Source organism: Pimephales promelas, chromosome 7, assembly GCF_988280905.1.
Source record: "Pimephales promelas chromosome 7, fPimPro1.hap1.1, whole genome shotgun sequence".
Taxonomy (NCBI): domain Eukaryota; kingdom Metazoa; phylum Chordata; class Actinopteri; order Cypriniformes; family Leuciscidae; genus Pimephales; species Pimephales promelas.
Genome location: NC_142775.1, coordinates 3,478,768 through 3,723,417, shown reverse-complemented (window position 1 = coordinate 3,723,417; position 244,650 = coordinate 3,478,768). Strand labels below are relative to the sequence as shown.

The 244,650-nt window shown below is 40.6% G+C and overlaps 8 protein-coding genes and 2 long non-coding RNA genes across 15 annotated transcripts; 7 read left to right on the top strand and 3 right to left on the bottom strand.

The window, feature by feature from the left end:
• Positions 1-14,059: 14,059 nt before the first annotated feature.
• On the top strand, positions 14,060-20,904 carry LOC148978242 (NACHT, LRR and PYD domains-containing protein 1 homolog). 2 transcript variants are annotated; one of them, XM_089132959.1, is made up of 9 exons: positions 14,060-14,130; positions 14,311-14,559; positions 15,486-15,530; positions 15,692-17,360; positions 17,481-17,564; positions 17,671-17,727; positions 19,623-19,883; positions 20,456-20,542; positions 20,763-20,904. In XM_089132959.1, exons 1-9 carry the CDS (start codon positions 14,115-14,117, stop codon positions 20,902-20,904), a joined length of 2,610 nt encoding a protein of 869 aa, XP_088989085.1. In that variant the 5' UTR covers positions 14,060-14,114. The 2 variants fall into 2 exon arrangements, with proteins under 2 accessions (XP_088989085.1, XP_088989084.1); XM_089132958.1 differs by having other exon boundaries at positions 15,680-17,360.
• A 7,496-nt stretch (positions 20,905-28,400) lies between these two features.
• On the bottom strand, positions 28,401-44,717 carry LOC120484147 (NACHT, LRR and PYD domains-containing protein 1 homolog). Of its 3 annotated transcripts, none has more exons than XM_089132953.1 (11): positions 44,111-44,717; positions 42,511-42,582; positions 42,083-42,331; positions 40,601-40,645; positions 38,736-40,410; positions 38,532-38,615; positions 38,337-38,408; positions 37,705-37,962; positions 36,000-36,086; positions 29,595-29,672; positions 28,401-29,392 (listed from the first exon to the last, which is right to left on the bottom strand). In XM_089132953.1, the coding sequence occupies exons 2-11, from the start codon at positions 42,527-42,529 to the stop codon at positions 29,281-29,283; spliced, it is 2,679 nt and encodes an 892-aa protein (XP_088989079.1). In that variant the 5' UTR covers positions 42,530-42,582; positions 44,111-44,717; the 3' UTR covers positions 28,401-29,280. The 3 variants fall into 3 exon arrangements, with proteins under 3 accessions (XP_088989079.1, XP_088989078.1, XP_088989080.1); XM_089132952.1 differs by having other exon boundaries at positions 29,595-29,717; positions 42,511-42,580; XM_089132954.1 differs by lacking the exons at positions 28,401-29,392; positions 29,595-29,672; positions 36,000-36,086; positions 37,705-37,962; positions 38,337-38,408 and having other exon boundaries at positions 38,528-38,615.
• Positions 44,718-53,777: 9,060 nt separating this feature from the next.
• LOC120484150 (uncharacterized) lies at positions 53,778-55,951 on the top strand. The gene is made up of 4 exons (XM_089132961.1): positions 53,778-54,033; positions 54,225-54,545; positions 55,413-55,574; positions 55,656-55,951. The coding sequence occupies exons 1-4, from the start codon at positions 53,793-53,795 to the stop codon at positions 55,667-55,669; spliced, it is 738 nt and encodes a 245-aa protein (XP_088989087.1). The 5' UTR covers positions 53,778-53,792; the 3' UTR covers positions 55,670-55,951.
• A 2,418-nt stretch (positions 55,952-58,369) lies between these two features.
• LOC120484149 (NACHT, LRR and PYD domains-containing protein 1 homolog) lies at positions 58,370-73,585 on the top strand. 3 transcript variants are annotated; one of them, XM_039679159.2, is made up of 11 exons: positions 58,370-58,481; positions 66,119-66,190; positions 66,370-66,618; positions 66,926-66,955; positions 67,104-68,796; positions 68,900-68,983; positions 69,106-69,186; positions 71,126-71,386; positions 72,124-72,213; positions 72,574-72,693; positions 72,854-73,585. In XM_039679159.2, exons 2-11 carry the CDS (start codon positions 66,172-66,174, stop codon positions 72,882-72,884), a joined length of 2,658 nt encoding a protein of 885 aa, XP_039535093.2. In that variant the 5' UTR covers positions 58,370-58,481; positions 66,119-66,171; the 3' UTR covers positions 72,885-73,585. The 3 variants fall into 3 exon arrangements, with proteins under 3 accessions (XP_039535093.2, XP_088989082.1, XP_088989081.1); XM_089132956.1 differs by lacking the exon at positions 71,126-71,386; XM_089132955.1 differs by lacking the exon at positions 66,119-66,190 and having other exon boundaries at positions 58,376-58,481.
• Positions 73,586-85,872: 12,287 nt separating this feature from the next.
• Positions 85,873-142,159, bottom strand: adam23b (ADAM metallopeptidase domain 23b). Its single transcript, XM_089132951.1, has 26 exons — positions 141,894-142,159; positions 140,017-140,213; positions 137,358-137,434; positions 128,899-128,962; positions 124,502-124,584; positions 124,263-124,326; positions 122,751-122,823; positions 120,826-120,872; positions 120,374-120,439; positions 120,000-120,068; positions 119,706-119,872; positions 119,548-119,632; positions 119,068-119,155; positions 118,876-118,927; positions 115,389-115,488; positions 111,004-111,075; positions 110,801-110,887; positions 108,687-108,767; positions 108,533-108,583; positions 107,924-107,987; positions 98,883-98,988; positions 97,151-97,270; positions 96,032-96,200; positions 95,769-95,880; positions 93,022-93,112; positions 85,873-86,527 (listed from the first exon to the last, which is right to left on the bottom strand). Exons 1-26 carry the CDS (start codon positions 141,973-141,975, stop codon positions 86,482-86,484), a joined length of 2,313 nt encoding a protein of 770 aa, XP_088989077.1. The 5' UTR covers positions 141,976-142,159; the 3' UTR covers positions 85,873-86,481.
• Positions 112,554-114,641, bottom strand: LOC120469796 (uncharacterized). Its single transcript, XR_016169217.1, has 3 exons — positions 114,025-114,641; positions 113,420-113,512; positions 112,554-113,068 (listed from the first exon to the last, which is right to left on the bottom strand). It is a non-coding gene; the product is annotated as an uncharacterized LOC120469796 (long non-coding RNA).
• Positions 142,160-157,061: 14,902 nt separating the features above from the next.
• Positions 157,062-163,123, top strand: cmklr2 (chemerin chemokine-like receptor 2). Its single transcript, XM_039679152.2, has 3 exons — positions 157,062-157,209; positions 158,704-158,796; positions 161,912-163,123. The coding sequence occupies exon 3, from the start codon at positions 161,913-161,915 to the stop codon at positions 162,981-162,983; it is 1,071 nt and encodes a 356-aa protein (XP_039535086.1). The 5' UTR covers positions 157,062-157,209; positions 158,704-158,796; position 161,912; the 3' UTR covers positions 162,984-163,123.
• Positions 163,124-188,677: 25,554 nt separating this feature from the next.
• On the top strand, positions 188,678-211,454 carry ino80da (INO80 complex subunit Da). Its single transcript, XM_039679158.2, has 10 exons — positions 188,678-188,941; positions 190,183-190,429; positions 193,109-193,779; positions 194,976-195,063; positions 197,580-197,804; positions 198,581-198,690; positions 198,815-198,948; positions 200,586-200,797; positions 202,940-203,097; positions 203,282-211,454. Exons 2-10 carry the CDS (start codon positions 190,212-190,214, stop codon positions 204,163-204,165), a joined length of 2,700 nt encoding a protein of 899 aa, XP_039535092.2. The 5' UTR covers positions 188,678-188,941; positions 190,183-190,211; the 3' UTR covers positions 204,166-211,454.
• Positions 211,455-216,611: 5,157 nt separating this feature from the next.
• LOC120463722 (uncharacterized) lies at positions 216,612-221,587 on the top strand (the record flags this gene model as incomplete). The annotated part of the gene is made up of 2 exons (XM_089133548.1): positions 216,612-216,941; positions 217,036-221,587. A coding segment is annotated over exon 2 (4,290 nt), but the record flags the coding sequence as incomplete, so codon positions are not given.
• Positions 221,588-221,594: 7 nt separating this feature from the next.
• On the top strand, positions 221,595-223,625 carry LOC148978241 (uncharacterized). Its single transcript, XR_016169216.1, has 2 exons — positions 221,595-223,401; positions 223,493-223,625. It is a non-coding gene; the product is annotated as an uncharacterized LOC148978241 (long non-coding RNA).
• The last annotated feature ends 21,025 nt before the right edge of the window (positions 223,626-244,650 follow it).

Sequence of the window (244,650 nt, the reverse complement as noted above, 5' to 3'; positions counted from 1 at the left end):
TAAAGACGAGTTAATAATATTGAGGAGAGGCTCTTCCACTGCAGGTAATAGTTCTTTCAGTAGTTTAGTGGGTATTGGATCTAATAAACATGTTGTTGGTTTAGATGCAATGATACGTTTATTTAGCTCTTATCGTTGTTAAGCGGTTTAGTTGTTCTAGAGGGGCCATAGTTGAGGCTGAATTATAAGACACCATAGAGGATTGTACATTTATAATTGTGTTTCGGATGCTTTCTATTTTCTCATTGAAGTAATTCATAAAATCATTACTACTAAACTGTAGCGGTATTTTTTGCTCTGGTGATGATGTCTGTTTATTTGTTAGTCTAGCCACGGTGTTAAATAAAAACCTTGGGTTATTTTGGTTATTTTCGATTAGTTTGCGGAGATGCTCAGCCCTGGCTGTTTTTAGTGTCTTTTTATAACGTTACGTGACATACTGTCTTTCCACGCGATTCTAAAGACCTCTAAATTAGCTTGTTTCCATTTACGCTCTAAGTTGCGAGTTTCTCTCTTGATAGCATGCGTAGCACTGTTGTACCATGGTGCTTTAGTTTTCTCTCTAACCTTGTTTAATCTAATTGGTGCAACAATATCTAATGTACTAGTGAAAATGGTGCTCAAACTGCTTGTCATTTCCTATAATTCATCTGTTTGTTTGGGTTCACTTAGCAGCTTAGATAGATCAGGTAAGGTTTTTGAGAATCTATCTATAGTGGTTGGAAGGATTGTTCTGCCTGGTCTATAACGTGGTGCAACATGACATATTTCAGCAGTACGTATTATGCAAGTCACCATGTAATGATCAGTGACATCATCGCTTTGCGGTATAATATATCAGTTGGATCGGTTCCATATAATATAATTAAAGCTAGTGTATGATTTATACGATGAGTGGGACCACTGACGTTTTGTTTGACCCCAAAGGAGTTTAATAAGTCTGTAAACGCAGCCCCTAAAGCATCATTTGTATTATCTACGTGTATGTTAAAATCTCCAACAATTATTGCTTTATCGTCATTCACCAATAGATCCGAGAGAAAATAAAAATTGGAAAGAAATCCAAGTCCAGGCACTCAGGGTTACAAAAGTGAAGAATGATTCTGTCTGTTTGTTACCAACACCCTGATGAAGGCCAGTGGGCCGATACGCGTTGGTGTTTTTTAATGGTTTAGCCCTCGATTGTTAAATAAAGGCCTTTTTCACTTTTGTAACCCTGAGTGCCTGGACTTGGATTTCTTTCCAATTTTTATGAACTTTCAACCCTTCCAAGAGCACCAGAGGATACAAGGGATACCAGCAGCGCTCCAGCTTCCTTTTGTTTAGATCTGAGAGAAAGTCTGCAAACTCTTTTAGGAATTCAGCATATGGCCCTGGAGGTCTATATACAGTAGCCAAGGCAAGAGATAATATGGATTTCTTTCTTACATCTAAGAGCGTAACATTTAGCACAAGTACTTCAAATGAATTAAACCTGTGACCTGTTTTCTGAGTAGCATTAAAAATATCTTTATAGATTGTTGCAACACCGCCGCCACGACCGATCAGACAGGGCTCATGCTTATAACAGTATCCTGGTGGACTAGACTCATTTAGACCGAAATACTCATTTGGTTTAAGCCAGGTTTCAGTAAGGCACAGAACATTGAAATTATTATCTGTGACCATTTCGTTTACAATAACCACCTTAGGTGTGAGCGATCTAATGTTTAGAAGACCTAGCTTTAGAAATTGTTTTTGTTCACTGATATTTCAACGCATTCTCACCCCAAGGCGTCACCTTTGACCATGCTTCAATATTTGACGTTTTAGGCGCCCTTTAGCGTCACTTACATGATGCGATCCTACGGCGTCATTTAACTGACGCTAAAGGAAAGCGTCAGTTAGAGGACGCGGTTAGGTTTAGGTATGGGGTGCGGGTAGGGTACACGCGATCCTAGGGCGTCATCTAACTGACGCTAAAGGGCGCCTAAAGCGTCAGATATTAAAGCATGTCCAAATGCAGTTAAGTGACGCCAGAAGTCAGTTAAGTGACGCCTTGGGGGTGAGAATGGGCTGGATGTTTAGATTTTCTTGTTTAATTACAATAAGATTTTTGCTAGATCCTACACTTGATTTATTGTTTGGCTTCACTAAACGAGGAATAGACACAGTTTCTATATAATGTTCCACACTAAGCATATTAGTTAAGTTTGGACAACAAAGACTGTGATTTGGACTTTGACTTACTAGTCATCTGGTGCGTGACATCTTGGAGATGTTGTCCGACAGAACAGCCGCTCCGATTCTGCTGGGGTGAAGTCCTACAGCACGATACTGTCACAGTCCTTCGTCTGCACCATCCTGTCTGCGTCTCCTGCACTACACTTCCCATGATCCTCTCGTCTGCACACCTGAACTCACTCCCTCATCAGCCTCCCGTTCAGCGTCCTGCTTCATCTGTCTCACCTGTTTGCACCTCGTTATGTTTGATTCATCTGTGTATTTAGTTCCCTCTGTTTTATTCAGTCCTTGTCGGTTGATGTGAATGTCAGTGTTACATGAGTGTTTCTACCCGTCTTCCTGCCTGTACCTGTATCCTGTTTCGTGAGATTAAACCTCAGTATTGGAACTCTTGATCTCTGCCTGTTCGTCAGCCTGCACTCCTGCACCTCACACCCTGACAGATCGACCGACCACCAAAAAGGGAAAAATATGGACCCTTTCGTAGGGGTTCAATTGCTCTGTTTAGAGCAAATGGACCGGTCTCTGGAGGATCACCTCATGGACTTCCTCTCCCTCGTTCCAGCCACAACCTTCCCGGACGACAGCCTCTGCAGCTTCCTATATGCTGGCCTAAACACCGCCACCAGAGAGCAGTTGTCCGGGAACGGTCCCCAGGGGAGCCTTGCGGCGTATGTTGAGAGGGTGCTGGTGTCCTGCGGATCACCTTTCACCATCGATGACGGCACCAGTCCCACTCCTACGCCCGATCTCTCTTCATCGCTGGTTCCGCCCAGCCCCGTCCAGCCTGAGCCCTCCTCTTCGCTGGTTCCGTCCAGCCCCGTCCAGCCCGCTCCAGAGACCATCCAGCCGGCCCCAGAGACCGTCCAGCCAGAGCCCGAGACCGTCCAGCCAGAGCCTGAGACCGTCCAGCCAGAGCCCGAGACCGTCCAGCCAGAGCCCGAGACCGTCCAGCCAGAGCCCGAGACCATCCAGCCAGAGCCAGAGACCGTGATCCCACCCAACCTCCCTCTCCCACCTCCTCCTATCCATCATGTTTTCACCGTCTCTCCACCACTGCTTGGCAGCCCCACTGCTTCCCCGGAGTGCTTCGAGGAGGTAGAATCGTCGTGGGTCTGCCGGGCCACCAACTCCATTTGGGTCAGGGGATCCCCGGTCTCCTCCTCGAACCTCCTCGACCTGGTCTCTGCCGCAGCCCTCTGGTCCATTACCTCCACCATGGCTCTTACCTCCCTCACCTCCGCCGTGGCCCTTCAGCCCACCAGCTCCTCCAGGCTTCCTCGTCCCCCCGGTTTCCCCTTGGTCCTTCATCGACCCGCCCTCACCCTGGGACTGCGTCCTTCTGGTTCAGTTGGGCTCTTCTCTCCCTCCGGGTCCACCTTGGTCCTCGGTCGCTCTGGCTGCGCCGCGGTCTTCAGGATCCTCGTCTCGGCCTCAGTCGCCGGAGCCGTTGGTGTCGCCATGTCCCGCCAGCCCGTCTACATCGCCCGGTCTCGCTGGCTCGATGGCCTCACCCGGGTCTCCTCGATCACCTGCTCCGCCTCCATCAGTCGGCTCCCTGGAGTCGTCAGTCCTGCCCCCTCCATGGCTCCTCCCTCCGTCATCTCCGCCGTGGCCGCCGGAAGGGTCTTCACCGCCGTGGCCGCCGGAAGGGTCTTCACCGCCATGGCCGCCTGAAGGGTCTTCACTGCCGTGGCCGCCTGAAGGGTCTTCACCGCCATGGCCGCCTGAAGGGTCTTCACCGCCGTGGCCGCCGGAAGGGTCTTCACCGCCGTGGCCGCCTGAAGGGTCTTCACCGCCGTGGCCGCCTGAAGGGTCTTCACCGCCGTGGCCGCCCGAAGGGTCCGCTCAGCCATGGTCACAACCTCAGCCTGCTCCGCCCTGGCCACGCCCTCAGCCTGCTCCGCCCTGGCCACACCTTCAGCCTGCTCCACCCTGGCCTCGCCCCGCTCAGCCCCCAGTCCGTCCCCCCTCCTTCCTCTGTTCTGCGGCGTGAGGTCACGCCTCCCGGGAGGGGGTCCTTCGTCTGCACCATCCTGTCTGCGTCTCCTGCACTACACTTCCCATGATCCTCTCGTCTGCACACCTGAACTCACTCCCTCATCAGCCTCCCGTTCAGCGTCCTGCTTCATCTGTCTCACCTGTTTGCACCTCGTTATGTTTGATTCATCTGTGTATTTAGTTCCCTCTGTTTTATTCAGTCCTTGTCGGTCGATGTGAATGTCAGTGTTACATGAGTGTTTCTACCCGTCTTCCTGCCTGTACATGTATCCTGTTTCGTGAGATTAAACCTCAGTATTGGAACTCTTGATCTCTGCCTGTTCGTCAGCCTGCACTCCTGCACCTCACACCCTGACAGATACAGCCTGGGTCTCTCCCAAAACAGATTCCAATTATTTACAAAGAGCAGTTTCTGTTCATTACACAATGACATTAAACATTCATTTAGTGCAAATAATCTGCTGAACCTTTCCTGTCCTTGTCGATACGTGGGAAGCGGTCCAGACACAATGATCGTTGTGTAAGTGTGTAAGTGTGTTGTGTAATAAGTGAGTAGGAACAAATGAGAGCTAACAGATAAAATAAGTGCAAAATTGTCGTTTATTAATACAATTAAACTACAGCTACTCCACCTTGATGAACCTGCCCCCCCCCCCCCCCCCCCCAAAGAAAACTATAAGCTCTATTGGAACAGCAATACAAGTGTTTCTCACAGGATTTTAGGTAAAACTGTTAAATTCAGCAGTCTGGTGCACTTTGAGAGTTCAAAATTAAAAGCTCCAACCCATATTCAGGGTGCAAATTAAACAACGAAAAATTTTAACCTCTTTTAGTTAGTGTCTGTCTACATTACACTACTACATAATAATAGTTATAATATTAAAGGGGTCATGAACTGGCTTTTTAAATGTTATTATATTGTTGTCTGAGGTCAACTTATAACGTTCGCTTGGTTTTTGCATTCAAAAACATCAAAATGAACAAGTAATAGGCTATTTTGTACCCTGGTTGTGAGCCTTCCTAAAAAACAGTCGGTTTTTATGGGCGTGTCACACTGAAGACTTGGAAGTAAACACCCACTGCTGCGAGTGGAGAACAGTTTTGCATATTATAATGAGTTTAACTCACCCGTCGGTGTACGTGGGGGAAAACGTCCAATGTTGTCAAATGGCAACCGGATTCGCCTATACATGTTCAACCCAGATTCCGTGTGTTGCACAATTCCTGTCAGATCCAATATAGACGGCACAGCACCGTTCTTTACTCTTAATCGGTCTGCAAATCCGGTCTTGTTGACAAAACAATCCTCAGTGAAATGAAGCGAACAGACGACGATGTTTTACCTCATCAGCTGGAACGTCATTAAAAATAAAGTTTATCCATGCAGTCCTATTAGAATCCACAGGAAGCTTATGCAGCGACTGTCTTGCACAACCAGGCACTGCACAATATTCTGTATTGCTCGGTAGCGATCCAGTTTGTCATCACGAGGTAAGCATGTACATGTATGATACTTATGTGTGTAATGCGCGAATCGGTGGGCGGGGCTAAACCTGCCGTGGTGAAGCAGGCGTTGATCATCTTCTGTGGGGGTGGTGTTTTATCCTCTTTGTCGTCATAGTTCCCCACTTTTAAAAACGAGTCGTTTTTAGAGGCTGTGTCAATAAAAGCTTTTATTGGACTAACAAGGACGTTTTCAGTTCTGAAACTTACAGGATATTCTTATAATATGATGACCTCTTAGATGTCAAAAGCTCAAGGAAAATTTGATTTCTCAGTTCATCACCCTTTTAATATGATAGTAATAGCCATAAAGGCTATTGTAAAACAAATGCACTGAAAAATAAAGGAAACTTTCATAATTAGTTTTGCACTAATTTCTATACTTGAAAGATAAGCGCATAATGACATGTTTCATGAAAAACAAACAAATGGGCCGCCGATGTATGAGTTTTGTGGGCCGTTAAGACAAATGAATAAAAAAGGATGAGATGTATCGGCTGAAAAAGCACGTAGGCCCAGCGAGAATCTCCAGGTAGTCCCGATGGCCACCGAGATATAGATAGCCTACATGCCTGGATGTCACATTTTAAATCCTACCTGTTGGCTTTCAGCAAGGCATGCAGTTATTTAGCTGCTGTCACATCAATTGACATGCCATCTCCTTTTCTCTCTTTCTTTTTCTATTTTCAGCCCCACAGCATTTTGTTTTATCCATCTTTTTCGACGACAACTCACTACTCGTACTTGCTCGCTCAGCGCTCACGGCGCCCCCGCCCGCTCGCGATATTACCGGCCCCCCCTTCTCCATGAGGGCGCCTACTCTAGCCTGGCTGTTAGTCCTCTAAAATTTTATATAACATTGAAGGAATGCAGAAATTATTTAGAAACGCACAACAGCAGCTACATATAGAAATACAATATACTGTATATATATATTTTTTTTAGCATCGCTTTGGCGGCCCTCATTGTGCTGCACCCCTATGCGCCGCATATAGCGCATACCCACTTTTTGCGCCACTGCTCACCTGCACTCAGAGGTAACGTTAGACAAGCATCCGATATGTTCGCCATAACAGATGAACAGTAAATTAGTAGTGATACTACAACTATCAGTACTAATTTAGGACTGAAATGCCGAATATAACCCGTATCCTTTCAGTGAAACGGGTGTAAAATGAGACGGCTATTAGGCAAGAGGCCACGCGTGAAATGCTAGCGGGCTAAAGGCTATTAGCTGAGATTCGGAAGGTTGGATATACAGTAAGTAGCGATATCAAAGCAATCCAATTGTTTTTTTTATAAGGAATAGTATCGAGGATAAGTTCACATGATATAAAAATAGAAAGTGCTTGTTTATAAATGAGTGGTAAAGAAGTAAATCAAGGATTAATGAAGCAATTCTCCGGAGCTACAAACACCTCTCCAAAGGAGTCTCCAAAGATCGGGACGAGGGTGCCATAGGGTGCCCCGTCTCTGAGAAAGAAGGTCCTTCCTCAGAGGAATTGGCCAAGGAGGTGCTGTCGCGAGGAGTATCAGTTCGGAGAACCAGGTCCGGGTGGGCCAATACAGCGCGACCAAAATGACCTGCTCCTCGCCCTCCTTGATCTTGCACAGAGTCCGTGCGAGAAGGCTCACTGGGGGAAACGCATATTTGCTTAGGCCCCACGGCCAGCTGAGCGCCAGTAAGTCCGTGCCGATGGGATGAGTCGTGGGAGGCAAAGAGATCTATCTGTGCGTCCCCGAACTGGTCCCAAATCAGCTGGACCGTCTGGGGGTGGAGTCGCCATTCGTCAGACTGGCCGGAGCCGTGACAGCTCGTCGGCTGCAAGGTTCTGATCTCCTGGAATGTAAATAGCACGAAAGGACCTCAGGTGCTTCTGACTCCAGAAGAGGAGGTGGCGTGCGAGTTGCGACATACGGCGAGAGCGTAGACCACTTGTCGGTATTGTCTGAACGGACTAGTACGTGTTGACTCTGGAGTAACGCATGGAAGCGGTGCAGGGCAAGGCGTACTGCCAGCAACTCAAGGCAATTGACATGCATAAGGCGCTGGGGACCTGTCCAGGAGCCCGTGGCTGCATGTCCATTGCACATGGCGCTCAAGCCCATGGCAGAGGCATCTGTGGAGACAACAACATGCCTAGACACTCGTTCTAGGGGAACTCCGACCCGTAGAAAACTGAGGTTCCGCCACAGGGTCAAAGTTTGACAGGTAGGAGTTACTGGAACTCTGAGCGTACCGCGATGCCATGCCCACCTCGGGACTCGATCGCGAAGCCACAGCTGAAGCGGTCTCATATGAAGCAATCCGAGTGGCGTTGCCGCGGCTGTGGATGCCATATGCCCCAGGGGCCTCTGAAAAAGTTTCAGTGGGACCGCACTTATGCCCTCGAACTGTCGAAGACAGGTCAGCAGTGAGTGTGCGCGCTCGCTAGTAAGCTGTGCAGACATGGCGACCGAGTCTGTCTCCATACCGAGAAAAGAGATCCTCTGCACGGGGCAAAGTTTGCTCTTCTCCCAGTTCACCCAAAGGCCCAGACGGCCTAGGTGCTGGAGCACAAGGTCTCTGTGTTCGCAGACCTGATCTCGAGAGTGAGCTAAGATTAGCCAGTCGACGAGATAGTTCAGGGCGCGAACCCCTTGTTCGCGAAGGGGAACAAGGGCTGCCTCGATGAACTTCGTAAAGACGTGAGGAGAGAGAGCCAGCCCGAATGGGAGAACCGCGTACTGACATGCCTGCCCCTCGAAAGCAAACCGAAGAAACGGTCTGTCTCGAGGTCAGATGGAGACATGAAAGTAGGCGTCCTTCAGGTCTATCGCTGCAAACCAATCCTGGGGCTGAAAATGCGTTTGGCCTTGAGTATCTTGAACGTCAGCCTGTGGAGGGTGTGGTTCAGGACGCGCAGGTCCAGGATCGGCCGTAACCCACCGGTTTTCTTGGGGACAATGAAGTAGGGGCTGTAGAACCCTGACCTCATCTCGGCTGGAGGGACAGTCTCGATTGCACCCTTCGCCAGCAGGGTGGCAACCTCTGCTCTCATGATCAGGGCATTGCCACCGACCATCGTAAAGCGGACTCCCCTGAAGCGGGGAGGAGACCGTGTGAACTGAATCGCATAGCCGAGCCTGATAGTTCGGGCGACCCAGCGGGACAGATTGCCCAACCAAGCTCAACCAAGCCCGCAAAAACTGATCCAGTGGAATCATCCGAGCCACAGGTGTCCCCCCGGAGGGGCAGCGAAGCGGAGTGACCGGCCCAGGCAAGGGTGGCATAGAGGCCCTGAGCGTGTGCACGGTCATGCTCCGCGCCCTGACAGAGGAGACCAGGAAAGGACCAGCGTTCCACGGGGGTCTGCTCTGCCAGGGGTCTGGCGATAGAGGGAGACGAGAGTGGTGTGGTCCGGAGACGGCCCGCACTGTCATCCGCGCCCTCAGAGACAGAGGGGACGAGAGTGGCGAGGCCCGGGGGTGTCGCGCACTGTCATCCACCTCTGGGGGCTCAGAGATGGGATGCAGCTCTTTGGAGAAAAGATTCTCCCCCAGCCCTCCACCTGGGGAAGGAGTGGGCCTGCAACCACTCCCTGAAATCCTACCACCTCCATGGCACGGCCCGGTGCTGCTGGGGCCGGGCGGGAGGGGGCGGAAGTTGCAGGTAGAAAGGATTTGGTTTCGCCACCCCCAAAAACCAATCGGCAGCCTTAAGTGCTCGGGACATGGCAGAAGGTTCCAAACAAACTCGATACTCGTGGCAGCCCTGGAAAGCATAGCTGTGAACTCTGAATCAAACTCGTTATGCTAGCATGTCCGAGGACAGCAGCACAGACGAGCCAACTACAGAGAACTCCAGCTCACCTTGTGATGCGGTGATAAACATGATTTCATCAGCTGGGGGACCGAATGAGAACGCGGGCTCGTGGGCGGGCCGGCGAACCCACTCGAGACCGTGTGGGTTGCAACGTGAAAGACTGGGTTTGGACCTAGGAATTTTCGTCGGTTTAGTTCCAGACCTGACGTCTTAGGTCTCCCTGGCCACCAGCCGAAGTATTATCTCACGTGGAGAAAAATAGATCGGGGTGTAGATGAGGGGACTCTCACTCTATTAAATAAAGAAGATTCAATACACACAAATATTTTATTTTGATTATGTTTTTTAATAAATTACTATCATAGTTCTGATTTTCAGATTTTCATAGTATGTGTATGATTTCCGTTTTACCTTTACCTTTTTATATCAACCATTTGGTAGAGGCCGATATTAAAAAAAATATGGGATGTGTTGACAAAAAATACATTGAGTGTGGTTACTAGCGACATTCAAAAAAAATGTAAATGTATTTTTCTTGGTGGGGCAGTTAAAGGGTTTTAATGTCACTCTTATCTTCAATTGATTTTATTTAAGCCTGTGGATGGAAGTCAGTTGTATGTTTGGAGAACGTTCTTATAACAAAAATAGCTGGGTTGTGCCTCATACTGTGAGCTCACCATGTGATACCACTGTGATAGTGTTGAGAAACAGGAAGTAGAATGCCCTAACGTATGATCATCGTTTCATCTCACTGCTCGTCATGCTGAGCCACAGGCTTCTACATGTTACATATTTGGTATGCCTTCAAATTCAGTTTCAACCTGTTTTGTCATGTTTCCATAACTTACAGTTCCTGCAGTTTCAACTCTAAATTGAGCTCCTTCCATTAAAGCGACGTTATAGCACTGTCTGCCTGAAGAAAAGCAGAAGTAGAGGAGAAACCTTCAACATTGATATTAATTGTTTTATTTAAAAAAGATAGATTATATATAAAACACAATACCTCGAACTGCAGAACTAAAATCCACATTTTGGGGAGGATCAGGTAACATTTTCAACCACTTTTCTTATTATCGTACCATTTCACAACAATGAGCATTCCAGAAGTCATCTAAATTCTTTTTTTTTTTTTGTATAATTAACATTGTAGTATATAATCTGGAGATTGTTGGAATAGATCAGATGTCAGATGTGAGTTTTGTTTTTTCCTGGTTAAAAATTGCTGTTTATCAGTCGTGCACTTTTAATATGGTTAAGATGAAAATTAGGTCAGAGGAATATAGACTGTGTAAAAATGAAATGTCACCCTCATGAAGAATTGTAAAGGTTTAAATCAAATTGCAAGCACATTAACTTTGTGAACTGGTACAACCGGGTTGTTGAAAAGAGCTGAAAAAAAAAAGGTTTACAATCAGGTCTATGAGGGATTCTCAAAGGTACACGTTACACTTTGGAATGTGTTTAAGTAAAACTGTCCTAAAAGTAAAATCTGTACAGATGTCATATTAGTCATTGTTTTATGCACATTTCAAATGGTTAAACTTCAATCACCGCCAGTATCAGTCAACAACTATCGACAATTCCTAAAAGACATCTCAGAGTAGCTGCATTTTGTTTAATTTCTTAGTGCTTTGCTTGCTTATGTTTGGAAGTAAAACTAAAATGAAAACAGATACTCTAAATACTTAGAAACATTGCTTACTGGGTATTTTATAAGGTACACATTGCTAGCACTGGGTAGCATAATATCTCAGAGTTGATAGTCACGTTTCTTCACCAGCCACTACTGGCGTTTCTGTAGTTGAGGAAGGCTCTCCCCGATCTCCCCATCTCTTCCAAACTAGATCCACCATATATATTGGACCTGTTGCCACCTTCGTTGTGAATATAAATCATCCGTCCTGTTCCTTTTCGAAAGGGAACTCAACACTACGTTGATGATGCATTGGGGAATGCCTCAGGCGTTGACCACCTGCTTATAAGTCCAAGGGGGGACAAGGGGTATGTTTCTGAGGGACAATGTGGGACATTGCTTGGCGTGGCGGTGCCCCCACCCCACGTTACACCTAACATGGCATATTAATAATGTCCTATTCCCTAAACATGTGTAATTGCTGATGTATGCTCATGAATAGGCCAACCAATGTGTATTATTTTCTAAATAAAGATTAATAATATTTTGAACATTCAATGAATTGACAGATGCACTTCCACTTACGATTTACTTTAGCTATTTAATTTTATTTATTTTTCATTACAATTTATTCACTTTAAATAAATAATAATTATGAAATTATAGGATAAACAGGAATTATACTTGCTCAACACCAAAGGAACAGTTAAAAAAAAAAGAGTAAAAAAAGTCTAAACTCACAACTCTAGAGAACGTGCAGGTACGGAACGAGAAGGTGCGCTGTCATGACAACAATGAAAAAGTTGACGACTACCTAGTCAGCAGGTTAACTGAGGTCACGTGGGAGTGGCAACCAGTGTTGGGAAAGTTCACTTTCTGCATGAACTAGTTCAAAGTTCAGTTCACACATTTTAAAATGAACTAGTTCAGTTCATATTTCATACTTCAAAAAATAAGCGAGCTTCTTTTTTTTCTTTCTTTCTTTTTTTTTTATATTGTCACAGCCCATATATATATATTTTATTGACGGGCAAAGTTTGCACAGAAATGTGACACTGGTGTCTTGTGTTGCCAGATTGGGGTTTTTTCGCTACATTTTAAGGTCTGTTTATGGTGTGTTTTAGCCGGGTTTTCGTCTGGAAGGCTGTATAGAAATCTGGCACCCTATTGAACGAAGTTAAACTGAGAGAGCGTGCGTTCACAGACACCAGAATGAACGAGTTCAGGCAGTAATACTGTATGTTCAGTTCATGTTCGCCCAAAATATATACGAGTTCATGCACAGCACTGGTGGCAACAGCAGCGTCCTGAACTGTTAAGTAATGTTCGTTTGGCTGCCTGGGTCTCGGGGATATAGAGCAACCAACCTTTTTTTTTTTTTTTGAGCAAGCATTGATTATGCGTGACACGGTCTCAATTTGCGGGACGGCTGGTCACCCTAGTCTGAAATCACAATCAAATCATGGCAATCGCATTGAATGGTGACAGCCCGTGAATCATTAGCGCGAATGATTAACGTGCGACCTGCTAGTATATAAGGGAGCATTGCAAACATGACAAATCATCTTATCGTCTTCAGGGACTGTTTGTCTGAATCGCTACTCAGAGTCAGGTAAAAATTAAACGTACAGAGAAGGCTAAGGCCTTTCAGAAAGGTGTAGACCTGTGTCCTAGGTTTATGACTCCAGGTGATACACGTGATCTGTGCGTTTTTTTTCTGGAAGAAGATCAAGTATGGGAGGTTCTCGAGGGAGCCCTCTGTGCAAACTGTGAGCGTTATTATTCTTTGAAAACGCTCCGCTCTCGTCTGGCCCTCTTCTCGAGTGAAGAGTGCTCAGCATCTGGACCTCGTGGTTCAGGTCCCGCTCGCGCTGAGGCAGAGCAGCGATTTGCATCATGGGGCTTGTTGATCACCTTGAGAGGGCTGTAAACCTCTCAGATGACTCGACGACTGACGAGGGCAAACTGCAGGTCGATGAGGAAGCATTTCTCCTAATGTTCCTGCAGCTAGTGCTCCTTTCAAAACTGACTCCCCAACATGATAACACCAGGCCTGGGGATGGGCCTATGATGAGAACTATGTTCTATCTATTTATTCACGTGGAAATTCATGACACTAACAACATATTAGATCTCATTGTACGACCAATTAAACCCAAAGTATGCTACTATTTAACCCCCCACCCATCACATTTTTGGTTGGACAGTTTAGATCAGGAAGCTACAGGACATCGTCATTCATCGACATCATCTTTCAAAACATGACCTGCGCAAAAGAGAAAAAAAGTGAATGTGTCATTGTACCCAGCACTTTTGAAAATCCATTTACGTATGCGTCTCTGTCCCAGCACATTTCAAACCAAACTGACGCCCATGCCTGCCCTGGGATCTGATCAGGGCCTGAAGCCATTACTGGATTCTGGTCAGGGGCTGGGGTCTGCACTGGACTTTGTTCAGGAAGCCTGCACTGGATTCTGGTCAGGGGTTGGGGCCTGCACTGGACTTTGGTCAGGGATTTTGGTCAGAAATCCTGCACTGGGATCTGGTCAGGGCCTGACGCCACCACTCAATTCTGGTCAGGGGCTGGGGCCTGCACTGGGATCTGGTCAGAGGCTGGAGCCTGAATGGACTTTTTTCAATGGCTGGAGCCTGGAGCCTGGACTGGGTTCTGGTCAAGGGCTGGAGCCTGCATTGGACTCTGGTCAGGGGCTGGAGCCTGCCCTGGAATCAACAATTTTGTTTTCTGACTGTATTAATTTGGGCTGTGCATGTTAGATTAATTTTTGTACATGCCACTTAATGGCTTATAGCATACCAATATTGTTATCTTTAACCATGGGTCACAAAAGCTCTCTTCAACCATCTCACACTATCTGCATTGTGTTTCATTTCCTAGAGGACAACTTAAGACAGCTCTCTACAACACGTCATAGACACTTATGAGACACCATGGACCAAGACTCGCGTAAGTAGTTACCACAGTAAAAGCAAAGATAGTCATATGAAAGATAATCTGCATTACCCTGATTAAAAGTGAAGTGGCCCAAATAAGTACTTGCTACACCTATGTAATATGCCGTTCTTGAATCTTATGAAATCACGTTCTTCCTTGTGAACAGTTATCATGTTATTATCTCTCTACCAGGTGCTCGGTTTGTGGACGACCACTGGGCGAAACTTGTCCAGAGAGTACAGATGGTGATGCCGATAGCGGATGAGTTGCAGTCCTGTGGCATGCTGGAATGGGAGCCGTACTGTAAGATCAGAGCAGCAGATACTAACCAGGAGAAAATGAGAGAGTTATATCAAGTGTTGCACTCTGGAGGAGACAAGGTTAAATTTGCCTTTTATTCTAGACTGGAAAAGCATGAGCCATCTCTGTTTAGCGACTTAGGTAAGAGCACACTAATTTTGGCTATTATACCACATGTGTCTAGACCTACAGTATGTACTGAGATATGTACTGTTAAAATATGTACTTTTACAGTTATTGCACAAATTGCAGAAGCTCTTGTAGAAACCCTAAATATTTTGTCTTAACTTTCCGTCTTATTAACTTATTTCTGTCAGGACCACTGTTGTCAAATACGGTGGACAATTATCATATATTTTAGATTAGCTGTCTGGTTCTGTTCTGTGCAGCCTAGCATGATGAGAGCAGGAGAGCAACAATAACCCCTTTTAGGGTAAACAGAACAGAACCAACATAAATGAATTGCAGATATCATTACTGTCAATATTTTAATGTACAACATAATTCGAGAATTTAGTCTGACTCAAAGGTGAATCAGAATGCCAAACCCTGACTGGACGAGAGGAGGAGCTGGGGATGGAGGAGTGTAATTCGCTCCTGAGAAGCGCGATAGCTGCTGATAATACTGGAGGAGTTTATATATTCATACAGTGATGGGCATCGTATTCCTATAGGTAGATGTGGATCAGCTGAGAGTTTGAGAGTCTGCTTTTCAAACTGGAAGTAGAAAATTGCTAAAAAAAAAACAACAACAAATAACTAATTTCCACTTATGGATAGACTTTTTGAGTACTTTTAGTGTTTTCAAATAACGTGCAATCTGTACATATTTGTTCCCATCTAAAAAAATGTGTATGACCAAAAACTGTGAGTTTAGGGCAGTTGTGGACAAACCTTACATTGGGTGGTGGTCTAATAAATGTGTTCAGAACAGATGATGGACAGACAGACAGCGAGATAGATACCGAGATAGATTTATGTCAAATGTTTAAAAAAATGTTATGAAATGCCTTAATATATCAATTAATAAATTAAATAATGTATCAAGTGTGTATAATGTTCTACAGGCTTCACAGGACATCACATACACTCTGAAAAAACACATTCCTCAGGTGACTGATGAATTTTATAATAATATGTTTTAAATATTGCACTCCATCAATCTTGTAATTTAGTTCTGGAATAATCTGGAATTTCTTACTGTATTAGAACCAGGAAAAAATAAATAAAAACTAACTATGAACATTTACCTTTTTTGCAGAAATCAGCCCAGTGATTCACAAATATATGAAGCGGATCTGCAGCGAGTATCAGTTTGTGACTGAGTATAACTCACTGCCTGGTGAACGTGTGCTGATGTCTGAGCGCTTCACACAACCTCTGATCCTTCAGAAACATAGAGATCGAATAGAGCGAGAAGAAGAGATCCGCTCCAGTGGAGAGCGCTTCCAGCAGGTCCTCGGCTCCAGGAGCAGTGGAGACTCTCTCCATCTCAACTCTCTGTTCGACCCAGATGACCGCGGGATCAGTCCCAGTTCTGTGATACTGCAGGGAAACTCTGGAAACGGGAAATCTTTCACTGTGCAGAAGATCATGATGGACTGGGCATCTGGTGTCCTCTACAAAGAGTGGTTTGATATTGTGTTCCACTTAAAGTGTAAAGAAATAAATCGCATTCCTGGTGAGAAGAGTTTGGTGGAGATCTTCAGCTGCAGTTGTAGTTTAACATCACATGAGATCTCACAGATTTTACAGCAGTCGCCAGAGAAGGTGCTTGTGGTCATTGATGGATTTGATGAGCTGAAACTCCCACAGGACATTAATAATGACACGTCAGCACACACTGACCTGCTTCAGAAAGCCCGACCTGTGGACACTCTTTGTGCCCTGCTGAGGCGTCGAATCCTGCCAGAGTCTTTCCTGCTGGTCTCCTCCAGATCTACAGCTACGGACACACTCAGTAAACTGCTCAAAGGACCTCAGCGTTTCTCTGAGATTGTGGGATTTTCAGAAAAGGGGGTGGAGGAGTACTTCCAGAAGTTTTTTCAAAATGAGGAACATTTCAGGGAGGCTTATACATATGTGAAGGGAAATGAAACCCTCATCACTGCCTGCTCAATCCCTGTCGTCTGCTGGATCATCTGCACAACTATCCAGGAGCGATTCACATATGGAGCAGATAAGACAAGTGGACTGGAAACCACCACCTCCATCTACGTGGACTTTGTGTGCACTCTTCTGGAGCATCACTGCCAGGGTTTGAGTCAGTCCGTCCCGACCCTGCTGAGGAGTCTGGGTCAGCTGGCAGAGAGAGGGATGCAGGAACAGCAAGTCCTGCTGGATGAGAAAAGTGTGAATGAAACCATTTCAGACCCGGCTGGAAATCCATTCTTGTGCAAGTTCCTGTTTAAGAGACGAATCTACCAGGAGACGATGTTCAGTTTCATGCATCTTAGCTTTCAGGAGTTCTTCACTGCTCTGTACTATGTCCTTCTGGATGAAGAAGAGTCCCTGGGGAAACTTTTAATGGATGAGTTCTCAAAACCACGTTTTGCAGCTGTGGTGAAATTTGCATTTGGTTTGTTGAATAAGGATGTGAGATCCACACTTAAAGAACATGGTCTGTTAATTCGTCCAGAAACACAAGATCATCTGAAAGAATGGATTTTGGAAAAGGTTAAAGGTTTTTCCTTGTGTTCGGAAGCAGTATTTATTGTTCTTCACTGTCTCTATGAACTTCATGAAGGAGACTTTGTGAAAGAAGCAATGGGATCATGGAAAAGGATTGATCTACATGGTCAATTCCTCAGAAGAATCGACTTCTGTGCCCTGCTGTACTGCTGTCAGTGCTGTCAGAGCTGTGAAGGAATATCTATTTTATATTTAACATCGGAATATCTGTCTATGATTTTGCCTGAACTTCACAAGTTTAAAGATGCAAGGTAAATTCTTTGGTCTAAAACAGATATTTATTGGATGTAAATCAAATCTAATCTCTAATTTGCTGCAGCAAGTTAAGCTTAATTAGTCTGTACAGTGATGCTCTGGATTTGATTTTGAAGCTTGACTATATTGGATCCATCAGACTGTGATCTCGCTGAACTGATCTATGCTCTCACGAGAGGACAGACCCTGAGCTCACAGCGGTAATGTTTTAAATATATATTTTTTTAGATTTTATGTTTTATCATCCTTTAATGTGCTTTTGTTTAACTTTTAGTTAATGTATCTTTTTCCTGTTTTGGTTTGCAGTGTTTGTGTAAGAACCTTCATCTCACTTGATCTGTCAGTCATCAAAGAGCCATCCAGGTGAAGAACAAGTGAATTTTTTCTTTTTTCTTTTCATTTTTTTTCTCATGATAACCATAAATAATTCTATGATTAATAGAATTTTGATAACCAACTATATCATCATCTTGCTCTAAAGTTTATCTGGCATACTTGGTCTCCGCAATCTAATAGATTATAATTCTAATAGTAATAATGCAACTAAATTGGTCTCCCGAAACATAAAAAAAAAATAAGGTACACACTTTTATCTTTTTTGGCTATTACTAATAAAGCAAATATTGTCATGGCTCTGAACTGAGGGGGGACCGGGACTTGCGGATTCATTTGAGTATGAAACACAGGCTTAATTTTGGAAAAATGAAAAATGAAATGAATCCTCCTGTACGCTGGAGGTAAACTGAGGCGGACTGCCACCGGATTAATGATCTTGGTGACAGTGAACAGGCCAATGAATTTGGGAGCAAGTTTATTAGAAATGGAATGGAGAGGAATGTTCCTTGTTGAAAGCCACACTTTTTGACCAACAACGTATACGGGAGGCATTGACCTTTGGCGATCGGCCTTGGTGCACGCCCCCACCTGGAGTAGAGTCTCACGGGCTCTCGTCCAAGTGCTCTGACACCTCTGGACGAAGGTGTGAGGGGAGGGGACCGTGACCTTGGATTCCAGACTGGGAAAAATAGGTGGCTGGTAACCTAAACTACACTCAAGCAGAGGTAGGCCCATGGCCGACACTGGTAATGCATTGTGGGCGTACTCCACCATGGACAGTTGTTGCTTCCATGAGGAAGGATTCTTGGACACCAAACTTCGCAACACCCTTTCCAGATCCTGGTTAGCTCTCTCGGTTTGATCATTGCTCTGGGGATGAAACCCTGAGGACAGACTATCCGTTGCTCCCGGTACAAAACTCTCGGCAAAATTTGGACACAAACTGGGGTCCGCTATCGGAGGCCACGTCTATCGGAAGGCCATGTAACCAAAAGACGTGATCTATGACTGTCAACGCTGTCTTCCTAGCTGAGGGTAATTTGGGTAAGGGAATAAAGTGAGCCGCCTTCGAGAACCGGTCCACCACGATCAAAACGAGTGTGTTACTCTGGGAGGGCCGTATTAAAATCTAGAGCGATATGGGACTCGGGTCTCAAAGGGAGGAATAACGCATCTGGGGGGAAGATTGGAGGTCTTACCTGTGGCACAAACCAAGCAAGCCAAAAAAAAATTGTGAATGTCACAAGCCATAAGAGTCCACCAGAACCATTGCTTGACTAAAGGCCCGTTCACGCTACACGCGACCAAGCGACGCGATACCATTCATTATCAATGGTGAGCGGGCGACTTCCGGCGACACGCGTGACAGCGACGCGACAAAGCTGAGAAAAGTTTAACTTTATGCAAATGAAGGGCGATTTTCGCAAGCGACAACCAATAGGAGTGAAGGCAGTGGAGCGCGTCACTCTTCAGTGCTGAGTCTGACCGAGGCAAGTTGAACGAGAAGCTCATTTTAGCAGTCAGAAACTGTCCTATAATGGATGATATATCTCCGTGTATACAGTGGTGTTCACCATACTGACTCCGTGACTGAATGGTTTCGGGAACCCAGATAGACCGGTATTTGCCTGTTTGCTGCAGTTAAATAGCCGCGATGGCAAAGAGCACTCACTGTTTCTCGTTCATCTTTAATATTATGCATTTTATGTACTGATTCCATTTATATTTAGACTTTTCCTTACAAAATATTTGTTTGTAGCGGCAATAAAACGTATTTTTTGTCTAACATAGAGTAACTTCCATGAATGTCACTCACAAACATTACTAGGCAACCAGTAGTGGGAAACGCCCTCCAGCGCAGCCACTGGCGACCTCATGGGTTTCATGGCCCTTTAATTCTTCTTTTTTTTTTTTTTTTACAGTACCTGCATAAAGATTGTACTACTTCGCTATCCAGATTTGGAATCATTCAGTCTCACCTTTCCACACTCAGAGATATTCAACATCGACTGGACCAGACTTTTTCAGATAATTCACCAATGGGATTCAGATGCATTATTGTCATTTCTCCATTCCTTCTCTAACCTGAAGAAGATGGAAATGAGGGTGAAGTGTCTAACTGAGAAGTTGTCTGTTTGGACCCTCCAGATGAGCCAGAAGTGCCCCAGTCTAACCGAACTCAGGTGAGAAACATCTGAAATCTCCTCTGTCCTGTTTCTATGTGAATGTGTCTGTTGATGAGAACTGTGCATTTAATATTCAGAGGATAGTTCGTCCAAAGAGGGGAATTCTGTCATAATTTACTCGTCCTCATGTTGTTCCAAACCTGCTTTCCTCTGAGGAGCAAAAGATGTTATTTTAACGAATGCTTGTTACACACTTTCAGTTTTTTTGTGAACTAGTCTTTTAAAACATTAAAAGGCTATGAATTAATGACACTGATCACAGTCACTCACCTTTGAGGAACTGAAAACCTTTCAACACAAAATGGTTTAGTAAACAAAGTCAAGTCACCTTTATTTATATAGCGTGTTTTACAATTATTATTATTATTTTATTAATTTATTTTGGCAGTTTAGCAATGCTGTTGCTATATCAGATAACCTTAAAAAGCAAATGAATCCGCCCATCTGTAGTTCATGGCCTTCGTCCATTTAATGTTATGGAGTAGTTTAAATGAATGTGCAAGAATCAGATGAAGAATGACATTATCAATATTATTCATTTTATCTCTATAATGTGTTTCCACATCTAGGTTAGATGCTGGCATATTACAGGAGGATGCAATCGAGATCTTGAAGAGATCAAACACAAGACCAGGTTGTGTGATGACATTTATCGGGTATGTATAAGATACCAAACGTTTGAGAATTGATATTGATAAAATAAATTTTCTTTACATCCACACTGATCTTCTAGTTCATTGATAATTCAATAAACATTTAATTGTTGGTCTGTTTCTCACACAAATGATTGTTACAACAATGATTACACTCAATTAAAAGCAAAGATCAGGTTTGTTGCTTTACTGATGCTTTGCTTTGTGCTTTCTAATTATGAAGGTCCATTTGTAATAAACAGTTTAAAAAATACCCACATTATGATGATGACTTTTGGTCTCGCTTGAAAGATCACCAGTCGAATTGCTGCCAGAAGGGGAAGATTCATCTGAATGACCAGGGCTTTTCCATGGAGACTTTGTGAGAGTAAGTTTAAGACTGAGATTAACACTAAAAATGAACCAATAAAAAAATTAGAATTGTAATCAGTTGGGGAGTAGTTACTACAAGTAGCGAAGCTACTAGATTAAACTACATTTTTCAGTAGCTTGGCAGTAGCTCAGTTGCTTTTTAAACAGTGTAGCTTTTCCAGTAGCTAACTACTTTTTGCAGCAAGTAGCGGTGTAGCGCGAGCAAGAGCTACATTGCTACATTGTCGAGCCTGCGTGAATCGACGCGATGCAAGGATATTCTTCTTCTTGTTAGATTACAAACTCATTTTTTGCCATTACCGCCACCTGTTGTTTAATCACGCATCTTGCGGCTAACGGTTCACTGACGTAAAGAAGTGGGTTGACAGTGACACACCCAGGTGACGGCAGATTTTGAGGATGGAGAAACAAACGTTAATTACCCATGGTCTTATTTGTCCAAGTTCAATCGTTATTTTTGAGAAAATGTTCTAAATGCAATTTATGTTGAATGTATATTTCGTTCTTGCAATGCTGTAGGCTATTTGTTGCAATTTTGCACTTTTGACAAACAGTCTGAGATATTTGAGTGGTGTGTGTAATAAAACAATACTCTATGAAATCATAATTGTATTGCATTGTTTTAAACACTAAATATTTGAATTAAAACATTCATCAGACACTTATTTAATTATTTATAATCATATAATTTATAACATCTTATGATGATAATTGATAATATAATATTTATAATATGTTGTTCAAAAAGTAAAAGTAGTTTCAATGTAGCTAGCTACTTTTGGATAGTAACTTGTAGTGTAGCTAACTACTCTTCCAAAAAGGTAACTTGACGTAGATGTAGTTTAACTACTTTAACGTACGAGTAGCTTGTAGCTTGTCAAACTACAGTTTCAGAGTAGCTTCTCCAACACTGCGAGCCAGTAACACAGAAGTTTTCTTATGATTTATACAAGTTCATTTGAACATTGCACACTAAATGTTGGGTCCCACTTTATATTAAGTGGCTTTAAGTACTATGTACTTACATAGGAATATAAGTATAATGTACTTATTGTGTTCAGGTTGTATTGTAAAACACTTTTGCTGCTATTGAGGTGTGATACGGCTAAGGTTAGGGACAGGTGTGGTGGTGTGGGTCAGTTTAAGGGTGGGTTTAAATGTAAGGGAAGGGCCAGCTGTGTAATTACATAAATTAATTACAGCTGTAATTACATGCTGCTATTTTTAAAATATAAGTACAATGTACAAAACATGTATGTACACAATAAGTCCATTGTATCAAATTATTAATTTCAATGTAAGTAAATAGTACTTAAATCCACTTAATATAAAGTGGGACCAAATTAGTACAATAGCAAATGATCACAGTGTGAGTTGTGGATTCTGGTCATCTCATATTTCTCTGTCATTTTTATTTCTTATCTCTCCAATACGGTGGCCCAGTAGTGCGCAACACAACAACACTTAAAAAGCAAACACAAGTCCACATTCACAACAAAAGGAAATTAAAGGTCCAATGTGTAAAAATGTCGAGTATCTATTAACAGAAATGCAATATGACATCCTTAACTATGTTTTCAGTAGTGCATAAAGAACTTACTTAATAAAGTGTAATGTTTTTATTACGTTAGAATGAGACATTGATATCTACATAACCGCGGGAATCCCCTTCTATGAAGGTCGACATTTTATGACGTCATGTTTCTACCGTAGCCGAACGCGAACAAACAACGCTACAGAACGCGTTTCGTCACTACCTTGAAAGAGAAGCAGCAGAAAGCTGGAAGCTAGCCATAAACTCGGTGATTAATGACTTTTCCCTTGTGAGTGGTGTAAAATATGTACTTGGATTGTTTCATGTAACTTAAAGGACAACTCCGGCGCAAAATGAACCTTTGGTCTAATTACACATTGCTACCTAGTCAACCGTTATCCGAGATTTGTTTTCATGATTGCCGAATGTAAATAGTTTTATCTCTAAAAACAGTTTAGCCTATAACGCTAGTATAATGCTAGTATATAGGGCATAGAGTAATGACAAATAAAAATCGCTTGTTATTACCTCTAACAAGGCTCAAAATAGCCCCACACTAACACGACAGCATAATAAGGGTCCCTACATTCAAACCGAAGCATTGAGAACTTTGTCAGTGTCCAAACAGTTTAATAAGAAGATATTTTATACACACAGTCAACTTCGCGAATACAGGAAGAAGCCATCTTGGAAAAATAGTCTCGACCAGTCGATCTACGAACGCCGATCCAAGTGCGCTGAACTGTGCAGAATCTCATATGGTCCGTTGTTTCCAGAAGAAACAAACACAAACCGTTTACTTGTCTTCAATATGTACACGTAGCCTACTGTTTGCGCTCACCTTATCACCTTATTCACATCTCACCAGCGCACTTGGATCGGCGTTCGTAGATCGACTGGTCGAGACTATTTTTCCAAGATGGCTTCTTCCTGTATTCGCGAAGTTGACTGTGTGTATAAAATATCTTCTTATTAAACTGTTTGGACACTGACAAAGTTCTCAATGCTTCGGTTTGAATGTAGGGACCCTTATTATGCTGTCGTGTTACTGTGGGGCTATTTTGAGCCTTGTTAGAGGTAATAACAAGCGATTTTTATTTGTCATTACTCTATGCCCTATATACTAGCATTATACTAGCATTATAGGCTAAACTGTTTTTAGAGATAAAACTATTTACATTCGGCAATCATGAAAACAAATCTCAGATAACGGTTGACTAGGTAACAATGTGTAATTAGACCAAAGGTTCATTTTGTGCCGGAGTTCTCCTTTAAGTTCTCCCTCGCGGTGTTATGGCATTGATGTGGGGATAAATGTGCTGGTTACGTGCGTGAGACAGCTGATTAGTACTCATGTCATTGATCGTAAAACAGTGACGTTACACTAACCCGTCGATCTTGGAAGAGATCTAAGTCGATCGCGAAGAGTTTTCAAAATCAGAGAAAAAAGCCTATTGTGTGTAGTAAATGGTGTCTATGGGATGCGGAGGTGCACCTTTGGACTCATGCGGACGCGTCGAGCATAAACAAGGCTTTACGCTTTAACCAGTTCAGCCACAGTAATGCTCATATTAGCCAGCTAAACTTTTACTACCCTGTTAGAAAACATATATATAGCTGCATAGTTTCATGTGGTTCTTCTCCCTCGCTGTATTATGGGTTTGCTATGTGGGAAATCAGCTGATTACTATTATTATATTATATATTAAAACCCTTGATCCTCACCTGACTATGGCTTTGTCAACTTTATCCATGATGTGGTTTATAATGGACTGTGGTTCAGAAACAGTGACAATGTTACACACTCTTGGCTTCCTCTGGCTATTTGCTGCTGTCTCAGCCGACGAGATGTTTGTCCCATTTGAGCAACCGTAGCTTCTTCGAAAGGGAGGGGTGAGCAGTGGGCGGAGCCCTTAGTGCAAACTCGCAACCGAACCACTAGATGTCGCTAAAAATCACACACTGCACCTTTAAATCACAGCACAACTAAATGAATCCACAACACAACGAAATAAAGCCGCAACACAACGGAAATGTTCCCGACCACTAGAGTGCTCTCGGAACGCGGTAAAGTTAGTTTTCCTTCCCCATAGAGTCACCAGCAGTCTAAAAATATATATCAACACCACGATTAGTTTTAACAGTATGTACCATTGTGCATCGACATTATTAATTCAAAATCACCTACGTGCATTATAGCTTTAAGATCCCTAAAGGGAACGTCTGCCAAATCCTCCAAGTTGTTAAAACGCATGGTAACACTTTACGGTAAGGGTACATGAATTATCATGAATTATGCATTCATTATGCACTATGCATTCATTCATGCATTAATATCTCATGAATCATCAGGAACTAACACAAGTTCAATATTTTTCATTCATGACTTCATGAATGAACAACACCTTGATTAAAACATTAACTAAGATGAGCACATCATCATGAATTATGATTTATTACGCATGATCATGATGTTTTCTTTCTTTCCCAGTGGGACGTGTCCGGAACAGCTCATCGAGAGCCACCTCAGCTGACCCCCTCTCTACTCTGAGCTCCTCCCGAGTGACCGAGCTTCTCACCCTATATCTAAGGGATCGCCCAGCCACCCTGCGGAGAAAGCTCATTTCGGCCGCCTGTATCCGGGATCTTGTCCTTTCGGTCATTACCCAAAGCTCATGACCATAGGTGAGAGTAGTAAATCAAGAGCTTCGTCTTACGGCTCAGCTCCTTCTTCACCACAACAGACCGGTACAACGACCGCATGACTGCTGAAGCTGCACCGATCCGTCCGTCAATCTCCCGTCCCATCCTTCCCTCACTCGTGAACAAAACCCCAAGATACTTAAACTCCTCCACTTGAGGAAGGATCTCTCCACCAACCTGAAGTGAGCAAGCCACCCTTTTCCGACTGAGGAGCATGGCCTCGGATTTGGAGGTGCTGATCTTCATCCCAGCCGCTTCACACTCGGCTGCAAACCGTCCCAGTGCATGCTGGAGGTCCTGGGCCCGTATCCCTAAAGATTCTGAGAATCCTCTCAGAGAGCTCCTAACTTAACCTAAAAATTCCCTGCCAGGAGTTTTAGCTTAGAAGTGATTCCAGAACATTTTCAGTGAATTCTGAGCAAGGAATGGATGGAGAATCCTATCTTAGTGAGGAGGTGTGGTTGACCCCGTTGCTGGGTATGAGTCATCATTTCAAAACCCGACTGGTTGATCCTACAAGTTTGATGAAAATGAACTTTTGGTGATAATGAGCAAAGGATGTACCTGTCACGGGGTGTGGTGGAAGTGCAGGTGGATGAAGAAGACAGATGAACCAGAAACTCCAATGCAAACAGTTTACTTCGAATTAGAACATCCAATGGAATGGAAACTGACAGAAAGATACTCAAAACACGGAAACAAGGTCCAAACGTACATAGATCTCAATTCACATTAGACAACGATCGACCAGGACTGACTGAAAGGGAAGGAACTAAATACACAGATGAATCAGGCTAAATGGGGGTGAATACAGGTGAAAACGATAATGACAGAACGAGGAACAGGTGGCTGATAGGGGAGTGAGTCCGCGAGAGGAACAAAAGGAAGTGTGGTGCAGATGACGGGACAAACAGGTGAAGACGACAGACTGTGACAGTACCCTCAAATCAATAAACATAATTATACACTCTAATCTTATGCAGACTTTAATTGTAAATAATATTTCACATTCAAGAAAATATCTGGAAAATGAATAGTAAGCTGTAGGGGTTATAGCCTAACATTAGAATCTAAAATATATGAAAACTTAAGCTCATTACACCCTGTTCAAATAATGATTTGTGTCTTGCTCATATTAATATATTTATATATATATATATATATATATATTATATAAATACATATATATATTATATATAAATATATATATATAATTTATATAACATTTTGTGCAGCTGCTTAAGCCTAGTTCACACTACGTGATTTTAAGCCCGATTTAAGCCCGATTTGCAAATCGTTGAGTCGCCGACAAGTCAGGGTGTTATCGCGTGCAAATCGCGGGCGATTAGCGGACGATTAACGCTCGCCAATCAGTTAGTGTGAAAGAGCCAACAACGCATCAAAGACAGCTCGCAGACAGCTCGCAGACAGGTCACCGAGCTCAGAAAAATATCTAGCATGCTAGATATCTCGCGCAGTCGCGCGACTCAATCTCAGTGATGTCATGAGTACAGCCAATCATAGCAACGCATGGGTTGAGGACACCAGGTAAATCTTACTTTTTCTTTTTTGCATTTTTTTTTCTCAGAGCATATCGTCGAGCAAACAGTGTGCAGCACTAGTTTCTGTCTGACGTCCATATTCGCGTGTTGTGTTCTTCTCTGCAGTTTCGCGTCATTTCTGGTTCGTTTTATTGCGTGGTTTTTCGTTACAAAACATGGTTTCTAGACCAGATAGAATCGTGTTGTTGTCAACTCGTTATTTGTTTGATTATTTTCAGGATTTAGACCGTATTATAGTACTGAAACAGCTCTCATTGAGTCACAAATGATATGCTCTTATCATCCGATCGTGGTTGTATCTCTATGTAGTGCGTTGTTAACTCGTGTAGTGAGTTACCTCCTGTTGTGGATCAATCACGTTGTGTTGTGTGGTGTGAACAGCTAAACAACTTGAACACTCATGATTTCACTGAGAGCAAGTCATGTAGTGTGAACTGCACAGTTCAGCCCGACATTTTAAAATCATGTAGTGTGAACTAGGCATTAGGGGAACTCCTAAGCCACTAAAAGTCCTCTTCCCTGCTCTTTTAGCAGATCTCGCCTCAGGAGCCCTTTTAAGCGCTAAGAATCTTGAGGAATAGCTTTTATATTAACTGGGATTTTCGTGTCACTTTTAGGGGAAATTCTAAGAAAACGTCATGACTCTGAGAATTTTCATAGAATTTGGCCGCTAGAAGCCACTTTTTGCACAAAAATTCTTTAGGGATACGGGCCCAGGTCTGAAGGGGCCAACACGACAACATCATCCGCAAAGAGCAGAGACGAAATCACGTGGTCCCCAAACCTGACACCCTCCGGCCCCTGGCTGCGCCTAGAAATTCTGTCCATAAAAATTATGAACAGAACCGGATCCGAGGCCATGGTCCTCAGTCGGAAAAGGGTCGCTTGCCCACTTCAGGTCGGTGGAGAGCTGTTAAAATGTTTTTTACAATTCAAAAAATAGTTTGTTTTACTTAAATTAATACATATTGCAGTTGCAGACCAGTTTTGAATTGAAATGAAATTTGATACACAACCATATGTTCATACAATATTTAAAAAAAAAAAATTGTTTTATTGTTAAATATCAAATCAATAAAATTTGAATAATACCTTCCAGCATTTAAGAGTGGTTAAATATTTCCTGCCATATGAGTGATCAGTACTCAACAATAAGTAATAATACATGGTTTGCATTGACACATGATGACATTATCATATGGTGTGCACTATATCATTTGGTGTGATGTTCCAAATTGTGAAAATAACACCTTTATTAATGATAAAACCTGAAAATATTCATGGAATACATAGAAAATAATAGCAGCAAGAGTCACAAATATTTTTATAATTTTCTAGCAAGGTTTGTCAAAATAAATAGAAATATATTGAAAGAAAGACCGGCAGGTCTCACGTTGAGCAATGTTTTAGAAAATAATACACAAATTTAATTCATTTTCACAAAACTATAATGGATCACAGTTTAGTTATGATAAATGACTTTGATAAAGTAACTTAAGAAAGGTATAATCCATTTTCAGTTTATATACAATTATTTTCATGTCACACCATATGACGATTGTACGCACTAATATAACAAATTGTCACATAAATTCTGATTCCAATTGAAAATTTTGAAACATGTTTCTATAAAGATGAGAGTTAGTAGAACAAGTCAACCATTTTTATGGCTATTTGAATTTTTTGAAAAAACAAACAAACACTTTTTTATGATATGTCAAAAATTCTTCCATTTGTTCTTTTTAATTTATATTATATTAGTCCTATATTTTATTATATTATCAGCATAAATAAAGACTCTCATAAGGGTATTGTTTAGGGCTCATAGCCATTAAAAAGTTTGAAACCCGCTGCTAAAGAAAATTTTGGAAATTCATAAGCAATAAACAATTATTTAACTTTGATGGTTTAATGCTTCTTGTACACAATTCATTGACTTTAATAATTATTTTTCATAGTATTTCTTGGTAAAGACTGTACAGTTAACAGCACTGGAAACAAAATATCAGATAACCTAAAATGTGCTTCATTTATAGTGACTTCTTAATTAACTGCTTGTTTTTCACAAATATAAGTCAAATAAAATAGAAATGACATATCCAAGTTAAAAGTTACAACTGAATGTTGACACCATTGTGTTTCTACGTATGCTGTACAGGTATAGGTACAGGTCAGGTATAAAGAATATTTTTGCACAGGTGGTAAAAATGTCCACGCAATAGAAAAAAGTTTTGCTCAGAAAAAAAAAAAAAACAATTAGAGGGAACATTGCACTAAAATGTTATACATTTTACAAAACTTTACAAATTTATAATCACAGCATAAATGAACAAGCCAAACAACTTTATACAATTTAATTTTATACAATCAGTGTCACATGATCAATATGACGCACATCTCAAATGCAAATAAACCATACACTCTAAAAAATCATTCAGCCCTAAAGTATTACATTTGGACAAAACATCAACACCGTAAATCTGTAAAGCTGCTGGAAAAACACGATACAAACAAATCGACACACTGTATACAAATTGAAACTATTATGATTACAATGCATGTAAGTGAGTTTAGAGTTGTTTGGTGTCTTTATTTCCATCCACAGCTCCAGGTAAAGATGCTGATTTTGCAGTTTTCTCCAACATGCACTGTAAAGCTGTACCTTTAGTCCCAAACACAGGCCTTAAAAATGGAGAGACAAGAGATAAATCATGAAATATGAAAAAGCTGACCTGTAGGATAGGATCAACATTTAGTATTCAATGTTCAAGTGAAATTGTATAAATCATAAGAACACTTTTGTCTTACTGACTCGTGTCATATCTCGTTCTCATCACATTTTTTTATTGGTTCATTCTTAGTGTTTATCTCAGTCTTAACTTACGTTTGCTTCATGAAAAAGCCCTGGTCATCCAGAAGAATCTCCACGATGTGGTCGTAGCGACCGTCACGGATAGTCCAACTGTTATCATATGTGCATTTTTGAGACGGGTTATTACAAATTAACCTTCATAATCAGAAAACACAACAGAGTCTTTAACAAACCTGATATTTGCTTTTAATTGACTTTAATCATTGTTATAACAATAGTGTGAGAAACAGACCAACATTTTAGTTATTGAATTGTTAATGAACTATGAGATCTAGGGTGGATGTAAAGAAAACGTCTCGGTTACGTATGTAACCCTCGTTCCCTGAGTAGGGAACGGAGACGTTACGTCAGAAGTGACGGAGACTGGGGGTTTCACATAGAAAGCCAATCCTCTTCGAGTATTTAAAAAAGAGGCAATGGCATGCAATGCCTTGGGGCTGCGGAAATTTGCATAGCGTACTCCGCCCTACTCCGTGAGTATAAAAGGAGGAAGTGAACGCAACCACAGTATGTCTTCGCTGAGGAGCCAAGAATGAACTCGGCGTCTACCCAGCGATACAGCAGAAGTGGCAGGGAGACGTAACGTCTCCGTTCCCTCTCAGGGAACGAGGGTTACATACGTAACCGAGACGTTCCCTTTTGTAGTCACTTCGAGTTACGTCAGAAGTGACGGAGACTGGGGGTCTGTGCCATCACGCCATCTTCAAGCTGTCTTCCAGTGCCCTGCGAAAGTCTGGACCCCTCCTCTTTTTTTTTTTTTTTTTTTCAGGGATCCTACTTTGACACAGGATTACCAAGGTACACTGGGAAACATATCCCGGGAGGGACATGCTGCCAGATGCCTACCGAAGGGAGGACTTAAAATTACTCATATGGCCACGTAGGAACGCATATGGAGACACTGGAGCACCAACCGCAGGTGGCTGTTAAAATTTCAACTCCAGGGTTGGCAGATGGCTTGCCAAGGGAAGACACATGCTCAGAGAGGCTTACAGTGGATAATACACATGAGACAGTTACCATGGGGGAACCGTATGCATGGAGGCACCTAGCCAGCATCCAGAGCAACAGCCGTGGTGCCCGCATCGTCGGTGCTGGAGGACTCAAGACTTCAATGGAAGAACTGAGGAAATATCGCACTTATCCAGTCCGGGGAGTGGAGTGGCGAGCAAGCGAAGACACCTGAGCGGATCCAGAACTGGCCGAAACGAGTACGTGAGAGGACACTGGCTCAATTCGCAGATTATAGAATCTGGCGAAGGTGTTGGGTGTCGCCCAGCCTGCAGCTCTGCAGATGTCTGTTAGCGAGGCGCCATGCGCTAGAGCCCAAGAGGAGGCCACACTCCGAGTGGAATGGGCCGTCACACCAAGGGGGCACGGACGGCCTTGCTGCTGGTAAAACAAAGCAATTGCGTCCACTATCCAGTGTGACAGCCGTTGCTTTGAGAGAGCCCTTCCCTTCTGGCTCCCCCCATGACAGACAAAGAGCTGGTCTGAGGTCCTGAAACACTGCGTTCTGTCGACGTAGGTGCGGAGTGCACGTACCGGACAGAGCAGTGCCAAGGCTGGGTCTGCCTCCTCCAGGGGCAGCGCTTGCAGGTTCACCACCTGGTCCCGGAAGGGGGTGGTGGGAACCTTGGGCATATATCCAGGCCGGGGTCTCAGGATCACGTGAGAGTAAGACGGCCCGAACTCCAGGCACGCTTCGTCAACGGAGAATGCGTGCAGGTCCCCCACCCTCTTGATGGAGGCCAATGCAACCAGGAGTGCTGTCTTCATAGACAGAAACTTTAACTCTACCGATTGCAAAGGCTCAAATGGATGCCTCTGCAGTGCACTTAAAACTACCGAGAGGTCCCAAGAGGGTACGAGGGGAGGACGAGGCGGATGTAGCCTCCTTGCTTCCCTCAGGAACCTGATGACCAGGTCGTGCTTCCCTAAGGACTTACCTTCCACTGCTTCATGAGAAGCGGCAATGGCCGCGACGTAAACCTTAAGGGTGGAGGGCGACAGCCTGCGCTCCAACCCCTCTTGCAGGAAGGAAAGCACGACCGCAATCGAACATCTCCGGGGGTCTTCTCCGCGAGAAGAACACCAATTGACGAAGAGGTTCCACTTCAACGCATAAAGGTGTCTCGTGGACGACGCTCTTGCGGAAGTGATGGTTGCCGCCACCGCAGGTGGCAGCGAACTCAAACCTGCCTCGTCTTGTCCAGGAGCCACACGTGTAGCCTCCAAAGATCGGGACGAGGGTGCCACAGAGTGCCCCGTCTCTGAGAGAGTAAGTCCTGTCTCAGAGGAATAGGCCAAGGAGGTGCTGTCGCGAGGAGCATGAGTTCGGAGAACCACGTCCTGGTGGGCCAATAGGGGGCTACCAGCAAGACCTGCTCCTCGTCCTCCCTGATCTTGCACAACACCCGTGCAAGAAGGCTCACTGGGGGAAACGCATACTTGCGTGGGCCCCGTGGCCAGCTGTGCGCCAGCGCATCTGAACCGAGCGTACCCTCGGTCAGGGAATAAAACTGGGCGCAGTGGGATGAGTCCCGAGAGGCGAACAGGTCTATCTGTGCCTCCCCGAACTGGTCCCAAATCAGCTGGACCGACTGGGAATGGAGTCGCTATTCGCCGGAGATAGGACGGACCCGAGACAGCTCGTCGGCTGCTAGGTTCCGGTCTCCCGGAATGTATACTGCACGAAGGGACCTCAGGTGCTTCTGACTCCATAACAAGAGGTGGCGGGCGAGCTGCGACAACCGGCGTGAGCGTAGACCCCCCTGGTGGTTGATGTACGCTACTGCCGTAGTGTTGTCTGAACGGACGAGCACATGCTGGCCCGAGAGCAACGCTTGGAAGCGGAGCAGGGCGAGCCGTACTGCCAGCAGCTCGAGGCAATTGATGTGCATGAGGCGCTGGGGTCCTGTCCAGGAACCCGCGGCTGCATGCCCATTGCACATGGCACCCCAACCCGTGGTAGACGCATCCGTGGAGACAACGAGATGCCTGGAAGCTCGCTGAATAGGGACACCGGTCCGTAAGAAGCTGAGGTTCGACCACGGGAAGAAGGTTCGGCGGCATGCTGGAGTCACTGGAACTCGGAGCGAACCGCGATGCCATGCCCACCTCGGGACTCGATCGCGAAGCCACAGCTGAAGCGGTCTCATATGAAGCAAACCGAGCGGCGTTGCCGCGGCCGCGGATGCCATATGCCCCAGGAGCCTCTGAAATAGTTTCAGTGGAACCGCACTCTTGCCCTCATACTGTCGAAGACAAGTCAGCAGTAAGTGCGCGCGCTCGTTCGTGAGCTGCGCGGACATGGCGACCGAGTCTATCTCCATGCCGAGAAAAGAGATCCTCTGCACGGGGCAAAGTTTGCTCTTTTCCCGGTTGACCCAAAGGCCCAGACGGGCTAGGTGCCGGAGCACCAGGTCTCTGTGTTCGCAAACCTGAGCTCGAGAGTGTGCCAGTATCAGCCAGTCGTCGAGATAGTTCAGGATGCGAACCCCGTGCTCGCGAAGGGGAACAAGGGCTGCCTCGACGATCTTCGTGAAGACGCGAGGGGACAGAGCTAACCCGAACGGGAGAACCGTGTACTGATATGCCTGGCCTTCGAAAGCAAACCGAAGAAACGGTCTGTGTCGAGGCAAAATGGAGACATGAAAGTACGCGTCCTTCAGGTCGATCGCTGCAAACCAATCCTGAAACCGAACACATTCGAGAATGCGTTTGGCTGTGAGCATTTTGAACGGTAGTCGATGGAGAGAACGGTTCAAAATGCGCAGGTCCAGGATCGGTCGTAACCCACCGGTCTTTTTGGGGACAATGAAGTAGGGGCTGTAAAACCCGGACCTCATCTCGGCTGGAGGGACCGTCTCGAATGCACCCTTCGCCAGCAGGGTCGCAATCTCCGCTCTCATGACCGGGGTATTGCCACCGACCATCGTGGAACGAACTCCCCCGAAACGGGGAGGAGACCGTGCGAACTGAATCGCGTAGCCGAATCTGATTGTTCTGATGACCCAGCGGGACAGCCCGGGAAGCTCTAGCCAGGCTCCCAGGAAGTAAGCCAGCGGGGTCATTCGAACTACAGACGTCCCCCCGGAGGGGCAGCGAGGCGGGTCGACCGGCATGCGCGCAGGAGTTACCCCGCCCGGATGCGCCATCGAAGCCCGCTCCCCGACAGAAGAGACCAGGGAAGGCAGAGCGTTCCACGGGGGTCTGTTCTGCCGGGGGTCTGACGATAGAGGGGGAGGAGTGGTGTAGTCCGGGGACGGCCCAGCTCCCATCCGCACCCTCAGAGACAGAGAGGAATGAACGGGGCGACGCACTGGACGTCGTGCGCGCTCATTCCAGTCTGTGTGCTCAATGACAGTGTCAGCTTTTCTTCAACCAGCTCAGGGAGCTAGCTAGAACAAAAGATTCTCCACCGGCCCTCCACCGGGGAAGGAGGGACCCTGCTACCGCCTCCTGAGAAAAACCATGACACTATCACTGAGCGGCCCGCCTCAGGAACATCGCTTCGCCTGGCGTTTAGCGGGGCACACGGCCTGAGGGGGGGGGGGGGGGACGCTTACCTGTGGCCTCCTCCGCGACGCGAACCGGCTGAAGGCTGCTGCTGGGGCCGCGTGGGAGGGAAGGCGTCTGGGCCGACGGCTGGTTGGAGGCAGCAGCTGGCCGTCGGGGCAGAGAAACCGCCTTTGTCTGCTCCTAGGCGGTCGAGAAGTGCTGGGCAAAGTCCTGGACCGCACTGCCGAACATTATGATGCTCCTGGACCACAGCGATGGGCATCACCTGACCAAGGGAGCGAGCGACCGCCTCCGTGACCCGTTTAAGGGCAAGGTAGGCGGCAGGCTCGCAGCTCGCTTGGTCCGTCCCCTCCTCGTGCACATTCCTGAGCAGCTAGCTTTGTAGGTGCTCATCATATGCAGGGCGGAGGCTGCCTGTCCCGCCGCTCTACAGAATCGCGCCGCCATAGACGACGAGAACCCATAGGCTTTGGAGGGGCATCTGAGAGCAACCGCCGGTTGACCGGGGGAGCCCCAGCGTACCCACAGACAGCCGCATCGCCGAGGGGAGGAAGGGCGGGGAACTGAAGCACGCTTTTTTTTTTTTTTTTGTGCGTGTCAGTTCCGCATGCAACTCGGGGAAAAAAAGGAAATTGGAGTTGGCCGTGGCCGTAAGGCGGCAGCGTTACCCAAAAACCAATTATCCAGCCGCGAGAGATCGGGATAGGGCGGAGTTCCACCCCCACCCGATGCTCACGGAGGCCCGAGATAGCACGGCCATCATCGCGGGATCAGACACGGCGGCGCCGACGCTCCCGAGGGAGGCAACGCGGCCGCATCCTCACTTCCCGAGGAGTCAAGCCCGCCTAGTGATGCTGTGATCGACATCGCATCATCATCTGGAGCGCTGCCCGAAGCAGCCGGTGCCACCGAAGAAGCAACCGACTGAATCGAACTAACGCTCGCTGGCTCTCGCACTGAGGCGGGAGGTGTGGCCCGAGGAATCGTCGGGGCTTTGTCCCACACCGTCACCGTAAAATCACCAGGTCCCCGGGTCGACGGGCCCCCTATGGAGGAAACCGATCGAGCGGGGGGGACCGGGACTCTCACTCAAGTGAGATCATTGAGTCTCGACCTCAGTGTAGAGATGGTCACGTTCCCACAGAAGGAACATGAGTCATCCACGAACGCTGCTGCTGCATGCTAAATGCCCAGGCATACAAAGCAGCGATCGTGACCATCAGATGACGACAGAAATCGACCACACCCAGAAGAACACGGGCGAACCGTCTTTAAAAAGACGTGCGCGTGCAGCTCTTTCAATGAGAGGAGGAAATTCACTCTTTCAGCGCTGAAGCGATCAGGGAGAAGCGCAAAGTCTGGCAGACCACTGCTCAGATCGCAGGCGATGCAGAATCTCGCTGGGTACCGCCGTCACACCAACACTGAAGAGGACGCTCGTCTCGAAGAGTCTTGAACAGTGAGAATGGCTTTCAGGAGTGAAGAGGTTCTCTTGGCTCCGAAGCGAAAACATACTGCGGTTGCGTTCACTTCCTCCTTTTATACTCGCGGAGTAGGGCGGAGTACGCTATGCAAATTTCCGCAGCCCCAAGGCATTGCATGCCGTTGGCTCGTTTTTAAATACTCGAAGAGGATTGGCTTTCTTTGCGAAACCCCCAGTCTCCGTCACTTCTGACGTAACTCGAAGTGACTACGAAAGGGAACTTGATTTATGAATAACAATTCTCAAACTTTTGATCTGTTCCTTACAAAAAATGTATAATGTGACTCCAGAAAACATGGACATGCCTCAAAAGTCGTTCTTTTCTGGTGTTTTTGTCTTTTTAAAGCTTGTAAACTGAACTCTCCATGAAATTGCATGCAAAATCTGTATAATAACAAACCAATACAAACCCTGTAATTGTCATCACACAACCTGGTCTTGTGTTTGAGCTCTTCAAGATCTCGATTGCATCCTTCTGTAATAAGCCAGCATCTACCCTAGATGTGGAAACACATTATACAGATAGAATTAATAATATTGATAATGTCATTCTTCATCTGCTTCTTGCACATTCATTTAAACTTTTCCATAACAGTTTAAACAGATGAAGGCCATGAACTACAGATGGGCAGATTCATTTGCTTTGTAAGATTATATGATATAGCAACAGCATTGCAAAATTGTGCCAAAATAAATAAATAAATAAATGAATAAAATAATAATTATACTACATTAATATAACAACAATAAAGAAATACAATAGTTCCTTTGTTTACTAAACCATTTTGTGTTTCTAAGGTTTTCAATTCCTCAAAGGTTCCTTAAAGGATTAGTTCACTTTTGAAAAAACTTTTGCTGATATTTTACTCACCCCCATGTCATCCAAGATGTCCATGTCTTTCTTTCCTCAGTTGAAAAGAAATTTAGGTTTTTGATGAAAACATTCCAGGATTTTTCTCCATATAATGGACTTCAATGGGAACCGGATGGTTCAAGATAGTGTTAATAACAGTTTCAGATGCAGCTTCAAATGTCTTTAAACGATATCAGACGATGAATAAGGGTCTTATCATGCGAAACGATCGGTTATTTCAAAACTTATTCCAAAAATGTAACTTTTCTAAGGACAAATGCTAGCCTTGCTCTATTCTGTGAGGCGCGTTTGTAACGTCACGTAAAACGTAATTACGTTCGAAAGGTCACGGGCGACGTAGCCGGAAGTACAGAATCAAAATCGTCCGACATCGTTGTTTTACCTTTTAATTCCTTTTTTGTAAACGGCGTTTGAGTTAGTTTGCACGTTCAACCTATGCGTTCAACTTGTGAACACTGACTCTGTACTTTCGGCTACGTCGCCCGTGACCTTTTGAACGTAATTACGTTTTACGTGACGTTACAAACGCGCCTCACAGAATAGAGCAAGGCTAGCATTTGTCCTTAGAAAAGTTACGTTTTTGGAATAAGTTTTGAAATAACCGATCGTTTCGCATGATAAGACCCTTATTCATCGTCTGATATCGTTTAAAGACATTTGAAGCTGCATCTGAAACTGTTATTAACTGTCTTTTGGACCCTGAACCATCCGGTTCCCATTGAAGTCGAAGAAAAATCCTGGAATGTTTTCATCAAAAACCTTAATTTCTTTTCGACTGAGGAAAGAAAGACATGGACATCTTGGATGACATGGGGGCGAGTAAATTATCAGCAAAAGTTTTTTCAAAAGTGAACTAATCCTTTAATTCATAGACTTTTATTGATTTAGTTCACTAAAAAATGTAACTCTGTCACGTCATTCATAACCTGTGTGTTATTCTTTCTTCAGCAGAACACAGAAGAAGATATTTTTAATAATGCTGGTAATAAAACAGTTTTGGTTCATTGTATTTCTTGTCCAAACAATGAAAGTCAATGAAAGTGTGTGTTAAACAAGCATTCGTTAAAATAACATCTTTTGCTCCTCAGAGGAAAACAGGTTTGGAACAACATGAGGACGAGTAAATGATGACAGAATTCCCCTCTTTAGATGAACTATCCTCTGAATATTAAATACACAGTTCTCATCAACAGACACATTCACATAGAAACAGGACAGAGGAGATTTCAGATGTTTCTCACGTGAGTTCGGTTAGACTGGGGCACTTCTGGCTCATCTGGAGGGTCCAAACAGACAACTTCTCATTTAGAGAATCCACCCTCATTTCCATCTTCTCCAGGTTAGAGAAGGAATGAAGAACAGACAGGAATGCATTGAAATCCCTTTGGTGAACTATCTGATTAAGTTTGGTCCAGTCGTTGTTGAGTGATGAGTGTGGAAAGGTGAGACTGAATGATTCCAAATCTGGGGAGCCAATCAGATCAAACTCTATCCAGATACTATTAAAAAAATAAATAAGAAACAATATTGTTGTTGTGTCTATAAGTCAATCATGTATTGCTTAGAATATCGTTTTGTGATAAATGAAAAAAGAGGATTAATTGGGGTTTTTTGTGCACCAGCCAATATTTGCAGTAGTCAAAAAAGATAAGTATACACCATATTTTTTTTAACTGTTTTGGGAGCTCAGTTTAGTTGCTTTATTACTATTATAATTATAATCTATTATGTGTAGACCAAGGATGCCAGATAAACGGGAGAACAAGTTGATGATTTATTTGGTTATACAAAACATAGTAATCATATAATTATTTCTGGTTATCATGAAAAAAAAAACTATTTGATGAAAAGAAAAAATTCAATTCTTCTTCACCTGGACGGCTCTTTGTTGATTGACAGAAGTAGTGAGGCATCTTGACGTGATTGGAGTTTTCTTTCACGAACACTGTAAATCAAAGCACAGAAAAAATATACATGAACCAAAAATTAAACAAAAGCACATTAAAGGATGATAGCACACGTGCATAAAACACATCAAATGTATAATATATATATATTAAAACATTACCGCTGTGAGCTCAGGGTCTGTCCTCTCGTGAGAGCGTTGATCAGTTCAGTGAGATCACAGTCTGATGGATCTTTTATAGACAAGCTTCAAAATCAAATCCAGAACATCACTGTACAGACTAATTAAGTTTAACTTGCAATAGCAAATTAGAGATTAGATAATAATTACATCCACCAAATATCTGTTTTAGACCAATGGATTTACCTTGCTTTTTTAAACTTGTGAAGTTCAGGCAAAATCATAGACAGACATTCCGATGTTAAATCCAAAGAGATGTCTTCAATTCTCTGACAGCACTGACAGCAGTACAGCAGGGCACAGACGTCTGCTCTACTGAGGAATTGACCTAGATCAATCCATTTCCAGGATCCCATTACTTCTTTCACAAAGTCTTCTTCATGAAGTTCATAGAGACAGTGAAGAATACATTCTTCTCCCAGATACGAGAAACCATCTTTAACATTTTCCAAAATCCATTCTTTCAGATGATCTTGTGTTTCTGGACGAATTAAAAGACCATGTTCTTTAAGTGTGGATCTCACATCCTTATTCAACAAACCAAATGCAAATTCCACCACAGCTGCAAAATGTCGTTTTGAGGAACAATCCATTAAAAGTTTCCTCAGGGACTCTTCTTCATCCAGAAGGACATAGTACAGAGCAGTGAAGAACTCCTGAAAGCTAAGATGCATGAAACTGAACATCGTCTCCTGGTGGATTCGTCTCTTAAACAGGAACTTGCACAAGAATGGATTTCCAGCCGGGTCTGAAATGGTTTCATTCACACTTTTCTCATCCAGCAGGACTTGCTGTTCCTGCATCCCTCTCTCTGCCAGCTGACCCAGACTCCTCAGCAGGGTCGGGACGGACTGACTCAAACCCTGGCAGTGATGCTCCAGAAGAGTGCACACAAAGTCCACGTAGATGGAGGTGGTGGTTTCCAGTCCGCTTGTCTTATCTGCACCATATGTGAATCGCTCCTGGATAGTTGTGCAGATGATCCAGCAGACGACAGGGATTGAGCAGGCAGTGATGAGGGTTTCATTTCCCTTCACATATGTATAAGCCTTCCTGAAACGTTCCTCATTTTGAAAAAACTTCTGGAAGTACTCCTCCACCCCCTTTTCTGAAAATCCCACAATCTCAGAGAAACGCTGAGGTCCGTTGAGCAGTTTACTGAGTGTGTCCGTAGCTGTAGATCTGGAGGAGACCAGCAGGAAAGACTCTGGCAGGATTCGACCCCTCAGCAGGGCACAAAGAGTGTCCACAGGTCGGGCTTTCTGAAGCAGATCAGTGTGTGCTTTATTAATGTCATTATTAATGTCCTGTGGGAGTTTCAGCTCATCAAATCCATCAATGATCACAAGCACCTTCTCTGGCGACTGCTGTAAAATCTGTGAGATCTCAGGTGATGTTAAACTACAACTGCAGCTCAAGATCTCCACCAAATTCATCTTGTCAGAAATGCGATTTATTTCTTTACACTTTAAGTGGAACACAATATCAAACCGCTCTTTGTAGAGGTCACCAGATGCCCAGTCCATCATGATCTTCTGCACAGTGAAAGATTTCCCGTTTCCAGAGTTTCCCTGCAGTATCACAGAACTGGGACTGATCCCGTCTTCATCTGGGTCGAACAGAGAGTTGAGATGGAGAGAGTCTCCACTGCTCCTGGACCTGAGGACCTGCTGGAAGCGCTCTCCACTGGAGCGGATCTCTTCTTCTCGCTCTATTCGATCTCTATGTTTCTGAAGGATCAGAGGTTGTGTGAAGCGCTCAGACAGCAGCACACGTTCACCAGGCAGTGAGTTATACTCAGTCACAAACTGATACTCGCTGCAGATCCGCTTCATATATTTGTCAATCACTGGGCTGATTTCTGTAGAAACAGTCCATGTTCAGAGTTAGTTTTTTTCTGATTATAATACAGTAAGAGCAGGCAAATAGACCCCTCTTCAGTTAGTAAAAACTGTGATGTTTTTTTTGTGGGCGGAGCTTAGGTATGCCAACTAAATTACGAGGTCGATGGAGTGCAAGATTTAAAACATTATTGTAAATTCATCACTCACCTGAGGGATGTGCTCTTTTAAAGCGTTTGCCATGTCCTGTGGATTCTGTAGAACATTAGACACACTTGATTAACATTTCACATATATTTTCAAACATTTTACATCAATCTATCAATCTCAATATCTATCTCGCTGTCTGTCTATCTATCTGTCTATTGCTGTACAAATGTATTAGACCACCACCCAATGTAAGGTTTGTCCACAACTGTCCTAAACTAACAATATTGGTGATACACATTTTTTGAGATGGGAATAAATATGAACAGACTGCACATCCTTGAAAACACTCATAAAGTACTCATTAAGTCTATCCATAAGTAGAAGTTAGTTAGTTTTGCATTTTTATTTTTATTTTTTTTTTAGCAATTTTCTACTTCCAGTTTGAAAGACTGTCAAACTCTCAGCTGATCCACATCTACCTATAGGAATATGATGCCCATCACTGTATAAATTAGAGATGTACCGATTGACCGGAACATCACACGTGCACACAGAACGCACATGCAGGAAACCTCGTGAATTACGGCCGTTTCATCCCTTATTTACACCGCAAGCGTGAGCGGCGCAGATTTTTTCCGGCTTGCATGTAAATCAATGAGTGCGTTCACACCGGGAGCAGGAGCAGCGCGAGCGTCAAGCAGGAGCGTCGCGTGAGCAGTGAAGCGGTTTCTGCTCTGTGTAACCTGTATTTTTGCTGCGTTGCTAGCACTCAATTAAAGTGAAAGCACACCTTTGATGAAAAAAAGGATTTAAAAATGCTCAAAATGCACAGAATTTGCATGTCATGTGTTTTAACAAGAACTGGAGAGTAGGCTATGTCAGAAAAGAAAATGTACCCATTTAAACTTGTTTGTATTATTGAGTTTGAGTAAAAGTATATGGTGTTACTTTTATAAAACCGGTATATGGTGTATAAATACCGGCAGGTCAAACTCAATGAAAATCGAAATCGGCCTAGAAAATTGTAATCGGTGCATCTGTAGTATAAATATATAAGATCCTTCAGTATTATCAGCAGCTATTGCGCTTATCAGGAGCGAATTACCCTCCTCCATCTCCAGCTCCTCCTCTCATCAATCACGGTTTGACATTCTGATTCCCCTTTGAGTCAGACTAAATTCTCGAATTATGTTGTACATTAAAATATTGAAATTAATGATTGTATTCATTCATGTTGTTTCTGTTCTGTTTACCCTAAAGGGGGTTATTGTTGCTCTCCTGCTCTTATCATGCTAGGCTGCACAGAACAGAACCAGACCGCCAATCCAAACTATATGCTAATTATCAATCGTATTTGATGATAGTGGTCCTGATAGACATAAGTTAACAAGACTAAAATAAATTTAAGACAAAATATTTAAGGATTCTGCAAGAGCTTCTGCAATTTGAGCAATAACTGTAAAAGTACATATTTTAATAGTACATATCTCAGTACATAATCAAGGTCTAGACACATGTGGTATAATAGCCAAAATGACTTACCCAAGTCTCTTAACAGAAGTGGCTCATGCTTTTCCAGGCAAGAATAAAAGGCAGATTTAACCTCGTCTCCTCCAGAGTTCAACACTTCATATAACTCTCTCATTTTCTCCTGGTTAGTTTTTTCTGCTTTGATCTTACAGTACGGCTCATATTGCAGCATGCCACGGGCCTTCAGCTCATCCGCTATCGCCATCACCATCTGTACTCTCTGGACAAGATCATCAAAGTGGTCGTCCACAAACCGAGCACCTGGTAGAGATAATAACATGATAACTGCTCACAAGGAAGAACGTGATTTCATTAGATTTAAGAGCGGTATATTATATAGTGCAGCAAGTACTTATTTGAGCTTCACTTCACTTTTAATCAGGGTAATGCAGATTATCTTTCATTCGACTATCTTTGCTTTTACTGTGGTAACTACTTACGCTCTGAGTCTTGGTCCATGGTGTCTCATAAGTGTCTATGACGTGTTGTAGAGAGCTGTCTTAAGTTGTCCTTTAGGAAATGAAACACAATGCAGATAGTGTGAGATGGTTGAAGAGAGCTTTTGTGACCCATGGTTAAAGATAACAATATTGGTATTCAGTAAATTAAGTGGCATGTACAAACATTAATCTAACATGCACAGCCTAAATTTGGCCTTTAGTGAATATACAGTCAGAAAACAAAATGGTAGAGACATAGGAATTTTCTCTGATAAATAAATGAATCAGTCAACTTCTGCTTTTGACTCGTATTGTCAAATTTCATATTGTGTAGTTCTGTCATGACATGATAATGGATAGAGATATAGAGATATAGAGTGCCAGCTCCAGTCCCTGACCAGAACCCAGCGGTTAAAACACTAACAAAAATAAACGCAAGTCTGACTCAAATATTGAATTTCACAACTGTTACCATCTATTTGCATTAGTTTATATCCAGATCATCACTTTTGTTGCATTTAGATAATCATCAAGTTCAAACTGTTATAATAGTAACGTAACATTTATGTAATTTCAATGGGCTATAGACGAATCGAGAAGCACCTGGCTGCAGCCTGCAGATCGGGGTGGGGCTACACCTGGGGCGGGGGTACACGTGTAGCCCCGCCCACAATGCTTCTCATTGGTTAGGGGCATACTTGATTAAAGCGGAGGAAAACCGAGGAAAACGGGATTATGGCAGAATCTTCAAAATGTACTGTCCTCCCGTCTTTGAAACGAAACGTACATACGTTTAGATGTAATTTTATATATAGTTATGTTTATTTAATATAATTTTAAAAAGAAGCATAAACACAACGAGGGCTGTCTGTTTTATCTGTTTTTGTGACTAACGTTTCTTTAGTATAACCATGGAGTATAAAATTCAATATAAATTCTCGGTAATGCATTGGACTCTACGATCTGCGGAAGTTTTCGAGCATACACCTTCACCGGAAATACCGCCGTGCATAGAGCCCATTCTGTGGCATTGTAGATATTTAAAGTTAGCCATCTTTCAGCATGACGGTGGATTTATATGAAATGATAACACTTACAATAAAATCCCATATTGCAATAATTAACCATAGTTAATACACTATATGAACTAACATGAATGATCAAGGTGCAATTGTATTGCTCAAATATTAAAACATGCTGTAAAAATGTATATTGCATAATAATGCACATAGTTCATGTAAACTAGCTAATATATCATTGTCAACAAATTGGACTTTTTACATATTTTAATGTTTAGATTATTAAAACCCCAAAACATCTCAACTTTTCAGATTGCTGCATTGAGGTGCTACTGGAAGCGCACCGTAGGTCACGTGACAAGAACCAACCCCAGCAACGACAGACGCCCCCGGAGCGCAACCCATAGACATATTCACTGAATATGTACACTGTATATGTCTGTATATGTCTATGAGCGCAACCGCCCTGGCGCCATGCCTGGCGCTTTGGGAAAAGGAGAATGCGGCGCGCCTGGCTTTTGAGCGGTGTTTTTCCGCGCTGTGTGAATGGCGCCTAAGTTACGGTCTAGTCTTGTTCTTACCTTCTGTGAAGTCGACAGTGTTCACGGTGAAGATATCAAGCTAGTCACGAATATTTATCAGTAGGCTAACATTCATTTCTACAGTAGAGATCGAAAGTAGTCAGTAGCTGTGTGTCCCAATGTGAAGGCTGCATCCTCCGAAGTCCGTATTTGAAGACGGTTGGCCGTATTTGAAGACCGATTGCGTCACAGCCGCGCGACGAAGTACGTCCCAATTCAAAGGCTGCATCCGCGTAGTCCGCATTTAAAGGCCGATTGCGTCATCTCGGTGGGATGAAGGCTGTCCCAATTCAGTTATGCATCCTCCGAAGGCCGTATTCGAAGGCCGGTTGCGTCATTGCAGCGCGACGAAGGCTTACCTAATTCAAAAGCGACGTCAAATGCACCCTTCATTTCCCCGTGAAAGGAACGATACATAAATGGACACTTCGCGGACTATCCTACCCGATCCTACCCCATAAATCATTGCGCGGGTGACGACAGCATTTTTATTTAAAAAAAGGGTGGCCGAGAGTTCAGTGGTGGACGGCAAATTCACATTTAAATGTAAAAGTATTATGTTTTTATTTACTCAAATAGCCAGAGAAACCAGTGTTAAGAGCCAAAAGTTTTTTGGTTTTTTTTCTCGTTAGGGCCCGAGCACTAACAGTGCGAGGACCCTATTGAAACTGTTAGGATTATTTTTTTTTTTCTTTTTTCTGCAAAGTAAGCGCCATTTTCGGGGCCGCAACATGCTCAAAAACTCACCAAATTTGGCACGCATGTCAGGACTGGTGAAAAATTTCATATTTTGTGGGTTTCGCCGATGGGCGTGGCAAAATGGCACGCTAGCGCCACCTACAAAATTGGAAAAAATTAGCCCCTCGTCCACGTTCAACCTACATGCACGAAATTTGGTGGGGACGTGTATCATATCAAGACGCACAAAAAAGCCTCAAGAACCCATACCCTAAACTCGACAGGAAGTGCGCAATTTTGAATTTGGCGGCAATTTTTGGACGATTTACACACTCCTTACTTTAACGAACTCCTCCTAGGGATTTAGTCGGATCGACTTCAAATTTCTGCTGTACCTTCTAAAGGTATTGACGATGTAAAGTTGTGCTATCTGCGCGTTTTCGTCGATGGGCGTGTCCGTGGCGTCGATGATTCGCCATGAAACAGGAAGTTGTAATAACTTGGCTGTAAATGCCCAGATCTGCACGAAATTTGACACCTTTGACAAGAGTCCCACCCTGAACAAATCTACATGCCGACATTCACCCACAGTCATAGCGCCACCTGCTGGCAACAGGAAGTGACCTTTAACGAAGCAGTCCCCGCCGCTTGTTTGACTGACATGTACGAAATTTCTGTGGTACATCTACCGTGACCAGACGCACAAAAAAGCCTCAAGAACCCATACCCTAAACTCGACAGGAAGTCCGCCATTTTGAATTTGGCGACCGATTTGGGACGATTTACACACTCCGTACTTTAACAAACTCCTCCTAGGGATTTAGTCGGACCGACTTCAAATTTCTGCTGTACCTTCTAAAGGCATTGACGATGTAAAGTTGTGCTATCTGCGCGTTTTCGTCGATGGGCGTGTCCGTGGCGTCGATGATTCGCCATGAAACAGGAAGTTGTAATAACTTGGCTGTAAATGCCCAGATCTGCACGAAATTTGACACCTTTGACAAGAGTCCCACCCTGAACAAATCTACATGCCGACATTCACCCACAGTCATAGCGCCACCTGCTGGCAACAGGAAGTGACCTTTAACGAAGCAGTCCCCGCCGCTTGTTTGACTGACATGTACGAAATTTCTGTGGTACATCTACCGTGACCAGACGCACAAAAAAGCCTCAAGAACCCATACCCTAAACTCGACAGGAAGTCCCCCATTTTGAATTTGGCGACCGATTTGGGACGATTTACACACTCCGTACTTTAACGAACTCCTCCTAGGGATTTAGTCGGACCGACTTCAAATTTCTGCTGTACCTTCTAAAGGTATTGACGATGTAAAGTTGTGCTATCTGCGTGTTTTCGTCGATGGGCGTGTCCGTGGCATCGATGATTCGCCATGAAACAGGAAGTTGTAGTAACTTGGCTGTAAATGCCCATATATGCATGAAATTTTACACATTTGACAAGAGTCCCGCCTTGAACAAAACTACATGCCGACATTCACCCACAGTCATAGCGCCATCTAGTGGCAACAGGAAGTGACGTTTAACGAAGCAGCCCGCGTCGCATGTTTGACCGACATGTACGAAATTTCTGTGGCACATCTACCATGGCCAGACGCACAGAAAAGTCTCTTGGAGCGATGCCCTAAACTCAACAGGAAGTGGGCCATTTCTAATTTTACCGCCATTTTTGGATGATTTACTCATTACGTACTTTAACTAACTCCTCCTAGGGATTTAGTCGGATCGACTTCACATTTCTGCTGTGCCTTCTAAAGGCATTGACGATGTAAAGTTGTGCTCTCTGCGCGTTTTCATCGATGGGCATGTCCGTGGCGTCGATGATTCGCCATGAAAAAGGAAGTTGTAGTAACTTGGCTGTAAATGCCCAGATCTGCACGAAATTTGACACATTTGACAAGAGTCCCGCCCTGAACAAATCTACATGCCCGCATTCACCCTAAGTCATAGCGCCAACTGCTGGCAACAGGAAGTGACCTTTAACGAAGCAGCGAACCAAATTCACAGCCGCACCGGCTGAGCCGCAGAATATGCAACGCGGCCGCCTCACACCCCAACGCGCTACAGGTGCGAGGGCCCGCCCATCGCTGCTTGCAGCTTTAATTTTTTCTTCTTCTTATTATTCATCTTAACTCATTCGTCAGCATTGCATGGTTTTGTCAAGTGGAAATACGAAAACGGCTTTTATAGCCTTGTATTGCATTTCTTGTACATTGTATTTCTTTATTTTTCATTATTTCATTATTTTATGCAACTTTAAATGTGTACACAAAAGAGAATTCATGGCTCTGGATATTTGCTTATTTTTGTAAGGGTCTGTGAGTGTTTGCAAGGTTGATACATTTAAACTATAATATACTTTTGTTTTGTGTCGTTTAATGTAAAATGTGTAGTGTTGTGGTCCTGTGAGGGAAAAGGGTAGGCTACTTCACATTTGTACATGAATACTATCGCAGTATGAAGTTCCTTACATTCTCCCACTGGTTATTTTAAAAATTAAAGTAACAAATTGTTGGTCCATTGTCACAATATTAACAAATTGTTGCTAACTTCAACTTCGTCCCATATCAAAGTGCGCACCTGAAGCGCTCGGACCGGTCTAGCCTGCGGAGGATTGTTCTTGTCGCCTAGCAACTGTGACTGACAGCTGACGACGACGAGCGGGAGTACGTTTGCACTGGACATTTTATATTTGGTTTAACATATTCAAATAGGATTGACAGCCTGTATAAATATATTCACCATGGTCCATTTAGACAATAAAAAGAAAACCCTACAAAATCGTATGGTACGATTAACATTTGAATAGGATATTGGCTATAGCCTATATGTGCCTATGTTTTATCATTATTATTTTTTAGGCTATTTCATTACAATATTTACGTAGGTTAACACCCAATATTTGAACAGTTTACAGTGTAATCTGGCTATTCAGGACGCAGCCTCTAGCATTAAACCAGCTCTGGCCAACTCTTGAGCCGAAAATACATGACTCGAAATATTTTTTTAGTGGTTATGTGAATTGAAATTATGTGATTTTATATATATTGCCCCTCATTTAAAGACAGGACAATATAAAACATAAAATTTCCAGTAAAATATAAAACAACAAAATGACAATAGTCTTTCTCCATAGCTGTTTACTCAGTTTCATTAAATGAATGATCAGGGCAGCTGTACTCTCGCTCCGTTGCTTGGCGCCAAAAGCAGTAATAGGGAACACCTGGTTGCGCAATTAGGAAATCCCACGAAGGCTACATGAAGCGTCCTTCGAAGGCCAAATAGACTGCATCCTTCGAAGTCTACAGCCTTCGAAGTACGCAGCCTTCACATTGGGACACAGCACTCGTGTGGACACGCCTCTCCTGAACTCTCCTGAACTTCCTTCCTTTTTATATGACAGCCCAGAATGCTACACTCTAAAAAATGCTGGGTTGTTTTAACCCAATTTTGGGTCAAATATGGACAAACCTGAAATGTTGGGTTAAAAATGTAATGTAAAAATTTAACCCAACGGCTGGGTTAGTCCATATTTGACCCAAAGTTGGGTTAAAACAACCCAACATTTTTTAGAGTGTATCATAGGCCTAATGTTCAAAAGTGTATATATCATGTAGGCTATCATCTATATATCATCTATTCTTTCTAACCAATCTTTCTTTCTTTCTATCTCATCTTTCTTTCTATCTCTTTACTTATTTTATAATATTTATATTTAATAATAATATTTATATATCTTTCTAATATTTCTTTCATTCTATCTCATATTTCCTTCTCTCTATCTTTCTATCCATCAATCTATACCTCTGTGAGAGACGATATAAGATGCCATGTTTTGAAAGTTTTTGTACTGTTATCCTTTTAATTTACACTTGTTGTCTTTGCAAGTTGTGTATTTTTTTCTTCGTAGATCTCAAGAATGTTTATGTAGAGGTTTACAGCATAAATATTTGCAAAAAGCAGTAAAATAAAGTATACACTCTTTCTAAATACGTCTTTTTTCATATATATTATAATTATATATATATATTTTTTTTTTTACAATATTAAAGGTTACTGCAATTCAATGTCCCACACAGTATGCACCTCATATCAAACCATTTTACTGCAGCTTTTAGGAGATACATCACTCTAGCTGACTTCAGAGGCCTATAAAGACCACATTTCTAATAAGTAGAAATAATGAATGGCCAGTTCTTATAGGGGATAATCAGCTCATCCAACCATTTTACTGCAGCTTTTTGGAGATGAGTCACATTATTCCTATTTGTACACCTATACAGACCTCTTTTCTAATAAATAGAAAAAACTAATAGTCAGTTTCAATACGGGACGTCCCATAGCCTACAGCATCGGTTCCCAACAGGGGGGTCGCGGCCCACAAGGGGGCCTCAGCGAGCTCTGTGGGGGGTCGCGGCATATTTTGAAGTTTTGAGCAATGAGCATTAAATAAAAGTCCTTAACTTTTTTCTGTTCAAAATTTCCAAAATGTATATAATGAGTGAGTTCATCATGAATCAATTTTCCAATCCGTGTTTTTGTCTTATCCTGATCCTGAACCACTATGGTACACCTATAATAAGTGTTTACATTGGGACTATTTTACACTGGTTCGGATCGTTGCCGCTGCGGAGTACTACAGTACCTGCGTGACTCGTCATAGACGTACACAGAGAGAAGTAGTTCCGGCTACACTGTTCTTTCCGAAAGACACATTATTCTGTTAATAAATGCAAGTTTATTATCGCTCGCTATAGCGCCAAAAGCGTAAAAATAAAGCCTCACATTGATAAAGCCTCACAGATAACATGCAAGTATTGAGGCCCCAGATAACAGTCATTTAATAGCAGATATTCTTTTTTTAACCTAAACACCAGTGTGAATATTTTTATTTTTGCATTTAAAATATGGCCAATTAATAGGCTTCTCCTATAGGCTTACGTTGTTAAATTACAAAGGGCCTACTGATGTTTTAGTCATTGTATTTTCAATATTATAGGCTATTATTTGTGCATAAACATAACGTTTGTTTGGGGAACAAAAAAAAAAACATTTTTTGTTATCCTTGCTGCAAGCTTAAAGAGTGATAATATCATGTAAAGGGGGGCCCTAAAATATTTTCTTGGGAAAAAGGGGGTCACAGACAAAAAAAGGTTGGGAACCACTGCCATACAGCACAACTCATATCAAACCATTTTATGGGACATCCCCTATAAAAACACCATTGTTTTTTTGCTGCTTACTTTTTCAGTGTCTCTGTTCACATTTGAAAGTATAATCAGAGGTAATGATGTCTCCTTTTCTGTTTTTCTTTTTCTCTTTAAGGTTATCAACCTTAATGAATCCATTTGAGGCAAACTGTGCAATTACTGTCTAACCTGCCAGAATTTACAAATACAAGAGCTGGAAGTGACGTGTATAATGTTTTGTCTGAAGTTGCTTGATTTCACCACTAGATGACATTATTCCTTCCCAGATTATGTTATCTTGGATTAATGGTTGTCATCTCACCTGTGTTGATAAACCCTATTTAAGGTTTCACTGCATTTTTATTCTTGTTCAGTCCTGATGTCACTCAAAGTGTTGTCATTCCTAAGAATTATTGGATTTGAGAAGTGGCCTTCTGTTTTGCTCTGGGAAAGTATGTTTTTGTGACCCTTTTTTGTGGATTTCTGGTTTTGCCTCTCTGGACTGATGTTTAAGAAGATATATCTTCTGTCTGGATTACCCTTTTTGTATTGCCACTCAAGAACTTTGTTTGAGTTTTCTTGTAACACATTCACTTAAAGTGTAAACTACGACTTCTTGTTGTTTGTGTTTATTCCATCGGAAGCAAAGAGCAAAATATTAAACTCAGACTTTTGACGTTTGACTGTCGTTTAATCCTCTGCATTTGGGTTCAACCTCCTCCAGTGGTGAAGGGGTTAGTATCAAGGACACACACACACACCGATTGATTAGATAATTGCATTAATGAGAAACTGAACAGGTGTTCCTAATCCTTTTGGTGAGTGTATTATATGCATAGGAGAAAAAACACAAAACAAACCAAGAAAGATTCACATAAATGTCACTTTTAGGTTATACCGTTGGTTATACACATAAGCAAAATATTCCCACACCCCCATTGTGTATACTTTAAAATATTCCCAGTATGAAAATACATAAATCAATAATACCTCTGAAACCCTAACGGCATTTTCTATACACCATTTCACTCTCATTTTCTCGTCACACATTTACACGACATGTGTACCCATAAAGCACTCAAAATAGTTTTCCATTAATTATCTGGTAACATCTTTTACACATCACATCCGTTACACAAGCATATATTTATTACCAATGTACTTTGCACTTGTAAGAAATATGTTAAAAGTATGCTTGATTAAATATATTTTTTAGAAAATATACTAAAGTACATTATTTAAAGTGTGTTAAAAGTTTGTGTAAATGGGTAAAAGCATGATGCTAATATAATTTAATACATTTAAAGAGTACAATCTTTGTTAGAATATTTGCAATATTGGAATATACAGATAGCAGATAGCTATTTGCTAACGCAAAATTAGCAACTAGATAGGATTGCGGAAACACCCCCCCCCCCCCCCCGCCACTACCAGAAATGTGTAAAACTGGTTTTAAAACCATGTTTGAGACATTTTAAATGATATACATATCTTGAGTTATGTACCCATTAATCAACAGTGGTGGTTAACCTGCAACATGACCTTTAATATATTAAAATATAGTGCAAATGCTTGAAGTTCAAAATAATACATTTAATATGCACTTAGTACAGTTTAAATCTATTTCTTTTCTCTTAGGGATATTGATTGTATGTTTCGAAGACAATCATAAATGAACACAAATAAAGTGCACTTTAATATCACAAATCATATAATTAGTCCCTACACAGGCTAGTATACTAAAGAAGTGTTGTTTTTTATAGTGAAGGGCACTAAATATAAAGTGCTTCCTATAATTTAGGAAAAGCAAAATATGCGCATTTGGTGTTTATTTTTATTTTAAGGTAAAGAGAAAAGACATTTTGAAAAGAAACATCCAAAGAAAAAAATAACACCAAAATTACAATAATTCATAAATATTTTTTAATAACATAATTTATTATTGTACTGTATGATTTTGCTTAATGCTGTCATAAAATTGATGAAAAAAATACATACAATGCATATTAAATGTAATTTTTGAAATGTTGAATCTTAAATAAAGTGTTATCAGTTCAGTTTGTGCGTGTTGAAACCGGCCATGGTTTTCCACTGGTATATCCGTGCAGAAATCTGTCGAGTGTTATCTGTGAATAAACAGCTTCCTCTGCAGTTTTTGAGTGCTGTGTGTATCAGTTTGTTTGTGAAGTATTTTATTTTATTTATTTTTTTGGAGAACTAACATCAAGTGATTTTTAAATCTTATGTGACTAAAATACTGTATGTGACTGTATTCGTCAGGTGTTTCATATTGATAAGAAATTAAGTACGTCTTCAAACGACCGGAGAGAGCCGAGCCAAACACTCGCAGAATCTCATGACAAGATCAAACTGTTGCTTTAAGATGTTTTTAACTTCTCTAGTCCATGCAACTTTATGAGGCACTATAGTGCAAATAACACTATCAGATCTTGTGGACGTGGAGCTCAATCTGATGAAGCTCAGATGACGTGAAGTAATCAGTAAAACACTTAACACTGTTCAAGATGATTTGATTGATTGTAGAGTTTCTCGTGAATTCACTACAGAGCAGCTTCATATCAGCGCGTCTGTCATTTACTGTTTTGTAGAGTTTGTCTTCATATTTGTGGACTGAAACTGTTGAAGATGTTTCACCCTGTTTTGTTCTGTTTGTGTTTCTGGCGTCTGGTTGGTGAGTTTCAATGTTTTTATGACTTTAGTTGTTTCTGTTCTGGTACCATGTAATGAATTACTGGTTCATTTCGTCAGAGAGGATCGACATTCACTGTTATTCTCATATAGAAATAATTGAACTGTGATTTTACTATGCGATCAAGTTTGAATTCAGCTCTTAACTTATTTATTGATTAAATAAAATAATTTAAATATAAAGCTCAGATAGTATTAGTGTATTTTTGTTATTGTTCCATATAAATCTATTTCTCTTTTCATTCATCATTTCATCTGCAGAATATCATTAATTTCACATTTAAATAAGTATTTTAGTGAAGCTTCATGAAACCAACATCAAGTGATTTTAAAGCTTTAATCTGTAAAATCTGTTCTTCAGGTGTGTTTGGTTATTCAGCATATGAAGAAAAACGGTATGAAAAAAAGCCGGTGCCAACGCGAGAGTTAGTGTTGAAGTCAGTGCCAGTGCCAGTGCCAGTGTCAGTGTTGATGGTGTCATTGATGGCGGGAGATTCAGTCTCTCTAAAATCTCATCTTACTGAAATGAAGGATGATGATGTGATTCAGTGGAGGTTTGGAAACACTGTAATAGCTGACATCAATAAACGGGCCGACAGAAACACTGTACATGATGATGTTCTTGATGGGAGATTCAGAGACCGACTGAAGCTGGACAATCAAACTGGATCTCTGACCATCACAAACACCACAACTGAACATGATGGAGATTATCAACTACAGATCAACCGTAAGATCAAGAGATTCAGTCTCTTTGTCATTGGTGAGTTAAATTTCAGTTTTGTATATTATAATCAACACAAAGAGATAATTAATAATTCAAACTTCATTTTGCTTTTGGTGTTTAATGATGATATTCATTTACATTTTAAATTTCAAACTCTTTTTTTAATCAATCAAGTGACCGTCTTAATCTGTGGCCAACCCTGTCTCTCTCTCTCTCTCTCTCTCTCTCTCTCTCTCTCTCTCTCTCTCTGTGTGTGTGTGTGTGTGTGTGTGTGTGTGTGTGTGTGTGTGTGTGTGGTGATTCAGTCCTGGTGTCGGTGATGGAGGGAGATTCAGTCTCTCTAAACTCGAATCTTACTGAAATGAAGGCTGATGATGTGATTCAGTGGAGCTTTGGAGATAAAAAAACTTTGATAGCTGAAATTAATAAACGGGCCAACAGCATCACTCTATATGATGTTCTTGATGGGAGATTCAGAGACAGACTGAAGCTGGACAATCAAACTGGATCTCTGACCATCACACACACCACAACTGAACAGACTGGACGTTTTCACCAACAGATCAACAGTGTGATCAAGAGTTTCTGTCTCGCTGTCATTGGTGGGTTCAAAAACGTTTACACCTGTTTTTTTAAGTCAAAATTAAAATTAATTCATATGGGCTACCATTTAGTTTTTTGTTATTTTATATTGATTGTTTTTAAACTATTTTAAACTATTCAATTTAGTAATCCTTCTGAAGTTATCTAACAGTATTCATCTGTTTGTGTTTGTTCTCTGTGTGTTTGACAGTCGACGTGGAGTCAGTGTCAGTGATGGCGGGAGATTCAGTCTCTCTAAAGTCGAATCTTACTGAAATGAAGGGTTATGATGTGATTCAGTGGAGGTTTGGATTGGGAAACACTGTAATAGCTGACGTCAATACAAGGTTTGACAGAGTCACTCTATATGATGTTCTTGATGGGAGATTCAGAGACCGACTGAAGCTGGACAATCAAACTGGATCTCTGACCATCACAAACACCACAACTGAACATGATGGAGATTATCAACTACTGATGTATGCAGAAGGGAGAATTTTCACATCAAAAATATTCAGAGTTTCTGTCAATGGTGAGTAGAGATGTCATCAGATATTCTTATTTTATTAAAATGAACCTTTGTTCTAATAAAACATCGGTGCCTAGTCAATCGTTCTCTGAGATTTGTTTTCATGATAATCGAATGTAAAGAGTTTTATCTCTAAAAACTGTTTAGCGTATAATGCTAGTAATGGGGGCATTGAGTAAGTAAAAAGAAATCGCTAGTTTATACCACTAACAAGCCTCAAAATAAAAAAATGAGGGTCCATACATGCAAAACGAAGCATTGAGAACTTTGTAAGTGTACAGACCGTTTAATAAGAAGATACTTTATGAAGACAGTTCACTTCGTGTATACAGGCAGCGCCATTTTTGGAAAACAGTCACGACAAGTCAAACCACGAACCACTTTATAAAGTATCTTCTTATTAAACGGTCTGTACACTTACAAAGTTCTCAATGCTTCGTTTTGCATGTATGGACCCTCATTATGTTACTGCGTTAGTGTGGGGCTATTTTGAGGCTTGTTAGTGGTATAAACTAGTGATTTCTTTTTACTTAGTAAATGCCCCCATCACTAGCATTATACGCTAAACAGTTTTTAGAGATAAAACTCTTTACATTTGATTATCATGAAAACAAATCTCAGAGAACGATTGACTAGGTACCGATGTTTTATTAGACCAAAGGTTCATTTTGCGCCAGAGTTCTCCTTCAACTATTTACATATTGAATTGTTAAATTATTTTATAGTTTGAGATGACAGACTGTTATAAAAACTCACTTACACAGAAACAAATAAAAGATTGTTGATTAGATTTCTGTTTATTCAGACATACTAGTTGATGTTGGTGTTTATTGACTGATCTGATCTCAGTTTGATGTGTTTATTCCTCAGATTTATCAGGCTTTCCTCAGGTTTATTCCTGGTGTGGTCCTACTGAAACTGTGATCCGATTGGTTCTCTCTGCTCTGGTGGGCGTGGCTACTGTCATCATTCTGGTTTATGACATCAGATCCAGAAGAGCTGAACAAGATCAAGCACATATTCCCGCATCAGGTACAGGATTCATTATGTCATGATTTAGAAAATATCTGTGAGATTTATTAATTTATTGATTTATATGTTCATCTTTTTCAGGTATTGAAACCTAAAGCAGAAAACTGAACTTTGAAGGTTTTTCAAGTGTGTTGTTTGTTTCTCTGGTGTTTTTGTCATAAATAATATTGATGATTATTTCAGCTTCTGTATACTTTCAGTGTCAGATTTTTAAAATATATTTTGTGTAAGGGTTTGTTTATATTTCTTTCTGATACAAAAAAAAAATGAAGAAAGAGACACACAGATCTCACTTTACTGTAACTGCTATATATTTCTTAGATGTATTTGCTTGCCTTTATCAATAAAGTTATATATCATTGTATGCAAACTTTTTGTATATTTTAAATACTTCAGCAGTGTACCATATACACAGCTGTATACTTTTTTCACAGGTGCTTCCTTTTATATATTTAAAATATATATATATATTTGGCTTTTTAATATTAGGCTACCAATTAGTTTGTTTTTGATTTAAACAACATATACAGTTAAAACATAATATTATTCGTTTGGGCGTTTCTAGGTTTTAAAAACATCAGGGGCTGAACCCGAAACATCAGGGGCTGGGGTGGGTAACATGATTCGATACAGAGAGAGAATAATGTACATTGCGGGCCTATATGCAATTATATATATATATAAATTTTTTTTATTTGAATTAATTATTTAAAGGTATGTTTGTGAATATTTAAATGATTCACTCATAAACTTAATTGAAATTAATGAGTGTGACGAATGAGTGTTTTTGTATGAATCTCTTGAAAAAAATGATTAAATGAAAATAAAATTGTTATCATTCATCATAATAAAATAAATCATGATCAGCAATGAAAGCTATTTGAAGCGTCTATTAGATCAAGTGATTTTACCTAAAATGATTTAAACTTACTCTATTTTGACTGCAACCATAGACATCGTGTGTTTTTATCTGAAATAAACATTTGTCCAAGTATTAGGCTATCCAATAAAATAATATGAATGTTTGGTAAACAGAAATAATGTTGAAAATACATTTGTTTATTTATAATAATAATAGCTGGTTAAAACTAGAATACTAGTAGAATATTTAACTGCAATATTTAGACATGATGAACTAAATAGTCATGAAATGCTTTGGGACAAGAATCGTTGAATCTGTTCATTAAGAACGATTCTCTAGAATGAATCAGACTTTCCAAAGCTACACATGATAGAGGAGGACCGTTTAAAACGAATCGATTCAAAATAGGACGACGAGAAGTTAGCTGGGATATCACTTTCTGTGCTGAATAAGTGAGCTGAGCACTGTGTGATTACAATGCTGCGATGCTATTTTGGAGAGATGGTCCTTTCCTTTCGTCATATCGAAAACAAAACTAACCCCGGCAACTAAACTAGCATTCTGGGCTGTCTTATAAAAATGAAGGAAGTTAGTTCAGGAGAGGCGTGAATTAGTCGACTTCACTGAAAGAACAAGACTGGACCGTACTGATCACTTTTCTGACATGAAGCCTCGCAGTCAGGAGATGAATTTTACTCACTTACACCATCGATATTGTTATTGTTATTCTAAACCGCGACTAATGTGTACTATTATTGTTACTTTTTTTAGACTGAGTAGGAGAGAACCCGGAAACGCGGGACGGATGAACCATTGAGATTTCATTGAAAAACACTCACGTCATGTAGGCTACATCAAATTTCGTCAACTAGAGGTGGGCAGATCGATACTAATATCGATAATATCGATACCAATGTTGGTATCGGTATTGATCGATACCAACGCGAAAATATCGATACTTAAGTTTCAGTTTCTCTCGTTTTGCGACCTGACCGTGTTTGTCAAAATGCTGCTGCTGTCACAGAGCAGAGCAAGCTCTTTGTAATCCTAGTGCTGCTCTCGTCCCCCTCTCCTGTGTTGTACCGTCACGTGACTCACCACTAGCTAGCGCGCTCCAGGACTACCACCAGTCAGGCACGCGCGGCCGTGCATTTCTAGTCTACAGCAGCACAATCAGAGACAGAGAACTTGTGACTTTGTTTATTTAAGAAAAACATCCTGAATAGAAGTGCACTAAAGAAGAGAAACATTTTTTGTTTACATGCTACTTGAAAAGAGAATTTGTTTTTACATTTTTTATATTTGTGAAGTAATAATTTTGTAACTTTGTTTAAATAAAATAGAAGTAACCAAAAGTTGTTTCTGAACAAAAGCTTTTGTAGTACTGATTTTAACTGATTAATAACCCAAAATGCAAATCACAAAAACAAATTAAAAGTAATGAAAATTCATTTAGATTTAGGTTGAAGAGGCATCCACCTTAAAATCCCTGTGAAATCAAAATTGAACCTATTTACTTTGTTAGCGCATATTACTAGTCTTGTGGTGAACAATTAATCCGTGCAAGTAAAAATATATTAAAAAAAATGTTTTACCTTGGTAATCTTTAATCAAAATCTGAAAAGTTACTTCCGGTCTGGAACGGTTTTCTTTTTCTGATGACGTAGGTTTCACAACTTGGGTGGGGAAACGCTTAACCACTCCCCTCAAACCGAGAGGAGGAGCGCTAGAGTAAAACCCTGCCCTCTGTTCAATATTCCGTTTCACTTGGAAATACGTCACAGCACTGGAGAAAAATCATTTGCAACTTCCGGTTCACGGGGACTTTAATTATTAAAAAGTATCGGTATTGGTATCGGTATCGGCGATACTGGCCCTGTATTTACTTGGTATCGGATCGATACCAAATCTAGCGGTATCGCACACCTCTATCGTCAACACTGTAACGTTACATTACGTAATGCCGACCACACCCGCGAAAACAGTTCTTCTTTACGTCATGCCGTTTTGGAGTTAAAGCCGGAAAGCTTTTTCTGAGTGCGCCGGTAAGTGAATTCTTTCGTGCAGTTCTTTTTTTTTATTGACAAGTTGTAGGCTACATTTATTGTTTCATGTGCCATTTTAACGATAATACGGCAGGATAGCAAAAATAGTCTGGCCCACCTCTGGGTGTCCAGTTCTGACTGGGTCCCCGGCCCAACACACTGAAAACGGACTCAAACAACTTCCTCTGGCCCGGATGTGGCCCATACCCTGTAAAATGACTCTTATTTATTGGTATGGCCTAGGTCTGGCCCAGGCACTGTAAGACACATTTGGCTGAGAGTCGGCTGGGTCCCCAGGCCAGATGTGGGCCCCGAAACTGGCAGTGAAACACAAATTCAACCATTTAAAAAGATTAAGATTTTTTATTACTTATTTAAATTAACTTTAATATAAACATGTATTAACAAATACACTATATTAACATTTATTACAACACAGTTTTTAAACAAAACAACAAGTAAATTGTATTTACTGTGTATGATTTAAACAGGAAAATGATCAATGATGCAAACAGAGTTCAATTTAATTTTTTTATTTGACCTTTATTTTACAACAATGGGCTATATGCACGCATAAGTTCCGCATTTGACGTAAGGATGCTCGTCCATTTCCGGTTGTGTAGATTAAAGCGGAGGAAAACCGGAGAAAACTGGATTATGGCAGAGTCTTCAATATTTACTGTCCTCCCGTCTTTGAAACGAAACGTATACGTTTAGATGTAATTTTATATATAGTTATGTTTATTTAATATAATTTTAAAAAGAAGAATAAACACAACGAGGGGTGTCTGTTTTATCTGTTTTTGTGACTAACGTTTCATTAGTATAACCATGGAGTATAAAATTCAATATAAGTTCTCGGTATTGCATTGGACTCTATGATCGGCGGAAGTTATCGAGCATCCTTAATCCTTCACCGGAAATAACGCCGTGCATAGAGCCCATTTGCAGTAGTTACAAAATCACACACTTACAGATCAAAACAACAAGTATAAAATGAAAAAAAAACAGTTAAAAACAATTGTAAATATGGGTGTGCGATATTGAAAAAAAAATGATAACGTGATATTTTCTGAGATTTTCTCGATAACGATTATTGGACAATATTTTGCTGAGGATGTTTATTCTGTTGGTACTTTGTCAGGTTTAGGACTGTCGTGGACAGAGACTGCTAAAGTTTTTGATATTCTTCATTTTTTCCAATATGTTTCAATTGATTTTTACCTGATATGGGCATTTTACCTTTAAAGCCAATTTTTAAACCTAATTCAATTGTGTCAATCTCATTAATTTAATCACATTCAATTATAAAAATAAGGGGGGCTGTTACCAATCAAATCAACAAAAGTAATCTTTGCAATATTGATATTTTCAGATATTTAAACGTACAGTATTCGATTTTTGGCCACCAGGGGTCACTTATTTAAAATAATAACAAAAGACGTACTTTGATGACGTCGGGAAAGAGCGTGGGCTCACGGGAGTTGTTGTCGCTGTCAATGACAACCAGCTCAGCTCATGGCATGACATCATCATTTCACAAAATATACGGAATTACGGATATACGGCATCTCTCTATAGATTTAGCTTGTCAAGAAGCTTTAAATGCAACCCCAATGTTTACCTGTGTCATGCTTTTTCTCCTGTCCCAAACCCTTCTCGGGTCATATTTTTCACCCGCACGTTTGAGCTTTACTGAGCTGGCTGTAGAAGCAGAACGTGCAGGCAAAGCGTAATCGTGGTCCATAACTATAATACAGATGAATATTTATATTACGCTACTTCAATGAATGACCTATTTTAGGACATTTTTCATATATAGGGCGCACCGGATTATAAAGCACATAAGATACTACAGTCAAACGTTTGACTGGGTTTGCGTTATGCATCCACTATGTGCTAAGGCTAAAGGGAATGTAGTGAGTGCGCGGCGCCGGAGGTGAGGCGTTTATTTAGTAAGCATGAGCGCGCTGAAGCGGGCACGTACATTCGGAGCCTGACTCATATGAGTATTCAATGTGCGCGGCTCGCTAACAGCAACAGTTGGCTGTTTTGAATCAGTTTTGAATGAGACGACCCGGTTACTGTGAACGGGGAGCGCTTTATGCGCGAGCATCACCGGGAACAGTGTCTGTTAAGAGTGAGCGCTCGTGAGCGGGCACGTGATTTATACACATAAAAATACGTACTACTTTTTTTCTTCGTCATTTTCTTTGCTTTATTGGCGGTAGTCCAGTGTTCCCCTTTGTGTTTGGCGGTTTCGCCGGGTTCCGCAAGGAAGTTAGAGAAAATAGAGGAGTCAAAGGTTATATGACGCCATATACGGGCGACGATACGGAAATAAAGAAACGTCCCGTGTCTTCGAATTAAACTATAAATTTCTCCGTATTTGAAAGTTGGTGGAAACTGTCGGGATAATGTAAGTACGTCTAATAGAAATATATAACATAGATACAGTTATTTTTGCTATTTTTAAAGCAGAAAAAATACATATTGTGGCTTTAAGAATATTGATTTTTTAAATGATTTAAAACAAGAAAAGACACTTTAAATGTGAAATTGAAACCGCCAGTAGGGGGCAGCGAGTCACTGTTAATGAGCGAATCATTTCAACCGATACGGCTGATTCATTAAAAGAAAAAATAACATATTGGCTCATTAATGTGCAGAGTATTTTTTAAAACCACTTGTAGCATAAAAATATAGCACAGTACAAAAAAAAATAAATGCTATTTAAACATTTATTTTAAGTAATGCAACATATATTAGGTCATATTTGTAAAACAAAGGGGAAAAACAGAAGAACAGAACATTATTAATATAAAACTATCAAGACAGCAAATCATCTACTGTAGTCAGGGGGTTTCATCTGCAGTGTAAGATACAACACCTAGCAGTGCTGCACTCAGCTGTACAACTCCTGAATCGAAAATATTTATATTTTTGAAAATCTATTCTGCAGAATTGTATGAGGAGGAGAAGGAGATGGCTTGTGTGTGTGTGTGTGTGTGTGTGTGTGTGTGTGTGTGTGTGTGTGTGTGTGTGTGTGTGTGTGTGTGTGTGTGAGAGAAACAGAGTTTGTGATGAAATTATTCCTGAGTAGGAGACAAATCAGATTAGGGATTATTCAGCATTATCTGTAATAAATATTTGTTAGTGTAAAATATAAAGCAAATATTTGCAATCACAGATTCAACTTTTTGGAAGTATGGCGAACATATTCACATTTTCACCCTAAAATGTAACCTGAACAAGTAACATCCACTTTTGTTCTGACCAACTAACTGAAAAAAAGCATTGCAGTAAACTTGCACTGAACTCTGGTCAGGGACTGGAGCATGCACTGGACTCTACTCAGGGGCTGGAGCCTGCACTGGGCTCTGGTCAGGGGTTGGAGCCTGCACTGGGCTCTGGTCAGGGGTTGGAGCCTGCACTGGGGCTATGGTCAGGGGCTGGAGCCTGCACTGGGCTCTGGTCAGGGGTTGGAGCATGCACTGGCCTCTGGTCAGGGGTTGGAGTATGCACTGGGCTCTGGTCAGGGGCTGGAGCCTGCACTGGGCTCTGGTCAGGGTTTGGAGCATGCACTGGCCTCTGGTCAGGGGTTGGAGTATGCACTGGGCTCTGGTCAGGGGCTGGAGCCTGCACTGGGCTCTGGTCAGGGGTTGGAGCATGCACTGGCCTCTGGTCAGGGGCTGGAGCCTGCACTGGGCTCTGGTCAGGGTTTGGAGCATGCACTGGCCTCTGGTCAGGGGTTGGAGTATGCACTGGGCTCTGGTCAGGGGCTGGAGCCTGCACTGGGCTCTGGTCAGGGGTTGGAGCCTGCACTGGGCTCTGGTCAGGGGTTGGAGCCTGCACTGGGGCTATGGTCAGGGGCTGGAGCCTGCACTGGGCTCTGGTCAGGGGTTGGAGCATGCACTGGCCTCTGGTCAGGGGTTGGAGTATGCACTGGGCTCTGGTCAGGGGCTGGAGCCTGCACTGGGCTCTGGTCAGGGTTTGGAGCATGCACTGGCCTCTGGTCAGGGGTTGGAGTATGCACTGGGCTCTGGTCAGGGGCTGGAGCCTGCACTGGGCTCTGGTCAGGGGTTGGAGCATGCACTGGCCTCTGGTCAGGGGTTGGAGTATGCACTGGGCTCTGGTCAGGGGCTGGAGCCTGCACTGGGCTCTGGTCAGGGGTTGGAGCATGCACTGGCCTCTGGTCAGGGGTTGGAGTATGCACTGGGCTCTGGTCAGGGGTTGGAGTATGCACTGGGCTCTGGTCAGGGGTTGGAGTATGCACTGGGCTCTGGTCAGGTGTTGGAGCATGCACTGGGCTCTGGTCAGGGGTTGGAGTATGCACTGGGCTTTGGTCAGGGATTGGAGCCTGCACAGAACTCTGGTCAGGGGCTGGAGCACGCACTGGCCTCTGGTCAGGGGTTGGAGTATGCACTGGGCTCTGGTCAGGGGTTGGAGTATGCACTGGGCTCTGGTCAGGGGTTGGAGTATGCACTGGGCAGTGGTCAGGGACTTGAGCCTGCACTGGGCTCTGGTCAGGGGCTGGAGCATGCACTTGGCTCTGGTCAGGAGTTGGAGTATGCACTGGGCTCTGGTCAGGGGTTGGAGTATGCACTGGGCTCTGGTCAGGAGTTGGAGTATGCACTGGGCTCTGGTCAGGAGTTGGACTATGCACTGGGCTCTGGTCAGGAGTTGGAGCATGCACTGGGCTCTGGTCAGGAGTTGGACTATGCACTGGGCACTGGTCAGGGTTTGAAGCATGCACTGGGCTCTGGTCAGGGGTTGGAGCATGCACTTGGCTCTGGTCAGGAGTTGGAGTATGCACTGGGCTCTGGTCAGGGGTTGGAGCATGCACTTGGCTCTGGTCAGGAGTTGGAGTATGCACTTGGCTCTGGTCAGGAGTTGGAGTATGCACTGGGCTCTGGTCAGGGGTTGGAGTATGCACTTGGCTCTGGTCAGGGGTTGGAGCATGCACTGGGCTCTGGTCAGGGGTTGGAGTATGCACTGGGCAGTGGTCAGGGACTTGAGCCTGCACTGGGCTCTGGTCAGGGATTGGAGCATGCACTGGGCTCTGGTCAGGTGTTGGAGCCTGCACTGGGGCTATGGTCAGGAGTTGGAGCCTGCACTGGGCTCTGGTCAGGAGTTGGAGCCTGCACTGGGCTCTGGTCAGGTGTTGGAGCATGCACTGGGCTCTGGTCAGGGGTTGGAGCATGCACTAGGCTCTGGTCAGGAGTTGGAGCATGCACTGGGCTCTGGTCAGGTGTTGGAGCATGCACTGGGCTCTGGTCAGGTGTTGGAGCATGCACTGGGCTCTGGTCAGGTGTTGGAGCATGCACTGGGCTCTGGTCAGGGGTTGGAGCATGCACTAGGCTCTGGTCAGGAGTTGGAGCATGCACTGGGCTCTGGTCAGGGGCTGGAGCCTGCACTGGGCTCTGGTCAGGAGTTGGAGCCTGCACTGGGCTCTGGTCAGGTGTTGGAGCATGCACTGGGCTCTGGTCAGGGGTTGGAGCATGCACTAGGCTCTGGTCAGGAGTTGGAGCATGCACTGGCCTCTGGTCAGGAGTTGGAGCGTGCACTGGGCTCTGGTCAGGTGTTGGAGCCTGCACTGGGCTCTGGTCAGGAGTTGGAGCCTGCACTGGGCTTTGGTCAGGTGTTGGAGCATGCACTGGGCTCTGGTCAGGGGTTGGAGTATGCACTGGGCTCTGGTCAGGGGTTGGAGCATGCACTGGGCTCTGGTCAGGTGTTGGAGCCTGCACTGGGCTCTGGTCAGGAGTTGGAGCCTGCACTGGGCTTTGGTCAGGTGTTGGAGCCTGCACTGGGCTCTGGTCAGGGGTTGGAGTATGCACTGGGCTCTGGTCAGGGGTTGGAGTATGCACTGGGCTCTGGTCAGGGGTTGGAGCCTGCACTGGGGCTATGGTCAGGAGTTGGAGCCTGCACTGGGCTCTGGTCAGGGGTTGGAGTATGCACTGGGCTCTGGTCAGGGGTTGGAGCCTGCACTGGGGCTATGGTCAGGGGCTGGAGCCTGCACTGGGCTCTGGTCAGGAGTTGGAGCCTGCACTGGGCTCTGGTCAGGGGTTGGAGCATGCACTAGGCTCTGGTCAGGAGTTGGAGCATGCACTGGCCTCTGGTCAGGAGTTGGAGCGTGCACTGGGCTTTGGTCAGGTGTTGGAGCATGCACTGGGGCTATGGTCAGGAGTTGGAGCCTGCACTGGGCTCTGGTCAGGGGTTGGAGTATGCACTGGGCTCTGGTCAGGTGTTGGAGCCTGCACTGGGGCTATGGTCAGGTGTTGGAGCCTGCACTGGGCTCTGGTCAGGAGTTGGAGCCTGCACTGGGCTTTGGTCAGGTGTTGGAGCCTGCACTGGGCTCTGGTCAGGGGTTGGAGTATGCACTGGGCTCTGGTCAGGGGTTGGAGTATGCACTGGGCTCTGGTCAGGGGTTGGAGCCTGCACTGGGGCTATGGTCAGGAGTTGGAGCATGCACTGGGCTCTGGTCAGGAGTTGGAGCCTGCACTGGGCTTTGGTCAGGAGTTGGAGCCTGCACTGGGCTCTGGTCAGGGGTTGGAGTATGCACTGGGCTCTGGTCAGGGGTTGGAGCATGCACTGGGCTCTGGTCAGGTGTTGGAGCCTGCACTGGGCTCTGGTCAGGAGTTGGAGCCTGCACTGGGCTTTGGTCAGGTGTTGGAGCCTGCACTGGGCTCTGGTCAGGGGTTGGAGCCTGCACTGGGCTCTGGTCAGGGGTTGGAGTATGCACTGGGCTCTGGTCAGGGGTTGGAGCCTGCACTGGGGCTATGGTCAGGAGTTGGAGCCTGCACTGGGCTCTGGTCAGGGGTTGGAGTATGCACTGGGCTCTGGTCAGGGGTTGGAGCCTGCACTGGGCTCTGGTCAGGAGTTGGAGCCTGCACTGGGCTCTGGTCAGGGGTTGGAGCATGCACTAGGCTCTGGTCAGGAGTTGGAGCATGCACTGGCCTCTGGTCAGGAGTTGGAGCGTGCACTGGGCTTTGGTCAGGTGTTGGAGCATGCACTGGGGCTATGGTCAGGAGTTGGAGCCTGCACTGGGCTCTGGTCAGGGGTTGGAGTATGCACTGGGCTCTGGTCAGGGGTTGGAGCATGCACTGGGCTCTGGTCAGGTGTTGGAGCCTGCACTGGGGCTATGGTCAGGAGTTGGAGCCTGCACTGGGCTCTGGTCAGGGGTTGGAGCATGCACTGGGCTCTGGTCAGGTGTTGGAGCCTGCACTGGGGCTATGGTCAGGAGTTGGAGCCTGCACTGGGCTCTGGTCAGGGGTTGGAGTATGCACTGGGCTCTGGTCAGGGGTTGGAGTATGCACTGGGCTCTGGTCAGGGGTTGGAGCCTGCACTGGGCTCTGGTCAGGAGTTGGAGCGTGCACTGGGCTCTGGTCAGGAGTTGGAGCATGCACTGGGGCTATGGTCAGGGGCTGGAGTATGCACTGGGCACTGGTCAGGGGTTGGAGCATGCACTGGGCTTTGTTCAGGGGTTGAAACCTGCTCTGGGCTCTGATCAGGGCCAGGAACTTGCAATGCCACTTACAATGCGCAGTTTACTGCAAACCCATAGTGTGATTTTTAACCATGGGTCACAAAAGCTCTTCAACCATCTCATACTATGTTCATTATGTTTCATTTCCTAGAGGAAAACTTAAGACCGCTCACTACAACACGTCATTGACACTTATGAGACACCATGGACCAAGACTCAGAGCGTAAGTAGTTACCACAGTAAAAGCAGAGATAGTCATATGAAAGATAATCTGCATTACCCTGATTAAAAGTGAAGTGGCTCAAATAAGTACTTGCTACACTATAGAATATGCCGTTCTTGAATCTAATGAAATCACGATCTTCCTTGTTAGCAGTTATCATATTATTATCTCTCCACCAGGTGCTCGGTTTGTGGACAAACACTGGCCGGAACTTGTCCAGAGAGTACAGATGGTGATGGCGATAGCGGATGAGTTGCAGTCCTGTGGCATGCTGCACTGGGAGCCGTTCTGCAAGATCAGAGCAGAAAAAACTAACCAGGAGAAAATGAGAGAGTTATATGAAGTGTTGAACTCTGGAGGAGACAAGGTTAAATCTGCCTTTTATTCTAGACTGGAAATCAATGAGCCATCTCTGTTTAGCGACTTGGGTAAGAGCACACTAACGTCGTATTCCAATAGGTAGATGTGGATCAGCTGAGAGTCTGGGACTTTTTGCTTTTCAAACCGGAAGTAGAAAATTGCTCTAAAAAATGCAAAAATAGCAAATTTCCACTTATGGATAGACTTTGAGTACTTTTAGTGTTTTCAATGATGTGCAGTTGAGGGCAGTTGGATGATTGAATACATTTTTTCAGTGATAGATAGATGGATAGATAGATAGGTAGATGCCTATATATATATATAATAAATAGTAATAAATCAAGTAATGTTTCAAGTTTGTATAATGTTCTACAGGCTCCACTGGACATCACACACATTCCTCAGGTGACCGATGAATTTTATGATTATAAGTTTTACATTTTGCACTCCATCGACCTAGTAAATTAGTTGGTATTTGTCTGCTCTGGAATGTCTTGCTGTATTAGAATCAGAAAAAAAAAACTAACTCTTTGAACATTGGCCATTTTTACAGAAATCAGCCCAGTGATTCACAAATATATGAAGCGGATCTACAGCGAGTATCAGTTTGTGACTGAGTATAACTCACTGCCTGGTGAACGTGTGCTGTTGTCTGAGCGTTTCACACAACCTCTGATACTTCAGAAAAATAGAGATCGAATAGAGCGAGAAGAAGAGATCCGCTCCAGTGGAAAGAGCTTCCAGCAGGTCCTCGGCTCCAGGAGCAGTGGAGACTCTCTCCATCTCAACTCTCTGTTCGACCCAGATGACCACGGGATCAGTCCCAGTTCTGTGATACTGCAGGGAAACTCTGGAAACGGGAAATCTTTCACTGTGCAGAAGATCATGATGGACTGGGCATCTGGTGACCTCTACAAAGAGCGGTTTGATATTGTGTTCCACTTAAAGTGTAAAGAAATAAATCGCATTCCTGGTGAGAAGAGTTTGGTGGAGATCTTGAGCTGCAGTTGTAGTTTAACATCACATGAGATCTCACAGATTTTACAGCAGTCGCCAGAGAAGGTGCTTGTGGTCATTGATGGATTTGATGAGCTGAAACTCCCACAGGACATTAATAATGACACGTCAGCACACACTGATCTGCTTCAGAAAGCCCGACCTGTGGACACTCTTTGTGCCCTGCTGAAGGGTCGAATCCTGCCAGAGTCTTTCCTGCTGGTCTCCTCCAGATCTACAGCTACGAACACACTCAGTAAACTGCTCAAAGGACCTCAGCGTTTCTCTGAGATTGTGGGATTTTCAGAAAAGGGAGTAGAGGAGTACTTCCAGAAGTTTTTTCAAAATGAGGAACGTTTCAGGAAGGCTTATACATATGTGAAGGCAAATGAAACCCTCATCACTGCCTGCTCAATCCCTGTCGTCTGCTGGATCATCTGCACAACTATCCAGGAGCGATTCACATATGGAGCAGATAAGACAAGTGGACTGGAAACCACCACCTCCATCTACGTGGACTTTGTGTGCACTCTTCTGGAGCATCACTGCCAGGGTTTGAGTCAGTCCGTCCCGACCCTGCTGAGGAGTCTGGGTCAGCTGGCAGAGAGAGGGATGCGGGAACAGCAAGTCCTGCTGGATGAGAAAAGTGTGATTGAAACCATTTCAGACCCGGCTGGAAATCCATTCTTGTGCAAGTTCCTGTTTAAGAGACGAATCTACCAGGAGACGATGTTCAGTTTCATGCATCTCAGCTTTCAGGAGTTCTTCACTGCTCTGTACTATGTCCTTCTGGATGAAGAAAAGTCCCTGAGGAAACTTACAAGGTCACTTTTAATGGATAGTTCTTCAAAACCACGTTTTGCAGCTGTGATGCAATTTGTATTTGGTTTGTTAAATAAGGATGTGAGATCCACACTTGAAAAACATGGTCTGTTAATTCGTCCAAAAACACAGGCTCATTTGAAAGAATGGATTTTGGAAAAGATTAAAGGTTGTTCCTTGTCTTCGACAGCAGTATTTTTTGTTCTTCACTGTCTCTATGAACTTCATGAAGGAGACTTTGTGAAAGAAGCAATGGGATCATGGAAAAAGATGAAACTAGATGGGCAATCCCTCAGAATAACAGACATCTGTGCCCTGCTGTACTGCTCTCAGTGCTGTCAGAGAATTGAAGAAATTTCTAATTTGTATTTAACATCGGAAGATTTGTCTATGATTTTGCCTGTACTTGACAAGTTTAAAGAAGCAAGGTAAATGCATTTGGTGGATGTAATTAATATTTAATCTCTAATTAGCTATTGCAAGTTAAACTTAATTAGTCTGTACAGTGATGTTCTGTATTTGATTCTTAAGATTGATTGTAGAAGATCCATCAGACTCTGATTTCGTTAAACTGATCAACACTCTCACGAGAGGACAGACCCTGAGCTCACAGCGGTAATGTTTTAAAATATATATTATACATTTGATGTGTTTTATGCACACATGCTATCATCCTTTAATGTGCTTTTGTTTAACTTTAAGGTTCATGCATATTTTTTCTGTGCTTTGTTTTGCAGTGTTAGTGTATTCACCTGCCAAACAAAGTATATCCATAATCCTCACTTGCTTGATCTGTCAATCACCAAAGAGCCGTCCAGGTGAAGTACAAGTGACTTTTTTCTTTTCATTAAATACTTTTTTCTCTCATGATAACCAAAAATATTTCTATGATTATTAGAATTTGGATAACCAATTATATCATCATCTTGTTTTCCCGTTTATCTGGCATACTTGGTCACCGCAATCTAATAGATTATAATTGTAATAGTAATAATGCAACTAAATTGGTCACCTAAAACAGTTAAAAAAATAAGGTACACGCTTTTATCTTTTTTTACTATTGCTAATGATGCAAACTGTCAGGATTCCACCAGCTTCATTCACTCCTCCCACTCGTTCATTGTCTCCCGAATTCTAATCACCATCACCTGCACCTCATCATTCCACCTCCCTTTATCTTCGACTCCCCTTCACACACTCATTAGCTGTTTCTCAATATGCGTACTTGTCTGTACTTGTGTTCTTGTGGACTTGTGAAACGTCATCAGTCGCCGCCGAAGTACTGTTCCAATTCAAAGTTCGCATCTATCCAAGTCCACTTCAAATCCCCGGATGTGTTCTTGATCCGCCCCGTGTACCGAGGATGCATCGAGAGGTGACTTGTGTGGACTTGAGATAGCCAGGTAACCCAGAATGCACCTCGCACCAACCAGCAAGCGTCAATAGGAGCGGAGAAAATCCACGAAATATCAAAATACTACTGTTATTGAGTCATGAAATGTAATTTTAAGAGTGTTTCAGGCGAGAATGTGGTTGTTTAAATCTCACATCTGTAGTTTATTTATAAAGATAGCGCCTATCTGAAAAATGCATCTGACGTTTTTGGAGTTCTGACATCCAAGCCTTCAGCGGACACTCAGCGAGATCAACCCCGACTGGAACAGCTTATCCTCGGCTAGTGCTTCTGACGTTTGCCGCCGGCTCTGATCTCTCTAGTCTAGTGGATAAACCTTGACGTATAATTCGTCTTGTGTATAAGTCTATCTTTGGTCTCATTAAACTATAGTTTGTTCCATGGCGCAAAAAAAAAAAAAAGTTTCATGGCTATTTAACTTCAACAACTTTTTTTTAGATTATCTTCACTATATGAACAATAAAATAAAATGACATAACCCTGTCTCTGTTTGATAAATATCAATAAAAATCAATGTTTCATATTTTTAAAATGAAAACAAAAATATCATGTTCATTTTGTTATAAATATATGCAGTCAAGAGACTCGCGTTGCCTGAACCACATGGCCATTAGGCTAATGTTGTTTTTTGTTAATGAAGAGTCAGAGGGGTGTTTTATAACATATTTCGTTTTATTGTTGACGAAAAGATGCAGAGTTGTAGCAAATTTCGTTTTATTGTTGCCTAAAAGATAGAGTAGAGCGTGCTGAGTGACGCGATCAAGTACGCTCTGTTCCATTTGCAGAAGAACCGGACTTGCGTCCTCGCATCCTCGGGAGTTCGTTCTCCGGAGTCGAACTTGGCAAGTCTGAACTACCAAGGACGCAAGTCCGAAGTCTGCGTACTTGGTATTGAGAAACGGCTATTGTCTGGTCTCGTCTCTACATGACACACAGACTCACTCATGCTACTTACCTGCAACTTACCTTAGATCAATTCGACGACCTTCATCACCCCTTACTTCGTGTACTCTCTTCAGTCTTCAGTCCATTCCAAGTGATTCTCCATCAGCATCTATAACAAAGACTCTGATTATCCTTCAGCTAAGTTCCCATCTGATTATCAATTGTTTGAATACTCACCATATCTTTGTCTGGATCCGCAAGCCTTACACTATTTCACTTACCACCTGTCTGACTCCTATTCCATTCGTGACACAAACATTGGCTGGTGCCCAACAAACCACCAATTAATCATAATTTTTTTAAAAATGTATGAATTTCACAAAAAGATATTGAAAGAAATTATTGACTTTTAGACACAACGACAACTTAAATATGATTTATTTTACTTGTTTTAATAGTATCTGCATAGAGATTCTCCTGCTTCACCATCCGGATTTGCGATCATTCAGTCTCACCTTTCAACACTCAGTGATAATCAACATCGACTGGACCAGACTTTTTCAGATAATTCACCAAAGGGATTCAGATGTATTACTGTCATTTCTCTCTTCCTTCTCTAACCTGAAAAAGATGAAAATTAAAGTGAATTGTCTAACTGAGATGTGGTCAGTTTGGATCCTCCAGATGAGCCAGAAGTGCCGCAGTCTAACCGTACTCATGTGAGAAACATCTGAAATCTCCTCTGTCCTGTTTCTATGTGAATTTGTCTGTTCATGAGAACTAAGTATCTAATATTCAAATGGATAGTTCATCCAAAGTGGGAAATGCTGTCATCATTTACTCGTCCTCCAGTTATTCCAAACCTGCTTTCCTCTGAGGAACACTAAATAAGTTATTTTAAAGAATGCTTGTTTAACACACACTTTCAGATCCCATTGACTTCCATTGTTTGGACAAGAAATACAATGAACCAAAACTGTTTTATTACCAGCATTATTAAAAAATATCTTCTTCTGTGTTCTGCAGAAGAAAGAAAGACACAGGTTATGAATGACATGGCAGTTTCATTATTTTAGTGAGCTAGCCTTCACTTTTTATGTACACCTATGTTTTATTGTTGTCTTTTGATGTTTTTAGTGGAAAGCGCCTTGTGCTCCTTTTGGCTGTTGTAAGGCGCTCTACAAATAAAATTTGATTGATATTAATTTATTATTATTTCATTAATATATTATTTCTATTTATTATTTATGTATTTATGTTGTCAGTTTAGCAATTTTGCAATGCTCTTGCTATCAGATAACCTTACAAAGCAATTGAATCCACCCATCTGTAGTTCATGGCCTTCATCTGTTTAAACTGTTATGGAAAAGTTTAAATGAATGTGTAATAAGCAAATGTGAAGAATGCCATTATCAATCTTAATCATTTTATCTGTATAATGTGTTTCCACATGTAGGGTAGATGCTGGTTTATTACAGGAGGATGGAATCGAGATCTTGAAGAGCTCAAACACAAGACCAAGTTGTGTGATAATGACAATTAACGGGTTTGTATTGGTTTATCATTATAAAGATTTTTGCATGCAATTTCATGGAGAGTTCAGCTTACAAGCTTTAAAAAGGAACAAAAACACCAGAAAAGAACAACATATTCCATGTTTTCTGAAGTCACATAATACCTTTTTGTAAGGAGCAAATCAAAAGTTTGAGAATTGTTGTTCATAAATTAAGTTTTCTTTACAGCCACCCTAGATTTTCTAGTTCATTAACAATTCGATAATTAAATGTTGGTCTGTTTCTCACATAAATTATTGTTATAAACAATTATTACATTCAATTAAAAGCAAATATCAGGTTTGTTAAAGACTCTGTACTGATGCTATGCTTTGTGCTTTCTGTTTATGAAGGTCCATTTGCAATAAACCATCTCAAAAATGCACAGATTATTATGACCGCCAGTCTCGCTGCAACGAGGAGGTGAAGATTCATCTGAATGACCAGGGCTTTTCTATGGAGACTTTGGACAGGTAAGTTAAGACTGAGATTAACACTAAGAAAGCACCAATAAAAAAATGAGAACTGTAATATGACACAAGCCAGTAAACATTGCATACTAAATGTTGATCCAATCCTACCGGTCAGCTTGTTCATATTTCATGATTTATCTCTTGTCTCTCCATTTCTAAGGCCCTTGATTTATGAACGAATGAGGAGATAACTGCAAAAGTAGCATCTTTAACTGGAGCTATGGATGGAAATAAAGACACCAAACAACTCTAAACTCATTTACATGCATTGCAATCATATTATTTGTGTGTCAATTTGTTTGTATAGTGTTTTTCTAAGGAGCTTCACATAGTTTTACGATGTTGATATTTTGTCTAAATGTAATACATTAGGGGAGATGGTTTATGGGGGAAGATAGCTTCATATAGATCATGTGACTGTGATTGTATTAAATTAAATTGTATTTGTTGGGGTTGTTCATTTATGCCGTGATTATAAATCTGTAAGGTTTTGTACAATTTATATCATTTTGGTGTACTAACAAGCCTATTTACAAATTGATGATTTTTATTACTGCTATTTTGGTCATATTACCCTTAAGCAGTTTAAGAAAAGCCGTAATACACAGTAGGCTACGTAATCCTAAAAATCTTCAGTCCCCGAGTGTGCCAGACAAAGATGACTGTGGCAAGGAATGAAAAACTTAATCCTTTAATTTTTTGATTGCTGGAATGTTAAACTTCAAACTTGTCTTGTATAAATGTAATGGTTTTATAGTTTGTCGGCGGATGTTATTAACATGTTTGCAAAGATCATGTGTATTCACACATTTTCGGCTCTCAGGCGTCTTCAGTGTCTGTATCATTCCTCCATGTGTAAAATAAAATATGATTTTTTTTTATTTATTCTAAATGATAATCACAGTTGAATTTCGGAAAGAATTAAAAACTCATTTACTTACAGATGTAAGCAGTGGTTACATTTTGTGTAGGAGCAACAGGGAAAAATTACTCAGCGTTGGACATATTGAGTATCTGGTAAAGTAGTATTTGAGACAAGTGTGTCACCATGGTGTGGCCTATTAAATGAGACAACTTATACCTACAGTACAAATGAGTTAAATTATATTTTATATAATTTTTTTTCATAAAGAATTGTTATTATACTGTCATGAGTCGGGCTCCTTCAACAGGTTTTGCATCTCCGCGTTGAAGCGCCCCTTTCCAAGTTCGACGCATTCCCAGAGCCCAGGGTCAACAATCCGCCCTGTTACGATGGTGAGCCGGCCGAGTGCCGATCTTTCCTGACACAGTGTGAGGTTGTTTTTTTCCTTGCAGTCGACCACCTATGCCAAGGAATGTTCCCGAATCGCCTTCATCATTTCCCTCTCTGGACGAGCTCGGGCATGGGGGACCGCTGTCTGGAGCGCTGGTACAAATTCGACGAATGATTAAAAAGTGGCTAATTCGTAACAATTCATACGACCTCACTCGTACGAATTAATACGATTTTGCTAAATCGTATACATATTTTACGAATTGGCCAATTCGTATGAATTCGTAGGAATGACGTACCCCTTACCCCACCCCTAAACCTAACCATCACGTGGGTTTAGACAAATCGTACGAATTAGTACGAGTGAGGTCGTACGAATTAGCACGAATTAGCCACTTTTTAAGCATGCGTCGAATTCGTGCGAATTGGTCGTGAGATAGTGTTGTTATGACTATTTCAAGGAGGAGATGTTACGCGTCTTCGGTAGGGTTGTGACGGTGAGGATATTTTTCTCACCGGTTAATCGACGTGTGACAACACCGGTAATACCAGTGTCACCGGCGGGGGCTTTTAAATCGCTAATTTAAAGGCAAACGTAAAATGCGCACGTTTTCACGGTCATACATAACGGTGCGATGGTGCGGGAAAGAACTGTTTTGTTATTGTGCCCTGAATATGCGCTAGTTTGAAAACGAAACTAACTTTTGATTGACAGACATGTGATTTGACCATCTGAAAATCCACCATTTTTGTCCGACAAAGCAGTCAGGAGAGATTAACGTCGGTGGAACTTGGCTTTATCAGGCAATCTGTCACGACACATTAAAGAGCCACAAAACGGTAGGCCTATTTATTGTTTGATTTTCTTTGACTGACCAAATTTGAAAGTTGAGACTGTTTCATATTAAATATTACCTGCTCGGTCCTGTCTGTCAACGCGTTGTCAGTGTCCTCTATTTTTCACTGCTTGAGAACATGGGTTGAATGCAAAATCGCCCCCTAAACCCTCATTCACTAGGCCTATTCCCTACGTTAGTACACTAATACTGTTCACTTGAAGGAGTGAATGAGAAGGAGTAAGTAAAAACGAGTGAGAGAATTTGGACAGCCGATGCTGAGAGACGCGATCTGACACGCATCCCTTTTTCTCACAAATCTCTATGTTCGTTTAAGACTGCTCTTATGGACATTTTGGCATAATTTGTGTGTTATGGTTTGTTCAAGCCCGAAAGAGAACTCGATACCGACGCGCGTCTTTTCTGTGGGTCGTGTGTGTGTTAATAGGCAGGATTTAACGACTACTGTGTAATTGCGTTCAATATTTTTAAGGCTTTAAACTTTTTTTTTTCACATGCCAACCGCGGTGCCGCGGTGGGCATGTCATGAAACTGGTGTTGCGACTGAACACCGGTAACACCGACTACCATAGCAAGCCTTCGGCCGCTCTGTCTATGGTGCTGAAGCCTCGAGTCGATCGACTCCTCTCCTCACTTCGTCAAGGCAAGAGATCTGTTGCAGACTTTTCTGTTGAATTTCGCACATTGTCCACTTCCTGTGAGTGGAATTTACCTGCTTTAGTGGTCTTCCGTCTGACGTTGTTTCTGATAGGGGTCCTCAATTCTCCTCCATTTTTTGGAAGGAGTTTTGTCGACTGATCGGGGCCTCTGCCAGTCTCTCGTCCGGTTTTTATCCACAGACCAACGGCCAAGCTGACCGTACCAATCAGATCGTTGGTCACTGTCTCGCTTTTCGCAATCCTGCTTCTTGGTCTGAACAGCTTCCCTGGGCTGAGTATGCCCATAACGCCGCTCCTTCCTCCGCTACCGGTTTATCGCCGTTTCAGTGTTGGCTTGGTTACCAAGTGTTGGCTTGGCTCTTTGCCTCGCAGGAGACTGATAACAACGTTCCCTCCATCAAAGTTTTCATTCAACGAGCTAACCTGGAGAAGGGTTAGGTCTGTCCTATGTAAGACTCGTGCTCGCACTCGGAGGTCTGCCAATCATTTACGTGTAAAGCAACATGACTTTTGCGTAAACATATACGCCACATTCGAGTCAGGTGGCGTGTTATCTCTACGCATTTTGAGCTATCCACGTGTATGCATATATGTCTACGCCATTAACGTCCGCGTCATTCCGCGTGTCTGTACACGCAGTCAAATCTCCAGTCATAAATGCCATTAACCCCAGTGACGGTTAGGTTTAGGGACGGGGTTGAGGTAAGTCATATATTTATATAACGTTAAGTCAACGGCGTTCATAAACGCGCTGAAAGGGCGTCACGAGATCGCGCTTCATGAGATCAGTCTGTGTAAAGAGCCAGCCAGAGAGTCTGGTTGTCCACTCGCAATCTCCCGCTCCAGTTTCCTTCTCGTAAGTTGGCTCCTAAATTTGTCGGGCCTTTTCGCGTCCTAAAGGTGCTCAGCCCTGTCGCTGTCAGATTAAAGGTCCCCTGACATGAAATGTTCATTTTCTGAGGTTTTTTAACATTAATATGAGTTCTCCTAGACTGTATTTGGTCCCCTCGTGTCTAGAATTTTCAATCGTTGTAAACTGAGCTTTGGCTATTTTTCTCTTCTCTGCATCCGTCTGCATCTCAGACGCGCTGATCTAGAATCTCCCCCTATATTACGTCATATATGGGAAAGTTTACTCCCCTTTCTCTGCTTTGCCCGCCCAGAGACCGTGAGAAAACCAAACGAGCTAGGAACAGGAAGTACGAACACGCGCAGGCGCGGTTTTATTTTTTCCTAGAGAAATAGCTTTGAGATTTGAGTTTTTCCTCGAGAAATATCATGGCCTGCAAACGAGCGAAGCATGGCGTTTGCTCAGTGTTCGGATGTACAAGTGAACATAATTTTATTTTCTGTGGAAATGCGCCGACTCAACTCACAAAGTTTTGTATGGTCCAACAGGCAGAAGACAGGTTAGGGTCAATGACGTATAAGGCCTTTGAGAGGCCCATTTTTAAAATACGTGAAATAATAATATATTTGTCTATTTTCTAAACATTTGATGTGTAGTCTACACATGCATGTGTGTGAAAACTTCAAACAAAGATATTTTAGTGCTTTTAAACTCAAATGAATAGGGAAATGACCTTAAAAAAGTCATTTGGGGCGACCGTAATTTCTCTTAAAATTAATAGATTTCCTTTACATAAGTTATATTTTAAGAAGTATCAGAAATTAATTGAACTGTTTAAGAAAGATATACTCATGTGTCCTTTCATTTATTGCAAATGATGTTAAATACATTTTTATCTATAATGGCAGTGTCACCCTCATAAAGCAATTAGATATTTTTTTTACTCATATAATCCATAAAACTCATTTAAAATGTGTAGATATAGTATCCACTTATTGATGTTATACCAATGAATTATATTTCAACCAAAATGGACAGACATTATTTTTTTGAATTTACTACAGATTTGAATATGGTTGGTTACCCCACATGACAAGTGGTCGCCCCACATGATGAAAAACAGCAGACAATTAAGACTATTCAATGATTTTGATAGTTAAAACACATTTACTGAAATTTTATGAAGAATCAGCATATCCATTTCATTTGACACATTTCATAACATTAACAGTTTCCTCACTATTTCATTTGACACATAACCATCATATTAAAATTTTCAATACTAATGCATTAAACGCTTGGACATAACATTGAACAGCATTTTCCTTTTTCATTTTCATTTCATTAATCACTTAAACATACAGTACAATGTTTGCCTTTTCATTGCTATTTTCATTTAACAGTTGAACAGCATTCTGCAGACACATTGAACAGCATTTTCCGCTGCCTGTAGCGAGCAGTCTTTTCTTTGCTTGTTAGTGGAGCCATCTAGAAAAAAACGTATATTTAAACTAATTTAATTTAATTTCAAAATTAGATTAATCTAGATTAAAATGGCTCATTTGAATTCAAGGCGTGTGCTATACCCAATAATAACCTCGTAGGTAGTTTGTAATTAGGCCTAAATATGTTTTATACAAGATTTAACACGGGAATATTCATATTATTATAAATAATGAGAGTAATCATAATTATTTTATTCTATTGTCAACCCTAGTTTTAAACAGCACGAAATAATAACTAAATCAGTTTTTTTTTTTTTTTTCATAAGGTTTTCTTTTGTAATTCTAAACCCATTTGATCTACTTTTCTTCTATGTAGCACGAAATTAATTATTTTGTAGTGTCCGGGAAGCTCTTTTTCCTACAATACAAATAAATAGAGAGGGATGAAATATCTGTTGAATGCCTAATACAGAAATCAGCTGCTTGAATGACAATTGCTGATGTTATTGGATTTTCAGGTGAGATTCTCAATTAATTCAGTTAACGGATGCTCTGAAATCACATCCCTTTTCTGTATCCGATCTTGAAAAGGTGTAAATGCCCTCCGAAACTCCGATCACTCAAACCACATCAGAAGTAAGTCTTGGCCACATTCCAGACAAAACTGGACATGTGTAAATGCATCTGGTTGTTGAAACCACATATGTAAATTAATACTCCCAAAAATGCTAAAAATAAACGTGTGAGAGCGTGTTATAGGCCATATGTCATGTTATTTTAGTCAGATATGACGGCGCTACTGTGACACGCATTACCTCAGATGAGCAGCTGAGCGTCTATCAAGCAGCGCGCCGCAATCTATCGCAAATCAAAGTGAAAGGAAGTCGCAGTCAGTATAGCCTATTCTTATAATATGATGACCTCTTAGATGTCAAAATGTCAAAGACAATTTCATTTCTCAGTTCAACACCCCTTTAAATGCAAAAGAGCTGCTGCTCCCCACACAGAGGGTGGAGCTTCAAGAACATGTGTGAGTGTGTGTGTGTGTGTGTGTTAGCAGCTCCGATTACCTCAGACAAGCACTGTCAGAAACTGTTCTGCCTTAAACTGGAGTGGGAAAATGATGTAGAGACTCAAGGAGAAGCAACAGGACGTTTCTGAATGGTTAGTTGATGAATTTACGTTGCTGATGTGGAGTTAACTATCTTCAATGTATGAAATAAAATCCTCTAAATTAATAACGCTGATAAAATGATAAAATAAGCAATGTTGTAGTACTCGAGACTCGGACTCGTCTCGGACTCGGTCTCGAGACCATATTTTAATGGTCTTGGTCTTGTCATGGACTCGTGTGCATTTGGACTCGGAATTGACTCGTACTCGAACATTTTTTTTTTAGGACTCGGACTTATTCCCGAGTCCATTTGAGTTCAATTCAAAATATTTTTCATGATTATTAATGTATGTTAAAATATTTCTTTAAATTGATTGACACGCCCAGTGATTGGTGATTTTCTAGTGCGCAACTGCGCATGACAAATTGTAATAAAATTACTTTTAACACCACCTACTATGTGGCCTTTTTACCCTAAACTGATCATATTTTTTAAACTCTAAGTAAATTAAGTAAAAAAAAAAGGATTTCTCTAAGTAAATAAAAGTAAATTAGGTAATCAATCCTCTCTGGTCTCGGTCTCGACTCGGACTCGACTCTCTATGGACTCGGTCTTGACTCGGACTCGACTCTCTCTGGTCTCGTTGTCGACTCGGACTCGAGTGTGGTGGTCTCGACTACAACACTGAAAATAAGTCTCTGTTGTAACTGATTATTGTTAAACTCACCTCTGGATGCTGTTTTACCTGCTGTTGGCTAATGCTCAACCTTTGCGCAGTGGGCACTTTGAAATCACACTTTGAGTTTTTTAACATCAAAAACCAGTTTGAGGGGAGGATGAAGATCAACTGGGGGCCGCCATTTGACTAGCCCTGGCATAGGTCATTTGTTGTAGCCTACTCCTTTTAATTAACATTTATTGTAGGCTTGACACCTACACAGCAGACAACGGGTTTACCCAAGACGCCAAATTTCAACGTATAGTCAGCCTTGTCCGTTTTGGCGGGCTGAAATGCCATTTGTTTCTGAAAATCTCAAGAGTAATATTTAATTATCCTACCTTACCTTAAGATTGGATCATCGTGAACAGCATGTTTACTGTTTTTCCGGATCCCTGTGTAAATCATTAACCAATCATGGACTATTCCCAGCTCACCATCTTAAAACCATGGAAAATCTCCCAGATTGAACATGAGAAACCACAGGCAGAGGTGTAAAATACTCTTGATTTTATTGTTTATTTAGATGACTTTCTCTATAGTTCAGAGTAACAGCAGCAGGTAAATGGAGGAACATTAGGCTGATGAACAGAGATAATGAAAACACACAGAAAATATAAAAGGCAAGTGTCCAAAAATCGCACCTGAATCCTCAAATGTGAAAAAGTAACCTGGGAATTATTTTTTATTAACAGAAGGAAATACATTCATTCCTTTTTTATAAAGGATCATGAGAACAAAGATGTTATTTTGCATAACTATCATATCATGGCTAAAAAAACAGGGTCAGTTGTGATACTTTAATGTGGTATTTTACTGTTTTAACTCTTTACTTTGTGCATCAAATTCTTTTGCATAGTACAGTAAATAAAAGTTTTGTAGCTGACATGCACAAATAGCACAGCAGTTTCTGTATATAATATACATATTGCTATGGGGTTGGGCACTCGTTCTTCATACTTGCGGAGTAATAAGCCCATAGTGAATTCATGCAGCAAAGCAATCATTTCCAATAGAGTTAGCAGCACCGACAGATGGACGGAGATGGACGAGAAAGGCCATATAATAAGGTCTGAATAATATGTCTTAACCAACAGATTGGGTGTGCAATTATAATTTCATTAAGCAGATGAAACAAGGTATATTTAAAGAACTGATCAGGGTTATTGCATGTATTTCGGGTAGGGATGCACCGATACCACTTTTTACAGAACCGGTCCGATACCGATACCGATAAATTTACTTTTGCTACTTGTCAATACCGATACCTGTATTTTCACTGCATTTGTAACTTTTCATATAAGTTCATATTAACTATGAGTTATATTAGTATTTGTCATGATCATATTGAATACCACATACACATGGGATAATCTCACAGTATAACACACAGCTGTACAAAATATAATACAGTATTTTGCCAATTTTAATTCTTTTGATAACTGTATGTACGTCCGACTGATTGCACTGTATTCTTACTTTTGATTCTGAACTGAACTCAAAGGCACAGAGAACTGGGTAATAGAGAAAAATTAATCACTTATTTGGAGAAATTGAGAGATGAAACAATGCTGATGTTGTTGGTCTCCGGTGGAGGAGCGAGTTTGACGTGATTAAACTTGAGGTTCAACAAATGGGTTTCTGGGGTTTGGACTGATGAGGCAGTGAACCCGAAATCAACCCGTGAGTCAGTCCTAGAGCTGATTTTAGGGAAAAAACGTGTCCATCGGAGTAGACGTCCAATAGATCTCTTAGGGCGCGCCACAATAAACACTACAGACACAATGTTAGTGTAATAAAACTATGGCATAGTGTATGAAATGAGCTACAGTGGGGCCAAAAAAGTTCTCCTACTCAGACTAATGAGAGAGGTCTCTCATTTTCATCATAGTTACACTTCATCGATGAGAGACAAAATAAGAATAAAAAAATCCAGGAAATCACATTGTAGGAATTTATTTGTAAATTATGGTGGAAAATAAGTATTTTGTCACCCACAAACCAGCAAGATTTCTGGCTTTCACAGATCTGTAACTTCTTCTTTAAGGCCACGTTTACACAAATTTAGCGAAACTAATATTTTCCCCCTCGACGTTTTCAAAAATAACATCGTTCACACACCCGCATGAATACGCTGTCGAGCCGAGCTCCATCATAACTATGCCAAACCTATTGGCGGCAGTGTAGGAGAAGGGTAAAGCCATGCAAGCCAATCAGAATCCTCAGAATCGACAAGAGAGAACCTAAAACCCCGTTTCTCCCAGTTCACAAGACAACACATAACCGGCGTTTTCAGAAATCTCCACTTTGGCCGGAGTTTTTAGAAATAATCCTTTTCTGTGATAAAAACGGGGTTTTCGTTTAAACGAGAGGCCAATCCGCAGGGAAATATCTGTGTTTTCCCTTAGTGTAAACGAGGCCTAAGAAGCTCTTCTGTCCTCCACTCGTTACCTGTATTATTGGCACCTGTTTGAACCCGTTCTCTGTATAAAAGACACCTGTCCACAGCCTCAAACAGTCACACTCCAAACTCAACCATGGCCAAGACCAAAGAGCTGTCAAAGGACACCAGGAAGAAAATCGATCTGGTGCTCAACCTCAATCTGGGGCTCCACGCAAGATCTCATCCCGTGGGGTCAAAATGATCATGAGAACGGTGAGCAAAAATCCCAGAACTGATGAATGACCTGCAGAGAGCTGGACCAAAGTAACAAAGGCTACCATGAGTAACACACTACACCGAGAGGGACTCTAATCCTGCAGTGCCAGACGTGTCCCCCTGCTTAAGCCAGTACATGTCCAGGCCTGTCTGAAGTTTGCCAGAGAGCATATGGATGATCCAGAAGAGGATTGGGAGAATATCATGTGGTCACATAAAACTTTTTGGTAAAAACTCAACTCGTCGTGTTTGGAGGAAGAACAATGCAGAGTTGCATCCCAAGAACACCATACCTACTGTGAAGTATGGGGGAGGAAACATCATGTTTTGGGGCTGTTTTTCTGCCAAGGGGACAGGAAAACTGATCCGTGTTGAGGGAAGAATGAATGGGGCCATGTATTTCGAGATTTTAAGCCAAAACCTCCTTCCATCAGTGAGAGCCTTGAAGATGAAACGTGGCTGGATCTTCCAGCATGATAATGATCCCAAACACACCGCCCGGGCAAAGAAAGAGTTGCTCCGTAAAAAGCATTTCAAGGTCTTGGAGCGGCCTAGCCAGTCTCCAGACCTCAACCCCATAGAAAATTTGTGGAGGGAGTTGAAAGTCCGTGTTGCCCAGCGACAGCCCCGAAACATCACTGCTCTAGAGGAGATCTGCATGGAGGAATGGGCCGAAATACAAGCTACAGTGTGTGCAAACCTGGTGAAGATAGGAAACGTTTGACCTCTGTCATTGCAAACAAAGGTTATGTTACAAAGTATTGTATTTCCATTTTGTCTCTCATATTAAAGCCCCATTCGCACGGGATTAGTATTATCTGGGAACCTCGTGTGATTTATATATTATCCACCCACATCTGAATTTCATGTGGCGCATTCGCACGGGATAACTGAAGCCTGTGATTTTTCTCAAATTTACTGACTTATCGCCCGGATATGACGTCAATAGTCAATTAGCCTTTCGCCGAGCCCCGCCCCCCTTAGTTACTGCTGCTACCTCCGTCAAACAAATGGTCAAACACGGGCAGCGCGACAGATTGCCATGACGGCAAAGGGTATTCCCGTGCGTGTCAGTGACCTTTTTTGGAGCAATACCTCCGCGATATCAAGCAAGATCGAAGCAAAAGGGGTTACGGTATGCGGTGGAGCGATTTATTCCAAATATAAAATTAAGAAATGAATGAGACACGACTACTATTGATGCTAATGCTTGCCAGTCTCAAGAAAAATCAGAAAAACCCCATGACTTGACCATGCTAAGTTACCTCAAATGCAACCAGCACAGCCTTGAAGATTTTATAAACTGGTTCAGTGGCTAATTGTTTGGAGTTCGAAATATATAACTTGCGCTGCATATTTATTCATTTTGCCTCCGATACAGGAGTACACGTTCGCTTTAACAAGCAGGTTGTTCATTAGGCTACCACAGCAATCGATTGCGTGTCATGCTCATGCTGAATGCGATTTTCGTGTTTAAAAAGTAACTAACGTTATGCATAAGAGACGGAAAGAGGCAGAGAACCATACGTTATTTAAGGTTATTTCTATTCGTTACGATATTGATATATGAACTGATGTTGTCATGTAAGCTTCATGCTTTCCCCGTTGCGAACGTCCTCTAAACTGTAGTCTACGGTGCTGCACTGCTAACTTAGCTGACTGCTGCTCATTTTCCCAGAGAATATCATGGTATGTTAACAACAACCCTTTAGAAAATGTACAGTAAGTCCTTTGTGGATCCTCTTGATCTGCTTTCTCCGTGCTTCTTTGACTAATCTCAGTCGCACGCACGCTGCACGCGAGACGAGTTAACCATGTTCGACACATTTAACTGGAATTGGGGCGTCCACACTGTTTAATACATCTTAGGCACCGCTCGCGTTGTGTTTTGGGCTTTGGAAAGGGAAAAAACACAACTTCTCCAGACAATCTCTCGGGGTATCATGTGTCCGATTTACTAACGCCGTGGGCGCACCGCTTACTGTTTGACGGAACAGCTCACACAGTAACGGTTGCTATGATGTGTGATTGGACAATGGCCATTTTGTGGGAGGGGCCGGCGAAAGGTCAATTGCTTGGAAATTTGTTTTCGTTATAGGTCTAGCTGTATGATATATTATGACATAAACAGAATAAAGATCTTTACCACATGCTTCTATACATATTTCATTCATCCCCATCTAATCAATCTTTTTGTTTTTGCTCTTCTGATGATTTTCAGCTTTTACTTTCTGAAAATTGTGTAGTTGTGACCCAGCATATATGACCCAGCACCAAAAATACAATCAAAACACTCCAAACCAGCCTCCATTCTTCGTGAAAGATGAATAAAAAGGCGCACATGAAACAAAAACCTTGAAAAAAAAGATATACGATCCGGCCAAAACACCGAGATGCCGATTCGCACGGGACTAATATAATCACAGGACCTCGGTGTTCGGCGAAATATAGTAGGGAATTTGCGGGGGAATTTTTACTTTACAAATTACAGACATAGCCGATTCGCACGGGATTAAGATCTCAGACAAACTCCGCAATTATTACAAATTACTATAGGTCACCAGATAATATACACTGTAAAAAAAATATTTTCAAGATTTGTTATCACAACATTTTTTTCTTTTGTCAAATCAACTTAAATAATTTATTTAGTTCAGATAACTTATTATTTTGAGTTTCTGATGATTAAATCAATCTCATTCATTGTATTAACTCACTTTTTCCAGTTCAATCAACTTAAAATTTTAAGACAACCAGGTTACTTAATTTTTTAAGTTGTTACTAATCCTGTGCGAATAGGGCTATAGTTAAAGTGTACCTATGATGAAAATTACAGACCTCTCTCATCTTTCTAAGTGGGAGAACTTGCACAATCAGTGGCTGACTACATACTTTTTGGCTCCATTGTATATAAATAAACTATATAAATAAGACACAAACACTGTACACACTCTGCGTGCTGTCAGAGCATTTCTATGAGTATATGAGTAGCTACACGAGCGCAGTGTCGTATTGGTGCATCCCTAATTTCAGGTGATCAGTTCCCATAATAATACCTCGCCCCAGCATGTGGAAAATATCACTTTAAAGTGCCGTGTATTACATCGCAAACTCACTTTTTCCCCCCCTTTAGATCTTTGGCTTCGAATCACCTCCTCATTCACAGTGGACGGTGACGTACAGCATCTATAGATCAGTTACATTCAGCTGCACAGCCCATCTCAGAACAAAACACCATCAATAACACACAACTTACACACTATTAAATGTACAGGATTTATATCAAATCAACTTGCACTTGTTTTAATGTTCACAAAAAAAGTGTAACAATTTAGTCAAAGAACATTCCTAAAAAATGGAACGAAACGTGCTCCTAAAAAAATTAAATAAATAAATAATGGATTTGAAAGAGCAAAATTATATATATGATATTCATCTTAAAGGGATAATTCACCCAAAAAAGAAAATTCTGTCATCATGTACCCTTATGTCTTTATCTGCAGTGTTTGGTCTATGTATGTAAACCCTCCGTTCAGTTCAGTTCAGTTCTTTGTCCGTCTGGTGTCTTCAATGTAAACGTGTAGTTCTGCCAGAGTTCACTATGTTACTTTCACTGTGCTATTTTAACCTTATTAGAGCTTGTTGCCATTCACTTTCACAGTATACAAAGAGTTGCCAATATATTCTGCTTGACATCTTCTTTAGTGCCACACCGAAGAGAAAAAAAGGCACACAGTTTTGGAACAACATGAAGGAGACTAAATAATGACAGAATTTTTACTTTTCTATGAACTACTCCTATAGATTTCTCTGGCCAGTTATATGTAGAATCAAGTCCATCCCATAATTCTACTCAACGTGTCTCTCTAAGGCTAAGCCATGCAGCTATCAATTACTTCTGTCAAATAAACAATTAAGAAATGATAGTTATGTTCTTCAAAGGTCATTATGGTGTTCTGCTGCATATGGGCATTAGCCATGCAAAACCTTCAAAGAGGTGCCAAGGCAAGGCCGTCGTGATGTCATGCTTCTGTAATGTAAGAATCATCTGATTGGCTGTTGGGGGAGAGTGGGATATGTCAATAAATTGGCTGAGAGAGAGAGAGGGTGGAGCTTATAAAAGGGGGTGGAGCTACACAACTAAGGTATTGTTGGTTGAATTCTTTACTATTATGTGTAATATTTTCATAATGCCAGAATACAGAAGCTCCGGCGATTGGAGCGTTCCTTCTAGATGGCAGAAGCACTTGGATTATATCCTTTCCGTTTGACGTTTCTTGTTGTTTGGAAGAAGAGGAAAGAAGAAAATAGTTATTGGGAAACAAAACACTGCTGTTATTGAGATAGAAATGTATCGTAACCAAGACTCTGTTTCAGCTCCACAGCATCCAAATAAGAAGAATCCAATTCTATAATTTAACTTAGTATCTGCACATGGTCACTGAAATGTGTTGTTCAGGTATGAATTTGTATACAGTTTACACAATGTGGAACTGAAGCAGAACAATGTGCAAGCCTCACGTGAGCGGACAAGGACAAACAGAGCGATAGACTGGCAATGGATTATTTCAGTGGAAATGCGCTGCTTCAAGAAGAACAGACACACTAAGGGCCCTATCTTGCACCTGGCGCAAATGACTTTGTACACTGACGCATTTATCATTCCTATGTTGCACCCGCGCAAAGCAGGCTTTTCCCTCCACAGAAACACGTCGGTAACTAGGAAATGACCTTGCGCTCCCTGGGTGGGTTGATGCAAAAAGGAGGCGTGTTTCGGCGTAAACATCCCCTAGTGCTATTTTACACTTCCAGAAAACAATTCCGCCACTGACCAGAAAAAAAACTAGTCTAAAGTCAGTGGCGTGCTGCACTTTGTTCATAATGCTATTGTAAGCGCGCGTACTTGGCCAATATGTAGAAGGTGCCCAACACGCATACAATTTGATTCTCTCATCAACACAGATGCAGCAGTTTTTATTTTTGCAAATCATACATTATAACAAGGAAAAATATGAGGGAAATCATTGTGGTGTCCATGAAGATGTAAAAAAATGTAGGCCTAAATCTAGCTTACACATTTACCCACATTTTTCAGGCTAATTGTAGTAATGACGGATCAGACCTGTTTGCCCAATAGTGGCAAGACACATATGTATATAGTGTTTATCCGACACTGATTTGGGTGGGTTTCTTCCATCCCCATACAACGTCACTTCTCTGTCTTTCACTGCCCTGACAAGAACGTCGGTCTCATCGGCTAATATAATAACAATCCGCCATGCAACATGTGCACCTGCTCTTAAAGGGTATGTTGGATGACGCTCTGATGGGTTTATTTCACGTTACGCCCAAACCACACCTATGACTAATGAAGATATTTTAGACTAACCCCTTTTAAACTTGCGTCGGGCGCAAGAGGCATTTATCCTGCCGGTAAAATAGCAACAGCGCCGGGACCCTCCCACAAAGTTACTTGCGCTTCGCGCTTGATACTTGCGCCTCAGATGGTTAAAATAGGGCCCTCAGTGTTCATGTGATCTACTGAAGGGGTGTCGCTCTTCAGGGCGTTTACACTGACAGCAAATTGTGGGGTTTAAAGGGGTGGTATAATGCCCTTTTCACAAGATGTAAAATAAATCTCTGATGTCCCCAGTGTATGTGTGTGTGTGTGAGAAGTTTTAGCTCAAAATACCCCACAGATAATTTTATATAGCATGTTTAAGCCTGTTCATTTTTTGAGGGATTTGTGTCTGGCCCTTTAAATGCAAATGAGCTGCAGCTCCCGACACAGAGGACGTGTTTCTAGACCTCCTTTGTGTGTGTGTGTGTGTGTGTTAGCAGCTCCGATTACCTCATGCATCCGCATTTGACGCGAGTTTACAACAGTGGCCAGTAACACACTAACTGTATGGAAGTTCATCATTCATGCTGTGTATTTGGGTTTGTAAATAATGGCGATAATATTATAACCATAATTCTTAGCAATTAATCAGAAAAAAACTGCGCGTAAATGGGAGCGAAGAGTTTTGAGGATCCGCCTACATACAGTTGACGCACACTGCAGTCGAGTAGAAACATCACCTAGCACTACCGTAATTTGGCAACCTCCAGCGAATGAGGTGAATCACTGTCAGTGTGAACGCCCTTTCAAAATGATGCATTTCCTGGACAGCCCCATGCAGATGGGATAATTGTGTGTGAGAGTGAAATGCCAGCATTTTTGGACATGGTCATGCAGACCAGTGCCAGTAAGAGCTGTCGGTACCAGGTGGGTTTGCCAGCCAGCAGCTCCGCAAGGAGACAGGAAGTGAAGAGCATGTGTCATGTCTAAAGCTGAGACCCTGCTCTCATGTTGAGTTTACACAAAACTGAAAGAGAGTGCAATGGTTAACATGATGTCTCGCCACACTCCTCCATTACTTAACCACACACTTCATCACTTAAAGGAACAGTGCACTCAAAAATGAAAATTCAATCATCATTTACAAACCCCCCAATCTTGTATGAATTTATTTTTTGTCAGTCAAGCACAAATTATCTGAAATTAAATTTTTTAGACATATTGTCTCTCCAATTACGTTTATATTACGGCTGAATTCGTGTCAATTTCATGATGCATCTCAATCATAGAGGGATCGTAATCTAATCAAATCCCTATACAATTATATATAATTTTCATTTAGTAGAAAAGAGCACTCTGGAAAGAAAGTCATACGTTTGGAATGACAAGAGTTAATGATGACAGGATTTTCATTTTGGGGTAAAATAGCCCTTTAAAATGGATTGTGGACATGAAGCTCATTGTAGGAAGTTACTGACCAGTCTCAACTTTGTATGCATAGATATCTATTCTAGATACCACATTAGACTACTCAAGATACGCCAACGCGCCCGCCATCTTGGAACATTAACATTTCAGACTCAGAAATACAGAAATTTCAGAAATGCTCAGTAACATTAAAAATCAATGAATTTTCAAAAATACCACAATAGTATTTTTTAAATAAAAGCCATTTAAGTGTACTTCGAGTATACTTTCATGACTGTGTAACCTGCCTTAGCCACCAAGCCTTGTAGGGTCACTTCGGCCCATGTGGGTAAAGCTTACATGGTAGCAGGTTAGGCTGGTGCGTCCCTGCACACCATGGCAGTTTTGCAGGCTTACCAGGCAGACCAGCTTAAAGAATTGGATTATGAAGAGGAATTTGCCCTGAATGGAGTTAAAGAGCTATGTAGGGCCACCCCAATCTGCCTTGTTAGGCGATGTTGTCAACACCATCGTCAACATATACCAGGAGGTATAGGTACAGATACTATACCTCACCATAGCCAGGAGTTGGTACCATCCACCAGCCACTCCAGGCCAGGGCCCACTGATAGGAGAGGAGAACAGTATGACAACATGTTGACACGTAACCCCTCACAAAGGGGACAGGGAACCCCACTCAGGCACAGCCATACTGGGGGAGACATGATCCTCTAAGATGGCAAAGAAATAGTCCTGACATTCATGGATTCTGGCCCCCAATAGCATCACCTCCCAGGGGAGATCTACACCAAGACATCATATGCCAGACCTTCCTCAGGGCCCCAACAGGCTATTCGCCCCATCTTCACTCAAGAGCGATATTATCAATTGCCCCACCTGGTTGGTCCCTGCCAGTTCACCGATTCAGGGCTGTAAGACTTTGTGGCAGCAGCTAACAAACTTGTCTCAGTGGGTGCTGAAACATATCTCAGGAAAGTTTACAGGATTCGGTTTGCCTTCCGTCGACCTTGATTCAATGGCGTTGTAGCTACAGTGGTACTAAACAAGAACTACAGTCTCTCTTGGCAAATGGGCCATGGAAAGTGTACCCCTTCCAGAGAGGGACTTATGGTTCTACAGTCGGTACTTTATTGTGCCAAAAAAAGGATGGGGGTTGCATCCGATTATAGATTTGAAGGGCTTGGACCGTACTCTTTGGACATACAGACTCAAGATGCTCACCCTAAAGTTTAGTTGTGTTGCAAATCCAGTTCGAGAAATGGTTTGTGACAAATCTAAAGGATGCCTACTTTCCCTCAAAATTCTGCCAGAACATAGGAAGTTTCTCAGGTTCGCTTTCAGGGGCTCTTTTCAGGCTAGCTCTATCCCCAAACATCTTTACCAAGTGCATGGATGGTGCTCTGGCTCCTTTTAGACTCCAAGGCATCTATAGCTGCATTTCCACTGTGGAAACTTTCCCCAGGAATTAGGAACTGGGGTGGTACTCGGTGTGTTTACACCGCAGGAACCAGCGTCTAAATGAAGTTTCGGGTAAAAATTTCGCCCCCAGAAAGTCCCTGCTAGCGAGGTAGTACTTTTTCAGAGTTCGGGAACTTTCGGGACTTGTGCGCTGAACATGCTGATTGGTTCTTACCACTTGTTCTTTCTGCCCGATGGCGCGTTCGTCCCATCCATCTCACGGTCAATGTCCGCTGATAACAAACGTCTACTTTTATATCTAGCATTACAAGCTTTCTGAATAAGGTTTGGGGTCTCTTTTCTGCAATTTTGTTTATTACCTCGTTAGTAAACCAATCACACACAAAAGCAGCACAGCTTGAATCTCCTCCATACAAAAACTCAAAACAAACGTGCAGTTCAACGTCACCACATAATCTTCCCGCCCCGGACCGGTACTTTAGTCTGCGGTGTAAACGCAGTAAGCAAGCGGTCTGGGGCAAAAAAATGTTCCTATGAAAAAAGTTCCAGGGACAAAGAGTTCCTGGTAATTGCAGTTGAAACGTGGCTTATGTGCTGAACTACATGAACTGAACTACGACTGGCTCAGTCGTAAGAGCTGACGACGCAACATTGAGACTGCTTTCTGCCGCTCAGAGAACCACTTTCCTTGGGGTTGTTTGGGACTTGACCACAACACAGGCACGTCTGTCTCTCGCACATGTAGAATTGTTTCTAAATGCTATGAAAGATATCAAGATAGGTCAGGAGCTCTCAGTTCTTCAAGTTCAGAGCGCATGGCGGCAGTGGCCAACATCATTCCACTAGGCCAACAGTTTTGGCTCAAAAGCAGGGGATTTCATCCTCTGATCCCCCCTCAGGGTTACAAGGGTCACGTGTCATGGGTTAAGTGCTCTTATGACTTCAGAAGGAGTCACGGTTCCTGAACAAAAGCCAGGCTCTTGGGGCATGTTGCAGTCACAAGACTTTAACAACAGATGCCTCTCTCACAGAATGGGGTGCAGTTTTTAATGGTCGTCCAGCCAGTGGGATTTGGGGGACCTTCATCTTCATTGGCACATATCTAGATATGAGAGCAGTGTTTTTGGACTTGAAACACTTAATTCCACTCCTGAGGGGCTTTCATGTGTTGGTCTGCACAGACTCTTCTGTAAACCGCCAGGGCGGTCCGTGTTTGTATTCCCTTTTCAGGCAAGGGTGCAAACTTGGGGGCAGATATCCTGTTGAGGCACGGGCTGAGGCCCTGGGAATGGTGACTCCATCCACAGGTAGTGGAGTCCATATGGCAGAGGTAGTGAACCTGTTTGCCTCCATGGAGATGAGCCACTGTCCCCTCTGGTTCGCCCTCTACCCCTCCAGCTCCTCTTTCATAGTACAGACATGGCCAAGGCTGCTTTTTTCTCTGATGGCTCTAATTCTGGGGGTTCTAGCGAGGGTCCGTTTCTCATTGTGGCTCTGTTCTGGCCGACTCAAGTATGGTTCTCAAGTACATGATATCTCTCCTGGACGGTATTCCATGGGAGATTACAGTTCAGAAACATCTTCTGTCTCAAGTGGAAGGGACAATCACCACCCCAGGCTGGAGACCTGAAAACTTTTCATATAATGGTGCAAACAGCGCCACTTAGACCCACTCAACTGCCGGTTCAGTGCTGTAGTTACTTTTGACCCTGTATACACCAAAGGTATATGTGGCCGCCATCTCAGCTATAGCCACATACCATCAAAAGAGGTTTCTGTTGGGAGGTATCCTCTGTTGTCTCGGTTCTTGCATGGTTCAAGATGGCTGAGTTTCATCCTGGTCTTTCTTAGGGAATGGGGTTACATACGTAACCTGAGGCATTCACTGATTTCATTAGAAGCTCAGAGCAATATGGCTGTAGGGTTTTCTGATGATCAATAATATTTATCAGAGCTTTAACTAATTTTCCTTTTTATTTACCATATGCAGAATTTTAACATGAATGATAAACTAAATCCTGTGAAAATCAAAGATTTTAGATTATTGCGGATATGGATACTGATGAATGTGAATAACTACTGTAGGTTGCAGTCTCACAATCAACTTGCTCTCAAGGTATCATGGACTGGCTTTGACTGTTTCAATATGGCGGACGGGTTATGCATAGATGTCCGTAGAAACAGATAATCAATCAGTATTAGAAGTTTTAAAGCTGTTAGTTTTAGCTGATTCTAAACTATCCATTTCCCACATTTTCTGCAGTATGTAGATTCAGTATCCCTGGCTTTGCTATGAATGCCAGTTTGGTGAATGACAACTGAAGCTGTGTGTCATTTTAACATGCAGGTCAGGATTTCAGCTGGGCCCTACAAGCTGGTTTGAGGTTCTGCGGCAGTGAAATTTAAACCAGGTTTTAACGCTCAAGAGTTCTGCATTATTTGCCCTAGCTCTCAGTTGTTCACTCCGTCTGCAGAGCGTTTCTCTCCTGTTACAGAATCTGCAGCAGAAACTCAAAGCATATAAGTGTAAGCTGCAGGTATAGTGTTGCCTAGAGCGAAGAGACATGCAGACTGGTGCTTACTTAAAACCCCAGCCTGTCCCACCCAGGACTATAGCTGCCACCAGGATAGCCCCTGCGATGGACCCTATGATGAGATTGGTGGCACTGGGACCTGTTTGGGCAAGTGTAGGGAAACGGGACATGAGCTTTGATTTTTTTAGAGCTCAAAATATCTGTTCCAGCAAAACAGATGGTGTTTTAAAAGATCCAGAATTTTATGGCATGTTTGATGTTTGTTATTTCAATCCGGGGACAGGCTTTTTTCAAAAATATTGTATTCATATATTTGGGCTCATAAATAACAAATATTTGAATATTCATTTTTTTAATAACGTTTAACAAGAAACACGTTATTTTATTCATCAAGTGTTTGTCACCATTTCTGAACAAGCTTTTTACCTTTGGGATTTCCTGTTAATGCTTGTTCATTCTGCTGATCATTGATCAAAAGTTTGGGGTCTGGAAGATTTTTAAATCTATAATTCAGCAAGGATGATTTAAGACGATTGAAGATTGAAGAAAAAAGGTACTAGTATAGTTCTTCCAGGATATTATCTGTTAATTTACAGACATTTCATTTAATACAATGCCTAAATCTAAATACACCTGTGAAAATTGTATTATTTACTATTTTCACAAACTTTTCTTAGAGTTTAGTTTCCCCCCTCTCTGATTTATTCTTTCCTGTCCACTGGGTGGCGCTTGTCTCAATTTTTACATTATGATTTTAGGAAATGTGTCATGTATTAGCTTGTATATTTGAAACGCATATATGCACTACAGTGGACAGACAACTAAATTACTAAAATTACTATTTCTACTAAAACAATAATAGTACATTATAGATCAAAAGTTTAGATTCAGTAGGATTTAAATATACTGCATTTCTGTGCAGAAATCGTTGATCATGAATCCATTCAAAATTGAAAAACTATTTAAACTGAAATCCCTTTTAGCTGGTGTTTTATGAATGAGCTCCAATTTGTGTGGTAACACTTTACTTGAAGGGGTGTGCATAAGACTGACATGACGTGATGAATATGAAGGAGGTTTTATGCATGTTAATGACAACTGTCATTAAAGGTGCCAAATGGGATTTAAAATCAAATCATACAACATGTTCCATACCAGATGGGGGCAGTATACCTCCAGAAATACCTCCACGGCCACGCGCTCTCTCATGTCTTCAAACAATATGGGCGAGTGCTGTGTTGCTCTGTCTCCCTCGTGCATATTCATCAAATCAATTGACGCGATAGTAAAAGGTTGGAAGACCGCAGTTTCACGTGGAGCATTTGGAGATTTTCAGAGATTAGAGACTTAATGAACAACATCTCAATACTAAATTATAAGGGCCGTCTCATAGACAAGTCGGTGCATTTCGACGATATGGGAAAATTAAAGCCCAGGCTATTATTTCTAGTTTTATGATATTCGATTTGTTCATATTACATTTTTATCATTAGTTTGAATTAATTTGACAGACAGCAATTCCCTGATGTGGACCAAGCTAGCGTCTTTCAGAGCTGCCAACTCTCACAACACTTTTCACACACTTTCACGCCACACATTTTTGTCATGCACAGAAAAGGACACTGAGACCGATGTCAGCTCTCAGATTCTGTTCATTTTATTACGCAATTCAAACAATAAATACAGTATTGGCGCTTTACACGACAGATCCCTAGCACACGTGAACCGATCATCTCTACTAGCTAATGGTAAAAGAACACGAACACTGTTGAAAGATACAGTATGCTACAACTTACCAAAATGTATTCCTTATGCATAATATCGACCAATCATTTTTTTTTAACTCTTCCCTGAACTGAAATGTAGTAGTGGGCTGTATTTTCCACACGACTGACGTCAGGTTCAAGTACACACAAGCTGGCGCGAGCGCGACTTACTCGTGTACTGCAGTTTGGCTGGTGGTAACGTTGCCCGCCCGCATACCGCCTCCCATGGTCGAAACTGGTATTACGACACCTGCCGGGCCGGGGCTAGTAATTTAGCATGCTAATTCAGGTTAATATCTCGGCAGCACTATTACTTGTCAGTTTTTTAATGACATCATCAACCTTATTTCTTCTCAATCTTTTGATGCGTGTTGCTCATTTTTGGGATATTTTAACCTCAATTTTTACAGATGGCACCTTTAAGTGTCATTCGCTCAGTTATGACATTTTATTGCCATTATGACATTGACATGTCTTTGTTATGATAACTTGACATTACCAAGACAACATAAATTGACATAAATATGTCATTGCATGGCAGATTAATTATCAAACTTAAGAAACCACTTGGCTTTATGGGTTAACATTACATTAAACTGTCAGGTGGTTGGTTTTGACATTGGCTGTCATGAGGCCATTATAACTGTGTCATGAATTTGTCATTAAAAAGTTATAATGGCCTCATGACAGCCAATGTCAAAACCAACCACCTGACAGTTTAATGTAATGTAATCCAATAAAGCTAGGTGGTTTCTTAAGTTTGATATTTAATCTGCTATGTCATGTTTAAGACATATTTATGACAGGTTATGATGTAATGGTTTGTCAAGTTGCCATAAAATGTCATATTTGCATTGAAAATGTCATAATTGAGCGAATGACACTTAATTACAGTTGTTATAAACATGCATAAAACGTTCATATTTATGGCATGTGTCATGTCAGTCTTATGAACACTCCTTCAAGTAAAGTGTTACCCATTGGGTATGTGTGTGTAAGCATGTGTGTTTGTGTAAGAGCGAAGCAAACCTTTGGGCTCCTCATCTTCACTGGGGGCCGGCTCTTTTGGAGGGTCAGGCATGCTACAGTCCGTCCCCGCCCATGTTGTGTCACATGTACAAGCCGCCTCATTATTGCACACCTGTTTAATATTAAAATCGGCAAAACAATACAGAAAATACAAATCACGTTAATTAGGCATTACTTTCTTAGCATAATAAAAAAATGGATTTTGGAAAATGTAATCCTCAGCATTGCGTGTGTTCAGTGTGTGTGTTCGGGATAGCTCTCACCCCATGACTGGAACAGATGTGTCCGTCGTGTCCACTGGGACAGGAGCTCAGGTTCAGATCCTGGATAGGGAGACACTTCCTGTCCAGACACATCATTGATGGACCACATGGAGTCCCATCCTCAACATAACCGTGATCAGTCTGATCATCCAGCAAGACGTGGCCACCGCTGACAAAACAATGTGTGTGTGTGTTCAGATCAGATTCTGATATTGGCGGCATAATCTCAGTAATGAATACTGTGATATTTTGCAATTGGCTCTGAAATAGATGCAAAAGCAAAACCGATATTATCGGCCGATATTAGGCATTTTCCAAACTATCGGTATCGGCAGTTATAATGGCCGATAAATGAATATTTAAAAAATCAAATAAAAACGGACGAATCACGTTTGAACCATGTCATGAGTGTTGGAGTTGTATAGTTTGTCCACCAGAGGGCGCTCTACACCGTTCCTGTTGGCAACACTCGTTGAGTTGGTCACAACAATTAAAAGAACATCCCCATCAGATCTCTTAACTCAAATAAGCATGGCAACATTTGTGTCTATCATGTCCAGTTTTGCTGTTGTTAAATAAGCCGAGAGTGAAGCGGAATTAGCTAGTAATAATTACGTTACGTTGTTAGTGTAGTTGACCGACTGTCCTTTTAACTTTTGACAATGTGACTGAAGTATTTCTTTAATAGCGCGTGACAGTTATAGCAATGAGACGCATCATCTCTCCTTGGCCTGTTATATTGAACATGTATGTTTTACAATTTGCAGTATGACGTTATCCATTGCTAAATTATGGCTCATCGTAGACCACTAAGCTAGCTAATGCCACTATCATCCGTCTGTTCTGTTATGACAATAAAAGAAACAAGTTTCTTTTTAAAATGCATTATCATATCATTTTAGTTAAAACTCATAAATAACTACAAATAACTATGTTAGGGAAATCTGTTAATGTTTTGTTGCACGTTTCTGAAAAAAATAATAAAAAAAATATCGGCCGATATATCGGAATATCGGATTTTAAAACCAACAAATATTTGTATCGGTATCAGTCTTCAAAATCCTTCATCGGTCGGGCTCTAAAAGGTCTTGATCATGCGTTTGCCTCTGAGCTTCTCACCTGCAGTCGATCACTCTGCCCTGATGGTTGAAGTTTGTGGGAGTGACTTCTCCTTTCATGATTCCTATCCGTGGGATTCGGCCCATGTTAGTGCACAACAGATACCCGCAAAACACATCACTGCGAATATAGAGATCACAGCGACACTACTGTGAGAACATAACACTACAATTCACACCAATAACACACACTCCTGCTGGACATCAGAGGACTGTACAGTTTCAATCATTTTCTTTTCTTTGTATGTGTATATTCAACTTTACCAACAAATCTCACCCTTAAAGTGAATATGTTTAAAAAGTATATTTTACAAAGTATTTTTGAGACGTTAAAGGAGTAGTTCACTTTTGAAAAAACTTTTGCTGATAATTTACTCACCCCCATGTCATCCAAGATGTCCATGTCTTTCTTTCTTCAGTCGAAAAGAAATTAAGGTTTTTGATGAAAACATTCCAGGATTTTCTCCATATAATGGACTTCAATGGGAACCAAACGGTTCAAGGTCCAAAAGAAACTTTCAGTGCAAACTGTTCAAAGGGCTTTAAACGATTCCAGACGATGAATAAGGGCGAAACGATCGCTCATTTTTAAAAAAAATAACAAAGTTTAAGTTTTATAAGCTCAAACGCTCGCCTTGCTCTGTTCTGTGATGCACGTCCGTGACTCTCCTGTTCGAACTCGTTCAACAAAATGAACAAATCTTTTTCCGAATCAATTCATTCGTTTTTTTCGCCGAATGAACCAAATGACTCGGAAAAAGATTTGTTCATTTTGATGAACGAGTTCGAACAGGAGTGCGTGACAGAACAGAGCAAGGCGAGCGTTTGAGCTTATAAAACTTAAACTTTGTTATTTATTTATTAAATGAGCGATCGTTTCGCCCTTATTCATCGTCTGGAGTCGTTTAAAGCCATTTGAACAGTTTGCAGTTTGTACTGAAAGTTCCTTTGGACCTTGAACCGTTTGGTTCCCATTGAAGTCCATTATATGGAAAAAATCCAGGAATGTTTTCATCAAAAACCTTCATTTCTTTTCGACTGAAGAAAGAAAGACATGGACATCTTGGATGACATGGGGGTGAGTAAATTATCAGCAAAAGTTTTTTCAAAAGTGAACTACTCCTTTAAGACCATGTCCACACTAATAAGTTTTCGTTTGGCCTTCCGTCCACACTGAGACGGCGTTTTACGTCAATGAAAACGTAGCTTTTGGAAAACGCTCTCCAAAGCGGATACATTTGGAAACGCCGTTTCGCGTTGTAGTGTGGACTGAAGCCGGAGGTATTTGAAAAAGATGACGTAAGTTTAGTCATGTGACACTGATGCTAAAATATGTTACTTTGCACATTCTTCATATCACAGTACTGCAAAGATGACAGAAACCTCACATTTGCTGTCCTCCGGCAATACAGGAGAGTAGTCGCGTTTTAGACCAAACATATGGTGACTGAGAGCGATTTGGACGCATCAGTGATGGGGAGATATTCTGCTAAATAAAATGATAAAATGATACATAATGCCATCTTTTGAATGGCTGTAGCCGAGTTAGAGGAGGTTGAATCGCAGCATCGACGATTCCAAGTTCGAGATTTTGAATTCATTTCGATCGATTTCGAAAATCGAAATCGTGACACCCTTACTAATAAAACACCCGAGCCATACTGTATGTAGATCAGAATATCCCAGAGAGAAGTGGATCTTTAGTCACAATGGTTGAATGGTTTTGCACTCACTGCTTACTGCACTGGATCCATTTGTCTCCATCTTGACCACAGTTGCCCTTCTCTGAGCCCTCAGTGTTCAGCTTCTCATAGCAGAACTTCTCTGAACTCGCAGCCTCTGCATGAAAACAGAGAAAAAGCAGAGAAACTGAATAAACTTCAGTATAGATAAGCTAGATTGACTAATGGTAGTTTACCGTATCTACAGTATTTAACCCTCAGGTGCTCTTCGTTTCAGAGTCACACTTGTTATCTTCCCGGTCAAAAAAGACCGGACACCTAAAAATTACATTTCCTCCATCCCAGTAAAACCAATGCAATTTATTTTTGTTCTATAATATTTATTCTTAGTAATTTAGTATTTTGAGACAATTTGATTGAATTTATTAATATTTATGCAATATTTATGGTCAATGTTTGCCATGGAAAAATGTAAAAATGTATATAATTATATATATATATATATATATATATATATTTATTTATTATTTTTTTCAAAAATTATTAATTCAGTATTTTAGTTTAATATAGAGTCTAGGCCTTCAGAAAAAAAAATATTTTTTGAAGAAAATTAGCACCACCTGGTTACAGTATAGAGAAAAAGAATCATGGTGTAACCACTAGATGGCATACAGTTCTCTATGGAGAAGCATGTGAATTCCCCAGCTGTTTATGAACACATTTTTTTTGGTGGATTTGATATAGTTGAAACAATCTCAAAAACGATTTTTTATTAAAAAAAAACGTTTAAAAAAATAATTAAAAATTTGTGAATTTTTGTGTTTTTGTCAATTTCCAATTCATTTCCTATGGGTCGGTCATTTTTGAGCAAAGACCACAAGTGTAACTATTTTTTTAAGACCACTTAGCATGCTCAGATCATGACCTCATTTTTTTTTTGTATTCACATACAATATGCCATAAAAGTTATCAAGTTCCCTTTCAAGGGAACTTCGAGCTGCGTTGTCAAACGCGATGGGAACGCTCTGCGTGATTGCGTCGTGAAGCGTCTGTACAATCAGTCCAATGAGAGAGTAGGACGTCAGGTGACGTCATCGACCAGGAAACTATAAAGCACCCTTGAGATCAGACCGCGGCGACAGCTTCTGTAGCCTTCAGCAAGCGACCTCTGTACTCTGTCCTTGTCTATTTATTGTTGTTTGTCAAAGCCAAGAAAAGAAATATATATCTATATTTATGGCAAGCAAGATTAGAGACGCTGTGTGGTTCCCTGCCCTCGTTACATCACGGGTGGGGACACACATCAGCTATTTGTTTGGGAGTGGAGCATGCCAGCAGTCAGTTCTCGAGGGAGCTGATTGTGGGCATTGCGAGAAGCTGTCCGCGAGGACGCTCCGCTCCCGCCGGGCGTTCTCCGAGGAGGACGGTTCGGTTCGGTTCGCGTTCCCGGCGCGGGTCTCTCTGTTGCCGAGGCACGGAGACGACTCGCATTTCGGGGTTCGCAAATGGATCTGACAGCGGGGGTTGGGACGAGCTCAGCTCTATCTGAGTTTTCACATGCCAGATCTGGACTGCGATTTCCAGTTCCGAGGAATTGGTATCGTTAGTGTTTTGTTTTTAAAAGAAACAGTACAAACAAATAAAAATGTTTAGAGAAAGGCAGATGTTTGACTTTTAAATGAATTAATAAATAAGTCAGCTCATATCTGCTGAATAAAGAGGAGCTTTTAAAAGGAGGTTTTATTTATGCTTTTGCCAGTTAAAATTTTACTGGCTAGCTGAACATTATGAGATTGAAAAATAAATAAGAGTTTTTAGATTAAATTTATCTTAAAAACTAGAAAACTCTGTTTCTCAGCCTCCTCGTCTGGGTTTATATTTTATGTGTTTAATCCCCATATTATAGCAATGTTTGGGTATTTCAGTGCCTCGGGTTAAGAGACGCTTGCAAGCTTTCTCTCTCCCGAGTCAGTGTCATCATTTTTATCCCCGACGTTACCCACCAGCCATCATAAATAATGAATACATTTTTATTAGGCAGCCCTGGTGGGTATGGAATGAGTGTGAGGAGCGACTCTCTGAGGAGGGTCGCAGCGCTGCCACTTCAGTTGTTCCCGCTGGTGGCCACATATGTTTTTTCCGATATAAAGATAATGAGAAAATAAAAATATGTCTGTTCTTCTGGACGCTCCGCTTTCAAGAAAACTATGAAATAATCCATTCAGCGGTGTTCCAGAGGTTTCTTCCTCACCAATGTTCCTGAGACTGCTGGACGAGAGCAGTCTCGGCCTATTAAGCTCCTCGCAGCACAAGGTGCAAACAGAACAGACTATAGCCAGTTAGAGAAATGCAAGATCTGAGGACTGGTTTATCTCTAAAAAAGCTTGGACAAAGGAGAAGCCCTGACGCTGAGGCGGTCAGGCTTCTAAGGGTGGTCCCCTCTGGGGTAGGGATGGTTTTGAGAAATCGTTTCTCCTCAGTGCCCTCAAACAAAAGTCAAAGCACCCTCAGATTAATTTTTAATTCGCACACATGTTGAGATTTTGCAGACAAAAGAAACACTGATGGATTTCACACTCATACAAATAATAGGTTACACAATATAAATCCATTAACGCGATTTTTCACATCAGAATTTATTGCAGTATTTCATGTTTAATGCATTCGATTGGTTGTGTCCTTTCGCGATCGTAATACGCATAGGTGAAGCCGTCCCTTTAATTGCGCACTTGGTTTGCGTGTGTGCGTCCCGCTCAGGAAATTCGTTATTGAGACGGGGCTGCCTTTAGATAGCCAATAAATGTATCTATATTGAAATGAATGGAGAGTCTCTGCAACGGCGGTAGATTGAAGTGCGTGTCCGAGTGAAGATTGCGCGAGCCGCAAGAGAACTGTATCCATGAAACTGACAGCAGTGGCAACAAGCGCTCAGCTTGATTTCAAAAACATAAAATTGAACCGCTAGCTAGATCTCTTAATTACTGTAAGAGCGAACTAAATGAATGCTCTGCTAGTTAACTGGAGATGTTTTATTTGTATTAGGTTCGTGCCTCAATATTTCCAAAAGTGGTGGGTACAAAATTACTAATGACGAAATCTGGTGGGGACCCACCGAAATCGACGCCTATGCTTTCACTGCATGACACTCATTCAAACCAACACAGGCTGCAAACCCGTGATAAATCCCAGCAAGTGCCGACGCCGTCGAGTGACCAGCATTTAATCTTTAAATCAGCTCTTTCGTTTAAAAGCACTGATTCATTGTCGTCATAAACTAAATGTCTAACATGAACGTTACTTTTCTTAACTAAAATCAGTTTCAATACTTCACACATTTGCAACAGGCTACTGCTGTTATTTGGGGAAAAAGCACTCTGTGTGTAACATTTCTTATCTTAACTATATGAAATGATATGTAAAGGTCAAAAACTTTTACAGGGACATAGGCTACTCGATCATGGATATTGTACATTGTTTAACATTTGAGCACCCTCACTATTTTCAAAAGCACCCTCAGTGATTTGGTTCTAGAACCGGGCCTGCCGAGGTGCCTGCTTTATCCAACGGTCCTCCGAGGAGGGTCGTAGGAACTAAGCTAGTGAAGAGATAGGCAGATCTGAGGACTGTCATCACCTCTAATAAAGCTTAGACAAGAAAATGAGGCTATCAGGCTTCTGAGGGTTCCTCCGGGGCAGGGACGATTTTGAGAAATCGTTTCTCCTCGGCAACCTCTGGGGTGCGACTCTCTGAGGAGGGTCGCAGCGCTGCCAGTTCGGTTGTTTCCTGCCGGTTCGCTGTTCAGGACACCGAGGTGTCAGCGTCCCCATACGATCCTCCGAGGAGGGTCGTAGAGCGGTCAGTTCGGTTGCTTCCTGTCGGTTCGCTGCTTCAGGGCACCGAAATGATTGTTCAAGCAAATCCAGAGGCCAGTCTTGAGAGACTGGTTCCCCTAGTAGAATTTCTGGCAGCGTAAAAACTACTGCCACACATTTCTCAGTGGGTCCTGCACACTATAGAAAGGGGTTTCAGAATTCAGTTCGGTTCTTGTCCGCCCAGATTTCTAGGCGTCCTCCTCGTAGTGGTGGACCCGAGCAGGCTTTGGTTGTGGAGCAGGAAGTATTGACACTTCTGTAAAAGGAGCTGTAGAAGGGATTCCTCCTCCCAGCAGACAGCCATTACTTCATTGTTTCTGAAAGAGGATGAGGTGTTGCGTCCTACTCTGGACCTGTGTCAATTAAACAGCAGGTTTCAGAATCTTAAGTTCAGTATGCTTAAATATGATTGTGTCACAGATTCAGTCCGAGGACTGGTTTCTCTCAATAAACTTAAAGGAACGCTTACTTATCTTTCCATCCTCATCACAGGAGGTTCCTGAGGTTTGCTTTCGGGGGCGAAGCATACTAATATCGGGTTCTCCTATTCAGCCATGGTTCACACCCCACACCTTTGTTTTCAATATGCGTGGATGCAGCTCTGGCTCCTCTGGACTCCAGGGCATTTACGTATTATACTATCAATGATTGATTGATCCTAGCTCAATCTGAGCATGTGGCAGTTCGGCATTGAGATGTCGTTCTGTCTCATATTAAGATGTTGGGGGTTGTTGCTCAACGCCAAGAAGAGTGTGCTCTGAGGACCACTTTTCTAGGTGTAGCCTTTTACAGCTGTAAATGGGGTATATATCATGGCAGCTGCGTCCAACGTAATTACTTTTGGCCTTCTGTACATGAAACCCATGCAGTGATGGCTCAGGACCAAGGGGTTTTCTCTGAGGAGAAAAACGTTTTTCGCATGATCAAGGTCACGCTGCTTTGCCTTCGTGCTTCGGTCTTGAGGAAGAACCTTGGTTCCTCACCCAGGCCCACTGTTGGGGGCTTCCTGTTGACGCATAATGTTATCGACGGATGCTTCCCTCACAAGTTGGGGGGGTATATCTAGGCCAGTTACTCACTGTCAAGCATTTTTTAGACTGGTGTCTCTCATGGCAGCTGTGTCCAACGTAGTTACTTTTGGCCTTTTGTACATGAGACCCATGCAGTGATGGCTCAGGACCAAGAGGTTTTCTTCGAGGAGAAAAACGTTTCGCATGATCAAGGTCACGCGGCTTTGCCTTCGTGCTTTGTCATGTCGAAGAGCCTTGGTCCCTCGCCCAAGCCCAGTTTTTGGGGTTTCTTGTCGACGCATAATGCTATCGACGGATGCTTCCCTGACAAGATGGGGGTGATCATGAGTGGTTGCTCGGCGAATGGTACTTGGCAGGACCATCTACCTTTTAGCACATAATTGGCTAAAAGTGATGGCGGTATTCCCGAAAATCTCAATACTTCCTGCCAGACCCTAGAGGTCACTATGTGTTTGTCCTTTCGGATAAAACACTGATGGTCTCGTATATCAGAGCAGATATCCTGTTGAGGCAGGGGCTGAGGCCCAGGGAATGGAGACTCACCCCAGAGGTGGTGGAGCTTCTTAGGGAGAACTAAAGTCAAACTAAAGTCAGTCGACATTTCAAATCGTTGGTACAACGCATTGCTCTATTTGGTTCTCCCTCACACATCCAGCTCTGCTTGGACTGGATGTGATGTATTAGGTGTGGTTAACACTACACCGGTACACATTTCCCGATATCTTTGCTCCTGGGAGTTCACCCTCATTTGGAGTTTGGATACTGTGGCTTGGCCTCTGAGGGGGCCCGGCTCATAGAATCCTGTCTCTCGACTGAGATCGTTGAGACCATTCTCCAATCCAGAGCTCCTTCCACGAGAGAAACTATATGCATTGAAATGGAAATTATTCTCCATCTGGTGTGGCGAACATCACCAAGATCCTGGTAACTGCCCTGTTGGTACAGTTCTTGATTTCTTGCAAGACCGTTTCTCTGCTGGATTATCTCCTTCTACCTTAAAGGTTTACGTGGCGGCTATATCGGCCTACCACACCCCTCTGGGGGGTACTTCTATCGGGAGAGATCCTCTAATTACTAGTTTTTCTCGGTGGTACATGAGGTTGAAACCTGCACTGCACTTAGAGCACCGGCTTGGGATTTGGCCATTGTACTTGAGGGTCTGGCTTTGGCTCCCTTTGAGCCCATTGAAGAGGTTTCAGAAAAATTCCTCACTTTGAGAACATTTCTCCTTGCGGTTTCATTAACCGGAGATTAGGAGATTTGCATGCCCTGTCGGTTGCTCCTTTATGCCTGGAATCTGCACCGGGTATGGTGAAAGCATTTCTATACCCTAGACCGGGTTATACTCCTTAGGTCCCAGTTAATTTTTGGGGGCCTTATAGTGCTGCAGGCCTTTTATCCTCCACCTTTTAATACCCCAGATCAGGAACGATTGAACCTGTTATATCCAGTTCGGGCATTAGATGCCTACGTTCACAGAGCTGCCCTGTGGCGTAACTTTGAACAATTATTTGTCTGCTTTGGGTCACTCAAGAAAGAGTCCCCTGCATCTAAACAGGTTATGAGCAAATGGATAGTCGAGGCTATATCATTAGCTTATGAAGCGGCTGAACAGCTTTCACCTATGGCTGTTCGGGCTAGTGTTAATTTCGTTAACGAAAACTAAACGAAAATATTTTCGTCAACGCACATTTTTCACCGAACGAAAACTAGACGAGACGAGACTAAAATCCCCACTAATAAACAATAACTAGGAGTAAATCAGAAATAATTTTCGTAGACTAATAAAGACGAGACGAAAATGCAGTTCGGTAAATAAAGACTGGGCTAAAATCTATGGACATTTTAGTTCACGAACAAAGACGAGACGAAAATTACATATTATTATATGATATGGTTTTGTCAAATCCTGTCTCCTCCTCCGCCTCCTCCTCGTCAGCTCTTCCGCCACACACCCACTTTCAAACCTGGAGCGGGCGGGCACAGTCAGTCAGAGTAGCCTACACAACACAGAGCAGACAGGAGCTGGATTCACGGTGAGGCGGCGGCGACAGGTTAAAAGTAAAACATGCTTTGCACGGGGCTCGTGAGAAAGAAGAGACGTGCTATATGGACACATTTTGTTACAATGATAAACTAACTAATGATGGCTAACTTTCATAGCATTTAGTATCCAGGCTGGCTATGTTGCGTTAGCTTCTTAGCACGTAGCGACCGTAGCCACTTGTTGATAGAATTGTATAAGTTAAATTTATGCTAACTTAGATATGTTATACTGGCCGGGCAACTATAGTTTCAGTTAAATTTGATTAAAGCAGACAGACGCTTTAAAAAGATTAGTTAAAAAGATTTCATACGTTCTAGCAAGCTATGCCTTGTTTCACCTTAAATACTGTACCTTTATATACCATGTGAACTAGCTGGCAGGAAAGCACTTTTGTTGTATCAGTTGGAGTTTTTTTTTTTTTTTTCACAACATTGACCTCAAATCTATTTATTTTTTTATTCTATGTGAACTAGCTTTAAACAGCCAGCACTTGTGTTAAGTTCATAATACACTTTATTTTATTTATTTGTTTCCTTTGTCAGGTGTATTTTATTTGTTTTAATGCAAGCATTTGTGTTTGTGTCTTTGAACCTTAACAATGTTCAAAATAAATATGAAAATATTGTCAGTACATCTTCCATGTCTGCATGTGTTCCTTAAAATTGTGTTTTTTATCAAAAAGATGAAAGAAAATGTTGAATTGTGAAATAATTTTAGGAAATGTTTAATATTATCTGCTGACAACAAAGTAAAAGGTTAAAATGATGTCCTGACTAAAACTAGACTAAAATGTTGACAGTTTTTTTTGACTAAAACTAAACGAATAAAATTATGTTTTCTTGGACTAAAATAAAGACTAAAATGCTCGACTTATAGTCGACTAAAACTAGACTAAATAAAAATGGGATGATGTCGACTAAATGTGATAAAAACTAACAAGCGATGCTGAAACTGGACTAAAACTGAAACTAAATTTAAAAATGGCTGGTAAAATTAACACTAGTTCGGGCCCATTCTACTAGAAGTATGGCGGCCTCTACGGCCTTTATTCCGAGTGTTTCCCTTCTTGATATTTGTAATGCGGCAGGATGTTCTCTCTGCATACATTTGTCAGATTTTATGACCTTGGCCTCTCCACTCCTGGGGCTAGGTTGCTTGCTTCTTAGTGTGCGCAAGGACTTCACACAGAACGGGCATTTCTCAGCATGGCGTAGTGGGTATGGGGTTCCCATCGCGTTTGACAATGCAGCTCGAAGTTCCCTTGAAAGGGAACGTCTCAGGTTACGTATGTAACCCTGGTTCCCTGAGAGGGAACGAGAGCTGCGTTCGCCTGCCATAATTCCTGCATGCCCTGATCGACTTGCTTCAGGCCTTTCACAGAAGCTGTCGCGGTCTGATCTCAAGGGTGCTTTATAGTTTCCTGGTCGATGACGTCACCTGACGTCCTACTGTCTCATTGGACTGATTGTACAGACGCTTCACGACGCAATCACGCAGAGCGTTCCCATCGCGTTTGACAACGCAGCTCTCGTTCCCTCTCAGGGAACCAGGGTTACATACGTAAGTTACTGAGACGTTTCATAACATTCTGATGAAGCTGTGATTTTTAAAATTTCAAAACTGAAAATTTTCCGATCAGAAATGACCGAAGAACACCTGAGGGTTTAGTCATTAGTCGACTAATCCCACATTTATATTATATTAATAAGCCATTAATCATAATAATGTGCCTTTAATTGCCTATATAAAATACATATAGCCTAATCAGTGCATAAATGCACACATAAATCTTGTCACAGCGCACCGGTAAAAGTAATGATTATGAATGTGTTGTGAAAAAAACTTTTTTTTTTTAATTGAAAAATTAATTAATGATGTTTTCTGTTTCCGGCTGCAGAGATTAAGTGTTTAAGCTGACTCTACTGTGAGTTTCAGTTCATTCATGTCATGCGCTCAAGTTCACTGAGACCGTATCGACAGAAAGCGCCATTATTTTAACAAAAGCACAATGTTTTGTTGTTATTGTGAGTTTACAAAAATAAAAGTAGACCCTTAACAGTTTAGATTTCTCTTATCTGTAAGAGCAAAACCAACAGAGCATCATCATCATCATCTTGATGTCGACAGGTAATGGACACTCACTTGGACCCCACACATATTTACACTGACTGTCTCTCGTCTTGCACTCTCCAGCGTAGCAGCGGCCCTGCAAAAACAACACAATCCCACCAATCAAGTGAAACACCTTCATATATCAATCAGACAGATTGATCAGACGATTACTGGCCTTATTGAGATCAATAGCATTAATATGATGACTCTTTCCAATGGCTAATGAACATATAAAGTAGAACATACGTTCTACTTCAACATTACCAATATAATTATAATAGAACAGTGGAAGTGGATAATATAATAGAAGTGGAAATAGGTGTATGATGTAAAAAAATAAAATCCTACATACATGGAAACTCTGTTTACTTTTATCTAATGTAAAATCTTAATTAAAATGAGTTTTGTAAAGAAATATATATCAGATCGAAGCTCTTCAAGATTACAACAAATTCCAGACTGGTCATCCCCTGCTTTCTTGATACTGTTACTGGCCATTTAAAGTCCCCCAGCGTTAAAATGTTGTTGTTATGTGGTGTTTTTGATATGCTTTAAAATAAACCATGTGTAAATTCATAAGTCGAAAGCATTGCAGCATTTAAATATGTAATTTTAGTGATGGACTTCAGGTGTGTGTACCTGTTCGAGAGAGCAGAAGTAGCCGTCCTGCTTGTGTAGATTGGGAGGGCACTGCACACACACACACACACACACACACACAGAGAGATGCAAAGAAAGGTTCAATAAAGACATGCATAATCAGACTGTTGTATGTGTTTGGAGTCGTGCTGACCTGGCCTGAGTCTCCTGAGCACGTCTCTGAAATATCACAGTCATTCACTGCATAGCGGCAGGTGTAACCTCGCGGGTAGAACTGAGACAAGAGAGACACGAGACACACTTCGTGAAGATTACCTGTGCTTACTGTATTGCATGAGCACCCATAGATTTATAATTCATTATGTTTTAATTTGTCGTGCCTTATAGAAGTACACTTATTTTGACATGTTGACTAATGTACATGTAAATTAGCTTGATAAACACTTTAACAGTACTGTAGTGTTAAACTCGTTGCCTTAAAATGATTAAGTAATTAAACTTCCTTCAGTAACAGATGTGTGCAGATAGGAAGACGTAGACACAGAATATGAAGATACAAACGGGTAACTTTACTTATAATAATCCAACAGGTTAGCGATCCACACAGAAAATACAAACACACACCATAGTGTTAACGATAGTGGACAAAGAGAGCAGGAAAAGGTAACCTATACATACACAAACTCAAACGAGATGATTAAACTAACAGCTGACACGGATGAACTAACAATGACACTGATGATGAGTGACGATAATCACAACAATCCATGAAAACTAAACTAAGGGGGAGTTTGCATGACACCGTTTTCAACTAAAAAATTAAAACATTTTATCCGTTTTGGTTGTTCGTTTACACGACAACAGCGTTTCGTGCGCCTGAAACGCAAAATCTCGTTTCAAAGTGCTCGTTTTTGAAAACGGTCTCCGTGTAAACAACAAAAACGCAAATCTCTGAAGTCATGCACATACTGTACGTATTACGTGTTCAGTCTACTGTGTTTCATCGCCATCTACTGGCCTGGCAGCAGAATACAGCGTTTTTAATCGTTTCGGCGTATCCGTGTGAATGGGGATCGCTTTGACACTTGTGTCGTCTGTACGTGGAAAACTCAAAGGAAAAACTTTTAATATCGACAACGATATGCTTTAACCGTTTTAAGCATATCGCTGTCGTGTAAACGTACCCTAAACTGAACAGAATGGTGACACCTGCATAATGGAAAAAGCTATCTGGAATTGTTAAAGCTACAATACCCAAGATTTTATGCCGCTAGAGGGCGCTACATTCAAAACAACAACAACGGCTTTGCTTGATGACGCCGCGGAGGAACGCGGGATGATGGGAACTGTTGTTTTCAACTCCACCGTGGATAAATCAGTCAGACGGGAATCGAAAATTAGTTATTATAACTGTTGCGTTTAATAACATGCTTGTTTTTGTTTCAAGAAAAGTAAGGTTTAAAAGTAAATTAGTTATCACAGATGTTAGGGGAGAGCCGGGACGGTTGAAACACTTTTCAGATAAACGTCGTTTTCTAAGATACAGCCAATAGTTCACATTCTGAGAAGTATTCGCGGTGAATATGACCTTACGACTTTTCACATCATTTGCATAGACAACAAGACATTCTAACAATAATACTAATTGTTTTGCATGGTTTACTGACATGAAATTTGAATACAGAACACGGTGTTACTCACCTGTCAAGTAAAACACATGCAAGATCGGCGTCTCTTTCTAGTTCGAGTTTTTCACCAAGTTCTCTCCATTTAGGAAATGCCACACTGGTTTTATTTCTCTTGTCCCAAATTGTTCTTGGGTCGTTTGGTTGACCCGTTCGTTGACGTTTGCGTTTATAAGAACCAGGTGCAATCGGTAAAGAATAATTGTGCTCCATTCGAAACAAGCTGACGTTTGTTGCTTGATAGACGCTAACGCACAACTACAACTTCCGCATTTGTCCAGGACTACACGTAGTACGAGCGGAAACCGAGGTAACGCGGATATGACTCGATTGACTGGCGACTCCCAGCTCACCCCTGCTCACACGCCCCGTTTCCTTGGTTAAAATCTCAATTTTCTCGCGATTTAAACATTGTTTAAAACATTTGGAATATTGTAAGTTATCATCTTAACTAAATATATAACACTGGCCTTGTGATTTTGGGATATTTTAATGCAAAAATCTTAGGTATTCCCCCTTTAAGGTCACAACTTAATTTTTAAATTACATGAAGTGTATTTACTCACTTTTTTAAGTTAAGTCAACTGTTAATTTTTACAGCGTAAGTGTGACTGACTCTCACCAGACATGTTTTATTGCAGCAGGGTCCATCACTGCAGTGTGCACCGTTAGACAGAGAACACTTCTTACAGCACTCTTTGATGCACTCCTAACACACACACACACAGAGAGAGAGAGGAGACACACATATAACAGCTGAATACTGCTGTGAAACTGTAGTGAGCTTTACCGTATATGTGCTGTCTGAGTATCACATCAACTCACTTCTCTTGGTCCACAGTCACACTCCTCTCCCACTTCTACATATCCATTTCCACACTCGGTCTCTTCAAACAGCTGCAGGACATACATGCAAACGACACGAGGATGAGCAGATAATGGACGAATTTTCATCATTTTGGGGTTTCTCTATAAATGTAATTGAAAGTGCCCTTGTAATCTACTTTAAATCTTAAAAATATATATATTTTTAAAAAATGGGTCACACTTTACTTTGCAAGTGTCAACTATCAATTAGTGTGTCAGTTAGGGATGTGCACGAATATTCAAATTTTCATATGTAATTATTATACGAAAAATGAAATACTATTTGAATTTTACTAAGTTGCTTTGCTGGCCGTAAATGCAGTGAATCCATGATAAAACCCAAGCACTAACTCGCAGTTATAATTAATTGCACTGGGTGGCGCTGTGGAGTGTGTTCAACAAGTTCAACTACAGCTCGCTGCATCCTGCGGTGGATATCCAACCCGGCCCACATCCAAGTGTGACGTCAGAAGCCACGCCCATCCACGTGTGACGTCAGAAGCCACGCCCATCCATGTGTGACGTCGGAAGCCTCGCCCATGTCCAAAGACGGCACGTGATTCAATTTGATGTGATTCGTGTACACATGCGCAAAATGCCGCTGCTTCCTGTCGGAATATGTTTATGGTTGTTATCGTAGTAGTTATTGATTTATAATAAAGATGAGGTTATTTGTGTAGAGATGTGGCACTACAGATTATTGGTGCAGTTAAATTGTGACGCTTTGGCAGGCTTGGAATCGTCTAAAACACAAGCACTCCCTTAACAGCTGTATTAGACAATACATTTGCATTGCTCACTGGTTTTGTAAGTTAATGACAAGTAAACAATGTACCTTAAAACGATATTTTTGTATTTCTCTTGTATTTCTGTTACAAATGGTAATCAATAATCATGGTTTTGCTATAATAAACATAAGGGAGCATCTATATTTAAACTAAAATGAGTTTTTATCTCTTTCTTAATTATATGGGATCCAAACTGCACTTATAGTTATCCCTTCTAAAAAATTAATTTAAAAAAACGTTTTTAAACATTTCTTTCTATGTGGTTATAGAAATATTGCATTTTTACAAATTAAGAATTCACCTGTTAATGCCTGTTATAGCAAATTACTTTGAAATGGCAGAATGGAATTTATGTAAACCTTAAATCATATACTAATATATAATATACTCATTAGTCATTATAAGCAAAGTGAGATATTTCATGCCTTTATGTGTTATAAATTTGATGATTACGGCATATAGCTATGTTGAATTACCGAAATAAATTAACTTTTGCACAATATTCTAATACATAAAAAAACAGTTAATCTCTCGCTTCCTCTTCTGTACAGGTTTTATGAGTTTATCATATCAAAATATCATCATCGTTCAAAATATCTTGGTCAAAAATGATTTTTTTAATGTAATATTTTGTGTTAATACATCAAGTTTACACATATGGTTAAAAAATGACCCATTTATGCAAGTGTGATAACTTTTTGTTAAAATAACCAATGTCAGTTGTTTAGAGCAAATCCCTACACAATCGGAGGCTGCAGCTTTAGGACCCCGGTTACAGGACCCTTGTTTTAGTTTGTATGTACATAGTTCGAAAGACATTTAATCTCAGGAGTATTTTTATAAAATGTTTTTTTTTATTCAAAATGCATCAAAGACATTTACAAAAAATGTAAATTCATACAAAACAAATTAAAAATGTATATCAATCTTATTCAACTGAAAAGTGGTGTGAGCCCTAGTTTCTTGAATTATGCTGTATATTGATTAACCTCCTTAAGTTTAACTAATTTGCTCATTATCAGATAAAATAACGATGGAATCAGCACATGCAGTCACTAAATGATATGGCCAGAATATCAGAAGGCAAAACTTGAGAATGATTCAAGCATGAATTTACTTATATATACATATGTATTTATTTATATTATACGAAAGAACAAAATTATTTATGCTAGAACAAAAGCACCAAAAAGATCCCCCGTTTTCCACCAGTTGCTGCAGGAATGGCTTCAACTCTGAGAAGGAGAGAAATACAAATGAGTTTAACATGTTCAAATGAAATATATATTTCTGATTTAACACTAAACAGTTATGAAATGTTGGAGTTGTAGAGAGAGAAAGTCAAATTGAATATTCATGTTACTGACGTAATTCCAAACTCCAAATGTGTAAATGTAAAAGTAACAGCCAACAATTGAATGGTCTCCTTTCTTTCCTCAATTATTTGTCAATATGTCAGTTAAAATCTTCCACTTCACTGAAATAGTTATCAGAGAACAGTCACTGTTGTGTTACTGTAACAGAATTATCAGTAACAAAAGGGTGCACTGGGCATTGTGCAAAAATAATGAATAATCTACTCTGACCTGCAATGATAATCCAGACCAGAAAGGAAGACCTGCTCAGCCTCCTGTGAGGAGATATCCCAGTCAGGAGACAGTCAGGGCATTTATGATTGCCTATGAAAAAAGTAAATATAAATGTACAATAATATATCTCATATTCTTTTTCAAGTAGAATAAGATTTACAGGATGTAACGTCACACATAGACACTAAAATAATATATTTTTATATTTACCCTTAATCCAAATAAAAACATGAAATTGGTGTAATAATAATAATAATAGTATAGTAGACATATAGTAGACATAACAAAAGTTTCAGTTGAGAGTATACTGATACTAAATACACCAAGAGACATCACAGGGGAGTTAAATGACCAATAAGTTGAAGATAATTCATAGCTCTAAAACAACATCAAACCTTATTGATTACATATCGCGGGCTTTCGCGCTAATTGCGGAGCAGGCATGCTAGTCAAGTGATCAGCCCCACACATTACAAACTACTAATAAAGTGATAAGAGCAGCTTACAACAGGTAACATCTCATTCTCATACAGCTCATTCGTATTATGTTAAACAGTGTTCACTAAAACCGCAAACTTTTGTGCATTTTGTTTCGCAGTTACCTTCGTCTTCTAGTCTTCTCTTCTCGATAGTTCTTCTTCCTGTTTTTAAATGTTAACGAGAATGTGTCCAATTTGGGCATGGGCGTGGTAGCTTCTGACGTCACACTTGGATGGGGCCGGGTTGGATGTCCACCGCAGGATGCAGCGAGAGGCTTCTCAACAAGTTTGCATTTGAGCACATGTTGTCGTCTGCCTCACGGAGTTTGGAATTGGGCTACTCGGATGAAAATTATCTTACTAAAATATCTTACAAAATGGAATTACTTTTGATTAAATTAATAAATGAAGAATATATCAGAATATATCCACCATGAGAAATCACATCAGTCGACTGAGGAAAGACAGCTGTCCGTCACTGCATCACGACTGCAGGTATGTCTCAGATGATAACTTATCTTATAGCTAAATGATTATGAGACATATGTTTCCTTTACATTTCATTGAGGGAGACGGGTTTAAGAGCAGAAAACGCGAAGTGCTGTTAGAAACTTCGCGTAGAACAGCGTTATCTTTGTCTCTGCCGCATGTTTCCTCACTCGAGCATGTGGATATTATTGTTTTCTCAACACGAACGTGAAACAATATAAACACGATAACCATATTCTGACTCGGCCTGTACGATAACTGGCGTGACCTGCTTTATTAGCGTTTTTTTTCTCCGTTAGCCTGCTTGAGCTTAAAAGCTTTTGTTCTTTATATTTGTTGTTTACTCATATTGTTTAATGTTTTCAACTAAAAGAAAACCTTAAGATATATTTTAAGCTTGTTGTGTATGTTGCCTAATCATAAGCTTGTTCAGAAATGGTGACGTAAAAAAACAACAACTTAAACTTAAAAAATAAACGTTGTTACACGTCATTTAAATAAATGAATATTCAATGAATATTTTTATGCAATATTTTTTTAAAAATGCTCATCGCTAGTATCAGTAGACTGTTAGGTTAGGTGTTAGGACACAGAAAAGTAGAACAAGTTGACGTAGTTGCGAGTGTCGCTTCGCAGTCAAAGGCAAACAGAAGTCATTATAATGCCTGACGCTGTCTACAGTCGTGCTAGTTTCTGACACCCCATGCGCTTGAGTCTGTCAACAACAGGACAAATGGAAGAGTGAAAGAACATTGGCTTTTAAACTACAGTTTCTGCTTTAACATCTCTGGAATACCTCACCATATAAACATCATATTTCATTTGTTTCTACAAACCGAGAGATGTGTTATTATAGAAAACAATTCCTGTGGTAATGCGCAGCATGTCACAGATGAGATGACATATTTAAATGAAAGGTGGGGCGACTTGTCTCCTCATACTTTCTCATGCTGTTTCTTATTTTTGGATACATTCTGATGATGTTAATGATGCCAGACCTTGGTGGGTTTGTTAAAGAGGCAGGATCCCCCTCCCTTCAACAGGAACTCTTTAAAACCAGTGATACTGCACTTGGAGAAGATCCGTGTGAGCTGAATCCTGAGCAGAAATGAAGAACGGGTTTGCAACAATTTACTCCCCCTGACAGACCCATTGAGATGCATGTTATTTGCATGTTATAAATAGGGAATAATTGCATTTATTATGTATACACAATAACAATGATTGTGTGTTTTATAACTTGTGTGCTTGTGTGGTGACAGGTGAGTTGATATTAATGAGTGTATGTCTTAAAGTGCCCTATTATGCTTTAAGGTTTTTCGAATACAACCTTTCATGCAGTTTTATGATATACAGTATCTGTGTGTGAATGAGAAAAGGTTTTAAAGTTAAAATGATTTAAAGGTTTGTATTTGTACTTGCAGATTGGCATAATGACAATCTATGATTGTCATTGGCTGCTGGTGAACAACGTCTACTTTGACCCTCAGACTGAGACAGGAAGAGTTTGGTCGAGAAGACGCTGTTTTCTCCTGCCAAAGAAAATCAACTGTGATGAGAATGATACGGTAAAACCCACGCCATCGTTACTGTTCGTGTCACTGTGTATCAAGAGATGAAATTAGGATGGGCGCATGATTTCCGACACGAAGCAGTCAACCAATCACAACAGACTGGGCCAACTGACCAATCACAACAGACTGGGCCAACTGACCAATCACAACAGACTGGGCCAACTGACCAATCAGAGCAGAGTAGACTAATCACAGCAGACTGGGCCAACTGACCAATCAGAGCAGAGTAGACTAATCACAGCAGACTGGGTCATCTGACCAATCAGAGCAGAGTAGACCAATCACAACAGACTGGGCCATCTGACCAATCACAACAGACTGGGCCATCTGACCAATCACAACAGACTGGGCCATCTGACCAATCAGAGCAGAGTAGACCAATTACAACAGACTGGGCCAACTGACCAATCACAACAGACTGGGCCAACTGACCAATCACAACAGACTGGGCCATCTGACCAATCACAACAGACTGGGCCATCTGACCAATCAGAGCAGAGTAGACGAATTACAACAGACTGGGCCAACTGACCAATCACAACAGACTGGGCCAACTGACCAATCACTACAGACTGGGTCATCTGACCAATCAGAGCAGAGTGGACAAATCATGACAGACTGGGCCATTCGACCAATCAGAGCAGAGTAGACCAATCACAACAGACTAGGCTATCTGATCAATTACAGTAGAGTAGACCAATCACAACAGACTGGGCCATTCGACCAATCAGAGCAGAGTAGACTAATCACAGCAGACTGGGTCATCTGACCAATCAGAGCAGAGTAGACCAATCACAACAGACTGGGCCATCTGACCAATCAGAGTAGACCAATCACAACAGACTGGGCCATCTGACCAATCAGAGCAGAGTGGACAAATCATGACAGACTGGGCCATTCGACCAATCAGAGCAGAGTAGACCAGTCACAACAGACTAGGCTATCTGACCAATCACAGTAGAGTAGACCAATCACAACAGACTGGGTCATCTGACCAATCAGAGCAGACTCTTTGAAAGGGGGGGTTTAGAGAGACTGAATCCTGTATCAAACTGTTAAAAGAGTAAAATGTATTATGAAAAAAAGTTTCTTGACTTTAAAATGAAAACCAGTTGCAGGAGACTCCAAAACAAAATAAAGAGCCTTTAAAAATATCATATATGGAAGCTTATGTGTAGCATTATTCAATTTGAAATGTAATATGCAAAATGACAATGCAATATGTAAAATGGCATTGCATTTTGTATTTAAATTTACATTTTACATTACCATTCTAGCAACGTTTGGTGCAAAATGAAAATGAAAATGAAATGACATAATTTACATTTGCCATTTCATACACTAGTTTTAATATGCATAATTGAAACGCTTTATAAGTGGCAAAATGAAAATGAAAATGCATTACAGAAATTATTAGATATGTGTAACATGTTCAAGCAAAAACTGTGGCAAAATGATCATTCAAATGCTATTTTTATTAATTGCATTTACACTCACAGTCAAGACACTCGCGATTGCATTTTCATGAAGTGCCCCGCAATGGATGTAGCAAAATTCATGCATTTTGAAAATGCAATCCGAGCCGACCACGCCCCGTCCTGGCCTGTCAATCACTGCATCAAGGCGGGCCTCGGCAACAACAGGTAAACACAGCATATGGCTATGTTACGTATTTTGAACTGTTGAAAAAATTGCCGCAGCAGAGCTAATACGAGCGTTAAATCATTTAGCAGATAAAGTGGAGCATGAACAGAGAAAAGGTAGTATTTCCGAAGATTATTACGCGTTTATTAAAATATAATTAAGTTGTTGTTTACTTCAGTCCACACTGCTGCATTCGGCGATGTAACGTCCATGGACTAACTCCATAACTTACAAGGCCGCGATATCTTTAACTTTTAACCCATACATCTCTATGGCCTCGCCAGGGATCTCCACAGGTGGCCTCCCCGCTCCCCTAGGCCTATCCGAATATTACAACTGTTCTTCCACCACCTTTAAGAGGTCAGCAGCCAAACGGGTGTCGGCGCCTGATAAGGCAGAAAATTCTCCCAGACGTTCCAACAACGTACTGTTCTATCACCTACATACACATAATAATCTTCGGAAATACCTTTTCTCTGTTCACGCTCCACTTTAACTGCTAAATGATTTAATGCTCGTATTAGCTCTGCCGCAGCAATTTTTTTCAACAGCTCAAAACACGTAAATATAGCCATATGCTGTGTTTACCTGTTGTTGCCGAGGCCCGCCTTGATGCAGTGATTGACAGGCCAGGAGGGGGCGTGGTCGGCTCGGATTGCATTTTCAATGTGCACATTGAATTTTGCTACATCCATTGCAGGGCATTTCGTGAAAATGCAATCACGAGTGTCTTGACTGTGAGTGTAAATGCAATTAATAAAAATAGCATTTGAATGATCATTTTGCCACAGTTTTTGCTTGAACATGTTACACATATCTAATAATTTCTGTAATGCATTTTAATTTTAATTTTGCCACTTAAAAAGCGTTTCAATTATGCATATTAAAACTAGTGTATGAAATTGCAAATGTAAATTATGTCATTTCATTTTCATTTTCATTTTGCACCAAACGTTGCTAGAATGGTAATGTAAAATGTAAATTTAAATACAAAATGCAATGCCATTTTACATATTGCATTGTCATTTTGCATATTACATTTCAAATTGAATAATGCTACACATAAGCTTCCATAATCATAATAGGGGCACTTTGATTGTTGCATTATTGTATGTGTTGATGGTGTTTGTGTGTAGGTCATGACAGTGCCAGTGTTTATAAAGTGATGTCAGAACTAAACGGCTGTCTAAATGTTGATGAGTACATTGTACATTGATTATGAAGACTTGTCATATATCACAACATGTGTTTGTGTGAAGTGTCTCACCCATTGTCCTCCATGATGCAGCCTAGCCAGGAGTTCATGCACCCACAGTCATCTGATAAAACAGAACACACACAGCGAGTTTATGCTCAATATGTAATATCTCAGTATCAAAGTAAGTTTGTGCTGTCATCTTTGTTATGTAATCTAAAAAGCAATCAACAATTGAGCAAGATTATGAGAAAGAGTGCGTACTTTTTATTGATGTTGTATCCCACTGAATCCCAAGATTCTGAGCCAAACTCTGGGACAGCACGAGCGCCAATGTCCGCGTAGACCCATACTGCACATTCATCACACACAGAGAGAGAGGAGAGACAAAAGAAATTAAGAGACATTTAGAATAGATAAAAATGTGCGATTAATCGCGAGTTAACTATGACATTAATGCGATTAATCGCGATTGAATATTTTAATCGTTTGACAGCACTAATTTTACTCAGATTGAAAAAAACTATTTTAAATTGTAATTTCTAAATATTTCTCTTTTTACCGTATTTACTGTATCAAATCAATTCAACCTTGGTGGGCATAAAAGACTTCTTCCAAAAACATTGAAATAATTATTTTGTACGCTAGTTTGCAAACTTAGCTCAGTTCAAACTAAGAGTTCGGTGCGTAAACCCAGCTGTAATATTCACTACCATGCTGTGAGTCAGTCATGTGATCACTCACCTCAACGACTCCGACCCCGCGACTCACGGAACACATCCCGCCAAAATACGCCGCGCAGCCGCGAGGATAGTGAAACGTCACGTTCCTGCACACACACACCGTTACGCACAAGTCATTTCTGCACGTGTGTAAGCAGTGATGCACAAACACGAACTCACGAGAACAGATGCACCGAATCCGCGTGCTTCCTGATGTGTTGCTGTCGGTATTTGGAAAAGTTTCGCAGCATCTCGAACGGAATCACGCTAATGGGAATGTGATCCTTGTCCGTCCAGATCTCCAGGCCGACCAGGACCACACGCGTGTACAGGTGATCTTTAAAACTCTTCCATTAGACAGAGAGAACGAAATGAACAACATCTTTCCATTTAATATATACACATAATATACTTTATTGTGTCTACCGGTCCCAAACCATTATGAAATTTCTGAAATTCAGCTCAAAAACTCACAGCATCCACCAGGTTGACCACAGATTTGGCAAAGTTGAGTGTGCGCTGCTTAGTCCCCAGTCTCTTATACTGTGAGATAATATTAATATAGTCATAACCTGATCATAAAAGCATCAAACAAACACTCAAAACACTAATACTGCATTAGTGTGGAGAACAAACAAAGAAAAGCACCCTCCAGTGGAGGCATCTCAGATTTACTCAAGACTGCATTCACATTCAGTTTAAACAATAGTCAACTATTGTTTTATTTAATTAAATCAAACTGAATCTTGCATAACTAGATAAAAACGTAAGATAAAATTGGTCAAATTATTTTGATGAGTTAAAGTGGAACATAAAAAAAGCACATATTCACACACACACACACACACCATGTTGTGGTCGATGACGATCATCAGCTCGATGTACTTCATCTCCTCAAACAGGTTCCTCGGGATCTGGAGGAGAACACACACTTCTGAACACAGCTTCTGTATCAATGCTACTATAAACACTCTCCTACATTACAATCTCTCACAATCTGTAGGAATGTGCTCGGTCCTTGAATGGATCCCAATTTACATCTGCAACAACATCATTTAATTTATGGAAGGAAAAACAAACCTTTTTTGCCTAGTGAGAACATTTTTCTGGGGATGGGAAAGTGTGGGATGAATATGATGTAGTATGGCCTTTCTGCAGATTGGGATGTAACCTTTGTGTTCTTAAGTGCCAGAGACTATCTGTTCGACATTATGGTGTGTGTGTGTGTGTGTGGATAGGTTTGCATTGACAGTGTTTTGCTCATCTCCTTTGTGGCCTGTGGCCCAGCTCAAACTCTTACAGCTCGCTTTTTCCTCCGGTGAAGCCAAGACAAATCCTCCTCCATGCCTGCACACACACACACACACACACACACACACACACACACACGAACAAACATGAGTGTTCGTCGCCACTTCCTTTGTTTGTAATGCTCAATTCATAGATTCCTTCCCAAAACAAGTGTATCATTGTTTTCAGTGACGGAAAGAACAAGATGTAGAGTAACTGAGGAAATCAGCACATTCAGTGCTCTCAGAGGAAAGTTATGTGCCATGAAAAAGTTTTAAGTGATAAGAGACACAAAATTCTCATACTATTCATGATACTACTAGCGAGTTTACAAACTTAAAAAACAAGCTATTTTTGTAGACAGTTAAATTTAATAAGACAGCTAAAGGGATACTCCACTTTTTTTGGAAATAGGCTAATTTTACAACTCTGCCAGAGTTATAACTACATCTCTGACGGTTATAACAAACCAACCTGTTTGAAAATCGGTAGAAAACTGAGGAAGTTATGGTTATTTAAATAGTATATGCACCATTAAAACACAATGTTATGAGTAAGCGAGCTGACTGTGGCAAGATGGCCGCCAGGTGCAGACGTTGACCTCCATTGGCCAGCAGCGTGGACGAGATATCTAGCCTTTATATGTGGATATCTATGTAGAAACTCACAGGTAGATGTGTTTGATCAGGGTTGGAGCTAAACTTTGAAGGGACAGTGGCCCTCCAGGACCTGGTGTATGCTAAGCTATGCTAAAAGTGGTACCGCCAGAACCGGAGATCGGGCGAATGGATTCAAAAACGGTAAAACTCAACAGTTTAACTCTGGGCGAGTTATAAAATGAGTTGTAAAATGTACTTTAAAGAAAGTTCACCCCAAAATGACATCATTATATTGAAAGCGTCTCGGGTTGCATATGTGAGCTGGTTCCCTGAGAAGTGGAACGAGATGCTGACGCTATGGGGAACGCCCTCGGCACACACCAGTATTAAAAAGTATTTTTGTAAACGCACACATTTTATTGGCTGACAACAGTCCATGATGTCACTATGCGTATAAAAGAGTCATCACCTCTGCAACCACCATAGCTACTGTGAAAATGATAATCAACTACTTAGTCAACACTGCAAACAAAAGTGTACCTCTTTAAAGCATGGCAAAAGATTATTAAAATATGACTTAGATGTATTTAAATTAAAATGTACGTTAAACTTTTAGTTTGACGTTATTACAAAGCGTACTTACTTAAGTGTGTAATGAAACAGTCTTGAAAAGGTTCTGCGCTTAAATCGCCTTTCGTTTCATTTCAGTTTAAAAAATATATTTTTAAAGGAGTAGTCATTTCAAAAAAACTTTTGCTGATAATTTACTCACCCCCATGTCATCCAAGATGTCCACGTCTTTCTTTCTTCAGTCAAAAATTAACGAATCTTCTTTTGAGTCATTTCGTTCGTTGAATGAACCAAATGACTCGAAAAAAGATTTGTTTATTTTGATAAACGAGTTGGAACAGAGCATTTGACCTTATAAAACTTAAATTTTGTTATTTATTTATTAAATGAGCGATCGTTTCGCTTGATAAGACCCTTATTCATCGTCTGGAATTGTTTAAAGCCCTTTGAACAGTTTGCACTGAAACTGTCTTTTGGACCTTGAACCGTTTGGTTCCCATTGAAGTCCATTATATGGAGAAAATCCTGGAATGTTTTCATCAAAAACCTTAATTTCTTTTTTTGACTGAAGAAAGAAAGACATGGACATCTTGGATGACATGGGGGTGAGTAAATTATCAACAAAAGTTTTTTCAAAAGTGAACTAATCCTTTAAGATTTGAAGCACACTGCAACTGCACATTAAATACATTTATATACCCTTTCCCCCCTCAAAGATGTTAGTATTTTGAGTGTGTTGATGTGTTGATGTGTGATGTGCATGTACCGTCCTCTCCTGTAGGTGGCGTTTGCTTCAGGATACTGGTCCTGCGTAAGACATGTGGTCTCGCTGTTCCCTCCTAATGAAACACACACACACACACACACACACACACACACACAGTATGAGTTTTAAATGGCATTCTGCTTTTCATTAGTGTTTATAATGAATTGTGTTTCTTTGGTTTGTTTTTTTAGAAGATGGTTTGTTAGTTTAAAATTAGATGTGGTTTATTAAAGTGTTTAGAGTTGATGTGCAGAGGAAATAGAGCTGTTTTAACACAACGACTCTACTGATCAAAACATGATACAACCATTCTCTTTCCTTATAACAAATTTGTACATATTCTCTAGACTTCATATGAGCAAAATAATCTTTTGATAATAAAATAATAACAAAATAATAAAGTCGAATTGTGTGTGACAGAAGTGTGACTTTTTTTCTCACAATTGGAAGTTTACATCTCGCAATTCTGACTTTATAACACATAATTGCGAGTTTATATGACAAAATTCTGACATCTTTTCTCAGAATTGTGAGATATAAACTCGCAATTGCAACTTATTAGGCCAATTTTAAGGGGAAAAAAAGACAAACTTTTTTCCCCCTCAGAATAGTTTAAATCTCACAATTATGACTTTATATCTCGCAATTATGACTTTATATCTCGCAATTCTGACTTTATATCTCGCAATTCTGACTTTATATCTCAAAATTCTGACTTTATATCTTGCAATTCTGACTTCATATCTCGCAATTCTGACTTCATATCTCAAAATTCTGACTTTATATCTTGCAATTCTGACTTCATATCTCGCAATTCTGACTTTATATCTTGCAATTCTGACTTTATAACTCACAATTCTGACTTCATATCTCGCAATTCTGACTTCATATCTCGCAATTCTGACTTTATAACTCACAATTCTGACTTCATATCTCGCAATTCTGACTTCATATCTCGCAATTCTGACTTTATATCTCGCACTTGCGACTTTATATCACGCAATTCTGACTTTATATCTCACAATTCTGACTTTCCATCTCACAATTGTGAGAAAAAAAGTCAGAATTGTGAGATAAAAAGTCGCAATTACCTTTTATATTTTTCCTTCAGTGGCAGAAACAAGCTTCCATAGTTTTCTATGTGAATAATATATATAACTGTAATTTATTCCTGTGATCAAAGCTGAATTTTCATATGATGTATGATGTTCAAGAATCTGCTTTTATTATAATCACAGTTGTTATTCTGATTAATGCAATACAGTGTCTTTTTGATGAACAGAAAGTTTGAACAGCATATATTTCAAACAGAAATCTTTTGCAATATTATAAATGTCTTTACTGTCATTTTTGATCAATTTAATGCACCGCTGCTAAATAAACATATTAATTTCTTTCAGGAACATCACATCTAACTCTAAGAATTTACTATGTATTCATCACCACATGATAATATTAGACTTGAGTTGATAAAAGTTGGTCTTAAAGTGATATTTAGTCAAGAAAACTTACAATAGAGTGAGTCTGATTAAGAGGCTCAATTGTGTACACATGGAGTCCGTCATCAAACATGCCACTGGGAACCAGAGAGAGACACACAGTTATGATGATTCATTCGGACACTACAATGAGTTATAGCAACATAATTTGTAGCATAAACATGCATTACTCAAATTAACTTAAAAATGGTGAATAAATACAGGCACAACTGAATAAGTCCGTATTGAGAGAGTGTTTAAGTGTGTACTCACTGTAGACCGTTACAGGTGGACAGAGCGGCGTGAGAGTTGTCATTCCCTCTGATGTGGCCGTGGTAGTAACAGTGCTCTCCACCCTGACAACACACACATTTAGGGACTTAGGACACATACACACCTGGTCACTTCATCCGATCATGAAAAGACCAGCTGTAAACGCCCTCAGATATAAGACAGATATAGATCTGATCCCACAAACCACCCCAGGCTTGCCAGATGAGCGTGGGCAAGAAGTGGACATGCGTCTGGTTGTTAAAACCATAATGTACATTTTACTCCGTCCAAGTGGGTTAACCCTTATGCTGCATTAGGGACATTTTTGGTCTTTTGCAGTTTAATTTCTTTGACCATTTTGGCTGTTTTAATGCAAATGGTATGAAATTTGGCAAAATTGTGACTTTTTGGATACATGTAAAAAATGTGATCCCATTTTGCAAAATATGTATAACACACACTGTGTAGATCAAATAGTAACACTCAGCACCATAAAGACCAAAAATGGCCCATTGAAACCCATTAAAACGTTGTTTAAATCTGAGGCTGTCAGTAATACATGAAACATGATTTTTGCACAAACATCCTTTCATTTTGAAGCAAAAGCATTATATTTGCATTATATAGTGTATTCCACCAGATGACGTCACTACATATTTATTCCCTATGGGTGGAAATGCACCTTATTTTAGGCAATAGGCAATGTTTAATAGGTGGCCATTTTAGGTCTCTAACGCGCTAAGTGGGATTTTTTGCAAAGTGGGACTGTGATAATCCAAATCGAAAGTTTTCTCTTTGCATTTAGTTTATTGAAAATAATTGAATTTTTGTGTTTTTTCCTCTTATACAAATCGATGGTTTCGCAAACAAAACTGGTAATTAAAGGATTAAAATCATGAAATTGAATACATTTTTGGTAGTTATGATGAGGACTGATGCTGGTTAAAAGATTTAACTTGGTAAAAGTGGAAAATAATAATAATATATAATATTTTAGGCAATGTTTAATATGTGGCCATTTTTGGTCCTCGATGCACTCAACGGTGTTAAAAATCTAATGCAGCACAAGGGTTAAAAAAGTGTGAGAGCTCAGCTTGGCTACAATGAATGACAGTCATGGATGTTATTCCATGTTGTAGACAATGAGTAAGTTCTCTAGATGCAATAAAACAAACATTTTGGTGGGAAAAGACTAAATATAAATGGAAGCAATCCTTAAAATGCTTAAAGTCCCCTTGTAGTCAATAATTGTACCCCTTAAAACTCACCTTTGATCGCCAAAATGACATTATTTCGTCATGCCTTAAAATATCTTGAATGTAACTCGACACCCTTGCCTCATTTAGTATGCGGTTCTATGAATATGCAAATGAGCCCCGCCTCCACTCACTCAACTCAGCTCAGAGATCCACTGGTTGACGATCACACTTTGATCTGATTGGTTACAAGGTGGTTTGTGACGTCAGAAACACCAGCGATTTCACAGCGTGTGTTTGAGACAGATCTCTTCATCTTTAAAGTTGAGAGCATTTTATGTACTGATTCCTTTTACATTCAGTCTTTTCCCTCCAAAAATGTTTGTTTTCATTTTTTTCTTTCTCCTTCTGCATTCTTTGATCTTGAAATAAGCGGATTGTTTTTGATTATCAGTCACTTTCATTGACATAAATTTGCATTTAGCGTGGGAAGTGAAGATCGGACTATTATACATTTTCCTGTATATCTGTGTACAAATGCATGAATGTAAATGTTTAACAGTTTGATGTTGGTATCTAACAGCCTCTCTGCTTTGCTATGGTGGAGTAACTGCGTTTGCTGGTCATGTGACCTGACCTGCAGGTGAACAACCCGTGCTGACTCAGCAGTGAAGTCTTGATTTACCGCTTTCAGCACTTATCAGCATCCTCTCTTTCTCTCTCTCATGCTCTTATACTCTCCCCTTTCTCACAATCTCTGTCACATCTGTCATCTCTCCCGTCACACAACACTGTAAGCGGTTAAATTATTACACGGTAACGCCCAACGAGTTCGGATGACTCATTTCAATTGAGGATATTTGGGGTGCTGTCCAAGGAAAGGGTTGAAGCTCCAAGCTCTGAATGTGGCCAAAACCCAGATCACCCCCGCCCCATCCCGTTTAAAACTTAAATTATGTTTTATTAAAGGAGTAGTTCACTTTAAAAAAAAAAAAAAAAAAACATGTCATCCAAGATGTCCATGTCTTTCTTTCTTCAGTCGAAAAGAAATTAAGGTTTTTGATGAAAACATTCCCGGATTTTCTCCATATAATGGACTTCAATGGGAACCAAACGGTTCAAGGTCCAAAAGACACTTCAAACTGTTCAAAGGGCTTTAAACGATTCCAGACGATGAATAAGGGTCTTGTCAAGCGAAACGATCGCTCATTTAATAAATAAATAACAAAGTTTAAGTTTTATAAGCTCAAATGCTTGCCTTGCTCTGTTCTGTGATGCGCGTTCGTGACTCTCCTGTTCATCAAAATGAACAAATCTTTTTTCATGTAATTTGGTTCATTCAACGAACGAAATGAACAAATTGACTCGGAAAATATTTGTTTATTTTGATGAACGAGTTCGAACAGGAGAGTCACGAACGCTCATCACAGAACAGAGCAAGGCGAGCGTTTGAGCTTATAAAACTTAAACTTTGTTATTTATTTATTAAATGAGCGATCGTTTCGCTTGATATGACCCTTATTCATCGTCTGGAATCATTTAAAGCCCTTTGAACAGTTTGCAGTTTGCACTGAAACTGTCTTTTGGACCTTAAACCATTTGGTTCCCATTGAAGTCCATTATATGGAGAAAATCCTGGAATGTTTTCATCAAAAACCTTAATTTCTTTTCGACTGAAGAAAGAAAGACATGGACATCTTGGATGACATGGGGGTGAGTAAATTATCAGCAAAAGTTTTTCTAAAAGTGAACTACTCCTTTAAGGATATCCTTGTTTATTACCATGTGAACTAATCACCAACACCTGTCCTTTATTTATCCTCTTGTTACCTTTGTGTATTTAAACCTTCAGACATTGTTTGGTGTTAACGTCGTAATCGTGCTGGTGTTTTTCGTTATTGTTCCTTGTGTTTATTGAATGTGATTTCATTATTCATCTGCATCAAGCCAGTACGCGACAGCTTCTTTTAATACAAGTTTATTCCATTGGCACGTTCTCATTTGAGTCCCAGTGATTTACTATTGATATTATTAACAGGAAAGATAAAAGAGGATTTATTACAGGGCACACAGAAAATATCTGACACTTTTACACAGTTTGAATTTCAAGTACAAAACCAAATGAACTGGGCTTCTTTTCCCAACTGTAGTTACGTGCAATTTAAAAAAAAGGTTTAAAATGTTTATATTAGAAAAGTATGATTTAAGGTAGACTGGGACATATGTATCATTTCCTCTTCAAGAGGATGATTAGGATTAAATTTACAGTCTGTTTCTTGCCATTCCATCAATATTCAAATTATTGTCAGTATTACATTTTTTTTTAAAATTATTTTTCTTTTGCTTTTTCACGTTATAATTGTATTGTGTGACTTATTTTTAGATGAAATGTACTGCAAATGATTAAGTTTTTTTTTTGTCTCTCAAAAAGGATAAATTATGATATTTTGTAAAGAGAAAACAGTAGCCGTTTCAAATCTAGATTTGTAAAAGGGGAATGTAAATATACTGTAAGTTAGCTTCTTCCTTCTCCTTTTTTTTCTATATTCTTTTTTCTTCTCTTTTGAACATGCTGAGATTTTGTTTTTATTATTTTTTGTTTAAATATGCTCTGTTATCAATGACCATGTTCTGAAGAGGAAAAGGAAATGAAAAGAAATAAATTATTCATTCATTCGAAACTCTGTGAGTGAGGTTCAGCAGAAATTTTTCCAATTAAATTATATGGCTATTATTATTGCAATGATTACGATAGCCATTGTATGACTAACTATTCTTTAAGCCGCTTTTCCACCGTCCAGTTACATTCCAGTTTTGTTTCCACTTGAGATTGGTTTGGCACGGCTCGATTACAAATAGTTCATAGCCTGGAATTCTCAGAACAGTTGGCTAACAAACTAAACATACGTTATTGATAAAATTAAAATAAATGTGTGATCATTCTCCATTACACAGTCGCTATTTACACCTCACAACATCTATAAACTCTTGCATTACCAAAGCAACGACTGACGCATTTGTATCACATTCCAACGAGCTTCTTTATCAGACCCACAATGGAAAATTAAACCGTTTCCATCCCAGCTGGACCGGATCAGCACGGAGTGGAAAGCAACGAGAACAGTCTGGCCCGACGGAGGAAAAGCAGCTGTACAATTCAGTGAAGTTACAAACAATGAATTGAAAAAGCCTAGTTTATACCTTCCCGAGGATGGGCTTCCCGTCCTCATAGTGAATCTCCACATAGTCGGAGGACAGCAGGTCACTGGAACACACAAACACACACAGATATGAACTGGTACAAACGTATGATCTTCTGTTGATTCTGGATATCAGAAGGCTCAGGTTTACGCATAGGTCCTGTTTTCTCAACCACCTTTGGCTGTAGAGTATTTGCTTTGAAAGCAAAGTATCTGAATCCAATTTTGTTGAACTGCATTCAGTTCAACATACTCTCATGTGAAACACGTTTTCTGCATATCTGCAGCCTTTCTGAAACTTGACATCTGTAACGTACCCATACACAGATGTATTCAAGAGCTATTAGAGATCCTGCAAATGGATAACACCTCATCATACGGTTCGTATTTAACAAAAACGACCCCAGTATAGAAGATAGTCTTGTATTTATCAGAGATGAAAATGCTTGTCTAATACTGACAAGTAGCCTAAACAGAAAAATCTGTATCTTTAGCCTATAATTGTACATAATCTTATGATCGAGATATGCTTAAGAAAGTTATCAGTATTTAAAATATACTTTTCTTGAAGTTGTATTTAACTTGCAAATAGAGCAAGTCTATTTATGTATTATATAAATCATTGGGATAACTAAATAGGCAGTGTTAACAAAGTCTAATTCAAGTACAGTTAAAGGAGTAGTTCACTTTTAAAAAAAACTTTTGCCGATAATTTACTCTCCCCCATGTCATCCAAGATGTCCATGTCTTTCTTTCTTCAGTCGAAAAGAAATTAAGGTTTTTGATGAAAACATTCCAGGATTTTCTCCATATAATGGACTTCATTGGGAACCAAACGGTTTAAGGTCAAAATGAGAGTTTCAGAGCAGCTTCAAAGGGCTTTAAACGACACCAGACGATGAATAAGGGTCTTATCTAGGACCCTTCGAGTCATGACTCGAAAAAAGATTTGTTCATTTTGATGAACGAGTTCGAACAGGAGAGTCACGAATGCTCATTACAGAACAGAGGCGAGCGTTTGAGCTTATAAAACTTAAACTTTGTTATTTATTTATTAAATGAGCGATCGTTTTGCTTGATAAGACCCTTATTCATCGTCTGGAATCGTTTAAAGCCCTTTGAAGCTGCACTGAAACTCTCATTTTGACCTTGAACCGTTTGGTTCCCATTGAAGTCCATTATATGAAGAAAAATCCTGCAAGGTTTTCATGAAAAACCTTAATTTCTTTTCGACTGAAGAAAGAAAGACATGGACATCTTGGATGACATGGGGGTAAGTAAATTATCAGCAAAAGTTTTTTTAAAAGTGAACTAATCCTTTAAAAATTTTAACTGTACAAAAGATTCCCGTTTTTAAGTACAAAACAAATATCTAAATGGGAACCCTAGAGGTATACATAAAATGTACAAGTGTGATGTTAAGTTTACCTAAATGAAACGTCTCAGGTTATGGCTCTAACCATTGCTCCCTGAGAAGTGAATGGGACGCTGTGTAACAGTAGGGACGCTATGGGAAGATAACCGCGGGATCGCCTCATGAGCCACATGTGAAATCATAGTGGGACAAGGAATCTATGCGCATCTGCACCAAACAATGTCAGCTTCTGATATGTCGAAGTAAGTAGATAACAGGCATGAAGGAGGTGGGGCAACACAGTGTCTCGTTACAGTCGTAACTGGTATACTTCATAGGGCTGGGTAATAAATATTGATTTCTCGATATTAATCGATTCTCATTTTTACGAACCGATATCGATTCTTAAATCTCAAGAATCGATTAGTCATCCTGTTTCATTTGAATGAATGGATCATTGTATTGCGGCTGCGCGCATCCAAAAAAATCGCAATAATCTTTGTCCTTTGTTTGATATGAAACAAAGTCTCAAATTTCAAATCACGTCCATTTTCTTTGGAAATTCAAAAACATAAATAGCGTTTTGGCGCTGTGGCGTGAGATCGCTCTGGAGAAGCAGCAGCGCTGATCTCTCTTCCGGCTTAATAATACCAGTCACAGCGCCAAATAAACATGAATGAGCGTCTGAAAGTGTGTTAAAGATAGAGTACAACTTATCCAAATCCGTATCATGTCACATTGATTCGCTCAATCAGCGTTTCAACCGTGGAAAGACGTCAGTTAAACAGCTTGTAATCAATGTCATCGTCATATTGACCTCAGAAAACCCACATAAACTCGTTAGTCAGCTAAAAAAAATAACTCCAGAGAGGAGCATTTTGCTAAATATATACGCCATATTACATATGCATTATAATCTTAATGTTCTTCAATATTTAATGCATATTTGAATAAATCTGGCAAGTTTTTATGACAGCCACCATTTAAATGTTTATATTTCATATAATCTTCTTATTATAAAAATAAATAAGTGTAATTTAAGTGTTTGTATAGCTACAAAACAGTTCATTATTACCTTCATATTGGGCTAATGAAGTCTATAGGCTACAACTAGACTCCCATAGTTCACAGCTTTAGTAGAAAATTTGCCATTTATTGTAACTGATATCCAAAATAATCAATATCGAATCGGAATCGAATCGAATTGTGAAATTTGTGTCAATACCCAGCCCTAATACTTCATGTACATTCATATATAAAAAGCGGGCTAGACGTATACAGTAGACAGTAAATTAACAGCAAAGTTCAGAGTAGTTAAAAAACAAAAGAAAAACGTAGCTGTCAAACTAGTTGTGTACCCAAAGTTTACTAATTCCCCATTTAAGTAGGTCTTGGATGGCTGAAATATCTGCCCGAGGTGTTGCAAATATGGCCGACTTGTGAATAGACTTTGCTTGAAAGGGACTTTGGCCACACTCAAGATCACACACTGTAGCTGTCTGTCTTGTCATCGCACAATTGACGTGTTCGCATGTGTAGACGAATCTAAGAGGTGCTTTAGGCTGAGAATAACACTTTCATCTCTGTTTCGTGTTTAGTGTGTGTGTGTGTGAGTGTGTGTGTGTGTCAGGTGGTGATACTGATTGACCTTCAACGTCCTTTTATCATCACAAGCCTGGACTTGAGTCAGCGAGGCAGAACACACAAAAACACACGCTAGCTGTCTCATTCTTAGCTGACTGCTCACTTCAAGAGAGGCCACTTTCTGCCAGAATGGCGTTCTCCTGTAACCTTGTGGAAATTACTCAAACACACAGTCAGGTTTCCTCGGGAGCAAACAGGGCCGGAGCAGCATCTGAAGGCTCAGATCAGAAGATTAGAAATGATCAGTAATGGGGGTTGGGCTAGTGCGTGTGCATTTGTGAACTAAACTACATCCTTCTTTATCCGTGTACATGTATGGCCTTGATATAACAATGCTACTGACCCATTGCGACCCAGTTTTCCAAACTAATCCATCATGAACTGATAAAGTAACTCAACAATAACACAATCTCAATGTACTCTAATAGCAGTCACTTGTTATGTGCTATTAGTGCCGTGAGCTTGTATACAATAACATTAACTGCCATTAAATTAGTTCATTTTTAAACTGTTGGCAAGATTTTAGAAAGGCTAAATTACTTACAACTGTAGATAAAACAGTGATTAGGTGAGTCCCGCCAAGAGGAATTGTTAGATTTTCATGAATTATTACAAAGGAAAAGATTTATTTTCTCTGGAACAACATCTGTAATCAACATCTGACGAGTACCGTGTATTTAGATATAAGATATAAGGTCAACAGTGTAATTATGTTGGCTTGAGAGGAAAAGAATTCTTCTTCTCCTGAAACCAAAGTTTCTGACTCATACAGCTTTCAGACAACAACTACCAAACTTAGACCATTTCACAAGATGTAAACAACACTGGTCCAGAAGCACTTCCTGTTTCAGTTTTTTAACACTACATAAAAGCTGGGATAAAATACAACCAACAGAACATTTAAAACTGAATCAAAAAGTTAAACAAACATCTTTAAGATGTTTTCTTTACATGTGAAATAAAGAAAACAGTTACAAACTGAAACAGGAAGTGCTTCTGGACCAGTGTTGTTTACATCTTGTGAAATGCTGTGTCCCAATGTGAAGGCTGCATCCTCCGAAGTCCGTATTTGAAGGACGGTTGGCCGTATTTGAAGACCGATTGCGTCACAGCCGCGCGACGAAGTACGTCCCAATTCAAAGGCTGCATCCGCGAAGACCGCATTTAAAGGCCGATTGCGTCATCGCGGTGGGATGAAGGCTGTCCCAATTTAGTTATGCATCCTCCGAAGGCCGTATTCGAAGGCCGGTTGCGTCATTGCAGCGCGACGAAGGCTTACCTAATTCAAAAGCGACGCCAAATGCACACTTCATTTCCCCGTGAAAGGAAGGATACATAAATGGACACTTCGCGGACTATCCTACCCGATCCTACCCCATAAATCATTGCGCGGGTGACGACAGCATTTTTATTTAAAAAAAGGGTGGCCGAGAGTTCAGTGGTGGACGGCAAATTCACATTTAAATGTAAAAGTATTATGTTTTTATTTACTCAAATAGCCAGAGAAACCAGTGTTAAGAGCCAAAAGTTTTTTGTTTTTTTCGTTTTTGTCCTTCTTATTATTCATCTTAACTCATTCGTCAGCATTGCATGGTTTTGTCAAGTGGAAATGCGAAAACGGCTTTTATAGCCTTGTATTGCATTTCTTGTACATTGTATTTCTTTATTATTCATTATTTCATTATTTTATGCAACTTTAAATGTGTACACAAAAGAGAATTCATGGCTCTGGATATTTGTTTATTTTTGTAAGGGTCTGTGAGTGTTTGCAAGGTTGATACATTTAAACTATAATATAGGCTACTTTTGTTTTGTGTCGTTTAATGTAAAATGTGTAGTGTTGTGGTCCTGTGAGGGAAAAAGTAGGCTACTTCACATTTGTACATGAATACTATCGCAGTATGAAGTTCCTTACATTCTCCCACTGGTTATTTAAAAAATTAAAGTAACAAATTGTTGGTCCATTGTCACAATATTAACAAATTGTTGCTAACTTTAACTTCGTCCCATATCAAAGTGCGCACCTGAAGCGCTCGGACCGGTCTAGCCTGCGGAGGATTGTTCTTGTCGCCTAGCAACTGTGACTGACAGCTGACGACGACGAGCGGGAGTACGTTTGCACTGGACTTTTTATATTTGGTTTAAAATATTCAAATAGGATTGACAGCCTGTATAAATATATTCACCATGGTCCATTTAGACAATAAAAAGAAAACCCTACAAAATCGTATGGTACGATTAACATTTGAATAGGCTATTGGCTATATATGTGCCTATGTTTTATCATTATTATTTTTTAGGCTATTTTCATTACAATATTTACGTAGGTTAACACCCAATATTTGAACAGTTTACAGTGTAATCTGGCTATTCAGGACGCAGCCTCTAGCATTAAACCAGCTCTGGCCAACTCTTGAGCCGAAAATACATGACTCGAAATATTTTTTTAGTGGTTATGTGAATTGAAATTATGTGATTTTTATATATTGCCCCTCATTTAAAGACAGGACAATATAAAACATAAAATTTCCAGTAAAATATAAAACAACAAAATGACAATAGCCTTTCTCCATAGCTGTTTACTCAGTTTCATTAAATGAATGATCAGGGTGGCAGCTGTACTCTCGCTCCGTTGTTTGGCGCCAGGAGCAGTAATAGGGAACACCTGGTTGCGCAATTAGGAAATCCCACGAAGGCTACATGAAGCGTCCTTCGAAGGCCAAATAGACTGCATCCTTCGAAGTCTACAGCCTTCGAAGTACGCAGCCTTCACATTGGGACACAGCATGCATCTTTCCTAATAGATCTGACTTTGGGAATACCCGTACCAGACTTTCCAACAATCCCATATTCCCAAAGACTTTCATTGACGGGTTTAAAACTTTTATACGCTTAAACTATTTAAGCTTTCTGTCACTATATCAAAGCTTAACAACTAGCCTAGGACAACATGCTAAAACATGTTAGCCGTGAGTTAAAACATGCTAGCAAAATGCTTATTCATGCAACAAAATGCTAAAACACGTTAATATACTAAATAATGCAAGAAACATGCTAGCAATGTGTTAAAACCCCAGAAAGCAAACTGACATTGAATCAACGTGGAAACATGACATCGAAACAACGTTGATCCGACATTGTTTTGCTCATCGAATTAACGTTGAACCAACGCCAGACGTGGCATTCTTTCAAAACTAACGGAAAAATCAAAGTTGTTTCAACGTTATGAAAGCAAACCAATTTTCGATTTTCATTTAGCTTTGAAGAATGCCGCGTCTGACGTTGGTTCAACGTTAATGAACGTTGTTTCGATGTCATGTTTCCACGCTGATTCAGTACTCAGTACTCAAGTACTCATTCATTCAACTTTCGACCTATAACCCATGTTGAACTTTCAAAATCTACAACCAAATCTGAGATTTCTCAACAGCAATCGGGTGAAAGAGACAAATTTAGCCGTCTAGCTCCATAGGCTCCCATTGATTTTGCACACATGTGCGATCGCCCCCAGTGGAACTCTGGTGGAACTGCAACCAAAATTCAGTACAACAGGACTTCCAGGCTCTCCGAAGACGGGCTCTGGTAATGTGCTAATGGTGCGTTCTATTATACCCAACGAACCGACTCGGACCTCGGATTTGACGTCACGTCCACTCTTCAAGCGTTCTATTATGTTTTGCGTGTCCGAATCGGAGAAAGCTGTTGTCATGGTAGCACTGGCCGAGTAAGTTACCAGGCACTTATACATTTAAAAAAAATATTATGACTACACCTTATCAAAACGCAGCCATTTGAACTTAAAAATGTTTTTCAAGTTAATCTTCTGTTAGCAACGTTAGTAATTGCACTCACAACAACCGATTCCCATACCCACAGGGGACGCAGTAATACGAGTGATTATAATCGTCATTTAAAATACCAAAGCGGTTCAAAAACAATGAAAACAATTCATTCCTACAAGTCACAGCCATCTTGAATTCCGAAACGGATTTCTTGCTCGGTGTCCTCACGGTTGTCCGACGTCCGAGAGGAGAAATCCGAGGAAAGGGGGCGTGTTGCTAGGCAACGTCTGTCGTCCGATTCGGATCTCCGAGACGGATGAATAATAGAACGCACCATAATTCATGGTAAAAAAAATGCTAGCAATTTGCTAATTCATGCTACCAACATGCTAAAACATAACTGATGCTAGAAACATGTTAGCAAACATGATAGCAATGTGTTAATCCAGTGTGTTAAATAATGCTGAATGTGATGAGTGATGTTTTACGAGAACGGGACTCTCTGATCTAAAGTCACTGCATGCTGTGGGACGGCTATATTTAGATCAAGGCTATTGCACAACCACAACACCGACCACAGGTGCACAGTATACCAACACACACTGACATGCTAACGGCACACACACACACAGTAAAGTAAACCGTATATCAATCAAAGCGGTCTGACAGACTGACACTTCTCTTTCACAATTACAGTGTTTTTAGCCTCTCGTCTCAAAACCGCCTCTTCAATCAAACTCAAGCGTACGGTGCAGAAACCGAGACATGACAATAACTTTCAGCCAGCAATTTAGACTCAGGGCACTTCTTCAAAGAGTGTTTTGCTCGATTTATCATCCTTCAGCAGGCAAAAATGCAAAGTTAGATTGCTTGGAAAAGTAATTTAAAATCTCACGATTTGAGATTTCATTGAAGTCCTAAACACAATTGGAGTGGCTAGACAATGTTAGACAATAAAGTTTAATATTCACAAACCTCTAACCCTTATTTTGAGCAATAGTAAACACTAAATACAAGAATTTCCAGAGAATTCATTAATTCAGAACAATCCCTTGTGAAAAAGAAATACACTTTATTACAAAGGGCACTTTTAAAGAGTGTAAAGAAACCGTTATGGAAGTGTGCTCTCTTTAAGTGGCCTTTTATTTCATTAATGTAATATCATCTGCAAGTAGTTTAATAAAAAATTATCCTTTTAAGATTTGAAGTTGCACAAGCACAATATTCAGTGGAGGGATGGCGTGTCTGTGAGTGTGCATGTGTTAACCACACACACACACACACACACACACACACACACACACATTCCCTTCAGATGAATGTCTGGCTGTGGAGATTTTGTGTGATGACAGAAGGGTGTAGTTATGTAGTGTTTTGGTTTCAGGCGCTCAACGCCACTGTATGTGGAGGGGACACACGGATATGGAGTTATTTCCAGTGTAAATCCATGAAGCTGAACGGAAATGGATCCCATCATACAAACTTTGCTTCCAGTAACACAAAAGAGAGGATCTGCATTCCCATAAGTGCATGTGTTAGTTTCCCAGACACACAACACATCAATAGTCTGGCACATCAACAATCATGAGAGACGCGCGCGCGCGTGTGTGTGTGTGTGTGTGAGGCCGATGAAAGTCTGCACAAGTTACTCTTATACCGATTAGACCTCGCAATACTCACTTGTTTAATGTGAGGTCCAGAATGAATTGGGATCCAAAGGCCTGAAGCTGGAATGAAGCCTGAGCGAGATGGACCTCCTGTTGAAGAAAGAAAAACACTGATTCAGACTCAGGGGATGCTAGAATGAGAGCCCGTTCTCATCCCAAAGCGTCATATAAGACGCTTTTGCAAAAGCGTAAATATCCAACGCACATGGCACCCTTTAACGTGAAATGAGACGCAGATATATTTGGGCAAAAGGCGCCCCCTAGTGGTCTAACCCTTACCCTACACCATACCTAAACTTAACCATTAACCGAAGCGTCTCATTAGACGTTAAAGGGTGCCATGTGCGTTGGATATTTACGCTTTTGCAAAAGCGTCCTATATGGCGCTTTGGGATGAGAACGCGTTGAGAATGACCAACGCTTACAGATCAGGTCCCTCGAGCTGTCATGGGAAATGCAATCATTTCTATTGTACAATCAAAACATTTTTAAGCAATTCTAAAGCAATGTTTGACTTTGAGCGATATCATTATCATAGTAATAATCCCAAACATGTGTTCTTGTCAGGGCTGGTGAAATGTGTAGTAATGTCTATTTTCAGCTCAAATGTTGCATAAAGTTGTTTTGAACATTTCTTTTGTTTAGAACTCCCTTATGAAGTCGTGAGGCATAGTAATGGATGCCAATATGCAAACAGCAACAGCAGAACATAATAATATTAAGATCCTCAAGTCAAGTCATCTCCATTTATACACTCACCTAAAGGATTATTAGGAACACCATAGTAATACTGTGTTTGACCCCCTTTCGCCTTCAGAACTGCCTTAATTCTACGTGGCGTTGATTCAACAAGGTGCTGAAAGCATTCTTTAGAAATGTTGGCCCATATTGATAGGATAGCATCTTGCAGTTGATGGAGATTTGTGGGATGCACATCTAGGGCACGAAGCTCCCGTTCCACCACATCCCAAAGATGCTCTATTGGGTTGAGATCTGGTGACTGTGGCGGCCATTTTAGTACAGTCAACTCATTGACATGTTAAAGAAACCAATTTGAAGCCCTGCTGGAAGTAGCCATCAGAGGATGGGGACACGGTGGCCATAAAGGGATGGACATGGTCAGAAACAATGCTCAGGTAGGCCGTGGCGTTTAAACGATGCCCAATTGGCACTAAGGGGCCTAAAGTGTGCCAAGAAAACATCCCCCACACCATTACACCACCACCAGCAGCCTGCACAGTGGGAACAAGGCATGATGGATCCATGTTCTCGTTCTGTTTACGCCAAATTCTGACTCTACCATCTGAACAGAAATCGAGACTCATCAGACCAGGCAACACTTTTGGTGAAATTTTGGTGAGCTCTTGCAAATTGTCGCCTCTTTTTCCTATTTGTAGTGGAGATGAGTGGTACCCGGTGGGGTCTTCTGCTGTTGTAGCCCATCCGCCTCAAGGTTGTGTGTTGTCTGCATACCTCGGTTGTAACGAGTGGTTATTTCAGTCAAAGTTGCTCTTCTATCTTCTTGAATCAGTCGGCCCATTCTCCTCTGACCTCTCGCATCAACAAGGCATTTTCGCCCACAGGACTGCCGCATACTGGATGTTTTCCCCTTTTCACACCATTCTTTGTAAACCCTAGAAATGGTTGTGCGTGAAAATCCCAGTAACTGAGCAGATTGTGAAATACTCAGACACCAACAACCATGCCACGCTCAAAATTGCTTAAATCACCTTTCTTTCCCATTCTGACATTCAGTTTGGAGTTCAGGAGATTGTCTTGATCAGGACCACACCCCTGAATGCATTGAAGCAACTGCCATGTGATTGGTTGATTAGATGATATAATCCTTTAGGTGAGTGTATAACGATTTTAACAATGTAGATTGTTCCAAAGCGGCTTTACAGTGATAATATGCAATGAAAGAAACAGATTGTTTTGTCTTTAAGGCATAAAATGGTCATAAAAATCCCATCAATATTCAAATGCAAATATTTTATTTAGTTGCATTACAACCGTCAAAGCTCACACATTGGTTTTGTTGCGCAGTCATTATTCAGTGAGCATTAGTTTGGCTTAATGTAATAAATAATAGATGGCATTTACAATTACGAAGAGTCATGAAGAGGATGATATAGTTCTTCTTCTCAGCATTACATTTATAACTGTCCCACTTCATTATTCAGATATAACGACACTGGAAATCTCATTCATACATGGACCACTGCACTTTAAATAATCTGTGTTTTCATTTTTAAAAATCTGACCACCAAATCTTACTAGATGGTTACTTAATGTAAAGAAATGAGCGGCTAAAGCTTCATCTTGTTGCACAGTGTATGAATATCACATTTGGAGAGAATTTGGCACATTCCCTGTTAGCCGAGATCACGGGTGGATGAAAGTTTCTTCTGTTGTGTTCTCTCCAGTGGGGTTTAATAATGCATGAGTTAGTGTTCGGTGATGCGTAGAGTTTGATTGTGCTGGGATCATTACATTATGCCTGAAGCTCGTTTACTTGGGTCTGAAGGTCCATGAGAAGAAGCCAAAAAATAATGTGATGAAATGAAAGTGTCATTCATTACCAAACACAACAAGTCCCCTGTCCTGCCCCAGCAGTGTCTTAATTAGATCCACACACATGAGCGGATGTGTCATGGACGCTGCGCTCTCACCTGTCTGTGTGCGTCAGGGATCTGGCTGCGGGTGTTCAGGTCATGGTAGGTGCTCTCCGAGGCTTCGTTCCGGTAGTAGATGAGGCGAGAGGGGTATGTGAGTGTGCGCTGTGAGTCCTGCGGGACGCTGGCATTGTGCGTCTGTCCCGCTGCAGTATCATCTGACACCGCTTCCCTGGGGATCTCAGCCTCCAACACTGACAACACACACACACACACACGACTGAAACACGTCCGATGAGCCCTCCTGACACTAAGTCCATCTAAACTAGGCCAATCTGACACTGAAGCTCAGAGAAACCAGTGAGGAATTTACAGGAAGGCTTTGGTGTGAGTGTGCAGACTACAATACATGCGTCACGAGAATCAATTTAGACTATTCATAAAGCTCTGGAGCTCATGTTATCATGTCTTACGTTATGCCATTATTATTGTAGCTATATGATAAGTACACCGAAAAAAGGTTTTCAAGCAGTACCTCATTCAATTAATATGTTTTCATGTTTTCATTATTTGTTTTATTTTTTTGGTTCAAAACATTGCTAAATATAAATATTTTTCATTAAGATCTTAAATGAGAACAATTTGTTTCAACGAATTTACAATTTCAAAGTTACACATTGGGAAAAAAAAGTTCATTCATCCAATTTAAAAAATGTAGGGTAATGGTTCACATTTATATTTTATAACTTGAACCAATGAATAATAAATAACTTACCCTAACCAATATTTTCTATGTCTATGAAAATGATTTTATAAAACTTGGTACAAAGTAGATTTTTCATGTTGAAGAAAGTCAGTCAATTTAAATTCTATTTTTGATCTAAACAAAAATATATAGATTTAATCAAACCAAAACTTGCATGCATATCAGCACATTAAATCTGTGAAGATCTCAGCAGAGGATGAGTAAACAACGCAAACAGCATTACCAGCTTCACTTATTAATGACCTATTATTTCATTTCCGTTTTGAATGAAATCAATGGTAGTATTTTAAATTCACCATGATGGTGGTTAGCATTTGCTTAGTTGTACTCTAGACCCTTGACACTTTAATTAAAAAATTCCTCTGGCTGCTATACATGTGTGTTAATTAAGCACAATTATAGCTAGGAATGCCATGAGATTAGGTGATGTTGGCTGTTTATTGATGATATCATCATGTAATTGCCTGAATCCTTGATTTTATTCAGGGTTTAATGCTTTGATTTTTTGAGTAATGCTTGTGGTTTTAATATTGTTTTATACATAATATGAGTCATTTGATTCTACTGCATATCTAGCAATGTTATCACGTAATATTTATTTATTTTTTAAATCTTATTTAGTGCACAATAAACTTTCATCTATGGCATTACTTAGATGCACACAAATATCAAGAAACAGCATATGAATCTCAACAATGGTATTGCTAAGAGGCAGGACATGATGCCCAGGCCCAATGAATATTTAAGACTTTTATTGGGATCCCTCTCTGGTTTTTTCATGAAATTCCCTCTGAGAAATAAAAGCAGAGATTTCTAAAGTCAATTTCTCAAGATTAAATGCACAGGAGGACTCCAAGCTCTACGTAATAGTATCAATCGAGGTACACGTAAAGGTCTGCAGTGTCCTCTGTGAGCCCAGACCACATCAAGTCTCAGAGACACACTGTATTAGCATGCACATGTGTGTCTCTGTCTCTCTCAGGCAGGACACTTTGCTCCCTGCTGTCCTCCGCATTCACACTAACACACACGATGTCCTTGCAGAACTCCCTGAAAACATCCCGAACTGCACAATCGCGAAAGCATTATAAAACACATTCCAACTATCATGTTTCGCACTGGCGGTGTGTGTAGCCTAAGTTCGGACCGGTTAAGGTTAAGTACGTACCGGCTGACGCGGACGCCACGAACGGCTGGAGTCGAGAAGCGAGGATGCACGCGAGCAGATTTGACAGCACCAGCACACACATGATTCATAGTTGGTCTGTGGACTCGCGAGGTTCACGTATGGATGCGGAGACTCGCTAGGGGCTCATTGTCCTTGATGGTCCTGATGCTGCTGATGGTGCAGAGTGAAGGCGGTGGCCAGCGCGAGATCTCCGCGAGCACGCTTCAGATAGTGATGATGCTCACTCCCGCGCGCAGGTGCCGTGCCCGTGCACATGATCCCCTGCCCTCTATACTATACCAGCTGATCTGCTCACACTTATTTGCATAACACTGTAGTAGCAGTCAAACCGTATTCACTTTATAGCCCTTAATACTGTAATTGTGGACAAATGTGGGCACAGAGGACTCAGGTGTGGTCCTAATTTGTATTTATTATATCACTGTCTTCGATAAAGTTTTGTCTATCTATTTATGGTGTTTTTTGAGGTATTTTTGAATTTATTTACTTCAAAAAGTACCATATTTTCTATGTAAATTATGCTTACTTTTATGTTTTATTTTTTTTTAAACTACATTAAAATATCATTCCAATAAGTTCTTAGAGCTAAAACCTAAAGATCAAGTGACTTTGCTGTCATCTGGTGTCTTATTTTGGCTTATTTTAGAATGCTCTAAATTACAGTTTTTCCCATTCATTTCTATGGGTGCCCATTTTTGACCCAAATACAAGATTAAGGAATTGTTGTTGTTTTTTCACCCACTTAACATTGTAGAATTAAGTCAAAATATTGTGTGTGTTCAGGAGGCAAACTTAGGAAAAGTAGCCAAGTCTTGTAGCGCTCAGATCAAGGGAAGTATTTTTTGCCCACATTTGTCCAGAATACAGTTTTAGGGTTAAATATGAATGCGTAGCTACTAAGAAACGATTATACATGTCTTGTACACAGTTCATATATATATATGACTATATATAACTTTTATATAGGTATATGCCAGATCTTTTACATGCCTACCCTTGTGAAAAAGAAGTGTGCCTAATTGTATTGAAAGTGTACTTTTTGTGTGCTTAAACTCATGAAAGTATATAAGTGTACTTGCAGATAATATAATATAATTACAATTAAAGACCACTTAAGTTTAACTTAAAGTAAGTACACTTTCATGACAATATTTATAAACACACTTAAGTGTACTTTTTAAAAATGCACTTTGTAATAATGTCTAATTAAGTTTTACTTATAGAAAGTACACTTTGGTGATCATATTTATAAACACACTTAAGTGTACTTTTTACAAATGCACTTTGTAATAATATCGAATTAAATTTAACTTAAATTAAGTACACTTTCATCACAATATTTCTAAATACACCTAAGTGCATGTTTTTAAAAAATCATTTTTTAATAATGTCTACTTAAGTTTTAGTTAAAGAAAGTACACTTTCATGTTAATATTTCTAATCAAGTGCATGTTTTAAAAAATTCCCCTTTTAATTGTGTCTACTTAAATTTTACATTTTAAATAATTATGATTTTATAGTGTTTTAAAGTTATTAAAGTTATTAAATGAAATGTATTTTGATGAATTTGACTAATATACTAAATAAAATAATAATTTTAATGGAAAACATGGAAAGTAATTCATTTTAATTTCAACTCAAGTGTGTTGTCCAAAAACAATTAGTTCATTTATTTTAAATGTGTTTAATCTAGAATATATCGACTGTGTGCATTAATGCACTTGGAATGTGTTTTTCCAATAAATTTGCAATACAGTATAATCCAGGACAACTTATTGTTGACATTTTTGTCAGTTTTCTACATAATGACAATAAAATGTAATTTATGAGAGGAGTCTTAGCATAACAGTAATGTGTGGTACTTTACATATGTGAGAAAGTCAATTAAACACATTTAATTGCAATCTACACTTAACAAAAATATTGACTTTTAGTTGGTTGAAAGAGTGCGTTTTGTGAACTTACAGATAACAACACAAAGAGTTAGAACAACTTCAACTTAAACAGAAAAGTTGAAATAAAAATATACTGTAAATGAAAAGGGTGTTATTTACAGTGTTAGAAGCTATGTATCTATAATTTTATTTCAGACAACTCTCAAAATAGTTTTAGCATTGAATATGGCAATGTTAATAAATTTGTTCTTTACTTTAATTGCACATAATTAGGGGGACTGGGTGGAAATATAGTAAAGCCCTCCTAAATTGGCCCCAGTGATGCCTCTGGTTTATCCGTATGGGAAAAATAAGGGCTTCTTCTGTGAGAGCAGTTCAGGGGGTGTCATACCACATTTGAGTATTAATAACCCAACATAATGACAAAGTCCTCTGAAGGAAATCATGTTAAGGTTATTGAACAGTCAAATGTGATGTAAGATTTTCCTAAAATTATTTCTTCTTTGTTTTTTTTTTTTACATTTAAGTCATTTTAATGGGGGATTTTCCCTTCATAAACACACCATCTCTAAAGTGCAGCAAGAAGATTAAAACCATGTGTTAAGCTCGTCAGGTCTGATGACTCATTCACTACACTAACAACAATCCACTTGCAGTGGCAGGGAACAAACACGAAGAGGGAAGACTAGCAGTCAATGAAGATGTTACTCAGAGGAGGAAATTAAAACTGTAAATCTAACGAGACAAAGACCGTTTGTCGACATGCTTTGTGGAAATATCACATGCAAATAAATGCTGTTGTGCTTAAAAAGAAAAAAAAACCTAAGTGCCCCACTTTGACAGTAAATTAAGGTCTCAAAACAATGTCGAATTAGGTTTTATGAATACATTTAAATAAATAAGTTATAATTATTGTAATTATTTTATTAAATTATTTGTCATCATATTTATATTGCTAATGGCAAATTTTCAAAAAGTGTCCACCTTCACATTTATTCACCATAAATATAATGAATGTGACATCTATCCATAAAATATAATCCCTGTGTTTAGTGTTCCTTGACTTTTATTTTGATATTTTTTTGTCTTGCTTGCTGCACCAGTGTTTAATTCCTGCTTGCCCTTGTTTATCCTTGTTAGTCTTCATGGTGTTTAATCAGTCTCACCTGTGCCTTGTTATCCTCTTCTTAGCCTGTGTAAACAACGCTTTCATATAGATGACGCTTTTGAAATTGCGTCTAAATCCGACGCACATGGCACCCTTTCACGTCAATATAACACGCTTCGGTTATGGGTAGGTTTAGGTCTGGTTTGTTTCAGTCTCTGTTTGTTGGTCATTGTCTGTCTCCTATGTTTCCAATGTCGTCATTATTTGGATTATCTTTGTGTTTGTGTATAATAGAATAAAGGCCACTTGCTAATAGATCCTTAAAGGAACACTCCACCGTTTTATCATATTAAATTGTTCTTCCCTTAACTAAGACGAGTTGACACATACCTCTCTCGTCTCGCTCTGTCTTGCGGTGAAACTTTGTTAGCACTTAGCTTAGCCCACTTCATTCATTAGGATCCAAGCAGAGAAGCGACCAAACACCTCCACGTTTTACATGAGTAGTGTAACTCGACCATTATTTTCCATAATGTAATGATAAAAATTAAACTTTCATATATTTCAGATTCAGTGCACACCAACTGAAATATTTCAGGTCTTTTATTGTTTTAATACTGATGATTTTGGCATACAGCTCATGAAAACCCCAAATTCCTATCTCAAAAAATTAGCATATTTCATCCCACCAATAAAAGAAGTGTTTTTAATAGAAAAAAAAGTCAACCTTCAAATAATTATGTTCAGTTATGCACTCAATACTTGGTCAGGAATCCTTTTGGAGAAATGACTGCTTCAATGCGGCGTGGCATGGAGGCAATCAGCCTGTGGCACTGCTAGGGTTGGGTATCGAGAATCGAGTATCGTTTGGATCCGGGAATAACTTTTTGTTTTTCCCGGAATCGTTCAAAAGTTCAAATTTCGATTCCTAGTTTCGATATTCACAGTCCGCCGAGCGGAAGAAGAAACCGCTGAACAACACCAACGAAGAAGCGTCTACCGGAAGTGTTGGCATAACCGCGCGAGTCGAACATTAGTAGCTTACGTCGGCGGTCCAAAGTGTGGCTTCACTTTTCTAAAAAATAACGAAATCTCGGCAGAATGCAAAATTTGTGACAAAAGGAGTATTTGTGACAGGAGTATTTCCTTCAGAAAGGATTATTTCCTTCAGAAAGACCGTTGGTTAGCAAGGTTAGCTAAACTTTTTTGACCCTGCCTCTTAAAAGAATCGGAATCGAGAATTGTTAGGAACCGGAATCGAAACAAGGAATCGGAATCGGAATCAGAATCGTTCAAATTCAAACGATACCCAACCCTACGCACTGCTGAGGTGTTTTAAAAATCACCAAAGCTTTATAAAATCACCAAAAAAAAGTTAAAAAAAAAAAAAAAAAAAAAGTTTAAGCTTTGAAAAAGTTAAAAAGGCAAAAGTTCAATTCTAGTGTGACTTGGAAAATAAGTTGGAGGCCAAAGACTGTAAAATCTGGAGCAGATCACATGCTATAAGGTAAAAGCTATCTCTGATGACATTATCCGAAGATCTTAATGTGTTCTAGTCGATTTTGGCCCAGCTAATGCTGCCCTCCTGGCCCAGTTCAGTGACTCCTCCTTATAAACTGAAGAGCGTGACGTCAGGAAACTGCTGAGGAGGCAGAACTGCAGGAAGACATATCAGAGTCTACACCCTTGCCCCGGTATTTACCATATTCATCTGCTCACTAAGAGTATTCCAGCATGTCTTAAATCAGCTGTTATAATTCCAGTGCCAGAAAAGCCGAAAATCAGCTGCTTATATGATTACAGACCAGTGGCCTTAACTTCGGTTGTAGTGAAAATATTTGAGCTATTGTTACTTAAAACATTTGTCTAGACGGTCATCAATTGGCCTATGAGGCTAACAGGTCAGTGGATGATGATCTGTGACTTCATTCAGTTTTGCAACAGCTTGAGACTTTTTGTGGACTATAAATCTGCACTTAATACAATTGTTCCAGCTAAATTCTTGAGGGGTTGATCAGTCCCTTGCTCTTTGGATTGTGGATTTGTTTTGAATAATAGATCACAAGGAGTAAAAATTAACAACATTTCGAGCCCTAGAACAATAAGTGTGGGAGCTCCACAAGTCTGTGTATTGTCACTAATATTATAATCCACGTGCACTAATGAGTGTGTCTCGCACAGTGAACCAGTTAAAATTTGCACAAGTCAGGACATCCCTATGTTAGATTCCCATAGAGGGGCAGATTTCATGGATCCAGGACACTGGCCTTTAGTTAAAATCGCCCCACATCATCACACACACCCTTCACCACACCTAGAGATCGTTGTATTTCAGTTGGTTTGATTTGCATTGAGAGATGATCTTGTTGAAAGTCCCCATGCCGATCTTCAGGTCTATGGGAGTTTAACACAGGGTTATTATGCCCCCTGTATTTTAAGGAAGAACTTATATTTATTTACGATACATTATTCATTCACAAAGAAAATTGGTGTCCTTAAAGATTGGAGTTTTCCTCATTTTTTTAATTAAAGGAGTAGTTCATTTTTCAAAAAACTTTTGCTGATAATTTACTCACCCCCATGTCATCCAAGATGTCCATGTCTTTCTTTCTTCAGTCGAAAAGAAATTAAGGTTTTTGATGAAAACATTCCAGGATTTTTCTCCATATAATGGACTTCAGTGGGAACCAAACGGTTCAAGGTCCAAATGAGAGTTTCAGTACAAACTGCAAACTTGTTCAAAGGGCTTTAAACGATTCCAGACGATGAATAAGGGTCTTATCAAGCGAAACGATCGCTCATTTTTTTCAAAAAAATAACAGAAGTTTAAGTTTTATAAGATCAAACGCTCGCCTTGCTCTGTTATGTGGTGCACGTTCGTGGCTCTCCTGTTTGAACTCGTTCATCAAAATGAACAAATCTTTTTCCGAATCAATTCGTTCGTTTCTTTCGCCGAATGAACCAAATGACTCGTTCATTTTGATGAACGAGTTCGAACAGGGGTGCGTCACAGAACAGAGCAAGGCGAGCGTTTGAGCTTATAAAACTTAAACTTTGTTATTTATTTATAAAACGAGCGATCGTTTCGCTTGATAAGACCCTTATTCATCGTCTGGAATCGTTTAAAGCCCTTTGAACAAGTTTGCAGTTTGTACTTAAAGTGTCTTTTGGGACTTGAACCGTATGTAAGGAAGTATGGCAGGGTGAAACCAAGGTTATAACCGAGGCGTTCCCTTACAAGGGAGTTTGCGCTCCATCGATTGACGCTATGGGAACCCACGCCGCCATAATGACCAGTGTCTGTCTAGTGTGAAATTATCCGAAGAAAGCGCTAGATGAGAGCAACAGGCCTATGTCACGAAAAAATTGAAGACCAGAAGTACGTCTTTTAGTAGGGATATGGCTCTTCCGGTTAGCTTTTTACAATGGTGGAGTCCGATAGATACCGCTGGACCAAATCTCTCCGCAACCTGCCTGAAGTCACATATGACGATGCGGTTCGATGGAATATGAAAACTCTCAAATGGGAAAGCGTGAAAGCTGAGGTATGGCTGTCTACGTCCTGATCAGAGCAACCCGGTGCACTACAACAACAGCCGTTCGCCAGTAAGGTAAACGTTTCTATGGTAACGGCGAGTTGGACCAATCAGCAGACGTTTCTACTATGCTTAGGATTGTGGGTAATGTAGTTTGCGGATAAAACATGTTTTTCTTAAAACAAGGCTGATTTCATACAAACTTCAACAGGAGTTAAAAAACCTCATAGCTCGTGGTCAGTCTACCTCGGATGGTTTAGACATTAGGGCTGATAATCTAAATCCGTATCGAGAAATACTGTTGACCGGAAGTTCTGTATCCCTACTCCGCGTTCCGGAAGCAGGAAGTGTGACATAGGCCTATGGGCCCTGGTGCAGAGCTCAAGTCTCCTGGGGCCGGTTGCATAAAACATCTAAGTTCTTTCATTTAAGACTGTTCATAGCTTTTTTAAATCCGTTACATTCTAATTTGATGCCAAAAACTAAAGTAAAACTGAATGCCCCTGACAAGAACATAAGACACTGTCTTAACATAATGTCTGTGTTGTTTGCTACCCTCACGAGTGGGCCTCGTATGTAAGAGAGATAGCCTGTCCACTTCCTCATCCTCTGCTTTGATGCTGGGACCCCTTGCTGGGGGACCCGAAACAGATGAGGTGAACAGCTGTTCTGGTTTACGTCAGGACGTGAGCATCTAATGCCTGAACTGGACGTACAGATTGTTCCTGGTCTTGGTCCCGGAATGAAGGAGGACAGAAGGCCTTCAGCACAATAGATCTAGACATCATTGGGAATCTCAGGAATGTGCCCGGCCTCGGGTGAAGAAATGCCTTCTCCGAGCCAGATGCAAATTCCTACCGACAGACAGGGCTCGCAAATCTCCTATCCTTTTACGAGACAGGAGGAACAGCGAGATTAAAACACTTGACAGAAGCTCCTCAAGACTCTCCAGAAGTCCCAGGAGCAGGTTTTGTCCAATAAACTTATTGAGCAGAGGCCATGAAAAATAAAATATCTTCTAATTTAATCATGTTTTCCCAATTTAAAAGATCATATCAAGGTACAATTTGACAATTATAATGCAAATTTATTTTTACTAAATATTTTCTTATTGATGGTAATGTAGTGTCATTCAGTTGTTAAATTATTCCTAATGTGTCTAAAATTAAAATTTAAATCTATTCCCAACTTTTTACAAATGTTTTTAAGTTGTGAGTCTATTATTATGCTTAAATATGTATACTCATGCACTGCTGATAATCTTCTTCCTGCTACAATAATGACTGAATCTGGATCAATTTGTGGAAACATACATACAGTTTTACTAACATTATGGTGTAAACCAGTTATTAACCAGTTGGAGATAATGGCCATGGCAGCTGATAATTCTTCTGCAGCTTGTATGTAACCATATCATCAGCATCTGACAATTAACAAGGACCCAATGGTGAACCCTGAGGTACACCAAGACATTGATTAGCTGGTTTTTAATTAGTTCCTGGAGGGCCGCTGTCCCGCAGAGTTTAGCTTCAAGCCTGAGTTTGACCCTTGTGTTCGAAAGACTCTCTGAATCTCTCTGAATCAAAATGACTGTGATAGAGAGTACATGGAGAACATCCTTCAGACGAGAGTCCAATACACTTCCACAGGAACTTACGTCAATGTCACGCTGACTTTGAAAACACCCACTCTTTCCTGCTTAGTTTAATTGTTTGTTTTTATGACCACTGTGGACCAGTGGTGTATTGTTATATTATGTTGCAACTGTTTCAAAACCATTACTAGCTTTTGCCAATGCGTCTACATCCAACGCACAAGGCACCCTTTAGCGTCAATATAAAAAGCTTTGGTTATGGGTAGGTTTAGGTCTGGGGTAGGGTTAGACCAATAGGAGGTGCCTTCTGCGTCTTATATTGACGCTAAAGGGTGCCATGTGCGTTGGATGTAGACGTATTGGCAAAAGCGTCAGTCAGGCTGGAACCATAGACTGTAAAAAAAGATGGACGACGCCCCTTCGCTCTTTTCCATCAGAGAGAACTGAAGCCGCCAGTGTCTCGATATGACGCTGACGTCTTGGATCTTGAGTCTGCGCACTTGCGTGTTTCGGGACCAGTCATGCGCAGTCGTGAGCAGGAAGTAGAGCCGCGAAATCAAGGCCCCGCCCTCATTCTCGCTGAATCAAACGCGAGCACACGCCCCGCACTTTCATTAAGTGTCCTCTGTCTGCTTCGTTCTTCTCCAATGATGTCTGCTGATCGCAGAACCTCGTTAAAATAAGGTAATACAACTACTACATAATCAACATTATTAAAAAAGTCCGCTGGTGCTTCAGTGACTACCTCGCACAGAGAACCTGTCAATCACAGCTGTCAATCATGATGCACCGTTTTTATCATCACATAACTAACTAAAAACAAACTTATTTTAAAAACGAACACTTGAAATTACATCAACGTGATAGAAACTACAGTAAATGACAGAAACTATCTTTGGAAAAAGGATATGTGAAGTGTAATTTAATTGTTTAGTTGGTCTCGCGTCCCATTGAATAACATGGGGATGCGGGATTTATGAGCTATACTAGGTCCGGTCACAGGGGGGCGATCGAGACGTTTTGGCTTCACTTTTGAGGGCTTGGCTGGAACGTCTTACCGTTTTTAGTTACCTGTGAAGCACTTTGGGCAACAATAGCCGCGTTTCCACTGCCGGGCTAGGGCTGGGCCAGAGCTAACAGCGAGCCGAGCCGAGCTAGTGGCCTCGGGCCTCAAGCACCGGGCTTGCGTTTCCACTGCCGGGCCAATAGCCCCACAGCGCTGCCCCAGACCCCACCCCTAACACGCCTTTCTGGATCAAACGTCACAAAACCCAACCCATTTCAGCAGGTATTATGAATTAATTTATTTTTTTAATTAAGAAGATAGCATGTGTATTAACTCACCTGCCGTAGTGGCTGCAATAGTGTCACGAGACCAGTACAGGCGATTCTCCATTTCAAGCAGCGATTTTTTGCGCGATATAACAGGCTGCGGAACCGCCGCAGCCTGTTAACAAACGCCGCCTGTTAACAAATAACAAACGCCGCAACCTCGAGATACAGAGTTAATTTTTTAACACCTTTAATAACTGATTGGACCCCATTTGAAACGAAATTAATTTATAGAAATAAAACGCAGCAAGTACGGAGCAGTTAAAGCCGCATTTCCATCACCCTTCAAACTGAAATTGCCAATTGAAAATAAGCAAAACGTCCATTTCACAAAAACTCCGTGTCTGCAAATAATAATAATAATAATAACCATCATCATCATTATTGTAACATTTTATTAGGCTGCATATGTAGAAGACGCCTTTATCCAAAAAAGGAACAGAGCACAAATAAACACAATATTTTTGACGCATATCAGCGCATATCCAGTGTGTGTGGAGCACGCACTGATGGCTGCGAGACGCCCATGTGAACACTTGCAGTTTCATTGCATTTCTTTCAGTGGAAACAACTTAAAATACTCTTTCATTTCTGGTCATACAGAAAATAATAATACATTATTCGCAAATACATTTATTTGCGTAAACTCACAATAACAAGAAAACGTTGTGCTTTAACAATTAATCAAGGCGCGCTTCATGATCTCCGTGAACTGAAGCGCAAGACCTGAAACAGCCACCGCATTCGAATTTGTTCGTTTTAAATTGGACATTTAAAGCTTTAGTCTTGTAGATTAAAGCTTTAAATGTCCAATTTAAAACGAACAAATTCGAATCGAAAGCCAATATCTTTCTGACTATGTAATTATGTAGCTAATTAATTTCTCTCGTGCATCCGGAGATGCAGATGTTTTTAGCCGAAAATCATTTAGAAAACAATAGTTTATTAATAAACAATTAATGCCTCGTTATTTTATATTATTTTATTAGCAGACACATTTATTATAGCCTATAAATCACCTATAATCCCCTTTCTGTAGGCTGTGGTTACGGCTCTTTCATTCAGCACTGCAGGGAAAATATCATTTCCAGGTTCTAATTTGGCCTCAGAAAACCAGTAAAATATATATTTTTTTCATATTCATTTGTCAAATATTTTAAATGTTTAAGGGGCAAAAAATCAAACAAATATCTGAAAATTCGTCGATATGTAGCCTATATATAGCCTATATATTTTTGCGCAGCATTTGGCATAGGCCTACAGTTCAAATTAAAATGTTATGCAATTTTAAACGGTTAATCGGTTAAACATGGACACCCGTGCATCTTGCTTCAGATCATAACGTTCCATAACACCGATAAACTCCGCCTTTTACCTTGAGCACGCCTCTAGCCCGAGCTGGCCCCCTCTGGCCCAAGGTATTCGACGGGCCAGAAATCCTGGCCGTTGGCCCTGAGGAAGCCCCGATCAAGCCCCGGAAGTGACAGTGGAAACGCGACTGGCCCTGGCACGCACTAGCACGGCCCGGCCCTGGCCCGGCAGTGGAAACGCGGCTAATGTTGCTATTAAATGTGCTATATAAATAAATATAAGTTGAAGTTGAAGTAAACATTAAAAGCAAAAGAAATGGCAAGATTTTATGTAAAACTACAGTTATTTATTTTTATTTAAGCTTTACTTAACCATGGAGAGTCAAGATAGTTATAAACTGTATCTTATTAACGGAAAATTACTGAATTTTTACGAGATGTTTACTTTCCGGGGGTTTTCTGGCATCCCAGCTCTTTTTTTTTATCAGGATTCTTTTTTTTTTTTTTTTTACAGTGACTTTTCATGAAGTCTTATGGTCTACTCAGACAAACAGTTTTCTGTCAGTATCTTATTCATTTAGTTACCTCTGGTAAGATATTATAATGTTATAAGTTGTTAATCCATGTGAGAAAATATCCCATTGCATTACTTATAATTATGCAACCGTATAAACATTTCTGGTTATTTTAGGTTTTAATTAAAGTGGGTTACAACCTTATAGCAACATAACTTAGGTTAATTAATGAATATACAAGATTAAATATGTAAGAAAACAAGAGTCTGTGAATCAGGAAGTGTTTAGTTTTGACTGATTGTTTGTGCTTAGAAACTAACAAAATGATTTAATTTAAATACATAAATAATGCATTCCAGCTTAGTACTGTTTACTATGATTGTGTGTCCTCTATCGGTCTGTTCCGAACATTATTTCCAGGATATCCTGTTAAAATGATTAGACCCCAGTGGAGCCACTGCAGCGATGCTGGAAATTGAATGATTCAAGTGCTGTCCATGGCCTTAAACTATGACTCTCAACCAATTTAGCCCTTTCCTTCCAGTTCAGATGCTCGACCTCTTAATTTCCTCCGAATGGGCTGTTTACTCTGTGTATGTGTTCACAAGCCACAGAGAGTATCATACATAGATATATACATATACAATGCATATATATATATATATATACACGCAAATACAATATATACATATACAATGCATGAGATATATACATATACAACGCATGATTTCACAGCCAAACTGCACTGGTTACCAGCCAGACATTCATATATATATATATATATACTGTATATATCTTATGTATATCTGTCCAGTGTGGAAGTTTCTGTTAGTGAGGGTTATTTGTTGGGTTAAAGCTCTTTATCTTCTGATTTTAGAAGTAAAGATACAGACAAATAGAACAATATGATGAAAATGTATATATGCTACACAATAAAAGCATAACCAATCATTTTCATTTTATTTTATTCTTTTTGTAACCAAACTCTAAAATCTGAAACTAAAATCTCTTTTACAACGTGTGACCTGGCCAAGAAAGCAGTTAAAATAACATAAACACATTAAAAACAGGGATCACAACAGCAATTTACCAAAGTATAAAACACATAATCTGTTAAAAGTAACTTAAACTTGTTTAGTGATGGAAGCACATCGTCTTGGTACATTATTTCAAGCAGAAGAAGCATTATATACACTCTAAAAAAATGTTGGGTTGTTTTAACTAAATTTTGGGTCAAATATGGACAAACCCAGCTGGTGGGTTACACTTACAGTTTTAAATTGCATTTTTAATCAAATGTTTGGGTTTGTGCATATTTGACCCAAAATTGAGTTAAAACAACAAAACATTTTTAGAGTGTATAAAGCGTAATTTCCTCTGTTCGGACCAGAGGATCTTTAATAAATAGCAAACCGTTTGAGCAAAGAGTATTTGTATTAGAAATGCAGAGAGACAATTAAGATGTAATTAGACCACAAATAGACATTATAATAAGGCAAACTGCAAATCTCAGTCATTATGGGCACTGATTTCATAAACAATAAGGGTTCAAATTTAGCTCTTCATCTGCAGGTCATATTCCAAGCAATAGGAAGTGACTCACACGAATCCCTGGTTTGAATTAAACACCATATATATATATATATATATATATATATATATATATATACATCCTGTACATGTAAAGCCACACTTCACCTTCTGCTCGCTCTGAAACATACATCTGAGACTGTGAGTCAGACTGCATAGATTAACACTGATTACTGCTAACCACACACATATGCACTTCATTTGCACAAAATGAAGGACCTGTAATAACCCACTGTAGTGCTAATGTGATGAGTACAGAGACCAGAGTCTGTGAAACGTATTAACAGGTCACACCAACATTATGGTGAATTCTGATAAATAAACGACTGTGCTTACATTAATTAATGCTGTTGTAATAATTATAGCAGGAAATATAAATTCAGGCCATTTTAAACACTTTTTGCCATTGAGATGATGACTAGGGAAAATGTCACAATTATACTGAATTAACCATATGTAATAATACATTTGAATATGCGCACGATTAATCGCAATTTCCATGTAATCGCACTTAAAAACTTTTTTTTCTTTTTTTTTTACATGGACACCTTTTGGGTTCAATCTTAAAGTCCCCGTGAAATCAAAATTGAACATATTTACTTTGTTAGCGCATATTACTAGTCTTGTGGTGAACAATTAATCCGTGCAAGTAAAAATATATTTAAAAAATGTTTTACCTTGGTAATCTTTAATCAAAATCTGAAAAGTTACTTCCGGTCTGGAACGGTTTCTTTTTCTGATGACGTAGGTTTCACAGTTTGGGTGGGGAAACGCTTAACCACTCCCCTCAAACCGTTAGTTTGCTATGAGCGAGAGATGGAGAGGAGGAGCGCTAGAGTAAAACCCTGCCCTCTGTTCAATATTCCGTTTCACTTGGAAATACGTCACAGCACTGGAAAAAAATCGTTTGTAACTTCCGGTTCACGGGGACTTTAATGAAATCTATCCGATCGATGAACCAGAACATACGGATGCGTATTGCATTCACTTGAAGAAAAAAAAAAGTTAATTATCTCAGAATTACGAGATAATTTTTCATGGAAAAAAGTTTTTGCTCTGTTTTTCTGAATTAACGAGTTAATTTTTCATGAGAAAAAAAGTTTTGCTCTGAAGTAACGAATTAATTTTTCATGGAAATTTTGAAAAACAGAGAAATTTTGAAAAACTTTTTTTCTCATGAAAAATTAACTCATTAATTCAGAAAAACAGAGTAGATTTTTTTTCTTCAAGTGAATGCAATACGCTTCTGTAGTACACAGTGTTTACTTGAACAATAAATAAAGTAATCGGGTTGATATGTGCGCGTTTATGTCACAGAGCCTCAAATTGTAATTGCCGCTGTTCGCGCATAATAGTCTCCTCTATTGATTAAGGTGTTTAAATGAAGGTTTTTAAGTCCGATTAAGCCATCAATCCGATTATAAAGATCCATAAACGGCTCTTAAACGCTGCACTGTGAAAGCACCAGCGGGCATATTATGTTGCAAAACATGAGAATAATTTATGAACCTCCTGTCCAAAAAAAAAAAAAAAAAAAAAAAAACATAACATACTTAGTTGAGCTCATCCTTCTGTGAGATGATGGTTTGTTAGACAGAATAAAGCAGTCGTGTTTAATGTTCAACAATCAAAGTGTTTAAATCTTCTGTTTATTCAGTTACAGCGATTACTCTGTCTGGGATTCCCTGTCGTGTGTGCTTGATAGCGCCCTCTGGCGTTCAGATGAAGTTCACAGCGATCAGACGTTCTGCACTGAATACAATAATCGCAGCGGGTGGTTTCGTTGCAATTAATCGTCCAGCCCTATTAATAAACCACTATAATCGGTTGGCGTTCTTTGACATATTTATTCCTGTTATCAAAGCTGAATTTTCAGCACCAGTCTTCAGGCCCAGTCACATGATCCTTCAGAAATCACTCTATGATGATTTGATGCTCAAGAAACATTTATGATTATATTAAATGATAATGAACGTTTTGCACTTTTTGATGAATAGGACGTTCAAAAGAACAGCATTTATTTGAAATAAAAATATTTTGTAACACAAATGTTTTACTGTCCCTTAAAATTTGTCCTTGTTGAATAAAAGTATTAATTTATATCAAAACAAAAAAGTACACAAACTTTAATAGATATGATGTGCTATAAAATTTGTTTTATAAGTTCGTCTGAGAGAGAGAGAGAGAGAGAGAGAGAGAGAGAGAGAGAGAGAGAGAGAGAGAGAGAGAGAGAGAGAGAGAGAGAGAGATCGCTCCAGTCAGTGCAGTGAGTCTTCAGTGTTTATCTCGCATCCTTCACCAAACGACACACTTTACACGGCTTTTAAACCACTTTCAACAAATGGGACACACATCTGCCTAAACATTTGGGGGTTGGGACCTGCATAGCGAACAATATCTTCCACGACAAACAAGGTACGGCGACGTTTACACGTTATTTTTCTCTCTTGGTTAGTTTGACAAAACTGCCTTCACTAAAAGCATTAATGACACCTTACAATACGTTTCATTAGTTAACACCCATTGAACTAACAACGAGCAATACATTACAGAATTTATTCATCATTGTTCATGTTAGTTAAAAAATCCAGCCGTTCATTGTTTGTTCATGTTTAAAGTCCCCGTGAAATCAAAATTGAACCTATTTACTTTGTTAGCGCATATTACTAGTCTTGTGGTGAACAATTAATCCGTGCAAGTGAATATATATTTAAAAAATGTTTTACCTTAGTAATCTTTAATCAAAATCTGAAAAGTTACTTCCGGCCTGGAACGGTTTCTTTTTCTGATGACGTAGGCTTCACAGTTTGGGTGGGGAAACGCGTAACCACTCCCCTCAAACCGTTAGTTTACTATGAGCGAGAGATGGAGAGGAGGAGCGCTAGAGTAAAACCCTGCCCTCTGTTCAATATTCCGTTTCACTTGGAAATACGTCACAGCACTGGAGAAAAATCGTTTGCAACTTCCGGTTCACGGGGACTTTAAACAGTGCATTAAATAATGTTACAACCTTTAATATTGGGCCTAACTAAGATTAATAAATGATGTAGAAGTATTCTTAGTTAACGTTAACTATGTTAGTTAACTAATGATAACAAATTATTGAATAGTGTTATTCAGTAAACAGTGAATACTTCAGTCTACTTCAATGAACTGTTGTATAAAGAAGTGTTTTTCTTTGTTGCTGTAGGTTGAGCGATATGTTGCTTTGCATATTAAAAAGTGAAGTTCTAGATTCATTGCTGGTTTCTGGATTATTTAAATTGTCATATGGATGGTTTTCCAGAACTGAGAGTGAAATCTCTTTACAAATGTACAGACTTAAAGACTTACAAAGCTTTGTTTTGGTTCTAATTGAAACCAGTTTTATTCTTGAAGATCAGGCTATGCAAACACCTCTGGCCTCAGTGCTCAGGCGTTGGTGAATTCATTGGTGTGGCGAATCACAATATCATTCAGTTGTTGCTCATTCATCCATGCACTGTAGGGTTTTCAATGACAGCTCAGAACTAGCTTTCAAACTTTTTATGATGGGCTGATGTGTGTGTGTTGACCCCATCAGTCATGTTTAGTAAACTGATCACATTTCCAGAGAGACAGTGTTCATGCATCTCTCATTAAGGTCATAAAGTCCTCTGGTCGCACAGATGGAAAGATCCTGCTGTGAAACATTCCTGTTGAGTGAGAGGTTCGAGTTAGTGACAGATCTGAGGCATAAAAAGCCCTCTGTGTGTGTGTGTGTGCTGGCAAAAGCTCCTGACTGCACAGAGAAAACAAAAACACAGGAATGAGTTGATGAAGGAACGTGTGTGTGTGTGTATATGAGTGGGCCAGGCTTAGTCCATATCTCCTGTCGCTCTTTCTTCATCTCTCTAACCCTCTCTCTCTCTCTCTCTCTCTCAAAATCAGGGAAACACCCATAAGGGACAGCATTATCCTTTTGGCACGTTCACTGAGGAATATTTGCAGGGAGGAACTGATCCGTGAGCTGGACGCTGTCAGGTAATTCATTCTTCAACTCTGAAATGTCTTTAAATAGTGATAATAAATCTGGGATACATTTTGATCTGGACCCACTGAGAGAAAAATAGTATCATAATAACATATTCAATATTTCCATGAACCGAGTGTGACTGTTAGAACACATATTTGTGTATTTCTCAGTTATTTTTCATCTATGTGTCATTTTTGCCTCAGCCCTTTTAGATTCTTTAAAGGGATACTCCACTTTTTTTTTTGGTAAATAGGCTCATTTTAATGATAAGTCGAACCACGAACGCCGTTCATACAGTTCAGAAGTTCGCTGAATTTCATACAGTTCAGATCACTCAGCACGACGTTCGTGGTTCGACTTATCGAGACTATTTTCAAAGATGGCTCCTGTGTGTAAACACGAAGTGAACTGTTTTTATAAAGTATCTTCTTATTAAACGGTCTGTACACTTATAAAGTTCTCAATGCTTCGTTTTGCATGTATGGACCCTCATTATGTTACTGCGTTAGTGTGGGGCTATTTTGAGCCTTGTTAGTGGTATAAACTAGCGATTTCTTTTTACTTAGTCAATGCCCCCATTACTAGCATTATACGCTAAACAGTTTTTAGAGATAAAACTCTTTATTCGATTATCATGAAAAGAAATCTCAGAGAACGATTGACTAGGTACCGATGTTTTATTAGACCAAAGGTTCATTGTTCTCCTTTAAAATGCTAAAGAATTGAATATGAACTTGGTATGCAATACAATACAGTACACTGTCAATTACAGTATAGTAAAATAAATACATTTAGCATTAGTATTAGTAATGTTGTAGCAATCGAGAAAAACTGTAAAATGCTGAGTCAACTATAAGTAAAGCATTTGTTGATTGATTCCCTTGACATGTCTGTGATGCTATCCCAGAGTTAATGCTGTCACACACATCTGCCAAACAAATACAAATACATTTAGATTCATTTCCATATATAGTTTTCTGATGTAGTAACTTGTTCAGGAGCACATCTGGTGCCGCATTGCTCTTGTGAAGTGCTCCGCTACGAGTCCCACGAAACACAAGTCACGATAAAAGAGCTCAAGATGTGTAGAAGCAGGTTTGCTTCGGCATATGCGTTTTTACGTCACATTTGCTTTTGTTAACACTCTCATAGGCCCTGTTTACACTTGTATCAAGACACTTTCGAACACTTCTAGAGGTAGTTGAAAACACATTACACCGGATTGCTTTCGTAGTGTAAACACTCATGTGGTCGAATGTGTTCAAACAGCCTCTAAAGACTGTCTACTGACCTAATGACGTATAATGGGAAGAGCGATAGCCAGATGGGTTTAACCTTTGCCAGCTGGAGACCCAAGTTTGCTTTGATGATGAAACGCACCAAGCACAATGTTCTCTCTCCATTCCTGATTTCTAACACACACTTGCGGCATTCGGCTGGTCTCTCGGCTTCCAGAGCAGAAACTAAAGCTGATTCTCCACATGTTTCCGTCGTCTTCAGTCGCATTCTCATGTAAATAGCTTGAGCTTATTTTGTCCATTAGATCGAAAGATCTGAAAAAGCCGGCCATTGACCCTCCCTTCAAAGAAATCAGGACAAAAGTAGTTGAAAGTGGACTGAAGAGAGCGATTAAAACATTAGGTGTGAACGGGAATGTTTCTTTCGTCTACTTGTGATTGCGATCCGATCTCAATACCATTGTAAACAGGGTCGCATTGATCAGTCTTCAGCTCCACGATTTAAAGGAACCGTATGTAAGAAATGCATTTCAATTAATCATAAAATGGCCCTGATATGTCACTAGACATTAAGAAATCATGTTTATTTCAAACACTTATATCACTGACGACAGTACCAGGTTTGGCCACAATCTTACATACGGTTCCTTTAATATTATTAAGTAATATAAAAATATCAATATTATGGTTTTTCAATTATCTTGGGTTTTCTGTTCGCTTGAACATCCTAAGTAGCTTGACACAGCAACCAATGGTGTGAGATGGGGGCGTGGCTATCTCACAGCAACCAGTGGTGTGAGATGGGGTGTGGCTATTTCACAGCAACCAATGGTGTGAGATGGAGGCGTGGCTATCTCACAGCAACCAGTGGTGTGAGATGGGGGTGGGGCTATTTCACAGCAACCAGTGGTGTGAGATGGGGGTGGGGCTATTTCACAGCAACCAATGGTGTGAGATGGGGGTGGGGCTATTTCACAGCAACCAATGGTGTGAGATGGGGGCGTGGCTATCTCACAGCAACCAATGGTGTGAGATGGGGCGTGGCTATCTCACAGCAACCAATGGTGTGAGATGGAGGCGTGGCTATCTCACAGCAACCAGTGGTGTGAGATGGGGGTGGGGCTATTTCACAGCAACTAATGGTGTGAGATGGGGGTGGGGCTATTTCACAGCAACCAATGGTGTGAGATAGGGGCGTGGCTATCTCACAGCAACCAATGGTGTGAGATGGAGGCGTGGCTATCTCACAGCAACCAGTGGTGTGAGATGGGGGTGGGGCTATTTCACAGCAACCAGTGGTGTGAGATGGGGGCGTGGCTATCTCACAGCAACCAGTGGTGTGAGATGGGGGTGGGGCTATTTCACAGCAACCAATGGTGTGAGATGGGGGCGTGGCTATCTCACAGCAACCAATGGTGTGAGATGGAGGCGTGGCTATCTCACAGCAACCAATGGTGTGAGATGGGGGTGTCGCTATTTCACAGCAACCAGTGGTGTGAGATGGGGGTGTGGCTATCACACAGCAACCAATGGTGTGAGATGGGGGTGTGGCTATTTCACAGCAACCAGTGGTGTGAGATGGGGGTGTGGCTATCTCACAGCAACCAATGGTGTGAAATGGGGCGTGGCTATCTCACAGCAACCAGTGGTGTGAAATGGGGGCGTTGCTATCACACAGCAACCAATGGTGTGAGTTAGGGGCATGACTATTTGTCACAGACCAATGGCAGATTGGGGGATTGTTCTGGGAAAAATTGTTTGATAATATTTGCAATTCCACTTGGTGACTAGTGAAAATTCATCGCCTTTAAGCAATTCACACTCCTTTTAATCTAAGTAAAAGTCAATTGACAATAAAGTGATTTTTCTCTCATTTTGCCTTTAGGATGTTGACCCAAGAAGACATGGACTATGAAAACCTCACTTACGAATACTCGGACTTTGGCTACGTAGAGGAGACCAAAGCTGATGGCTACACTCAGAGAGAGGCTCTTCACATCATCTCCGTGATCATCTACAGCCTGGCGTTTACTCTGGGCGTAATTGGGAATGGCCTGGTGATCTGGGTGACCGCGCTCAAAAGCAAAAGGACCGTAAACAGCGTATGGCTGCAGAATCTGGCCATTGCCGACTTCGTGTTTGTGCTTTTCCTTCCGTTCTCCATCGACTACGTGCTGCGAGACTTTCACTGGCTCTTTGGGAAGACCATGTGCAAGCTGAACTCGTTCGTGTGCACCACGAACATGTACGCCAGCGTGTTGTTCCTCACCGTACTGAGTTTGGATCGCTACATCTCACTGGTCCACCTCAACTGGTCGGAAAGGTATCGTAACGTCCGGCGGGCCTGGTGGGTGTGTGCGCTGATCTGGATCATATCTTTCTGTTTGAGCTGTCCGGCCCTGGTATTCCGTGACGTAATCCAACATGACGGGAAGGTCGTGTGTTTTAATAACTTTCACAACGAGAGCATGCACATGGTAGCGGTGAGACACATTGCACTCGTGTCTCTGCGAACCACCGTGGGCTTTCTGCTTCCGTTCGCCACCATCACCGTAAGCGGCGTGTTGCTCGCCATCAAGATGCGCCAGTCCAACTCGTTGCGCTTGACCAGCTTCTCCAGGACCGTCTCCGCTGTGATCCTCGCGTTCTTCTTGTGTTGGGTGCCCTTCCACACCTTCAGCCTGATGGAGCTGAGCATGCACCACAGCACATACCTTCACTCCGTGCTCATGGTGGGCTTCCCGCTCGCCACCAGCCTGGCCTTCTTCAACAGCTGCGTCAACCCCATTCTCTACGTACTGCTCACCAAGAAAGTGCGTAAACTGGTGAGGAGGTCGTTGTTCAACTTCACCAAGAACTCTCTGAGAGAGCTGAGTCAGTCTGTGTCCGCCACCGAGTTAGACTCGGCACTGGTCAGCTATTCTCCTGAAGAGCCCATGGCCAACTCCTCCATCTGACGGGCTGCAGTCCCGACTCAAGAAAGCCCTAGAGCTCCAACTGGACTGAAAATAGATACTGGCTTTTAAAGGTGCAGTAAGACCAATGTTACTCGCAATGGCTATGTTTACATGCACACCTTGTGTTGAATTCATTTCCTATTGACGAATCTGAATGTAGTGTTTACATGAACGCTGAACGTGATCAGGTTTATATCGGGTCTCGTTTATATGTCACAAGCTTTCCGCATCCGCTCACTGTACAAATAAATATTGAGTTTCCCGGTGTTTGTGCATAATAACCATTCTCCTACATTGGTTTATTTGTTTTAAACAGCAGATTTAATGTCCGTCTCTAATCATGATTTGGAGACAATAAGCATATGAACAGTTGTGCCGCTGCTTATATTTATCATCACGCAGTAAAAATGGCCAAAGCCAGTCGTCTGTGGATGAGAATAGGAAACAAGGACTGGTGGGACGTTGTCCTGCTCCACTTCACAGAGTTAAAGGAGAAGTTTGGAATGACGGGACACTCGTTTATATGACACTTTATTCAACAGGAACAACAGCTCGTTCCTCACGACATACGTCATCACGCTATTTCAACGTCATTGCACATGCGTCATTTCAGTTTTGGTTTTCAATCCGATCAAGTGTTAACATGTCCTCTCGATCTGATTAGAAAAGGAATGAACCACCTCTTTTAATCTGATCGAAATTTTCGGTTAAGGTGTTTACATGAAGGGTTTCAGTCCGATTGACCCGTCAGTATGATTACTAATGGATTATTTGGTTGCATATAAATGTAGCCAATGTAAGCTCTGCAACCATTTTCCGGCTTTCATTCTTTGGTGACTCCAGTGATAGAAAGCTTTTCGTAAGATAAACTCATGTTTTAAAGCTATTGCCTGATCATAACCCATGATATTTCTCTAAGCTTTTCTCTTTTTTGTAATGTCTCTCAGCCTCAGCTGTCAGTCTTTCTTCTAATCTCCCTCTTGCTCACTCTCTCTCCTTCCCAATCATGAGTGGACACGTCCCTTACATCTTATTGGCTAACTCTCTCTCCTCCCCCATCATGAGTGGACACACCCCCTACTTCTGATTGGCTCACTCTCTCTCCTCCCCCATCATGAGTGGACATGCCCCCTACTGCTGATTGGCTCACTCTCTCTCCTCCTCCATCATGAGTGGACACGCCCCCTACTGCTGATTGGCTCACTCTCTCTCCTCCTCCATCATGAGTGGACACGCCCCCTACTGCTGATTGGCTCACTCTCTCTCTTCCATCATGAGTGGACACGCACCCTACTGCTGATTGGCTCACTCTCTCTCCTCCTCCATCATGAGTGGACACGCCCCCTACTGCTGATTGGCTCACTCTCTCTCCTCCTCCATCATGAGTGGACACGCCCCCTACTGCTGATTGGCTCACTCTCTCTCTTCCATCATGAGTGGACACGCACCCTACTGCTAATTGGCTCACTCTCTCTCCTCCTCCATCATGAGTGGACACGCCCCCTACTGCTGATTGGCTCACTCTCTCTCTTCCATCATGAGTGGACACGCACCCTACTGCTGATTGGCTCACTCTCTCCTCCTCCATCATGAGTGGACACGCCTCCTACTGCTGATTGGCTCTCTCTCCTCCTCCATCATGAGTGGACACGACCCCTACTGCTGATTGGCTCACTCTCTCTCCTCCATCATGAGTGGACACGATCCCTATTGCTGATTGGCTCACTCTCTCTCCTCCCCCATCATGAGTGGACACGCCCCCTACTGCTGATTGTCTCACTCTCTCCTCCCCCATCATGAGTGGACACGCCCCCTACTGCTGATTTCTCACTCTCTCTCCTCCCCTATAATGAGTGGACACGCCCCCTACTGCTAATTGGCTCACTCTCTCTCCTCCCCTATAATGAGTGGACACGCCCCCTACTGCTAATTGGCTCACTCTCTCTCCTCCCCCATCATGAGTGGACATGCCCCCTACTGCTGATTGGCTCACTCTCTCTCCCCCCCCCCATCATGAGTGAACACGCCCCCTACTTCTGATTGGCTCACTCTCTCTCCTCCCCCATCATGAATGAACACGCCCCCTACTGCTGATTGGCTCACTCTCTCTCCTCCCCCATCATGAGTGAACACGCCCCCTACTTCTGATTGGCTCACTCTCTCTCCTCCCCCATCATGAATGAACACGCCCCCTACTGCTGATTGGCTCACTCTCTCTCCTCCCCCAACATGAGTGGACACGCCCCCTAAATCACTTACTGCACCTTTAAAACTAATGCAGTACATAACCGTAAATATGTATTTAATGCATCATCTCTTTTATATTTAGTACCAATACAGTAGTCAACATCTGAAGTGGATTAAAACCTTTCATCAAAGTTATACATGAAATTTGAATAATACCCGTTCTTGTTTTAGGACAACTTTTATAAACTTTTTTTGATCCACTTCAAATGTTGACTACTGTATATATAAAGAGTTGAGTATAGAGTGTATAAGTGCATCTTGTGTAATGCGGCATCTGGGTTCTATATAGAACGTTAAAGGGTTCCGTCATGCACTTCACATATAGAACCTTTTAGGAGGTCCCATCAGGGATCATGTTATGGATTAGCTTTTAATTTATACATTTTTATTTTAAATACGTTTTATAAATCAAGTAGCTCATAAACACACTAGAATTTTTTTTAAATAACCCGTTAAACATGTAAGTATTATGCAATCATCTTTTTATATATTTTTTGGCGTACAGTGTTCTTCAAAGTTGAGTCAAGTGCCCTAGAGTTCTATATAGAACCATGACTGAACATTATTTTCTAAGAGTGTAAAATTGAATGAAATTTCAGGTCATTTTACATATTATACTATTGTGTCATTTGGATGCACACTGTAACAGAATTAATAAAGTTACTAATAAATTGCTCTTTCTAATGTTTTAGAATTATTCTGCTTTATAAGTTATTAGATAAAAGCTCTACAACTTTAAAGTAACAACTTTTGTGCTATAATGTTGATTATAAAAAAGAAAATCTGGGTTACTGAAGAACTTCTATTGGAAGTGAGCAGACTCTTCCAATGGTAGTGTCACATTGTGATGAATTGCAAGACGCAGGATTAGGAAAAATATCATTAATCTTTAAAAGGTCTTTAATAATAAATTCAAAAAGGAAAAATGCAGAAGAATGCCAGGAATAAAAGCATACCACATAGATGAGACCAAACAAAGAACTGGGGAAACTAAGGGCTTAAATGCACTGTAAAAAAATATGTTCATGATTTTTTCTTTTGTCAAATCAACTTAGATGATTCTTGTAGTTCAGATAACATAATATGTTGAGTTTCTAGTGATTAAATTCATCTCCTTCATTGTATTAACTAAATTTTTCAATTTCAATGAACCTAAACTTTTAAGGCAACCAGGTTACTTATTTTTTTAAGTTAAACCAAAAATATTTTTTTAGTGTAGAGACATAATGATTGACCGATGAATGTAAATGATAACTAAAGGAACTATCTAGGGATTAATCAAGACTAAGGCTATGTTTACACGTGGCCGGCTATGATCATAAACAGACATTTCACCCTCTCCGTTTTCCAAAAATAACATCCTGCACACCCGTCTGTTTCAGAAAAGAGTTCGTTTACACGATCCCGTGAATATATGCGGCCACGGGCATGCCAAACCTGTAGGTGGCAGTGTAACGAGAAGCTCAAGCCCACGTCAGGCTAAACTGACCTGGAGACAGTGAGAAATGTATGGAAACAAAAGGGCAACTAAACTCGGCATAATCCTGACAGCTATATTGAATGTTAACTTTTTTTATTGTGAAGCTCAAATGCTCGCCTTGCTCTGTTCTGTGATGCGCATTCGCGATTCTCCTCAAAATGAACGAATCTTTTTCCGAGTCAACTTGTTCATTTCAATCGTTAAATGAACCAAATGACACAAAAAAAGATTTGTTCATTTTGATGAAAGAATTCGAAAAGGAGAGTCACAAACACGCATCACAGAACAGAGCAAGGCGAGCATTTGAGCTTATAAAAATTAAACTGTTTAAGTTTATTTAAAATGTATTAAATGAGTGATCGTTTCGCTTGATAAGACCCTTATTCATCGTCTGGAGTCATTTAAAGCCCTTTGAAGCTGCACTGAAACTCTCATTAGGACCTTGAACCGTTTGGTTCACATTGAAGTCCATTATATGGAGAAAATCCTGGAATGTTTTCATCAAAAACCTTCATTTCTTTTCGACTGAAGAAAGAAAGACATGGACATCTTGGATGACATGGGGGTGAGTAAATTATCAGCAAAAGTTTTTTTTAAAAGTGAACTACTATCGCAGTGTTGCTCTTAAAGCAGCTCGGACATGCATTAGGCTTTCTAACCGGTCTGTGAAACTAGTGTATTATAGGACCGCTCACATTGTTACCACATGTGTGTATCATGACTGACTCATCAAAGCTCAGAATGAGAGGGAACGCAGAAAACATCTGTGAGTCAAATATTCTTGAAATATGCTGTATAAAAGTCACAAAAAAAGGAAAAAGGAGAGCACAGGGCTGGAAGCCTTTATCCAATTGACTTACTACACAGATTTTGCTGAAGTGTTCCTCTCAAGAGCACCGTAGTAGGCAAAGGCTATAGGTGTCCATTGATATAATAAGAGCTTCTCTGGTGAAAGATTTGACAGAATTTACAGCACATGGGCCTAAAAAGTGCTGCGTCAGTTTTAACAAGCTTCGGGATTACTGATGATTTACTGTTGTTTGTGAGTTTCAATAGATTTATCAAATGCAGGTTATTTTAACCCTTTAAGTGACTATATTTTCTTGAGAGGAATACCTAACTTAACTCAAAGTGATCTGGTTGAGGTACGTTATGCCAAAAGAAATCCTCTAGATGTCACAGTGTCAATCAACAGCACTTTTAAAACACTTCTTCTAACATTATAAACAAATAAATCACCCCAGCCATGTGAACTGATTTTTTGTGAAACTTTGCAAGCTAAGCATTTTTTTTTTACATATTACACTGTAAGAGCCTTAACTTTACAAAATGATGTTATTTGGTGCTATGAAAAACTTAATTTTCATAATTTTTCAAAAACATGCTCAACCAAACGGTTGATTTGGCATATAACGGTTAACGATCAGCCCCCTTTTTGAGAATGGACATTACAATGCACTATTAAAACTTGGTTGTAATTCAGGTATGCTTTGGAATAAAGACATGGGTTTAGTCTTGTTTTGAAGGAAACTCTCTGCAGATTATTGCTGAAGTAAAAGCACTTCAAAAAGTCATGGAAGTTTTAAATTTACATTACTGTACTAAATATTTTTCTTTTATACAAAATATATATTTTACAAAATATTTCTTCCTATAAAATTAAAATCAAAGCCATATATCTAACCAAGTTGTGTTCCAAATTTGAAGTTGATATCACAAAAATTGAAGTTCCCATGAGATGTTGTTTAGGCGTAATACCAAAAATGACATTGAATTTAATTGTATTTTTTCTGCTGTAACAAATTAATAAATTTCTGTCCAAATATCACTTCTGTTACAAAATATGGACCCTTGAGATTTTCTGACAATGTGTTTTGTCAAGATTAGAAAAGGTTTTGATCATAAATTATGATGGACAATGAAAAATTATGGCAAAGTATGTGTATGAATTCCGGTACCATTACCATTAAGTGACATCTCAACCATTTGGTAGAGGCTGATATTTAAAAAAAATATGGGATGTGTTGAAAAAAATACATTGAATGTGGTTACTAGCGACATAAGAAGATAAGAAATGCAAACAAAGGATTTTAATCTCAAAGGATTTTAAAACTGGAACCTTAAAGATTCTTGAACACTCCCCTGTCTTCCATTGGCTGGTCAAACATATAGTCCCGCCCCCAAACAGAATAAACGGGAGAAAGTAGCACACTTTTAAAATTGAAACGACAAAACGTTTGAGTTCATTCCTGTCAGGCTAAATTTGGTTTTATTTGAAAAGATGAATTGTGGGGTTCCTCTTTGTTTGTCGCTGTTACACAATCATGCGATCTTTGACAGATTTAAAAGAAGGAAGAAAAATAGCCAACAGACACAAGGCCAAGGAGTGATGCTTGAAATAGTATGGAAGGCACGAAGTGCAATCACAGAGACTCTCCCGTGCATAAACACAACATGCAAACTGTGTTTTGCATTCTACAAAAGAGCCACCAAGTATTTCAACCACATGTGGCGACAACATTTACATCTGTGTAGAGTTTACACCTCGTCACGCAGAGAGCGTGTGTATGTAGGTCAAAGAGGGAACTCGTTTTTTTCATCTTTAAGCTAAAGTGTCGTTTTATAAGCCTATCTATTGGATAAAGGATTGGCATTGGGCTGCCTGAGACACGCTCAACAAGGTTAGCAACTAATAAATTACTAATAAGTTGAGACAGATGCTTCGGGGTAAGATGGGCCAGTGCTATTGTTTAGAATCATGCAAAATTGTATGTAAATTCAAAGTTTGTGTGTTGCTTTTAAAAGCTGTAAAAGCAAAGCGTCCACACAGTTGATGTCAGGCTGAAGGAGAAGAGACAGACACTGCAGACGGTCGATCCAAACGCCGGAAATACCATTCGATTGGCTTGATTGAAATCTGGCGATAAAATTAAGGCCAGATTTCTGAGCTGCAAACCAAAGCAACGTTTTTCCTAAGAGACGTATGAGCCAACGGAGAACTTGTGGAAAATACATGAGGGAACAACAGCGAGACGGATGAACAAATATTGAGAGTTCAGAAATATAACAGCTTTGACTCTTACATACACTGTATAAGTGATCGGTTGACTTAACTTAAAAAAAAAACGTGAGGAAACCTGTTGCCTTAAAATGATCAAGTAAATATGCATGCATAATTTATTAATTATTAATAAATAATTTATTAATTATATACATAATTATTTAAATAATTTATTAATTTATTAATTATTAATAATTTATTAATAATAATGCATTATTGAAAAAAATAAGGTATGTGGAATTTTCAAGTTCACTTAACTTAATTTTTTCAATTTCATGAATCTTATTTACTTAATAATTTTGAGGCAATTTTTAATAAAGTTACCTTTTACAGCGAACATGGCCTAAATAAAATAAGTAGAAAACGTTAATTGTCAAGCCCGAGAGGTCAACATTAACATAAATATTGTATTGTCCATTTTATTGTCTAATTCATTTATGTATGAGGTCTGAAATTTGTACAAATCTGTAACCAAACTTTGCAATTAGGTTGTTTGGTGGTTTGTGTTTATTCATACACTTATATTTCCCAAAACTTAAAGCATTGAGTGAATAAAATTGTTGTTTGTTATACTTTGTTGAATGGTTTAGCTTGACGTAACCTTTTTTTAATACATTTTTTTTGTACATTTTTTACATTACTTTAATCTCCCCTAAGAAATTACAGGAGAAACGTCTGAAATGCCATTGAAACAAGTAAGTCTCCTGAGAGTTTCTCTGGGCAGAGTTTGAGGCTCATAGAAGACCATAGACTGGCATTATGCAAATGAGTTACATTGTTAGTTGTGTAATGGGAAGTGAGACTGGAATTGCTAATGACTGTTTTCAGAATCACTTCTTTCTTTGGGAGAGCAACTCCTCTGCTCTGGGCTATTCAAACATTTTGCAGACCTTTTACATTCAGCCTGACATTATGATCTGAGTAAAGATCCGTGAGATACTAAAGCATGAATATCATGATGACGCTCGAGTATTTTCAAATTGCTTATACACAATCAGTGTTGGGTAAGTTACTCTAAAAAAGTAATTAATTACTAGTTACTAATTACCTCTTCAACAGTGTAATTAGATTACTGCACAAATTACTCTCTCTAAAAAGTATTTAATTACTTTTAATTACTAATTACTTTCACTATCCCATTTCAATCTCAACCAGCTGAATAATACAAGAATAGACATGAATCTGTTTTAATTCTTTCAAATAAATACTATAAAATTGCATGAATTATCCTTAAACTGACCAAGGTGGAGAAGGTTACGTTATAAAAACATACTTTTTAGCATCAGACAATACATTTTGATGTTAAACCCACTATTGTTTTATATCTGATCTCATGACATCACACTTTTTTCATACATATTTTACAAAAATTCATACGAATTTGTACGAGTGCCATTTAGACACCTCATAAAATGCATACGGATCGCTGTGAGATCGGATTTATCTATACACAGTATTTACCTCACACCAGAAGTAACTGTAATTAAATTACAGATAAATGAAGAGTAATCCCTTACTTTACATTTTCAAGGGAAAAGTAATTAAATTACAGTAATCTCTAAAAAATCTAAAAGTTCTCACACGCACACAACATGCAAACATCAGACATCTCTTGTGAAACAAACACATCATTCAAAACTATTTTAACTCTTCCAAAAGTTGTGTTTCTGCATAGTAACTCTACACACACAAATCAAATGATTATCCACACGCACGCCAAACACACAGATAGTGTGAAACACACTTTTGCTTGTTCAGAGTGCAGTGGAGTACAACAGTTTGTCATACGTACATGTATGTGCACAAATACACTGTATATACAGTATGCATATGTATACATATAAACTACAGTATCTATATGAAGAGTTCAGATGCAAAAGCCTCTAAATGCCATTTGAAATTTTCTTCTTTTCAAACTTGTATATTTAAGTTCAGTAATTTCACTTAAATAACAATTAATAGGTAATTATCATTGCCATTTAAGTGAAATCACTGAACTTAAATATACAAGCTTGATAAAAATGACCATTCTAGAAGAAAATTTCAAATGGCACTTACTTAGAGGCTTTTGCATCTGAACTCTTCATATGCACAATTGAGGAATATTACAGTTATTGAGCCGAACTGAAGTGACTTGAGCTGAATATTGACTCTAGCGGCTTGTTGGCCAAGACGGTTCTCAGGCGATTTCATTCTCAGGCAGGTCAGAGCCCATACATTCGGACTCAGATTCTGCCTCAAAAATGAGTTACGGAAATATGAAAGAGCCAAAGATGTTCAAAAGAAACGTTTCTTTGAACTAAACCTCTTTTTCGTGTTGATATTTGAGCATCGTGCGCCGTGGGTGGCGGCGACCCCATGACCTCCAGCAATGGTAATGACTTCAACATGAAGGCTTCTGCGCGTGGCGCGGGTCTAATCTGTGTTAACATCTCCGCCGTGGGATTCCCTGCGGGCCGACGGCGGGATCTGAGGAAACACCCTGTCCCAAATCTTCATCGCTTTACAAATAAAGCATGGCATCAGTTAACCATCATGATGAAGCGTGCTGTATTTGGACACTATTATGACTGATCTGATACTGCTAAAACATGGGAGTAGCTGGCTTAACTCTGTAAGGGTGCAGCGTTGCGTATGTATGATTCACTGCTATGGGGATAACTGCAGTTTTCCCCTCCAGTGAATGTCTTAGGGTGAGGTTGTTTTTGATAGATGCATAAAGACAAGAAAAAAGAACAGGCTATTGAACTGATCTTTGTCATCATATGCTGTCAGGGTTTCTGCCACCTCTATGTCTGGTTTAGTGACAGAGATCTGACATTCCCGGTTTGTCATGTGTTTGTGTTGTTGTGAGCACTTGGCTTGTCATGTGTTTCCTTGTGCCATGTGCTCTCCTGTCTATTGTCTAGCCCCGCCCATCTTATCTCATTATTGATTCATTTCCCCCACCTGCCTGCCTCGTTACCCTCTTGAACGCTCGCGGGTGAAAATGTACAAATATTTTATCGGATGTGCCTTTCGTTTACACGGCAACGGCATTTTGGGGGCTTAAAAACGCAAAAAAAGTGAAACCACCCTCCAGACGCTCTGCCGTCGCGTTCCCGTGTAAAGGCCTGTTCACACCGGGACGAATTTTGCGCGTGTTATTCGCCGACATTTAACGCCTTCTGACTCGTGACGCCTCGTGAAAGGGCGCCAATGTGAGTGTGCACACCAACGCGTAAAAGCGCCATTTTTCAAAAAACACCTCAGGTCCATTTTTTCAGTTCAAAAACTATCCAACCAATAAGATTGGCGCTTTTGCTCACGTGTCTGGAGCTTCTGAAGTTACAGTAAAACACAACTTATTGATTCATTTCCCCCACCTGCCTGCCCCGTTACCCTCCTATGTTTGTTCCAGGCCTGTTTACACGAGAGCGCTCGCGGGTGAAAGCGTAAAAATATTTTGTCGGATGTGCCTTTCGTTTACACGGCGACGGCGTTTTGGGGGCTTAAAAACGCAAAAAAGTGAAACCACCCTCCAGAGTGAAAATCTTAAAGTCGCTCCGCCGTCGTGTTCCCGTGTAAAGGCCTGTTCACACCGGGACGAATTTTGTGCGCGTCATTCGCCGACATTTAACGCCTGAGGCCTCATGTATAAAACTTTGCGTAGATTTCCTCCTTAAAGTTTGCGTACGCACATAGGGCAGAATTTGCGTACGTTTTCAGATTTATAAAAAAAAAATTATAAAACCGTACGTACGCCAGAACCTGCGCAAAATTCACTTTATAAATCCCAGTCAGCGGGAGATTATGCGCACGTGCGTCTCCTCCCCGAAATAACCATATATGGAGATTACAACGCCTAGTTTTCTTATGCATATCCTCATCCGCATATCATTTGCATATGATTATTTATCCACGTGATACCATATTTAACGGTAAGACGTTAGTTAAATATGAAATGCGGATGTGCCGTCACATTATTACAAACATATGTTTTTTAGTAGCCTATCCTTGCCTTGTTTTTGAATAAATAAATCAAATAGTGTTAAATACATTTCATCTTTTCCACTGGCCAAATAGTATTTTTAATTGATTTATATTTTAATGGAAACAGATAGATCTTGTTGTGCATTATTTGCACGAAACCATTTTTTTTCAGGCAATCTGCAGTTAAAACATTTAAACACAGCATGCCAGAGGAAAAATGTTCAAAAGCATTTCATCCACAAGAAATAGATCTATTTCTATTTATTGAATATAGCCTACATTTTTTTGCGACTTCTCAGTAATGATTTCATGTAGGCTAGTTTAAGAGTTTAACTCCATTAATGAGAATGGCATATTTAACCTAAATGTTTATATCAGAAGTAAAACATAGTTTAAATCGTTCTTTTATCTATTTAAACTGTTAATGTGAACATGTACTGTATTTATGATTAGGACTCATAATGAAGATTTACGGTTTTACTCCATCTGCCGTTAGATTATAGGCTATATGTGCGTCAGTTTCACTAAACGGCCCAACGTGCTCATGGCGCAGACATTTAAGAAGGGATGGATGTTTGCTTCAAGTGATGATAGGTTTGTGAAATTATATATTTAATTATATTTCTGTAGATGTATAATTTTCTTTAGATTATCTGTCTAATAATGACCAAAAATACATTTAACTCCAGCTGACCATCGGTGTCGCCAAAACACATACTCTTAAAAGAGTGCGTACGCACGGTCAAGAGCATCCTTACGGTGCGCACTTATTTACGCCAAGTTTATTTTTTATAAATCCCGATATGTGCGTGGAAAAATGCGTACGCATATTTCTTTGCCCATTTTGTGCGTACGCAACGTTTATACATCAGGCCCCTTGTGACTAAACAAAGGGCGCCAATGTGAGTGTGCACACCGACGCGTAAAACGCCACGTGTAAAAACGGCATTTAAAAAAAAAATGCCTCAGGTTCTATCCGACCAATGAGATTGGCGCTTTTGCTCACGTGTTTGGAGCTCCTGAAGTTACAGTAAAACACAACTTGGGGGCGCTCAAACACAAAACTGTCTTGCCGAACACACATACGCAACCGCGAAGAAGATATACGCCAAGTAGCGTCGCTGTCTACACAGCCAGGGAGAAATAAGACGAGGAAGATGCGAGGCAAGATGAATGTAGAGCTGCTGGTCTTGTTGATGTTAGAACATAAAGAACTATATAACAAACGCGACTACAAACATCTTGATAAAAGAGAACTGTTATGAGTGGTATTGCAGAGCAAATTGGCGCCATCTAATGTCAGGGAATGAATTTGCATGTTCACTCGGCTCATCGGCAGCGCAAATCGCTTGGGTGTGAACACAAAAAACGCGTTGAAAAACGCTGACGAATAACGCGCGCTAATATTCGTCCCGGTGTGTACGGGCCTTAAAGGGTAAAAACGGAAAAGACAGTGAATGTTGTACGCAGGCGCGTGAACTTGCCGTTTTTGTGTGGCAGTGCTCCATCGCCACCTAGCTGCCTGGAGTGCACACTACATTGAATTTCACACACTTTTGCGTCACCATATACACGCGGATTTCCCACCCAAAACGCTCGTCTAAACGCAGAATAAAAAGTGATAACCACTTTTGCGTTTTCTCTTCAGATCCTTGTAAACATAGCCTTAGTCTCCCTGTGTTTGCAGTCCTGTGCTGCTTTGTTGTCCATGTTCCTTGTGTTTCCTGATTTTTGTTTTCCCCATTAGGGAGTTTTGTTTGTAGTTTACTTAATTTTTACTACCCATTGTTTTTGCACTTGACTCCTCGCACCTTTAATGTACCCATTCCGAGACAAATGCACACTTTATCAAGTAAATTTACACAAAATATATAGTTTAATATCGTTTTTTAGTCCAAAAAGGCACCAGTCAGCTGGCTGAATTTCCCTGTGTGAGTCTGCCTTATATAACAGTGTTACTTCAGCGGGTCACACTTTATATACCCTTGGAAATAATAAAAGAATATAATTCCATTCAAACTGAATGTAATGTTTCCGGACACTTAAATAGCATGTAAAATCGCAAGAAAATAAAAAAATAGTATAATTTAAATGTATATTTAATGCATTAACTTAAGAGTGCTTTTTGACTCACTTCAGTTTAATTACTTCTATTGTCTTTGAAATATGGTTAAAGTTACAGATGAATGTACCGACAAACATTTCAGATAAACTAAAATATACTTTGATGCCATTTCTATTGACACTTGTGTCATGTATTTAAATACATTTGTAATGGTGAGGTTGCAATTGTAATAGTACAAATATAATATTGAATAACTCACTGTATATGGCAGTAACACTTTATTTTACAGTGTCCTTGTTTCATATGTTACTTACCATAGCAGTAAATTATGCATAATAAAATGCAACTAACCCTCAACCAAACCCTAATCCCTATAGTAAATAAGTATATACGCGGGTAATTATGACTCGGTACTTAAATGTATAATTACGCTATAACAATGACACCTTAAAATAAAGTGTATTGACTTATTTGCTTGTAATTATGCATAATTTACTGTTATTACTGCAGTAAGTACATGTAACAAGGACACTGTAAAATAAAGTGTCACTAAATATCTGTTTAAGGTTTGAAGTGCGTGCTTTCAGTACAAGTACACTTCTTTTCCAGACGGACGTACAAGTCTGTACTTGCAGTTGGATGGACACACACACACACACACACAGAGAGAGTTTTATCAGCGCTGTCGTCGATGAAGCGTGTCGTTGGTCAACTGGTTGAGGTCTTGTTGATGGAAACTCGAGGATGGCGGCATGAATCCCACAGTCTCACGGGAGTATTCCTCATGTTTACATTCCTCTGAGATGAGAGGACTAGTCTTCAAAAGAACAGTGTGTATTGTCACATTTTGGTGTGGCAAATTACAGGTCCTTTCAGCAAGTCTCTTCACATCTCTGAAGCCTGCACCGATGGAGAGACAATAGTGTTGTCAGCATGTTCAATGAGTGTTTACTGGACTGCAGATGTGAGTTTAAATTAAATGTTGAAAGTGGGGAAGAGTTCATGAATTCCCAGCTGTTGCATTGTAGATGAATAATACTGATAGGCTTTAGACACTTACTGTAGATCACACTGTAGAAAGATATAATATACACATCATTCTTTGTAAACCCTAGAAATGGTTGTGTGTGAAAATCCCATACTGTAAAAAAATATTCAAGATTTGTTATCACAACATGTTTTCTTTTGTCAAATCAACTTTATAATAATTTATTTAGTTGAGATAACTTATTATTTTCAGTTTCTGATGATTAAATGAATATCCTTCATTGTATTAACTCACTTTTTCCAGTTCAATCAACTTAACATTTTAAGGCAACCAGGTTACTTACTTTTTTAAGTTAAACCAACAATATTTTTTACAGTGCAGTAATCCCAACATTTTTTCTTTTGTCAAATCAACTTAAATAATTTATTTAGTTCAGATTACATATAATTTTGAGTTCCTGTTGATTAAATCATTCTCCTTCATTGTATTAACTCACTTTTTCCAGTTGAATCAACGTAAAATTTTAAGGCAACCAGGTTACTTCCTTTTTTAAGTTAAACCAACAATATTTTTTTCTGAGCAGACTCAGACACCAACAACCATGCCTCGCTCAAAATTGCTTAAATCCCCTTTCTTTCCCATTCTGACATTCAGTTTGGAGTTCAGGAGATTGTCTTGACCAGGACCACACCCCTGAATGCATTGAAGCAACTGCCATGTGATTGGTTGATTACATAATTGCATTAATGAGAAATTGTGTTCCTAATAATCCTTTGGCTGAGTGTATATTAAAGTGTAATGTATTCCTGTGATCAAAGCTGAATGTTCAGCATCATTACTCCAGTCTTCAGTGTCACATGATCCTTCATGATGATCTGATGCTCAAATATAAAAAATAAAAAGACTTTATTTTAAATTGTTAGTTTTTATTGTATATTTTAATAAATATAGCCCTGGTGAGCAGAAGAAATCTTAAATAAATAAATAAATAAATTCCAAACTTTTGACCGACTTTCTATCACAGAGCTGTCATTGAAAACTTGTTTTTTTAGAAAACTTGAAGTACTACAGAGCCCCTGAAGGGTCATGGTGATGGAAAAAAAAAGAAAAAATATATATATCAATGGTTTTGCAAGCACATGCCAACGTTATGCGTCACCCCGAGAAAACTGTTCTTTGCAAGTAAAGTTTCTCAGGGGAACTATCTCTCTTTCCATCACCATGTCCATTATGGATTACTTTTATTGTGCTTTTTGTGATTGTCAGAGCTTGACAGCACATTTCATAATGTAGAAAAGATCTTTTTGTGCATGAGGGTGAGTAGATAAGGACAGATGTTGTGTGTGACGTCGAGTGAGTAATGTCGTTGTTCTCGGCATGAAGGCCGTCAGTGTCGTGCGGGCGAAAGAACACGTCAGCGATAGCCACTTCACTTTGATTGCCCTACTGTAAATAAACCCCCGCAACATGATTCATGTCTTTAAAAGTATTACATGTTGTCAGTGTTTGGTTTCGTAATGTTTGTGCTGTCTTTTGAGAACGCTCTGCACAGGTTTTATTATCCACTAAATGATCTCTACCTTTCATGGTTCAGTCAACCCTGCATTGGCTGCCTATTAAACATTGTATACATTTTAAAATATTACTGATTACTTATAAAGCACTAAATGGTTTAGCTCCGCAGTACTAGTACTTCACGTCTATTGCGATCTCAAAACTCCGGCCAGTTGATAATACCAAGAATATCGAAATCGACTGCTGGTGGTAGATCCCTTTCCTATGTAGCACCAAAACTCTGGAACAATCTTCCTAACATTGTCCGGGAAGCAGACACACTCTGTCAGTTCAAATCTAGACTAAAAACACATCTCTTTGGCCTAGCATACACATAACACATTATAGACTTCCTAAATTCAAATTAGACAGTTTAGATCAGCCGGAAGTGGGAACACGTCCCGTAAATCCTGATGTACTTGGTACATCATAAGAAGGATGGCGTCTACGCTAATGTCAGTTTCTCTGTTTATCCCGAGGGACCCTCTATGGGGGACCTGTGTCTGGACCCATCCCGACTCATCCTTAAGTGCCGCCCTCATCGACACGACCTCAACATCTCGTCTCCAAACCGGCGTGATTACTTCGACTTCCAAACGGATGGAAATGGACAAATTCTCTTAAAGGAGTAGTTCACTTTTGAAAGAAATTAAGGTTTTTGATGAAAACATTCCAGGATTTTTCTCCATATAATGGACTTCAATGGGAACCAAACGGTTCAAGGTCCAAATGAGAGTTTCAGTGCAAACTGTTCAAAGGGCTTTAAACGACACCAGACGATGAATAAGGGTCTTATCATGCGAAACGATCGGTTATTTCAAAACTTATTCCAAAAATGTAACTTTTCTAAGGACAAATGCGAGCCTTTCTCCATTCTGTGAGGCGCGTTTGTAACGTCACGTATTACGTAATTATGTTCAAAAGGTCACGGGCGACGTAGCTGAAAGTACTGAGTCAGTGTTTACAAGTTGAACGCATAGGTTGAACGTGCAAACTAACTCAAACGCCGTTTACAAAAAAAGGAATTAAAAGGTAAAACAACGATGTCGGACGATTTTGATTCTGTACTTCCGGCTACGTCGCCCGTGACCTTTTGAACGTAATTACGTATTACGTGACTTTACAAACGCGCCTCAGACAATATAGCAAGGCTAGCATTTGTCCTTAGAAAAGTCACATTTTTGGAATAAGTTTTGAAATAAGCGATCGTTTCGCATGATACGACCCTTATTCATCGTCTGGTGTCGTTTAAGACATTTGAAGCTGCATCTGAAACTGTCTTTTGGACCTTAGACCGTTTGGACCCCATTGAAGTCCATTATATGGAGAAAAATCCTGGAATGTTTTCATCAAAAACCTTAATTTCTTTTCGACTGAGGAAAGAAAGTCATGGACATCTTGGATGACATGGGGGTGAGTAAATTATCAGCAAAAGTTTTTTCAAAAGTGAACTAATCCTTTAATGTTTCGATCCAATTTGTTTTGTAATCACTGTTCCTTCGTTGGCCAGAGGAGACTGAGCCTGGGTTCTCCCGAGGTGTTTTTCTCCATTCAATCACCTGATGGATTTGGTTCCTTGCCACTGTTGCCTTGGCTTTTGGTTTACTTAGTTGGGGACATTTAATGCTCAACAATATTATTGATCTGTGTTGTATTACTTTCATGCTGTGAAGCTGCTTTGATACAATCTGTATTGTAAAAAGCGGTATATAAATAAAGGTGACTTGACTTGACTGAACACACACACTCCAGATCTGATGAAGGACTTATGCCTGGACACACACACTCCAGATCTGGACGCGACGACAACGCAAGTAATTTATTGAGGTCAATTTGTAAAGAAAGACTACAAGCATGCGCACACACATATTCAAACGTGCACACCTGTAGACTAATGTAATACGCATGTGCGTGCCGTATCCACGCGTTCGCGTTTCTGAAGTTTGAGCAGAGATAACCGTTTTTGGCAACAGTTTACATGAATAATCATGAACTGAACTAATAATTACTTTACTATGAGTTAAAGGGTTAGTTCACCCAAAAATGAAAATTCTGTCAGTATTTACTCACCCTCATGTTGTTTAACCCCGTAAGACCTTCGTTAATCTTCGGAACACGAATTAAGATATTTAAGATATTAAGATCGCTCCTGCTTACTAGTCCATAGGCTTCTTGAGGGAATGACTCTTGCTGTCTTTGAAAAGTCATTAAAGACATCGTTAAAATTGTCCAAGTGACTACAGTGGCTCAATCTTAACTTTATCGAACGACGAGAACACTTTTGTGCGCAAAAAAAAAAAATAACGACTTTATTTCAACTATTCGTTTATTTCTCCCTCTGCGCGAGTCAGGTTACTAGTTTAATAGCGTAAGCTTCTGTTATTGTACGTCACACGCATCACACACACATGACCAGCGTCGGCCAATAGTGAGCCTACGTGTGACGTAGCTTTACTCAATCACACTACGTTAACTGACTACAGGCTCATGGAGAAGGAAGTGAATAGTTGAAATAAAGTCGTTATTTTTGTTTGTTTTTGCGCACAAAAAGTATTCTCGTCGTTTGAGAAGTTAAAATTGAGCCACTGTAGTCACTCGGACTATTTTAACGATGTCTTTAATGACTTTTCGAGTCATTCCCTCAAGAAGCCTATGGACTAGTACACAGGAGTGATCTTAATATCTTAAATATCTTAATTTGTGTTGCGAAGATGAACAAAGGTCTTACGGGGTTGGAACAACATGAGGGTGAGTAAATACTTACAGAATTTTCATTTTTGGGTGAACTAACCCTTTAAGACATGTACTAATGGGGAACTAACCTTAACTACGACATGAGTCATATGAATTTCTACATGAATATAATACCTACACTAACATTTCATTAACAGATGCAATTTTCTAAATTAAAATCGTAAAATCGTATCCGTGTTAGCACAGATGATGGTTATTTGTAAGCAATAAGGTACAAGAGGCTGTGCTTTATCGTGAATAAGTGACGTCTGAAGGGCGTTGTTAGGCTCGACGCACTTGCCTGGAGTACCTTATTGCTTTTATAAAATGGTTAAAAGTAAAAAAAAGTGTATTGGTGCAACTTTCATGAAGTAAAATCACTAAAAGCCTTCCTTCCACTAGAAAAAATAGTCCCTGACCGTGACCGCAACAACGCTCCAATGTGTAATATATGCATGAAAGCTCAAATAAACACAACGCACCCATAACCGTTGGGTGAATCGGTCATAGTCGTGTTTCATCATGAATAAAGCACAGCTATTGACCAATCAGAATCAAGGATTGGAACTAAGCGTTTTATAAATGTGGTTATTTTATGGATTGGTTTACTGTCTTTATATCCCAATGCAGTTGGATAGTCTTGTGTTCTTGCTCTTCTTTTGTCCATTTTCTAGAACATGTTTGATTGAGTTTACCCTGAAATGTAAATTAAATGTTAGGATGGGATATTCATGCAGGAATTCATATGACACATGTCGTAGTTAAGGTTAGTTCCTCATTAGTACATGTCTAAACTCATTATTCGTCTATAAAGTTATTATTAATTCATCATGATTATTCATGTACTATTATTGTATAGTATAATAATACGCACATTAAAAGCACCTTGAAATCTATTTCTCTTCTTGATATATTATATAATGAAGTGTGTGAAGTATAAACAGCACCTGGATGTTTTCACCAGCAAAACAAAGACATTTGTTCCCTCTCGGAAAACATTCCTGGCGTTCCTCCTTCCCCTGACTCGGCTCATTATATCGGGCTGTGGTTCAGGACGTCCGAGATGTTTGGCAGCGGTCCGTGGGGTTTCACAACAAAACAACACAGTCCACTCATCCAGACCACAATGATACGTCGTCCTGAAGCTCTCGACGAGGCCGGCACGGGGTTCACAATCTGCAGCTCTAAAAATATCAATCCACATCAGACTGAAGAATAACAGGGTTTTTCCTGAGTTGTGTCTGGATCTGCTAAACACATTGGTGGAGAAAACACTTCAGAGCCATCTGGGAATGTAGGAGCGCTGACCTCGAAACCCAATGATTTGACCTCTTGACCCTGAAAACCATATGCAGAAAGTTTACACACACTTTGATCACTCAGACATCAATGTGTTCTCAAGGGCCGTTTACTAGACCAATAAAAAGAGGAATTTTAATGCGTCAGGGCGTTTCGGGGGTCTGAAACCGTCTCGGGTTACGACTGTGGCAGTGCACGGCACGGCAGTCGTATTGGCCGCACTGATGCCACTACTCGTGCGACCCGGTCTAGGGAACGTGTCATCAGAGCCCGTCTAACGGAGAGCCTTGGCACTTCCTATTAGCCCAGTTGTGTATCATCTTGGTTGCAGTTCCATTAGAATTCCACTGGAGGTGATCATGAGCGAGCGCAGAATGAATGGGAGTCTATGGGGCTAAACGGCTAAATGTGTCTCTTTCACCTGCTTGTCGTTAAATCAAAATAGATTTTATTGTTGATTCCACAAGTTCAATATAGATTATAGGCCAAAAGTCGAATGAACGAGTACTTATGTCCTTTTGATTTCTTACAGGTTAGGCCGTTGTTGACTGGAACACGCTAGCATTCTGCTATTGTGTGACATCATCACAGTTTTGAACGGATTTTTAGAACAGATAAGTGAACTTAAAAATGCAATTTTCAGCTGAGTGTATTATCTCAGGCCCCCGTCCACACTACTGCGTTTTCGTTTAAAAACGGAGACCTTTTGCTACGTTTTGCACCTCCCGTCCACACTAAAACGGGAAAAACGAAGACCTAAAACGGAGAAGTTTAGAAATGCTGCAGCTGCGTTTTGCGTTTTGAAACTCCGGAGGGCGTTTTAGTGTGGACGAGACAAAACAGAGGAGTTTACAAACGATGACGCAGAGGCTCACGCTCGGCCCTATGATTGGGTGTCATCAGTCATGACGTGTCCTTCCCTGATTCGCCAATCACTGTTTACACCGGCGCGCGCATGCCCAGTGTTGGTGAATGGTCACGTGATCAGCGTTTTCAGTCGTTTTAATGTGGACGGAGATCAATTCTAATATGCAGACAAAACGCTGGTGTGGACGGAGATCGTATTCGTTTTAATTCTCCGTTTTTAAACGAAAACGCAGTAGTGTGGACGGGGCCTTAGCCCTCCCCTTTAAATGCAACTTTTAAATTACTTGACAAAAATTACATCCTGAGAAAAATGGATTTTTGGGGGTGAAACCTCATTGACTCCCATTCATTCTGCACTCGACCGTGAGCGCCCCCGCATGGACACAGATGCGTTACTGCAGCCAGTCCAGAACCCGGAAGTAACCAGCCAGTGCCAATTCTCTTCAATTAGACATTCTCTGGTGTCATCCACTTATCGTCTGAAGGGACTGTTCAGCAAAGCGGACGTGTCTCGTTCCCTGCTCTCACAGCCGTGAACGATACACCAGCGCCACCATGCATGCTACGAATGGCTGTGACAAATATCAAAAATGGCCGTTTTACTGAATAACAGAGGCACTCACACACACTGTCAATTTCAAAAGATACAACTCATCGAAATCTCATGAAATGAGTGGTTCATTGTGTTTTGCTTCGGTGAGTCGATCTCACGATTAGGATTTGATTATCCTGGACTATGATCTGCCTGTGCTGTGTGTGTGTGTGTGTGTTCTCTTCGCTGCTGTTTATCTGTTCAGGAGTCGTGCAGCTTGAACTGTATTACGGTTTCAATAAATTAAAGTTAAAGGGTTAGTTCACCCAAAAATGTAAATTCTGTCAGTATTTACTCACCCTCATGTTGTTTAACCCCGTAAGACCTTCGTTCATCTTCGGGACACGAATTAAGATATTTATGATATTAGGATCTCTCCTGCATACTAGTCCATAGGCTTCTTGAGGGATTGAAACTTGCTGGCCTCAAAAAGTTATTAAAGACATCGTTAAAATAGTCCAATTGTAAGTTTATCAAGTGACGACAACACTTTTTGAGCGCAAAAAACAAACATAAATAACACATTTATTTAAACTATTCATGTCCTTCTCTCTCTGCCTCGAGTCAGGTTACTAGTTTAACAGCGCATGATCTGTTGATGTACGTCAAACGCATCACACACATGACCAGCGTCGGCCAATAGTGAGCCTACGTGTGACGTAGCTTTACGCAATCACACTACGTTAACTGACTACAGGCTCATAGAGAAGGAATAGTTAAGTTAAAGTCGTTATTTTTGTTTGTTTAACGATGTCTTTAATAACTTTTCGAGGACGGCAAGTTTCAATCCCTCAAGAAGTCTATGGACTAGTATGGAGGAGTGATCCAGCTCTCGGATTTAATCAATAATATCTTAATTCGTGTCCCGAAAATGAACGAAGGTCTTACGGGATTGGAACAACATGAGGGTGAGTAAATACTGACAGAATTTTCATTTTTGGGTGAACTAACCCTTTAAGTATTCTTCTGTTTTTGGGTCCTCCTTCCTCTGAACAGTCTTTTTCCCCAATGCTGTTGCGTCTGTGGTTAAATTTCCAACATGAAACCTCATTAATTTATAAGCTTTTTAAACAAAACAAACCACTTTTATGATTTATTTTCACACAAAATCTGTTGCTCCATCAATGTTCAGTACAAACCTATATATTTATATATTGTGCAATCGTATATGGGTTTCATAAATGTATAAATAAGTCTAATAAAAGCACATGTTTCTTAGGGTGTGCCTCAGTCCTGTCGTAGCCTCAGGGAGATGTGAGTCAGAGTAACCCACCCAAAGCTCTTGCCCAGCTCTGCTTCATCATTACCAGTGACAGACACTTTACAAAACATGTGTTTTACAGGGTTTCATAAGAAAAAGTCTGGTTTTTGCGTCCTACACAAATGTAAACACGCACTGCACACCGCCAGTGTGAGTCACCGTGAAAACAAAATGTACTATTCTTATCTAAAGGAGTAGTTCACTTTTGAAAAAGCTTTTGCAGATAATTTACTCACCCCCGTGTCATCCAAGATGTCCATGTCTTTCTTTCTTCAGTCGAAAAGAAATTAAGGTTTTTGATGAAAACTTTCCAGCATTTTTCTCCATATAATGGACTTCAATGGGAACCAAACGGTTCAAGATCCAAAAGAGAGTTTCAGTGCAGCTTCAAAGGCTTTAAACGATTCCAGTCGATGAATAAGGGTCTTATCAAGCGAAACGATCGCTCATTTAATAAATAAATAACAAAGTTTAAGTTTTATAAGCACAAATGCTCGCCTTGCTCTGTTCTGTGATGCGAGTTCGTGACTCTCCTGTTCGAACTCATTTATCAAAATGAACATAAATTAAGATAAATTCTTCATAAATTATAAATTAATTCATTAATTAATTAAAAAGCAAACCTGATGCACATTTCTTTTTTTCTTCATTTCCTAGAACTAGTTAAAAAACCTTGCTGTATTTTTGTATAATTAATTAAAATAAAGTAGCCTGACACCGTAATCTCAGAGAAAAGCGACTAAAACATGCCTGCAGTCATAAATACAACTTCCCACATCGTAAACACGACTTCCCACCACATAAACATGACTTCCCACATCGACTTCTCACCTCGTAAACACGACTTCCCACATCGACTTCCCACTCTGTAAACACGACTTCCCACATGGACTTCCCACCTCGTAAATACGACTTCCCACATCGACTTCTCACCTCGTAAACATGACTTCCCACATCGACTTCCCACTCTGTAAACACGACTTCCCACATGGACTTCCCACCTCGTAAATACGACTTCCTACACCGACTTCCCATCTCGTAAACATGACTTCCCACCTCGTAAACACCACTTCCCACCTCGTGAACACGACTTCCCACCTCGTATACTGCACAAGACTTCCCACTTCGTAAACACCACTTGCCACATCGTAAACACGACTTCCCACATCGTAAACAAGACTTCCCACATCGTAAACAAGACTTCCCACCTCATAAACACGACTTCCCAAATCATAAACACGACTTCCCATATCGACTTCCCACCTTGTAAACACGGCTTCCCACATCGTAAACATGAATTCCCACATCGTAAACACGACTTCCCACATCGACTTCCCACCTCGTAAACACGGCTTCCCACATCGTAAACATGACTTCCCACATCGTAAACACGACTTCCCAAATCATAAACACGACTTCCCACATCGACTTCCCACCTCGTAAACACGGCTTCCCACATCGTAAACACGACTTCCCACATCGTAAACACGACTTCCCACATCGACTTCCCATCTCGTAAACACGGCTTCCCACATCGTAAACATGACTTCCCACATCGACTTCCCACATCGTAAACACGACTTCCCACATCGTAAACACGACTTCCCACATCGACTTCCCATCTCGTAAACACGGCTTCCCAGATCGTAAACATGACTTCCCACATCGTAAACACGACTTCCCACATCGTAAACACGACTTCCCACATCGACTTCCCATCTCGTAAACACGGCTTCCCAGATCGTAAACATGACTTCCCACATCGACTTCCCACCTCGTAAACACGGCTTCCCACATCGTAAACACGGCTTCCCACATCGTAAACACGGCTTACCACATCGTAAACATGACTTCCCACCTCGTAAACACGGCTTACCACATCGTAAACATGACTTCCCACATCGTAAACACGACTTCCCACATCCTAAACATGACAAACACGACTTAGCACCTCGAAATCATGACTTCACAAACACGAACCTCCCACATCGTAAACATGACTTGAACGCACCAATAGACTGGTTGCTGTCAGTGTATAATGTGATGTCATAAAGAATCGCAAACAATCAAAGAATCGGGTAAGATTTGTGAAATTGTACATAAGATTGCTAGCGTAAATTAAATTTGCATGCGCAAGAGAAGATTTGTAAAGTTATAAATCGCCCTTTGAGTGTAAAAAAAAAATATTTGCAACATTAACTATTATTCGTAAGTGTAACTCATTAATTAATGACAATGGCACGATTCTTTATGACATCGTTTGCCTTCATATCAGTGCCCTTTCTGCTCCGGGAGGTTTTTTCACTGCTTGAAGAAATGTAGCCTATGTGTGTCCTACTCACAACACTCACAACAGCTGGTCTGTGTCAGGTCAATGAGTTTAACTCAGACAAGAGTCCAGCACACACACACACACACACACACACTGTCCCTCATCGTCTGATGATGAGTCTGTTCAAACTGCCTCTAAATATCTCTAAATATAAATCAGTGACAGAGCCATTCTGTGAATCCTTCTTGAGTGTGTGATACCTTCTAGAGGGCAGACCGGGCACTGCATGACACTCCTGAACCCTTCACTAATGTCACAAACAAGCGAAATGCAAGCTTCATAGTGATAACAAAAGTGTATGAAGAAATGTTTCAGAGAAAAACTGTATCAGTTTTATTTTTCTAATGTAGTGAAGTAAGTCACAAATAAAGTTCTGCTGTAGTCAACAACTGTATCCTTTAAACCTCATCTTTAATCACCAAAATGACATATTTAAATGTTTTTTTCCTTGAAAAAAAAATCATCCCCTAAAATATCTTGAATGTAACTCGACACCCTTCCCTCATTTAGTATACATGGTTCTCGGAGCCATGCATGGTTCTATAACATACAAATGAACCCCGACTCCACTCACTCACTCAGCTCAGAGATCCACTGGTTGACGATCACACGTTGATCTGATTGGTTACAAGGTCGTTTGTGACGTCAGAACGACATAGCTACGGCGTGAGTTCGTGCGTGAGTTTACATATTCTCAGTTTTAGTCATATTTACCTTGATTTTTCTTCTTTTCATTACCCCCTAAAGAGGTCACTCTTTCACCCAGCCATGTGTTCACTGTGGAGTTTTTAAGTATTCAAACCTAAAACAATGATCCCAGGATTCTATTTTGTACAGTGTGGTGGAAATGACAGTGAACCCAGGCGAAAAATATAAGAAAACGTGAATAAATATTGCAATATATAATATGTATAATTGAAATAGACATTATTTTATAATTTGTACTTAAAATATACATTATTTAAATATTTAATTTAGAATTAAGCAAAGTTGAAGGTACAAAGTCTGGCTTAGGGACAAGAGGAAAACAGTATGCATAAAGGCCTCATATTATATAATAAAAAGAATGATTGAGCCATGATAATTCTTTTATAAGTTCCCCTTAGGATGAAGTATGTCTGACAAAAACAAAAAAGAAGACATGTTTTTTTTTAGATTTTATTATTTCATCCAGGGACAAGAAAAGAACCATAGTTAAAGAATCACCTAGTAGTTGATCGTGGTAGTGCTAGTGGAGCAGTTGTCATGTCCCCGCAGAGCCGCTAGAAGTGCTGTGAGTCTGCCGAGCACTGAACTCTAAACCCCCGCAGATCTGTTCAATGAGAGCACAAGATAATATCATAATATCGAAAGTGCATTAGTGGTCGCTTTTACGGTTCACCACTTCAGCAGGGAATAATATTCCGTAGCATAAGGAATTCCGATGAATATTCGGTGCAGTTGATGATCCGTGGCGTTTATACAGTCTGCCCGGAGTGAGACAGCGTAGAGGCTGAACCCACTGCAGGTAAGCGGACTCGATTACAGATCTACCCGACGCATGAGCGCTCTGACCCCGACGCCGCGTTACTCGAGCACCGAGGCTTGTTAGCTACTGTAGGCCAATGTTTACATTGACTTAGAATGTATATTCTGCCGGCCGTATTGTGTGGCTATTGCGTTTTCTTAATTAAAAGAGGCTGTAATAATTGTACAAGTTTTTAAGAGATTAGTTGGCAATGGAGTTTACATTAAGCGATTATTTATGCCTAATCGGCCGTAGCGCCCCGCTCTTTCGGCCTGATTTAACGGGCCTCATCCGCCATTGTTTTATAGCCACCTTCACAGCGAGTAATAGACACAAACTTCACGTATTTAATAAAATCAGATAACAAAATGTGCGGTTGCATGGTGTTATATTTATATTTTTTTGCATTTTAAAGCTAAAATTAGCGCAGTATCACAGCAATGTTTCTGTTTCCTGGGTTTGTTTTTAGCATTGGAGCTAACGAGGGAAATATCAAGTAATGTGTGATTTTGACAGCCAGAGGCTCAAACTACATTTTAAACTGGTAAAAAAAATACGGAATTGCTTTATGCACAGCACAGTTGTCCAAATATTGGCTGATTATGATGTTTTATGAGTTATTTAGCTTAACGATTTGGTGACAGCTATGTTTATTTAACAAAATCGATCATTTGTTAACTACAAACAAGAAAGGGTGATATGGTATCCGCTTTTAAATTCATTAATTCAGTGTCACAATAAAATCAACATCTACCATAGTATTTCCATGTTTTTTTTCGCGAATTACCTTGATTTACCATGTATATCACATGATGTATTAAATATGCTAAGTAAGTGTCATTAAATAGAGTATTTTGTGCCACCAACACATTCATCATCTTCTTATTTTGACTACATAATACATAATTTCTAACCGTGTCTGCCACATGCAAGCTGAACCGTCCCGTCAATCGTAATACTGTCAAAACCAAGCTGAGGATGTTATATTCATCACTGTTATGGCTTTGACATATGTCTGTTTGTTTTGGTCCCACTGATCTTTGTCCTTGTGTTCAGATCTTCTCAGTTAACCTCTGACCACATAACCTTGCTGTGACTCTGGGCTGACATAGTTCAAATAATAATCCAAGACACAAGGGCTGTCAGTAGATGTTACATAACATGTACAGGCTTCATGCAGTAAATGGTGTAAATGTCATTCATGTGTTGTAATGTAGACTCTTCTCTGTGTGTGTGATCAGCTGATGTTCTCAGGGACCAGAGTCACGTGATGTACGAAGGTAAACACATCCATTTCTCAGAGGTGGATAATAAGCCGCTGTGCTCCTACAGCCCCAAACTCTGCAAGCAGCGCAGATTGAACGGATACGCCTTCTGCATTCGTCATGTTCTGGAGGACAAAACCGCTCCGTTCAAACAGTGCGAGTATGTGGCGAAGTACAACAGTCAGCGGTGCACCAACCCCATCCCCAAAGCAGAGGAGCGACGGTAAGAGGAGTCACCAATCATCAACTGGTGCTCAATTTAATTTAATGATTTAGACCATTTTCATTTCCCTTAATGGTTATAGAATACCAGGTGAAGTGTGGCTTGCCTGTGGAAAGTTTTATTTTTTGTCCCAATTTTAATAATCAAAAAGCATGTCTCATGACAGAGACACGCAGAACATCTATTCTTCAAATTTTAGAAATTAGTTTAATTAAATTACAGAAATTAGTCCATATTAGTCTAGATTCCACCAAAAGTACATGAAAGTCGATACCACAGTTATCCATATTTCTAAAAACCAAGTTACAATTATCTCACCAATATGTTTGCTCATTCAATGTATTTGTGTGTTTATGATGTAATTTATTGCGAAAGTCAGTAATAAATCAAGAATGAATAAACACATTAGTAGCAGTAGCAATAATAAATACAGTAAAATAAAGTTACAAATTAAACAATGTTGTAGGCTATCATTTTTCAGGTAGGCCTACAGTAGTATTCAAGTAAAAATACCCCAGAAACTCAATTCAAATATAAAGTAACTCTTATTTGTGTGCCTACTGTGGTAAAATCACTGTAATGCACAGACTTGAGTGGGTTATTGAACAGCGGCTACAGTAATATGATTTTCTACAATATCAACGCAATGATATAAGCTGCACTTTCTAACTCTTCTCAATTAAAGCAAGTCGACACACACTGCAGTGTGTGTTTTTTAAATTTAATAAGTGTATAATAGTTAATAAGGAGTAGTTCACTTTTCAAAAAACTTTTGCTGATAATTTACTCACCCCCATGTCATCCAAGATGTCCATGTCTTTCTTTCTTCAGTCGAAAAGAAATTAAGCTTTTTGATGAAAACATTCCAGGATTTTCTCCATATAATGGACTTCAATGGGGTCCAAACGGTTCAAGGTCCAAAAGACAGTTTCAGTGCAAACTGTTCAAAGGGCACAAACTGTTTAAACGACACCAGACGATGAATAAGGGTCTTATCTAGGACCCTTTGAGTCATGACTCGAAAAAAGATTTGTTCATTTTGATGAACAGGAGAGTCACGAACGCGCATCACAGAACAGAGCAAGGTGAGCATTTGAGCTTATAAAACTTAAACTTTGTTATTTATTTTTTAAATGAGCGATCGTTTCGCTAGATAAGACTTATTCATCGTCTGGAATCGTTTAAAGCCCTTTGAACAGTTTGCACTGAAACTCTCATTTGGACCTTGAACCGTTTGGACCCCATTGAAGTCCATTATATGGAGAAAATCCTGGAATGTTTTCATCAAAAACTTTAATTTCTTTTCGACTGAAGAACGAAAGACATGGACATCTTGGATGACATGGAGGTGAGTAAATTATCAGCAAAAGTTTTTAAAAAAAAAACTGAACTACTCCTTTAAGTACATGTAGTTACCTTGCATTAAATACAGTGCTTTCTTGTGTAAGTCTAAACCTCTGAGATGTTGTTTTCTTTCTCTTTATTCCAATAATTTTATAATATAATTTATTCTGATGTGTAGTTTCTGTCCTGTAGAAATCTGAAAATATCTACTTGTTTGACAATAGGCAGTTGTTGGCAGTGAACGCAATATGAACTGACTAAACATTATCTATTCGTTCTTCAGAATTATATAACAGGTTTGTTAGTTAACCAGAATCATTACCATATAATTCTCATCCCTAAATGTGTGGATAACGGGTATAATTGTTTACTGAAACTAAAGCTAAAAACATCAAAAAAATGTTACTTGAAAAAAATTATAACTGTAATAAAAAAAAAAAAAAACTTAAACTAAAAGAAAATGAGAAATGTTGCCTAGGCAACTACCTGCATTTATTTTTAAGTTGAAGTACAAAAAGTACTAAAACTAAATAACAAATTAAAAACTATAGACATATTTGAAAAAAACAACAACATCAACAACTAATAAAATGTAAGCGCAAGAAAAAAATCAAAATTAAAAAGCATATCAGTAAAATAAACTAATACTCGTGGAAAAGTTCCTGGTTTAATAGCGCTTTTAGATTAATCGCGATTAATCACATCCAAAATAAAAGTTTGTGTTTACATAATATATGTGGGCGCACTGTGTATTATTGTTCTGTATATACATAAATACACACATACATGCATGTATATTTAAGAAAAAAATATTATTTATATATAAAATATGTATAATTATATATAATATAAATCTATATACAGTATATACAGGAAAATATTTCTTAAATATATACAAGCATGTGTGTGTATTTATATATATACAGAATAATTATACACAGTGCACCCACATATTTTATGTAAACACAAACTTTTATTTTGCATGCGATTAATCGCGATTAATCGTTTGACAGCCCTAGCTTTTACCAAAGTCTATGCATTACAACAATACTAAATATATATATATATATATATAATTTTTTTTTTATAATGAATTGTATGTTTATGTTTACTGTTGATTTGTATTGAATAACCTAAGATTTTTTCTTATCACCAGTGATAGACCATCCAAGTTTTGCTAAATTCAAAAAGTTCCTGGTTTGATAACATTACATTACAACAATATAACATGAGAATAAATGAAATAAAATCCGTAGCATGGCTTTATTTGACAGAGCTTGTATGATGTAATGGTTCCTGTGATTTAAGGTAAGCGTTGTCCCTTTGCTCCGGCAGATACTGTAACAGCCACCTGCAGGTGCTGGGCTTCATCCCGAAGAAGGAGCGCAAGAAGAAGCACGAGGCCCACGTGGAGTCGGTGGCCCTCAACATCACCGTTCCCTCTCTAGCCCTGAGAGACTCCAACGGGCTCGCCCCGTCCCTGACCCCGATGCACCTCTCGGACGCCGACCTCCTCGACCCCTTTGCCTTCTACGAGGAGGACACGGACGGGGAGGAGAGCGTAGCGCAGAAGAGCTTCGGGAGGCCTGTGATCGGCCTGAGAGTGACCACCCGTGACCCGGAGCGCATCATCTCTGAGACCTGCACACTTCCGACCCCCCCGCGCTTACCGCAACCCCCGCCGCCTCCTCCGCCGGCTCCACCTCCACCCCCACCCTCGGCGCGGCTCGTCCCGCCACCTGCGCACACGGACCGGCTCGGGGCGGGGCAAACGCTGCTGTGCAAGCCCGCTCCTCCTCAGACTGGGCCTTCTGTGTCGTCTGGGCTTCAGCAGAGACCTGTCCCCGCCGCAACCCCTCGCCCCCCCGACGGCCCGCCGCCCCGCTCCGTGGCCATGCGGCCCGCGGCCTTCACGGCGCCCCCTGTCTGCCTGCTCCGGCTACAGCACCTCGTCCAGCTCTACGCTCACAGACAGCGGGAGCACGGAGACCTGTTCCCACATCTCGGTACGCCCTCCTGTCTGCACACACACCCTTCTGGCCTACACACTCACTAACTACACTTTAGCCTCAGTCGGGTAGTGGAATTTACCGATAACCAGTGTTGGGGAAAGTTACTTTGAAAAGAAATCCATTGCAATATTGCGTTACTCCCTTAAAGGGATAGTTCACTTTGAAATTAATTTTTGATATGTTTTATCTTACCTCAAGGCATCCAAGATGTAGGTGTCTTTGTTTCCACAGTATTTTCAATTTTGACATTTTTCAGTCAAACCGTTGTTGTCTATCAGTCATACACTGGAGGCTAAGGGGGTCCACCAAAGAGCATGCACAGAGAAGTCCAAATGAAACATGATTTAATGACTCGTAAATGTAAGTACACATTGATGGCCTAAGACACGAAACGAGTTTATAACGTTTTTTTACCTCGTGTAATCCAAGTGATCTGAATCAGTTGTTCAATGTCCAACTGAACCGAACTGAATCAGTTCAATGTTACGCCGGAAGTGATCGCTTGCGTGTGACGTCACTCAATATTTACACGGAGATTTCGGAAGTTTTACCTTTGACTAAACATATTTAGATATACCGAAATCGTCTTCCATTGCGATTTCCCGTATATCTAAATATGTTTAGTGAAAGGTAAAACTTCCGAAATCTCTGTATAAACAAAGAGTGACGTCACACGCAAGCGATCACTTCCAGACCGAAGCGCCCGTGCCGTCAGAGCATTTTGTCATGGCTGTGATTACAAGAGGTAAAACGATATAAATACTGTTCGTTTTCTCACACAAACCGCTCGTTTCATGTCTTAGGCCATCAATGTGTACTTACATTTACGAGTCATTAAATCATGCTTCATTTGGACTTCTCTGTGCATGATCTTTGGTGGACCCCCTTAGCCTCCAGTGTATGACTGATAGACAACTACGGTTTGACTGAAAAATGTCAAAATTGAAACTACTGTGGAAACAAAGACACCTACATCTTGGATGCCCTTGAGGTAAGATAAAACATATCAAAAATTAATTTCAAAGTGAACTATCCCTTTAAAAGACCTGTTCCCATTGCTTCATCCACCTCCTTTTCAAACCATGCACTTGTATACATTGTTTGTTATGTAGCCTGTAATGTTGATTTGTGAGAACTAGAATGCAGGTTTGAAATAAACATCATCATCATCATCATGTGTGTTTTCGCAGGGCTAGACTGGTCTGAGGACAGTTCAGATGAAGATACAGAGGAGCTTGTTCCTCTATTGCCTCAGGCCTGTAGACTTCAGGAAAGAAGGTAAGAGATTCACTCCTCTGGCGCAGTAAATAAAATGCAATTTACGGTAACACTTTATTTTGATGCCCTCTTTTGAACATTCTGTTGACTATAAGTAACTACATGTCAGCTAACTCTCATTAGCTAGGGCCAGAGTATGTGAGCGGAGTGAAGCGGCAACAATTTCCCATCCACACTCCAAGCATTATATAATCACTCTGCTCCAGCTCCGCTCCGGGTTCACCATTTACCGCTCCCGCTCCACTCCTCGCTCACTGATATCAGAAACACCGCTCCGTGTTCGCTCTCCAAGGAAATTCCGAATAAAGTATTTAAGTATGCTTTAAAATCTCACAAAATACCTCCTCATCATAATAGGTACATAGGCATATTAAACAAAAAAATAATAAAAAAAACAATGTTAGGAGAATAGTTGCAATGTTGTTAATTGGATTTGGATAGTGTGCAAACTTTTCCTATGACATGCTATGCTTATTACAGGTTATCAGCATTATAAATTAAATATCATTGCTGCTTTTTACAGAGCACATTTTGTTTGGAAAGAAGACAATAACTACGTTTTCATCAGTTATTTATTTACGGGTCGCTACATTTCTTACAGATTCATGCTCATTTAAAATCAAATACTGACAGATAGCCTACTGTATGATTACATTTGTTTGAATGCAATGCATTAGTGAGAAAGCGATTGCGTTGGTGAATAAGTGTTACCTGTTTAAAATGTGCTTTCACCCGATCCAGCCCGATCTCATGAAAGTCCGTAGGCTATCTATAGCACATATTTTATTTCTCGTGTGCATAGCCTACGATACGCACTTAATGGCAAGAAAGCACTTCACACCCATCCTAACCAAGGGGTTTAGTGTGCTTTATTTGCACGCAAAAACAATTTTTTGGCATATAATTGGCATGAGAAATAAAATGTGTGCTATAGATTCGCCCTTTCATGAGATCGTGGTGCCCGATCATGTTCAGTACAGGCTTGATAACTATAACCTCCCGCAGCCACTCATGTCCATCGGCGTCATCATAACCTTCACATTTTTTTCTGATTTGAGTGATCCATCTGTATCATGCTAGCGTAATGTGTTTAACACGTGAATCCTTACTAAATATGCAGTTCTATAATGAGCCGTTGCCATGAATTGTCCTTGTGATAGAGCGGTAGTGGAGCACGCTCGGAGCGAGTGAAAACCACTACGCTCCGACTTTTAAAAAATCCGCTCCGCGCTCCATTCAAAATCATGCCGCTCCACTCCTCGCTCCGCTCCCACTCCACTCCGCTCACATACTCTGGCTAGGGCTGGGTAATAAATATCGATTTCTCGATATTAATCGATTCTCATTTTTATGAACCGATATCGATTCTTAAATCTCAAGAATCGATTAGTCATCCTGTTTCATTTGAATGAATGGATCATTGTATTGTGGCTGCGCGCATTCAAAAAATCGCAATAATCTTTGTCCTTTGTTACTATTGATATGAAACAAAGTCTCAAATTTCAAATTACGTCCATTTTCTTTAGAAATTCAAAAACATAAATAGCGTTTTGGCGCTGTGGCGTGAGATCGCTCTGGAGAAGCAGCAGCGCTGATCTCTCTTCCAGCTTAATAATACCAGTCACAGCGCCAAATAAACATGAATGAGCGTCTGAAAGTGTGTTAAAGATAGAGTACAACTTATCCAAATCCGTATCATGTCACATTGATTCGCTCAATCAGCGTCATATTTACCTCAGAAAACCCACATAAACTCGTTAGTCAGCTAGAAAAAATAACTCTATAGAGGAGCATTTTGCTAAATATATACGCCATATTACATATGCATTATAATCTTAATGTTCTTCAATATTTAATGCATATTTGAATAAATCTGGCAAGTTTTTATGACAGCCACCATTTAAATGTTTATATTTCATATAATCTTCCTATTATAAAAATAAATAAAAGTGTAATTTAAGTGTTTGTATAGCTACAAAACAGTTAATTATTACCTTCATATTAGGCTAATGAAGTCTATATGCTACAACTAGACTCCCATAGTTTACAGCATTAGTTAAGAGATTTGATTTCCTTGTGAAAATTTGCCATTTATTGTAACTGATATCCAAAATAATCGATATTGAATCGAATCGAAATCGAATCGAATTGCAAGCTTGTGAATCGAAATTCACAGCCCTAAGTATTAGTAGACTGTCTGCTTAATATCTGCTGCTAACACTTTATTGTGTTGCTCCTCCAACACACACTCTACTGACTATATGTAACTTCGCAACTACATGTCAACTTAATCTATCCCTAACCCTAAGAGTCTACTAGAGTAGACTGAAAGTTAGTGCACATGTAGGTGCGACATTACTTATCCTCAACAGAATGCCATCCATATAAAGTCAAACCCAATTTCCAGTTCAGTTCCTTCATCAGTGCTAGTAAAATGTTTAAGAGACAAAGCCATTTTTTCAATCATTTTATTACATTTTATAACTTTTTGGTGTTTGTGTGTGTGTGTGTGCCAGCTCCTCCAATGAAAAGCCTCTTTCCCGGCGGGCACGTCTGGCACAGCTCTGCTCGTACCTGCAGGAGAGGTACAAACACCTGTGCCGACAGGACAGGGCCGCCACCCGGCACAGCAGATACCGATACGCCTTCCGGAAAGCTCTGCTTCACGCTGCGAGCAAAGACCCAGACTGCACTGCACAACTCATTCAGAAGCTCAGCAAGAGCTCTCAGACCTCCGCCGGGTGCGTTCCTCAGCCCACATGTGTACTGCTGTCTCACCACTGTGTGTTTTCATTTTCATTAGGGCTGCACGACATTGGAAGAAAACTTGCATTGCGAAATTTAGTTTTTCTTCTATAATATATATTGCGAATATAAAAAAACAATTTCACCAGATGATTTGAATAGATCCATTTGAAAAGAATGAATCATTCTAGAATAAATAAGATGATTTTGTAGGGGAGGGAATTTGCATAGAAAACTATAAACAGATTACAAGCATAGATGCATACAATAAAATTGAAATAAGCAGTGCTTCGTTTTTCGGAAAAATCTGTATCTGTATTCTGTATCTGTATTATTGAATCTGTATTATTGAATAATCAAATTTAAAATTACAGATGAAATTGAATTAATACAATTTATCTTTTTTTAAAGCTACAAAAGTCTTTTTTGTTATTTGATCACCATTGGTGACACACACAGCTGTGGATATACTGTAGTAGGCTGCTGTCACTTTAAGACGAATACACGGACATAATACAAATGATACTCATCTGTTTTCTTTCTCAATTGTTTACAACACATATCCGACTGTTTAGGGTACTCACCGAGACGGCATTTTGACTTAATTTTGCGTGCATGTGTCTGTTTAACCTCAAAAGAAAGAAAGAACTGAAATCGGCGTCTGCGCAACTCTAAAAACAGATGCAAATGATAAACTTTCACTCTATGATGTTCAAACGATATATTGTGCAGCCCCAATTTTAATGTTTGTAAATATGTATGTATTTTTCAGTTCAAGGTCTGCAATACCACAAAAGTATGAACGGGTAATATGTACGGGAACCACGAAGGGTCAAAACTGCAGCGACGTAGCTTTGCCATTTTCACGCCACTGTTTTCAACGTATCCTTTAATATATGCATACTTCAGGTAAAGTGAGCATGTGTTGGTGGTGGCCTGGTGTCAGTCTGAACACGTAACGCAGTTGTCAGGTGTGTGTTATGCTCTTGACAGCATGCCGCTGCAGATATCCTACTGAATCGCTCGCAGCAGCTGTTCTCCAGTTGCACGGCACGGTTCGCTGATGGACAGCAGTGCTCCGTTCCTGTGTTTGACATCACTCACCAGACACCTCTTTGTGACGAACATGCAAAGAAAATGGTGAGAAACCACACCTCATATGGATAACCTTAAAGAGATGAAAAAAAGAAGAAAAGAATTTAGCCCGTGATTTACTCGCCTAGGTGTGTATGACTTTCTTACCAATACAATCAGAGTTTATATTAAAACATGTCCTGGCTTATCCAAGCTTTATATTGTCAGTGGGTAAAGGATGAGATTTTATACAGTAGCTTAAAAAAGAGCTTTCATCCATCATAAAAGTGAATCTATCCATCATAAAAGTGCATCTGTCCATGATAAAAGTGCATCTATCCATCTATCCAATCTATCCACTTTTATGATGGATAGATGCACTTTTATGATGGATAGATGCACTTTTATCATGATAGATGCACTTTTATGATAGATAGATGCACTTTTATCATGATAGATGCACTTTTATCATGGATAGATGCACTTTTATCATGATAGATGCACTTTTGTAATGGAAAGATTCACTTTTATCATGGATAGATGCACTTTTATCATGATAGATGCACTTTTATGATGGACAGATGCACTTTTATCATGGATAGATGCACTTTTGTGATGGATAGATGCACTTTTATGATGGATAGATGCACTTTTATGATGGATAGATGCACTTTTATGATGGATAGATGCACTTTTATCATGATAGATGCACTTTTATGATGGATAGATGCACTTTTATCATGATAGATGCACTTTTGTGATGGATAGATGCACTTTTATCATGAATAGATGCACTTTTATCATGATAGATGCACTTTTATGATGGACAGATGCACTTAGATGCACTTTTGTGATGGATAGATGCACATTTATTATGATAGATTCACTTTTATGATGGATAGATGCACATTTATCATGATAGATTCACTTTTATGATGGATAGATGCACATTTATCATGATATATGCCCTTTTATCATGATAGATGCACTTTTATGATGGATAGATGCACTTTTATCATGGATAGATGCACTTTTGTGATGGATAGATGCACATTTATCATGATATATGCCCTTTTATCATGATAGATTCACTTTTGTGATGGATAGATGCACATTTATCATGATATATGCCCTTTTATCATGGACAGATGCACTTTTATGATGGATAGATGCACATTTATCATGATATAGGCCCTTTTATCATGATAGATGCACTTTTATGATGGATAGATGCACTTTTATCATGGATAGATGCACTTTTGTGATGGATAGATGCACATTTATTATGATATATGCACTTTTATGATGGATAGATGCACATTTATCATGATAGATGCACATTTATCATGATAGATGCACTTTTATGATGCATAGATGCACGTTTATCATGATAGATTCACGTTTATCATGGATAGATCAGATGCACTTATCATGATTGATGCACTTTTATGATGGATAGATGCACTTTTATGGACTTCAAAACAGAAACAGCCATTCACGGCCATTATAAAGCTTGGAAGAGGCCAGGAAGTTTTTAATATAACTCTGATTGTATTCGTCTGAAAGAAAAATGTCATAAACACCTAAGATGACTTGATGGTGAGTAAATCATGGGCTAATTTTCATTCTTGGGTGAACTATCCTTTTAAAGGGATGAATTAAAAGCACAGAATTGGTTGTAAGTAAATGTGTGTTTGTGGCAGGATAATTTTCTGCGTGGAGATGGCAACAGACGCAGTCTGCAGCAACAGCGGCGTCCACGTAAGAAGACCAAACCCCCTGCACTGACTAAGAAACACAAGAAGAAGAGACGACGAGGTCCTCGCAGGCCGCAGAAGCCCATTCCCCCAGCCGTGCCACAGGGCAACTTACTAATGCCCTCCCTCTCACTGCCCGCCCACCACGCCCATGTCAGGTGCCCAATCACAGTCTTGCTTCACAAACGTGTTGTCGTTACAGTCCTAAATGGCATAGCACATCACAAGTACCAGTCACTCAAGAATGGCTCCTCCGAGAACAGTTCAGACAAAGTATATGTGTGTCAAAGTATAAGCGTGGGACTGCATCAGTTTTGCACAAACTTTTTTAATGGCATGGGATCATTAAAAATTCTGAAATTAGGATCTCTTCATTTGAAGGCCATTAAAAATGTAAAAAGTATTTTTTTCTTAGGCATTCACTTTTAATAAGAGACGTTCAATCTGAAGCCTAGGTACTCTGCCACTTCCAGGTCCCAGTTCAACGAACAAGTCCACCAGAGCTAAGAGATAGAAGTAGATTCTTTTTAGTTTAGTTGACATAAGTTAAAATCTCAAACTTAAGAGGGGATAACATAAAGCTTTGTTATTTTGGCCAAAATAACAAACAAAAGATCTATCTTCCTTTTGAAAATAACCAAATTAACTGTCCAAAAATCTGGAGAAAATGTGTATAATCATCGGGTATGAATCAGAATTGTCGCAAGGTTACTATAACAACCATTAGGCTTGGAGCAACAGTTTAAACTCTGTCACTACTTTAATTGCTAGCTTCCCGAATAATACCTCCGCTGGTTTAAGGACAGACATGAACCCCTGAAAACAGAGGTTTATTACCGACATCGGGAACAACACGAGGATCTGTGCTTGTGATGTGTTGGCCAACTGTTCATATTCATGTATTTCATAGAGTCTGTTTCTGACTTGATTCAACTAAAATCAGGGTTCGTACCAGGTGCTTTAAGTACTTGAAGTAATTGAAGTCCTGGAAAACCTTCGAAAACAGCCATTTTTTTTTTTTAAGTATTTTGAAAATTATTGATAAAACAATCTTTACACACAAAATTAAAGCTGCCGTCTGTCTGATGTTAAAGTCCCTGTAAAGGCAATTCTACAAAAAAGTTCTAAACACATTATAAATGTATTGCTAAAACATATTATAAAGTCTGAACTGTGAACTGTGAAGTACTGAAATGTGGAGTTTGACCGTTAAACAGTTTTTCACCGTTGCAATTTTACGGATTGTTTGGGCGGGGCTAAAACAGGGCTCCGTGACGCACTGGAGCCCATGAGCTCCTGGACACGCCCCTATTTGATGACGCACAGAGTCTGATCTCTCCCCTAACACACAACACTCCCCGAACACATTCGCATTCACGGCTCAATCGCTAATGACTGTCAGTACAACTACAGCAGAGCCTACAGTTTGCTAGCTAGCTATGCCTTCGACATGGACATGCATAGGCTACAACCTGGATGCGATCATGTACAAAACAGATCGGTATCTTCATTTAAATTCCCTAAAAACGATCACATCAAGAAGAGGTTTTTAGAGAGCCAACCTTGATGAAGAGCTGAGGATCACCGCCAACACCCGCCTCTGAAGTGATCATTTTACACGGGATCGTTTTATAAACTTTCCTCAGAGACAACTGGGATTCACTGATAATCCGCTGTTACTGGTGAACAGGGCCGCCTCAGCGTTCATCCTCCTGTCCCGAAAGCAGTATCAGCTATTATCACCGTCGACATCTTTCCCGCGAGTTCAGCGCGGCCAGCGGACACGCCCCCAGCATTTGAGAGCAGAGATAACTGCTCATTTTTTCATGATTTTTATTTTATGTACTTGTCGGCTTTTTTATCATTCAAATTCGGCTGGGTGGCTAATTACACATTTTGCTGTGGTGAGACAAACTCAGAACACATACTTAATTTTGACTTTACAGGGACTTTAATATAGAGCCGTTTTGCATGGTATTGCTCACATAAATACCTTCGTCAATCATACATTCATGGGAGAAAATAATGGGAAAGCGATATCTTTGTCATAGTATCCTTTCAGTGGTCAAAGTTAGCGCTGGCATTGCATGTGCTGCACTTTATTTCTACCCTTTTGTTTTATTAGTTTATTTATCTATTTACCTTTTTTAGAATTTAAAAGATAATAAATAAAGATATTGTTTGATAAGTGAGATCTCTGGTTGTAGTCCTTGAAAAAATCCGAGTCATTTGATTTGACAGTATCTGTACTACGAACCCTGTAAAAGTACTTTATTTTGCGCTTGCATTCGCTCTCGCAGGAGTCCGTCGACCCCCGAACTCAGTGCAGATGAGCTTCCTGATGACATCACAAACGAAATGCCTGACATTCCCAACGACCTCGAGCTGAACCAAGAAGATTTCTCTGACGTGCTGCCCAGACTCCCTGACGATCTGCAGGATTTCGACCTTTTTGAGGGTACGGTCACATGTGATTATATGACAGCAGAATATGGTCGAGACTTGAGGGTGGGCTCTCGACTCGGGGGCAAGCGAGCCCTCACACAGACTACCCTAGCATTGTTGCAGTTTTGCACCAGTTTGTCAATCTTCTTGTTAGTTGGCATGTTTGCACTTTGTCTGAGTTGTCTTTGTGGATCCAGGTAAGAATGGAGAGTTGTTGCCCACCACAGAGGAGGCAGAGGAGCTAGTCCGAGCCCTGCAGGCGATGGGCTCGTATCCCGACTCCCTGGCGTGTTTGTCCTCGATGGGTGAACTGACCCCGGCGGACGGGGTGGACCACCGCACCATGGCTGTGTTCTCCGGGTCAGGGGTCACGACGACCGGCATTGGAGATCTTCTAAACAGCCGAGAGACCTTTCACAATCTAGAACTGGAGGGGAACCTCCTCCATGCCCCAACAGACCATCATTTCCCAACATCCCCTTCTCCGCAGCCAACCCAGAGCGGCACCGCAAGCTCAAACGGGGGATTGACACAACGAACGTTTTCCCGAGCGCCCAAACCGGATACTCATTACAGCAGCGAGCCCTACAGGGATCACATCTCGCCCCGACACGGTGCCTCTTATCAAACCGACCCGCCTCTCCTATTGGAGGTGCCTTTGGGTGGAGCACCGGTTCCTCCGCGCACCTCCTGGAATAACCTCCCTCTCTCGCTCACCGACCCGGCTCAGTTCGGGAACCTCCTCACTGCTGAAACTCACCTTCTCTCCACCTCTCTGTCCACCCCTCCATCCACGTCCCACTCCACAATCCTGCAACCCAGCGCCGCGCTCTCCGCTCTTCCCCAAACCGGCCTCACCTCACCGTCGTCCTCGCCCTCCTCACGCGACCTCCTCACACACACCCACACACAACCTAAACTACAGCTCCCACAGTTCAGTGCAGCCTTCGGCCACCAACTGGCTTCCCACAGCGGGATCCCCAAAGACCTGCAGCCCAGCCATAGCTCCACAGCGCCCCCTACAGGCTTCAGCATCACCAGTGCCACTGCTGCCACGCCCCCATTCCCTCAGAGCAACTGAGACCTTTCAAAGAAATAGTCACTCACTTTTCATTCGTGGAACATGAAAGAAATTTTGATCAATGCTCACTCTGCTATTTTCCATAAAACAAAACTTTAACGAGTAGTTCACTTTTGAAAAAAACTTTTGCTGATAATTTACTCTCCCCCATGTCATCCAAGGTGTCCATGTCTTTCTTTCTTCAGTCGAAAAGAAATGAAGGTTTTTGATGAAAACATTCCAGGATTTTTCTCCATATAATGGACTTCAATGGGAACCAAACGGTTCAAGGTCCAAATGAGAGTTTCAGTGCAAACTGTTCAAAGGGTTTTAAACGACACCAGACGATGAATAAGGGTCTTATCAAGGACCCTTCGAGTCATGACTCGAAAAAAGATTTGTTCATTTTTTGATGAACAGGAGAGTCACGAACTCGCATCACAGAACAGAGCAAGGCGAGCATTGGAGCTTATTAAACTTAAACTTTGTTATTTATTTATTAAATGAGTGATCGTTTCGCTTGATAAGACCCTTATTCATCGTCTGGAATCGTTTAAAGCTCCTTGAAGCTGCACTGAAACTGTCTTTTGGACCTTGAACTGTTTGGTTCCCATTGAAGTCCATTATATGGAGAAAATCCTGGAATGTTTTCATCAAAAACCTTAATTTCTTTTCGACTTGGATGACATCTTGGATGACATGGGGGTGAGTAAATCATCAGCAAAAGTTTTTTTAAAAGTGAACTACTCCTTTAAACGGTGACCAAGATCTGTCAAGCTCCAAAAAAGCAATTTCTGCACATTCAAACCTGTGCTTAACTAGTTTATGACGTGACAACCGAGGACGTTTTGGCAAACATGTTTTCACTCCCAACTCGTTACACATCGACACTCAATGCGGATAATCAGATCAGGACGCATTTAATTCATTGCGCTTGTAAAAGTAGAAATGATTTTATCACCCCTACCCTAAACCTACTCGCTTCTCACCGATATAAAACACTTAACAGGAAAATATAAGTAAACTATTCATTTTATTATATTATTTTAAGGTAGGCTATTTATTGCAAAAAACTGGAAGTATAAAAATATAATTTCCTCATGATAAAATCCTCATTGCATGTATTGATGCCAGAGGTTTCTCATTGAAATCAATGGATTATCCTGTGCGTTAAAAAGTGGTACCAAGGGGCCCTGACCTAGTTGGGAGTGAGAATGTGTTGGTTTGGCATCATTGATGTCGAATCTAGTGTGAAGTCTTCGCATGCCATATTATTAGATACATATTTGCCTATTTGCACACAAATTTTGAGTTTGAGTAACCCCACCAAGTTTTCAGTGCGATTAACGTATCTGAACAGCTATTAATGCGCCTGTTTAGATACACACTGAAAAGAAAACGGGCTGACCAATAAACCTCTTGCTATTAGTGCAACAAGTCACTTTTATGGAGCTTGAATGGCCCAGCTTTCATTGCATGGAGAAGAGCAGCGTGAACATGCTTGAAAACATCTTTTGTGTTCTACAAATGAAAGACAGTCGTGGGTTTAGGGTGAACTAACTGACTGACACCATAGACCAGCAGCAGATTTGGGTCTTTCTGGACACGTATCGCTGCTTGGTCAGTCAACAGTGTCCATCCCATGCTTATTGTTGTACTGAACCAAGAATTGTCTTCTACCCTCACATATACCCCCTTTTTCAATGGTGCTAGTGCTGGAGCCTGTGATCCACCTCAGACCGACCCATATTTCTACTGACTTGTGAGCAAAACGATGATCTGACTGACTACATTACTACATTACCTGCTCACGTGTATTGCAATCTCAGTTTACTCCTGTTTTGAGAACTTAATTTCACATCCAGAGTAATTATCGGCAGAGAAAATCTACGTAGAAATGTCAATTTTTCGGAGTCTTTTGCCATCCATTGGCCCCTAATGTCACTATTTCTTCTATTGAGACCAACGGGTGTACGAGCTAAGGATCAAAACCACCTTTTCTTCAGTGAAAACGTGCAAAAGGGTGCCGTGCACCAGCACTGTGACAGTGGGAAAGGGGTGATGGTCTGCTGTACTAACGCTAGTGAATCGTCTTCTACCATATTAGTTATTTCTCACATGAAATGAGGATAGCAGGTGTCCTGTTGAGTCCTTGTGTTAAGGCCCAGGTGTACTTCATTTTCTGTGTTCAGCTCAAGCCTTTCGAAGTATGCTCCTTTAGCCGTGCGTATACTCCTTTATCTAGTGACTTTGTTATCAAGTCACTCACACATGCGCTGTTGCCACAAAAATGAGGTTGCATGAACCCGGATGGACGAAGTATACTTTGGGCTTTAGGAAGATGCTTGTGTGTGTGTGTTGGCTGGAGTAAAAGGAGGACAAGACCCTGGTTTATGCTTGGTATTAGCATCCATCTCAGGTGATCTGATCACAAGTGTTAGGCTAAGAAGTTCTCCTTTACACCAGGTGTTATCATGCATGTCCTGTGACCTCATGAAGGGTTTTGTAGGGTATATCGTTCGTTCACATTAGCAGCGACACAATCCCACTCATTTCAATGGACAGCTGGAGATTTCCAGTGACAGAAAGGATCGAGACAAAGTTGAGATGTTTAACTTTATGCAAATTAATGGCGCTTTTCCACTACACAGTACTAGCTCGCCCTTGTTTGGTTTTCCTCTATGTAAAAGTTGTACCTGTACCTGCTTTCGGGCTAAGGCGAGCTGAGACGGTACTAAAATGTGACGTGAAAACAATGCCGACTGCTGATTGGTCAGAGAGAATCGTCATCATTGCCCGCACCAGATGGAGTATCTAGAATAACTCCGCCATGTTTAAATAGTTACTAAACTTGCTACTATTATTATGGCAACTCGGAAGAATACGGCGTGGTTAAACGAGGAGGTGCAGACTTTCCTTTGTTTGGTTGCCGAAGAGAGGATCCAGCGAGAGCTTGATAGGGCAACGAGGAACGAAAGGCGTCGCTATGACGACCAGGTACTATTTGTGGCGGTACCGTCCGCAATGGAAAACGGAGCGAAAAGCGAGCCGAGTCGAGCTAGTACTGGTAATGGAAAAGCGCCATAAGAGCGACTTTCGGGAGCGACAACCAATAGGAGCAAGCGGACATTCAGTTCAATCTATATCTTTTATTGACATACAAATGTCTTTTACGTCCTTTAGTTTGTCAAGAAATTTAAAGCGCAGTTATTGAAGATAACACAAAAAACGATAAGATATCGCATGTGCGAGCACGTAAGAATCTGGAAATTGAATCTGGAAATAAAGCCAAATAACAGAACAGTGAGAATCAGTCCTCAGACGCCATGTCTTTATTTATAGCAAAACATCTCGATTCTCAAAACATTCGATCTCAATTAAAAGATTAAAAGGTTCATTAAAAGAGGCTATTACCCCAACACCTGTGTGGTTGAACGGCCAGTTTGTGACGATACGGTTTCGGGAAACTGTCGTGACTAGCGTGACTAGACCGGCATTTGCCCTTTTGCTACAGATAAATAACCGCGATGGCAAAGGGCACTTGCTGTTTCTCGTTCACCTTTAATATTTGGCATTTTATGGACTGATTCCATTCATAATGAGGCTGTGTTCACACAGAAACGATTCTGAAGAGAAAACGCAAAAGTGGCGTTGCGTTTACACTTTTTATTCTGCGCTTAGATGAGCGTTTTGGGTGGGAAATCTGCGTGCATGTGGTGACGCAAAAGTGTGTGATATTCAATGTAGTGTGCACTCCAGGCGGCTAGGTGGCGATGTGGAGCACTGCCACACAACAACACCAAGTCCACGCGCACATGCGTACAACCTTCACTTTCCGTTAGAGATTCACTGTTTTAAAGATTTTCACTCTGGAGGGTGGTTTCACTTTTTTTCGTCGTTTTTAAGCCCCAAAAACGGCGTCGCCGTGTAAACGAAAGGCACATCCGATAAAATATTTTTACGTTTTCACCCGCGAGCGTTCTCGTGTAAACAGGGCCTTAGGCCGTGTGTCCACCAAAGCGTTTTTTCCACGCTCCTGGCGTTTGTTTTCAATGGGAGCGCCGCGTTTTTTTAAACGCCATGAGCGTGACGAGGCGCTAAGCGTTTTTTTTTTCACACTGAAGCGCCGAGCGCCCGGCGTTTTTACTGGTCGCCGGGAGTTGAAAAATGTTCAACTTTGGATAAAACGCAGCGCTCATCACTGTCACTTTTTACCCTGCCATCCAATCATAGTGGAGGAGGGGCGGGGCTAATACCACACCGACCAACTGTCAACTTTCAAACTGCTGCGGATATTCTGTATCATAGCAACGAAACGTCTCAACGGAAAAAACGCTGCGCTGCCAAAACGCTCTCAAGCGCCCAAAGCACGGCGTCTAAAAATGTTTTGGTGGACACACGGCCTTAGGCTTTTATGAACGATGAATGTCATTCACAAACGATACTAGGCAAACATCAGTGGGAAATCTCTTCTCTGATTATGTGTGCAATAGTGAAAAAGAGGAACAATCTATCACTCGCAAAAGATCAAACGACAACGACGGACTAAATCATGTTCAAAAAGCCATTTAAATCTGAGATTTTGACAAATTTGATCAATGCCACCTTTATAGTTGCACCTTGCTCGTAAAATGTTGTCCCAGAGATTCAGCATTGCATGAGAAGGTCGTTCTCTCGTGTCCCGTGTAATGTTGCATCTCTGGAAGTGTGTTTGGGTCACCCAAGATGGATACCAGGTTTGAAGAAAGCCAGCCAGTAGCCCAGAACGAACAGCCAACAAACCTTCTGTCTCAGATATCAGGGCTGGTCTAAGCTTGACGTGGTCTACCATACGACTTGTAATCAGGACACAAATCTGTATGATTCGGTGATGGGTTTTTGCACACGCTCAGTGGACCCGGCCTGGACTGCCCACTTCATCACACGGTTAATGAAAGCAATAATCTCCTCCGCAGAGCCAGTCTTCAGGTGATCAACGGTTTCATTCACGACTTACAGCAAAGATCCCAACCTTGTAACAACACTGACATGGAACTCATTCAGCGAAGAGGAAACAGAATAATGATACTCTGAGGTAATTCTTTTGCCAAATATATGGGTTAAAACGTTGGTTTTTCTTCATGGTGCTTATCAGTTTAGAGCCTCGTTTGGTCCTCCTAACACAAGAGCCCTTGGTGGCAAGGTGTAGAGTACAGTAGAGGCGGCGGGAGGAAACGACCCTGCCTTTGCTGTGCCGTCATTTGGTGCAATTTCTTCTCCAGACTTCCACTGAAGTGTCCGCTTCAAACTTAGACCCCCGTAAGTCAGCCTTACGCCACGTGGGACCAACGATCCCTGCAGATTTCAGAGTTATGACCGTAAAACCAAGGTTTCGGGTAGATTTTAGACACTGAACGATGATCATTGTTAGGTATTTAAATATATTTATAAAATAGAAACCTCTAGCTTGGGTTTTATTGGTTGAATCGAGAGAAACTAGACATTCGCAAAATACGTGTTGGAACTGACGCATTTAATGGGATTGGTAGTTTTAATGGCTATCAAAACTCCGATTGATTGATTGCTGTTGTGTACCTGTGTCTTTTGTTCTGACGAAGAGACCGTGATCATGTGCAACAGTGTTTTTGATAGCTATTAAAAAGTAACAGTCAGTGGTCGCTAAAAAAGATAAAACCACAACCATGGCCCTTATTCACACCAATCTCACGAGTCCAAAGGATTCATGAAACACCATTAGAATTAAAATGTGCAAATCGCCATAAATGATTACACTGAATAAAACCAATGTGACGTTTCACTTAAAGGAGTAGTTCACTTTTGAAAAAAACTTTTGCTGATAATTTACTCACCCCCATGTCATCCAAGATGTCCATGTCTTTCTTTCTTCAGTCGAAAACAAATTAAGGTTTTTGATGGAAACATTCTCCATATAATGGACTTTAATGGGAACCAAACGGTTCAAGGTCCAAATGAGAGTTTCAGTGCAAACTGTTCAACGGGCTTTAAACGATTCCAGACGATGAATAAGGGTCTTATCAAGCGAAACGATCGCTCATTTAATAAATAAATAAATAACAAAGTTTAAGTTTTATAAGCACAAATGCTCGCCTTGCTCTGTTCCGTGTGACTCTCCTGTTCGAACTCGTTCATCAAAATGAACAAATATTTTTCCGAGTCAATTTGTTCGTTTTGTTCGTTGACTGAACCAAATGACTCTGAAAAAGATTTGTTCATTTTGATGAACGAGTTCGAACTGGAGAGTCACGAACGTGCATCCCAGAACAGAGCAAGGCGAGCATTTGAGCTTATAAAACTTAAACTTTGTTATTTATTTATTAAATGAGCGATCGTTTCGCTTGATAAGACCCTTATTCATCGTCTGGAATCGTTTAAAGCCCTTTGAACGGTTAAACTCTCATTTGTACCTTGAACCGTTTGGTTCCCATTGAAGTCCATTATATGGAGAAAAATGCTGGAATGTTTTCATCAAAAACCTTAATTTCTTTTCGACTGAAGAAAGAAAGACATGGACATCTTGGATGACATGGGGGTGAGTAAATTATCAGCAAAAGTTTTTGGAAAGTGAACTACTTTAAGAATGATTTATAGAAAGGATTCGGTTCGTTCTCACGTCAACGGTCTCATTGAATCGAATGATTCCTAAAACTGCTGTTACGAACACCCAATTCATTTCTGAAACCAGTGTAGTATAAACTTGCATTAAATCAGTGTAGAACCACTCTAATTGTAAGTATTGAGTTTATGAAGATTTGCCGTTTGTTGAGTGCCCGAACGATCACGTAATTTGGACTGTTTTGAGGGTATCCTTGATTAAGTGAATCTCAAGGTGTTCAGATGCACTATGTTCCACGGTTACTTGCGCGAAAGCCTGATACTTGTGAACGAGTCGGCTTTGGTTACTCACCCCACTCTCTGTTTCTCCGAGGAGCTGAGACGTTGTGTGTGTGTGTGTGTGTGTGTGTGTTACTACTGTGTGTGCTGTGCGGGTCGGCTGCACAGAAACCGCTTGCACTCTGCGTTCGGATGGCTGACTGATTCCTGTACTCACTGAATGTACTGTAGGACCGTTTTTAAAAAAACTCATAGGATAGTCTAGTCACCTTTTGTTATCGGTCTTTAATTTGTCTAAGGTATTTTTTTGTATACAAAAGTTTACATTTTTATGTATATTTTTCTTGTGTAAAAAAATTATGTAATAAGTGTATAAACATTGTATGTAATATCTGTATATAGAGTGACAAATTTTGATCTTGTTTTTTGATGTAAGGATTAAAATTGTGTGAATTTGCTCCGTTTTCACTGCCGTTTTGGACCTGTTCTGCTGTTCTCTACACACTCGTCTACAACCCTGATAGCACACGTACATCTGCAAGATGTCTGTTAAAGATCACTTCATTTGGAAAGCATCTGCTGCCATTTACTAACATCTGATAGACATCTTTAAGATATCAGTTTAACCCCCTGATGGTCCTCGGTCACTTCTGACCGAATCATTTTCTGTTTTGAATTTTAAAAAAATCACAACTTCATCGGAAGGTTGTGATACTTGGTGACTTTTCTGGCATTTGGTATGTGAATACAAAAAACAAATTGAGTTCATGATCCGAGCATGCTAAGTGGTCATAAAAAAAAAAATAAAAAAAAGTCACACTCGTGGTTTTCGGTCAAAAATGACCGACCTATAGGAAATGAATGGGAAATGTACAAAAACACAAATCTACAAATCGTTCACGATTCTAAAAGAAAGCACACCGCAGGAAAGGGGTGACACTACAACATCAAGAGTGCAAAAAATTCACACTCACCCCCACACACATACAAACACACTTTTATACACACACACACACACCAATAAAATCAGAACACAAAAAATCTGTTTTGAAATTTTTAAAAATCACAGCTTCATCTGAATGTTACGAAACTTGGTGACATTTCTGGCATTAGGGATGTGAACACTAAAAAAAATTGAGTACATGATCAGAGCATGCTAAGTGGTCGTAAAAAAAAAAAGTCACTATTTTGGTCTTCGTTCAAAAATGAACAAACACATTTTTATCACTATTTCTAAAAAAAAAAAAAATTTAAATAAAAAAATCTAAAATTTGATAAGATTTGTTTCAAATATATATTCAAATCCACCAAAAAAAGTAAATGTGTTCATAAACAGCTGGGGAATTCACATGCCTCTCCATAGAGAACTGTACATGCCATCTAGTGGTTACACCATGATTCTACGCTTTTTCTCTATACTGTAACCAGATGGTGCTAATTTTCTTTAAAAAAAAAAAAATAATTTCTGAAGGCCTAGACTCTATATTAAACTAAAATACTGCATTAATAATTAAAAAATAATAATAATATATATGTTGTAAAATATATATTTTTTTCCATGGAAAAAAATAGACCATAAATATTGCAGAAATATTAATAAATTCAATCAAAATGTTTCAAAATACTGAATTAAAATGAATAAATATTATAGAACAAAAATAAATTGCATTGGTTTTTATTGGGATGGAGGAAGTTTCATTTTTAGGTGTCCGGTCACTTCTGACTGCAGAAGGCTCAGGGCGTGACTCCTAAACGAAAAATCACATCATGTAATTAGGATTCACTGGTAATGTGAGGTTTATTTAACATACATTTTTAAACTAACTACACAAATACATAGCCTACACCATGCACCAACACACAATTAGAAAGGTCTTTCTTGGTGAAGAGCATTTAGCGTTATGGAAGCCCACATTAACTGGCAGATAATGGTCTCTCCAGGTTTCTGTTAAGTTGAAAAAAAAATGTTATGCTTAATAATTAATTAATTATACTTTCATTATTATTATTATTACTACTGGTGAGGGAATGTGTTTCATCTCGAGTGGGACAATCTGAACAAAATAACAACAAACATTCATGGCTCAAATGTGGTGAACTGGACCGGTGGGATCATGATACAGGAGGTGAAACCTGAATTTGATGCCCCCAACTCTCTGGAAATTCCACGAATGCTCCCACTCTACGAGTGGAACAAGACGCGCTCCCTTATGGTAGATATACCTGAGACCCTAAATTCATCATCAAGTCATGATTAGATGATGTATAGTGCATAAACACTCAAATGAACACCAAAAAATGTAAAAATAAAGTGTGACATTGGATCACTGGAACTCCTGTCCTCAGGACCCTATTGATATATGTTTTCTAACTTTGTACTTTTACAGTCTTTATGATGTCTAAGAAGCAAATGTTGATGATCCCCACCTGAAATAACTATCTGTCCATCATAAAAGTGCATCTATCCATCATAAAAGTGCATCTGTCCATCACAAAAGTGCATCTATCCATCATAAAAGTGCATCTATCAATCATAAAAGTGCATCTGTCCATCATAAATGTTCTATTATTTAAAATGCAAAAATAAATAAATAAATAATAATAATATTATTTTCAAGGTAAAAAGGATTCTTTTGCCTGGATCCACGCCGAAGAAAACGTCTAAATGTCACATTTTTAATGAAGCAGCCTAATGAGTAAAATGTATATTTTCTTGGGCGTCCCCCAGCTCCTCGTTTAAGCAAAAGGTACGCTAAAACAACGTATTACATCGACGTTAAACCACGTTAACCATGTTAACCATAACCTTTTAAATACTCGACCTAGTTCCGTTAGCAACGGGAAGAAACTCCTGTAACTTCAGTGCCCAACCCGTATCACGACAAGACGTGAAATAATCATGTTGGTCCACTTTGGAAAATGTGTAGATGTCACGGTTTAGTTTAAACTCAAAACCATAAATAGGGCTATGCTGCCCTATTGTGTCAAATTATATTTCTATATTTATTTTTCCAACAAAAAAAAACCAAACCCGCAATAAAACCCCATCCAATTCACCCTTGAACTCAACAGATTCAGTGGCTCAGTTGATAAAGCGTTGGGCTTTAATCAAGAAGACCTGAGTTCAAATCCCATTCTTGCTTACGTTAAATTGTTGTGATTATAGTTAAATTGTTGTGATTATATCAAACAAAGTGGCCAAAACAAAGTTTCTTCAACCGGGTATCACGACAAGACGTGAAATAATCGCGTTGGTCCACTTTAGAAAACGTGTAGATGTCACGGTTTAAACCCCCTCAAACGTGAAACTTACACTTAAACTGAAACTTACCATCACGACCTATTGGTTTTCATTAAACCGAGAAAAATGGAATTTTGTTTTATTGACGATCACTGAGAAATGGTCTATTATTTAAAATGCAAAAAACATTTATTTTCAATGTGAAAAGGATTCATTTGCCTGGATCCACGGCGAAAAAAACGTCTAAATGTCACATTTTTAATGAAGCAGCCTAAATAGTCCACTTTGGAAAATGTGTAGATGTCAGGTTTTCATTAAACCGAAAAAATTGAATTTTGTTTTATTTACGATCACTGAGAAATGTTCTATTATTTAAAATGCAAAAAAAAAAAAAAAAAAAAAAAAAAAAACATTTATTATTTTCAAGGTGAAAAGGATTCTTTTGCCTGGATCCACGCCGAAGAAAACGTCTAAATGTCACGTTTTTAATGAAGCAGCCTAATGAGTAAAATGTCTATTTTCTTGGGCGTCCCCCAGCTCCTCGTTTAAGCAAAAGGTACGCTAAAACAACGTATTACATCGACGTTAAACCACGTTAACGGTGTTAACCATAACCTTTTAAATACTCGACCTAGTTCCGTTAGCAACGGGAAGAAACTCCTGTAACTTCAGTGCCCCCAACCCGTATCACGACAAGACGTGAAATAATCATGTTGGTCCACTTTGGAAAATGTGTAGATGTCACGGTTTAGTTTAAACTCAAAACCATAAATAGGGCTATACTGCCCTCTTGTGTCAAATTATATTTCTATATTTATTTTTCCAAAAAAAAAAAAAACCAAACCCCCAATAAAACCCCATCCAATTCACCCTTAAACTCAACAGATTCAGTGGCTCAATTGATAAAGCGTTGGGCTTTAATCAAGAAGATCTGAGTTCAAATCCCATTCTTGCTTATGTTCAATTGTTGTGATTATATCAAACAAAGTGGCCAAAACAACATTTCTTCAACCTGGTATCACGACAAGACGTGAACGTTGGTCCACTTTTGAAAACATGTAGATTTTAAACCCCCTCAAACGTGAAACTTACACTTAAACTGAAACCTACCATCACGACCTATTGGTTTTCATTAAACCGAGAAAAATGCAATTTTGTTTTATTGACGATCACTGAGAAATGGTCTATTATTTAAAATGCAAAAAACATTTATTTTCAAGGTGAAAAGGATTCATTTGCCTCGATCCACGGCGAAAAAAACGTCTAAATGTCACATTTTTAATGAAGCAGCCTAAATAGTCCACTTTGGAAAATATGTAGATGTCACGGTTTAACCCCCTCAAACGTGAAACTTACACGTTTGCGTTAACACGCTCCAGTGGAGAGCAGTGGCGTATCCAGGACATTTTTTGGGGGGTGGCCAAGATGGGACACAAAGCTAGAGTGGGGTGGCCATGGCATAGCGAAGTTAAATGCGTATATGTACGCAGCCGACCATGGATCAAATCCCGGTCCTTTGCTGCATGTCACATCCTCTCTCTCTCCCATGATTTCCTGTCTCATAACTGTCAAATAAAGGTGTCTATCCTGTTAAAAACAGTCGTAACCACCAATCACAGACAGTCCTCAAGTATCTCTGGTTATTTTAACATGTCTATTTTTAATCAGTAATTATGGTCAGGATAGGGTAAATATTTTCTAAGAACTATTTTCTTGTGGTGGATTTAAGTCCTTGTCACTTCACAAGTTAGATTAGATTAGCAAAATTAAACTGCTTTTAACTCATCCTATAGAATAACATGTATCAGTCGTCAGCTCATCATCTGTGTCACCTGTATTGTTACCTGAGTTTGCTTTACTAATTGAGGCACCATCTTGTGGTTACATGAAAACACAGAAATCCAACAGGACAAACCAACATGCTTAAAGATAGGACCTTATTCAAAAGTGTATCTGTAAAAGCAAAAGAAAAAACTAAGTTTGTGAGGAAAAAAACAAAATATTTGTTGTTCTTTACATGTTTAGTTTATGTTATTATTTAGCTTAGATATAACTTGTTAGAGATACTGGAATTTGAATTTCTTAGTTTGTTCTTTGCCAGGAGTGTTTTTATTTAACCACAAGAGGGGACTTAAATAAGTAAAGCAAACACAGGTAACACAGAGAATGGCCTGACTGAATAATTTCATTAGGATGCCTTGTGATGTATGAAAATGTACAAAAAGTGTTTTTCAACCCAGACAGTATTCATGTCCAAGGCCTTGATGAAAGTATAAATTGAAACGTTGGCTTTGATTCAGCATACATTAATACGTTTTTAAAATCAAACAGTTAAGACTCAAAATCGTCAAGATGCTTCTTCATAATTTAACTTATGACATTTGTGCCATTTTAATGCAATTTACTCTGCCTATTTAAACTTCTAAAAATATATGTGGACTGTGAAGATGAGCTAATTGATACAAACAAAAAGTGTTGTGAATTTGATCCTTTAATTACACTTTTTATTTATTTTTTTTCTTTCTCCTTACATATTTGCACTTCATATCCCACAATCCTTTTGTCAGTTTCACTACATTACCCATACACCCCCTGGGCAAGGTCTATAAGTAGACCTCACTTCCTCCCTTTTTTCCTTTTGTATTGGTGAGGTGTGGTGGTTGGAATGGACACCCAACCATGTCCTTTCCTTAGGATGCGTTGAGTAAGTTTGTTTTGTCAATTGTTTAAAATATATGTTGTTGATATGTTACTGATGAATTATATGAGTTTAATTTCCTTTATTGTATTGTTTGTAGTGACTAAAGACCATCTTGTACGTCCTGTTTATCCTGTCCCTCCATTAACATCTGTTCATTGGCATCATGTGTGTCAGCTCCATGTGAATTAAGACTTTATCATCCTGAACTGAAAATAAAAGAGAGCAAAGGACTGGTATTTTTTCCATGTGTTTTAATCAGACACACCATCAAGTTTCTACAACTCCAACGAACTTTGGATACATTTAACATCTGAGATCCAATATATGGTCCTTCGAGCCGGAGATAGAAATTTGGTGGAATGGATTACCATGCAAGACCTGCAATCCGGCGCAGCCTGAGAAGCAGAAGACCTCCTGCCCGTTTTGTTGACTGTATGGTGAGAGAATATGGTCCTCCTCCGCCTCCCTCACCAACACTAGTTGTAAGTGATCATCACCAAACTCAGTATGAAAATCCACCTTTAAGACATTCCCCAAGCTCATTGGCTCCTTGTGAACAGCCTCAACATGATTTGCTCGATATGGATGTTAAACAAGAAATACTTGGACTTAAGGGTATGCTTGGTGAGATGATGTCTAAAATGTCACAGTTAGTAGTTTCTTCCAGACATTCTGAATTTTCTGAGTCTTTTGATGATGCTTCTGATGATGATGATAATGCCTTAGTTAATCCATCTATTGTTCAAGAATTGTGTGCATGTATTAAGACAGCTGAAAAGAAACCTACATGTGAGAAATGTAATTCCTCAACTGTTCCTTCACTGCTTCCATTTAGTAGGCCTAGTTCTCTGCCTCTTCCTCCTTCCTCATTGTTACGTAGTCCACCCCAACAGATGCACACACATGATATAGCATCACAACTACAATTTAGTATGTTACAACCTTCTATTGTTCCATTGGTTCCTGGGCCTTCTAATTGTCAGTCCCCTCAAGTGCAAACATCACCAGTGTTGGTACAACCAACTGGTCCACCACAACCAGTTTTACCATGTAGTTCATTTTCCTCTGCCATGGTTCATTCTCAGTTATCCTCACAAGTAACATCAGCACAGTTACCTCCACAGCCTCGGTATGCTGTTTCTCAGTATTCACAGCCATTAGGACCATCCTCTAGCTCGGCAATTCCTCATGTAGCCTCAGCTAATGTAGGCCCTCACATGCAATCTGTAGGCCAGGTAGGGAATGATGTTGTACAACCTCCTGCCCCACATATTCAACCAATTGTTCCCACTACCCAGTCAACTGCAATTCCATTCCTTCATCCTTATCCATATTCCCAACCATATTATGCATCATATCCTGTTCCTTCCTATCCTACTTCTCGTGTTCAGGGACCTACCTTTCCTTTCCTGGTTAATGATGATCCCCAAGAATTTGCAATGTTGCAGGTAGCATTGACAAATTTGTTGTCACCCCATGAGCCAGAACATTACAAATTCCATATCTTGTTAGATCATTTAAAATTTTCTCCAGCTCGTGATCTAGCTTTAGCTTATGCTAACGATCCTAGGCCTTACAGTATGGCTCTTTTTGCACTACAGCAGAAATATGGGCAACCTCACCAACTAGTTTTGAGAGAAATCAAAGCCATTCTAGCTCTCCCCAGGGTGAGACCAGGTGACAGCAGAGCATTTAGTAGCTTCGCATTAAAGGTTCGAGCTTTGGTTGGCATGCTCCAATCTTCGGGCCAAGACCAAGTTAAATCTGAATTATCCTGTGCTTCTCATGTACAGCAACTACTCAGTAAACTGCCCACAGAGCATGTGACCAACTTTGCCCGTTATGCCCGTACAATCCTAAAGGGTCAAAGCTACAACCTGATTAGCTTTTCCGCTTGGCTCCAAGAAGAAGCTGAGTGTCAAGCAATGGCTGATCAGGTTAGTGACTTTCCAAAACCATTCCTGAGTAAACCTCAACCAAAGACTTCCATTAACACTCGAACAGTCTTGTACGGAGTTAACAGTAATTCTGTTGTGCCAAGATCCATTAATAAGCAACCCCAGAATGTGAGAGATGGAGAATGGAGTTCCAAATATTCATGCGCCTATTGTTCCAGTAGAGATCATTTCATTGGCCTGTGCCCCTCTTTTAAATCTCTAGAAGATACCAGGAAGGATGCATGGATTAGAGAGAACAAAAGATGTTGGAGATGCGGGCTTAACCATCTAGCTGTCAACTGTGACTTGAAGAAACCCTGTCCACAGTGCAAAGGCAGACATCTTGGTATCCTTCATGGAGTTAATTGTCGTGACCAAGATAACGGTACATTCTATCTTAGTCGCCTTGGAGGTTCTGGTAGGGTCTTGCTTAAAGTTGTTGAAGTACTTCTCCATTATAAAGGAAGATCCTTGCAAACCTATGCCATCTTAGATGATGGATCAGAACGTACCATGTTGCTACCTCAAGCATCTGAGTCTTTGGGCCTCAATGGGGTACCTGAGTCCCTAATTGTTAGAACTGTACGTCAAGATACCCTTGCACTTGAAGGTTCTTCTGTAACCTTTGAAATATCTTCCATGACCAATCCAGAAAAGAAGTATTCCATTTCCAATGCCTTTTCTGCTGCTAGATTGGGACTGGCAGAACAGACGTATCCTGTTGAGATCTTGCAGAGACGTTTCAGACATCTTCGAGACTTACCCCTTCCAGCCTTCTCTAATGTCCAACCACTTGTTCTTATCGGTGCAGACTATCCACACCTGATAAATCCCATTGATCAGGTGTATTTCGGGCCTCCTAAATCTCCAGCTGCAATACAGACCAGGTTAGGATGGGTACTTCAAGGCCCAATACCGATTCCTAACACTGATGAGACTCAGTGTCTTTTTACCATCGCTAATCCCCTAGAAGAACTTCGCCATGATGTGGAGAAATTATGGAAAGTAGACATCCTTCCTTTCAGGAATGAGAAAGTCATTACTAGGTCTAAGCAAGATCAGGCAGCTATGGAATTGTTGGCCTCCAAGTCTAAAAAAGTTGATGTGGATGGTGTGAAAAGATATGCCACTCCGTTATTGCGCACTTCTTCCGCCATAAAGCTGCGGACCACACCAAATGCAGTTATGTCTTCTCTCAGATGTATCGAACGACGCCTCCAGAGAAATCCTAAAACTGCTGCTGTGTACAACCAAGAGATTGCTAAGTTGGAGGAATCCGGTTATGTTTCCAAAGTGGAACTTCCCCATGATTCATCTGATGAATCGTGGTATATTCCTCATCATATTGTGGAGCATAACGGAAAAAGGAGAATAGTCTTCAATTGTTCCTATCAATATAAAGTGTCACTTAACAGTCAACTTCTTCCTGGTCCACAGTTGGGCCCTTCCTTACTTGGTGTCCTACTCCGGTTTCGTCAGTGCCCAGTGGCCATTAGTGGGGATATAAAATCCATGTTCCATCAAGTTAGGCTATTACCAGAAGACCGTTCTCTCCTACGCTTCCTGTGGCGCAATATGCAGAGCACAAATCCACCTGACATCTACGAATGGCAAGTTTTGCCCTTTGGCACGGTATGTAGTCCATGTTGCGCAACATATGCTCTACAAAGGCATGTCCATGATCACCAAGAAGGGTATGAAGATATAGCGAGCTCTGTACTTCAGTCATTCTATGTTGACAACTGCTTAGAGAGTTTCCCAAATGTGCAATCTGCTAAGAACTTCTTAGACCGAATGCGTTCTTTACTGATGAGTGGAGGATTTGAAATTAGACAGTGGGCAAGTAACCAGCCTGGTGTTGTCCGACATCTCCCTCCTGAAGCCAGGTCTGAGAATGCTGAACTGTGGATCAATCAAGACAGTTTAGATCCCAAAGAAGGAGCTCTGGGTCTGAGTTGGCACTGTCCCTCTGATTCATTAGGGTATCGATCCCGAACAGTGGAGTATAAGACAACAACCCTGCGTAATATATATAAAGTTCTCGCCAGTCAGTATGACCCATTGGGTTACATAACCCCCTTTACAACGCGAGCTAAAGTCATCATACAACAATGCTGGATGAAGTCCCGGGGCTGGGATGATCCCCTTATGCCAAATCCTATTCAACAGGCCTGGAAGGCTTGGGAAACTGAGCTCCCTGACCTGTCATTAATACAGCTTCCACGTTGTTATCTAAGTTTACCTTCCGACCAAATCACATCCAGAGAGTTGCATATATTTTGCGACGCCTCAGAGAGCGCATACGGGTCTGTAGCCTATTTGCGAATGGGAACTGACAAGGGTGTGGTACATACTTCCTTCATCATGGCAAGATCTCGAGTTGCCCCAAAAAAGCAAATATCCATCCCTCGTCTTGAACTTTGCGCTGCTCTAACAGGTGCACAGCTTTGTAAACTCCTGCAGAATGAATTGACTCATCCTTTGACAAATATTGTCTTATGGTCCGACTCGACAACTGTCTTGTCTTGGCTGCATTCCCTCTCCTGCCGTTACAAAGTTTTTGTAGCTAATAGAGTCACTGAAATATTAGAGCTCACTGACCCCTCTTCTTGGAGATATATTCCATCTGCACAGAATCCAGCAGATGACATTACGAGAGGCAAAACTCTTGTAGAGCTAGCCAAACCTGATCATAGATGGCGACAAGGTCCGACGTTTCTGAAATTTCCTCCAGATGAATGGCCCAAAAATCTAGTATCTACATCTGATAGTCCTGATCCTGAGCTTCGTAAACCACTCTTTTGTGGGTTAACACAATTGGATGATATTGTACTCCCAGATCCTGCCCGTTTTAAATCATGGTCAGAGTTACAGTTTGCAACAAATGTGTTACTGCGACAACATAGTGAGGACTCTTGTGATGCCTCTTCTGTCCAAAATCTCCTTTTGAGACAAGCCCAGCAACAAAGTTTTCCCTCCGAGTATCAGTGTTTAACGAAAGGAAAGCCCATTGAACCTCAAAGTTGTCTCCTAACACTTTCTCCCGAATTCAATGAAGAAACGGGACTTATTGTAGTGGGCGGTAAGATCAGGCGTGTAGAGGATATGGAACCTGGAATGGTTCATCCAATCGTCCTCGACCCCAAACATCCATTGACCCAGTTAATTATTAAGGACTGTGACGAGAAACTTTTCCATCCTGGTCCAGAGAGAGTTTTCTCAGAACTTCGACGCAATTACTGGATAATTAGAGGGAGACAAGCCGTAAAAAAACATCAGTGGTCTTGTTTTCAATGTAGGAAGTGGAGAGCCAAGCCATCTATTTCTCAAATGTCAGATCTTCCACTCTCCAAGCTCCGGTTGTTCAAACCTCCCTTTTGGTCCACCGGAATGGACTGTTTTGGTCCCTTCCATGTAAATATTGGCCGTAGAACAGAGAAGAGATGGGGCATTCTGTTTAAGTGTCAGACCACTCGATGCCTGCACCTTGATTTGTTGAGCAGTTTAGATGTGGACAGCTTTCTAATGGGCCTACGTCGTTTCATATCCAGGAGAGGTAGGCCGTATGAGATTCTTTGTGATCAGGGAAGCAATTTCCGTGGAGCTGCAAGAGAGTTAAAGGAAGCCTTCCAGAACCTTCCCACTGAGCTACAAGACAAATTGGAAAAGCAGCAGATCAAATTTAAGTTTAATCCACCACAAGCTCCTCATTTTGGGGGGTCATGGGAAAGAGAGGTCCGTTCTGTTAAAACAGCATTGCGGGTGGTACTCGGCAGTCAAACCGTATCAGAGGAAGTCCTACGGACCGTTTTGACAGAAGTTGAAGGAGTGTTAAATTCAAAGCCACTTGGTTACGCCTCTTCAAATATTTCAGATCTCGACCCCATTACTCCAAATCTCCTCCTCATGGGGCGGCGAGATTCGTCTTTACCTCAGGTGATTTATGCCAATACTAAGCTCCTTGGCCGCAGATCTTGGCGCCACAGCCAGGCCCTCGTTGACCAGTTTTGGACATCTTTTATCCGACATTACTTACCAGGTCAGCAGCTCCGTCAAAAATGGAATCGAGAAAAACCTCATCTAAATGACTCTGCTGTCGTGTTAGTAATTGATTTTCAACTCCCAAGAGCATCATGGCCCATTGGCAGGGTAGTACGCCTCTTACCTAGTCAGGATGGACGTGTCAGAGTAGCTGAGATTGATATTAATGGAAAGACGTATGTACGTCCAGTTGCTAAGTTGATTCCATTACCTGAAATAGATGAGTAATAGCAAATACATGACTGTATTTGGGGGCGGCTGTTGTGAATTTGATCCTTTAATTATACTTTTTTTTTTTTTCTTTCTCCTTACATATTTGCACTTCATATCCCACAATCCTTTTGTCAGTTTCACTACATTACCCATACACCCCCTGGGCAAGGTCTATAAGTAGACCTCACTTCCTCCCTTTTTTCCTTTTGTATTGGTGAGGTGTGGTGGTTGGAATGGACACCCAACCATGTCCTTTCCTTAGGATGCGTTGAGTAAGTTTGTTTTGTCAATTGTTTAAAATATATGTTGTTATGTTACTGATGAATTATATGAGTTTAATTTCCTTTATTGTATTGTTTGTAGTGACTAAAGACCATCTTGTACGTCCTGTTTATCCTGTCCCTCCATTAACATCTGTTCATTGGCATCATGTGTGTCAGCTCCATGTGAATTAAGACTTTATCATCCTGAACTGAAAATAAAAGAGAGCAAAGGACTGGTATTTTTTCCATGTGTTTTAATCAGACACACCATCAAGTTTCTACAACTCCAACGAACTTTGGATACATTTAACATCTGAGATCCAATAAAAAGTCCTTTTTAAACTCCCCTTAAACCACAGAGCAAATAAATAAGTCACAGCTTGTTTTTTTGTGTTTGTCACACTATATTTAACACACTGGTTGGCGAAAAATTTAACATTAGCTATAATTGAACTTACACATCTGCAAAAACCACCATCTGTCTTCCAGAAAATAGCGTTTTATATTTCATGGCGATGTATGGAAATAAGGTGTGGCCCCTTTAAGAGCTGCACGCGTCCTCTTTACCGTCTGCACTCTCTCAGGATGCTAATCTAGCTAGTACAGTGTAGTTCGACTTTTTCAGTTTTCCTACACATTCACAGGGAACTACGATATAACTAAACATTAAATTACCATACCTCTCAATCTACAGATTCCCGCGTTTTTATCGTTGTATTTGTTGCTGTTGTAAGACTGTCCATCTGTTTCACGGAGCAGCAGCCAGCGCGCGCATCTCATTAGTAACCTGACCTGCATGGCCAAACGTCCGCTGAGCAGAAATCAGCTCTCAGAGCCTCAGTATGACTATTACTGTGTTATTGAAAAAGGTACCCCAGGCCACCCCCTAGAATCGCCAGTGCCTCTATCAGAATCCAGAGTTTTGAGAAGATTGGGGATACTTAATTTTTCGCCCCCAAAAAAAAAAAAACCGTAAGGGGTAACACTGTCGTTTTTTTTTCTGGTCGAAATTTTGAATTTCGATTTCTCAGCTCTGGAAGGGTCTAGAGCCTCCATTGTTGCACTCAGGTCTAAGTCTCATGGCTTTCTATCAGAATCCAGAGTTTTGAGAAGATTAGGGATACTTAATTTTTCGCCCCAAAAAAAAAACGTAAGGGGTAACACTGTCGTTTTTTTTACGGGTCGAAATTTTGATTTTCGATATCTCAGCTCTGGAAGGGTCTAGAGCCTCCATTGTTGCACTCAGGTCTAAGTCTCATGGCCCTCTATCAGAATCCAGAGTTTTGAGAAGATTGGGGATACTTAATTTTTCGCCTCAAAAAAAAAAAACGTAAGGGGTAACACTGTCGTTTTTTTTTCTGGTCGAAATTTTGATTTTCGATATCTCAGCTCTGGAAGGGTCTAGAGCCTCCATTGTTGCACTCAGTTTTAAGTCTCATGGCCCTCTATCAGAATCCAGAGTTTTGAGAAGATTGGAGAAACTTCATTTTTCGCCCAAAAAAAAAAAAAAAACGAAAGGGGTACCACTGTGGGCTTTTTTTTTCGGGTCGAAATTTTGAGTTTCGATATCTCAGCTCTGGAAGGGTCTAGAGGCTCCATTTTTGCACTCAGGTCTATGTCTCATGGCCCTCTATCAGAATCCAGAGTTTTGAGAAGATTGGGGATACTTAATTTTTCGCCCCCCCCCCCCCAAAAAAAAAAAAACGTAAGGGGTAACACTGTCGTTTTTTTTTTTTCGGGTCGAAATTTTGAGTTTCGATATCTCAGCACTGGAAGGGTCTAGAGCCTCCATTGTTGCACTCAGGTCTATGTCTCATGGCCCTCTATCAGAATCCAGAGTTTTGAGAAGATTGGGGATACTTAATTTTTCGCCCCCCCCCCCCCCCCAAAAAAAAACGTAAGGGGTAACACTGTCGTTTTTTTTTCTGGTCGAAATTTTGAATTTCGATATCTGAGCTCTGGAAGGGTCTAGAGCCTCCATTGTTGCACACAGGTCTAAGTCTCATGGCCCTCTATCAGAATCCAGAGTTTTGAGAAGATTGGGGATACTTAATTTTTCGCCCAAAAAAAAAAACGTAAGGGGTAACACTGTCGTTTTTTTTTTTCTGGTCGAAATTTTGAATTTTGATATCTCAGCTCTGGAAGGGTCTAGAGCCTCCATTGTTGCACTCAGGTCTAAGTCTCATGGCCCTCTATCAGAATCCAGAGTTTTGAGAAGATTGGGGATACTTAATTTTTCGCTCCAAAAAAAAAAAAAAACGTAAGGGGTAACACTGTCGTTTTTTTTTTTTCTGGTCGAAATTTTGATTTTCGATATCTCAGCTCTGGAAGGGTCTAGAGCCTCCAATTTTGCACTCAGGTTTAAGTCTCATGGCCCTCTATCAGAATCCAGAGTTTTGAGAAGATTGGGGATACTTAATTTTTCGCCCCAAAGAAAAAAAAACGTAAGGGGTAACACTGTCGTTTTTTTTTTTTCGGGTCGAAATTTTGAGTTTCGATATCTCAGCACTGGAAGGGTCTAGAGCCTCCATTGTTGCACTCAGGTCTATGTCTCATGGCCCTCTATCAGAATCCAGAATTTTGAGAAGATTGGGGATACTTAATTTTTCGCCCCCCCCCCCCCCCCCCAAAAAAAAAAAACGTAAGGGGTAACACTGTCGTTTTTTTTTCTGGTCGAAATTTTGAATTTCGATATCTGAGCTCTGGAAGGGTCTAGAGCCTCCATTGTTGCACACAGGTCTAAGTCTCATAGCCCTCTACCAGAATCCAGAGTTTTGAGAAGATTGGGGATACTTAATTTTTCGCCCAAAAAAAAAAAAAAACGTAAGGGGTAACACTGTCGTTTTTTTTTTCTGGTCGAAATTTTGAATTTTGATATCTCAGCTCTGGAAGGGTCTAGAGCCTCCATTTTTGCACTCAGGTCTAAGTCTCATGGCCCTCTATCAGAATCCAGAGTTTTGAGAAGATTGGGGATACTTAATTTTTCGCTCCAAAAAAAAAAAACGTAAGGGGTAACACTGTCGTTTTTTTTTCTGGTCGAAATTTTGATTTTCGATATCTCAGCTCTGGAAGGGTCTAGAGCAGGGGTCCTTAACTAAATTGGCAAGAGGTCCACTAACCCAATGAGCCCAGTAAACGAGGGTCCGGACATGCAAAAACACCCGGCAAAATAAGTTCTTTCATTTTATTCAATTGTAACCATGTCAACAAATTGACAAAATCTTTGACAATAAAATCTTTATCTTTAAATGTATTCAACTGATTTTGTTGAAATTCATTCAAGTATTATTTCATTTTAGTGCAAATATTCAAATGTCAAACTTTTCATCATAAATAACAGCAACAGGAAGCATAATTTTTATTGGCAGATAATTTTCATTGAAAGTTGTGTGTCTTGTCTCGAAATGCCGCTTGATGTTTCCACTTATAACAGCAACAGACTCCGAACAAATAAGACACATGGGCCTCGTAGAGCTGTAAAAATGAACGCGTACACTTCAGTCCACTCATCTCGAAAGATGCGGTTTTCAGAGTCCACTTTTCTCATTTGACAAAGCCATAATAATCAATTCACAAATATCATAGTAATGTGTGTACAAGCCAAAGTTTGTGATCTCTCCAGAACCCGGCTCTTGCAAAGGACCTGACACACATAGCTGCCCGCGCGCACGCCTGTTCAAAAATTACTTTCGGTAAAAAATAATTTTATTTTTTTTCATAAACTTTTTAATAAAAATGTTTAGAGGTCCGGATAAAAAGGTATTGGGGTCCGGACCTGGACCCCGGTCCGCCAGTTGGGGACCCCTGGTCTAGAGCCTCCAATTTTGCACTCAGGTTTAAGTCTCATGGCCCTCTATCAGAATCCAGAGTTTTGAGAAGATTGGAGAAACTTCATTTTTCGCCCCCCCCAAAAAAAAAAAAACGAAAGGGGTACCACTGTGTTTTTTTTTTTTTTTTCGGGTCGAAATTTTGAGTTTTGATATCTCAGCTCTGGAAGGGTCTAGAGCCTCCATTTTTTTCACTCAGGTCTAAGTCTCAAGGCCCTCTATCAGAATCCAGAGTTTTGAGAAGATTGGGGATACTTATTTTTTCGCCCAAAAAAAAAAAAAAAAGCGTAAGGGGTAACACTGTCGTTTGTTTTTCTGGTCGAATTTTTGAATTTCGATATCTCAGCTCTGGAAGGGTCTAGACCCTCCATTGTTGCACTCAGGTCTAAGTCTCATGGCCCTCTATCAGAATCCAGAGTTTTGAGAAGATTGGGGATACTTAATTTTTCGCCCAAAAAAAAAAAAACGTAAGGGGTAACACTGTCGTTTTTTTTTTCGGGTCGAAATTTTGAGTTTCGATATCTCAGCACTGGAAGGGTCTAGAGCCTCCATTGTTGCACTCAGGTCTATGTCTCATGGCCCTCTATCAGAATCCAGAGTTTTGAGAAGATTGGGGATACTTAATTTTTCGCCCCCCCCCAAAAAAAAACGTAAGGGGTAACACTGTCGTTTTTTTTTTCTGGTCGAAATTTTGAATTTCGACATCTCAGCTCTGGAAGGGTCTAGAGCCTCTATTGTTGCACTCAGGTCTAAGTCTCATGGCCCTCTATCAGAATCCAGAGTTTTGAGAAGATTGGGAATACTTAATTTTTCGCCCAAAAAAAAAAAAACGTAAGGGGTAACACTGTCCTTTTTTTTTCTGGTCGAAATTTTGATTTTCGATATCTCAGCTCTGGAAGGGTCTAGAGCCTCCAATTTTGCACTCAGGTTTAAGTCTCATGGCCCTCTATCAGAATCCAGAGTTTTGAGAAGATTGGAGAAACTTCATTTTTCGCCCAAAAAAAAAAAACGAAAGGGGTACCACTGTGTTTTTTTTTTTCGGGTCGAAATTTTGAGTTTCGATATCTCAGCTCTGGAAGGGTCTAGAGCCTCCATTTTTGCACTCAGGTCTAAGTCTCATGGCCCTCTATCAGAATCCAGAGTTTTGAGAAGAATGGAGAAACTTCATTTTTCGCCCGAAAAAAAAAACGAAAGGGGTAACACTGTCGTTTTTTTTTTCTGGTCGAAATTTTGAATTTCGATATCTCAGCTCTGGAAGGGTCTAGAGCCTCCATTGTTGCACTCAGGTCTACGTCTCATGGCCCTTTATCAGAATCCAGAGTTTTGAGAAGAATGGAGAAACTTCATTTTTCGCCCGAAAAAAAAAACGAAAGGGGTAACACTGTCGTTTTTTTTTCTGGTCGAAATTTTGAATTTCGATATCTCAGCTCTGGAAGGGTCTAGAACCTCCATTGTTGCACTAAGGTCTAAGTCTCATGGCCCTCTATCAGAATCCAGAGTTTTGAGAAGATTGGGGATACTTAATTTTTCGCCCAAAAAAAAAAAACGTAAGGGGTAACACTGTCGTTTTTTTTACGGGTTGAAATTTTGATTTTCGATATCTCAGCTCTGGAAGGGTCTAGAGCCTCCATTGTTGCACTCAGGTCTAAGTCTAATGGCCCTCTATCAGAATCCAGAGTTTTGAGAAGATTGGGGATACTTAATTTTTCGCCCCCCCCCAAAAAAAAAAACGTAAGGGGTAACACTGTCGTTTTTTTTCTGGTCGAAATTTTGATTTTCGATATCTCAGCTCTGGAAGGGTCTAGAGCCTCCAATTTTGCACTCAGGTTTAAGTCTCATGGCCCTCTATCAGAATCCAGAGTTTTGAGAAGATTGGAGAAACTTCATTTTTCGCCCAAAAAAAAAAAAAAAACCGAAAGGGGTACCACTGTGGGTTTTTTTTTTCGGGTCGAAATTTTGAGTTTCGATATCTCAGCTCTGGAAGGGTCTAGAGCCTCCATTGTTGCACTCAGGTCTAAGTCTCATGGCCCTCTATCAGAATCCAGAGTTTTGAGAAGATTGGGGATACTTAATTTTTCGCCCAAAAAAAAAAAAAAAAAACGTAAGGGGTAACACTGTCGTTTTTTTTTTCTGGTCGAAATTTTGAATTTCGATATCTCAGCTCTGGAAGGGTCTAGAGCCTCCATTGTTGCACTCAGGTCTAAGTCTCATGGCCCTTTATCAGAATCCAGAGTTTTGAGAAGATTGGAGAAACTTCATTTTTCGCCCGAAAAAAAAAACGAAAGGGGTACCACTGTCGGGTTTTTTTTCGGGTCGAAATTTTGAGTTTCGATATCTCAGCTCTGGAAGGGTCTAGAGCCTCCATTGTTGCACTCAGGTCTAAAGCTCACGGCCCTCTATCAGAATCCAGAGTTTTGAGAAGATTGGGGATACTTAATTTTTCGCCCAAAAAAAAAAACGTAAGGGGTAACACTGTCGTTTTTTTTTTCGGGTCGAAATTTTGAGTTTCGATATCTCAGCACTGGAAGGGTCTAGAGCCTCCATTGTTGCACTCAGGTCTATGTCTCATGGCCCTCTATCAGAATCCAGAGTTTTGAGAAGATTGGGGATACTTAATTTTTCGCCCCCCCCCAAAAAAAACCGTAAGGGGTAACACTGTCGTTTTTTTTTTCTGGTCGAATTTTTGAATTTCGATATCTCAGCTCTGGAAGGGTCTAGAGCCTCCATTGTTGCACTCAGGTCTAAGTCTCATGGCCCTCTATCAGAATCCAGAGTTTTGAGAAGATTGGGGATACTTAATTTTTCGCCCCAAAAAAAAACCGTAAGGGGTAACACTGTCGTTTTTTTTTTCGGGTCGAAACTTTGAATTTCGATACCTCAGCTCTGGAAGGGTCTAGAGCCTCCATTGTTGCACTCAGGTCTAAGTCTCATGGCCCTCTATCAGAATCCAGAGTTTTGAGAAGATTAGGGATACTTAATTTTTCGCCCAAAAAAAAAACGTGAGGGGTAACACTGTCGTTTTTTTTACGGGTCGAAATTTTGATTTTCGATATCTTAGCTCTGGAAGGGTCTAGAGCCTCCATTTTTGCACTCAGGTCTAAGTCTCATGGCCCTCTATCAGAATCCAGAGTTTTGAGAAGATTGGGGATACTTAATTTTTCGCCCAAAAAAAAAAAAACGTAAGGGGTAACACTGTCGTTTTTTTTCTGGTCGAAATTTTGATTTTCGATATCTCAGCTCTGGAAGGGTCTAGAGCCTCCATTTTTGCACTCAGGTTTAAGTCTCATGGCCCTCTATCAGAATCCAGAGTTTTGAGAAGATGGAGAAACTTCATTTTTCGCCCGAAAAAAAAAACAAAACGAAAGGGGTACCACTGTCGTTTTTTTTCTGGTCGAAATTTTGATTTTCGATATCTCAGCTCTGGAAGGGTCTAGAGCCTCCATTTTTGCACTCAGGTCTAAGGCTCACGGCCCTCTATCAGAATCCAGAGTTTTGAGAAGATTGGGGATACTTAATTTTTTGCCCCAAAAAAAAACAACGTAAGGGGTAACACTGTCGGGTTTTTTTTCGGGTCGAAATTTTGAGTTTCGATATCTCGGCACTGGAAGGGTCTAGAGCCTCCATTGTTGCACTCAGGTCTATGTCTCATGGCCCTCTATCAGAAGCCAGAGTTTTGAGAAGATTGGGGATACTTAATTTTTCGCCCCCCCCCCCCAAAAAAAAACGTAAGGGGTAACACTGTCGGGTTTTTTTTCTGGTCGAAATTTTGAATTTCGATATCTCAGCTCTGGAAGGGTCTAGAGCCTCCATTGTTGCACTCAGGTCTAAGTCTCATGGCCCTCTATCAGAATCCAGAGTTTTGAGAAGATTAGGGATACTTAATTTTTCGCCCAAAAAAAGAAAAACGTAAGGGGTAACACTGTCTTTTTTTTACGGGTCGAAATTTTGATTTTCGATATCTCAGCTCTGGAAGGGTCTAGAGCCTCCATTGTTGCACTCAGGTCTAAGTCTAATGGCCCTCTATCAGAATCCAGAGTTTTGAGAAGATTGGGGATACTTAATTTTTCGCCCCCCCCCCCCCAAAAAAAAAACGTAAGGGGTACCACTGTCGTTTTTTTTTCGGGCCGAATTTTTGAGTTTCGATATCTCAGCTCTGGAAGGGGCTAGAGCCTCCATTTTTGCACTCAGGTCTAAGTCTCATGGCCCTCTACCAGAATTTGGGAAGATTGGAGAAACTTAATTTTTCGCCCAAAAAAAAAACAACGTAAGGGGTACCACTGTCGTTTTTTTTTCGGGCCGAATTTTTGAGTTTCGATATCTCAGCTCTGGAAGGGGCTAGAGCCTCCATTTTTGCACTCAGGTCTAAGTCTCATGGCCCTCTATCAGAATCCAGAGTTTTGAGAAGATTGGAGAAACTTCATTTTTCGCCCAAAAAAAAAAAAAACGAAAGGGGTACCACTGTGGGTTTTTTTTTTTCGGGTCGAAATTTTGAGTTTCGATATCTCAGCTCTGGAAGGGTCTAGAGCCTCAATTTTTGCACTCAGGTCTAAGTCTCATGGCCCTCTATCAGAATCCAGAGTTTTGAGAAGATTGGGGATACTTAATTTTTCGCCCAAAAAAAAAAAACGTAAGGGGTAACACTGTCTTTTTTTTCTGGTCGAAATTTTGAATTTCGATATCTCAGCTCTGGAAGGGTCTAGAGCCTCCATTGTTGCACTCAGGTCTAAGTCTCATGGCCCTTTATCAGAATCCAGAGTTTTGAGAAGATTGGAGAAACTTCATTTTTCACCCGAAAAAAAAACCGAAAGGGGTACCACTGTCGGGTTTTTTTTCGGGTCGAAATTTTGAGTTTCGATATCTCAGCTCTGGAAGGGTCTAGAGCCTCCATTTTTGCACTCAGGTCTAAAGCTCACGGCCCTCTATCAGAATCCAGAGTTTTGAGAAGATTGGGGATACTTAATTTTTCGCCCAAAAAAAAAACGTAAGGGGTAACACTGTCGTTTTTTTTTTTCGGGTTGAAATTTTGAATTTCGATATCTCAGCTCTGGAAGGGTCTAGAGCCTCCATTGTTGCACTCAGGTCTAAGTCTCATGGCCCTCTATCAGAATCCAGAGTTTTGAGAAGATTAGGGATACTTAATTTTTCGCCCAAAAAAAAAAAACGTAAGGGGTAACACTGTCGTTTTTTTTACGGGTCGAAATTTTGATTTTCGATATCTTAGCTCTGGAAGGGTCTAGAGCCTCCATTTTTGCACTCAGGTGTAAGTCTCATGGCCCTCTATCAGAATCCAGAGTTTTGAGAAGATTGGGGATACTTAATTTTTCGCCCAAAAAAAAAAAAAACGTAAGGGGTACCACTGTCGTTTTTTTTTCGGGCCGAATTTTTGAGTTTCGATATCTCAGCTCTGGAAGGGGCTAGAGCCTCCATTTTTGCACTCAGGTCTAAGTCTCATGGCCCTCTACCAGAATTTGGGAAGATTGGAGAAACTTAATTTTTCGCCCAAAAAAAAAAAACGTAAGGGGTACCACTGTCGTTTTTTTTTTCGGGCCGAATTTTTGAGTTTCGATATCTCAGCTCTGGAAGGGGCTAGAGCCTCCATTTTTGCACTCAGGTCTAAGTCTCATGGCCCTCTATCAGAATCCAGAGTTTTGAGAAGATTAGGGATACTTAATTTTTCGCCCAAAAAAAAAAACGTAAGGGGTAACACTGTCGGTTTTTTTACGGGTCGAAATTTTGATTTTCGATATCTTAGCTCTGGAAGGGTCTAGAGCCTCCATTTTTGCACTCAGGTCTAAGTCTCATGGCCCTCTATCAGAATCCAGAGTTTTGAGAAGATTGGGGATACTTAATTTTTCGCCCAAAAAAAAAAAACGTAAGGGTGTCGGTTTTTTTTCGGGCCGAATTTTTGAGTTTCGATATCTCAGCTCTGGAAGGGGCTAGAGCCTCCATTTTTGCACTCAGGTCTAAGTCTCATGGCCCTCTATCAGAATCCAGAGTTTTGAGAAGATTGGGGATACTTAATTTTTCGCCCAAAAAAAAAAACGTAAGGGGTAACACTGTCGGTTTTTTTACGGGTCGAAATTTTGATTTTCGATATCTTAGCTCTGGAAGGGTCTAGAGCCTCCATTTTTGCACTCAGGTCTAAGTCTCATGGCCCTCTACCAGAATTTGGGAAGATTGGAGAAACTTAATTTTTCGCCCAAAAAAAAAAAAACGTAAGGGGTACCACTGTCGTTTTTTTTTTCGGGCCGAATTTTTGAGTTTCGATATCTCAGCTCTGGAAGGGGCTAGAGCCTCCATTTTTGCACTCAGGTCTAAGTCTCATGGCCCTCTATCAGAATCCAGAGTTTTGAGAAGATTAGGGATACTTAATTTTTCGCCCAAAAAAAAAAACGTAAGGGGTAACACTGTCGGTTTTTTTACGGGTCGAAATTTTGATTTTCGATATCTTAGCTCTGGAAGGGTCTAGAGCCTCCATTTTTGCACTCAGGTCTAAGTCTCATGGCCCTCTATCAGAATCCAGAGTTTTGAGAAGATTGGGGATACTTAATTTTTCGCCCAAAAAAAAAAAAACGTAAGGGTGTCGGTTTTTTTTCGGGCCGAATTTTTGAGTTTCGATATCTCAGCTCTGGAAGGGGCTAGAGCCTCCATTTTTGCACTCAGGTCTAAGTCTCATGGCCCTCTATCAGAATCCAGAGTTTTGAGAAGATTGGGGATACTTAATTTTTCGCCCAAAAAAAAAAAAAACGTAAGGGGTACCACTGTCGTTTTTTTTTCGGGCCGAATTTTTGAGTTTCGATATCTCAGCTCTGGAAGGGGCTAGCGCCTCCATTTTTGCACTCAGGTCTAAGTCTCATGGCCCTCTATCAGAATTTGGGAAGATTGGAGAAACTTAATTTTTCGCCCCCCAAAAAAAAAAACGTAAGGGGTACCACTGTCGTTTTTTTTTCGGGCCGAATTTTTGAGTTTCGATATCTCAGCTCTGGAAGGGGCTAGAGCCTCCATTTTTGCACTCAGGTCTAAGTCTCATTGCCCTCTATCAGAATCCAGAGTTTTGGGAAGATTGGAGAAACTTAATTTTTCGCCCAAAAAAAAAAAACGCAAGGGGTACCAGTGTCGTTTTTTTTTTCGGGCCGAATTTTTGAGTTTCGATATCTCAGCTCTGGAAGGGGCTAGAGCCTCCATTTTTGCACTCAGGTCTAAGTCTCATGGCCCTCTACCAGTATTTGGGAAGATTGGAGAAACTTAATTTTTCGCCCCCAAAAAAAATGTAAGGGGTACCACTGTCGTTTTTTTTTTCGGGCCGAATTTTTGAGTTTTTGATATCTCAGCTCTGGAAGGGGCTAGAGCCTCCATTTTTGCACTCAGGTCTAAGTCTCATGGCCCTCTATCAGAATCCAGAGTTTTGGGAAGATTGGAGAAACTTAATTTTTCGCCCCAAAAAAAAAACGTAAGGGGTACCACTGTCATTTTTTTTTCGGGCCGAATTTTTGAGTTTCGATATCTCAGCTCTGGAAGGGGCTAGAGCCTCCATTTTTGCACTCAGGTCTAAGTCTCATGGCCCTCTATCAGAATCCAGAGTTTTGAGAAGATTAGGGATACTTAATTTTTCGCCCAAAAAAAAAAAAAACGCAAGGGGTAACACTGTCGGTTTTTTTACGGGTCGAAATTTTGATTTTCGATATCTTAGCTCTGGAAGGGTCTAGAGCATCCATTTTTGCACTCAGGTCTAAGTCTCATGGCCCTCTATCAGAATCCAGAGTTTTGAGAAGATTGGGGATACTTAATTTTTCGCCCAAAAAAAAAAAACGTAAGGGGTACCACTGTCGGGTTTTTTTTCGGGCCGAATTTTTGAGTTTCGATATCTCAGCTCTGGAAGGGGCTAGAGCCTCCATTTTTGCACTCAGGTCTAAGTCTCATGGCCCTCTATCAGAATTTGGGAAGATTGGAGAAACTTAATTTTTCGCCCAAAAAAAAAACGTAAGGGGTACCACTGTCGTTTTTTTTTCGGGCCGAATTTTTGAGTTTCGATATCTCAGCTCTGGAAGGGGCTAGAGCCTCCATTTTTGCACTCAGGTCTAAGTCTCATGGCCCTCTATCAGAATCCAGAGTTTTGGGAAGATTGGAGAAACTTAATTTTTCACCCCAAAAAAAAAAAACGTAAGGGGTACCACTGTCGTTTTTTTTTCGGGCCGAATTTTTGAGTTTCGATATCTCAGCTCTGGAAGGGGCTAGAGCCTCCATTTTTGCACTCAGGTCTAAGTCTCATGGCCCTCTACCAGAATTTGGGAAGATTGGAGAAACTTAATTTTTCGCCCAAAAAAAAAAACGTAAGGGGTACCACTGTCGTTTTTTTTTTTTCGGGCCGAATTTTTGAGTTTCGATATCTCAGCTCTGGAAGGGGCTAGAGCCTCCATTTTTGCACTCAGGTCTAAGTCTCATGGCCCTCTATCAGAATCCAGAGTTTTGGGAAGATTGGAGAAACTTAATTTTTCACCCCAAAAAAAAAAAACGTAAGGGGTACCACTGTCGTTTTTTTTTCGGGCCGAATTTTTGAGTTTCGATATCTCAGCTCTGGAAGGGGATAGAGCCTCCATTTTTGCACTCAGGTCTAAGTCTCATGGCCCTCTACCAGAATTTGGGAAGATTGGAGAAACTTAATTTTTCGCCCAAAAAAAAAACGTAAGGGGTACCACTGTCGTTTTTTTTTTCGGGCCGAATTTTTGAGTTACGATATCTCAGCTCTGGAAGGGGCTAGAGCCTCCATTTTTGCACTCAGGTCTAAGTCTCATGGCCCTCTATCAGAATCCAGAGTTTTGGGAAGATTTGAGAAACTTAATTTTTCGCCCAAAAAAAAAAACGTAAGGGGTACCACTGTCGTTTTTTTTTTTTCGGGCCGAATTTTTGAGTTTCGATATCTCAGCTCTGGAAGGGGCTAGAGCCTCCATTTTTGCACTCAGGTCTAAGTCTCATGGCCCTTTATCAGAATTTGGGAAGATTGGAGAAACGTAATTTTTCGCCCAAAAAAAAAACGTAAGGGGTACCACTGTCGTTTTTTTTTTCGGGCCGAATTTTTGAGTTTCGATATCTCAGCTCTGGAAGGGGCAAGAGCCTCCATTTTTGCACTCAGGTCTAAGTCTCATGGTCCTCTATCAGAATTTGGGAAGATTGGAGAAACTTAATTTTTCGCCCAAAAAAAAAACGTAAGGGGTACCACTGTCGTTTTTTTTTTCGGGCCGAATTTTTGAGTTTCGATATCTCAGCTCTGGAAGGGGCTAGAGCCTCCATTTTTGCACTCAGGTCTAAGTCTCATGGCCCTCTATCAGAATTTGGGAAGATTGGAGAAACTTAATTTTTCGCCCAAAAAAAAAAAACGTAAGGGGTACCACTGTCGTTTTTTTTTTCGGGCCGAATTTTTGAGTTTCGATATCTCAGCTCTGGAAGGGGCTAGAGCCTCCATTTTTGCACTCAGGTCTAAGTCTCATGGCCCTCTATCAGAATTTGGGAAGATTGGAGAAACTTAATTTTTCGCCCAAAAAAAAAAACGTAAGGGGTACCACTGTCGTTTTTTTTTTCGGGCCGAATTTTTGAGTTTCGATATCTCAGCTCTGGAAGGGGCTAGAGCCTCCATTTTTGCACTCAGGTCTAAGTCTCATGGCTCTCTATCAGAATTTATGAAGATTGGAGAAACTTAATTTTTCGCCCAAAAAAAAAAACGTAAGGGGTACCACTGTCGGTTTTTTTTCAGGCCGAATTTTTGAGTTTCGATATCTCAGCTCTGGAAGGGGCTAGAGCCTCCATTTTTGCACTCAGGTCTAAGTCTCATGGCCCTCTATCAGAATTTGAGAAGATTGGAGAAACTTAATTTTTTGCCCCAAAAAAAAACGTAAGGGGTACCACTGTCGTTTTTTTTTTCGGGCCGAATTTTTGAGTTTCGATATCTCAGCTCTGGAAGGGGCTAGAGCCTCCATTTTTGCACTCAGGTCTAAGTCTCATGGCCCTCTATCAGAATCCAGAGTTTTGGGAAGATTGGAGAAACTTAATTTTTCGCCCCCCAAAAAAAAACGTAAGGGGTACCACTGTCGTTTTTTTTTCGGGCCGAATTTTTTAGTTTCGATATCTCAGCTCTGGAAGGGGCTAGAGCCTCCATTTTTGCACTCAGGTCTAAGTCTCATGGCCCTCTACCAGAATTTGGGAAGATTGGAGAAACTTAATTTTTCGCCCCAAAAAAAAACGTAAGGGGTACCACTGTCGTTTTTTTTTTCGGGCCGAATTTTTGAGTTTCGATATCTCAGCTCTGGAAGGGGCTAGAGCCTCCATTTTTGCACTCAGGTCTAAGTCTCATGGCCCTCTATCAGAATCCAGAGTTTTGGGAAGATTGGAGAAACTTAATTTTTCGCCCAAAAAAAAAACGTAAGGGGTACCACTGTCGTTTTTTTTTTCAAACCGAATTTTTGAGTTTCGATATCTCAGCTCTGGAAGGGGCTAGAGCCTCCATTTTTGCACTCAGGTCTAAGTCTCATGGCCCTCTATCAGAATTTGGGAAGATTGGAGAAACGTAATTTTTCGCCCAAAAAAAAAAAGTAAGGGGTACCACTGTCGTTTTTTTTTTCGGGCCGAATTTTTGAGTTTCGATATCTCAGCTCTGGAAGGGGCAAGAGCCTCCATTTTTGCACTCAGGTCTAAGTCTCATGGCCCTCTATCAGAATTTGGGAAGATTGGAGAAACTTAATTTTTCGCCCAAAAAAAAAACCTAAGGGGTACCACTGTCGTTTTTTTTTTCGGCCGAATTTTTGAGTTTCGATATCTCAGCTCTGGAAGGGGCTAGAGCCTCCATTTTTGCACTCAGGTCTAAGTCTCATGGCCCTCTATCAGAATTTGGGAAGATTGGAGAAACTTAATTTTTCGCCCAAAAAAAAAAAACGTAAGGGGTACCACTGTCGTTTTTTTTTCGGGCCGAATTTTTGAGTTTCGATATCTCAGCTCTGGAAGGAGCTAGAGCCTCCATTTTTGCACTCAGGTCTAAGTCTCATGGCCCTCTATCAGAATTTGGGATGATTGGAGAAACTTAATTTTTTGCCCAAAAAAAAACCTAAGGGGTACCACTGTCGTTTTTTTTTCGGGCCGAATTTTTGAGTTTCGATATCTCAGCTCTGGAAGGGGCTAGAGCCTCCATTTTTGCACTCAGGTCTAAGTCTCATGGCCCTCTATCAGAATTTGGGAAGATTGGAGAAACTTAATTTTTCGCCCCCCCCCCCCCAAAAAAAACGTAAGGGGTACCACTGTTGTTTTTTTTTTCGGGCCGAATTTTTGAGTTTCGATATCTCAGCTCTGGAAGGGGCTAAAGCCTCCATTTTTGCACTCAGGTCTAAGTCTCATGGCCCTCTATCAGAATTTGGGAAGATTGGAGAAACTTAATTTTTCGCCCCAAAAAAAAAACGTAAGGGGTACCACTGTCGTTTTTTTTTTCGGGCCGGATTTTTGAGTTTCGATATCTCAGCTCTGGAAGGGGCTAGAGCCTCCATTTTTGCACTCAGGTCTAAGTCTCATGGCCCTCTATTAGAATTTGGGAAGATTGGAGAAACGTAATTTTTCGCCCGAAAAAAAAAAATGTAAGGGGTACCACTGTCGTTTTTTTTTCGGGCCGAATTTTTGAGTTTCGATATCTCAGCTCTGGAAGGGGCTAGAGCCTCCATTTTTGCACTCAGGTCTAAGTCTCATGGCCCTCTATCAGAATCCGGAGTTTTGGGAAGATTGGAGAAACTTAATTTTTCGCCCCCCCAAAAAAAAAAACATAAGGGGTACCACTGTCGTTTTTTTTCGGGCCGAATTTTTGAGTTTCGATATCTCAGCTCTGGAAGGGGCTAAAGCCTCCATTTTTGCACTCAGGTCTAAGTCTCATGGCCCTCTACCAGAATTAGGGAAGATTGGAGAAATTAAATTTTTCGCCCAAAAAAAAAAAAACGTAAGGGGTACCACTGTCGTTTTTTTTTCGGGCCGAATTTTTGAATTTCGATATCTCAGCTCTGGAAAGGGCTAGAGCCTCCATTTTTGCACTCAGGTCTAAGTCTCATGGCCCTCTATCAGAATTTGGGAAGATTGGAGAAACTTAATTTTTCGCCCAAAAAAAAAAAACGTAAGGGGTACCACTGTCGTTTTTTTTTTCGGGCCGAATTTTTGAGTTTCGATATCTCAGCTCTGGAAAGGGCTGGAGCCTCCATTTTTGCACTCAGGTCTAAGTCTCATGGCCCTCTATTAGAATTTGGGAAGATTGGAGAAACTTAATTTTTCGCCCAAATAAAAAAACGTAAGGGGTACCACTGTCGGTTTTTTTTCAGGCCGAATTTTTGAGTTTCGATATCTCAGCTCTGGAAGGGGCTAGAGCCTCCATTTTTGCACTCAGGTCTAAGTCTCATGGCCCTCTCTCAGAATTTGAGAAGATTGGAGAAACTTAATTTTTCGCCCCAAAAAAAAAACGTAAGGGGTACCACTGTCGTTTTTTTTTTTTCGGGCCGAATTTTTGAGTTTCGATATCTCAGCTCTGGAAGGGGCTAGAGCCTCCATTTTTGCACTCAGGTCTAAGTCTCATGGCCCTCTATCAGAATTTGGGAAGATTGGAGAAACTTAATTTTTCGCCCAAAAAAAAAACGTAAGGGGTACCACTGTCGTTTTTTTTTCGGGCCGAATTTTTGAGTTTCGATATCTCAGCTCTGGAAGGGGCTAGAGCCTCCATTTTTGCACTCAGGTCTAAGTCTCATGGCCCTCTATCAGAATCCAGAGTTTTGGGAAGATTGGAGAAACTTAATTTTTCACCCCAAAAAAAAAAAACGTAAGGGGTACCACTGTCGTTTTTTTTTTCGGGCCGAATTTTTGAGTTTCGATATCTCAGCTCTGGAAGGGGCTAGAGCCTCCATTTTTGCACTCAGGTCTAAGTCTCATGGCCCTCTACCAGAATTTGGGAAGATTGGAGAAACTTAATTTTTCGCCCAAAAAAAAAACGTAAGGGGTACCACTGTCGTTTTTTTTTTTCGGGCCGAATTTTTGAGTTTCGATATCTCAGCTCTGGAAGGGGCTAGAGCCTCCATTTTTGCACTCAGGTCTAAGTCTCATGGCCCTCTATCAGAATCCAGAGTTTTGGGAAGATTTGAGAAACTTAATTTTTCGCCCAAAAAAAAAAAACGTAAGGGGTACCACTGTCGGTTTTTTTTTTCGGGCCGAATTTTTGAGTTTCGATATCTCAGCTCTGGAAGGGGCTAAAGCCTCCATTTTTGCACTCAGGTCTAAGTCTCATGGCCCTCTACCAGAATTAGGGAAGATTGGAGAAATTAAATTTTTCGCCCAAAAAAAAAAAAACGTAAGGGGTACCACTGTCGTTTTTTTTTCGGGCCGAATTTTTGAATTTCGATATCTCAGCTCTGGAAAGGGCTAGAGCCTCCATTTTTGCACTCAGGTCTAAGTCTCATGGCCCTCTACCAGAATTTGGGAAGATTGGAGAAACTTAATTTTTCGCCCAAAAAAAAAACGTAAGGGGTACCACTGTCGTTTTTTTTTTCGGGCCGAATTTTTGAGTTTCGATATCTCAGCTCTGGAAGGGGCTAGAGCCTCCATTTTTGCACTCAGGTCTAAGTCTCATGGCCCTCTATCAGAATCCAGAGTTTTGGGAAGATTTGAGAAACTTAATTTTTCGCCCAAAAAAAAAAAACGTAAGGGGTACCACTGTCGGTTTTTTTTTTTCGGGCCGAATTTTTGAGTTTCGATATCTCAGCTCTGGAAGGGGCTAAAGCCTCCATTTTTGCACTCAGGTCTAAGTCTCATGGCCCTCTACCAGAATTAGGGAAGATTGGAGAAATTAAATTTTTCGCCCAAAAAAAAAAAAACGTAAGGGGTACCACTGTCGTTTTTTTTTCGGGCCGAATTTTTGAATTTCGATATCTCAGCTCTGGAAAGGGCTAGAGCCTCCATTTTTGCACTCAGGTCTAAGTCTCATGGCCCTCTATCAGAATTTGGGAAGATTGGAGAAACTTAATTTTTCGCCCAAAAAAAAAAAACGTAAGGGGTACCACTGTCGTTTTTTTTTCGGGCCGAATTTTTGAGTTTCGATATCTCAGCTCTGGAAAGGGCTAGAGCCTCCATTTTTGCACTCAGGTCTAAGTCTCATGGCCCTCTATTAGAATTTGGGAAGATTGGAGAAACTTAATTTTTCGCCCAAAAAAAAAAACGTAAGGGGTACCACTGTCGGTTTTTTTTTTCAGGCCGAATTTTTGAGTTTCGATATCTCAGCTCTGGAAGGGGCTAGAGCCTCCATTTTTGCACTCAGGTCTAAGTCTCATGGCCCTCTATCAGAATTTGAGAAGATTGGAGAAACTTAATTTTTCGCCCCCAAAAAAAACGTAAGGGGTACCACTGTCGTTTTTTTTTTTCGGGCCGAATTTTTGAGTTTCGATATCTCAGCTCTGGAAGGGGCTAGAGCCTCCATTTTTGCACTCAGGTCTAAGTCTCATGGCCCTCTATCAGAATTTGGGAACATTGGAGAAACTTAATTTTTCGCCCAAAAAAAAAAACGTAAGGGGTACCACTGTCGTTTTTTTTTCGGGCCGAATTTTTGAGTTTCGATATCTCAGCTCTGGAAGGGGCTAGAGCCTCCATTTTTGCACTCAGGTCTAAGTCTCATGGCCCTCTATCAGAATCCAGAGTTTTGGGAAGATTGGAGAAACTTAATTTTTCACCCCAAAAAAAAAAACGTAAGGGGTACCACTGTCGTTTTTTTTTTCGGGCCGAATTTTTGAGTTTCGATATCTCAGCTCTGGAAGGGGCTAGAGCCTCCATTTTTGCACTCAGGTCTAAGTCTCATGGCCCTCTACCAGAATTTGGGAAGATTGGAGAAACGTAATTTTTCGCCCAAAAAAAAACGTAAGGGGTACCACTGTCGTTTTTTTTTTCGGGCCGAATTTTTGAGTTTCGATATCTCAGCTCTGGAAGGGGCTAGAGCCTCAATTTTTGCACTCAGGTCTAAGTCTCATGGCCCTCTATCAGAATCCAGAGTTTTGGGAAGATTTGAGAAACTTAATTTTTCGCCCAAAAAAAAAAACGTAAGGGGTACCACTGTCGTTTTTTTTTTTTCGGGCCGAATTTTTGAGTTTCGATATCTCAGCTCTGGAAGGGGCTAAAGCCTCCATTTTTGCACTCAGGTCTAAGTCTCATGGCCCTCTACCAGAATTAGGGAAGATTGGAGAAATTAAATTTTTCGCCCAAAAAAAAAAACGTAAGGGGTACCACTGTCGTTTTTTTTTCGGGCCGAATTTTTGAATTTCGATATCTCAGCTCTGGAAAGGGCTAGAGCCTCCATTTTTGCACTCAGGTCTAAGTCTCATGGCCCTCTACCAGAATTTGGGAAGATTGGAGAAACTTAATTTTTCGCCCCAAAAAAAAACGTAAGGGGTACCACTGTCGTTTTTTTTTTCGGGCCGAATTTTTGAGTTTCGATATCTCAGCTCTGGAAGGGGCTAGAGCCTCCATTTTTGCACTCAGGTCTAAGTCTCATGGCCCTCTATCAGAATCCAGGGTTTTGGGAAGATTTGAGAAACTTAATTTTTCGCCCAAAAAAAAAAAACGTAAGGGGTACCACTGTCGGTTTTTTTTTTTCGGGCCGAATTTTTGAGTTTCGATATCTCAGCTCTGGAAGGGGCTAAAGCCTCCATTTTTGCACTCAGGTCTAAGTCTCATGGCCCTCTACCAGAATTAGGGAAGATTGGAGAAATTAAATTTTTCGCCCAAAAAAAAAAAAACGTAAGGGGTACCACTGTCGTTTTTTTTTCGGGCCGAATTTTTGAATTTCGATATCTCAGCTCTGGAAAGGGCTAGAGCCTCCATTTTTGCACTCAGGTCTAAGTCTCATGGCCCTCTATCAGAATTTGGGAAGATTGGAGAAACTTAATTTTTCGCCCAAAAAAAAAAACGTAAGGGGTACCACTGTCGTTTTTTTTTCGGGCCGAATTTTTGAGTTTCGATATCTCAGCTCTGGAAAGGGCTAGAGCCTCCATTTTTGCACTCAGGTCTAAGTCTCATGGCCCTCTATTAGAATTTGGGAAGATTGGAGAAACTTAATTTTTCGCCCAAAAAAAAAACGTAAGGGGTACCACTGTCGGTTTTTTTTTCAGGCCGAATTTTTGAGTTTCGGTATCTCAGCTCTGGAAGGGGCTAGAGCCTCCATTTTTGCACTCAGGTCTAAGTCTCATGGCCCTCTATCAGAATTTGAGAAGATTGGAGAAACTTAATTTTTCGCCCCCAAAAAAAACGTAAGGGGTACCACTGTCGTTTTTTTTTTTTCGGGCCGAATTTTTGAGTTTCGATATCTCAGCTCTGGAAGGGGCTAGAGCCTCCATTTTTGCACTCAGGTCTAAGTCTCATGGCCCTCTATCAGAATTTGGGAAGATTGGAGAAACTTAATTTTTCGCCCAAAAAAAAAAACGTAAGGGGTACCACTGTCGTTTTTTTTTCGGGCCGAATTTTTGAGTTTCGATATCTCAGCTCTGGAAGGGGCTAGAGCCTCCATTTTTGCACTCAGGTCTAAGTCTCATGGCCCTCTATCAGAATCCAGAGTTTTGGGAAGATTGGAGAAACTTAATTTTTCACCCCAAAAAAAAAAACGTAAGGGGTACCACTGTCGTTTTTTTTTTCGGGCCGAATTTTTGAGTTTCGATATCTCAGCTCTGGAAGGGGCTAGAGCCTCCATTTTTGCACTCAGGTCTAAGTCTCATGGCCCTCTACCAGAATTTGGGAAGATTGGAGAAACGTAATTTTTCGCCCAAAAAAAAAACGTAAGGGGTACCACTGTCGTTTTTTTTTTCGGGCCGAATTTTTGAGTTTCGATATCTCAGCTCTGGAAGGGGCTAGAGCCTCCATTTTTGCACTCAGGTCTAAGTCTCATGGCCCTCTATCAGAATCCAGAGTTTTGGGAAGATTTGAGAAACGTAATTTTTCGCCCAAAAAAAAAAACGTAAGGGGTACCACTGTCGTTTTTTTTTTTCGGGCCGAATTTTTGAGTTTCGATATCTCAGCTCTGGAAGGGGCTATAGCCTCCATTTTTGCACTCAGGTCTAAGTCTCATGGCCCTTTATCAGAATTTGGGAAGATTGGAGAAACGTAATTTTTCGCCCAAAAAAAAACGTAAGGGGTACCACTGTCGTTTTTTTTTTCGGGCCGAATTTTTGAGTTTCGATATCTCAGCTCTGGAAGGGGCAAGAGCCTCCATTTTTGCACTCAGGTCTAAGTCTCATGGCCCTCTATCAGAATTTGGGAAGATTGGAGAAACTTAATTTTTCGCCCAAAAAAAAAAAACGTAAGGGGTACCACTGTCGTTTTTTTTTTCGGGCCGAATTTTTGAGTTTCGATATCTCAGCTCTGGAAGGGGCTAGAGCCTCCATTTTTGCAC

Bases quoted from the DNA above. Each gene is read 5' to 3' on its own strand.
- LOC148978242 (XM_089132958.1), top strand. The intron at 17,565-17,670 runs GTAATGTTTTAA...TTTGGTTTGCAG, and splicing joins CAGACCCTGAGCTCACAGCG to TGTTTGTGTAAGAACCTTCA. The intron at 17,728-19,622 runs GTGAAGAACAAG...TTTTTTTTACAG, and splicing joins GTCATCAAAGAGCCATCCAG to TACCTGCATAAAGATTGTAC.
- LOC120484147 (XM_089132952.1), bottom strand. The intron at 37,963-38,336 runs GTGAAGAAGAAT...TTTTTTTAATAG, and splicing joins ATCAACAAAGAGCCGTCCAG to TATCTGGATAGAGTTTGATC. The intron at 29,393-29,594 runs GTAAGTTAAGAC...TCCATTTTTAAG, and splicing joins GGCTTTTTCATGAAGCAAAC to GCCTGTGTTTGGGACTAAAG.
- LOC120484150 (XM_089132961.1), top strand. From the start codon at position 53,793: ATGAAGGCTGATGATGTGATTCAGTGGAGCTTTGGAGATAAAAAAACT. The intron at 54,034-54,224 runs GTGGGTTCAAAA...TGTGTTTGACAG, and splicing joins TTTCTGTCTCGCTGTCATTG to TCGACGTGGAGTCAGTGTCA. The intron at 54,546-55,412 runs GTGAGTAGAGAT...TTTATTCCTCAG, and splicing joins ATTCAGAGTTTCTGTCAATG to ATTTATCAGGCTTTCCTCAG.
- LOC120484149 (XM_039679159.2), top strand. The intron at 66,619-66,925 runs GTAAGAGCACAC...AATGTTCTACAG, and splicing joins ATCTCTGTTTAGCGACTTGG to GCTCCACTGGACATCACACA. The intron at 72,694-72,853 runs GTAAGTTAAGAC...TCCATTTCTAAG, and splicing joins TCTATGGAGACTTTGGACAG to GCCCTTGATTTATGAACGAA.
- adam23b (XM_089132951.1), bottom strand. From the start codon at position 141,975: ATGTGTGTGCTGGTGCTGTCAAATCTGCTCGCGTGCATCCTCGCTTCT. The intron at 137,435-140,016 runs GTGAGAGCGCAG...TTTCTTCAACAG, and splicing joins TCCCTGACGCACACAGACAG to GAGGTCCATCTCGCTCAGGC. The intron at 124,327-124,501 runs GTGAGTACACAC...TCTGGTTCCCAG, and splicing joins TCCACCTGTAACGGTCTACA to TGGCATGTTTGATGACGGAC.
- cmklr2 (XM_039679152.2), top strand. From the start codon at position 161,913: ATGTTGACCCAAGAAGACATGGACTATGAAAACCTCACTTACGAATAC.
- ino80da (XM_039679158.2), top strand. From the start codon at position 190,212: ATGTACGAAGGTAAACACATCCATTTCTCAGAGGTGGATAATAAGCCG. The intron at 200,798-202,939 runs GTGCCCAATCAC...TCGCTCTCGCAG, and splicing joins GCCCACCACGCCCATGTCAG to GAGTCCGTCGACCCCCGAAC. The intron at 203,098-203,281 runs GTACGGTCACAT...TTGTGGATCCAG, and splicing joins GGATTTCGACCTTTTTGAGG to GTAAGAATGGAGAGTTGTTG.